At 38.3% G+C, this 241,141-nt stretch overlaps 7 protein-coding genes across 10 annotated transcripts; 2 read left to right on the top strand and 5 right to left on the bottom strand.

The window, feature by feature from the left end:
- The first annotated feature begins 9,587 nt into the window (after positions 1 to 9,587).
- prex2 (phosphatidylinositol-3,4,5-trisphosphate-dependent Rac exchange factor 2) lies at positions 9,588 to 138,263 on the top strand. Of its 2 annotated transcripts, none has more exons than XM_038270201.1 (40): positions 9,588 to 9,673; positions 12,833 to 12,955; positions 16,956 to 17,060; positions 18,600 to 18,701; positions 19,398 to 19,559; positions 32,328 to 32,461; positions 35,764 to 35,867; positions 38,543 to 38,692; positions 38,976 to 39,117; positions 50,280 to 50,380; positions 54,345 to 54,448; positions 54,561 to 54,610; positions 59,877 to 59,952; positions 60,827 to 60,899; positions 62,821 to 62,963; positions 63,276 to 63,368; positions 63,774 to 63,922; positions 64,017 to 64,102; positions 67,452 to 67,588; positions 70,966 to 71,083; positions 71,666 to 71,847; positions 76,357 to 76,518; positions 80,235 to 80,457; positions 80,552 to 80,759; positions 91,996 to 92,175; positions 94,075 to 94,169; positions 94,411 to 94,493; positions 95,011 to 95,101; positions 99,570 to 99,698; positions 101,575 to 101,616; positions 103,133 to 103,230; positions 103,340 to 103,486; positions 105,465 to 105,567; positions 105,717 to 105,860; positions 105,952 to 106,066; positions 117,698 to 117,764; positions 120,216 to 120,406; positions 125,342 to 125,444; positions 134,680 to 134,747; positions 136,052 to 138,263. In XM_038270201.1, the coding sequence occupies exons 2-40, from the start codon at positions 12,887 to 12,889 to the stop codon at positions 136,095 to 136,097; spliced, it is 4,575 nt and encodes a 1,524-aa protein (XP_038126129.1). In that variant the 5' UTR covers positions 9,588 to 9,673; positions 12,833 to 12,886; the 3' UTR covers positions 136,098 to 138,263. The 2 variants fall into 2 exon arrangements, with proteins under 2 accessions (XP_038126129.1, XP_038126128.1); XM_038270200.1 differs by having other exon boundaries at positions 71,663 to 71,847.
- Positions 138,264 to 168,298: 30,035 nt separating this feature from the next.
- On the bottom strand, positions 168,299 to 171,075 carry LOC119773269 (myosin-1B-like). Its single transcript, XM_038270197.1, has one exon. It carries the CDS (start codon positions 170,714 to 170,716, stop codon positions 168,863 to 168,865), a length of 1,854 nt encoding a protein of 617 aa, XP_038126125.1. The 5' UTR covers positions 170,717 to 171,075; the 3' UTR covers positions 168,299 to 168,862.
- Positions 171,076 to 171,237: 162 nt separating this feature from the next.
- LOC119773270 (trichohyalin-like) lies at positions 171,238 to 172,293 on the bottom strand. The gene has a single exon (XM_038270198.1). The coding sequence runs from the start codon at positions 172,291 to 172,293 to the stop codon at positions 171,238 to 171,240; it is 1,056 nt and encodes a 351-aa protein (XP_038126126.1).
- Positions 172,294 to 186,039: 13,746 nt separating this feature from the next.
- Positions 186,040 to 191,587, top strand: LOC119773265. The gene is made up of 7 exons (XM_038270191.1): positions 186,040 to 186,303; positions 186,390 to 186,431; positions 186,597 to 186,659; positions 190,113 to 190,184; positions 190,384 to 190,467; positions 190,557 to 190,688; positions 190,835 to 191,587. Exons 1-7 carry the CDS (start codon positions 186,057 to 186,059, stop codon positions 191,131 to 191,133), a joined length of 939 nt encoding a protein of 312 aa, XP_038126119.1. The 5' UTR covers positions 186,040 to 186,056; the 3' UTR covers positions 191,134 to 191,587.
- A 7,114-nt stretch (positions 191,588 to 198,701) lies between these two features.
- Positions 198,702 to 201,602, bottom strand: LOC119773267 (complement C1q-like protein 2). Of its 2 annotated transcripts, XM_038270194.1 has the most exons (7): positions 201,310 to 201,602; positions 201,163 to 201,204; positions 201,039 to 201,080; positions 200,885 to 200,926; positions 200,519 to 200,602; positions 199,205 to 199,336; positions 198,702 to 199,082 (listed from the first exon to the last, which is right to left on the bottom strand). In XM_038270194.1, the coding sequence occupies exons 1-7, from the start codon at positions 201,566 to 201,568 to the stop codon at positions 198,799 to 198,801; spliced, it is 885 nt and encodes a 294-aa protein (XP_038126122.1). In that variant the 5' UTR covers positions 201,569 to 201,602; the 3' UTR covers positions 198,702 to 198,798. The 2 variants fall into 2 exon arrangements, with proteins under 2 accessions (XP_038126122.1, XP_038126123.1); XM_038270195.1 differs by lacking the exons at positions 200,885 to 200,926; positions 201,039 to 201,080; positions 201,163 to 201,204 and having other exon boundaries at positions 198,705 to 199,082.
- Positions 201,603 to 211,052: 9,450 nt separating this feature from the next.
- Positions 211,053 to 212,819, bottom strand: LOC119773268. Its single transcript, XM_038270196.1, has 6 exons — positions 212,559 to 212,819; positions 212,467 to 212,508; positions 212,319 to 212,360; positions 211,957 to 212,040; positions 211,576 to 211,707; positions 211,053 to 211,453 (listed from the first exon to the last, which is right to left on the bottom strand). The coding sequence occupies exons 1-6, from the start codon at positions 212,815 to 212,817 to the stop codon at positions 211,170 to 211,172; spliced, it is 843 nt and encodes a 280-aa protein (XP_038126124.1). The 5' UTR covers positions 212,818 to 212,819; the 3' UTR covers positions 211,053 to 211,169.
- Positions 212,820 to 216,886: 4,067 nt separating this feature from the next.
- LOC119773266 lies at positions 216,887 to 219,398 on the bottom strand. Of its 2 annotated transcripts, XM_038270192.1 has the most exons (8): positions 219,110 to 219,398; positions 218,963 to 219,004; positions 218,837 to 218,878; positions 218,712 to 218,753; positions 218,564 to 218,605; positions 218,193 to 218,276; positions 217,811 to 217,942; positions 216,892 to 217,688 (listed from the first exon to the last, which is right to left on the bottom strand). In XM_038270192.1, the coding sequence occupies exons 1-8, from the start codon at positions 219,360 to 219,362 to the stop codon at positions 217,405 to 217,407; spliced, it is 921 nt and encodes a 306-aa protein (XP_038126120.1). In that variant the 5' UTR covers positions 219,363 to 219,398; the 3' UTR covers positions 216,892 to 217,404. The 2 variants fall into 2 exon arrangements, with proteins under 2 accessions (XP_038126121.1, XP_038126120.1); XM_038270193.1 differs by lacking the exon at positions 218,837 to 218,878 and having other exon boundaries at positions 216,887 to 217,688.
- Positions 219,399 to 241,141: the final 21,743 nt, after the last annotated feature.

Raw genomic sequence — 241,141 nt, 5'->3', positions numbered from 1 at the left:
CCCGAACAAACGAGCGGTGAGCCAAAACCGTATTAGGTATTCAAAAAATTCTTTCACCGTGAGTGTCAGCCATCTTTGGACTACAACTGGTGTAACTTTCATATTTCTACAATATTTCGTCTAGGCGTGGTGACGATGTAAAAAAGTGTATAATTGTCAAAATCTTGATTTTGGGGTTCGGACAGATTTGTTACCCCCGAACAAACCTTTTTCCTAGCTAAACGATAAAAGATATCGACACACTTCCTTCAATGTGAGTGCTAGGAAGGTCTGAGGAACAACTTCCACAAGGCTCGTGTTGCTACGTCGAACGGTTCCCGAATGGGAGCGATATGAAAAAGTCTGTTTTTTTTTATTTTCATTTCGGATTTTCAGAGATCTCTCATTGGATTTCTATTGGGGAAGTGTGGACTTCTTCGTGGTCTGGGTTAAACTGTCGGAAAACCGTAAATGCCACACAGATGAGGGTTACATTTCCTGAATCCTGACAAAAATCCCTACGTTTTGATGTAAAATTTATCTAGATAGAGTAAAAAATGAGCGAGTGAGTTGAAGCTGTTCGGCATGAGTGAAATGTTTGAAAACGCTAGAGTGGCACACTCTAGCAGCTGAACATTCCGTCCATAGACTTCCATTATAAATTTGAAAATCTGTAAAAAATGTTTAAAAGTTTGAAGCTTCACTGAAGCAAAACTGTAAAAGTTAGCTGAAAGCCGAGTTAAACAGTAATAGCAGAAAGATACGGAAACATTTTAAAAGTTGAATGGTGTTTCTAGCTGAAAGTATGCTGAAGTAGTTAAAGGGCAAAGTAGCTGAAGATTTAGTGGAATTTTTGAAGTTTTACATGTATTTCAATGGGACAAAAAAAGTCTTAAAAAGCTAAATATTTAAAAAAGTATAATAGCTGAAGTTACCAAAAGATACAGCAGGATGGACCAGAAAAAGCTGAACGTTTTGATACCAAATTTGTTGAAATCGGATGAAGTATGGAGAACGAGTTGGAGACGGAAAAACGTACGGAATGTATAATAATAATAATAAAGAGAAACAGAAAAACAATAAGTGGGAATGCATAAGCATTCCCACTTGATAAATATCGATCCAGGCTCAAAATGAGCACCTTGATATGTGCTTTAGAATGGCTTTCTCACCAACAAACCCAGGTTTAAAGCCTAAAGCCCACTTCTCTCATTAAGCCATAAAAAAGAAAGAAAATAATAATAAAAAGTTAGTTCAGGTGTTTTATAAAATATATGAATCAGGAAATTGTCTATATACCAAATTGAGCGAGTGTTGTTCTCTACTTATAAAAACACTTTTTAAAAATGTTTTATTTAAAAAGTCAATGTATAACATGGATGCGTACAGTAAACACCTCATTTTATTTTAGTGTTAATGTCTGTTTAAAGTATCAGATTATAATTAAAAATGTCTCCGGACCTTTACTGGTTGTTGATTTTCTTTATTCGGACCCAGCTGATTTTTAATTGGTTACCCCTGCCATATGCCATGCCTCTGTAAGCGCAGGCATTGCCGCTTCACATGATCACATCAAATTGACTCAATGGGAATGGTAAATGGTTATGGTCATGGTAAATGTAAATAAAAGTCTAAATTTAAACAAAGAAGAAAGAAACAAGAACAAGGAGATCACAGGAAGCATTAGCAATGAGTAGCGAATGGAGGGAGCATCTAAGCAGGCACCTCTTGTGATCTTACGGCATGGCTGCTGAATGCTTTAATTTGCAGGTGCATGCATGCACATATCAGTTGATACTAAAAACAAAATTCTAGGCCTGCCGATGTAGTCCTAGTCCCTAGTTTACACTCTACAGCTGTAATCTGTAAATTATTATCAGCCCCTCTTTCTCATGGAGCTGAGTTTACATTCACGAGGTGTCTTTAAAAAACAGTTTGTCTAACGTTATTTTTCAGTTATTGTAATATGAATGCATAAACAGATGTTTATGTTTAGTCTTCTCTTTAATCCATATGTACGTATTTATTATAAATTGGAGGTGCTAGATGATTTTTGTCTCAGTGTACAGTAAGTAGCTCTGCTGGATGTTGAGAGGTGACAGCTTTCCTCTGACTGTTTGCTTCTAGTTTCATAAACACAAACATGCACTGGCTGGGCTAATAAATGGTAAACCTGTTTTCCTTGATGTGTGGGAATGTCCATCATTGTCCTCCTATGATGTCCTCACTGGTTTGCTTAGTTGAGGAAGCAAGCTGCCTTTGTTTTTGCCCGACTCAGTTGCCGCGATTTATCTGTTTCATTGACAGAGATGGAAACATTTAGAAGGGGAGGACCGAGGCTTCCGCTGATTGTATTTTGGCATTCTGGTGAAGAGATGCCAGGAGAGCATGTTACATAACATCTGTTTGTATCTTTAACAATGCTTATCCTCTAGTCTGTGGATAATTCTTTCTCATCATAACAGTAAAATAAAGTGTCTTTTTTTATCCGGACTAAGAATGTGTCTTCAAAACTGGAGGAATTTTGTTTTTTTCAGCTTATTTGTTTCAAACTGATTTGAAAAAGATTTTACATAATGTCTCCTTTTCTCTGGCTATATATAGCCAGGGCGAAGCATATATACTGTTAGCTGGTAGCTAACAGAAAGTACTGCTAGACTTTTTTAGCTTGTTTAAAAACACAAATTCAGGTCTATTACAGGTGCTGGTCATAAAATTAGAATATCATGAAAAAGTAGATTGATTTCAGTAATTCCATTTAAAAAGTGAAACTTGTATATTATATTCATACATTACATACAAACTCATATATTTCAGATGTTTATTTTGTTTAATTTTGATGATTACAAATGACAACAAATGAAAATCTCAAATTCATCATATCAGAAAATTAGAATATTGTGAAAAGGTTCAAAATTGATGGCCCCTGGTGCCACACTCTAATCAGCTAATTAACTCAAACCACCTGCAAAAGCCTTTAAATGGTCTTTCAGTCTAGTTCTATAGGCTACACAATCATGGGGAAGACTGCTGACTTGACAGTTGTCCAAAAGACGACCATCGACACCTTGCACAAGGAGGGCAAGACACAAAAGGTCATCGCTAAAGAGGCTGGCTGTTCACAGAGCTCAGTGTCCAAGCACATTAATAGAGAGGCGAAGGGAAGGAAAAGATGTGGTCGAAAAAAGTGTACAAGCAAGAGAGATAACCGCACCCTGGAGAGGATTGTGAAACAAAACCCATTCAAAAATGTGGGGGAGATTCACAAAGAGTGGACTGCAGCTGGAGTGAGTGCTTCAAGAACCACCACACACAGACGTATGAAAGACATGGGTTTCTGCTGTCGCATTCCTTGTGTCAAGCCACTCTTGAACCACAGACAGCGTCAGAAGCGTCTTGCCTGGGCTAAAGAGAAACAGGACTGGACTGCTGGTGAGTGGTCCAAAGTCATGTTCTCTGATGAAAGTAAATTTTGCATTTCCTTTGGAAATCAAGGTCCCAGAGTCTGGAGGAAAAGAAGAGAGGCACTTCATCCACGTTGCTTGAAGTCCAGTGTAAAGTTTCCACAGTCAGTGATGGTTTGGGGTGCCATGTCATCTGCTGGTGTTGGTCCATTGTGTTTTCTGAGGTCCAGGGTCAACGCAGCCACATACCATGAAGTTTTAGAGCACTTCATGCTTCCTGCAGCTGACCAACTTTTTGGAGATGCAGATTTCATTTTCCAACAGGACTTGGCACCTGCACACAGTGCCAAAGCTACCAGTACCTGGTTGAAGGACCATGGTATCCCTGTTCTTAATTGGCCAGCAAACTCTCCTGACCTTAACCCCATAGAAAATCTATGGGGTATTGTGAAGAAGAAGATGCAATACACCAGACCCAACAATTCAGAAGAGCTAAAAGCCACTATTAGAGCAACCTGGGCTATCATAACACCTGAGCAGTGCCACAGACTGATCGACTCCATGCCACGCCGCATTGCTGCAGTAATACAGGCCAAAGGAGGCCCAACTAAATACTGAGTGCTGTACATGCTCATACTTTTCATGTTCATACTTTTCAGTTGGCCAACATTTCTATAAATCCTTTGTTTTTATTGGTCTTCAGTAATATTCTAATTTTCTGATATGATGAATTTGAGATTTTCATTTGTTGTCATTTGTAATCATCAAAATTAAACAAAATAAACATCTGAAATATATGAGTTTGTATGTAATGTATGAATATAATATACAAGTTTCACTTTTTAAATGGAATTACTGAAATCAATCTACTTTTTCATGATATTCTAATTTTATGACCAGCACCTGTAAACTTGAGAAAATGAAGACATACTAAAGAACAAGCAATTACTTTTTCCTTAGGTAAACAATTGTTTCTCACGCCCTCCAAGCTGAACTTAGACTTCTAGCACGGCCCCCTATAACAAGACATGGGGGGCTGGTCGACTGACTGTTTGACTTTTGCAACAGTGATGCTGCGCAGTGCTTGTGGCCACTAGGGGCGCCAGACGTGAAAGTTACAGGTCTAGCGCGTCAGGTGGCCAAAAGTTAGTTATTTTTGTTTTCTAACTTTTAGCTCACGTTTAAAAGCACACAGTGTATTTGTACTTGATAAGTAATATCCGCTAATGGAATTACCATTTTACACTTAATATTAGAAAGAAAACCCATCTCCGTTATCTTATATCAAGTATATAAATATAAAATATCTTATTTTAGGGGCCAAAATACTCAATAAAGGACAAATAAACTAATTTCAAGAACATTTTCCTTATGTATTGATCAGTTTTTGCTATGATGTAACCACCGGCCTTTTGCTATATATAATCTCAAACTGATCCCTCACTTAATCATGACTGAACTAATTCTGGTGATTATGATCTGTCTTAGAATACAGCACCCATGAACATGAAGCAGCATTTTTTTTCATATCCCTCTTTGTTGCCCAGAGCAAGTGGACCCACCTGTGTGGATTAATAACATGTTTGCACGTTGCAGTTATTGGCCTAATGTATTCATCAAACCCATCTGTTCTGTGAAGTAATGAAAACTTTAATGAGGTTTTAATGTGTAGCCACCTTCTCAGCTTTCAAAGTGACAATTCAGGTAATTATGGTTAGAGCCTTGGGGATAGAAAATGACTGAAAAAGGATTTTTTTCCCTCTTTGGTGCTTACTGCTTATACAGTACAACATCGACAATGAAATAAAGCATGGAATATCTTTGTTTCCCAAGCAGGGGGAAATTTTCATCAATTTTTTTTTTTTTTTATGTAATATTGTTTTACCTGCATGAAGAGATTTTAATTTGTGACCTCTTTTTCCTGAAGATGTAAGTGTAAAGCTTCTTTTCTTTTTTTTCAGCTAGGCTGGCATTTTGATCATCGTACTTTAAAAAATGTCTAAAATTCTATAGCAATCTGAACTGGTTAGAAATATTCATATACAAATAAAAGCTTAATTTTGTGTGAGGAAACACGAGAGCTTTTCAAAACCTTTCTGGAGTTAAGATTACCTAAAGATTAGATAATCAAGCTCTCTATAAAATTGTATCTGCCTTGTGTATTAAGCTTGGTCTCAAGAGCTGGAAGTCTGGCTACACCCCCCATATCATTGCCATTTTATGAAATCTAGTGCAGCCCTTACCTCTGCCACTTGTGCTTTTCATTAATAAAATTCACTTTAAATCTGTAATCTTTTTTCAAATTTGTTGTTGATATTTGACATAAAGGGCAGATTATACTTCTGCAACTACACCCATCAGATGTTGATTGGGTTTGGTCGCGAACCAGTTTTGTTGGTATGCTTCTGCAACGTCGGTCTGGAATTTCTAGGGACTCACAGCAGTTTCCCGCCAAAGCGCAAAGGGGAGCCTATTTGGGAATTTGCGAGAACTTCGGCGGATTGTCACGACAACTTCCACGGCGGGGCCGAGTGTTTATTTTCCAAAAGATCATCTGGGGCATCCTACAAGTGGTTGTACTTCCGAACCTTCTCGATCAACCTTTCGCCGTGGTTACCCATTGTTATTACTCCTTGGTTTTTAAAAATGGCGCCCTGGCACAGAATCAAGAAGGGCGACCACACAGACAGCCGGAAAGGCATACTAAGGACCAATCACAGCTGCTTTTTGTCTGCGCACTTCTGCTTGAGGTCTTGCTTGAGGTTTGTGACCGTTCGACGTGTAGTCAGGATTTTTTTGAGAGAGATTTGAGGGTTGCAGACGCTATGAATCAGAAGTATAAATTGGCCTAAAATCTCCAATCCACTTTCCTTCAAAAAATCAATTCCAAAAGAAAAACTGTTGTCTGTCATCCTATTGGAAAAAAAAAATATCTGGTCATAGGAATGTACAATTTATTATTATGAAACTATTCCAATGGTGTAGTTTTGTCTAGATGCATTGTGTTTGCTGCAAAGCTTTGTAGTTTTATACTAGCTTGCAGGTTGTAAAAGTTTAGAAATTGGGTGGCTGTTTTCAAAAAGCCTCCTGTTTACTGTTCAGGAAAGCTGATCCAGGACAGTTACTAATTACTAAACAAGGAAGACTTTCTCCACAAGTGCAGTCTGGGTCAGGAACGTATTAAGGAATAACAAGAGCAAGAGTTCAGACAGTTCCTATTTCCTCTGGGGTTGAAAGACATGTCAGAAAAAGTTGGTTTGCGTTTTAGAGCAGCCCCTCAGTGCAAGACACCCATCCTCTTTTAAATGCTAATTCATTATCTTTAACTGATCAGGTTTAGACTCCCTGCACTTCGGTATGCTGATGTTTCTCTAAAGCCGTTTAGATCAGATAATTATCAGCAGTTCTTTTTTGCTGTTGTTGGTCACCATGATTAGTCCTTTTCAACTGCAGAAACAGCTTTTTTGTCGATTTTACTCTATTACTCTAGATGCAGTGACAGCGAAGCTTAAATGATGGAAGAGAAAGTCATATTTTCCCTCTTTCACTTCATTTTCCTGGAACTGTGTCAGGCCTTTGCAAGTTTTGGAGAAACTCTGCTCAGTGCCTTCATGCATCAGACTTGCTAATCAGATGCTAATGCTCATGAGTGGCAGAGTTGCATGGCAAAGCAGCTACAGAATTGTAATCAGCACTGAGTTCCCCTACAACAAAGCGCCTGATTATGTGCAGGCCCTTTTTCCGACCACTAACCTCGGTTTATTCACATGCCCAGACGCCGCTTCTTTTTTGAAGTGCTCCTTTATGCCAGTGTAATTAGATTACGATAATTTCAGTTGCCTTTATTTTTCACTTGTACTTGTTTCTTTACAATTTTGAAACAAGATTAGGAGTGTGATTAGCCAGAGATATTGATTTTTACCACGGAATTAGCACAAGCATCTGCACACAATATATGGAAAAACAAGCTTTATAGAAAGCAGCAAGAAGCTCTCACGGTCCTTTGATGGTAGAAAATAATTTTTTACATAGATACTCATTAAATTAACATCTTTCCATGCTTTTTTGTATGTATTATGTTAGTTTTTATTGGAGAGCTTGCTGTGAGGCTGCGTCGGTCAACAGATTGCATTATGGCCCTCAGTGGGGCGGTAAAGGGATGACAATTGTTCAGGTGAACTGCTAAGAAAGACTTACCCCTGCTTTGCTTCAAAATGACTCTGCTCTTTAAATCTAATCTCTTTGCTCACGTATCTGCTATAATACCTCTTGTTGTCACTTTTGAATTAGGGATTTTCTTAGTGAAATGTCAGAACCTGTGGTATTGTGCCTCCTTTGCTCTGTCATGCAGCATTTGCTTTGTGTTGTCCCAAACAGACCTTTGATGACATTTCAGTTTTTGCTTGACTGCAAAAGCATGATACACATGGATTTTGTTTGTTCAAAGGACTTAAGTTCTGCATTGAACCTTCTTTTATTTCAGATTATAGAGCTTTTTTTTTTTTTAGAACAATTGATGTATTGCTGACGTTCACAGGGAGGTAATAATGCTCAGGTAACCAACCATTTCAGCAACCATCTGTTCATACATTGCAGCATTCTGCCTCAAGCTGATTAATCATTCAAAGGTGGAATCCAGACCTCTTATGAAGAAATCTCATTTTAGCCATGTCCAGTGCAAGTTAAAGGTTATGACACGAAGATGCTGCCAGAGCCACATCATCCGCAAGCATCTAGACCCTGAGGTTCCCTAACCAGGCACTCTGCTCTCACAGACTGTACCTCTATGAACAACACAAACATTCATCAAGGTCAAAGATCAGCACTGGCAGCTAAACCCACACTGGGAACAAGCTTGACGGAAAGAAACTGGGGGCAGAGCTCTTGATATTTTTATATAGAAAACCAAATTGATGTTGATAGTGTTCCCAGTAACCAATAGTTTGCAACTATTGCACAGCAAAACAATTAAATCTAAGTCTTTTTTTTTCTGAATATAATTGCATTTTTATTGAATTAAGCAAGTAAGTAAGACACTTTGCCAATTGAATTAGATGATTTACATTTATCATAAGATATAAACAACTGCTGTATATGTATTTCAAGTGCAAAATATCTAATTATCATGTTTTAAGGGTAAAAATACTAATTCCACCAGGATATTATCTTATCTACCTACTCAAATTAAGACTAAATACACTTATTTTAGGAAATTGGGACTCATTTTTAGATAGTTTTGCAGTGCACCCTCCACCAAATGCCTCGGAGGACTCCGTCATAAACTTCGGGATCAACAAAATCTTCATATTTACCAAGGTGTTGATACACAGAATTTGTATCGTAATATTAAACTGACCCTAATTCTCTAGCCTTTATCTTCACTCTTTAGTTTAACTTACTTGCTTCTCCAAACTGAGGTGACCATAAAAATTATCTGTAGCTCAAATACTGATGGCCAATAACAAACCTACGGAGATATGCTTTATAGAAAATCTAAAATACCATCTCCAATTATTTTTCTTGCTGAAATATTGTAAATTTGTTTAAGAACAGATTCAAAACCATTAGAAGTTCAAGCTGTGTGATGTGACCCCCCCACACACACACACACACACATTGTCTCAAGTTAAAGACTGAACCTGCTTTTGAACCTCTTTGCTGAAGTAAGGTGTAGGCATCAGTCAAAAGGGAATACATTTTTTTATGTCTGCTCAGCTGCACACCAACAATTTCTCACACACTAAGACTTTTCTGGATTTCCTGGTGATGGATGTCCTTTTCTTTTAAAGCTCTCCTCCAGGCAGAATTGAGGAAATGAGTAATTTTCACTTCGGTCACATTTTGAAAAGCAGCTCTCAACTGCAACTTGTTAATTTACCACTTTCAGAAAGTGCTCCGAAGCATTATTTTTGTTATAAGGGCTTGTATAGGACTTAGAGTCATTAGGGATCTTTAGAGGTAAGAGCTCTTTCCATCCATCTCACTTCACACCCTGTTGGCCTCTCTAACTAACATCTATTGCAGCTTAATGCTACATATGAAACTCAACACGTCTTTTCTTAACTGTGCAAGATTATGTTTTCAAGTATCAGATTTCCATTGTGAGGGTTCTTAATGGTCCGTGGCTGTGAGCTGTTGCAGCAGCACCTGAAAAAGCTTCAAATCTTTTTGGCCTCTTAAGTAATTTAATCCCCGTTTCTCTTCTGCCTCTCCTTTAGGTGTTCCTACATCGTCTTAACCAATACGCGGCCACCAAAATTGACAAAAACATCACAGAGGAAACGGTCAAGGTAAGCAGGCTCGTCTTTGGGTTATGTCACTGTGTGATCAAGAACCTCAAATAACAGTGAAGGTAATTAACCTTTACCCTCAAAAATCCAAATAAGTCCTATTTTTCTTTGTAACCTGATCTGTTAAAAGTCTGGAAATGACATGGAAAGCTAAATCAGTGCTCGTAAGGGGTGTTTTTTTTATTTTTTTTTACTGAAATAGCCAGGGCCTGAATGGAGAAAGACGTAGGCGATGCAGGAAACAGCTGCAAATATCTAATCTATTTATAAATGATTCTGGCTGGAACATAATAAAGGATGCTCCGTGGCAGTGGGAGCCTCTCTGTGAGTTTGCTTACTTTTTGAGGTAAACACGCATTCAGAGGATATTTACTGCACGTCCGTGTTTTGGAATATATCCTCGTGTTTTAGGTTTTGTTTGGGAACATGCTGTGCAAAGAGGGATTTTTTTTAGATAGCAGGGAGGTTATTATGGCTGCAGTGTCACAAGGGGACTAAATGACATCCAGTCCTCCAAAGTTAAAGCTCAACGATCAAAGTCTTTCAGATTCAACCTTTCTATTTGCATGGCATCTATAGCATTTATTTTTAACCCCTTAACAAACATAAGATTGCTGATTTTCATAGCTTTACACTATTAAAACATTCTCTAACACCAGGGGGTACTGAAATCACCAGTGTGACACCAGAGACCACACTGTAAAGCATGCATTTCAAAAGTATTGTTAAATTTAATTCATTGGTAAATAGAGGATAAAGCTGTGTAGAAGGTTGGAGCAGAGTTAGGTTGTAACATAAAATCCCAGAGTAACTCTAAGAGAGCCACAGAGGTCCATAGCTTAGGTGGTTAAACCATTTTAGGGGACAGTTATTACCTCTACCCTAAAGAAACCTGCCGTTTTGGATTTCGCTGCAAGAGGAGAGGCATTGTTAAAAGGAAAATAGGTCTCATTTGCAATTTGCTGCGAGGTATGTAAGAGATAAGGCCAGGTGAGACCAAATGAATGTTTTTGACAAAATGCCAAGTGAAATGTGTGGGGGGGGGGAAAAATCTTAGCATCCTAAAAGGGCTGGTTATGCTCCCACAGCAGTGTGTCGCAGTGAGCATGTCGCAGGTATGACGCAGACATTTTTGATCTATGCTCAATATTGAAGCTTGGTCTTTGTGTTTATTCCATGCCACAACACAAAAGGGTACAATCACGAACTAGCAGTGGGTCTAGATACGGCCAAGGCGGTGAGGAAATGGGGCAAGTTTGTCTGACAATGGCGGGACATGAGGGCGAAAAAGAGCGGGAGTCCAGGTGGAAAAAGGGTCCAAGCATTCTCACGCACCTCGCTCTTCTAGCTGGTCCAACTTCACGAGTCGTTTTCCGCAATGGCAGTCATTCAAACAAAACAAGCCAGTAAGGTACAAAACAGGAGATGCGGATAGTGTACAGCAGAGGTCTGCAACCACTAGGGGGTAAATGGAGGTACTGCATGGGGGTCACAAAAGTTTTGATTGTTTGATTAGACTTTTTTTTTATATTCCCCCTGCCATTTTTTTTTCCAATAATTGAAATGTCTTTAAATCCACATTAACATGAATTCAACACACTGTAGTAAACGGATAAAAGGAGTCATCAATGCTCACATTCAGTGACACACAGGAGCTCTTTCAAGCTGGGCACCATTTCATTCACAACACCTGTCCTATCAACCAGGAATCAGAATCAGAAATACTTTAATAATCCCAGGGAGAAATTACTTTTATTACATTACTCTATGTGTAATAGAGTGACTATAGGACCAGTTTGATATAACACAATTTCATACAATATATATAATTAGGCGGTCCCCGCTCCATCTTGCCATCAGTTTGGGGGTCCTTGGCATGGAAAAAGTTGAAGACCCCTGGTGTAGAGCAAGGAGGCCTCCTGTCTGCGGTCACCTACAATTTGGGAGAGGTGCAGCAAAGTGCCTGCGGATGGGGTGGCGACGTCTCTACGTTTACCGTAACATCTACTTAGACCACCTACTTTCGAAGTATAAATCAGCCTTTAGCCACACTGCAGGCATCAATGTTAATTCTTTTCCATGTCGTTCACATTTCCAAATACATGCGACTTGTATGTAGGGGTATGGGGAAAAAATAGATTTTTAAAAATGATAAATTATCTAAACCAATGAGGGGAAAATGGGCTTCCTCTTGACCGCCACTCTGGCAGATAGCGCATGAAGCTGTGCGGCGCAGCACCATTTCTGTAGATGAGGCAGTCAGAGTGGAAGACATGGACTGACTCTAACCCCAAACAAAATGGATTCTAAAAAAACATACAGCACATGCTTTTTTTAAATCTAGATAGTAAAATAGTGATCTTGCATTATCGTGATAATATCTTATTGTGACCCAAGAATCGTTACATATATCGTATCACAGCACACATGCCAATACTCACCCCTATTTGTATGTCACCCAACTTAAGTGTCCCGCATACGAGGAAGAGGAAACAATGATGTCACAAGCGAGCGTGCTCTGTGTTTATGAAGATGGTATTGCTGGAGAGCATCTTGCAATCTTTAATTTCTTGCCCAACATCAGCCAGTGCATTAGCAAAACAATGTTTTTAAGAGGGTTGAAAATAAAGACTGCTCTCCGCATTATCGTCTTCCATTGTTGTTGCTTTTCTTCCCACTTCTGCATAAAGAGACGATCTGTGTTGTACAGACTGTAATAAAAAGATCAGATACAGGTCACATGTGAGCAAAAAAATCGGCTGCTGCATGAATTTAGCCTTAGACATTCACAACCCACCAGCGATACATGGTTGTGGTAGCATCATTCTGGGGGTGGGGTGCGTTTACAAAGCAGGAAATGGGCCGCTGGTTAAGATAAACGCAAAGATGAACAAAGACGAAGATTCTGAAATGGGAGCCTGAAACTACAATAGAGATCGAAATACCATGTTCATAAATATGTACCACACACAACTCTGTTTGTTTAAACATCTTTATCTTATCCACAACTCTGTGTTGCATTAAAATCCTTATAAGGTACGATAAAATTTATTTTTAAACTTGAACAGATGTGGAATGGATAAAGTAAGACTGAAACTGATAGGAAACACAATGCTATTAAACCATCTTGTTTAAAACCCTTCGCTTTTGGTTATATAGGTTTTATTCTCCAACATTGAGGAGATTCTGGCTGTCCATAAGGACTTCCTTTCCATGGTGGAGGAGCTGCTGCAGCCCGACCCTCACCCTCACCATGAAATCGGCCGCTGCTTCCTGCGTTTTGTAAGTAGCTTTCTGCTCTATCTGCTAAAGCATTCTTCACTGTGGTCTTAAAATTTTTTCAAAGCACTGTAAGGTCTCCCAGCATCAACTGTAAACGAAATGATACTCCACATGTCATCAATGAATCTCTGTGGATTACTTGTAATGAAACGGGGCACTTGTATGATATTCTTGATGTGGCTCTGATATACTGATCAGAGACCCCATATATCACATTACTTTGATGCAGGTCCATGAGGCATACTGGCCTGTTATAGGTTTTAAAGTGCAATAAATCTGACCGTCCTTCTGTTGGACCTCTGGACCCGCCGCTGCTCTCCGCTGTTAGAGATGGGTGAAAAAGAAAGATGATCTAACAGCAGTACAGATGGCAGGAGGTTTATTATGAGATAATTTGATTTAGGGGTAAGGCCACACTTCAAAGCTACAAACTAAAAAACTTATGACCATATATCAGTCATAAGTCATCCTGTGAGTACACAGAGAGGACGCCTTTTCTATCCAAACTTTCCCCTCACTGAAATCTGGTGTTCATGCAAAAAGATGAAAAATAATCAGTTTAATTGAGGAAAATAGCCATCTTCTTTGTTTTGCACCACTTGTTTGAACTAATTTTCACTACATGAGTTTATAACCGGTTTTCTAGTAAAAAAAACTGCGACTGTGATTGTTAATCTGAGCATCTCTACCTCCGTCTTCATCACTTTGGCCCAGCGGCTCGCCTGCAGACTGCAGGATGTTTTGTGGGTCCGCTGTGACTTTGTAGTGACTGATTTAGAGTCTGCGTGATCTGGTCTTTCAAAGACAATGGAGCATGGGATGTCATATGAATCGCTTTGGTGGATAGTTGCTGGTCATATGGCTGCAAGACGGATGACAGGATATGATGGAGGACACAACCCCGCTGCCCCTTCATCCTTCAAATGCTTGCAGAGGCTCTCACCACAGAATGCATTATGTCTTTCCAGATAAATGAGAAGAATTTTCTGATGTATATGTCAGCTCAGATTTTTTATTCCCTCTATTTTTGTGTTTATTATATTTCGTACCAGAAATGAATAACCAAATGTCTTAAGTTCAGCTGACCTTGCAAAATCCTTGTTCTGTAATTAAAAAGGTGGATTAACAAAACACTTGATAGAGAATTTCTTTAAGGTTTAACTAAAATTAGAGTGTTACTTTTAGTTTGAGGTTTTCATTCAGAAATTATACAAAGATCTTTAACTGAGTTAAAGCTGCATAATTCTAGCCTATTGTATCGCTGTTGTATTCAGTTTATTTGAATAATTTAATTTACCGTTACAACACAGTTCTTAGTTTTTCTAATTTATTCCTAAAGATTAATTCCACTGCAACCCCCAACTGTGTTCAAGGTTCAACCGGTAAACTGATTTTTGTATTGGGTAAAGTGGAAATTGTTGGAAGTTTGTGAGGGATCAAGGTAAGAAGCATGAGGAGTCGCAGGAATTTATACAAAAAATAGTTTTTTTTTTATTTTTAACCCAAAAAAGAAACGTAAAACAAATACATGGGTTCAAGTCATAAAAGATGCCAACCAAAAACAGAACATTTTACTCAAGCAAACTGTGCCCAAACTATCTGGCTGCATAAACAAACATAACTGACCTAACAAAAAAAATGACACACAAGGGTATATATACACTGGCTAATCAGACCATTAACACAATAGGGGTAATTCAAACTAAAAAAAAGCAACAACAAATTACAAACATCAGCAGTACAGTTAGGTTTGGCAAAAATTAATCTATATCTTTGAAAAATGAAAACACACCAACCACAAAACAAATCATAAGTGAAAAATTAGAAAAGGAAAATTCAAATTCCCCCCTTTTAGTAGCAGCAGATGGAACAGTCCAATTTCCCCTCCTGCATTTAGCAGATCTGAGCCCTGGCTGCCATCTTTTGTCTGGCCAAACTCCTAGGCACCATAGAAAGTAAGAAACAGATTAGTGACAAAACAGAAAGAAAGATGAATGAATGCAAGCAAATACAGTGAACTAAATGTGCGCGCTTACAAACAGAACACACGCATTTGAACTAAGAATACAATTTTATTCCAAACTAAAGTATGTGTATGGATTAAATTAGTAAAGGTGCATGTATAGTGCAGTCTTAAGGTTTTGCCAAAAGGTCATCTATAATTATTCCTGAAAATCTTTAAAACAAACTTGTCCAAACATTCCCTCTTTTTACCATGGCTCAGCCTTGTCTTTCTTTGGCTCCTTAAGCAATTTGTCTCATTTCGGTAAGAACAGAAACATTGCTGATCAAGCCAATAGACCCATATATTAGCTGGTAGATACTTTTGGCTGATATTTGTGTTTTTTTTCTTGCATAGGACTAGGCCAATATTTGCACTTGTTTGCGGATTCATTGGTGAATTCAGCAGCAAAGATACTTGGCCAGAAGCTAAGTTGCTAAGTTGCTCCTAGAAAGTTCTTTGATCACACCTGCAAAAGAAAATATAACAGCAACACAAAGACATGGGATGCATTTTTCTAATCAATCAAGAAGAGGGACAGAGCAAAATGCTTCATGTAAATAATGTGTTACTCGAAAACAAGAGGGAAATCATTTTCAAATTGCCCAACTGCTCTTGGACAAGTGTTGAGAGAAAACTTCTGCTCATAAAAGCAAAATGACGTCATTATGTGGCAAGAAAAAAACGTCTCTCTTCTCGTGGAGTATGTAACAAGCTTTGAGAATATAGATACTCGTCATGCTTGTGTTCTGCTGTATCTCTTGATGTGGAGGAGAAGAAACTTTACTAAGAGCCTCCCTTGGATAACAGAGCTCCTCACCCTATCTGTAAGGTAGAGCCCAGGGACCCTGTGAAGGAAGCTTATTTCAGCCACTTGTATCCAGGATCTCGTTCTTTTGGTTACGATCCAGATTTCATGACCATAGATGAGAGTAGGAACGTAGACCAAATGGTAAATTGAGAGCTTTGCCTTTTTGCTCAGCTCTCTCTTCACCACCTCAGACCAGCTTCTCCATTATAGCAGCAGCCGCACTGTTCCAGCTATCGATCCCCTGCTCCATACTTCCTTATTGTGAAAAGGAACCCAAGACACTTGAGCTCCTCCACTTAAGGCAGGGACTTTCCTCCAGCTGAAGGGGACAAGCCACCTTTTGCAGATCAAAAACTTATATTTTCATAGCGTTTTTGTAGTTTGGCTTTTCTTTTCACTTATCAATGTTTTTTAGCGGCTAACTTCTTGTAAGGCACGTTTTTAGAGATTGTTATTGTAAACTTAATCAGAGAATAAAGGGTGGATTATACTTCTGCAACTGCACACATCAAATGTATTTTGGGTCTAGTTGTGAACCAGATTTGCTGGTATGCTTCTGCACCATCGGTCTTGAACTTCTACGGACGCACAGCAGTTTCCCACCAAAGCGCAAGGGGGAGCCTATTTGAGAACCTGCGAGAACTTCGGCTGATGGTCACGAGAACTTTGTTTTGGTAGAGATCTTGGCATCTTTATATAATTTGTCTGAGGCATCGTACAAGTGGTTGTACTTCCGAACCTCCTCGATTAACCTTTCGTCATAGTTGTCCATTGTAGTTGTTCCTCGGTTTTTAAAAATTGGGCTCCCCGACACCGAATCGAGAAGGACGACCACACAGACAGCCGGAAAGGCATACCAGGGACCGATCACAGCTGCTTTTTTGTCTGCGCAATGAGGATTTTTTTGAAGTACGTTACGACTGTTGCAGAACCTCTGCGCGGGGAGCACGGTCGCACAGAGGTTGCAGAGGCTATGCGTCAGAAGCATAATTTTGCCTTAACTCAACCCTTCCCAAGGTGAGGTGATTGGGTAAAGAATCTCTTGAATTGACAGGATGGGTGAATGTTTTAAAAAAGTATCCCACAACACTGAGGTGCTTCAATTTTCTATTTATGTCCTGATTTCTTTTCATTTTAAGCTGCTTTGTTTTGCTTCGGCTCATTTTTCCTCTTTCTGTCTCCCCCAGAGGAGTCGTTTCCAGGTTTACGATGAATACTGCGGAAATCACGAGAAGGCCCAGAGGCTGCTGTTGGAGCTCAATAAGACCAGGAGCATCAGGACATGCTTACTGGTGAGAAGCATATGCATCAGCGCTTGAGTTGCTACATGGATTTTTATGCGAACTCTGACCAGAAAACACACGCGCACACACACACACACACGTGCGTGCTTGGTCAGTATCAAAGCCTGCTTGAGACAACTCTACCCCATGTGTGGGCGGACTTCTGTTTCCTGTCCTGCTGTTCCAGGGAAACTTTCACTTCCACATGGGAGTATCATGTTGCTAGAACAAAAGATGAATACATCCTTATTTCTAGCTCCCAGAATATACTCACACTTACTAGCTGCTAAGCTGGACAGCTTTTTACTCCCAACTTTTTAAAAGCACTGTCAGACTTGATTCTTCATGTTTGGCGTCTGGAATGCATCCACTCCTCCCGAGATAGGAACCTGTAACCTTTTCATTAGTTTGTATTTGATAGACTGAGGATATCAGACTGTAAATGCACACGTTGTACATGTCATAAAAGAACAGTGCCACCAAATCCCTGTTTGATTGTTTCCTTACTCAGAGGGGCTAGAAGAAGAGAGGTATTAATTGACATTGATGTAAAGCTCTGACCTTTTGGTGACCAAGCTTTCCATCTTTGTCATTACGCTCTCTTGTTACTTTCCAAGCTGCACACAAAAACACGTGTTACTTTACCTCAGCTCACCTACTGGGAGCTGTTGTGCTCAGTGGGAGGATGTCCATTAACCTCCAGTGAACCTTTGACCTGCTGCCTGCTGTAAAGTTCAGTTTAGCTCTGTAAATCAGGAGCGTGTCAGCTACACTTTGGGTTGGATCCATCCTTATATACATCCATCCATGATCTATCCATCCATCCATCCATCCATCCATGATCCATCCACCCATCCATCCATCATCCATCCGTCCATGATCCATCCATCCATCATCCGTCCATCATCCATCCATCCATCCATCCATCCATCCATCCATCCATCCATCCATCCATCCATCCATCCATCCATCCATCCATCCATCCATCTATCCATCCACCCATCCATCCATGATCCATCCATGATCTATCCATCCATGATCCATCCGTCCATCATCCATCCATCCATCCATCCATCCATCCATGATCCATCCGTCCATCCATCCATGATCAGTAAAAGATTTCAGGGAATTTCAGTCTGATCTAGTTTATTTAGTGGTAATGTACTATGAATAATTCCAGTTTATTTAATAAAAGTGTAAATGTGCAGTTGATCAATTTATCTCTCCATCTCTTTTTCCTCACCATGAAGCAGCTGTCATTACAAAATCCTTTTAAACAGCACTAATTAAATTCATTAATTTGCACCGTTTTTCTTAGAACATGAATTTGTATTTATATTTCTGATGAATAAAACAACTTATTCAAAATATGTCAAAGAAATTGAGGTACAGCTTGCACATGCTGGAAAAAATCTTTTAGTGATTAGAGGCTTGAGATTTTGACAGATGGGAGCAAGAACAAAGCTGTATTTTAGGGGTTGCTATCGACCATTTAAACCTCAGAGACCTAGCTAATTTTTAACCTGCTCTCCTCCATCTCTGCTGCAGAATTGCATGTTGCTGGGAGGCAGGAAAAACACTGAGGTCCCACTTGAAGGTTACTTGGTAGCTCCGATTCAGAGGATCTGCAAGTACCCGCTGCTGCTGAAAGTGAGTATGGCCCTGATGTTTTGCAGACATATTTCTGAGGCCCAATGGCACGGCTGCAGTGCTATAACCACCACTGCCCATCCAGGAATACTGACTGGACTCCCTCACAACTGCACATCCAGTTTTTAGCTTTAATTTCTTTCTCTTTTTTCTGTTAAGTGTGAGTGAAATGCAATATGTTTTCAAAGCCTGTGTTTCTGAGCTGGTGATCTGAGCTGTCTGCTTTCATTCATCATGTTGAGATCTATTAATTCACTCAGCATTCCCTAAACAGCCACCAGCATATGCAGAGATATGCTATAATAATAAGGGGAGTAATCTGATGCTTAGCCAGTTGAAGGTTTCCAGCTGCCGAGGGGGGCACCGCTTCTCTGTGAAGTGACACAGATAGCCATCAGTGGCTGCTGAGATATCCAGAAGAGTGTAAATCTGCCCTGTGGTAGCTGACATGCTGAAACACTGTTTAGACTATGAGATTCCCATCGCTGTTGGTAGACCGTTGCAGGCGGTGGCGCTGATCTGAAAAGCTATTGAAGGGAGAAAAGTGAAGCAGAGAGGAAAATGTCCTACATTTTTCTTTCAGGTTTTTTTCATGCCTCATCTAAGCTGGAAGATTTACCGGCCGACTTGTGTGTTTTAAAGGCAGAGGAGGGTGTGATCATTTTCTGTGTACACGTGTTATTTTTACCTTCAAAGGAGCTGCTGAAGAGGACCCCTAAGAAGCACAACGACCACGCGTTGGTGCAGGAGTCCCTTCAGGTGATGAAGGCAGTGTGCTCCAACATCAATGAAGCCAAGAGGCAGATGGAAAAGTTGGAAATCTTAGAAGAATGGCAGTCCCATATTGAGGGCTGGGAGGTGGGTCTCAATCAAATGCTTAATCTTTATATGACCTTTTTGTGTCACTATTGTGTTAACTTATAACTTATTTATGAATGTTAGTACTTTGTACTTAAAAATAACCTTACTCTTCCAAACCGGTTTTATTCAAGGACTCCCCTGTATGTATGTCCAATTGGTCTTCGCATCAGCTCTGACCAGCTTCCCCACATCATGTTGATGAAGATTCTCAGTCATCCAGGTCATAGTCATTCCGTAAAAGTAAAAAAAAAATCCACTGGACTTGGTTTCCAAGATTTAAAGACGTTTCGCCACCTCTCCAGGAAGCTTTCTCAATTCAAATGTCTGGATCGGCAGTGAGTTTGAGTCTTATATAGACAAAGCAGTGTATTGCTTGGAAACATGCAAATGGTAACCGATCCCCACATCATGATACTGCCACTACAATGTTTTTTTAGCCTTCTAGTGTGGGAGTGTTGGCCTAGTGTGCAGAGTAGTCCGCTTGTGCTTTGAGACGGTTCCAAGTACCTGGTTTGATCCCCACAACCTGAACAAAAGCCTTTACCCCACACAGCTCCCCGGGAGCCACACAATGGCAGCCCACTGCTTCCAAAGGGGATGGGTTAGATGCAGAGAGTGAATTTCTCTTTTGCGGCACAGTAAAGTGAATTACATTTACAAAGCTTTATAGTGTCTCTATTTTCAAACTTGATGACTTCAGTAGAGAGCTGGTTGCACTATATTGTATTTATAGGCGCCAGAGTCAAGGGGCCTTAATCTGTTGGATTATTTGATGAAATCCCCATTTCTGTAGATTATATATTTGGGTCTACAGCTTTTCTTAGTAAACAACTATATGTGTTAAGGAAAAACAGTTAAACAGGCCCAGTTAGGGTTTATAAAAGCAGATGAGATATGTATGAGTTAATAAATAAAAGTAATTGTTTTAAACAATGCAGAAGCAGAAACAGATGTGGAGTTTTGTCCTCTTAGGTCAATTATCTATATATATATATATATATATATATATATATATATATATATATATATATATATATATATATATATATATATATATATATATATATATATATATATATATATATATATATAAAAAAGAAGAATAAAGCCAAAGAAATTGCTTCTAAATGAAAATACAATAAAGATCCAGTGCAGACACAAATATACTAGGCTAGGTGAATACTACATCTAAGAATAGTGCAGTCGGTGTTGGGTGGGGTGACATCTTGTTCTCTGTGCAGTCCTGGCTGCTGCTTCTCTGCGGTTTCTCCCCGGCACTTTTATTAATTACAAACATTAGCTCATTCTGGACCTGGCCCGTCTCAACAGCTGCATCTCAGGCTCACCAGACTCTGTCGGTCCTTTGAATAATATGGAATTTAACCCTGAAAAAAAGAAACAGAAAATCAAAAGAAGATTAAGCGCTGGTTTGCATTTTGCCTTCCTGTGTTGGAGGTTTGAGGTATGGCGAGATGGATGAGATTTGATAATGAAAAATTTTTCATCCCCGTTTCCCCTGTCTGGGGTGATTGCTCATTAGCGCTGAGCTGCTCCACTGCTGGCCTGCCTCGGAGGCCTTCTGGCAGGTTTGCATACATTGCGTGGGAGAGACAGGGCGATGGCTCTCTGTGGTCACAACTCTGATGACTGCCAGCGTTTTGCAGGACGGTGATTGCTGGTTGGTCAGCGCTGGAAGTGTCTGTGTTTTGTCAAAGTTGGACCATAGTAATGTGGCAATTTTAGACCTAGGTGTTATAGTTTCCATTAGGTTCTCAACTAGAGTTCTGCTTTTTCTTTGGTTAATCTTCACTAAGGCTATTTGAAATTATCCTCACCTCATCCTTTCCCTTCATTAATTGGTTTTCTACTGTGGCCTTTAAAACATATGTGTCCAGTCGTTTAACTCTAGAAACAATGACGCATTCAAATTTATATCCCTAACAGTTTTTTTTAATGATTCCTTTCAAAACTAATGTGTCCCAAGACATTTTCTGTCAATATAGATGACTTCAATATAGAACTGAAATCAAAATTAGTCAATTTCTCTTAAAATAAGTGAATTTGGCAGGTGAGTGAGACATTTTGCCAATGGAATAACCCAATTTACATTCAATGTAAGATCAAAGCAAAAATTTCCTCTTTCAGGTGCATAATATCTAATTACCTTATTTTTAGGGTAAACATACTCATTGCATTGGCAGATCATCTTATTTTCAGTACCTGCTCAAGCTATGGGTAAATACACTTATTTTAAGAAATGTCTATTCATTTTTAGACCATTTTTCCAGTGTATAGCCATCAGCTGAAGCATCATAAAATCTATAACTGAAACATTTCTTAATGTTGCAGGCAAATAAGATAATTTGCCCATTGAATGAGTACTTTTGCACTTACATAACGCTTAGATATTATGCATTAAAATTAGGAAATTAAGTTTTTTTTTTTTTATTTTAAACATAAAGCATAATTTAATTGGTCAAGTTTATTTAAAGATAAACTGACTTACTTATATTTCATATTTTCGCACTGCATACATATATAACATAAATCATTTTAATACACACCGACACAGTATATAATATATTATTTACAATGGCTCAGCTTAAATTTAAAACCTCAGATGTGTTGCTGAACTAGTTGTTGATTGATGCCTGTGCTACTGGCGTTACCTTTATCTTATAACTTTTGCGATTTCTTCACCAAAGAGTTCAGTAAGGGTGATTCCCTACAGCAACAATAATGTTGGACTTGTACAGCAGTGTGTGGACAGTTAGTAGCTATTTACGCCCCCCTCCATCCATCAACTGCTGTTACAAACTGGTAGGTTTTCTTTTATATAGATGCCACACTGCATATCTTGCACTGCCACCTTGAAGGCAATGTCAGGCCAGGTTCCTGGCCAATCATGTGTAGTGATACCCACTCTGGTCATTATAAGAGGTAACACTACATTGCTACTGTGAAATGAAATCAGTAAAACCAGAGGGAAGCATGAAGAGCTCTAAAATGTCCTGGCAGAGCGGGAAACTGACTTTAACACCAAGCAGAAGACATTGCTCTTCCAATCAGCACAGACTGTTGAACCTGCAGAGTGGATATCAAGCAACTTGGATTCTGTGGTGCCACGTCATACACACCCTGCTTTGTTTAAAAGAATATATAAATATAAAAAATATAACCACGGAAGTCTGGGGGACAGTGATTCGCCTACATGTTATGAATGCTGGCGTACCATAAAGAATAAATTATGAGCAGTTTAGTTTGTGCCTTCAAGTAGTTTGCCCATAGGGAGACGTTACCTGGATATAACCTAACCAAATATCTTCAGATCAGCTCCAAATGACACAAAAGTCATATGGGTGAGTAGAACATGATGTAATAACGTAAAATCAAGGGCTCAATGTAAAAAAAAAAATTAAAAAAATGGCGTTCACCTTTTAAGGCACACTATGCAACATTTTTTAGTTAATTAAAGCTGCAGTCTGTAACATTAGCTACGTTTACATGCGCAAAATTTCCCCGATCCGATCCAAACCTTGGTTGATCGGAAATTCAAAATTTCCGTTTACATGGACACTAAATGAAATGATCCGATTATGACGTGTGTATACATGTACCAAGCGTTGGATCAGAATAAATCTTTTAAGCATGCGCAGAACTTCCTGCCAAACTTGGCAGTTCTGTCTGGGTCTGGTTTTTGGGAGGCCTGACAAACGATGCGCTCGGAGCGAGCGGAAAGAAAAAAGGAGAGAGGAGGAAAAAAGCGCTTGGCAGCGAAATGTCCGAGAGAAAATGTAGAGAATGAGCGATTAAACCGGCGTGGGAGAGCGAGTGGGCTGTGGAGAGAGAAAAGAGGAAGAGGAGGAGGATAAATTCCTGCTTCCTGCAGCTTTAAATGAACTTGAGTGTATAAGTCGGCGTTCCTAGACTCCTCCCGCCATGTTGTTCACAGCGAGAGCGAGAGCGACCGGTGGTTTCCTGTTGTTGACAAGGCGGAAAAACGTCACGCTGACGTTGCACACATGCGCAGTGAAGATTATTTTACTCTTTAGATCCGAATGGGTGTTTACATGGACGCCAATCAGAATGGCAATCGGCAAAAACCACCTCTTTCTTTCGGAATTAAATTTATTTCCGATCGGACCGAATCGGATTAGAATCTTCAGTCTGACATGTTTACATGAAACATTTTTGATCTGATCAGGCCTTCAATCTGATTATTTGTGTTCATGTAAACGTAGCTATTGAGAAGAGAGCAGACTTCGACTGAAAATTTGAAGAAAAATGGGTTTCACGTCACTCCCCCACCCTCTCTGCTTCACTCATGCCCCACCTCCAAGCTCCACCCCTCTCACAGCATCTGCGCAGCTACCACATGCGACCAGAAGCGTCCAAGCAGCGTACGCGGCAGCTCTTCCATTGACATCTTCTTTTTTGAAGTCTTTGCCGTGTAAGCAGTTGTTGGCAGGGGCAGTAAGGGCAGTTTCTCTTTCGCTGGTGGCTGTCGCTCCACCATGACTTCCACGCGCGTCCTCCTGACTGCAGCAGCCAGGCGGCAGCGGCAGGTTCAGCGGTGAGAGGGAGGGGGCGGGATTCAGCGTGTGTGAGCTGTGATTGACACTCCATCAGACGCTCCTCTGGCTGTGATTGGTTGTTTTGTCTCGTCCCAAAATATTCTTTCCAGATTGCAATACAGGCAGTAGGCGGGACCAATTGAAGCAGTTTTTTTCACAGGTTTTTTTCACAAAAAGTGATTTTTAAAAACTTACAGACTTCAGCTTTAATGTGTTCCATAACGTTTTGGATGATTAAATGAGTCATTTCAGGTTGAACAAAGGTATTCTCGGCCGCCCTGGTGGTCTGTGGGGGAAATACCGCACTTGCAATTGCAGGAGCCCTCGGCCCGCACCCACAGGCTCAGAAGTCTCGCGAGAGTCGGTCTTGCTTTACGGCGAGAACTGCTACACGCCCCCAGTTAAAAGTATGCTCGTTGCTAGAACAGTGGCGATCTTTGTGCAGTTATCATGGCGGAACCAGCGTGAAAACAGCGAAAGCCCATGTCGGAGCAGGCAAGAAAGAGGAAAAGGACTCCGGACAGAGAGAGGAGTCGTACGCGGGTGAACATCGGGCAAGCTTTTTCGGAATGGCAAGAGCTAAAATAAAAAGAAGGCTGCAAGGCTGACGCGGACCTTGCGTTTCTGCTGATGCGATTGTAAGTAACATTGGAATGGTTTCTCTCTCTCTGTGTGCATGTTCATACTTTCACTGTGATAGTCATTCGTTGCGTTCGCCTGTCTGCTAAGCACAAAACAACCGCACCTGGCTTGACGGAGAAACCAGGAGAACAGCTGTGCATATTTACGACAGTGCACTTTTACTTTCGCCCTCTGGGGGGAGCCTCACTGGAAAATCAACACCGGTTGCATAGTATACCTTTAAGATGCCTCTGACCTTGCCTCTTTCTTTCCCATGCCCATACATCACATAGAACTGATGTCCAGTGCTTAATCACTGCTCAGACTTAAACAAGTAGACAATCATGGCTACTGTGTAAAAGTTCATGACAATTGGTTTCAAGAATACAATAATATGCAATAGACACCAAGACAGAAAGGTAGTTGAGAAAGGGAGAGCGGATAAGATTTAAGGGGACAGAGAAAGAGATGGGCAAAGAGAGATAAGGAACAAGGTGTGTATTATCTCTTGAAACACTGACTCCATCAAAAGTACACTTCTAGATCTTACTCAACCTCTTAAATATGCTTTAAAATCATTTATCTTTATTTATAACTTTTTAAATCGCCCTTTTTTCCTCCACTTAACTTAATATACCCTATACTTCACAGGTGTCAAAGTCGTTCCAGAAAGGACCGTGTGGCTGCTGGTTTTCTTTCCACCCAAGCAGTAGCACACCAGACTCCATTTATCTCATCAAGGTGAGTCTAGTCTTAACCTGATGGCTTGAAGGGATGAATGGAGTCTGGTGTGCTACTGCTTGGGTGGAAAGAAAACCAGCAGCCACACGGCCCTTTCTGGAACGACTTTGACACCCTTCAATGTGGTACTTTGCGAACAGGCTACTTCTCTCTGTTACTTACCTTCTTTGTGTGGGAGGGGTTGGTGACCTTTTGCTGGACACTTGTCACTTCATTAGTCTTTCCCATGATTAGGTGGGCCACAGCATTCGTGTATCCACAACCATTTGCATTGGTATAATATAGCTAAAGTTGGATTTTCACTAACTGTAAGCCACATTTATCAACATTTGCAGAAGAGAGCCCTTGTACACAGGCTCATCCATCCATCCATCCATCCATCCATCCATCCATCCATCCATCCATCCATCCATCCATCCATCCATCCATCCATCCATCCATCCATCCATCCATCCATCCATCCATCCATCCATCCATCCATCCATCCATCCATCTTCTTCCGCTTACCTTGGGTCGGTCGCAGGGGTAGCAGGTTCACTAGGGAGGCCCAGACATCCCTCTCCCCAGCAACTTGGGCCAGCTCCTCTGGGGGAACCCCAAGGCGCTCCCAGGCCAGCCGAGAAACATAGTCCCTTCCGCGTGTCCTGGGTCTCCCCCTGGGTCTCCTCCCGGTGGGACGTGCCTGGAACACCTCACCAGGGAGACGTCCACCTCGACTGGCTCCTCTCGATGGGCACAGGCACAGGCTTTTAGCTAGGAATATTTCATAGGGTGCACATCTTGGTGTCTGACATCTTTAGGCTTTGCGCAGCGATTTGCATCAGCAGCGCTGTTTCTGTCTCCCTGCCAGCTCCCGGATCAGCTTCTCTGATTGGTTGATGTGGCGCGTCGAGCATCAAAAGTGATATTTTTCCAACTTCAGCATTTGCTGCTTGTGAAATTTTGAACATTTGAGCGAAGTTTCCACGGTAAAGAAATGGCTTACCACTTATCTTTTTTTTTTTTTTTTGTAAAGGCTGTACGCATTGCTAGCTAAAAGTGTGCTCGACACAAATCACAATAACGTAATAAATATATAATGGAAAGAATTTGGGTTTCGTTTTTTGAAAAGGAAAGTAAAACAAACTAATTAAAATTACATTTTTGTAGTTTATTACACCAGTAGTATATCTACAATTTTGTTAATTGATTCCTAGATTTTTTTTCTTCCTCTTGTTGCTCTATTATAGCTAGAAGTTGTTTAACTTAAAAAAAAAAAAATCTTAATTAGATAACGGTGTCATTTTCAAAAGTGCTGCAAAACTCAAATAGTTTTATTGTCTGAACTTGTTTGATGTCATTTTTGAATCCTTCAAAGGATCAAAGTAAGTTTTCTGTCTCTGGTGTGCAAATAGACACTTGATGTGAATTAGTTTAACATCTGGTCAAAAGCCATGAGAGAATCCCTCAAATGTGTTGAAGAAGGAATAAAAGAGACAGAGGGGGAGGTGGGGGGTGCTCATAAGAAGGAAAAGGGAGGAGAAAGGGCGAGGAGAGGAAAGAAGGAAAAAGCCTGAGAGGTTTTGGCCCGCTGATGTCTCCAGCAGGAGGAAATGCTTAGCACATTTTCTGCCTCTGCGTGCATGTGGAGTTATTTTTAGCTCTGAGAGAGGCTGATCAAATGGGGGGACATAAATTTCCAGAGCGCTCAAAGTTTAAGGGAAAAGACAGTGCACTTTATCACTTCTGGAGCAGGATGCACAAGAAATATGGTGACCAGGCGCGACAAAGCAACACAGAGCTTGGCTGGACGGGATGTTATTCTTTAGGCTATTAACCACTCTGCGTTTTAACGTCCCACAGCAATCTGCTTGAAGGAAGTGGGGAGTGTTTTCACAGACCCCTGAGAGAGGGAACAGGAAAAGGCTGGGCAGTGTAGGCCTTCATCTGACCAAGGCTACATCTGAATGTTGAGAGATATCACAGCTTTCTGTCTCAATTTGATTGACTCCAAAGTATTCACACTCCTTGGCATTTTTCACATAAAGTTACCATCCATTTCAAGCTTTTGCGTGATAGACCAACCGAAAGTGATGTGAAAGGAAAAGTCAAAAAAATAAAAAATAAAGAATGTGTAAAGTGTGGCATACATTTGCATTCACATTCCTTCACTGCTGTATCTGCAATTGCAGTGCAACCAATCTAACTATTTTGTGTGAAGGCATCAGAGGATTGTTGGAGACAGTTGATTAACAGTTTTGGAAAGATTAGGGAAGACTTAAGATGGGTCAGTTTGTGGAGGTCAGGGGAAAACGGAAGAGTATGGTCTAACTATAAATTGGTCGGCTTTAGCAGAAATGGTGGATGATTGTGGCAAAAAATGTAGTTAAAAAATCAATAAATTGATGGATAAGGCTTTATAAAAACCAAAATAAACATTGAAGGTGTTTTTAGAAGAGAATGTTACTTTGTTAAATATCAATCTGTCTAGTTGGTAGCAATTTCACTAAATAATAAAAAAAGGAGCTCCATCGTTTTCTGATACCTGAAAACTGACATGGTCATTCTTAACACCTGAGAACTGACCACATTTTACCAAAGTATTGACCACATTTTTTATAAAACCTTAGAACTTACCACCATTTTCCAAATTATTGACCACGTTTTTCCTAAACCTTAGAATTTACTAGCCTGACGTAGTCCGACTCAATTCTAGTCAGAATATGAGTCTGATACTGCTCCATAGAGCTGTGATTATGGGGCGTGTTTTGAACGAACCAGGAAAAAAATGCCTCTGTACTCAATTGGATAGACCTACAACCAATAAGAGCAACGGAGTGCGTGACGTATGTTAAGCGAGGCATAGTTGTTGTCAACAAAAATCAAAGCGTGCAGTTTCACGCCTAGAATAAGAAGATGAGACTTGATCGCGTTTCTCTGTTCCTCTTTTAAAATTAATTTGCTGTCGATATCTTCTAGAACAGACCTAATAGCAGAATCTACTCACCCAAACTCTCCAGCGGCAGCCATTATTGTTGTCACCCAAGCGCGCTTTGGTCACGTGGTTGATAACGTTACTCTTGATCATCTGTCGATCATCGTATAAAGCCCGCCCTGACAATTTGATTGGATCGCCTGACAGTGGGCTTTAATACTCGCGCTACTATGGAGCAGAGCCAGACCGAACTTCCCCGAACTCAAACCTTGTGGGCGGGACTAAGTTCGGACTGGCACCCAGGCTAAGAATTTACCACCATTTTCCAAAGTATTGACCACGTTTTCCATAAAACCTGAGAACTGACCACATTTTACCAAAGAATTGACCACATTTTTCCTAAAACCTTAGAATTTACCACCATTTTCCAAAGTATTGACCACGTTTTCCCTAATACCTGAGAACTGACCACATTTTACCAAAGAATTGACCACATTTTTCCTAAAACCTTAGAATTTACCAACATTTTCCAAAGTATTGACCACGTTTTCCCTAATACCTGAGAACTGACCACATTTTACCAAAGAATTGACCACATTTTTCCTGAAACCTTTGAATTTACCACCATTTTCCAAAGTATTGACCATGTTTTTCCTAAAACATGAGAATTGAAAACGTTTTTTCCAAAGGACTGACCACGTTTTTCCTAATGCCTGATAACTGACCACGTTTTTCCAAAGGACTGACCACGTTTTTCCTAATACCTGAGAACTGATCACGTTTTTCCAAAGTACTATCCACGTTTTTCCTAATACATGAGAACTGACCACGTTTTTCCAAAGGACTGACCATATTTTTCCTAATACCTGAGAACTGATCACGTTTTTCCAAAGTATTGACCACGTTTTTCTTAATACATGAGAACTGACCATGTTTTTCCAAACTATTGACCACATTTTTCCTAATACATGAGAACTGAAAACGTTTTTTCCAAAGGACTGACTAGGTTTTTCCTAATACATGAGAACTGACCATGTTTTTCCTAATACCTGAGAAGTGATCACGTTTTTCCAAAGTACTATCCACGTTTTTCCTAATACATGAGAACTGACCACGTTTTTCCAAAGGATTGACCACATTTTTCCTAATACCTGAGAACTGATCACGTTTTTCCAAAGTATTGACCACGTTTTTCCTAATACATGAGAACTGAAAACGTTTTTTTCCAAAAGACTGACCAGGTTTTTCCTAATACAGTACATGAGAACTGACCAAGTTTTTCCTAATACATGAGAACTGACCACGTTTTTCCAAAGTACTATCCACGTTTTCCCTAATACCTGAGAACTGACCACATTTTACCAAAGAATTTAGCACATTTTTCCTAAAACCTTAGAATTTACCACCATTTTCCAAAGTATTGACCATGTTTTTCCTAAAACATGAGAATTGAAAACGTTTTTTCCAAAGGACTTACCACGTTTTTCCTAATGCCTGATAACTGACCACGTTTTTCCAAAGGACTGACCACGTTTTTCCTAATACCTGAGAACTGATCACGTTTTTCCAAAGTACTATCCACGTTTTTCCTAATACATGAGAACTGAGCATGTTTTTCTAAAGTATTGACCACGTTTTTCCTAATATCTTAGAAGGACTGGCAACATATTTTCTAAGAACTGAGGATGTCCTCAAAATGTACACTGAACAACTATGAATTTCATGACAACTATGTCATGAAATACATTTTTGATAGGAAACCATTTAAAAGTCGTTTAGTGGAAAAGTCGTATTGAACCCTGAGTAACACATCTGCATGGAAGTAGCAGCAACTAGCTGTGGGGAGGCTTTGTTAGAAGGATGGTCACAGTTAAAGAAAAGATGATTTAGCTAAATACACGGTTAGAGAACCTGTTGGAGGATTCCATAGCCTTGAGACTGGAGCTGTGGTTCAGCTTCCCAATGAGGGCTACCCCAACTTTACAACTGAAGCTACAATAGAAGGGTTGAATTTAGGGCTGCAACAACGAATCGATAAAATCGATAAAAATCGACTTTTAAAAGCGCTGGCAACGAATTTAATCATCGATTAGTTGTGTCGCGCGATCAATGCGTCATCCGCCGCCGCCGCCGCCGTCATCACATCCACTTGACTGAAACGGGGGAAGAAAAAAAAATACGGCAGAGCGAGTCAGCGCCACAGTTGCAGTGTTGCTAACTCAGCGACTTTTCAGACCCTTCCAGTGACTATTTTTCAAAAAAGCAACTAGCGACAAATCTGGCGACTTTTTACGTGTCACTGGCGGCTTTTGGAGACTCTTACATGAAAGCATGTATCGTTCCTACTCTGCCGTGGGGCGTCTCCCCCATCCCAACCCCGTTCTCACGCTCCCGCAGGAGTCCCTCTCAGCGCTGCAGTCAGAGGATGTTTACCCACAGCGTCCAGACTGCAAATGAAGCGCACATGCGCCGGGATTGACGGCGCAAATTGTTCACAATAATTAAAACAACCTGCTCTTTGTAAAGTGAAAAAAGTCGTAACATGCACGGAAGCACCACTGTTATGATGCAGCACCTGAAAAGAAAACACGTTGGAGCCTTCAATGGCAGTGAAGAGAGCTGATCAGCAGGATGAGTAACCATGTTTGTTTCGTTTTAAAGTGGGGAAACGTAATGTTAGTTTCTCAGGTAGCTCATCTGATGCTTTCCTTACCTTATTATGGTTACAGACAGTGATAAGGTTGGCTACTTATTTTACTTTTAAATTCATTTGAATTAGCTTAAGCAGCGTTTATATTTTCTTTATAAATAAATTAACTTGCAAATTATGAGGGCAAGGCATTTAAATCTGCTGGCAAAGATAAAGTAAAGACAATCCTGCAATTTAAGGAAGTAAAGCAGAATAAAATCCAGCAAGATCAGTAATATGTCAATTAATTATATTTGCCACATTCCCATGTAAATATCTGTCTTTGGAGGATGTGTTTTTTAGCACCCCTAGTTCTCTCATTTTTATTTCAAATACAATTTATAATTTGAATGACTGGGCTATTTTTATCTCTATGGAAAGTATTTTCTCAAGTAGCAACTTTAACTGTTATACTTTCCTGTCTTAAAAGGCAGAACGCTTCTAGTCTAAAAAAAAACTAATTTGTTGAAATGGGGGGGGCCTATTGTTTGAACCCCTTAGGGGCTTTTAAAAACAAAAATGTCTTTTTATGCGCTTTATGAAACAAAGTACCCTATATTTTGTGGATGTACAGCTACATTTCTCATGTAAGTTTGCGTAGTTTTAACACAAACATTTATTTTTCATATTGTACAGTACAGTTAATGAGCAACCTGTACTTCTGTGCTTGTTTGTTCTGTCTAAAATGTTTATTTTGGAATAAAGAGGTTAATATAAAAAATATTTTTTGTCCGATTCATCGATTAATCGAAAAAAATAATCGGCCGATTCATCGATTTTTAAAATAATAGTTAGTTGCAGCCCTAGTTGAATTAGAAGCATAATCAGTATAAACCAAAGTCCAGACCTCAGACTAAGTGGTGCAAGACTTTTACAATGTACGTTCACAGATTCTCTCCATCTAATGTGTTTGAGCTTGAGCTGTTCAGCAAAGAACAATGAGCAAATACTTCAAGAGACAGATATTTTAGAAGACTTCAAGCTGAACATAGAGCAAAAGGAAGTTTTACCATTTTACTCAATGGGTGTCTAAATGCATGTCTCAGGACAGTCCTTTTTTACACTTATTTTCTCTTATGGAAGGAGTCTATGGCTCAGACAGATAAGGGTACAGGTTTTATTTATTCTGAATTGAGAAACATTTACATATGTCTCAACATATACATATAATGTCATATAATGATTTGATCTTAAATGTTGGGTTAATCCCATTTTTTTCCCGCCAGGGCTCCAATATTACAGATACGTGCACAGAGATGCTGATGCAGGGCGTCCTGTTGAAGATTTCGGCTGGAAACATACAAGAGAGGGCTTTCTTCTTGTTTGACAAGCTTCTGGTTTACTGCAAGAAGAAAAACAGGTGGATCTCCTGTCATTTTAACACATGGGTCACTACTGTGAGTTGTAACATCCTCCAACATGCGGCACGCTCTTATCGTTTATTTAAGGAAATAGAGGGGTAGTATAGTTTCCGGCAGAGATACTTTATTTGTTAAAAAATAAAGAGCCTACTAAAATAATGCTTATACGCTTTCAGGGAGCAAAGATTAACAAAAATAAATTGTAAAGAAGAAAACAGAAATAAATTAACAAGCATTCACTGTAAACACAATAGCCTATTCATTAGATGATATTTCACCTAAAGTGAAACCATTACACCTTTCATTATTTATGAATGGTACTAGTTACTAGGAGGTTCCAGCAGATTCCCCGCTATGATTACAGATAGTCAGCTGTGTGAAGCTGTATATATTTCTATGGCTATAGCTGCTAACGATGCTATTTAATCGATTCTATGGTTATTCAATTCATTTCCCTTTATATATTTCCTTATAATCACCTTCAACATGTCTGCATCTTGGTTACATTTCTTTTTACTGAATTAAGACATACAAAAATATATATTTATGGAGTGAAAATGAAAGTATAACGATTTTGTTTCGTTTGCTTACTCATACAGCCACCACTGTTGGTGGTGGAAAAACCTTAAAAAACCTTGCCTTTAAGTTAAGAACATGTTTTAATTTTAAAATTGTGTTATTTAGATTTAATTGTAGTAAAATCTTCGAAAATTTGTACCATTTTGAATTTGATCAGCCTAGTGTTTTTATTTTATTCATAACTGATCCATGTTTTTTACATTTTATTTCTCTAACTCAACCCTCGTAATGGGGCTGGGCAATTAGTCGATTAAAACTGATTGAACGAAATCTGTATTTTTTTTTTAACCTTTTCTCTCCTTGTTCTTCCATAGATTATGGTGACAGCAGTTCATCATCTTTAGTTCTTAGATGTCTTCTCAAACCATGTCTCTGTGAGATACCACTAGCTCCAAAATGTATTGTTGTATTTGTATTGTTTGCTCTGAGCAATGACTATTTTACAAATTTAGGCCCTTTAAATTAAGCTTACCTCCTTGATGCGATGATTGAGATTAAGTTTTCGAAAACAATACTGTATTTGTAATTTTTACTATGAAATTTAAGAGAGAGAAAATAGGTTAATCTGATTCTATAGGAAAAAAATACCCGAGATTAAGTTAATAAGTCACATATAAAAACCTACAAACATGTCATTTAAGCAAAGAGGATTATTGATGTGTTCTATTTCTCCTCAGAAGTCTTAATTTCCATCTTCTGAGACATGCATTTGAAGTAGAAAGCCACCAAAAGTCATAATAATGTGTTGGAAAGTTGGTGTAACAGGATGGTCCCAGACTTCTGTATACACGATGACTGTGACTCATATCAACACTAGCTAATCTTTTCAGTTTTTAATGTTTTGTAGCTGGTCTTTGTTATTCATGCAGCATTAAGTGAGTCATTAGGGGCTACATGGAAACAATATGAAATGTTTCAATGCTTTGTATATGCAGAGAAAACCACATAGAATGGTGATTTGTTCATTTTTATAGTTGTAACAGTGGCCTATGAGGCAATGGAGAACACCAGTGCCTTTACCTCCAAAATGACTTCTCTTAAATGTGAGTTTAGATGAAACAATGCACCCTAAGTCTGAAATTATAAGAAAGATAGTTACAAGTCTAAACTTGTCTAGAGTCAGATCTGGCAAACACAATATGATGAACCACCAACATTTTTCTTGTCACCATGAAAGGAGAGCAGGATGGTAAAGGAGGACAAAAAAAATCCCTAAACTTGATTATTAGCTGCTAGTATGAACTAGTCTCAACAACAACCGTTAGAGACTACTACTGTTCAAAAAGTTATCTTTTCTGTTAAAACACCACAAGACTAAACAAACCAAGTTTATTTAAATCTGCTGGGCACTCTGTCTTTTTCTTAGATGATATTAGAATCTAGATCTTTAGCAGCGATTGCTTCAGGTGGTTCTAACTTTAAAAAAAAAAATACAAAGCTGAATGTGTAGAAAAAACATCTCACAGCTAGGGCTGGGTATTTTCGCCAAAGTCCTGAATCGATTCAATTTTGATTCATACAGTTCTAAATCGATTAATTTCGATTCGATCTGTTTTTACAATAATGAAAGTGGTTCAACTGTGTTTCAAATTGCTCATTATTTTATTTTTTTCCTGTCATATTAAACACAAAGTGCAAACTTGTAAATCTGACAGTTTAAACTTGAGATGTGAACAAAACTGTCTCAAAAGTGCAAACTTGTTTGTGAAAAGTGAAAAAGTGAAGCCTCACTCGAGCAAGCAGACGTGACAGCGGGGACACAGCAGACATGCATGAGCTGCATTATCTCCACTGTACAAACCATATTTGCAGCGTTATCTGTAACAACTACAGGGTGTTTGCTGGTCAGCCCCCATTTGTTAATGTCTTCAGTCAACCTATTGGCTATATTTGCAGCTCTCTGGCTTGAAGTCATCTTGAGACCATCTTTCCTGCTCATTTAAATGTGAACGTCACACGTGTCACTATAAAACGAATCCATCTCATTTCCTAGACATCGATTTTGCAAAAATGTAAAGGAATCGATTCAAAATATATTAACTAATGTTAGTTCTGTACATTTGAGGATCCATGATGCTGTGGGTCTGTTTCCTTGTAAGAAGACATTATATCTTAAATTCTTCATCTCCAGAAAAAAAGTTCCTTTAGTCATCATGGGGTCCAATAACAGTCTAAAACATGTGGCCATGTCTAAGAAAAATTCCGAAGTATAACATGAGTTTATTTTAAAAAAGGTCTTTAAACATCTTAGCTAAGGGGACATTAAGTGTAGCTACGACAATAAACAATGTCAATATAGATCTCAATAGAATATCAATAGAAAATATGTCCAATGAAAACACTGATGATTTCGCTGAAATTTGATTCCCATTCAGGGGGATGTAGGCAGAGGAAAGGACTCAGCCTCTCATCTGCTCACAGCAAAGCTAAGCAAGGTTGTAGTCGGCTGTTTTTAAAGGTCAAAGGTTACACATCAGGGTTACAATTTCATTTTAGCCCTTCTTCATGTGGTCCTTATTTTAAAAAGGTACAAATTTAATATAATAATTATCAACATTGCCTGATAAGAGAAGCTTATGCTGTGCTACATTTTTCAGCCTTATCAAACAGACCTACTTGTAACTGCACATATTCAAATGAGTCTGAATATACAGGCCTAAGAAAGGGACAGAGATGTAAATGTTTTAATTTATCTAATGGGGTTCTATCTTATGTGTGGAAGGCGTTTGAAAAACAGCAAAGCATCCAATGAGGGTCCCCGCTACCTGTTCAGAGGACGAATCAACACCGAGGTGATGGAGGTGGAAAATGTGGATGATGGCACAGGTAATATTCCTTCAATTTAATTTTCTGATTCATGCTCCATCTGCTCAGAAACTTAAATATAACTGCAATATGCATTAAGACAACATAATCATCATCTTACGTGTGATATTACTTTGTTAGTGGTTAAAATGGAATTAATCTAACAGTACATTTACCATCTGTGGTGACACGTCCTTCGGACTGTGCGGCTGCTTGTTCTGGGTGAACTCCTTCGCTTTGTGTCTCTTGGCATTACTACGCCTCTGATTATCATTTATATTTGTAGGTTTCACCTTTTCCCTTCCAGCAGGCTTGGATGGACAGTTTGGTATTCGTTTTTCTGGTGGGAGATTGATGGGTTTGGTTCTCGAAAGAGCAGGAGGATAAACATAGGAAGCAGGCAGCAGCGCAGAAACTCACGGGTGTTCTGCACCACAGACAGCAGATCTGTGTCTGAAATCCAGGGTGACAGGACTATTTTAACTGGGATTCCTGAGTAATGGATGCGCTTCCCAGGCCAACACTTGGGTTAAAACCAGCACATTCGAGGAATCCCATACATAGAATACCCCACTATATATGCGTTTGGAAATGTGCTTTTGCTGCTCATGAAAAGAAAAAGTTAATCTGGAGGGTGTTTGAATTGTTCTCCAAAAGAAAAAAGAAAAAAAGGAATAAAAATGTCACAATTTAACTAAATTTCAATGGTGCACATCAGTCTGCTGACATCATTGATTGTCTTGAATAGCTTTGTTATTTGTATTTATGATTGTTTTCTTGATCTACTTCTATAAATGGCTTTTGTGACGGACTGCTTTGGTTTTTGATCCTATATTAAATAAAGATAATTTTAAATGCTCTCTCTCTCTCTCTCTCTCTCTCTCTCTCTCTCTCTCTCTCTCTCTTTCTCTCTCTCTCTCTCTCTCTCTCTCTATATCTATATCTATATCTATATATATATATATATATATATATATATATATATATATATATATATATATATATATATATATATATATATATATATATATATATAAATAAATATTTGAAACTATGAATGAACGAAATAAGAGAAAAACTTATATGTGAAAGAAAAAGACATTTTTTTGTTACAACCTCAACCTCTTTTTAACTTTTCCAATATTTATGCGTTTGATGTCCCCTTTTAAAAAAAAAAGAAAAGGTTTTGTCTGATTATTGTATTTTTCTTTATGTCTTACTTGTGTTTCAGTTTTTGGGACCATTTTTTGGCTGCAGGCTTAAGCTAAAAAGCTTCTGTTCTGCCCGGTTTCTACTACATTCATTTGGCCTGTACATTTTGTCTTACTTTTTGATTAAAAAAACGAAGTAATAAAACTCTCTACAAATGAATTCTTTGTTTCTATGTTGGGAATTTGGATGCATGAGCAAGCAAAAATATATATGCAAAGTGTTAGGCTCGTTCTAGAAGAAGTGGTTAAGACCTACTTTTTCAAAATGCACTGTATAATTTTGGAAAGATTTTTGTTTGGACCGGAGCAATATGTCTGTGTTGAAAAAGACAGGGAAATCTTCCTCATGAATTGCAGCCTTTTCTCCCATATTGTTAATGTTACAAAAAAGCACAAATGTTGCCCATGCAGTTATTTTCGGACATGGCCTGATTCTGGTAGAGATCGAACAAAACAGATTTTATAAGGTCAATGCATATGCAGATTATTTGGGCATCAGTCCTAAATGATTCCTAATATCTTTTGTCAATTGTTTTTGGTGGCTGTTTTTTCATGCTGATTTTTCTTTTTTCATTTACAAAATAAAAAAGGACAGGATGATGCTACAAAAGTCTTAATTCAAAGAAAAATAAAGACCCAAACCCACTGTTTTAAAGCGTTTACTGTACATATAATAACTCAGAATGCAGGAAAATTACACTGGTAAAATGTTTTCCAATATAGACATGTTAGACATTGTTGGAAAGCTTAGATTCTCCACAATTCAACCACCAAGTTCATTTTATGGACACAGCGAGCACCAAAGGACAATTAGAACAGCTTCACTCTATTTCCAATCTGTTCTTGAGATTAATTTGAGAGTTGATGTGATCATGCCTACTTCATGCTGTTAGAAAGGTTCTAGTCAAGTTATTTGTTTGTGTGGTTTCTCGCCAAAATCCTTTATCTAATGATAAAACTTGTTGATTGATATGAAAAATGCAAGTGGAGATTAATTCTAAGGGAATATTATAGTTATTATTTATATAATGTCAATTGACAGGGCTTCTTAATTGTTTTTTTCTGATTTATCTCATTTAAGAGGAAGAGCAGCAGTCATTTGGCCAGTTCTTTGGTCTTTGAGCTCTTAAACTTAGAAAAAGTAGTTCAAATTATGAAAGGAAGTTATTCCTTATTAGTTTTGCAGTCATTTTTGCACACTATTATAATTATCAAATCAATACATTTTTGACAGAGGTCTCAGAATTGTGTTTTACAGAAGTTTATTTGGTTTATTTCCTGTTTGATTAATACAAAACCATTGTTTTCTCTGTTGTTCTTAGTAGTTTTATACAATCAAGACCAATGAAAAACAAACTGACTGACTGTCCCTTCAGACATGAACTCAAAACCTGATTTATGTCACAATAAAAGCATTTTGTAAAAGATCTAAATGTATTTCTTAAGATTCTTTTTGGCAATGTGCTCTCCTACTTTTCTGCACAGCTGACTACCACAGCAGCGGTAACATCGTTAACAACGGCTGGAAGATCCACAACACAGCCAAGAACAAGTGGTTCGTCTGCATGGCCAAGACCCCGGAGGAGAAACAGGAGTGGCTGGAGGCCATCATGAAAGAAAGGGAGAGGAGGAAAAGTAAGCAGTGGCTTTAGTCAAACAGTATTTCACCAAACTGACTTAATAGCAGTGATCTAACTACAATATCTATTTAAAGTCAGTTCATCTCAGTTTTAGGTCTGCTCTAAATAAATGCTCCCTAATGTCAGACATTATCTACACTTAGACTATTGACGCAAACTGTACTGCTGAAATTAGAGGGCATTAACCTTCTGCTTGCAATTGTTAAGTAGCTCAGGAGCAGAGTGCAAACATTTGAAAGAGTAGCTTTCATTTTGCGCTTCCTTCTTCCTCTGCACAGGTCTTAGGCTTGGCATGGAGCAGGACACGTGGGTCATGGTCTCAGAGAAAGGAGAAAAGCTCTACCACCTCATGACCAAAGGGAACCTCATTAAAGACCGGAAACGCAAGCTTACTACTTTTCCCAAGTGTTTCCTGGGAAGGTAAGGCTTCTGCTTCTAATCTTGATGCTGTGGTTTGGAAATAACTCTTAGGAGATGCAAACAGTGATCTTGTGGTTTTCTTTTTGTTGTATTAATGAAAAGCCTGTGAGCATAAGGCAACCCAAAGGCTATTTACTGTAGAACTCCTGAAGATGGATTAGAATATAACTCTGCTATGTTTGGTCTTATTTATTTATTTTTTGTACATACAGGCCTTTAAACAGATCAGTTTTCTTTTCCAGACTTTTCACTTTCAAATTGGCAACGCTTTTTAAAGACAGCAGCAGCTGGGAAGGGCAAGAGGGTATGTGTTTATGGAAAATTGTGTATACCTGCAGTCTCAATCATAGGAAACTAGATTCTGGTTGGATTTAGCCCATGAGTCAGGCGAGTTAAACAAGCATTTTAGTGCATAAAAAGGAACAGTTACAGCAGTTAACTGCTGTATTTAGGTGGTTACTTCTGGAACCCATCGGCCACCAAAAGCGTCACTTGTTTCTGGCATGTTTTTCCAGAAAGTTTTTTTTTTCTTCTGCACAACTTCCATCTGTATCATGGAAGCTAGCTGCTCCCATTTGCTTCCCAATACCATTCTGCATTAAAGTCATAAGTAGTTAAATCCATCAGAGCAAGCTGCTTCTGTGTGGTTAAGACTGGGTGACGGTTTTTATTCAAATACTATAAGTAATTTAGTGGGTTTTTTTGCATTCACTCTGTAAGGGCCCTGTCACACCTTGCTGATTTAGCCAGTGTATGCCCGACGTCCCAGAATCTCCTAAAACGCAGGCATAAGCTAAACTTTCTATGTATTTTTTCAATTTTGGGCATATACATGGCGAGTCCAGAGCTTATGTCCAACGACAACTTAACTTATGCATAATAAACGGCAGCATAATGCTTTAGCATCATTTCATGGGCATTACTAACCATCAGTTAAAGCTGCTCCCCTGTGGCGCATCGCTGGAGCAGCAATGCCCTGGAGGTGCCCGGTTCGCATAAAAAGATGTCCTTTATCTCGATATTAATCTAGCTACTGTTACCGCCTGCCCCAAGAAAAGAATAGATAAAAACAAAAAGAAAGAGGGTTTGATTCAGTTTCATGTCTGCTAGAAAGTTTCTTGGTTGTGCCATGGTCGTGAACGCAGGGAGGATCCATCACACTCACCTTCTTGTTCACACTATGATGGGGATGCAGTCTGGAGGAGAACTGACTGTGTCCCCCTGTGAACCCCGTTTCATACCAAAATGCTGCCAATACGCCATTAAACAGTAGCTGTAAGTTAGAAACACATTCAGCGGCCGTCTAGAACACGTCAGATACACTGATATGCGTTGGAGATAAGTTCTTGATAAGTTATGCTCAACTTACTCATAGTTTGTGGATAAGCTAGACTCCATGACTTATGAGAAACTTAAACTTAATGTATGTTAACGATTAGATAGCTTACCTGTAACCTATGGCCCATGTATGGCATATGCTGGTATACGTTGGGAAATTTTGAGCAAGCTTAGAACTTCTCCACGTACTCTCTGTATGTGGACAAAACGTACCCATAACTTATCCAACATTTGTCAACATTTCTGCCAGATTTTTTGTTTGTCAGGCATACGCTTGTCTAAGTCGTCAAGGTGTGACGGGGCTTAAGCTAGTTAACTCCAATTGCACAAATTTTTTTATTTGAACCTCACCTCCAAAAAAGGGGCACTATTGATCCAATCAGATGTATGTATAAGCTCGGTCAAGTTTTTCATGAGAAATGCAAGCAGTGCTTGCACATCTGCATCAAATACAGAAAGGTAGTTTTACCAAAAAAAAATAATTTTAAATTAAAGTTGAAAAAAGCACTAATTGCTGCTGCAGCCATGTGACCTTCTCTGTTATCTGAGCAGCTTAGACGACTGTTGAGTAGAAAACAAGTCAATAATTATAAGATGTTCAGAGCAATGTGTTTAGTTTTTGGCTGTGTTTTAAACACGTTTTTGTCTTTAATGTTATCATTCTTACAGATGCTTCCCATCCCTTGCACATTTTTCATCAATGAAATGTCTTTGTTCTGTGCAATCAAAGTGATAATATAAGCCTAGTGCTTGGTTTGTTGAAAACTGCAGCTGTTTTTACTGAATCAGAAATTTCTTTTGAAATGAATGATAACCTTTTGTTGAATATGGCTAGATTTCTTTATTTAGATTTCCCTGTTGGAATCAATACAGAAATTCTGTTACTGTTTAGACAACCAAATAGTAGAGACTGCAACACTGGATTGGCTCTCTTTTTTTACAAGGCTTAATCTTAAAAGCACTTTTTATTGAGGACAAACCTTGATCAGGACATTTCTGCTCACGTTCATGTAGGAAGACTGTCCCTGTTAGAGCCAACAGCTAAGAATCTTAAATTCACTAAACAGATTTATTCAGTTTCAAAGACTGAAGCAAATAAACACACACACTCCCACATATTTGTTGTTTCTCTTTTCTTAAAGGAGAATTCCGGTTTTTAACACTTTTAGCCCATTTTCTGTAGTGTCCAGGATGAAATCGAATGATCGACACCAAAATTTTGACAATTGGTTCTGTCTCTGCTTTTTGGCTCATTTAGAATCCACCCCTGGCTGCTTCAGAACGGCTTCCATAGTGCATGTCCGATAATGTCCTTAAAACAACCTTAAATGTTCTTTTTTTTTAAATATGCTACTCAGCGGGTCGTCAGCGCTGTTCAATGACGTTCCAAAAAAAGTTTCGTAAAGAAAAAACGTTCCTGTAGTGTTTTATTTAGCATTTTGTAAATCCCATTGAGTTCTGTTGGAATAGTCAATATTCCCCTGCCACCGGAAACGGAAATGGGGCCTGTTTACACAGTTGAAGTCTTTTCGCTTCACTCTGTGTACTCCGACGTCGAGAATCAAGAATCCACCTTTCGTATTCCATTTTCAGAGTTTTTTAAAGTGTTTAACAGAGACGTTAGCACCTCAACGTCGGAGTACACAGAGTGAAGCGAAAAGACGACAACTGTGTAAACAGGCCCCATTTCCGTTTCCGGTGGCAGGGGAATATTGACTATTCCAACAGAACTCAATGGGATTTACAAAATGCTAAATAAAACACTACAGGAACGTTTTTTCTTTACGAAACTTTTTTTGGAACGTCATTGAACAGCGCTGACGACCCGGTGAGTAGCATATTTTAAAAAAAGAACGTTTAAGGTTGTTTTAAGGACATTATCGGACATGCACTATGGAAGCCATTCTGAAGCAGCCAGGGGTGGATTCTAAATGAGCCAAAAAGCAGAGACAGGACCAATTGTCAAAATCTTGGTGTCGATCATTCGATTTCATCCTGGACACTACAGAAAATGGGCTAAAAGTGTTAAAAACCGGAATTCTCCTTTAAATTGACTTCTATTCATTTATATGGTCTAACCATGATCTTCACCATAACCCTATCAATTACCAGTACAGGCCTAACCCTAGAAGTAACCCAAAGTCAACTTAAAAATAACCCTTAACCTAGAGCATGACTCTTTTAATCTTGGACGCTGGCTGACTTTAGTCAGCTGCTCTGAACTTTGAATTCTCTAGATTTTTTGATGCTCTGGATGTCGTTTTGTTATATTTTATAAACAAATGTAATGATATGTAGTAAAATATGTTTTGTTTGTTTTAGGAGATTTCATTACACCTGGCATAATAGATAATTATAATATACTGATATGCTTTTTTTCTAAGCTCATACCATACGTAAAAAAAAAAAAAAAAAAAAAAAAAAAACTGCTTATCAATTAATTGTTAGTTGATAAGTAAGATGAATCAACATTGGACTATTTATTAATCAGTATATTGCACCCCTATTAGGAAAAGAATGAGGTCAATGTAAAGTTCCAGTAAGGATAGCGTAACATTAATGTTGCCATAGGGCACCTTATCTCTATCAAAGCAGTGATTAACTGTGCTGTTGACAATAAAAAAAGAACTCTAAAACAAATCAATAAATGGTGTAGAGTAGGACCTAAATTTGGGAAAGAGTTGAAACTAAACATTTTTACCTAAAGCAACGCTGTGAACTTCTAGCCCCTTTGAATTTAGCTCCCGTGAAGGTCACTGGTTATGATGGACTGTCATCAAATTGAACGCTGTTTTGGAGTCTGATGGCAGACCACTTTGGACCAGCAGATCGAGAAGTCCTTGAGTTACTTGGAAAGACAAGGGGAAATTTATCCTTCTGGTTTAGGTCCTTCATCAAATAACCAAAAATATTTCTGATCAGACTGGTGTCATACCTGCTTTGCTGCCCAACAACAACTTTAGCTTAGTTAGCTGTCATATTTAAGGGGAGCTTAGATTGTGATAAAATGGTGCTCTCAATGACTTATTCAGTGACACATCCAACCCTGAAGATATAAAGAGTTTTTAAGAAGGGAGGCCCTGACAGTGCATAAATATGCTCCAACATTATAAAAAAAAATTGTCCTTATCTTAAATTAAGCTAATACTTGGGCCATAGGTTACGCAGTGTTCCTTTGAGGGAAGAACAATTTAAAACTTACCAAAGCAAGTTAACATAAAAACACAAGAGGAAGATAAGATAACATGATTGTGTAAGCTAACAGGATGATCTGACTAAAGGCCTGAACTCACCGGTTGTGTACGACTTTTGAATCTCCATTCCGAATTTTTTCCCATGTCGTACTGACTGCTTCTAGAGAGACTCCGACTAGGCAGGGTGAGCAGATCTGTGCAGATTTTTTTCACTTCTGTCTCTGTGCTACAGAAATTAAAACAATTTCTCACATTTGACTTAAACAGGTTATGAAAAGTTGTTAAAAATACATAAATAAATAAAAAAAACATTGGCACAGCTATAAAGCAAAGCCCAACTTAACGGGTCTGTGCAGTATCTCAAAACAGAACAGATAAAAACTTTTTAATTGCCTCTATTAAAGGGATAATGAAATCTACATCTAAAGAAAAGAAAAGCACAGCAATAAACGCCATGGGACGATTTATATGCTGACCGAGGCAGTGAGAGGTGATTCTCAGAGAAAGATCTGTGAAGTTTGTTGGAGTTTTTGTTATTCTATTTTTTGTAATGAAGAGTGGAGAGAGATATGCTGTGCTTACCTGCTCTGTTTACCCCTCGTTATTTTGTGAGGCTTAGTGAGATCCCTCTTTTACTATATCCATATAATCCCCTAATTTCTGTCTTCCTGAAGCTTCTTTTTTTTTTTTTGAGGAGAGTGATAAACTGTGCTTTGTGTCCCTCGTTTTTGTGAGGCTCAAAGGGGATCACTACTTTATCCATTTTCTGTCCTCCTGAACTCCTATTATGGGTTAAATATTCAATTCAATACTCTATACGCGATGTGCTACTCCAAAACAGACCGTTTTCCCCATGCGATTGACAGATTTTATTTAATATATTCCCCCAAAATCATGTTAGGTGTGATCATCCCCATTGAATTTCAATGATTGGTAAGTGCAACCACCTCGTTTGACTCGATTTTCCAACAGATCTGACGCAAAATCGTCTTTCTTTCATGTAAATAATCAAAGGGCTAGGCTGACGCTGTTTGGGAAACCTCCAAACCAGATTATGTATTTTCACCAACTTTATTTTCTATAACTAATCCTTCAGGTTTCTTCTCTTTCCCTGTAATGCCTTTTTTAAGATTATTTTCTTATAATCAGACTGAAACACCATCGATCTAATGCAGATGTGTTTTTAAAAGCCTGGAGGATAAAATGAATCGCTTAAAAAGTCTATTTCAACATAGCTGTGGCCAAGTTACAAGGCATGGTGGTTTTAAAAATCTGTACTGATTTCTCCTTTGGTCTGCTCAGACAACCCAAACCCTTGTGGTTTAGTCAAGGAATGAATCTGTCAGCTGAAAGGATTAAAAGGATCTAAAGCTAGTCATATGCGGTCATCTCTGTGAGTCTGAGGAGATCAAGTCGTGAGAAAGCAGCACAAAGAAGCCCCCTTTTGGGATCTTGTAACACCTGGATGAGCAGTTGGGCCTTAAAAGACATCTTTTAGTCCATCTGTGCTCCCAGAGCACCCATAATTTCTTAGATGACTACATGGAGGCGTGATTGTTGAGTCAAAAACAGTATTAAATATCTCTGATGAGAACCACATTGCTCATAGCTTCAGCTCTGCCCCCTTCTTTCATTGTTAAATAGATTTTTTGTTTTTGGCTATTCTATTTAAAGCTTTAACTCCTCCCAATGAAATCACACAATCTTATTTGTGGTTTGTTCTTTGCAAGAGTCATTCATAAAAGAAAATGTGTGTGACAGATGGATAGCTAGATGATGCTTATTGCATTTTAAACCTGACATAATTGGCAAAAAAGGTGTTATTTTTTTTATTTTTCAATAAATGTGTCAAATCATCTTGACAAGTACTGATGATAAAGTCGAGGAGTTTGCTGGAATCTATTTGAATACTCTATCAGGAAGATCATCATAATCATAAAAGCTAGAAGTTAAATTTAACTTTATTCTCTCGGGATAGGAAACTGAACATCTATTATATTCAAATAAAGACAGTCTACTGCATAGAGTGTCACAAAATAAAAATAAAAAACTGTACTGCAGCTAACAGTCTAGCATATTTGGATCTACAGATATTTTATATCTGTTGACCAGAATTTGTGATGAATTTAACTGATATACATAAAAAATGAAAACTTAGTGGAAATCAATACAATTCAATTATACTTAATTAATTCCCGAAGTTAAATTCAGTTTCAGTACAGCCCATCCAAGAAGAGAAAAACACAGAAAAGACATAACACACACATTATAGATGGGGGGGATGTGATGTCCGAGGCCTTCCTGCCTTAAAAATGCGGTGTCCTTATAGTAAGACAAACAAAAGAAAGGGATCACAGTAGGTTAGGAGAGGAAACAAATCTTGTAAGATCTCTAAAATCATGAAAGAGATGTGATTCCTGATGAAGAATAAATGAGGACATTTCACTTTTTTTCCCAATTAGAATGAATAAAGTAGCGTCTTATTCATTACTAGGATACACTTTTGCCATTTCTAAGTTGAGACCTTGAGTTTAATGCCCCTGGTTACTGTTTCTGATTGCCTGAGCCTGACCCGTCCTGCCTTTGGACCTGTCCCCGTACTGATATGTTTACCTGACCTGTCTTCGGACTCCTGCTGGACTCTTGCCTGTTTACCGTACCTGGAACTGCTTCCTGACTCCGTCCTGGATTTCCCTTCGTACCACTTTGGATCTCTGATCTTCTGGCCTGGACTCCTGTGAACACCGGCTTTGGTTCCCCCTCTGGATTATCCTGCCTTCCTTTCTCTGATTGGTTATGATCTACTGCCTGTTCTCCAGTCTTTGGGACTTCAATGTCTGGGACTCTCTGGGCACCGTTCGCCGCATCTTGTTGGCAGCCGACCGGCTGGAACCTACTTCATCCTTTGGGCAAGGCCTGTACTTTAAGACCAGGTTGCTGACTCACGTTTATAATCTTCCTCCACCAGATTGACATGGTCTCTAACCGGTGTTTTCTTCCTGCAGAGGCTCCTGCCTTAGATCCCCTTGATGCTCACTGCAGATCCTTCATTTTTAACAAGCACTTTTTGAGATAACATACTATCTGTCTGAATACTTGGTCCTCTGTTCGGTGCCCTGACAGAAAAATAAAACATGGTGGAATGTAAAGAGATGTCTAAAGTCTTCAAAAAGAAATATACGATGCTGAAGATTCCCACAGTAAGGCATATTGTGCATATTCTCCTCTCCATGTTTGAGGTTTCCTAGAAGATACTAATGCCCTACATTTCTAACAGCTTGGAAAAAAAAGGCAACAAATGAATACATTTACCTGGCGAGCAGAACTTAGTAGAACTTTGAACTTCTCCCACTTATGAGTGGAATGAGTAGATCTGTCTTCATAGTCTGGTCAGTGTTTTAATGATTTTTAAAACATTTGAAATGAGCTATTTCTTTTTATAGAAATTGTCTATTTAAGTGAACAGACCTGAGGATGTTCAATTGAGAATGTTGTTGCTGCTAAGTGTAACAATGTGAAATCCAGTAATCAGTTAAATAGAATCAGTCTGATAGTATAAATCAAGATTAAAAATGTCTCAAAAAAGAAAAAAAATGTATTGATGTAAAAAAAATTATCAAGAACAGATGAGAAACTAATCAAATAACGTCTACCTGTCTGGAAAAGATTGCAAAGCAGTGGAGGTTGGTGGAGTTTTCTCCAGTGGGAGCTATAAATTCAAAATAGACGTATACCAAACACCAATCAAAGGTATACTAAGTTATCACACCAGTATATTTATATGAATGGCAACAACAACAAAAATATAAAAACGTTTGATAAAAACGAAACATTTTTGTACATACATGTTGCTCTTCTGAGGCTTTGTGAAGATAAATTTGTGTTTTGCATGGACCATTATTTTGTCACAGACCAAAAATTTTTTTTTACTAGTTTAATAATGGAGAAGCTATCAGTCAGCTTTAAATTTTTTTAATATATAAAAACTATTTATTTTCTGAGAATGTGTTTATTTAAGAGCAACTATTCAAATTAACAAACATCTAGCAAGCGTACACTATATTATATTATAAGTACACTATATTATAATAATCCCAGATTATTCATTTTTCCCTGCCTTTTCTAAAAAGTGCTTTAAATCAGTCCTAGCTGTCTTTATCCATGCTGGGGCAGATCCTGACGTTTGAAAAAGGAGGCAGGGAAAGCAAAAAGAAGTGTAAGCCTTGCTAAATTCAGTTAGCCAAGCCTTCTTGCTAAACCAGGTCCTGGAAAAGGATGTTTCTTGCGCCATTTCTCTCTCCCTGCAATGTGTCTGCACTCCTGCGACTCAACTCGACGTTTTGCGGGTGACTTCAATCACCCGCAAAACGTCTAGGCTGTGGCAGAACGAGGTGAGCAAACACACTTCCTGACAACTCAGGACACACCAGAGCTTCGTCCTGAGCTCTCCTACACCTTTGTGTTGCAGAGGAGCTACTGCGCATGTACAACTTTTAACGACAGTCAATGGGCAAAGATTTTTGCGCCCTAGGGCAGCAATATGTCATCGATCCGACGAAAAATTTAATGACGCTTTACTAGTCTAGTATCTTGCACATCTAAGAAATACGTATTAATATATTTCGAAATATTTTAAATGTTAACTTAAAATTATATTATAGAAAAATATATATATTTTATGTCTTAATCAGGGTCATTGGGTGGGTGGGGCGGCACCCTAGCACCCTCTATTGGCCAGCTGCCTCTGTTGCAAAGTCTCTGTTAACTGTTTGTTACCAGTGGACCACGATGATTAAGATTATCTACAAATGAAAAATACATTAAAGTTGGTGAACCCGGGCGGGCAAGTGGCGTAGCACTTAGTGCGCCAACCCATGTACGAAGGGCCTTAGTCCTTGACACGGCCGACCCGGGTTCAATTTGAGCTTTGGTCCTTTGCCGCATGTCTCTCTCCCTCTCTCATACCCCCTTTCCTGTCAGCCTACTGTCAAAAAAAACGAGCCACTAGTGCCACAAAAACTCAAGAAAAAAGAAAAAAAAAAAAGTTGGTGAACCCTCTAAGCAGTAGCCAGCATACCACAATAAATTAAAGGATTGAAATCTCAACAAGGAGGTCACAAAAAAAGCCACGCCAACATTAAGTACTGTATGCCTCACTTGAGAGACTGGGCAAAAACTGTATATAGCCTATGGTAAATGTCCAACTAAACCACAGCTGATGTTTACCCCCAAACTCCAGAACTTCAGATTTTTCTGTGAGCAGACGAGTAACAGGTGATAAAATTCTTTAGAAAGTTTTAAAACCGTTATATTGACCAACATTGTTTCAAAAAAAGAATATGTGGATAGCCAAAAGAGTGGCACTGGGTCAGCCAGGGTCTACTTTGGTTATTGGTGTACATCTGTAATTACTGGAGCCTTGAAGTCTCCTGTCTATGAAAATCCAGGCTGGGGATACCCGTCCATTAGTTGGTGATCTTTGGCACAAATAGACTTGGGTTCTGCAGCAGAACAATAATCCAAGGAACTTCTGCAGAGTACATCTTTATTGGCCCAGAAAACCAAAATGAAGGTCTAATGTGTGTCCACATTTGAATCCAATTTGGTAGTAGTTACATTAACCTAGAAAGACTTTTCATGCATGAAAACTTTAATTTGGCTGAATAAAAAAAATTCTGCAGAAGAATTTGCCAACTCTCCTTAACAGTGACAGGAAAGACTCACTAGAAGTTTGCATTCACAGCTGATGGCAGTTGTTTTTGCCAAGGGTGGCACAACCAGTCACTTGGTTTAGGAGGTAATTACCTTTTCATATAGCACCAGATTGGTAATTAGCCTTTTCCATGATTGGAAACGTGTGACTTAACTGTGATGAAAATTCAAAAACAAAATTATTTCTTAATAGGGGCACAAAACATTCTTCCTACAGCCTATTCATAGGACTGTGTTTTTTCCTGTGGTTAGTTGTGGTGATAGAAATCCTTCATGATCAATGTTTAAACAGTGTAAGATGTCAGAATTTGGGAAATTAGGTTCTTGTCACTCCAAGAACTTTGCAAAATTCCCTTTTTGGCTGAACATTGACTGCAGATTGGCTCCGTCGTGGTCTGGATGTCGCCTCTAGAGAATTCCAGTGGTGAAGCTCCTGGCTTTGTTTGTTTGGCTTTTGTGGGGAGAGCAGAGTATACTCGGGCAGAGGAATGGCACATTCACAACATCCCTATGTTCAATTTGCTTCCTTTAATTTGCCTCCTTACTTTCTCTGTTGGTTTTAGTAACTTGAAAAATGAAATGAGGGTGATGTATCCCATTTAGCTCATTTGGATCAGAGCATTAAATCCCTTTTTCTGCTTTTTGCAGCAAAAAATCATGATATCCAGTTAAACCCTCAAATAAATTACATCAAAGTAGACAAAACAAAAGAAGTAAAAGCTTATTTTATGTACAGCATATTCTGACCCAGGAAAGTAGAGAATGCATTCCTTTGAGATACCTCCAGTCCTGAAAGATTTTTCTCCACTGATAACTCTCACCACCTTTTCCCTCCTGTGTTTATGTCTGTTATTGTTGTTTGGTCTTTAAGTAAACAAGTTTTAGTTATGTCCATGTTTTCTTGTCTGTTTTCCCTAGTGAGTTTGTTTCTTGGCTGATGGAAATTGGTGAAACAGGAAACCCAGAAGAAGGGGTTCACTTGGGTCAAGCTCTGCTGGAGAACGGCATCATTCACCACGGTTAGCTCCTTCTTTTCTTCATTTTGTTCCTCCTTTAAAATCCCTTGTGGTCTTAGAACTCAACAAAAATCTGCTGAACTTCACTTGACCTTTAGTTTTAAACAGTCAGCCTCTCAGACAAACGGTCTTTTTACACCGCTTGTCTTGTTGGGTGAATGTTCTTCACTCAAATGTACCCCATGTTTTCACCCAGTCACTGATTTCTCTATTTACCTTACCACAGACATGAACTTCATTGGTCATTTTGTTGATTTAATGGTTATTTATTTTTCAAATCTCAGTATACAAAAAAAAAAAAAAAAAAAAAAAAAAAAAAAAAAAACTTGAGAAGAAGAAGTTGAAGAATTTTCTGCCCAGGTAAGAATTTATGGTTATTACAGCTTGATATCGTTCACAATGAGCACATGGTATAAAAAAATTACCATTTAGGTTCAGAATTAAGTTCCTTTACACTACACTCATATTTAGTATGAACTTTCATACAGATCTTAATTTTTACCGTATGATCCAAATCATGAAAAAGGCCTCTGGTAAAACTGGCTTAATATTGGACAAACCTTTTTAGCAGAATCTTTAAGAGATTGTTTTTTTACTTGGTTGTTTTCATCAGGTAAATAGAGCTTTGTACTAAAGTCTTGATTGTGTGTTACAGTTGATTGAATCAACTGGAATTGACTCAATCAAACAACTAATTTTTATGAAATTTGATTGAGCAGGTAAGACTCTAAATACCACATAGAACCTAATAGGATGTCCTACATGGGAAGAGTAAAACTGATTTGGTAGATATAAAGTCGGTGAGCAATGAGGAGGCATGTTACATCTTCAAATAAGACAAAGATGGTCCCACAGGGCAGGCTGTCCTAGGGCTCTGCCGGTGGCCGGTCACCCAAGGTGGACTCGGTCCAGGCCCACACTACCCCCTCGTGGGGACCCCACAGGGCTAGGGAGCCACCAGGGATGAGACAGAGCACCTACCGAAGTACCCAGCACCATACCTAGAGAACCATCAGTGCTCCAGCAGAAACAGGCACCTCTCATTAGCGAGGAGCATAAGAAGGGCCAGGAGACAGGCATTTGCTCATACTTGGGGCTCATACTTTGGTACCCACATCCCCGTAAATACCAAATTATTTCTAATACTGCGGCCCTGCAAATCAAATGCTCTCTTTCATCTTCCTGTTTTTACTGGACAGCTGCAACACTCAATCAATGACTTTTTTTTACATCCTCCTTTAGCGCTTTATTTTCAGCTTGACTAGATTCAAGGGATATTTTCAAAGCCTGCAATTCTTTATGGAGAATTTCAACCAGGGCAAGGCGGGCATCAAAGCTGGCGAGCTTTTTATCAATGAGGTCCAGGATGTCTGCATAGTTTTCTTCTGGAGAGATAGTGGAGCTGCTGCTGGCTGACGATGTAGAACCAGAGCATTAAGATGTTTCTGAGGCTTCCAGTGTGGCGTTGTTGAACTGTGATTTTCTTGTTTTGCACATAAAAAAATTGGTCAAAACACTCATCCATGTAGGTCTCCAGGCTCTCCACAGTTTCCTTGTTCAGTGTGAGTAGAAAAATAGGAGAAAATTAAACTTTATTAAGTTTATTCGTTAAGTTTTTATACGCCAATTTGTTTTTCCTGAATTAGACTGTGTGTTTACTGTCAGTCTAATGCCATCCTGCTCATGCAAAGCTTTCGCAAGATCTGTCAGCCAATCATGTGCTTAATAGTCCCTAGAAAAAAAAAACAGAATCCTATTTGCATCCATTGTGGATTGCTGTGTGACTCACTTGGCGACATATGCCGAAGCAGAAATGAAATTAGTCGGTGTGAACCCGGGGTTGGATTACTTTTCCATCCCAAAAGCAGTTTTAAATAGTGTATGGTGTATTGTCCTATGGGAACACCTGATCTCACTGGAGTTTTTATTGACCAAAATGACAAATGCTCAAAGTTAGACATTATGAAAAGAAGTATGTTTTCAGGAGTCTAGGAGAGACTTTCAAAGAAACAAACATTTTGGTGGTAGCATCATGCTGAAGAGCCGCTTTTCCTTAAGAGGTATTGGTCCCTTGAAAACACTGGATGTAATAGTAAAAAAGAGAACTTAATCCAGAATCCTCAACTTTTCCTCAACTCAACATAGAAGCCAGGGATCTGGAACCCATCAAGAGGTGCATGTGCCTGACCCTCCTACCTGGCTCTTCATAATTGGCCCAAACATTAGCACAAGAAATATTTGTAAGATTAAGATGTATCAGTTTTCTTTCCAATAGCTTTACCAAATTTCCACAACATGTTGTGTTTTCTCTTCTTTCTTATTTATGATTAACGTATTTGTTTACAATTTATTTTAGTTTATTGGTTCCTAATGTGTACAAGTAAGAGTAACAAATTTTGTGTCGTATGATATGTCTTCATTTGTTCTAAAACTTCTAAAACAATATCAAATATATTTTGGTTGTTTACTTTCACCACGGATAGGTCTCATGTTTTATAACATCTGACCAGTTTTTGTGTTTTTAAAGACAGAGCCTTTTGTTTAGATAAGCTTATTCCTACAACTGACATAAAATACAGTTAATTTCATGTTGTTCTCTGTATATTTATAGCAGGAGGGAGGGTGAATGTTGCCCTTGAATTGTAAAGGTTGGTGACTCCTAAAGTGGATGGTAAAAATGCAGACACAATAGGATGTTACAACAGGAAAAGGCTACCAAACAAGCATTAGAGTGGTTTTACAACTGATAAAGCAGACTAATATTAAGTTTCTGGAATGACCTTAAACTCAGTATTGAAATTAACTGGAATTTCCTCTCATGGGATTTCCTCACCAGGAAACCAATCAATTGGAACAAACTTTACTGATTATGTTGAGCAAAGAGGTCAAACATCTTCCCTTAGTTCAATCAAACACTTTCCCATGGCTACAGGCAGCATGTGGCCCCTGTATACTTTTCCAATGCTCAAGATCAGGTTAATTAATATAGCATATTTTTAACAACTCGTGCTACACCAATGGCTTAGTAACCAAAAATCAGTCCAAAAGAGTAAATCTTGAGAAAGTGAAGACTTAAAAAGCAAGTCAAAACAGATCAGTCGTATGTAAAAGCAGCAACAATACATCGCTCCAGAGCAGATTTGGTATTTAACAGACAGAAAAAATTGAAAAAAAAAAAGTTTATACACAGAAATGTTACGATCAACAACTAATAAAGTAGCTCTGCATGTGTATGTATATTAAACACATAAGCAACTCCACTGTTGTGCGGCCATGTGTGAGGGCTGTGAAATCCCTATGAATTGTGCAACAAATTCTCCATTTTCAGATAATCGAAGTTGTTCCATAGTCATTTCACCCTGAATATAGAAGTGTAAAACAATCAGGAAGCTCCACATTTGTGTGCCATCCATGTCTACAATGGGTGTGCATAAACCTTTGGAAGAGCATGAGACCTAAATTGGCTTTGTTTTGCATTCAGAGCAAATTGTTCATGATGTGTGCTTTACTTTCAGAGTTTAACTAAATCTCTCGGTGGTGGGGTATCGCTTCGGCTCTTAGAAATGAAATTGGGTTTCATAGCTGTTCTTAACAGAGAGGAATCGGACTCTTTGCCATCGGCAGCCCCGAGCCTCTGAATATCTTTTCATAAGAGCCTTTAATGGAACCTGCATGGCTGCAGCCAATAATACGAAGCCAAGTGTTATTACTGCTGGAGGGTCCACATAAAAAGAACCTAAAGTGAGTGAGGCACAGAGCTGCGTGAGCTGCAGCGAAATCTGTGACAGCTTCCCATGAGGTCGGATTCTTCTTTTTGTCTGGAAAGCATGGCCCTCCTCAGCTTGACTGTGTTTTTAAACCTCTTACAGTTCAAATAAAAACACTACCTAAGGGTTTGACTTTTTTACTCTAATACATCACTTGTCAGGATTTGTTTTCTTTTTTTCATCTGAATTTTGTTCTTCAGTCACAGACAAGCACCAGTTCAAGCCGGAGCCTGTGCTCTACCGTTTCCGATATGACGACGGCACCTACCACCCCAGGAGTGACATGCAGGATGTTATAGCAAAGGTAAAGGTCTAGGCTTAGTGTGAAAGACAGAATCACATTTTATCAAAACATTTCTGACATAAAATAAAACGCTGATTTCTTTTTCTTCTTTTTCTTGTTTTTTTTTCCTCAGGGTATCCGTCTGTTCTGCCGTCTACACAGCCTCTTTAACCCTGTCATCAGGTACAAGCGCTTTTTTTCAAAAAGCAATAAATATAAAGGGAAGATGTGTTTTTGGTAGGGATACTAACAAAATAGGTATATTCCTGGCAGTGCTTTTATTTCCCTTTTATCTGATTGATTCGACAGGGATGTAAATATTATGTGTAACTTATTTTAAGTGAACTTGTGCTATAGAAATATTAATTAAACAGACTGTAACCCAGAATTAATTTCTAAGTTAATTAGAATATTGTAGATGGCTTCTTGAGTTTTTGGTAATTTCTTTGCACTTGATACATGGTGGGGCCTCCTTTTGTGTAATGACTACATTAAAGTGGCGTGGCACATTTAATTTGTGGTTAAGCTGAGGTATAATAAAGCCTAGCTGGTTTTTAATGCTGCCTTCAGGTCATCTGCATTATTGGGTCTGGTGTCTCTCATCTTTCTTTTGACAAAATCCAAAAGATACTCTACTGGATTTAGGTCAGATAAGCTTACTAGCTATATCTACCCCCATAACAACTGAACTGGCTGTTTGTATGTGTGGTAGTATGTGTGGCAGGAGCAAAATCCTGCAGAAACCTGAAATTGGCATCTCAATAAAGCTCATTAGCAGAGGGAAGCATGAAGTGCTCTGAAATTTCCTGTTGGATGGTCATTGTTGAAAGGCAGCCAAATCATCAGGGACTGAGGAAACATCAAACCTGACTTCAAGCAACAAGGATTCAGTTCCTCTCTACTCTTCCTTCAAATGCTGGGATTGTGTTTGGGCGTCGCTTGTCGCTTGTTTCCCCCGAAATTCTAGACCATGATTTTTCTTGACGATCCTCTCAAGGCTTTTGGCAGCTGGTGTTTCCTACTATGTTTTTTTTTTTTTCCCTTTCACTCACCTTTCTTTGAATGTGCTTGGGTACAGCACTCAGAACAACTTACTCTTTATGAATTACCTCTTGTTGTTTGCCCTCTTAAAACTTTCTTGTTACTGACTGTCTTCCATACATCTTTCAGAAAAACAAAAAATATTTATAATAATGCCATCTGCCCCAGCCCTCCTTGATCCAGGAAACTGGAAGCAATAGTTTTGACAGATTAAAACATCCAAAGAAAGCCATTTATGTTATTTTATCGATCTTTGACTGCAAGCTCATCATAAAGGGGTTTGATTAAAGGAATAAAACCAGGAGTGGAGGGGAGAGGGTGTTATGTCAACACACAGACTTTTATATGTTAAAGGGAACTGTTAATTATGTTGCTGCTAATTTTAGTCAATGGTATTGCATTCTAAGGGGCAGATTATACTTCTGCAACCGCACACATCAAATGTTGCTTGGGTCCGGTAATGAACTAGTTTTGCTGGTATGCTTCTGCACAGTCAGTCTGGAATTTCTAGGGATGCAGAGCAGTTTCCTGCCAAAGCGAAAGGGGGAGCCTATTCGAGAACTTGTGAGAACTTCGGTGGATGATCACGAGAACTTCGGCGCTACTGGTGGGAGTGTTTATTTTCCAAAACAACAATGGCGCGTCTGCAAGATATCATGATCAGGGAGATGGATCTAGAGTTGCCAGACATCAAAGAGGAACCAGTTTTCTTAATGGAGTTGGCAAAAAGACCAAATAACCTTTCATCCTAGTTGTCCATTGTATATGTTTCTCGGTTTTTAAAAAATGGCGCGCCCCGGCACCGAATCGAGAAGGACGACCACATAGACAGCCAGAAAGGCGTACCAAGGACCAATCACAGCTGCTTTGACGGTTTGACAGATTTGACGGTTTCAGAGGCTATGCGTCAGAAGCATAAATTGGCCTTAATGAGGACAGATTGAAACTCACCGGGTAAACTCATCAGCATGTCAAAGAGGCTTTGACATGCTGATGTTCCTATAAAATGAACAGCAGTTTCATTCCACCTTACTCCTTTCTTATTAAAATACTTGAAACTGATTTATGAATTTAGAATTGAATGAAAATATATACAAGTGTGTATAGTAATTAATTAGCCATGAGAAGATCCAGGAAGATAATCATTACCGAACGTAGTTGAAAAACCTAAGGTAGGTGAGATTATTAAACAACTGAAATGCTTAATTGGTTACTATAGAGAACAAGCTTCCACTGCTTTAAAGTCCAGTGGAGCTGGACTTAATTCACCATTGCCTCTGACTTTTTGCATTCTGCAGCTTCCCAGCCAATGGAAACCAATTCCATGAAAGCAATTCTCAACATCATGTTAGTTAATTTAAAGGCTACTTGAAGTTTGGAGGCTTCTAGTGTTTTACTGCAGAAAGTGAGCCTTCCCTGCAGTATCCTCATACATTAGTTGCCTACTGCTGATTGCTGCCGTTCCCAATGACTGGTACGCCCAAATTCAATTATTTTGAGGGGCAAACCAATAGGTTTGCTCATAAAGTGTATGACATATTGTTATCTTTCTTGATGACTCAGTATAATTGCAGTTTCAGGTCAGGTCTCTGCTCTGCAGAACATAAAAAAACAATTATAAAAAAGATTATAACATCACACCAATGGTTACAGCAAACAACACAATCATAAAATTTGTGGACACATTAAAAGTGCTTACCTCAAATGCACATCAAGTTTTCCAATTTTAGGATGTGAGGAATGTTAACAATCGTGACTCACTCATGTTCCATTCTACAGTCATGCACTGAGTTGTAGTTGTGACGTGACAAAGTGTTGAAATTTTCAGTGGCATAAATACCCTTGCGAGGCATTACATATAGTACTTTACATCCCTTAATGAAGGAGATCTTTTGGGGAATTTTTTCACATCAGATTGAATGCTGACCAAGATGGCTTTTCCTCTTCTGCCAAGTTCTGTTGTCTGTACGCTGTAGCTGACTGTCAAACTGAACAGTTTTAATTCACCTGAGCTGTGGGTAATTTCAGCAATGGGTTTCTCATCTAAAAGTCCAGTAGTAATAAATATTATTGTCCTTAAAAATGTCCTTACTAGTGAAATGTTGTGAAAACACAATTGGTTGTATAAATGATAAAAAATAATATTGCCTATTTACACCCTTTAAAAATGTAATAATTGTAAGTAGATTGTAATTATTAAACCTTGGTTTAAAAACAAACATATCCAATTAAATAATTGAACCCCAATACAGCTTAAGGACTTATTTTAACTCAGCCACCGCAGCCTAGTTTGTTGTTTATGATGTACTTTAATGGGGCCTGAAGAAAAGCTTTCTTTACCACATGCATGCTAGAAGCGTCCCTCACAATTCCTTATGACCCAAACATTTAAGAACCTTACGTTTGCGTGCCAGATATCTTGGCATAGTAACTCTCTTCAGGGCATTTGAGGTATTTGTGTCGCTAGCCAGATCCACACTGTGCTCTCACTAAAGGCTCAGCACAATGCATCAGGGCCTGAGAAGGCCAGAACTTAATTGAACGATCCAGCCTCTGCTTAATTATGTGGAATTTCCTGGCAGAGCAAGAGAGAGTCGAGTCAAAACAGGGAAGAGAATAAACTAGTCAGTGGCCCCCTAATATACAGCTCCCACCGCTTTGTCCTTTGTCCTCTCATTTTATCAGCAGTTTTAAATGTCCTCTCTGGACCTTTACAGTGTAGACAGTAGAAGCTGATTGGAAGTGGTCTTAAATCTACCATTTATTGGGGGTTAAATTAATAATACAAATACATTGAAGGTCTAACACAAAGTATCTTTACATTACATCCAGAAAAAGGATGTTTGAGCCTCTATAGTTTTCTCATAAATCAAGAGGTTAAAGCAAAACTGCAACTTTTAGCTACATGGCGCTAGACCTGTAGCTTCCAGGTGTAGCACTCTTGAAAACAACTGGAAACGCTGCACTGTCTTGAAATTAAACAGCCTCCCTCAGTGTCTTGTAATTTAATAGCAGACGTTGTGGAGTTACTAGTAAAGATAAGGCAACATTCCTTCATCTGGATGAAAACCTACATAACGAAACCAAAAAATGTCTGATCAGGTCGGTGCTCTTGTGCTTAAGGGGAGCTCGGACTGCCACAAAGAGATGCTCTAGGTCAGATGGCTCATTCAGTGATGGATCTAACCCTCTACAATAAGATGAGCTTTTGTGAAGGGCAGCCCACAATTGTTGTATACTGACCTAAAAAATAATTTAATGTATCTAAAAAATGAAGTAATACTTGCATAAAAATGTCATGCAGTGTTGCTTTACACAGCTATAAAGAACGATAGGGTATATCGTTCTTTAGTTATTTATCAGGACTGAGCAGTGGATTAAAGCTTGAGCTTTAACCTTCCTTAGCATGATTTATTCCAAAGCGTGCCTTAAAAAAGACAGCTACATACATCCCCACACCGCGGACTGTCAGAGCATACCTCCCCCATCTCCAGACGGCAAGTTAAAACCATCTTTTTTTACCCTTTACCTCTCATACTTCTTAAGTGGTTGTTTCCTTGAGCAGAACACACGGCTATGGCTATCCACTGGGAACCCACCATACAACCCCCCACCCCTACCCATTTCCCTCAATCTGCTTAAAATTCCCAGCATTTCCAGTTCAAGAGAAATGCAGAAACATTTCCTCTGGTCAGAATGACTTATTATGCACGGCCATCTCTGCTTGTTAGAGACAAGCGTACGCTGCCAGATATACTGACATAACAGAACATTTACTGTGAGGAGGTGGACACCTCTCCTCACCTGCCCCCCACCTTACCATCTAAACAGCACCAGCTGAGATTGGGATTGAACTTTGGCCCTCAGACCTTGTTGAAGCTGTCTGGACGGCAAGAAAATGAAGCCTGTGTCTATGTGTGGCTGTGTGAGTCTGTCGGGGTGATTGTGGTGTACTAGCACAAGTCACAGCAGTTCAGGACTTTCCCCGACCATGTGGATCTGGCCCCCATATTGCCCCCCCCTGGGACACCACAGCATTCATGGGAAAGTCACGGCTGCATTTCAAAAGGCATTCTCGGGGTCTGGCAGAGTGCAGCCCAGTGCATAAAGTCGAGAACACCAACACCATGCCAGCTTCTAACCGAGGAATGTCGTTTCGCTGTCAACAAACCCAAAGAACCCACTTAGATACATGACACAACTGCAAGTACTTAAGAAGCCGCACCTTGCTGACAGCAGGAATTATGAGTCCAACTTTTGGCATTGTGTTTAAATAGACCAGACAATTACTCCTCTGCACGTTCCCTGTCTCAGATAGTAATAGTGAAAGCAAACAGCAACAATAAATATCCTGAGACACTCTTTATAATCCTGATATTAAAAATTGTTTGCCTTTGTTCTTTTGCAGGGATAAGGACTATCATTTACGGACTTACAAGTCAGTGGTCATGGCAAACAAGCTCATAGACTGGCTTATAGCACAGGTAAGCAGTGCTTGGAAAAAGGTTTAAAACACGTACATGTAATTGTTAATCAATTCTATTTTTGCTCCGAACATGTTTAAAATATGCTGGTTGTGTGTTTTATCTAACCAGAACCTTATTAAAAACTAGAATTGGGTTTTCAATGTGTAAAGATTTACCATTATGATCCGATACTTACTGCCAAATTCTAATCTCCAGCATGTTGTTTTCAACCATCTTCCCTGCTTCTTCTGATTGGAAGCAGATTTGCTCAAAAATGAAAGCCAGCAAAAAAAAAGAAAAGAAATATTGAAGTGGCTGTTGTCATAACAGGTCACTCACTTCAAATGGGCTGCAGAGACAAGAGAAGCCCTGAAATCTGAAGCTCTCAGCGGAGCTCAGAGGAAACGCAGACCTGATTGTATGTCTAAGCTTTATTAACCCTGACAGGAAGTGCTCAGGCTGACAGATTGATAGTTTTGTAAAGGATGGCAACAAAGAAATGAAATGAACATGGAAACCACAAGCGAATTAAATACAGATATTGCATGATTTCATCTGCTCTCCGTCGAAGTTCTGTTTCTGTCGGGGGTGGGGGGGTTATGTGTGACTTTGGCTAGTGGAGAAGCCTCCTCTTTCTGCTTTGGGACTTCAAGAGCTGTCACATTGCACTGTCTAGACATAGCTTTAGATGTGTTAAAGGTAGAGTGCTGGGTCGCTCTGCTGGCCTCAGGGTGTTTGGGTAGAGGAACAAAGCAGGATGGAAAGTGTGACATTTCAACTGCCTCAGGAAAAACACTTCTTCGTTCTGTCTGGTTTTCTTTTTGTTGCTTGTCTTTCTGTCCAGAGTCTTAATTGTCCACCATGTTAAACTTTTTTTTTTCTTCTGGTGCAGGGGGACTGCAGAACAAGAGAAGAAGCGCTTATCCTAGGGGTCGAGCTGTGCGACAATGGCTTCATGCATCATGGTACAGCAGTCCGTCTGGCTTCCCAGAAGCAGTCCTGTTCAGTCAGAGCTCTCCTTCATGGGTTCAGCGGAAGCTGAATGTTAAATTTAGGGAAGTTACTCAAAGAGTGGCTGGCATTTAGCATCCTGCCTAAGAACACAGCCATTCTTGTTCTGTTTTATTCCATTTACCACTTTGACGCAGAGCAGAAATAGAAGCATTTTTTTTCAATCAAGTGAATAAATCTGTGTTTGTGCAACTGTTTATGGATATTATCATGCATGCTTACAGCATTAAACATCTTAGGGTCAAGCTTAGTTTAATTTAGTGCTCAGAATTTTAAAACACTCACAGTTGCTATGAAACCAGAATCTGGTTTGTTGTTTTTCATCCTACCATTTATACCAAGGTTTACATTATTGAGCTAGCCAGTCACTGGACGTATGTTTTGCGATCTGCGGGAATCGAACCCCAGTCAACTGCTTGGAAGGCAGCTATGCTCACCACCATTGTATTAAAATTATTTTACTTTATTGATTTCACACTGGAGATATTGACCTCTGCATTTAACCCATGCCCTTGGGGAGCAGTGGGAGATCCAGAGTGGCAGTCTGTGGGAGTGGGACTCGAACTCAGAACCTCAGGATTCCAAGCTCTATGCCCTAACAAATAGGCCACCATTCCCCTCACGACAGGAAAGGAGCAGGATTGCTTTGGGAATAGCCAAAGACATGGGGCCCCCTTTCTACTTTGTTCTTTTCCTTAATAATTACGTGAAAAAAATCGGAAATACGATTAATAATAAAAAATCAGAGATATTATTTTTAGGCCATATCCACCAGCCCTAATCCTGGCTGTCTAAAGTCGGTACTTGCTTACATGTTTTGATGTTTCCCTGCTTTTACACACCTGATTCAGTTTATATAAAACATGTAAATAAGCCATTATTGGAAATCAGGTGAGCTGATGTAGGAGTAAGTCTGTAACAAGTTGGACACACCTGATGTAGGCCAACAAGACATGTTTGTAACTCTCAGCTCCTGTGTGGCCTCCTTAGTAATTTCAGAACATTTACCTTAGACCAGGGGTCACCAACGCGGTGCCCGCGGGCACCAAGGGGCCCTCAAGGACCACATGGGGTGCCCTCTTCATCTTCTGAAAACAGAAGAACTCACTCAGTGGGTTAAGTTTAATTTTTTTTTATTCTGTTGCTCTTCTTTTTAATCATTTATGTATTATTTAATCATGTTAACGATTTCATCATATTTCAGTGGTTTCAAAATGACAATATTAAAAAGAAAATTAGAAATGAATAAAAGAATAAAATAAGAATAAAAATGAGTTTTTATGGATGAGATTTACTGTAGATCAACACTGATCCCTCCAGTTCATAGGTCAGTATTGGTAGCCCTTCCTATGACTCGGTAGCCATGAAGTAGCCCTCAGCCTTAAAAAGGTTGGTGACCCCTGCCTTAGACTGTTTAAACACAGGATTACTTAACTACTCAATTATTTACTCAATCATTCTCTTCTCTTTGGTTACCGACTTATTTTCCTACTTACCAATTTATTCACTATCTCAGATACTTACCTGCCTTTCCTTATCTAACTAATCACACAATTGCCAAGTTATTCAATACTTAATTATTAAACTGCTTTTTTACTTATTTATCTACTTACCGGCTTATTTCCCAACTCATTCAGTTGCCTACTTAATGCGTTTATATTCTCAAACACCATACTATCTTCCATTCTATTATTATTGGACAGCTGATCGAAAATTAATCTGTTTTGTTAAATGAAAAAAAAAAAAAAAAAACATGAGCCATCCAAACCATTGCATTTATTTATTTTGTTATAAATGTTAGAACTCTTTAAGTCAAAATGTTCTGTGGGCATTGAATTGTTGATATTAATTTATAGCACTGTTCCATTTTATTAGTGTTGGAGAAGAGTGAGTTTAAGGACGAACCTCTGCTGTTCCGCTTTTTTGCTGATGAGGAGATGGAGGGATCCAACACCAAACACAAACCCATGAAGCACGATCTGAAAATAGTTGAAAATGTTATTGCAAAATCTCTCCTGGTGAGTTCCTCTTGTTTCATCAACTTCATCAGCTTCTTGTCATGTCATATGCTAAGACTTTGTAACCTTTGATCTACGCTTAAGCTTAGTAAATTATTAGGAAGGGCACAGCTGTGAGTAGAGAAAATAAAAACTTTTTATTCTTAGTAAGCAAGACCAGCATTATTTCCAGAAGCAAAATCAGCAAAATACAACAAAATCTGTTATCTGTCTGGAGCACTATCCTCTCCTTCTGTTGTTTGTGCTTTGGGAGTGTTTTGCTCTGCTGGCTTGGAGTTTTGCTGATACTCAGCATGTTGCTTTTTTTCCCAGATAAGGCCAAGTGATGGAAGCTATGGTTTTACCCTGGAAGAAAGAAACAGAGTCCCCATCATCAAATGTGTGGAGAAGGGCTCCGCAGCTGAGGTGAGACGTTTGAGACAAAAGGATGCGCCACACGTCCTCGCCTTGTAAACATTTAGGGCATACTTTGAATCGCGGTCTGTTTGTGTTTAAAGCTGAACAGATATTGGAGGAATATTTGCTTAGTTCTACCTTTTGTCCTCTAAGGCCCCTGTATCATCTACTGTAAATGCTCCAAATGTGTGCTGACATCCGTAGGTTTTGCTAATACATAGAACTGTGTGCTTATCTCTAAATCCTTAGTCCTAAGTAAATTACATTTATTAGAAGATTGGGCTTCATAGTGAATAACAGTAGAGTGGAAGGCATTCTTAATTCTCATGAAGAGAGTCTCTATAATTATATCTGATATAACTCTGAAACTTTTTAAGTTTTATGTATTGTTTCCTTTTGTTTTGCATTTTTAAGATGGCTGGCCTGGAAGTGGGGAAGAAGTTGTTTGCCATCAATGGAGACCTAGTGTTCCTGAGGCCTTACTCTGAAGTGGAAGTTCTCCTCAGGCGGTGTTTCAACAGCAAGGGGCCAATCCGAGTGCTGGTCAGCACTAAGCCAAGAGAGTAAGGCAGATCCAAGTCTACACTGAACTGTGAAAATTGTCTCTGTGTGCACATCTCAGTTTTTTTTTTCTTTGTTTTTTTTTTCTCTCTGTAGGACTGTAAAGATCCCAGACTCTGCAGACGGTCTGGGCTTCCAGATCCGGGGATTTGGCCCCTCTGTGGTCCATGCTGTTGGAAGAGGTAGAAGATATATGTCTGACTGCATCAGCAAAAGAGTTGCATTTGTTGCCAGTGTCACAGCTGGCAGGCAGCTGCTGCCTCAGTCTTTAGGGAAATGCATGACTTGGCTGCTGTAAGAAAAGTCACAATGATTTCCTCCCACCTATTCACAGTTTTATTTTTTTTTTCTCACAAGATCCCCTTCTTTGCAGGGTTTACAAAGGCCCTGCATTCATCAGAGTCCTGTTCCCTCTGTGTTCTTCCTTAATGGAGCCTGTATAGAAGCGCCGCTATCAGGCATGGAACAAAATGGGGTCCAATCAGAAAACAATCCATAACCTTGTCTGGCTCTCCTCAGGGGAATTGAATCTTTTTTTTTTTTTCTAAAGCAATCTAAATTGGACAGGAGAGTTGAAAAGTGCCGCCCGTGTGCTTGCATGTGGATTTTGATTGTTGACTTGATGCTGTTATTTCCTGGGAACCTGCTGTGTGTTTAGTAAAAGCACTGAGCTCAAGGTGTGGTGGGTGTCTAATCCCTCAGCTTTTCACTGCAGACTCTGTCCCTGGGTGTTTGGGGTCAGCAGGAGTAGGTAATACCAATTAGGGTGCCTGTCTGATGCTGGATGTGCAGAGAATTATTGATTATTGTGTTGTATCCTCCATGAGATTCACTTCCTATGGCTTTTAAAAAGAAGGGGCACTGGGGAACGTGTTCACCTTAGCTAACAAGAATCTGTAGCACATCGGGAACAACTGAGCTATTGATATCTGCAATTACCCTATGCAAATTATACTTTTAACCAATTACTGTATATTAATTTCAGATGCACAATACATGAAATGAGATTTTGCATTACATGTTTTGTTGTTTGCAAAAATTGTGGTCCACTGGCGCAATGTTTTGTAGACATGTACAAAAAAAATACCTTATGAAACAGTAAAACGTGCATGATCAGTGAAGAAGTACCTCAAGAGGAGCAAAAAAAATATTTAGAACAATGTGAACATCCATCGTCTATAGCAGGGTTCCTCAATTCCAGTCCCTGAACAATGGTGTTCTGAGTCGTTTAGATCTGTTTTTAGCTCAACATGCCTGAGTTAAATAATCAGGACATTAGCAGCACTTTGCAGAACTTGACTTCATACTGAGGTAATTCAGCCATTTTATTCATGTCTGGAAGCAGAGATGCATCTAAAGGGTATAGGACACCGGAGCTCCACGACTGTAATTAAGGAACCCTACTCCAAGCCACTACTTATCCTTGTAAGGTTGGAGAGGGACTAATTTCTATCTCCAGCGGTTATTGGATGAGAAGCGGTGACACCGAGCAAAGGGCGTCAGCCCATAAACATTGTTTATTAACTAATTAATTAATTTGAGAGAAGCAACAATCAGAGATTGTTCAGATTAACAAAATCTGACTAAATGATACATCATTGATTGTGATAAAAATAAAAGTAAAGTTAATAGCTGTAAAGAGCAGGAAAGTTCTGCTCCAATAGTGATATCGGAAATGGGTCTAATATCTAAAATAACTGCCTACCTGTAAAATCTCAGATATTAGGAATGCTTTGCTACAATCCACTTTGGTTTAAAGTTTATGTAACTTTTTGGTAAATAAAAAAATGGGTCAGTTGTTCTATTACCTGATGCTATTAAGTATTGTTTTCTTTTTAAGAAATATCGCTTGATTAAAGCCTTTTCAGAATCAGAATCAGACATACTCTAATCATTACGGTCTATAAAATAAACAATAAAAGTATGTATGATTGATAATATCGGGTCAATATTGTTATCGGTCAATAATCAAAGCTGCAATATTGGTATTATATCGGAAATGAAAAAGTTCTATCTGGAAAATTAACCCCAAATAAATAGCTAATTGTAGTCTCTTCTGGCCATAGATTGTGTATAAAATAGAATAGGCCTCTTTAGGACACTACCTGCATTTAGTGTAAAATTTCTTTACTAAAAAGCTGAAACACATTTAATTTAATAGTATTTTGTTTTTAATTTAATGTCCTACTAGATTTACGTATTTATGTCGGTATTATTAAAATTCTAGGTATTGATACCATAATGTAGTATTTTATTTAATAATATATGTAAGTATTGATAATTATTCATGCTTTTGTGAAACAAACAGAACAGAAACAGGGTAAAAGCAGCAATACCTTTAGTTTTGAAGATTAGAGACTCATTCTTATGGAATTTATTAACACAACAGATCAAAATTCTAATGATAACAACCAAAAAAATCCCAGAAAGAATTGCTACTAATATTGTCCTCTCTTAAGTTTGGTTTTGTAGTGCTATTAGCTGCTGAGACTGATTTTATATTTCTCTTTAAAAAGTGAGAACTAAAATAAAAAAACCCAAATCCTATTTTTTTTTAAGACTTGCTACCCTGAGTATTATTACTTGTTTAAAGTAGAACCAGATGTGACTGTGTGATAGAGAGAGATGTTACTAAACCCTGCAGAAACAGCAACCTTCATTTTTTCATCAAGATTCATGAGAATCTTGTCATTTTTTCTTAAATTAAGTGCATTTTTTTTCTTGAATTGAGAAGGTAAGGGAGACACTTTACCAATGAAACAAGACAATTTACATTTATAACGAGAAAAAGGCAATTGCATTGTCTTAGTTCAAGTGCATATTATCGAATTCTGTTTTTCAAGATAAAAAAAAAACAAATTCCATTGGCAGATCATATTATTAACCTACTTAAATTAAGCTTAAATAAGAAATGTTGACTTATTTCTAGATCGTTTTTCTAATGCAGGAAAATCTTAATGAAATAATAGACATTCTACTGCAGACAGAAGTTGAAAGCTCTCAGAGATAAGATTTAGGCTCTGGCTTACTTTTAGCATGACATGTATAGAAAATCCAGATTCCCTTCAAATACCTCCCTTTATGCATCTTTTGAGTTGAAAATAAGTTGTGTTGACATTATTATATTGTATCTGAATTATACAGTTATTTAGTAGTTTTTGGTAGAGATATCAACCCTGTAATTTAAGTCTCCAGCCTCTTTGCTTAACTTTCTAAAGGTAATTCAGGTTGTGCTTTTAAAAGACAAAGAAAACATTGGGTGTAATATTTAGCTTCTCTCTGACTGCTTTTAACCTTGAAATTTTCCTGTGATCTGAATCACATCCCTTAAAGTGACCCACATCTATTTTAGATGAATGACTTCCCTCCTCTGGACACTGAACTTTCCTCCACACTCCTCCTGCAATGTCTAAAGCAGGAAATAGAGATGTAAAAACAAAGCCAAGGAATGTTGACTGCTACCGTTCGGTGTTCAGGATGTAGACGATGTTCTTGACCTTTTGCCTCGTTCCTTTCTCTTTTCGCCGACAGGAACGGTGGCTGCCACCGCCGGCCTGCACCCTGGCCAGTGCATCATCAAGGTAAACGGCATCAATGTGAGCAAGGAGAGCCACGCCAGTGTCATCGCTCATGTCACCGCGTGCAGAAAGTACCGTCGGCCATCACAGGTGAGGCAGGAGGAGAAGACAGTAAAGGCAAAAGGGGATAGAGTGCAGACTAAATCCAGCTGGACACTTACATTCATCAAAGCCTCCCCTTTTGCCATAGTTTGACTCTATTTTAATGGCCGTCATTTATAATATGTGACAGAGAAACAAAATGGAATTAAGAAAACAAAAGTCTAGAAAGAAAGACACAATCCAGCAGTGAGGATGTGTTAAAAAGCCTTAAAAAAGATGAAAATTAGTCTTGTTTGCCACAATTCTTGGTATGGCTAATAAATCCTATAAAAGAGCTACAACTGAAACATGTTTCATAATTCATACGTAAGTTATTTCATGATTCAAATGATCCGAAATCCAGGTTTCCTTGCTATGTCTGCTTCTCTTTCAAAGATACTTAGAACCTTTTAAATTCATGCTGTCATAAACATTTTGCAGGGTCATCAGAATGCTTCCTAAAACAAAAAAAATTAACTCTCAAAAAGGGAAAACTATTTTTCCTGAATCAGTTTTATCCTTAAATTCAAGAATTAAAGGTAGGGTGACCAACTTCTCACATTTTCAGTGAAATTTCAGTAATTCCTCCTGAGGTTTTTATGTAAATAAGTGTGCATTTCTCTGTATCGCTGCATAGATTGGGTGGATTTTTAAGCTCTTGCTTTACTTACAGCCTCCTACCTTGCTGCTGGTGACATTTCTAACTATAAGCCAATTGATCTGTCTGTTATGTAATGGATAAAGGCTGCAGAGGAGACAGAGAACCAAAGAAAATGGAAACAAGCAGTGGTTATAAACTCAGCAGACAGACTCTGAGCTCCTGTTTTCCTTTTTGTAACTCTTTTCTATTTCTTAAGGGTCATTAAACAGAAATAATAGTGTTTTTTTCTCCTGCGGTGCAGAGGGAGGAGGTGAAAGTTCTGGAGATGACAGGGGGAGTGTTGCAGATCAAAATTGGTTTTTTATTCATTCTCAGATGGTGGTTGAAACAAGACCAGTGCTGGAGGAGAGGCCACCTGTTGGAAGTGGGAAATTGGGAAAATAACTACAAGGGTGTGTGCGTATTGCATCACTTAGAATTATGTTTCATCACAACTGAGCTCTGCTGGGATTCGGAGCTTAATGATGCACTGCAGCAGGAGATCTGGTTTATACCTTGAGTGGATGCAAAGGAACTGCCTTCTCTTTCTTGTCCTCTCCCTGTTTCTCTGTGTGAAATGGGATGTGGTGGTTATAAGCATGGAGACCAGAGAGCTGACACAGCGTGCAGACTTGGCAAAAACCACAGTGCTGGTTCGGGTGTGGAAACCCTAAGCAGACAGAGACACACGCCTGTGAGGCACGCTAGAGTGGCTTGATTAGACCGGCACGGCTTTGTTACTGCGTCTTCGTCGATTGCTGCATTTTCATATGTTTTTGAAGCCTTTCTTTTGTTTGCTCTGCCAGCCCAACTGTGACAGTAAACAACATAGCTGTGCATAATCAACACTACATGCTGCAGCCTCAGCCTGTGCACACATAGCATACATTTTAAGAAATAGATTTTTTCTGGAAAAATTAGATAATATTCATTAACATGATGTTGTTACCTTTCTCTTGTCACTACACGTGGAGAAATACAATTTTTTTTTTTGGAGAATGTCTCATTTCAGTGGACTAGCCTACCGCTCAGCTATAGAAACTCATTGGTTAATGATACCAGAGTCAGTTGTTCTAATATCTATACTGGTTTAACGTTAATCTCTGCTTTAATAATATCACTTGATCAGGTCTTTCCTAATGACCTACACTAAAAAATAAGTAATTAAAGCATTTTTGACAGTGATAAAGACATATCAGGTCAATATCGGTTTGAGTCAATTCTCAAAGCTGCTGTATCTGTATCGTATCGAGAGTGAAAAACGTGTATCGGGCATGGTGATTATCCTGTTAGCTGGAGTTACATAAAAAATCTTGTTATTCTGCCTTGCCTTAACTCTGTGACCTTTAAAAAATGCCAATATTTTCAGAATATTTTCGTGCGATAGTGACAGATGCGAAATCTGAAAAGCTAAAAAAAAGTCAGCTTTTCTGTAATACTCATTTAACCTTCTTGTTATCCCCTAAGAGTATTGCTCTCACCCATAGCCTAACAAAGAGCAGAGACGCCATAGAAAATAAAGTTTAAATCACACCTTATACCTCCCTGCTTTCTTTGGCTTCACTTTATACACCTAACTAATACTAGTTCATACTAATACAGATAATTGTGAAAACATGACAATTCTTGGTGTGCTGGCAGTTCTGGTTCCCATTCAGAGGTGGGATCTGGTGACTCATGGACAACACCTCTCACCCCCTGCACCAGACAGTAGAGGAGCTGGGAAGCTCCTTTAGTGAAAGACTTATACACCCTTTATGTAAAAAGGAGTGCCACCGCAGCTCATTCATCCCTGCTGCCATCAGACTTTACACTATAACTGCAATAACTTGTGCAATGACTAATGTGCAATTACTATTTGATACCCTGTCCAATAACTAAAACACAATTTATATTAATACCCATTTAATACCCTGTGCAATAACCTGTTCAATAAGAAACTTCAGCTGTCATACTGTATATACATATGTGACCACACTGTAGATTATGTATGCTGACTACCCAATGCACCTTTTCCTCCTTTTGGCACCTTCTTTTTGACTATTGAGCCGATGTGACATGTGAATTTCTCCACTGAGAGATCAATATAGTCTGTCTTGTCTTGTCATGCCTTGTTTAGATAAAATAAATAAAAAAAAGAAAAAAAAGATTTCTTTCTGCATTTTTTGAAATGGAGAAAAAACACAAATTGGATTTCTGATGCATCTCTTCAAACTGGAGTGGCATTTGAAACAATACCTTTTGAATTACTTCGAAATCTACATTTTGCACGTCATATCTGCTTTACTGTAATGGGAATCAAACTATATAGTCTTTTTTTTAATTAGTTTCTTGTGACTTTTGTCTCTATTAAACATAAGATTTGAACAATTTCTTACCTATTAGGACCTGATCAAGCTGAAAATGCTAATCAGGTGAATTATTGGTGTAGATATAATTGCTGTTGCAAAGCTCCTTTAGACAACATGTGAATTAATATAAATACATTTCATTAGATAAATGTATTTATCAGTACGACTTTCCTTTTTTTCCTTTTTTAGTTAACAGATTTAAACTAAATGTGTAAAACTATTGCTGCTTTTGGTCTGTAAATACATCAACCAACATTGTTTCAGTTTGACTTTTTTTTAAGCATATAAGGGTTGGGGTTAAATGCTTTTATGCATAAATGAAAACAATCTAGTAAAGCCTCCATCTGACCCTGTTTTTATAATTTCTTTAATAAACATATTTATTGTTTCTGCAGCAAGACACCATTAAGTGGATTTACAACAACAGCGAGAGCGCTTTGGAGGAAAACCAGAAAAGTAACATGAAACCCACCCTGGAGGAGAACGGGGACGGCTTTGAGGGCAAAGTGGAAGGTGACCACACACAAACATTCTCAAAGCGCGTTGAAATCACCCACTTAGGAGGAAACATTGTGATCCGGGGTGTTTGTGGATGTAACACATGCCTATTCACAGTAACACACCAATGCTTGCTCATACTGACAGAGTGAGAGGCAGCTTTGAAACAGGCTCATCTGGATTGTGTTAGTATGAGAACTCTGCTTCCTCTGGCTCATCAAGTGTTAATTTCCCTCAACAATTTATAGATCCCAAAGAGAGAGTAAAACAAGGAAAGCTATTCCCCTCGCAGCAAATTGCTGCAGAGCACATTTTATTGCCATATTAAGTCATTGCATTAGCATAGGGCTGTTTAATTTAGTGGAACTGCTCATCATTTTTTTCTTCTCTTTGGGGATAGATGGAGGAAACCATGAGAAATGCCTTTTCTTCAAATTATGTGCTGACTTGGTGGTCTAACCTCCTATTTTTGCTGAATGTGATGATGAAATCAAAGTTCATCCCAGAATTTATGATTTTTGTACTGTTATGTTTGGGTGATAAAAAACCAAACTGAATCCTGTGTTTGTTTATTTTTTTTTCTTGTTTTCCTAGAAGTAATTGACAAATTCAACACGATAGCCATCATCGATGGGAAGAAGGACCATGTGAGCCTCACAGTAGACAATGTCCACCTGGAGTATGGAGTGGTGTATGAGTATGACAGTACAGCTGGAATCAAATGCCACGTTCTGGAGAAGATGGTCGAACCCAAGGGGTTCTTCAGCCTAACTGCTAAGGTATTCACTGCCGCTGTGTTACCAGATCTGCTGGGGTAGTCCGATCTGATTGGCTGAACGTTGTAACATGACAGAAAACGTGGTTGCCCAGACAACGATAATAACTTAATACAGCGTCCGTTTGCCGAGTCAGGAGCATCTGCAGTGTTAGCGTGTCTAATGACCAATGAAGTTTTATCTGATTGATGACAAAACTGAAAAGATATGTTTATAGTGAACAAAGTAACTGCAAAACCATGATATAAAAGGGTGGGTAGCGCTGTGGCTAGTTGTGCTTAGTACCTAACAGATTAGCCTGTTTTAGGTAGTTAGTCATATTAAGCTGCACTACTTTTAAATTTGTCTAAAATCTCTATGAAAGTAATTTTTAAGATATTACATTTGTCCTCCTCTGCCCTCAGATCTTAATGAAAATAAGAACAAGCACTGAGACTTTTTGTGTCCCCTTGTTAAATAGCAGAGGTCAGTCTGTCTTAGAAGGCAGTGCTTTCCTTCAAGACTGAGAATGAGTGTTTTCTACTTTCTGCTACTTTAGATCACAGATGAAATGTAAAATAATAGCAAATATTAGTAAAAATATGTTGAAACTCCTGAAGAGATCTGATTCTTAACAAATGTGAGCTACAGAGTTTGACCAAGTGGCGTTCCGTATGATGACACCATAAGAAAGGGCAGGGCCCCGAGCAGATCTGACCACCCGAGCAGATCTGGTACCTACACTGTTACCTTTTAAATGATCGCAGCCCATTTTGCAAAAACAAGTCTATTATATTGTATAGTGTATTGTTTTCAACACAAACATATCTTTAAGCAGCTTGTGAAGCTTTATAAAATGGATTTGAAATTTGAATCTGACAACTTGCGGAAAACGACAAGGACTGTTTAAAAAGGATTATTAAAGATCCACTTCTTTATTTTTTTTTTTTTCACAATTTTGATTGGTTGCATTTAATGTACTTATTTAAATTAGTTTGTAATAAGTTGCATTATTATCCTTCTGTAACTTTTAGGAAAAAAATAAAAAAAAAGACTTGCAAATTATTATTTAGCCAAAACTGCAAAAAGTATAAAGTGCCAAAAGGGTAAACAACCAGTCTCTACTCCTAACTTTAATTTTCAATTTTCCTCATTTACCCTATCTTCACTAATAGCTGTTATTAAGTTTCTGCCTAGCCATTTAGGGAGTCTTGAAAATCATGAGTGAAAATGCCAGTCAGCGGTTGATTTCCGGATGCTTTCCTATAGCATAGAGAAGGTTTTCAGAAACGGGTTAGTAACATCCTGGAACTTTGTGTAATCAGTTGATTGAAATATGAGACTTGAGGAGATTATACAAAGCCTTTATTTTCAAGATAAAGCATCCTTGCTCTTACTACTTTGGGCCAAGGAAGAAAGCCTTCAGGCCATGAATGTCTCATAAGGAACTTCTAAGCCAAGAGGATTACTTTAGCATGGGAAAAACAGAGAAACATGCTGCTCTGTGCGGTATGCTGTTGCATCCAGATATGTAACCTGAAGCCTTAACATGCATACAGGAAGCAATAAATCACTTCGGCTTAAAGCTGCAAAGTTAACTGGGAAAAAGCTGAATTCACATTAAACAAAAAAACTGAGATAAGAATTTTGGAAAGATGTATATAAAAAAGTAAAAGCTTATGAAATCAAAAAGAAAAGCCTTACTTTTACAACACAAAATATTTGCACTTCAAAATGAATATTTACTAATTCTGAGTTTACCAGCCATGCTCAGAATCAAGTTTATTGCCAAGTTGGTTTGCACTTATAAGGAATTTGACTTGGTGTTGATGGACAAATTAGATATATATATATATATATATATATATATATACAGAACACGGAATCTATAGGTATGTACAACATAAAACATATAATATATGGACCGCAGCGTCCTGCCAGAGGGAAGTGACTGGACTAGTTTGTGGCTGGGGTGCGAGCCACAATCTTACCTGCGCGCCTCAGAGTCCTGGAGGCATACAGATCCTGGAGAGATGGAAGATTGCAGCCAATCATCTTCTCTGCAGCCTGGATGACACGGTACAGTCTGTCCTTTTACTTGGTGGTGGCACCAGCGTACCAGATGATGATGGGTAGCCATCAATGATGGAAGAGTAGAAGTGCACCATCATTGTCCTTGGCAGGTTGAATTTTTTCAGCTGCTGCAGGAATTACATCCATGCGGTGCTCCCACTTTGGGTCCTGTGTGATGATGGTTCCCAGGAAGAGGGAAGACTCTATGGTTTCAATTGTGGACTCACAGAGGGTGATGGGCTCCAGGTGCATGTTCTCCCTGCACCAGGTCGCCACACAGTCAACCTCCTCCTCACCATGGTGCACTGCTTATGGTGAACTCAGCTTTTCTTACAGACGTCATGGTTTATAAAGAGTCGTGAAGAAAATGAAGGATATGGTTGATGCTTTAAGCTGATTAAACAGTCACAGCAGTAGCCCAGTAGCTGATGGTTTTCTTAGCATTTGTGATAGACGCCTCTGTATTTGCAGTTTGCTACTCTGGTGCATAGGTGAATGTTAAATGAGGGCAATATAGATATTGTTGGTCATTTCTACAAATGAAAAGCAAATTAGTTGGTAACTGGTTCTGCATTTTGCTTCTTCATAAGTCAACATCCTTTGGTTTTCTCCATGTGAGTCATTTCAGCATTGACCCTTTGTCCTATTATTTTCTTTTCTCTATTTTTAATTAAAATCCTTTACATCAGTCAATTGTGGGTTCATTGTGTCCTTCCTGTTTACTGCCATGACATTCTTCCCATTTAAGATCAGGTCAGATTTGAAGAAATTGAAAAACCGCAACAAACATAAAAATCCACACCTCACACTCTAAAGATCTTAGTTAGCATATTAAATGTTAAAGTTCATTGTAGGGTCATTGAAAAGGGAGTGAAAGTGTGTGGCTTGTTTTTAAATGTTGCCAGAAAGAAGAATGTTCTTTACATAATATGTTAGATATAAACGATCCACTAGACCGGTGGAAAGAAAATGGAGAGTACAGATGTTTGGTCTTGATGTACATGATGTTTGGGGGGGGGGGAAGTTACCACAGTAAGGAAAATAGCATTTGTTGAGCAAAGCAGTAGAGGGTTAAGAATGTGGGCTTCCTGTGCCACCAAGAAAACTGCAGTACAGTCTCAAATCCACAACAGAATGAAATTTTTTTAAAGCAGAGTAAATGTTGGCTACAATACTGTATTACAGGGCTTTCAAAGTATTTTCATGGCATTTTTGCCGCCATTTTTTCCATAATAGATTCTGAACCATAGTAAATATTGTAAATATGTGAGGAATGTCACTAGCAGCTCATTTTTCGCCCCTTTTTTGCTACTTTGATTCCGTAAAGCCCCAATAAATTGTATTCATCAGCTTTTAGAATTTAACTGTCCATTGAAATCCTCATTGGCTTTTTGGCATGAATAGAAGCAAACTGTGGGGGGAAAACAGTTTTGACTTTTTTGGCTAAAATGCGGTCATGTTTAGAAAGCTCTGAAAATATCAACAAGCCAACATAATTCAGGGAAAATGTTTCAATTCAAACAGGAACTTGAAAGCTTCTCGTTGTTTGCTCCTGCAATGAATGCAGGCTATGTGGATTTGAAGTATACATTAGGCGTTTTGATATGTAATGTTCTGATAGTAGGAGCACAGCAGGCTTTAAATGAAAAACACATTGAATGAACATTCAGTGTGTGCGTTGCTTCTGCACAGTTAAAACCAGCAGTTTTTTTCTCCCCCTTTTTGGCTGATGGGCTGAAAGATGGTTGGAACTGACAGCCGTATTTTAGTTATTCCATTTCCTGCCTGGTTTAAGACCAGGCTTTTTACATCCCAGCAGTGATGTTCACAGAATGATCATTATTGATTTAAGGCACACAGAGAAAAGAAGATCCACTCACACATAAATATACAATGCTTGCTGAAGTGGAAAAAAAGGTCTTTGCAGCATCTTACTGCCAGATCTCATACTGAACGCCGTCTCTTTCTCTTGTAGAAAATCACACGGATTGGATTTGGATGCATATCTGAATCTAGAATTATAATTCTACTCTGTAAGAGATTTTACTGTAAAGCTTTTTCCTAAAAAAGAAAAATCAGTCATATCCGTCTCAGTTGTAGGTCTTCTTTCAATTGCAGCAAAAATAAAATTTAGTTTTAGACTCCCATATCATCTTTGCAGAGTTGGATACCCTACCTTAAGGCGGGTAAATGATTAGCTTTCTCCTTTATTTTCTCCTCCCTTCCTTTGAATTAACTCCCCTGCTCTCTTTACATATATAACCTTTGATCTGAATGACTTTGGGTATATCTTCATTAATTTATTGAGAGTAGGATCTTTATCTTTTCCAAGTCAGCTTATCTCGATGCTCTGCTGATAAATAGGACTTGGTTTTCATTCATGCTCCAGTCTTTGGATTTTAGAGGCGTTTTCTGATCAGTTCACCAGTTCCGTTTCTGGTTACCCTCGTCTTTGTGCAGATCCTGGAGGCACTGGCACGAAATGATGACACGCTGCTGCAGATGTGCAGCAGATTTAGCTCCAGCTGTGACATAATACCAAAGGACTTGCAGGTACGCTTCAAGGCCATGTGCGGTGAGAGGACGGAGCACATCAACCGCCGCATCACCAACTACAGAAAGGTACAGATTTCTGTTCTTTTTAATGAAAATGGAAGTGAAATGAATAGAAGTCAAAGTGCTTTGAGATGACATGTGTTGTGTATTTGCAGTATATAAATAAACTGAATAAAATAATAATAATACTTGAACTTTATTGATCTCCCATTGGAGAAATTAACCTCTGCATTTAACCCATCCCCTTGGCGAGCAGTGGGCTGCCATTGTGCAGTGCCTGGGGAGCATTGTTGAGTTTAACGGTCTTAAACACAAGCGCACTGCTCTAACCACTAGGCCAACACTCCCCTAATCCCCCAATATCAAGTAACTCTGGGGGAACTACAAAGATCCAACAGCTCAGGTAGGGCACAGAAGACCTCACAGATAACAAAATTGACTTTATTGATCCCAAAGGGTAGCCGAATGGAAGCCAAATGGCAGCAAAATCCCCTCCAACTTCCAGCCACTGGCCTTCTCCTGGGCCTGCATATTTTTTTGCTCTTACTCCACCCTTTCACTGAATTAAAGGGTCTGACCAGGAGATAATGCTTCTATCATTAGATCTTAATTTACACAAATCATGACAGAATACTTTTGATGTTTAAAAAGGAATTGTAGGGGACTAGCCAAGGATCCGCCCATAAAGCAAATTGGGGAAATTTTAAATTGCTACTACTGTACAGCAGAAGAACTGGGACTACGATTATTTTTCATTCTTCAGAGGGAAAAAGACACAGAATATACACTATATTGCCAAAAGTATTTGCTCACCTGCCTTGACTCACATATGAGCTTAAGTGACATCCCGTTCCTAATCCATAGGGTTCAATATGACGTCGGTCCACCCTTTGCAGCTAGAACAGCTTCAGCTCTTCTGGGAAGGCTGTCCACAAGGTTTAGGAGTGTGTTTATGGGAATTTTTGACCATTCTTCCAGAAGCGCATTTGTGAGGTCGCACACTGATGTTGGACGAGAAGGCCTGGCTCTCAGTCTCCGCTCTAATTCATCCCAAAGGTGTTCTATCGGGTTGAGGTCAGGACTCTGTGCAGGCCAGTCAAGTTCATCCACACCAGACTCTGTCATCCATGTCTTTATGGACCTTGCTTTGTGCACTGGTGCACAGTCATGTTGGAAGAGGAAGGGGCCAGCTCCAAACTGTTCCCACAAAGTTGGGAGCATGGAATTGTCCAAAATGTCTTGGTATGCTGAAGCATTCAGAGTTCCTTTCACTGGAACTAAGGGGCCAAGCCCAGCTCCTGAAAAACAACCCCACACCATAATCCCCCCTCCACCAAACTTTACACTTGGCACAATGCAGTCAGACAAGTACCGTTCTCCTGGCAACCGCCAAACCCAGACCCGTCCATCAGATTGCCAGATGGAGAAGCGCGATTCGTCACTCCAGAGAACGCGTCTCCACTGCTCTAGAGTCCAGTGGCGGCGTGCTTTACACCACCGCATCCGACGCTTTGCATTGCACTTGGTGATGTATGGCTTGGATGCAGCTGCTCGACCATGGAAACCCATTCCATGAAGCTCTCTGCGCACTGTTCTTGAGCTAATCTGAAGGCCACATGAAGTTTGGAGGTCTGTAGTGATTGACTCTGCAGAAAGTTGGCGACCTCTTCGCACTATGCGCGTCAGCATCCGCTGACCCCGCTCCTTCAGTTTACGTGGCCTACCACTTCGTGGCTGAGTTGCTGTCGTTCCCAAACACTTCCATTTTCTTATAATACAGCTGACAGTTGACTGTGGAATATTTAGGAGCGAGGAAATTTCACGACTGGATTTGTTGCACAGGTGGCATCCTATCACAGTTCCACGCTGGAATTCACTGAGCTCCTGAGAGCGACCCATTCTTTCACAAATGTTTGTAAAAACAGTCTGCATGCCTAGGTGCTTGAATTTATACACCTGTGGCCATGGAAGTGATTGGAACACCTGATTCCAATAATTTGGATGGGTGAGCAAATACTTTTGGCAATATAGTGTATGTGATCAAAGTGCTTAGATCAAAGCAGATACACATGTTTGAATTATCCAGTCAAAGTCCACTTCTAGATCTGGACTTTTTAGAGTCTTTAGATCCACTGAGACACAGCTTAAACTATTTTCATAATGAAGAAATGGGGTAAAAATGACAAAATACTTGTAATGAAGTCTGAATACACTTCTACACTTATACACTTCAATCCTCCCTTTTTTTTCCTTACCTTTTTTGAAAACATGTGTTTTTTTTCAACTTAACAATGATTTACTGATGTATTTGGTCTATCATCTAAAAAGCCCCACTGAAATACAGTCCGGTTTGTGTTTAGAATGTGGCTAAAGGAATATTTCAAATAAGAACCAGAAAACAGAAAACTTTTTCCAGTACATGACACTTACCAGAACCAGAGGTTCATCCACAAAAATTGAAATGAAAAGATACTTCTTTTGTTTTTAAATCACTTGCCTTTCTCATCTGTAGAAATCCCCTCCATAGAGCATGCATGCAAGTGTGCATGAGGAAAAGATTCAGACTAACTCCACTTCAGACAGGGGTCTTGGATTAATTACCACCTATAAATATCCCTGCAAAGTCATGGCCAGGACATCCAGTTGTGTAAGATCCCCTTTTGTTGAAGAACGTTCCTCTTTAGACCTCTGGAGGTATGAGAGAGAAGGACTGGGAAGTGTGGAACAATTAAGGCCGAGATAAACAGGAAGATGGAGAAATTAATCAGGACGGAGCTTTTGACGTGTGAAAATAAGAGCTGGAAAGTGAGCGATATTACGTCTCTCCTCTACTTCATTTAGTTATGATCAAACTAACTAAAATAACTGAAGAGAAACATTTGGTATTTAGAAGGTATATGGTGTTATGACATGATTGGGTATCTCTGTCCAACAATCTGCTGTAAACACACAAGATGGGCTATGATAGAGTTCAAGGAGAGTACAAACAAACCAGACGATCCAGGATGACCTTCCAACACTGTGTACCAGGCTTTTCATACTGTAGATATTTAATCTTGCTACATTTAAGGAAGTTTTTTTTTTTTTAAGCAGACTTAGCTTCCAGATGCTCCCTCACAAGTTCTTTATTGTTGATCGACAATGAAGGAAATTCTGCCAGTAATAAGCAGCGTATGCTGGATCCATGTGTGGAAGATTGATCTGAGTTTTATTTGTAAAGACATGTCTGTCAGGAGAAAATATGTTTGACATTTACTCTGGAAAACAGAAATCTGCAGATCCTCAGCAGCAAATTCAAAACATGAACTTACATTCCGGACCTTGTTGATGTCAAACATGAAAAGTCACAATTACAACACGTTGATATGAGCTGCTGCGCCTCATTTCAGCTCAGTCTTTATTGGTTTAAACAAAGAAGGGGTTGCGTCGGGGTCTAGGGATTTTTCCACATGTATGAGCCATGTTAATCTTAATAGGCTGTTTTAAATCTTTGATTTTCTATAAATATTTGATCTGCCACATGAAACGGAGGAATGCTAAGAGTGTACGGAAAAGTGGGTCTTTACTTTTCTTCTATTGCCAGCCGTCGGACATGTAAAGGAAAATGCAGCATTTTGTTGACATATGTTCCACTCTGTATTCACATTAAACCTTCCGTTATATGGCTCTACTTTACATCAGCTAAATAATGCAAGCTTGCATCTTCTTAAATAGTTTATGGTTTTGCAAGATCTTATCTCACTACCTTCTGACGTTGATTGAATCTCCTGATTTTCTTGCAGTTTTCTCGGGTACTGAAGAACAGAGCGTGGCCCACCTTTAAGCAGGCTAAAGCCAAAGTTTCGCCTCTCCACAGCGGCGACTTCTGTCCCACGAACTGCCACATCAATGTGATGGAGATCTCTTACCCGAAGACCACCACCTCCCTGGGCAGTGCCTTTGGTGTACAACTGGACAGCAGGAAGAACTCTTTGGAGAAGAGCGTTCGCAGCACTGGAGAGAGCGGTGAGGGCAGTGCAAGAAGCTCCAAAACAAAGACCTTTTACTTCACTATTTATCTAGTTTAGAGGTTTTACTGATGAGATGGGCTTGTGTACAGGTAAGCTAAACCCCATGGTGAACGCCCAGTACACCATCACAACTATGGCTGCACCATCTGGTCACAGCTTGGGTCGGACGGAGGGTCATGGTCTCCGGTTCTTGCTCCGAGAAGACGACCTGCTCACCCTGGATACATATCAGAAACTGCTTTATAAGCTCACTGCGTCTGTCAAAGAGATGGAGACGCATGGTGCCCATATTCATGAGTAAGTAGCTAGAAATGCCTTTTTTCATATGGTTACTCTGCTGTGCAATAAAACAAGATAATATACTTCATATGATGTAGAAGGATATGGAGATAGCATGGCAATGGTAAATGGTAAATGGCATGTACTTATATAGCGCCTTTATTCAAGTTAGGAGACCTGACCAAAGCGCTTTACACTACATTCATTCACCCATTCACACACACACTCACACACTGATGGTGGCAAGCTACATTGTAGCCACAGCTGCCCTGGGGCTCACTGACAGAAGCGAGGCTGCCGTACACTGGCGCCACCGGGCCCTCTGACCACCATCAGTAGACAATGCAGGTGAAGTGTCTTGCCCAAGGACACAACGACAATGAAAGTCGGAGTCGGGGCTTGAACCGTCAACCCTTCGATTACAGGGCAAACTCCCACATCCAACGCCACTGTCGCCCCAAGTGCATTTCCATGTAGCACAATTAACTCGTAGAATCCAATGCAACCAGTTGCCTTCAGAAGGAACTTAAATATTAGAACAAAAAGGACTGCAGACAGGCCGGAGAATATGTTATGGAGGCATTTAAACAGAGCAGTGTTCTAAAACTATTCCAATGCTATGAATATCCCAAAATGGTTTTTAATTCATTATTTGAACAATTTAAGAGGATAGCACAACTTCAAAGCTGTCAAGATAAGGCAGACTAGCTAAGCTGGCAGGCTGGAAATTAACAGCAACATTCAGTGAAGGAAACTCTACAGATAGCAGATACTGTTTGTCATGTACTTCAGAAGTCTTGCCTTTGTGGACCCTAAAATCAGACGTGATTGCAAAAAATTCCACCTTGAGCCATCTACTAAAGCCAAACATGATGGGAATGCTTTTTATAACAATATTGCATTACCATACATTAAAATAGTGAATATTTTGTGATTGTATGATGAGAAAATGTGGAAAAGTCAAATGTAACACTTTTCAGCTAGTACAGGACTGACTGAAAAAGAACATAAGAAGAAATCAGGTTCGACTCCTGAATAGCTCACCACTTGTAATACTACTCATACCTACATAATTCCTAATTAAGAAACCTTCCTAGATGGATGGTCAAAGAAAAAGTCAGGAATTGAGGTGGATGTGCATCATGCATTGCTAAAGCAAGTGAGATGATATAAATGAACCATTTAAAATATTTAAAAACAAGAAATTCTTCTTGTTTTATTCTCCAACCTAGTTATGTCAAAACATTTTCTAGCTTTAGATTAGAGTGTAGATGTTTTTAGTACTTATACTAAATATAACTAATTATTGCTCACTGAACGTTTTAAGTCATAATTAAATAAATCTTTGAAGTGTGTTAAAGTTCAGATGAAATTTTATTAGTTGAGAGAAAAAATCTCCCCCGAGCTTTCAATTGTTTTTTACAGCAGGCCATTGCCATGTTTATTTCTGTTATAAAATATTTTATTGGGCTCGCTGAGTCAGCTTTGGGGGGCGAGGCTTGAGTTATTTAAAGCCATAGAGAGACGCGTGTCATTAAATAAGCTAAAACTTACGTTCATCTAACACATAGAAGAGTTAAGTAACTTCATTTGAACTGTTTTGATCTCATTAATTGTATGAAAAAAAAAAAAAAGTATTTATAGAAACCAGTTAGCTCCATACTACTTGCTTTAACCTAAGCAGCCTTGGTGTTCTGTGACAAAGGTTGAAGAGGAAGCCTATTCGACTTCATTTGGGGAGTTTTCTTTCTTACCATAGCATGTGTTAAAAAGGGATTTTAAACTAGGCGTGGGGTGTGTATTTGCTGTACATTCTGCTGTTTGTATTCAACATATTTCCATGTTTGGTATAGATGCAGAGTTATTTGTTCTGCAGCACCTCCATTGAGCAATGAATCAAATTTCTACAAAGAAAAAGTAAGATGTTATTTAGAGCCAGGTCAACTCTATAAAACAGCATCCCTACTGCATACCTGCTCAGCAGTTTCTACTGCCCCGTACAGGCAGCTTCCTGATTGTCATGCCTGCTGTGAATCTTCAAATAATCATTTCATTGATTTAGTCATTGATAGTCCTGTCTTAATTTGGTGACTGAGATTAAAAGTTGCCTGATGAAACGAGCTGTCAGCTCACCTCGTAAATGATGAGCAGCATCCTCAGCGGGGTTTTAATATCTGAATCAGGATAAATTCTGTCATGCTCCTGTCACTGCCAATTAGAGCGCTGGCATCATCGCATGCTCCGAACAGCCATTAGGAAAAAAAAGCAAAGCAATAATGACCTTTACTGTGAGCTGTCTGTTCAACATGCAGGCTACAGAGCAGACGCTTGTTACGGGTAGCAGGGTGTAAGGATAGGCTTTTCACTGCAAGAACTCATTTGGCCTGTTGCTTGTTGAATTGTGGATTCATTGTTTTAACCTCTGCGGGATTGATGAACCTTCCTTAGAACTTCATTAGATTGGTTTGTATATTAGACCGTTAACCAGCAGGCCAAAGACCTTTACTAATACTGAACATGCTCCCGTTCTCCCACACATAAATATTCTTGTTTTTAACTCTCCAGAGGCATTTAGACACACAAACTCGGATTTTATTTTCACTTTCTTAGAGTCCTCCTTTGTTTGTGCTTGATGGGAAAATGAGAAGCTTAAGTGGCTATTTTATGTGTCATGTTGAGCGTATCCTTCTGTTTTAAAGGCCAAGAAAGGAAGTTTGCTGTAGATTCGCAGCAGGGGCATAAATATCCATATAATTTAAGGAAATATATAACATTGGCTGAGTTTGGTGTTGCATAACTTCTTGGCAGACTTTCGAGGAATCCATTTTTAGGTGGAGATCTGTGACCTTTTGTCTCTGTGCCTCGGGGACGGGGTTACAGCTGCTGGAGGACGTGCTTGGTGATGTGCTTCTTATCAGAACTTCCTCCCTTGCTTTGGTGAATACAAAAACTCATAACCTTACCCTCTTATTTCCATAACTTTGTCTTTAATTTGTTCACCCGAAAGCCCCTCACAGTGATTTAAAGCCACAGAGTTTCTTTGAGGGAAGCCTAAAATATAGATACTATTAAAAATAGATAGATTTACTATTAAAGATGGATTTTAAAGCGGGTGGGTAAATTTAGGAGGACTTCCTGAAACAAGAAGTCATTTAAAAGTCATGCCTACTCAAGATATTGCCTCCATTCTGTTCGGTATTGAAGTCTGACGCTTTGGGCGCGTAATGAATTCTTTCTTTCATCAAAACAGTTTCTAAAAGAATAATTTAAATAAATTTGATGCTGCTTATTGACAATATAAAAAAGGTTACAGTGGCTTGCTGTAGTGTGAACTGATTTGCGTGGCAGACTTTAAATTAATTCCTAATAACATACTAGAGAAAAACAAACAAACAAAAACAAAACAGTGCATAAAACTTGTAAACCAATAGCAGGTAGTAAACAGCCGGACCAAAGTAATTTTGCTGCTGTTGCTTTGCAGTATAAAGATGGTGATCTACACTAGATTAATCATTTAGCCTACAATTAGCTCTGCTGGCTTCCTTTTCTCTATCTGAACAAGACGGAGAAAACAATTCACTTCAAAAGTCCTCTAAACATGTTAAAGATTTTTTTAACTACTGAAGAAATATGGAAAGATTGTGTTGGGATTCAGGGTAATACCCGTCAGCGGAAACGGCTGATAAGTATTATAAAACTTATTTGACAATCTGTTTCCATCTCCTCTTTAGGGCATGTAATCAAGTCAAAAACTACCACAAAAGAGTATAAAAGCTTATTTCCCCATGATTCAGTCAATCTATGCGAATTCTGCTCTTTCCATAAAGCTAATCTTCGATCATACTTCAAAATGGGCATAAAAAAACAGTGTGTTGTACAGATTTGAGGGTTGATGCATTGTGGTGTCGGAGCTGGATACTGCTAGGCTTATTTTTTCTTTTTCATCTCAAGTGATCTGTCTTTTTTTTTTTAGACTTATAGGGGTATTGGGTTTACCAAGCAAAGCTTTTAAATATCTCTGCTAGGTTTCTGAGCCCCTGCTTTTAGATAACAGTTCTCCTGATTTCCTCCTTGCAACAAAATTTTGTATTTATCTTCAATATCCTGTTTGCCAATATAGCACATTGATGTTCCACTGCACAAACTGATTTGCCTTTACCAGTAGATTGTGGCTGTTACTATAAAGTGATGGTAGTGACCATTCTTTATTTCCCATCTTTCTTGGATGGGCACTTGGCTGGTCCTTTGCTGGCCCCCTACAATTCCTTTTCAAACTTCAGAACTACAGGTTCTGACCAGGGGATGAAGATTACCTCGGCAGGTGGCCACTCACACTGAGCTAAGGGCGCAGATAGCGTGTATGTCAGGGGTGTTCTGACGTACACAGATTAGAATGACCCTCAATCCGTCCCCCCCACTTTTATAAAAAAAAAAATAAAAAAAAAAACATACGGCGAAACTCACAGAAAATCAAAAAGCTTTTTCTAATTTACTGCTTTGCAACAACAACATAAAACAGTCAGATCATAGACGGGCAATCGTTTTGTTTAACTGCAGGCTGCCTGCGTCGTAGAGATTCTAATCTAAAAGTTATCCTGTCTCTGGCATTTATGTCTCGAGCCTGGTTTCCATGGTTACTCAGACAGACAGTAGTGGTGGGATAGTTCCCAATTCCGGAGTCCGGACATCAACATGAGGCCAGCCAAACCGAAAAAAACAGAAAACAATTGCATCCTTTTTTCGAAAAGCACCAACTGTAAGTAAACTGTTCATCATATCACCTTGCATTTTTTTGGTTGTCTGTTCAATGTCGCCGTGGAAAAAAGAGTAGAGACGGTCAGTGAGAATAGCGTGAAGAGAGGTGCCAATGTTATAAGGCAGGAGGCAGGGGGAATCGACTGGCATTTATTTATTTATAATTAAATGGACTGTTCCGACTTTTTCTGGAGTTGTTGGGGGTCTTTCAGAAATGTGTAGGCTACAGTAGGCTACTTGAATCCGTATTTATGCCAAGCCAAATGGTTTAGGTTGTTACAGGTTGAATCATGAGAAAAACGAACTTCAAAACTAGACAAATTCCACTACACAGGGGCGGATTTAGGAAATTTGGGGCCCTAGGCAAAGACAGGCATGGGGCCTTCTGAATTGAGAAGACAACATATAGAACAGACCCATTATACAGATACAGAAATTTTAATAGAATAGAAATTTGAGGATGTCATGTATCTTCAAGTTTGTCTATGTCACTGTAACTCGGAGGAAAGAATCTCTCTCATATATATATATATATATATATATATATATATATATATATATATATGTATATATGTATATATGTATATATGTATATGTATATATATGTATATGTATATATATATATATATATATATATATATATATGTATATATATATGTATATGTATATATATATATGTATATGTATATGTATATGTATATATATATATATGTATATGTATATATATATATATGTATATGTATATGTATATATATATATGTATATATGTATATGTATATATATATATGTATATGTATATATATATATATATATATATATATATATATATATATATATATATATATATATATATGTATATATATATATGTATGTATGTATATATATATATGTATATATATATATGTATGTATGTATATATATATATGTATATATATATATGTATGTATGTATATATATATATGTATGTATATATATATATGTATGTATATATATATATGTATATATATATATATATATATATGTATATGTGTGTGTGTGTGTATATATATAAATAAATAAAAGGTGCATGTCACAGGAAAGACTAGTGATGTTACAAATATGACAATTGCTTAAACTACAGAACATTAAATTATTTTATCTATAATTAACGTGGCCCTTAACATCCCCAGCTGTACACAATAACACACATTAAAGCAATGTTAATACAAAGCTGTAAAGCAGAGTGAGACGTTGATAATAACTTCCTTATGTTTTTTGAATGTATAACTTTAATTATAAAGGACTAAAACACCTAAAACTTATGGGTGATTTTACAACATTTAAAAGCCTGAGATTTTACTGAAATTGGGGCTACTGGGGCTCACTGGCCTTAGATGTAATGAGCGAACTGGAAGTGCTGAATACATCGCTCCAAAAAAGCACCCAGACATTGGAGGGCATGGTCTCTGCAGTCTCAGTTGTCCAAGAGAGTTTATGGGACAAAAGAAAGTCAGCCCACTTTGAGGCAGTCTTTAAGGAAGCAGTGGATATGGCTGAGAAGCTGTCTCTAGAGCCCATTGCTCTACCTCGAACACATAGGCCCCCAAAGAGATATTCTGGGCCAGCACCTGCACACAGGCCAGAATCTGCTGTGGAGTACCACAGAGTGGAGTTCTACAGAGTCCTTGACAAAGTAGACACACAACTTTCTTCATTTGAGGCCATTTATTGAAAAGCCATGTAAAGTACTTATTTACAAATTTGTTTTTGTATATATGTAGGCAGGGGCGGATCTAGAAAAATATTTATGGGGTGGCAAGAGGGGGGCAGGAATTTTTTAGGGGTGGCAACATATTGCATTTGTTTACACTGAATTTAATCACAGTTATCACAGTTTGGTGAGAATAGTATGTACAGTACTAGTGTTTCATGTGAAACAGTTCATATTAATAATACATCGTACAATGTGATCTCACTTAATAGGAGATAGAAGAACGATAACACTACTTCTAGAGGGGCCTTATGACAGGAAATGTATTAAGGTGAGACACAGGTGCTGAGTAGTAGATGTGTGAGATTGACTGTCAGAGAGGCAGCTTTGCAGCATTTGCACAAGAAGAAACTATAGAAAGAAAAAGTTCCCCATCAGAGATCTATGGACTGAGCTGCACTAAAGTGAGCAGAACTACACAGTAGAAATAAATGGGTCAAGGCACCCGAACAAGGTACTGGACATCTATGTAATGTTTACTCTGAACACACATTTACCCCATTTGTTCCTCAGTAACTTGCAATACAGCAGTTAAGGCAACATGAAAGGGACATTTCATGCATGTAGATCTGCTGTAGATAGAGCTGTATATGGAGGACCAACTCTGCCATATTTAAAAATAAATACAGAAATAAATAAATGCTCAATAAATAAATAAGCATACAATTAATTGCCACCAAAAATACAACCAACAAATAAATGTAATTAGAAATTATATTATAATGGCAGGCAGAAATGTTAAAAGGGCAGGCAGAAAGAAATAGCGGCGAAGAAATAACTAGGGTAAAAAAATACAAACGAAGAATAAAACAGACAAAAATATGATAACATGCACATAAATAAATACTTAAAAATATAAGTAATTAAAAAATAAAGTGAAGATAATAAATGACAAAAAAATACATAAGGTAAATATTAAAAAGACAAAGAAATAAAGAAGCCAATTAAAAGAGTTATATACCTGTATGACTAGCTGTATAATTTAATTTCTACTTACATTTATTTGTTGTTTGTATTTTTGGTGGCAACTAATTGTATGCTTATTTATTTATTGAGCATTTATTTATTTCTGTATTTATTTTTAAATATGGCAGAGTTGGTCCTCCATACTGCTGTATCAACAAATCAACAAAAAGGCGGGTTCTGTATGTTACATCAAAATCTCCACAAATCTGAAAAGCAGCAACATAAAAATACATTTTGCTTGTGAGTAGGTTCATACAGGTCATTTCTGGATAATTTCATATTATATATACAAAAAAGAAACAACAACACTGCTTCATATTAAGCAGGATTTACACCAGTATCACATTTTTAACATTTAACACTTTTGGTTTTATTAAAGGAAATATCAGATTTTCTCAGGAGCCAAAACTAAATGTAGCAGCTCTGTAAAGGTTCACCAGAGAGCACAACATAAAGTTAACATGACTTTAACAGCTGAATGCGGCGATTTCCATGTTGCTCAGCAAAACGCTTCACAAATTTATTTAGATCCAATGCCTTTGTGCGTTTTGATTTGAGTACAACCAAACTTGATCGTCTCTTTTCTGTCATAGTTGATCGCAAATATGTCTTTATGAGCCTGAAACGTCAGGCCTAACTAACATCATAGTTAGAGAAATAACGTTCTGCAACCTGATTTTTATCATCTCAAAATCAACATTGCAGCTATGCTAGCAACATTGTGCTTTCATTATGATTTCATTTCTCGATAGATAGTTAATCATTTTCTACCTGTTTCATCCCGTTTCTCCTCTCCCCATGACCCCTGGCTCCCTATCTTTGCCTCATTTGGTTTTCAAAACAATCAGTCTCAGTCACTCTCGCGTCATCTCGTGCTGCATTCACTGCAGTCCGACATTGGAAATTAGCGGTCGTAATTCTCAAATTATCCATAATTTATAAGCCTCGCCACCCCTACCGCCAACTGGGGTGGCAGCTGGGGTGGCAAGGCTGTCATTTAGGGTGGCAGTTGCCACCCTATGCCACCCCAGTAGATCCGCCTATGTATGTAGGCTTTGCTGTTCGTGTTTCTGTGTGTTTACAGCCTGCACTTAAAGTCAGTCCATGTTTAACCTCTTACACCCTAAGGGGGTATAAATACATTTCTGCCTGACAAAAACACACAAAAGTAAATAACTTATAGCCTCAAAGCTATTAGATTTAAGAAGAAACTTTTGGTACGTCTGTAAAGGTAAGATGTCATAGAATGGTTTTCTGGTGTCAGCGCCATTGTAGCTTTGACCCTGCCTGAAATATTAGGGACAAAATACAAATATTTTGCATTTTTTGAACCTCGCCAAAATTTTCTTTGAAATAAACATTGCAAAACACTACCAAAATATTATTTATAGCACAAAAAAGTAGTACAGACTTTCAAATCTAAATCTTGTGTAAAAATATACCAAACTTGGACTCAATCAGATGAATCATATTTATTTTAGAATGGTATTAGTGAGAAATTTCTTAGGCGGAGAGGCCATTTTGCCACATTTATCCATAAATGTCACCAAACTGTGCCAAATATGTTATTTACATCAATACTGGGGGTTTGGTAAAACTACGAGGTCATGTAGCAGCTGGACCCGCCGGTGGGTCCGTAGGGTTCAAGGGGTTAAATAAAACCTTTTTTTTTTCACACGTCATGTGGCATGTTTGGTGTGTACTTGGTACCAATACATGTTATTTTCTTGCAATGATGGGCAATTAAGATTGATGGATTGTCATAGCTGAGTAATAGCCAGTAATAGTAACTGTCCCCCACAGTTTCAAAAACCTATCTGCGCCCCTGCACTGAGCCTGGTTCTGCTGGAGGTTTCTTCCTGTTCAAAGGGAGTTTTTCCTCTCCACTGTCACTACAAGCATGCTTAGTGTGAGGGATTGACTTTGGGTCAATGAGTCGATGCAATCAACTGTTTTTTCCTTAGATAGAAAGCTTAGAATCAATTTGACTGTATGATCTGGTGAATTGTAAAGTGCCTTGAGATGACATGTGTTGTGAATTGGTGCTATATAAATAAACTGAATTGAATTGAATTAGTTCAGTGAAAGGTTGGAGTCAGAGAAAAAAAAATATGCAAGAGGGGGTCACTCTAATGGCTGAAAGTTGGAGGGGATTTTGTTGGGAGTTGTAGGGAAGTGGGCTGCCATTTGACTTGGAAGGGACATTTTGAATGGCTTCTACTGCATGTATGAAACTAATTTAAGCTACAGACTTGGGTGTTAATAATTTTTGTTTTGGATGGCCGTTTTAATGCATTGATATTAAAGTGAATTTTCTGTATATGTAACATCTTTACTCTTCGGCTGTAACTTTAGGCTGCATTTCCTGCCTGCCTTCTGAGTACCTAAATATAAATAATCTGATGCATCCCTGAATGTCATATATTTATTTTTCTTATTTTGATTTTAAATTTAAGAAATACATATGAAAAAAATCTCAGTTTTGACTAATACATAATACTTGCAAAAAAATAAATTTGTGTTTCATCTCTGTGAAATCATCAAGAAAACATTTTTTTTCTACTTCCTGGAATATATATAAACAAAAATTGCATGACATAGATATTTTCACTAAGTTATATTATTTATTGATGGTTTTCATCATTAATGACAGACTTTAGGATATATTTATTATACTTATCTGTCTTGTAGCTAAATGTGCCAAAGTAAGTTAAAGAACTTCCAGTAAGAGATTTGATGCAATAAGCCGCGCGTTTTCTAACTTCATTCTCTCTGTTATAGTTTACCAGCTTTTTAAACCCGAGGCCACCATCACTGATCCATTTGTTGTTATTCTGCCACATTGCTTCCAAGTACATGCTCCACAGGCCGCGTACTGGCTTTAGTTCTTTAGTAATGAGCAGCCATTCACAGATCTAGGAGGGCCTCTCTATGGTGATGGAATGCCACTTTCCTTTTTAGGGGTATTGTGGTAAATCCTGGACTGAACCGTAATGAGGGCATCATCGCTGCCTTGTCGGCATACAAATGAATGGAAAGCAGGTCAGTGGGGGAGAGAGAAAGAGGATAGAGTTGAGGAGATGGGAAGTTGAGCCTTGTTTGGCGGGTGTTAGGAAGCTATGTTCACTTTGATGAAGAACAGGCTATTGCGTCCCTTCTTTCACTTTGAAATGTCTCACAGGCCGATGGAATTACGCAATGGAAAATTTAAGCGAGCTTAAACTAAAACGGGTTTGAAATATAAACAGACATTGCGTGTCTGAATAAATGTGTGTGGGGGGAGATCAAAAAAGTACAAGACTAGCATTTATTGGGATATGGCTTTAAACGCCACCATGTGTTGTTGCAACTGTGAAAATATCCTCTCCGTCCCCTTCCTGCCCCTCTGATAGACATCTAACAGAACAGAATAAGAGTCAGTGGTAGTGGAGGCAAGGGAAGTGATATTTGCAGCGCCGTCACAGCCTGTTGATACAGCTGCACCTTACGAGATATTTGAGTCTCCGAATAGGACTGAGACTTCTGAACATGTGATGTTTTTGTGCCAATGCCAAATTGAAACAGGGCTGGGTTTTGTTTGGCCACGACTGTAAGTTATTGGAGCCCATCCTTTGTGTGGGTTCTTCTGCATACTGTACATACTGTACTGCATCACTGGAAACATGTTGGTCTATTGTATGTGTTTTATTGTTTTAATCCTCCTATATTGATTGTGTTTTGCATAATTTGTCTTTTCTTTTTCTTATTTTCTAATCCATCCATCTATTCCTCTGCTTGCATCAGCCTGCTATCCTCCATCACATACCCTGCAGCGTCAGAGATGAGGCACCCAGAGAGCTACATATCCGCAGAGAGTGAAGGGGAGAAAGTGGAGAGGAATGGGAAGAAGGTGTGTTTTAATGTGACAGGAGATGAGCAGGAGGACTCTGGACATGACACTATCAGCAACAGAGACTCATACAGGTAAAACTAAAGTCACAAACCAAAGAGGGCTCTAAGTAACTTGTTCCCACACATATAATATATATTCAGCATTATTGATACTAAAACCCTAATGTTTTAAACATTTATTTGCAGCTATGCATTTGGTAAATTTGTTTAAATCTGTATATTTTAAGCAACATTGACTAAAATCCATTTATATTCAACTATGTAAAATTAAAGAGGCTTTATAGTTGTCTCAGAAAGCTGCCACCTGTGGCCAAAACACAGAACTGCAGCACTCTCCTGTCCATTCTTGTAGCTCGCGCTGTTACTTAGCAAGGTTGATGTCACCTTAACATGGGCGAACTTGACGTCACATCCGGAGAACAGCATTGGGACTTCCGACTTTAAGTACATTCAAAACAAATAGGCTGCAGGCTAAAACATGCATCGGGGCTGAACAACCAAGGTGTCAGTTTGCTCATCAAACAATGATTTATTCATAAAAGGACAAATAAAAAAACTCCCAAAAAATGTCTCTTTATATTAAGATAATATGAGCACAAATTTATTAGAGTAAGCAAAACTACTGGAGGAAATCTGAGACGAGTTAGATTAATCTAAACTAAGGTGAGGCTAGTTAGATTCAGTTCAACTAGTTAAGCTGACTTTAGCTAAGTTAAACTTTGCTAAACTAATGTGTTAACCTAAATTTATTAAGTTTGAGTTTGGTTAAGCTAAGATAACAAATTATGTTTTTAAATGAAGTTTAGCCAAACTGAGCAAGGCAATTTATTTTTATGCAACTTGGGTTGATGTGAGATGAAAACTAAGGTAAAACTAAATTGCTTTAAGCTTAACCTCTTACACCCTCAGGGGGTATAAATAAATTTCTGCCTGACAAAAACACACAAAAGTAAATCACTTATTGCCTCACAGCTATTAGATTTAAGAAGAAACTTTTGGTACCTCTGTAAAGGTAAGATTTCATAGAATGGTTTTCTGGTGTCAGCACCATTGTAGCTTTGACCCTGCCTGAAATATTAGGGACAAAATACAAAATAATTTGCATTTTTTGAACCTCGCCAAAATTTTCTTTTAAATAAACGGTGCAAAACACTACCAAAATATTATTTATAGCACAAAAAAGTAGTACAGACTTTTAAATCTAAATGTTGTGTAAAAATATACCAAATTTGGACTCAATCAGATGAATCATATTTATTTTAGAATGGTATTAGTGAGAAATTTCTCAAGCGGAGGGGCCATTTTGGCACATTTATCCAAAAATGTCACCAAACTGTGCCAAATGTGTTTTTTACATCAATACTTGGGGTTTGTTAAAATTACGAGGTCACGTAGCAGCTGGACCCACCGGTGGGTCCGTAGGGTTAGGGTTAACTTAATTAAGCTTCTGATATGAAATCATGACAAAACAAACTTGTATACCTTTTAACTGTGTTATAAATAAATCATAGTAAACTAAGCAATGATAAATTGTAGGATTGTCTGATTCTGTGTTGGCCTCTCCACAAAATAAAACTCTTTAACAGATATGTAAAGCTGGATCAAAAGAAAGAAAAAGAGATGATGGAGAGAAAAAAATAGTACGACAAAACCCAAAAAATTGTATCTCAGTTGAATTGTGAAATTTAAACAATAAAAATCTAACTTTTGAACAGGCACTCTATTTTCCCCCATATTAACACAGACTCTTCAGCAAACTGCATACACCCCGCTGAAAAGATACATAGTGGCAAACCAAATCTTATTATATTCTGTACAATGACAATGAAGCATCTTCTAAAAATCAGATTAACTGATATAAGCTCAGTTTATGTCTGTCCTAACCAAATTAAGCAGTTTTTTTTTATTAGACTCCATGTTGAACAATTTCAATAATAATTCCTGTTAAACTATGTTCTGACTTTTCCTCAGTGACTGTAACAGCAACAGGAACTCCATTGCCTCCTTCAGCAGCCTCTGCAGCAGTCACTGCAGCTCCTACGCTCACAGTGATGACATGGACTCAGGTGCACAAATACAGAAGATTAATTGCACTCCCACAGGAGGGCGTAAAAAAGAGTTTATTTGCAACAGCTTGATTGGTAGCTAGTATTAGAATGTTGATAGATCTAAATTGCTCTTTCTTTTGTTCAGAAAAATAAGTGACAAAAAAGTACATTTCATTTACATTATAGTAAAAGAGTATTAATAAAGTTAAGGGACTGATGCGATCCTGATGCATGGGAAGTTACATTTGCATTTTTGCAGGAGATGAGATGCCATCTAGTGTGTGGCTGTCCCATGACAAGGAAAGGAAACTACATGGCTTCTTAGAGCATCTGTTCAGCCAGGTGAGTCGAGTAAACATGGTAAAATGTGAAATCATCTGCAATCCTATTCCTACAGAAGAATTTTCTTGCAGCCTAAAATATTTTCCTATTATCCTGCTGGTTGAAGGGAAGGACATTTCTGTGATGAATGTTTATCTTTTTTTAAAGGGCAACTGTTTATTGAAACATTGGTTATTTTTGTAGCCCCAAGTAGGGAAGGTAGGACTAACTTGATATTTGGTGTAATTTGAACAACGATGGTCCATGAAGGTATTTGCATCAGTAGTGAAATGAGAAAACAGAACAAAGCGTTGCTGCAAATTGTTGCTGCTTCCTCTTATTTATTGTGAATTAGGCATTGTCCGCAGCTCTGTTTACACCTGCATCACAATCTGTTGGGAGGAGTGAAGGGCAGGTGTTAGTTATGCGTAGGCAGCTTTTTTGTTTTGTTTTTTGCTTTCCAGCACTAACTTTCCAATCTTGCCACAGTGGGAGACTATATCAAGTGTGCTATGTTTGACCTGTCTCCTTTCTTCAGGTGGACTCAATCACCAGCTTGCTGAGAGGAACAGGGGTGGCTCGGGCTTTTGAGCAGACAAAATGCTTCACACCTGCAAGAGGACTACAAGGTAATATGATAAAAGTATTCAAACACTGTGTTACTTTACTTCTCCAGCTATGACTGGGACATCTGTTGACCTTTGAACTCTTCCATGTGGCATTTGCAACACATTTTTTTTCTGGCAGTTTCTAAAATTTCAACTGCTCCTCCTGGGAGACTTATCCCCTGGTGTGGGCCTGAGTGGAGGGGATTCTAAAAGCCTCTCAGGGCCAGTATTGACCTAAAAGAAAGCATCGGTCTGCTATTTCCTCTTGTATCCTCAGATGTAGCTAAACACATGGAAAGAAGTGCTGTAGATGGATTCCAGACAATCAGATATAAATACTTATCCATTGCATTTCTACTCTATTATTTTGTTTTGAGTAGAAATACTGCACATTCATCACAAAATAATTATATCTGCTGAAGTTTTTTTTTTTTTACATGTTATTACATTACAGTTTTACTTGTGCAATCCGCTATTTTAATTGGGTAGTCACATCTTGGCAAGTTAGTTATTGTGTCCTAATTGGATCATGGATTGATCTGTGAGATTTTCATAGCTGGGATTTTGTTTTGTAACTTTTCTTCAAGGTTCTCCACAACCTTATAACTGACCTGTCTGCTGTGTTTCATGGTCTTTGTTGACTAATATGAGTCTGATGAGAATGATACTATTTGCTTCATGTTTTATATACAGAAAGCAGAGAAAAATGGTTGTACAAATATAAATTTGTGGAAGGAAATGTGGAAGAAAAGGGCTAAATTTACCCTTACCGTTTCCTTCTGCCAATACAAACTAGCTGACAGCGTTCTTTCATCAACTGAGGAACTTTCTTCAGATGGCTCGACCCAGTTCTCAGATAAGAAACCAAAAGAAAATGTGTGTGTGTGTGTGTGTGTGTGTGTGTGTGTGTGTGTGTGTGTGTGTGTGTGTGTGTGTGTGTGTGTGTGTGTGTGTGTGTGTGTGTGTGTGTGTGTGTGTGTGTGTGTGTGTGTGTGTGTGTGTGTGTGTGTGTGTGTGTGGTGTAAGCATCCTTCTCAGAGAGTCATTTATCTTCAAAAAGGAACAAAAGTCTGTCTTGTCTTGCGCTTGACTCCATCCCACCACGCTAAATTCCCTACATAACAAAGTCTCTGTGTCCTCCAGCAGCTTTAATGCACAGCGGTGAGTACTTTATGCAAAACAGCAAACTACCCCGCTATTTTGTATGTTTTGGATAATTCAAGCCTCCAGACACCTTGGCCCATTTGGCACACCGTCTTCCTCCTCATCTCCATCTCTCTTCAAGCGAGTGCAGATATGCTTGAACTGAAAATAGAGCTGCTTCAGGAGGCATGTCAGAGCTTTAACATCGCTGATCTGTCCCAACATCAGTAATGTGTGATTGATAATAAAACAAGTATGGTTATCTAACAAGTGGAGCATTCCTGCATTTGATTGCACATGCATATTTTCACTTTGACAGACCCGTTATTGTTAAATCTTATTTTCTGTCACTCAAACTCTTGCAGGTCTTTTCAGATCCTTTAAAATTATGTGCATGTGATTAGCAGTGTAGTTTTTGACAGCCACCTTAGATTTAGTCTTGGTCATCAGGATGAAAACTATTATTAGTCTTAGTCGCATCTTAGTCATTACTATATGTGTTAGTTTTTTGTTCATTTTAGTCTACTAAATCTTTAAAATGTTTTAGTCTAGTGTTAGTCAGTTTAATTGTGTAAAAAAAGTTCAACTTAAAAATTTCGAAGAAACCAGATTCTTTACTAGACTGACAGCTCTTGCCTAGATACTACAATTGCTGGATATAGAGTGCTGAAGGTCATTATTGCTTTTGGGCAGAAAACCTTGATTTGTAGAATTTGAAAAAAACATTTTCATTAATTAATGCCCTATTTCATAAAAATAGTGTCTCATAAAAGCTGTGAAAATAGCAGCTCTAGTTCAACACATCTTAGAACCTACATAATTGCCTTGTAATGCCATGGCAATCCAGGCCTAAATTGAATGAATATGCTAACTAAAATGTTTAAATATTTAAAGGAAACATATAAAATGTTTTAATGACGATACAAGGAAACATTTACATCATATTTAAATAGATAGAAATGATAACAATGAGAAAGAAATATTCAAAAATCTATGTACCTTTTCATCTGTGTCTTTATCCAAAAATAAACAGAATGCAATGAAATATTTTCTTTGGATATAATTTAGAGATTCCTTTCGGTAAAAATTAAAGAAATTACATGTAGTTTATTAAGTAGAGGAAGCAGCAAGAGACATAGTGCTGAGAGCGAACCATCAGAGAGGAGCGTGAAGCGCAGACTCGGAGCTACACCCGTGCAAAGATGCACAAGCTAGAAGGTCAGTTTGTCCGGACCATTCCGGTTATTTTCTTCCCTGCTGCTGCTGCCATGATCAATCTGTGGTCATGCCGAATGTGTGGCTCGTTTTTTGGACATTACGCTGAAAGGAAAGGGAGAGAGACATGTGGCAAAGGACCACAGGTCGGATTCCAACCATGTCGAGGACTAAGGCCTCCTACATGGATCGTGTGCGCTGCCCCACCAAATTACGCCCTAAAACTATGCATTTTAAATCTCTGACTGCTAAATTTTATTTAGTCTCGGTTATGAAAAGAGTCATCAAAGATCCATGTTTAGCTCGTCAGTTTTTGTTATTGTCATGACAAAAAAGGAGTGTCAATGAAATAGTTTTGTCATCGTTGAAGAAAACAACACTGGTGATTAAAGATTTTTCCACTTATATATTTAGAATAGTCGTGACAGAAGGAAACTTTGAAGGGCTTATTTTTGTCACTCACAGCAGCCTTAGCATGGGGATCCCTTTATGTTGGCGGGTTAATCAGAAGCTGAACTAATGGATCAAAGGCCGAAGGGTTCAAAGTTCAAAGCTGCGGCTCAGAACCAGTGTGGTATGGCTCGGCGGCTGATAGCAGCTCCTTGGCAAACAGCAATTGGGCCTGGCTGTACAGTGGGTAGACTACAACTGGAGAGTTTCTCATCTGCTTCAGCAGGCGGGTTCACAAAACACTTCTTACATCATCGACATTTGATCCTCGTCATTGCAGGATTTTATTGTTTGCAACTTTTTGTGTTGGTTTGTTTTGGAGTTTGCATCAGACTTGTGTTTGCAGCTCTTTTGGCTGTTAACTGCGTCCTTTCACTTGTCTGCCACCAAACAAGACATATAGAAGAGATGTAAAACTTATGGAAGAAATAGCCCTCTGGTCAGATGCAGCTTGGCCTATAGCCAAAACACTAAAGTGGTGGACAATCAGGACAACAAATCAACAAATCAGTTGTAATACTTGTATTTAGTAGTATGGCCATCTGAGGGACAGCTAGTACTGCAAACCTGCTGGAAGACATTGTCTTTCAGTCCAAGGGTTGTTGGTTCAAGACCTGTTTTAGCCTTCCTTTGCTACTTAACCAGTGTTTTGGCCAATGTGACCAATTTGTATTGATTTTTCCCTTTTACCAATATAGATTGGGTAAAAACACTGCCTAATTAGATTGGTTGGTTTAATCAAAAGATTGGTTGGAAAAATAATAATAATAATAATACATTTTATTTAACAGCGCCTTTCTAGACACTGAAGGTCACTGTACAGAAAATAAAACTGAAAAAACAAATACAGAAACATAAAGGCAATTATAGGGAGGGACAAGAGCAATGTATTTACAAATAAGGAAGCTGGAACAGATGGGTTTTGAGTACGGTTTTGAATAAGTAGAGAGAGTCAATACTGCGGAAGTCAGGAAGGAGTGAGCTCCAGGTGTGGTGACAAGTTGAACTGGGGGTACAGTGAGGTGGATGGAGCAGGAGGATCTAAGAGAGCAGGAGGAGGTGGTGATGTGAAGGAGGTCAGACAGATATGGAGGAGCAAGGTTATAGATGGCTTTGAATGTATAAAGATGAATTTTGAATTTTATTCTAAATTGAACTGGGAGCCAATGGAGTTGCTGAAGGACAGGGGTAATATGATGAATAGAAGGGGTTCTGATAATAACATAACTTCCAACCCGATTAAAACCAAAAATTGTGATAGATTTTTCTATATTTGAATAAAAATTGCTATACTTTTCACCCTTCCTGGCTGATGAGGAGGTAATGTAATCAGTTCATACAGGTGTGTTGCGGCAGAGATCCATCTAAAACATACAGGACAATGAGACTTAAGGGGCGATTATGAAATCCACTGGTTTAGATCAAAGTGGCTGAGTAATAGTACCAATATTTAAGAAAAAAATATATTCACAAAAGCTCCTCTTAAGCTCTTCATTGCTGAATGAAGAAGCTTTTGTAGCATTTGTTTTTCGCTTTTGGTTTACTCTGACAAAAGTTTGTATTTCGACTTGCTTTTCCTGAAGCTTTTGTTTCTTTTTAAAATTTCTTTTAGACCTAATAAACACTGAAAGATCCACATCGAGTTTGGTCCATGTAATTAATCATGTGCATCATCCAACAGAGTTTCTGCAGGAGATGGAGCCTGGGGTAAACTGTGCCAAAAAGCTGCGCCTCCACATCAAGCAGGATCCATGGAACCTTCCCAACAGTGTTCAAAGTCTCACACAAACAATTTCTAAATATGTAGAAGGTAAGTGTCCACCTGAAAAGCTGTAAGCACCAAGACAATTATAAATCTACATGGTTTTAGCACTGTAGCTTATCAAATTTAGGCCTTATCTTCAAAGTTTTCAAGTAAGGGCTGCTAAGATGCAATTGTCTTTTTTTGTACACACAAAAATTGGGCTTGTTATGAATGATCTGCATATAAAGTTTGCTGTGTGAATATTAAGATTTACAAACCAGTTTGGTTCCATCTGTCAAAGTTGCGTTTTCTAAAAGGCAGTTAAAGAGCGGCCATAAAGGAAAGATGAGGTTCAAAGCCATGGAGGTGGATTTATAGTAGTATAAAAAAAATAATGATAATGTGAAATACTCTTTATAGCGCACCTCGTAGGCTGTCTCAAAGTGCTACAAACCAAAGTAAAAGATAAAACTAAATCAAACCACTCTTTTTCCACAGTTATGTTTTATCAAATCGAGGGAATAACAATTCCTTATTACAACAAATAACAGCTGCACATTTATGCCACTTGTTTCTTTTCGTATTCCTGTAGTATTGTTATTTTTGGCAGTCGATATATGTTTACATGTGCCCAGGATCACCTTCTGTCCTCTGGCATTGTACCAATGACACTGCAAAAAATAAAAAAGTTAGTAAGTAAATTTTTCTCAGAATAAGTTCAGGTAAGTGAGAAACTCTGAATTAGACAGTTTACAATGAAAATAAGAAAAAAAAAACAATCAAAGTTCAGTCTCTTGTTTCAAGTGCATATTATCTAATTATCATATTTTAGGGGAAAAACCACTTTCTATAGGCAGATTATTTTACTTTCCTACTCAAATGAAGGGTAGATACACTTATTTCAAGAAATGTATACACATTTCTAAATTATTGTTGCAGTGACAGATTTTTTTGCATGTCAGTTTGCACCTGAACTTTCATAAGTACTTAAAAAGACACTGAAACTGCTACCACAGTTTAGTTATACATTTAAGAAAATCAATTTGCAAGTGGTAAATATTTACATTTGAATATCCTCTATCCATGACTTTGGTCATTAGAATATGATCTGTATATTGATGAAGGCATACTTTGAGAAAAAAGGCTGCAAATGCTATTTGCTGAATTGCAAACATGAATCACTCTGCACTTTCCCCAAATATTTGTTCTACACTTACAAACACGTTTGCACCTATTTTAAGATGCATAAACCCCTTGAAGATCAGGTCCTTGGTTTCAAAAAGAAATGAACCAACAGACCTGGCTTTAAATTTCATGTACTTCAATGCTGTTAACAGACTGTTTCATCAAGAGCTGCTCTGCTCACTTTAAAATGTAAACCTATACCCATCCTGGGACCCATAAACTGGATCCATTAAGCTGAAATTAAAAGATAGCTGAGAATTGTGTGAGATTATTTAATTTTTGCCTAAAAAGAGAGTATTTATTACCAGCAGGAGGGTTTTGTTTTTGTTGACTTGCTGACTGACTGCACACACAGGCACAATACCAAGCACTAACAGCCTGCCACTCGACACTCCTGGGAAGGGTGAGCAGGTCGCCACAACTGAGAAAACACAAACAGAGTTATTATTAATACATCTCACAAGGCTGGCATTTTCAACAGCGTGGCCTCCTGTTTTATAACCTGGAGTCATTACTGTAAACAAATATGGATCCACGCTGTTATCTTTGTTTCTGCACATTGTTTTCTTCTGGCCCTCCACATGTAAAATAAACAGATGTTAATCTGGAACTGTGTTTTTCTGCATTAATTCATAGGGTCGAGGGGATCTAGTGGGCCTTTGAACTTTGCTCATACTGTTGAAGCTGTACACTTTTTTCATGTTAGCCATTTAATTGCCTTTAAGTTCCCACTGATATGCTTTTATCCTGTTTTCAGAGGTGAAGACGCGACTGCTTCTGGTTCTGCTGCAGTATACAGGTCTGTACCACTGTCTTTGGGAAGGATGACATTTTTGCTGCGTATTAACACAGAAATTCATTTTTCCATTGAATACAAACAGAATAGTAAAGTAGACCTCTCTCAGTGGAGAGTATCATGGTAGATGTTCCAATCTGAGCTGACTTTTTAAAAAGGTAACTGATGTATGTAATAAGTTGAAATGTTTACTTTCCATATTCATTTCAGTTGATAGTATATCTCTTGTATGAGTAGATTAATCCTTGAAGATATATATAAGATTGAGCTTCTCATCGACACTATGCAGCTCTGCAAAAACAAGGTTGAATTTGCTGGATAGCATCAAATGTCCACTGTTAAGCTTGGTGTAAAATGTGTGATGCTTTGGACCCCCTTTCTGAACAACCAGGACAGTTTAACCAAAAATCTTGCCGGCTCAGCTCAAAATACTAAAAATATGTGATAATTTGATCATTTTGCTAAACATTGATCCAAAACATAAGGACACATTGACACAGTTGTGTCTGGTCTGTAAAAAGGGGTTCTAAAATGTTCAGACAGTTGGCCTATATGTTCAAGCTAGGATTTATTTATTTATGTACTTTGATCATGTGGTTATGCTGCAGGGAGTTTTTTAAAGTCAATACCAATAGATATTGATCATGCTGCACTGTAGATTGTTTTATTATGTGTCTGTTTGTTTGTTTAAATCTAGCATAGTTATAATACTGATATTAATTATGAAGTACTGTAGCAGTGACTAAGGTTAATAAGACTTTGTATATGTCAGTACTGGGCAAAAAATAAGAGCAAAAAAAGCCTTAATGTGAACAAAGTAAAAACACATTACTTGGAATAAATAAGAATGTCTTTGATGTCTTTGTAAGGTTTTGGATATTGTATCAAAATTATGAGACAGTTACTATAAGGCTTTTTTTTTTCTTAAAAAGATAACTGAATTGATATATTTGTGTGGTTTTTTTCATTGATAGTAGCCAATGCATTTACTGATTCAGTGCATACAGTACCTTAAGCTTTCTATTGATCTGTGTTTTATGCTGCAATGAAGAATGTCAGACACTGATAAGATTTATGCATTACCTTCTACTTACCTCTCATTAAGCAGACAGCAAGCGCTAAAAAATGTAGCATTTAATTAATTTTCTCGCTATTTAACTTAAGAAAATGCAATAAAGCATCCAAACAATCTTAGAAATCTTTGCTAAAAAGTATCAAATCATTTCTCAGACACAAAACTACTAGTTATTTTTGCTTTATTTAGTCTTAGACAGTGTGTATCTCCCTGGATATAATGCAGGTCATTGATTTCACCTTTTTCAAGATAATTTCTAGTAAAATGTTTATGCTTGGTAACATCAAACTATTTAAGATGGTCTTAAGCATCCTTATTTGTAATTTCCTATTAGTGATTTTTTAATCTTAGTTCTGTTTTCAGTTCGCCTCTCTCTGCCTACAGTTCAGTCCTTTTTTTTCCTCTTTATGATGCATTTTCCTTTACTGTCTCCCATTTCTGTAGATTCAGAGATCCAGCTGCGTCGTGATATGGTTCTCTCTCAGTCTTTGGTTGCTGCGGTTTGTGCATTCTCAGAGCACCTGCTGGCTGTCCTGAACCAGGTCTGTTATACTGAAAATAAATCTTTCAGTATTAAGACAGGTTTTACTCATGTTGCCCTGAGTAACTGAATTATTTATGGCCTTTTATTTATTTTTTTTTTTTTGCCAGTTTAACAATGTAGGAATAGAACTGGACCAGGACTTTCCAGATCCTCAGGAGCTCCAGGAAACGCAGGAGGCCAGCCGTCGGTGGCTGGAGCAGATAGCCAGCGCTGGCCTGCTGCTTCACTTCCAGTCACTCCTGTCTCCCAATCTGGTAAGCTGTCGTTAACAGCAGCTAAGGAGTCCGATTGTATACAAATAATGATTTCGTTGCCAGCAACAATAAGGTCGATGTATCACATTCAAGTTCATATATCCTCTCTGTGCCTCATGCAACACCTCATAAAACTAGATTGCATGCATTATTTCACACCTAATCAGTTGATTTTTTTTGTTAGGCTTCCTTGATACTCATTAAGCATTTAACAGAATTTCTGTTTACTTTCTGAAAAACAATTCTTGGTGCCTAGCGATATAGAAAGTAAAAAAGATAATTTATATTTAATTGCTAAACAGTTTTCCCTGTCTAGAATTAAATCTACAAGCAACAAAGAAAAAAAAAAAAACACCAGAAAAGAAACTAATAATAAATGCACTTAATGTCCTGCTTTAAATCTCAGTAAACCTTACACCTACCTGCAGGATTTATTAGGCATTGATCATAAGAATGTAAACGATGAGATCTTCCAACCTCTATTACTGTAGATGTCTCTGCTCCAGCACACCTTAGTCAAACTATGAGCCATTATCAGGAGTCTGCATACTTCTGCTGTATTCTGAGCAGTTTTAAGCTCCCTTTCTAACCTGTTGGTTTTAGATCATGTGAATTTTAAACGTTGAAAGAAAAATGCACACCAATATGAAGTGACCAGTAAATGGATTTTCCAACGCATCACTTGGTAGCTGGATACGCTTTCTGATGTGCTTCTTGTTTTGTGAAATAGTCCTGTAGAAGCAAAAGGGCCTTAATCCTTCACTGCCGACATGTACAGCTCTCTGTATGGGGTCAACGGGGACAGGAAGAAACAGAAAGGAGGGTGAAAGAGACTTTGAATTAGGAAAACAAGAGGGCCTGCTGCCGTGACCAGAAGCAGATGTGTGCTTGTTTTTGCCTGATGAGCGGACACTAAAGAGGAAGCTCGTAGTCCCCTTCATTTGGAGATGTAAACAAATGCAAACAAGCCAAAACAAACATGGGACAGAAAAAAATATCTGTAAACAGCTATTTCTACCCTAAAGCCTTTACAAATTTTTGATAGTTGCTAATTAAGCCAGACGTTCTTAAAATCTTTAACTTCTGCTTAATTCACCGTATCAGGAAATCTTTCGGACCGTTTTTTTTTTATAGAATTTTCCTGCTTTTAAAAGTTGGCTTTACTCAGCCATTATATCAGAGCCATAATGTGGCTCTAGTGCTTTCATTCTGGAAAAAAGAGATTTAGAGATGAAATAAGGTTGGGCAATATGTAACAATTTTCCAACAAATATTCATCAATCCAACAAATGGTGATGGACGATATATTTCCTAGCGTGTCTTTTGCACCGCTGTAATATTGTTAAACACCTGCGCTCGCTGCTAAAACCCAATAGATTTTTTTAATTCATTATTTTTTTGTTTATCTGAATGTGCAGATTCAAGCAGACTAAAAGATTGTTTTTCCGTTAGTTTTCTTCGATAGAAAGCGCAAATCTTCACTGCAGGACAGATTTTTCCTTATCTGGTTTTTTTTTTTGTTCTTTAATTTAGTATTTTTGTGTTAGAATCAAATCCATAACAGATGGAGCAGTTTGTAAACATACACACACTAAAAAAAACAGCTCGTCTGGTTTGGTTTGGCTCTTTCTGTCGTAAGTAGATAAAATCGCTGCTGCACGGTGGAACTGGGGAAAAAGCTGAGTTTGTGTGTTCCTTTAAAAACAGCATTATCTTTTGTTGTTTTTTGTAGGCTGTGTCTTAACCTGTACGTCCCAAAAAAGAAACAAAAATAGCTCTTAAAAATAAATCTTTGAAGGGCTGAGTCTATTGACGATGGTCGATAGATTCATCCACTTGACCAACCTTAATATGAAACTGATATTTACAGATCATGTTTTTGAAGAACGTTCTATTGCATTTGCCAGATGATACTTTAGGCTTGAAGAGGGACTCCTGTAAAAGAATAATTCAGTTGTAAAAATGTCTTCCTCTTCAGACTGATGAACAGGCCATGCTGGAGGACACTCAGGTGGCATTGATTGATCTGGAGAAGGTCACCTTCTACTTCCAACAATTTGAGGGCGAACCAATGGTTGCAAGTATGCAGCGTTTTAACATACTACAGACGAGCATTTTTTTATATATATATATATATATTAAAGCTTAATGTTATGTCTTTAGAGGGTACATGTAGTGTGTGCTGTTCTTATTAACCCCTAACGTTTCTTTTTTTTGTGCCTTCTCTCAGATATGCCCATCTCCTACCAGGTGGAAGGCACTCGGCAGGCCCTGAAGGTCTATTTCTACCTCGAGAGTTACTACTTCACACATTTGCCTTACAGGCTAAAAAATGGAGGCGGTGTTAAAATCTACCCTGTCCTCTTTACACAAGGTAGAGTAAAAGGATTCTGATTTAGGAAAAGACCAAAGGCTGTTTGACAGAATATCAGAAACGGTGAATAACGCTGTGTTTTTCTTTTTAGCCCTGGAGAGCATGGAGGGATATTACTACAGAGACAATGTGTCAGTGGAGGAATATCAGGCCCAAATTAATGCTGCCTCTTTAGAGAAGGTCAAGCAGTACAACAAGAGACTCGGGTAAAGTATAACAGACACACACTGATAGTTATTGCCGCTCTCCTGTTGCCTGATGAAGCGGAGTTTTTCAAATGGGGTATAAATCAAGATGTCCTTCCTTTTCGGTGGGGTTGACTGTCAGAACTCAGCAGCAGCTGCACCTAAAGGTGATTGGCTGAGAGGAGCAAAGCTGGGCATGTCTTGCAATTGGCCGTAAACATACACCCAGCAGGGGCGGCAGTAGCTGGATGAGAAGGCACAGCATGCCACCAGGTTTGGTGCAGAGTCTCTGTGCTGCTGTTGTACTCAGTCACTTTACACCCCACTGCTCCTCCGCACACTGCAGACTCCCCGTGATTGGCCAGGTGCGATAAAAAAAAAAAAAAAAAAAAAAATGTGAGGAGGAACTTTAATTTGTTTAACTTCCTGGGCTGTATGAGAGGGGGGGGGGGGGGGGGGGTGTTCACTCTGAGGCAGAGAGACAAATGTCAGGGAGCTATCTAAGTTTTATCAAATGTGACTTTCTTTTTAAGCTGACTTCCCTTAATGAGCAGCTGAGAGGGTGACCAGTGGTCTCCAGTTTAACATTTACTGCAGCTTTTGCGGGTAATTAAAATGAAAAGCACAGTCCCACTTATAACAGGGCACATCATTGCAGTCTTTTGTTTTTTAAGATTTATAGTTAGGGCAGGCGCTGTGTCATCAGTGCCATCTCAGCATAGATGAATATGGATTCATTAGAATTTATTTCGTTATAATTAATAGCTTATTTGTCATGGTTAAGAGAGATAACTGGATCTCCCAGAACGTACTTGTTAAAAGCTAAACAAATCTTGCATATTGATTTATATTTTTGTGCAACAATAATCTATATCAGCTTTTTTAAATCATTTTCTTCTATTGCTAGTTTTATGGGACTCATATTTTTAGAAACTTTACATTTTATAGCTTTTTTAGACCACACATGTTGATCTAGTATCAGAAATCATTGTATATTATTCTGCTGGGGGAAACTGTGTTTTAATTCTTTAAAAACAAGACAAAATGATTGTGGAGTTAACATTCTAAGGCATCTAAAGCCTCCTATATTAGCAAATATAATAGTTAGTGGTACTAACTGTTAATTAGTCTTCTATGTTCTACAAGTCCCCAGTTGCTTCACAAAACCAGAAAGCTACCTGCTATAAACATGAATACATGTTTACACATGAATAAGTACCTATAGTTGCAAATGTATAGATCCATTCATGTGTGCTGGCATGTGCAATCCCGAAATGCCATGGCTTATTTATCATTAAACAATCTAGCAGTGCTCTGTCTCACTTATAAAAGTGAGATTTCATTTCTTTGTAAAGTCCATTATTAACTAGATGTTGTTGCAAATCTTATGTGGGAAATCTAACAGGCTTTTAATACTCTTCCCTCATTTGACCGTGATGCAGACTGGTGCATCAGGATGCAGATTTAGAGGGAGGGATCAGTAACAATCAGCAAAGTCCGTCACTTAATGCTACCGACATGTTCCCAATGTAATTCGACTTTTAATTTCACGTTACAAATGATGTTCAATTTATGATGTTGCATCTGCATGTTTGTCTAAGTTTAAAAAGCAATTTCTATTGCTGAAGAAATACATTTTAATAATATCAGATTTAACTAAAACTGCTATGTTTTTTTTTCAAATGCTATTAACTCATGAACCAAAATTAAAGTAAGATTATAAGTAAAGTTTGACACACTTAAAATTTAATCCATTTTGTATAATTTAATTGTTTGATTAGTTTGGCTAGTCTCTTGGCTTTGAAGCCTGACCTGGGATCTCTAGCCCCACCAAGTAAAGAGTCACTATCGTCCACAGTGTAAAACTTAAGGTAAATCCACTACCTAGATTTAAGCTTTGACCAATAGGGTGACATTTTAGCTAGTATTGTCAATATTGAATGATAAACAACAAACCAACTTTGCAGAATTTCAGCTGATGGAGTAAACCAAGACTACAGGCCACCTGAGGTGGTGCAACATTACACAGATACGAAGTGGCAAGAGCAAACTGACCAACTCTCTGTTATAGAACTCTGAATAACAACTGATAAGCCCTAAAGCTTCATTGTTAAACACATTGGTGAAGCCTTTGAACCTACTTTCTGTTCTGGGACTATTTGTACTTCAGGTCAACACCAAACTCTATCCTGTTGGTAAATCTAATAAATAGCTGGAATCTGTTTGGCTTTACATTTGTGCATATCTACCTTGGATTGCTAGTTCCTGTATAAATTCACCTGCAATGACAAAAGAAATAAAATAAATTGACAGCCAGGGCTCCAGCAGTAAAACAGAGTAGATGATTCTAACCAGACCTAGGAGAGTGTAGTGGGGGAGCCTAAAGGGTGCTACTGTAGGTAAAGAGGCACACTGGCTGTTTCCCACAGCGCTGCTGGTTTCAGCTAAATGTGCTGCAGCATACTGTAGAGCTCCTGGAGCTCAGTCTGAGTTGTTCAGGTCCTCTCTGCACCCCCGTCTCGTTCACTATTTGCAAAGGATGTTATAGCGGGGGGTGGGGGGTGTTTATCCAGGCAGCAAAAGAACTGATTTCCTGTCCTCCTTAGGATTGACTTCCTTAATGCATCAGTCAGTCATGTATTAATTTACAAAAATAACAAACAGAATAACAAATATCCGGGGCGCACAAACCACAACTAAACAACAGCGTAATTTGATTTTGTATTAATGGATTTCCATGTTTTGAATTTTTTTTTTACCTGTCCTAATGCAAAAATATCAAAGTGAAGAAATATAATCTGTATGTTTGTTTAAAATGGGCAAAAAATGAAAAATTGTGACAGATAGGACAAAAACGTAGGTGTAATTGTTGGCGTCAGCTTAAGCCCATTTTCAGCAGTGATAGGGAGGGAGGCTGGTCACAGGCTGTACACGTTGCCAGTAACCCAGACACACACCGGGTAAACACACTCAAGGGAAAGTTAGAGATACTGTTTGATCTAACAGTCAATTTTGTGAAATGAGGAATAAAGCTTGGATGATCCACCCACAGGGATGACACATAAACTGGCATGTTTTAAACCATTATTGGGTACTAAATAAGTCCTCCTTCCTGCAAGCCAATAAGGCTACCAACTTTGCCACCATGTTTGAGCTTTTTAGACAGAATTTATTTGTAATTTCACCTAAAATTAGCTACAGTAAAGGTTACATGAATCTGCTATACAAGAAAGGTTTATTTTTCTTAGCTAAGAAATTTCAAATTTTTTTTTTTTTTGTGAGGCTTTAAAGTCAAAGATTCTATTATGATGTCTTCTTTTGCTATCAATCACAAAATAGTGTGCAGACCATTTTATAAAATAGGAATATTATTTATAGATTAATTTATTTCAGGTACTAATTTGCTCATTTCATGAATTAAAACATAAAATTGCTTCGGACCTATAAGAACTCAATTTAATATGATAACTTGTACCATAAAGAAAAGCACACATATCTCCTACTTGAAGGTTAGTTTTTATAGAAACTTTAAGCCCCATGGAAATCATCTACTTGCAGATCAAACAGATGCAGATAAACATGCAGATGAAGTAGATTTTTACCTGTTAATCTTTAAACTTTTAGTTTTACATCTTTTTTATTCGAAGCAATTGAAAAGTAAGTAATGTCACCATGATTTTAGAAAAAAAAAAACCTAACCAGAATGATGTTGTGCTCCTGTGTATTTGTTTTAAATGTGGTTAAATCAATATGCTCCCTTAGTTCCCAGTAGTTAGTGGTTTCTCTGTGTGTATCATCACCAGTAGCTTGACTTTTGCCGGCTGCCATCCGTCTTACAGCTGACCACAGACCAAGCAGTGATCTCACTCAACTCCCCGACCTCAGGCACCTCGTTATCCTTGGAGCCGAGCCTGTGCAGTGTTGGGAAAAACCAACAGTCTATACTACTGCCAGAAGCTGACTGACAGACAGATGCATCGCTGAACTGAATGAACTGCAGGGCCATGCAGTTTGCTTTTGAGATACTTTAGGAATATTTTATATTTATAGATGATAAAAAGAAATTAAGAAATTACTTCTAATGTAAGGTCACATTTTTTTCTAAAAGATGTCTGGATTAATAGTACTAAGCTTCCTCAAGTTCCCACTCTCAGGTTGGGTATGGAAAACCAGGAAAGCTAAAGCAGTGCTGTTGGCATGTTTTACCTTTAAGGTAACGTCAGAGGATTTCAGCAAAAAGATGAAGATTACAGAGGGTATGCAGCAAAAAAAAATAAATTAACAGGACCATCTCTGAATGCATTTCTTTGAGGAGATGAATATTAGAAAACGTGTTACTTAAAGGAAGTCCAGTCAAAAAGGAATGATCATTGGATCATTATCTACACCTAAAACAAAAATGTTTGCCGTGATTTAATGAATTTAGCGCTAATCAGTAAAAATAAAATAAAAATGATCATTTTAATCACGATCATTGAGTCCGGGAGCGGCCATTTTTGCCCAAATGTAGTAACACCTCACTACTTCCGGCAGTGACGTCACTGTGTGGTAAGCCTAGGGCCATTCTCCCCGCTTTGCAAGCAAAATCAATGAATGGTGTAATACATCGGGTAAAAGTGAAAAAAAAGTTTGTCATTTCGCCTTTCCGATTCATGATCCTCCAGAGACGGGTTCGTCGTTGGATTGCCAACATGATTTGCCACAAACTTCTGGCCAGAGAAAAAACACGTAATATGTAGCCAACATTTCGAAGAAGGATGTTTTCTAGATGACTTGAATAATAGCGCGATCAACAGCCGATACCGCCCTGTGACGTCACATACCGTGAGGTGGCAGTAGTGCTCTTTGACAAACATGGATGTCTCCGGTAAATCACATTCAAATGAAATTACTCTTAATTAAAAACACTTATCATTTATTGGACAGTGTGTAATAATTTCATATTTAAAGTACTTTCAGTAGATTGAATTCTGAGTATGACCAGACTTTTCCTTTAATCACCTTTTGCTATTATTCATAGGACTTTTCAGGGGACCCATAGCTTTTCATCTTGCATGCTAAGTTGTTATCGATTTCAGGAAAAATTGGAAATAAAGATACCTACATACTGCATAGTGACGAACTTATATGCACTTTATAATATTGGTCGTAAACCAGCAAGTGTCGGCAGACTCATTATGCCTCTTTTTAGTGGATCCACCCCCACCATCAACACAATTTTTTATACATTAAACAGATAAAGTTCCCCGAAAGATATTGGATAATAAAATAGCACACAGCCTGATAAATAGGTGCAATGATTAGATGGTGGCTGAAAGATGATCAATAAACTCAGAGCTCTGTCCGGCTGGTAGTGTTCATCGGCTGGTAGAGTCAAGACCACACCAACCAAGGCCAAGAAGTACAGAAACTAAGACAAGGCAAAAACCTTTAGAGAGCAATAGATCTTATTTGCTATTAGTCAATGTGGGAAACAAATCGACCAATACAGGGTTTTTTAAAGACCATTTAGTTTGACATTAGTCTAGTTTTCAATCCGATATTACTTTCTCTTCCTCCATTTACATAGTAAAAGGACACAGTAACAGCAATATCAAATTAAACACAAACCAAAAAAAAAAAAAATCAAGTAATCGAACAAAACCTAAAAATGTGAACAGCAAATGGAGGGAGCTGCAAACATGCACTTACCAAATCTCAAGGCATGGTTGCTTGATGCACTAAAAAAATAGATGACTGCATGCACATATTGGCCAATGCTGGCACAATAAAATATAAAAAAACAGCTGCTGCTTCAATCTATGTCTGGTGAGGGATTCATCTGATTGGATGAAGAAACACAGAAAAAACATCTATTGGCCAGATGCACAGCTTTAAGTAGCCAATTAAAGACCGGCATGAAGTCACAAGGAAGAAAAAGAAAAGCCTGAATCTTTGGCTGGCACCCCTTTTCATTGAAACACATGTTTTTAGATATAAATTTATGAATACTTGTTCAGTGATTATTCAGACATGGTTCTGATCTGCTTAAGGTCATGTTTAAAAATGCACTAAACAGAGACTGAGTAAAGATGCTCTTTTCGTCTTAGCCTTTAGAACATACACATCTTCATTAAAATGCAGATGATTGTAGACCATAACTCAAACTCAGGTCATTTTGACACTACAGAACTGTACTTGAACTCTGCTGTATAGCTTTTTTTAAACTGAACAGTTGATTTAAATGAGCATATGGTGGAAGTTTTAATCCCTGAAGCAACACTTTGCTGCAGTTAATAATAAAGAGCAACAAGTAAACAAGTCTGCCTGCTTTTATGTCTTAAGAGTCGCTGTGAGATGACAAAACAGAGATGTTTTAGCTGGTTTTCTCTATTTTGAAAAGGCAGTAGTCTTTGGCAGGCAAAGAGTGTCCCAGTTTACTTGATTTCAGAGGAAGGTTGTGAGGCTTTGTTCTGCTTCAGCTCGTCTGAATCTCTCTTTATGAGGCCTGGAGGGCTGAGCTGCTTCCATTTATCACTTCGTTTTGATTCTGTTAATGCATGGCTGCATTGATTAAAGCTCTGTACTTTGTTATGCTTTATACACTAATGAAAGGCAAAGTTTCATCTGATCAAAAATCCCCTCTGTAAAGGTAAAGCAAGGTAATCTGTAGTGCTTCACGAGCAGATAAAGCGACAGAAACGAAAATTGCATCGAACCAAAAAGACACTTAAAAGAAAAATGGTCAAAATTTAGTTACATTTCAAATCTGCATCCAAGAGAAAATAAAAAGCTGAGGCGCATTTCAGTTATCTCAGAGTTTTAGGGGAAAGCTGGAGCAAGCAGTGATGTTTTCAGTCTGAATTTAAGGGAGCTAACAGTTTTATTCTAATAAATGACACTAAAGCAATGTCTAACCTCCTGAAAGCAAAAATAATTACTCAATTTTACAATTTGAAAGTAAATAATAATAATTGAACTTTATTGATCTCCCACCAGATAAATTTTACCTCTGTGTTTAACCCATCCCCTTGGGGAGCAGTGGGCTGCCATTGTGCGGCGCCCGGGGAGCAGTGTGAGGTTAAGGGTCTTGCTCAGGGAACCAGAGTCCAGGCTGTGGGGATTGAACCGGGTGATTGCAACCTTCTCAGTGCACAAGCGCACTGCTGTAACCACTACGCCAAAACTCCCCCAACCTTTGCATCTGGCAATTATTTGAACATATAGTAAGTTAATTTAGTAACAGACAGTACCTGGTTATTTAAATTTAGATCTGAATATTAAAACAATAAACACCAAAAATGTTCATTTTTTGCAATTGTAATGGACTGTGGTCATATGGTGACACAAAAAGAAGCGATGTTATGTACCTGCACAGTCTGAATAAGCTGTAGCATATAGATATCAAATAAAAATGGGCCAAAAGTGGGACTCTGAAACTAAATTATATGTGATCCATGTTTGTTGATTTAAAATAATCAAACTCGCAATATGACATCAGTGTAACATATACTCAAATATTCTAGTGGGAACATGTCGTTTTTCAGAGCTAAAGTGGGGCTTCACAAGGTTATAATTATTTGTCCATTAATGAGAAGCATGCTATTCCTCCTCCTGGTGTCAACACAGCAACATCACAATGGGGCATCTCAGGACTCTTGGAGGCCCTCATTAACTCCTTGGCTGCTTTCCCACACATGCCAGGGGATTTGTGTTTGTGTTGATAGCAGTGAGTTTTATTCACCATAGCCTAGTGAGTGATTTGTGTGGACTTTTTCATACCTCTGTGGAGTCGTATATATGCACCAATATCGTAAATTCTAGACAAGTTACCTGTGTCCCAATGTTCAAGTGAAAGTGAGAACCCTAAGACTTATCTCTCTTGTGGGGTTTCAAGGACCATTTATTTTTTTACTTAACTTTTTGAATTAACGGTTCGCTGCGAATCTATCCATTCCAACACTACAATCTTAAACACATCCATGCCTTTTCCTCTCTCCGCACAGCAGCTGACTGGATTTGCTGCTGTGCTTCGAAGGGCCTCCAGTGTCCCATTGTCACAAAGCAAGAAAAAACAAAGTGAATTGAGTTCTCATTTCCCCAGTAAAATAACCCAACTACATGAGAGCAGGTCATCTTTGGCCAGCAGCCAAAGTCTCCATTAGGGCCTCGTTGAAATCCTTTTGCTCTATGTGTGTGTGCGGGGTCAGAAATGGTTTAGTTTTTGCTGTATGAGCTACAGGCAGTCTTAAGCTTATGGTTGCCTTGATTTCCACTTTAAGACAAAAAACAAAGAATAGGGAGTTGTTCACGTAACAATGACAAAAAGATCATGAGCAGCTCCTGCTTTTTTGTTGCAGTAGCTTCCTTTTTTTTGTAATGTTTCCTGCTTCACTTGTTGAAAAATGACAACAGTACTTAAGGCGTTCTTCTTATCACTGCTTTTATGAAGACCAGATTTATAGAGAGCATGACTAAATGTCCTGTCAGGAGATCCTAAAGTAGCAGCCTTTCAAAATAGACCTTCCCAGTCAAACATCAGTTGAATGGCAGCTCACTTCCCTGCAAAATCCCCTCCAACTTCCAGCCACTGGAGTGACCCCCTCTTTCTCCTGGGCATGCATATTGTTTTTACTCTTGACGCCTCCATTTTACTGAATTACAGGTCTGACCAGGAGATGGTGCTTCTCTTTAGATCTTACTCCTCCAAAGTTAACATGTGACTCTCGGCTGCCTACTTACTTGCCCAGTCTGGCAGTTACATCAGTTGTCAGAAACCTTTTAAAAACCAAATACGTACACATTTTTGCTCTCTTCCCTACTAAATAAGTTTTCCCAGAGTACCAAAACTAAAACTGGGGAATCAGGGATTTCATTCTCTAATATAAACATTTTTGAGTAAAAAAGTACAGTAAAGTAATCATACTACTGTACACAGAACTGTTTGCCCTCGTATTTTTTTTTTTGGCATGTTTCTCACTCTGAGGTGTTTTAAGAACAAAAAAAAACATTTCAATCTTTGCTAAAGACAACAGGAGTAAACACAAAATGATGTTTTTAAATCAAGGCTTTTAACATTATGAGATCATAACGCAAGTTCCAGAGTTTTTGCAGAAATGTACCTCCCCTGGTTACAAGGTGAAATGACAACACTGTTGGGAACACGCATGGGAGAAGAGAAAACTGTCATTTATTTAGAAGCATAATGTCATCTGTGGCAAAAAAGTTACATATATATGGAAGTCATTTTGAACAGAGCATCTTACCATTTTAGCAACAGGAGGGAAATTACCATGGCACATCTCTGCTCCCTTCTAGTTGAAGTTTCCCACTGTTTACTGTTGTTTTATTCCATTGTGGATCAGACTGCAATTTGGCCCTTTTTTCACACTAGACAAAGTTTATTTTCTCACCCTTCTGTTGAGTCTTTGATTGGGTTTGAGAGCTGGTCTTTTGCAGAGATGGGAAGTAACGAAGTACAAATACTTCGTTACTGTACTCAATTATATTTTTCTGATATTTTTACTTTACTTTACTACTTATTTTTAATGGCGACTTTTTACTTCTACTCCTTACATTTTTACACAAATATCTGTACTTTCTACTCCTTACATTTTAAAAAATTGGCTCGTTACTTTAGTTTTAAATCATTTCAATGGAGTTACCGTTATTATTTTTCACGTCATCAATACCAAATTTAATCTAATTGGATGGGAATCTACGTTGCATTTGACGCACCACTACAAGATGAATCGACAGATTCGGCGGTATTCATTCGCAGCAAATCATTGCAGCTTGGCGGCGGTGGCGTTAGCATAGTAGTATGGACGACGAGATGATTGAAAATGAACACAAAGGAGATCTAGTCCTATTGGCAGACATCCATGTAAAATGTAGGCAATGGCATGAAAAAAGTGGTTTCTACTTTTACTTTTATACTTTAAGTAAATTTACAAGCCTGTACTTTGTTACTTTTACTTGAGTAAAGAAGTTTAATCAGTACTTCCACTTTTACCAGAGTATTTTTTTAACACAAGTATCTGTACTTTTAATCAAGTACGGAAAGTGAGTACTTTTGTCATCTCTGGTCTTTTGTGATCCATCTTCACAAACTCTCACCCCTGTAGTCTCACTGCAGCAGTACTCACACTCTTCATCTCCTGCTGTATCCAGGGTCTATGGTAGCAGTCTCAGTCCTCCCCAAAAACCACCTCCAGCTCTACCCCAGGCACTCCGAGGCCAGCCAAGAAAGATTGTCTCCCTAGCGCACTCTGGGTCTTCCTCCTGGAAGGACGACCTTGGAGATCTCAGTGGTGCAAGATGCACTTTGCTTTTGGGGGTTTTAGATAAACAAAACACAGCAAAAAAAGTATGTTCATGTTTCCCACTTTTAGATCTGTTAAGCGTATATTTTCATATTATGGCAGTCTCTATTACACCTTAACACTTTGTAACCTCCACTTTAATAGGTCATTTGAGTGAAATGCCCATCTTGAACCCATTACACGCACTGTTAGCTGAACCAAAACCAAGCTCTGCTAGTTGTCGGATTCTGCTGCAAGCTACAAGGTTAATGCATAATTTGGCAGTTAGGGGATTAAACACCTGGAAAGCTGCCATAAGTGCATATGTTACATTACTCATCAGCAGCTCCGGAGTAAATATGCAAGGATGCTAAGATAGATTTGCTTACTCCTGGGACTCATGTCTCATTAGTCAGACAAATTATCATTCTGACTCTGTAATGTAGTCGTATCTTGTGGATTCTTTATTTTGTCACCCAGGGCTGAAGAATATTTATAACTGTAAAACATTTTACTTGATGATTATATCTGAAGTCCCTTTAATGTCAGGGTACATGAATTGTCACCTTAAGACATCCTAAATCCAATTTTACTTAATATTATTATTGTTTTAATGTCGGGAATAGGAACCACATTGGATGGATTGCCTAACTGCTCTTTTAATCACTTTACAGCAGAATCGATGCAGATGAATGTGATCTGCTTCACTTAATCTTGTAAACAATCTCCATTTTTCAGTGTGCTTTGCAGTCTTTTAAATCAGGGTTATTTTTTTCCTTATGCATGGTTTCACAAATGTGTTGCATAAGGCTGAATTTGATCCTTTAGAACAAGGCTTAATGGAGTAGATTGATGATTTTATTACGTCGGCTTTAATGGGGTGTAATATCCCTATATTTAGCTCACTGTCTGAATACTGACATCCGATGGAGGCAAAGACTGCTGAGTTTGCACCAGCAGCAATCAACCTCAGATGGGCTCATTGCGGCAGGCTGCACAGCATCTGCATGCAGTCACCGATACAGTGCTGCCTCCAGTGGACGCAGAGGAAAACAGAACAATTGGTCCTGATCTGCATGAATGAGTGAAGCTTTGGCATTTTGGATCAATTCCCAGGACATAGATGCTTTGTCTGTGTTTCTGCTTTGCTGTGCCCAAGTTACCCTGATTGATAGTGAGATGCAGGCTCTCCATATAAAGAGGCAGGCCTACTTTTTTCCAGGGAGGAGGCCAGTGATCTTGATGATCTAACAGTGAAGCATATTAGTTACCAGACTATCAAAATAGACTATTTTAAAAACAAACCGCAGTACATATCCACACATAGCATTTTTATTACTCATATTAAACATAACTTATTTCTTCTCAGGGCTTTTTTCCTGGATCAGTCCAACATACCACCCAGCACTACACCCAAAGCCGCCCTCATAGATAAGGTAAGACTTGGCCTCATTTTGCATCAGTAAAACAATCTATTTGACTTTAGGGCCTCACATGTGCTTACAACAGCCAGAAGTTTACAAGCAACCATTATATGCATAAATATTTAAATAAGTATGGGCTTTTAAAGATGCATATGAATCTTTGTTTGCTTATGTTACAGCTCAAAATGTTATAAAGAGTAAAAATAGGCAGTTTGATTTCACTCAGATCGTGTTTTTCTTTTATGTTATTTTATATTTAACATGGCTATACTGTAGATTTAATTCAAGCTGAACTAAAGATACAAGCTCAAATAAATAACTGAATAACTTTTCCTTACCAGAAAGCAAACGAACCTTAGTTTTTGTCGAAATGAGTAAAGAACCGGCATATTTTACTTTTGTCTTCATTACAGTTGATTACCTCGAGTTCCTAACTCGGTTCAGCCACATTAAAATAAAAGGCTCCATGTTCATAATGTTCATTTATCACTATTTTGTCAGAAATTATGGAAAAACATTTATATAAACACCCCAGCGTCATTCAAAATGTAGCCTTCTAATTATGTCATTGCCCAAAGTACTGCCCTTATTCAGGTATGGCAATGGTTTATTCAACAAAAGAGTTATTTTTAATTCTTTTATTACCACCAAATCACTGCATATGGGGTGTGTCAGCAATTTGTTTTTCTCCTTTTAAATTGTCCCTGCAACTTTGAAGACTTTTCAGTCTTCAAAGTTGCTTTTCAGTAGCTGAAAGGTTACATTTTCTAGGACAAAATTCCCAACTGATGGCTGATTTTTCCATAATCCTAAATCTATTAAGTCAAAATGAATTGAGATTGTCTTTATATCATTGTAGACATGGTTGGGTGCTTACCCACTGGATGGTACAGTAGGAGAGGGTATTTAAAAGCTCCACTCCATCTCCTGTCCATAAACAAAAAAACAACAACTAAGGCTTTGTTCACACTGCAGCCTGAGCTGACCCAAATCCGATTTTTTTTGGCCCATATGCAACCTGAATCTGATCTTTTAATGGCAGTCTGAACAACACAGATCCGATTTTTTTCCAATGCGACCCAGGCCACATGGCTATGTGGTCCTGAATCTGATACAAAGCTGATCTTTTCAAATGCGACCTGTGTGTGAATGGCCAGGTCGGATTCATCCGACCTGAACGTCATTAATACCCGACAAAGGTCACTATTCTGCGTCTTGCTACGCAGAAGCGGCAGGAACAACAACAACAATGGCAGATGATGATGCGGCAAGCAGTATTTATGTTTAACCATATTGAAAAGATTTTGTTTTTATGGTTGGAAAAGACCGCTAGATGGGCGCCAGCACTACCATCCATGTTTACTTACGTAAATGCGGCACACTTGCGTTGTATGAATGCAGTTCACACAGGAGATCACATACAAGTGGCATTTATGTGGAAATATGAACGGCAACGCAAAAAAATGGGTTTTCACAAAAAAATCGGAATTGAGCATCAAGGCCTGCAGTGTGAACGTAGCCTAAATGTACACATTTTAGCTTGAACGTTTTAAGGTTTGGAGTTTTAGCTTACTATTTTACCTTAGTATATTACCTGTGTATTAAGTGAAGCTGAAGACTGCATAGTCATCAATTATTTTGCCATGTCAGAATTCACATTACAACAGTGGTCTCCCTTCCTAGAAAAGAGAAAGTGAGGAAATCAAAGAGGGGATCACTTTAATATTAATTAAAATATATTGGAAAATAGTCATAGAATACTGCAAGAAATGTTTTAATAAGTAATACCCTAAAAAACAAACAAAATGTTTTTAGAAACTAGAGTCTTGGATAAAAATGAGACATTTCTATTAAGCATTTTAATAGTGTCCAGAGAGAAGGAAGTACCAAATCTGACAACATGGTGGGAAATAACATCGGATATTTATAAAATGGAAAAGATGACCACTGCTATAAACAACAAGCAGGAATAGTTTAAGTCATGCTGGGAGAAGTGGATTGAAAAAAAATTCAAAAAGGCTCAGCTTTATTTGGAAAACGTGAGTCATTTGATTATGATGACTAATGGTACCTCCCTGTTCAAATTTTGTTCCCTTATTCTTATTTATTTCATTTACTTTTGAGATGGGAATGTGAATCAATCTGGAACAACACTGAGAAAAAAGAAACATACACACACAAAATATATATATATATATATATATATATATATATATATATATATATATATATATATATATATATATATATATATATATATATATATATATATATATATATATATATATATATATAATGCCGATGTTAAATGTACCAGTCAATTTAAAAACACTAAAAGCTTCCTGGCCTATTAGAGCTTTATGATCTGGAACAATTTTATGAGTTTCCCTCTGAACCATTTTGGCTGGCTAAATTTTTTCCCGTTATCCTGTGCTCTACTCTGCTGACTTTTTTTCTGTCCAGTTGATGCGACCTCTCAATGCTCTGGAGGAACTCTACCGTCTGATGGAGAGCTTTATCAGGTGCCGCCGTACCGCTGCCTGCCAGTACACAGCCTGTGGGGCTTCTGGTGTGGGGCTCCTCACTGTGGCGTCTGAGCTCTGCTCCCGTCTGGGAGCCACGCACGTCGTCATGTGCAACAGTGGTGTTCATCGGTGAGTCCAATCAGCCAATTAAAATGCAGTGAATTGTTTTAGATCTTGGGGCAGGAGAAATGCAGCACAGACCTGCACAAAGCCCATTTACACAGCGTTCACCTTTGCCATTTTACTCTACAGATTCAGTGCTGCTAATATCTTCGATTAGAGCCCCACTTTGTGTGAATTAACGCCAGGTATTCTTGTTAATTAGCCTCTTTGGTTTTCAATCCAAATTAAGGACTTTAAGGAGGCAGAGCCCTTTTTACACAGGAAGGCGACAGGTCAATTACCTCCTTTTTCATTGAATTCTATATGAGGTTCTGCACCTGTCGCTGGGGGTCTCATTCATCAGTGCTTGAAGACGGAAATATCCTGATCGTTTGTCACCCCTGATCCCCAGTTGCTGCTTTCATCTTCATCTCTAACTCCTTCACCCCGCCTGCTCACCAATCTCTCTGATACCATCTTTTCCTCACCCTCTGACAGTTTCCATATCTTTTTGTCTCCTTCTCACCCACCAGTGCGCCCATGCATTCTCTGCGTATGAGTGATGGCTTGACGAAGTGCTGCAATGGGAGGCAACAGCTCGCCTTAGCTTTAATCCAAAGTTTCTGCCTGTGCAATGAGTTCCACGACTTTATTTACTCACAAGTTGCATATATAACTGTGTTTTCTTTTTGAGCTGATTCAACTCCGTCTGACAGGGAGTCACAGTACACCGTAACATCAAAGTTGTCAAATCCCGTCATATTTAGGGTTATTTGGGTTGTGGTTCCTTAGAAATTACCTAAAGCTGAAGAAGGAAGACCGAGGAAGTGAAAATTAAACCTTTTCATGGAGCCAGATTACTACAAATACCAACACATCACTTTAAGTAAAAAGAAAAAAAAAGCAAGCAAGTGAAAAAGAAAACGAAACCAAGACAGTTGATTAGTAGTGTGAAACTGGATTCAGCAATGTGGCAGTCATCTAAGGCTGAATTGATTGGATTAGTTGATCTGATGGATGAGTTTTAATAAAAGCTGTTCCCAATTTGCAGCATATCTCTCCCATCCAGCTTTCTTTGCTCATCACCCACACATAAATTAGAACTTGGTGTCGGATCAGTTTTAGAGACACCTTTTGCTATGTTTACAGCTGCACATCTTTTAGGATTACATTTCTAACAGCTTTGCACAACTAGAGACAGATATTTTTACTTATTCCTTTTTTTTTTAAAACCCTTAAGCTCAATCAGATGGGATGAGAGACTGTGAACGGCGCTGCAGAAGGAGATTTGTGTTGCCTGAATGCTTAATTCTACCATCAGCCTTGATTAGCTTCCCTCTACTTGCAGAAGAGAAGCAGCAAACACCATGATACTGCCACCACAGTCGTTCACTAGGGCAAAGCCTAGCTTGCGTGATGAACGACACCTACAGCATCCATACGGATGTGCAGTGTTAGCTTTCATCTCACCCACTTGTTCTTCATGGTTAGACCAGAGATGGGCAACTCCAGGCCTCAAAGACATGCAGAAGAGTTGGCATTTGAGTAATACTGTCCATCCCTGATGCAGACCAAAATAATTTACTGTGTTCTCATTTCAGTCAGTAATAATCTAGTGTATGATTAGAGGTTGTCCATAATTGGCCGGTCAGTTTACTGTAGCTGAAAGAAAACTATGCTTATTTTTCTTTTATTATATGCCCATTGTATGAATGCATATTGTATTATTTTTTTTTCCTTTTGTATTTGATCTGTTTTTCCCTTCCTTCGTCTTTCACATATTTCCTCTTGGACTATGTTCTCCACTTTGGGTGTAAATGGGATGTGTTGGAACGACATAAAACAGATGGATATAAATCATCTCCCACTATCTCTCCAGCCCTAATGAACCTAGAAACTACGCTTCGTGCACACATACACAGATTTTGTGCATTTCCTTCATCCTGCTCCAGCTGACAAGATATTTAAAGATTCTCTCCGAGTGATTCCCCCACCCCCTCCTCTTCGTCGGCATAGAACCTAAAATGGGTGCTTAAAATATTCTGAGGTTTGAACTGTGAAAGGACATATTTTGCACCTCTTTAGTGTGTTACTACCTGATGCATCCTCCTGATGATTGTTAGGTTCATTACTTTTATCACACTGTCAGGCCTGTCATAAAGTTATGCGACTGAATCCCAGGGGATAAAGTCTTGATCTGATTGACTTCAAATAAGGACTTCTGGCAGCTATACCACCCCTGACGCACATCTGCTTGTTTTTTTTTTTTTTTCCCCTTTCTCATTTAGAGATAATAAACAAACAGCTCAGATTTCCTAATAACTCCATGGTGGTGGTTATTGAATGAAAGCAAACCTTGCAGCCTCAGAGCTTTGGACAGTTTAATTTGGAGTGAAAAGACCCAATCGATACACAGGCGCTTCTTGGTGTCAAAGAAAGGTCAACTGAGCAGCTTTGACACTTGTCACTGCCTCACTAAGGATTTATCAATGAGCAGCATTGTGTTTGTGTGTGCTAAGGTGAAGACCAGAAATCTGAATACACACAGCGTAGAAAATAAGTTAGCCTGATTAAAATAATTATATATTATAAATATATTCAACAAATTTGAAATGGTGCTTGGTTTACTAAAATGAAAATGGCAGGTAAAGAGTATGTAAAGCATGATGGGAAATTAGAAGCAAAAATGCATAGCTAGCCAATAAAAAAGCTGATTGTATTTAAAAGCAATCCTGCTTCACATTAGCTGTTTTACACATTAGTGATGGTTTAGCACCAACCACTCTTATACAGTATGCTGGTGTTTAATATGGCAAAACATATTTATGGTATTGATTATGGTGGCATTTTTGAACTCCTAGGTCTTCACCTTTAGTGCCCTTCTTTAGAGTATTTTACCGTTAATCTTCCAGAAAAGTTCTGACAGAGTAATCCAAATGAATAATTTTTAAGAGTTATATGAGACAGTGGTTTTTCGAACTGGGTCCTCGGGACTGACCGCCCGGCATGTTTTATATGCATTTCTGCTGCAGCACATCTGCATAAAATGATTGAATGGGTGATAAGCAGGCCCCTCACCAACTTAGTTAAGTCGTGTGTGAAGAGGTGGGGAAATATTTAAAACCTGCAGGACAGTGGGTCTTGAGGACAAAGTTTGAAAACCAGTGATCTAAGGCTACATTTATACTGCAGTCTAAAGTGACCCAAATCCGTAAGCCTATATGCAGCCTGTACAGTATCTGATCTTCTCATCACAGTCTGAATACAGAGTTGATTTTTTTCCTCAATGCGATCCAGGTCACTTGGCTATGTGGTCCTGAATCTGCTCTTTTCAAATGCAACCTGTGTCTGATCGGCCACATCGCATTCATCCAACCTGTATTCCATTAATACTCAACAAAGGTGACTATTCTGCGTCTTGCTACGCAGAAGCAGGGAGAAAAAAAATAACCATGGCAGATGATGAGGCGGATCTTTATTTTCAACCTTCTTGAAAAGATTATGTCTTTAATGCACTATCTGAGGTTGGGAAAGAAATAAAATACTGCAAGATGCGCTCCAGCACTACCATGCATGTTTACTTCCATAAATACAGAGCAGTATTACACCTATGTTTGGAAATGTGAACAACCACGCAAAAGAATCGGATTTCACACAAAAAAAAAAAAAAAAAAAAAATCAGAATTGAACATTAAGGCCTGCAGTGTGAACATAGCCTAAGAGACTGGAATCATTAGCAAGCTATTCAGAAAAAACTGAAAAACTACTAATGCAGTCAGTTGCAATGTACTATATAAATGCACACTACAAGACTGTACAATCCAAAAACATAACAGATAAGAATTTTAAAACAGCTGATCCATATGCTCCACCTTTCAACATTTGATTCTCATGATTTTTATGACATAGAATGAATGGAGAACTGATTATGTACAATATTAACAGCAATCTGAGGAATAAACTCTTTACTAAAACAGGGATCCCAGATGGATTCTAGAAAGCTGGTTTCAGAAAAAGAAAATAAAGCTGATTGAGTGGCTCAGTAAATGATGCTACTTAAATCATATAAAGGTTCTGCATAAAGAACTGATTTTATATGGGTTTTAATTGGGTCTCACTTGTACAATGCATGTCATTAATTTCTCCTTACAGGAACCATCTGAAAGTGATTGTTTCCTGAAAAGGTTTCCGTGTATTTCAGTTCACAATCTCATTTATGGATTATCTAGTGATTAGTATCCGTTTGTTTAATAGCATGAATAGTGTCACACTATTTTGGTGTGAATTCATTGTTAATAGTCCCATTTGAAACTATTTTGCTCAGAAATCAATTGTGTTCAATATTTACTACAGTACGTATTTTATCCACTGTACATGACTAAAAACGACATTTGCTGCAGCTAATGAATCACAGGCTCATGTCAAGACTCCTTTAACACACATTACATGCTTATGTGAATCTCTCCCAAACGAAACACACTGACTTGTCCTTGGACCCTTTTCCTCTTCACCACAGTAAGCATAAATCTTGAGGAGTCTCTTCAGGTGCTGACAGACAACCTCTAGCTTCAGTCTCCTTCTGCTCATTCTAATAAAAACCCAAAACATTAGCCATGGAGGCTTTTTTAAGGCTCAGAAGATGCATGTTTCCTTGCTGTGACTAACTCAGCGAGGAAATGAGCAAACACCAAGCAGGAGGGATAAAATGGTAATGACGGCTTACAAAAAATAACCAAAATATGCTCATGCAAATGGGACATGCTTGAAATAAATTTTAACTTGCCTTCTGTGGATGGAAGAAAAGACATTTTAGCATTCTCTTTGTTTTTCGTTCATGTTTATCCTCATTTGGACTAAATACATTTTTAAGATTAAATGGGGTTGGAAGTTAAACATAGCTGAGCTCCTTGACTTTCAATTAGAGACTCAAAGTCTACACTTGTGTTCTTATCCAACCTACAGATGCACTTTGAGTGTCACATTGGAGCAGGCTATCCTGTTGGCTCGAAATCATGGCCTTCCCCCCCGCTGCATCATGCAGGCTACTGATGTCATGAGGAAACAGGTAAGACAGTCATTGACCAAAGATGACTTTGCCAAAGAAGCTGACTGTTAACACTGTCTTTCATTCAAGCTTGTGGAACAAAAATGGTCTACAAGTTATTTGTAAAGCTGCAAACTTTAAAGAGTTGTTAAGAGTTTGCCTAACATCACAAAATATGCTTTATTTATATTTATTTTTTTATTTATCCTTTATTTAACCAGGTAATACCCATTGAGATTAAAAATCTCTTTTGCAAGGGAGACCTGGCCAAGATAGGCATCAAAATTACATCACATCATTACATACGTACAAGACACACACATAAAAGCCAAATATGCACTTACAATAAAATTTCAATTAAAACATTGACATGTGAGGGAGTCTAACTCAAAACATCTAATTCTCAGCTTAAAAGTATTCAAAGGAACCAATTTACTAAGTTTCAAGTTATTTTGCAGCAAATTCCATGTAAAGGGAGCAGAGTAAGCAAAGGCCTTTTTACCCAGCTCAGTACTGACACGTGGGACAGAAAACAAGACAACAGCCTGAGAACGGAGAGAGTAATGACTTTTTTTCATAAGAAATGAACATAAATAAGATGGAAGCGCACCAAGAATAGCCTTATATATTAATAGAGGTGATGATGCGAGGAACCAACCTTCAATATCCAATCTGTCTCTGAAAGTAAAATTTTGGGGATTTCTTAATGTTTTCTGCAAGGCATTTGCCCACACCATGAAAACATCCATTATGGGCATTAAAGACCTTTTTATAATTGTGCTTGATGGATAAGTAAATGTGCTAGACTGCTACCCCATAAAATAATCGTATTTAGGAAGAATAACAGACACCAAACCAAACAATGCATTGCTAGTTAAGGAAAACCACAAGGAAAATTGCATTGATGCAGACGTTCACGCTAAAAGCATGAACCTGCCAAATGCTGCAGTGAAACTGGGAAAAGAAACTCTGTTTGTTTATATATGTAGCACTGACCTGAAGGTAAATGTTAGAACAGCCGCTAACTAGGCTGTGTTATATGCTCTTCGTTTTGCTCTAAACCATTACAGATCATGGATCTTTTCTGCAGACATAATTGTTTGCTGCAGTTAGTATCTGTCTCTTTTTAGATTTAGGACCCAATATTCAAGCAGACAGATCTGGAAGATTTGAAACAATTCTTTAAGCAGTAAGCACGCAGCAGTTCTTCAGTTTGGGCGGCTAAACCGTATCCTCTGTAGGAGTAGAAAATCAGGTCAGTGACTCAGAAGTAAAGGCTGACAAGGGCTAACAGCAATAGTCACTGACCTGGTTTAGAGTTCAACCCGATCTCAGAAGAAGGAAATGGATCCGAGAGGGAAATTGTCTTCCGCTTGCGGCAGTTGCCGCCCTCCAGAGCTCCAAGGGATGTCCAGAGCTGATGCCAGCCGACGCCGAGGGGCAACGGTGTCCAGAAGGGGACATCCTGAGCTGAAGTTGAAGGAGAACCAGGTTTAGAGACAAGAAAATCGGAGAGCCGGGGCGGTGCAAAATGAGTATCCAAGCCGAGGTCAGAAGAACAGTCGAAGTTCAATAAGCCGGTAGAATCCAGGGATAAGTTCAGACAGATCAGACTACCAGAGCAGACAGGGCCAAAGCAAAACTCGGGATCCACAAGACAGAAACAGGTCACATAATGAGATAATGAGCGCAGGGCAGAGCAAAGCAGATGAGTGAAAAGTAGAAAAAACCCTGCTTATGGTGCCAAGATCATGACATGTGGACCACATAGTCCAGTGGACCAACTAGTCCACCTCCTGTCAAGGTTGACCATATTAACCTTCATGTGAACTTGCAAAATATTCATCCCTTTAAAAATGTAGCTTTACATAGGCAGTTAACAGCCCGCAGGGCTGATTTCCCTTTAACTTTAAAACATGCAGCTACTTCTATTATATCACAAACATAATTAGATCAAAGATGAAAGGTCCTTACTGGGAGCCTAGAACTGTAGTGGGTTTTATAGGCTTTAGTTTGGTCATCTGACTGATTTCTGATTGGCTGCACCTCAATCTGCTTGTCCTTTCTCTAATCTTTTCTTCTATTACTGCTTTATGAGAAAAAACATATATATACATATATAACCATGTAAGGAAGCTCTGAATTTAAGGGAAAAATGTCAGCCTAGAATATTTTTATGGAAAAAAACTCTCAAGCTTCAGTCCTGACTGTTTTGCATGTGTGTTTCGGGTCAAGGGTGGAAATTCCATCTTTTCTTAAGCACATAGAGATTTTCACTCTATAAAGCCCTCAGCCGTGACCAAATCTTGGCTAGCTGCTTCGTGTCTTTTTTTTTAAAGTGTAGTCTGGATGGTTATGTAGCTGCTTGAAATGGAGAAGTCAAACAGCTAAGATTTTGCATAACTTTAAATGTTTTAAGTTGTAGTCTCAGAAAAAAATGAGATTTTAGCGGTGTGGACACCACTCTATTGTGTGGGATTTTGTTTTCCGATTTTTTTTTTTGTCACATTGTGTACAGTTTATCAACAAAAATAGTGAGCCAAGTCTGGTTGGATATATATATATATATATATATATATATATATATATATATATATATATATATATATATATATATATATATATATGTATATATGTATATATATATATATGTATATATATATATATGTATATATATATATATGTATATATATATATATGTATATATATATATATATGTATATGTATATATATATGTATATGTATATGTATGTATATATGTATATGTATATATATATGTATATGTATATATGTATATGTATATATGTATATATGTATATGTATATATGTATATGTATATATATATATGTATATTTATGTATATGTATATATATATATATATATATATATATATATATACAGGTGCTGGTCATAAAATTAGAATATCATGAAAAAGTAGATTGATTTCAGTAATTCCATTTAAAAAGTGAAACTTGTATATTATATTCATACATTACATACAAACTCATATATTTCAGATGTTTTTTTCGTTTAATTTTGATGATTACAAATGACAACAAATGAAAATCTCAAATTCATCATATCAGAAAATTAGAATATTGTGAAAAGGTTCAAAATTGATGGCCCCTGGTGCCACACTCTAATCAGCTAATTAACTCAAACCACCTGCAAAAGCCTTTAAATGGTCTTTCAGTCTAGTTCTATAGGCTACACAATCATGGGGAAGACTGCTGACTTGACAGTTGTCCAAAAGACGACCATCGACACCTTGCACAAGGAGGGCAAGACACAAAAGGTCATCGCTAAAGAGGCTGGCTGTTCACAGAGCTCAGTGTCCAAGCACATTAATAGAGAGGCGAAGGGAAGGAAAAGATGTGGTCGAAAAAAGTGTACAAGCAAGAGAGATAACCGCACCCTGGAGAGGATTGTGAAACGAAACCCCTTCAAAAATGTGGGGGAGATTCACAAAGAGTGGACTGCAGCTGGAGTGAGTGCTTCAAGAACCACCACACACAGACGTATGAAAGACATGGGTTTCTGCTGTCGCATTCCTTGTGTCAAGCCACTCTTGAACCACAGACAGCGTCAGAAGCGTCTTGCCTGGGCTAAAGAGAAACAGGACTGGACTGCTGGTGAGTGGTCCAAAGTCATGTTCTCTGATGAAAGTAAATTTTGCATTTCCTTTGGAAATCAAGGTCCCAGAGTCTGGAGGAAAAGAAGAGAGGCACTTCATCCACGTTGCTTGAAGTCCAGTGTAAAGTTTCCACAGTCAGTGATGGTTTGGGGTGCCATGTCATCTGCTGGTGTTGGTCCATTGTGTTTTCTGAGGTCCAGGGTCAACGCAGCCACATACCAGGAAGTTTTAGAGCACTTCATGCTTCCTGCAGCTGACCAACTTTTTGGAGATGCAGATTTCATTTTCCAACAGGACTTGGCACCTGCACACAGTGCCAAAGCTACCAGTACCTGGTTGAAGGACCATGGTATCCCTGTTCTTAATTGGCCAGCAAACTCTCCTGACCTTAACCCCATAGAAAATCTATGGGGTATTGTGAAGAAGAAGATGCAATACACCAGACCCAACAATTCAGAAGAGCTAAAAGCCACTATTAGAGCAACCTGGGCTATCATAACACCTGAGCAGGGCCACAGACTGATCGACTCCATGCCACGCCGCATTGCTGCAGTAATACAGGCCAAAGGAGGCCCAACTAAATACTGAGTGCTGTACATGCTCATACTTTTCATGTTCATACTTTTCAGTTGGCCAACATTTCTATAAATCCTTTGTTTTTATTGGTCTTCAGTAATATTCTAATTTTCTGATATGATGAATTTGAGATTTTCATTTGTTGTCATTTGTAATCATCAAAATTAAACAAAATAAACATCTGAAATATATGAGTTTGTATGTAATGTATGAATATAATATAGAAGTTTCACTTTTTAAATGGAATTACTGAAATCAATCTACTTTTTCATGATATTCTAATTTTATGACCAGCACCTGTATGTATATATATATGTATATATATATATATATATGTATATATGTATATATATATATATATATGTATATATGTATATATATATATGTATATATGTATATATATATATATGTATATATATATATATATATGTATATATATATATGTATATATATATATGTATATATATATATGTATATATATACATGTATATATATATATGTATATATGTATATATATATATGTATATATGTATATATATATATGTATATATATACATGTATATATGTATATATATACATGTATATATATATATGTATATATGTATATATATATATGTATATATATACATGTATATATGTATATATATACATGTATATATATATATGTATATATGTATATGTATATATGTATATATATATATATATATATGTATATATATATATGTATATATATATATGTATATATATGTATATATATGTATATGTATATATATGTATATGTATATATATATATGTATATATATATGTATATATGTATATATATATGTATATATATGTATATATATGTATATATATATATGTATATATATGTATATATATATATGTATATATATGTATATATATATATATGTATATATATGTATATATATGTATATGTATATATATGTATATATATGTATATGTATATATATGTATATATATATATATGTATATGTCTACAAACCTACGCATGCACCCAGGTGTATTGGTTATTTAGAAACTGGGTGATGAAAAAGATTACTGTAAGTGCATAGCTAAATGGCATGTTTTCTTCCTCCCTGACTCTCAAAAGGTTATTCGCTCATCACCCAAGAAGAATCCTGTCAGATAAATGTTTTACATCTACTGTACTGTGTGAGACTTGTGGGTGCATTGGTTCCATAATGGCCAAACTGTCAGTTAAGGTTAAATATGTCATTTTCTAAGATATCCAAATAACCCCAATTCTACATCTGAATGTTCAAATTTGAACACCTAAGAAGATGCAAAAGAATCACTTTATCGATCAAACTATCAAAGTGCATTCATAAAAAGCTTTACACACCAAAGTAACCAAAGGGCTGTGCAGGTCCATGAAACAGAGAAATGAATTTGCAATAAAATACATGACAATGGTCAAATCAACTGAACAAAAGCAGTTACAAAAGTGAGAAAGGTATTTTTCTGAGACATGGGTGTAAATAAATTGCAATATACAAATGCACACTGCAAATCCACAAAGTAATCTGCACTTATAATACACAAAAATAAGAGTAACCATAATTTCCACTCAATTCAATCAAGATTGCACCAGGGATTGCTGCCTGGGTACATACAGCACTGTAGGTCTGGAATTATGTACTGTACTTATGCTGGCCAAAAGTATTGACAGAAAATGCAAAATTTCTCCCAGAAAATGACTGCAATTACAAGTTCTTTGGTATTGATATCCTCATTTATTTTGCTTGCAATGACAAAACACAAAAATAATTGGCACTCTTTGAGAAATCATGTGATGCTTGTCTGATTTGTGTAATTAACAGCACTCTTTTACTAACCTGTGGCACATAACAGGTGGTGGCAATACCTAAATTACACTTGCAGCCAGTTAAAATTGATTACAGATGACTCAACCTCAGTGCTGTGTCCATGTGTGTACCACAAGATCAAAGAACTGTCCGAGGACTTAAACAAAATTGTGAGGCAGCATGTGCAATCTCAAGGCTACAAGTGTATCTCCAAAGGCCTGAATGTTCCTGTATCTACAGTGCGCAGTTTCATCAAGACATTTAAAGCACATGATACTGTGGCTCATGTAGCACATGACATAAAAAAGAGAGACTGTAGTTTGTCAAAACATTTCTGAGTGTTTTCTGGTCAGATGAGATAAAAGTACAGCTTTTTGGGAAAAGGCATCAACATGGATTTTAGAGGAGAAAAAACGAGGCCTTCAAAGAAAAGAACACTCTCTCTAACATGTCGGAGGTTCTCTGATGTTTTGGGGTTCCTTTGCTGCCTCTGGCACTTGGCTGCTTGTGTATGTGTGGCATTATGAAGTCTGAAGACTACCAACAAATTTGGCAGCACAATGTAGGCCCCAGTGTGAGAAGGCTGGGTCTCCCTCAGGAGTCATGGCAGGACAATGACCCAAAACATACTTCAAACAGCACTACAAAATGGTTTGAGAGAAAACACACTAAAGACCTCTAAAGTGACCAGCAATGAGTCCTGACCTGAATCCCATAGAAAGCGGATTTTCACAGTTGCTGTATTTTGTATAAAGCTTGTGCCAGAGATGGGAAATGTGGAGTCAACGAGTCATCTCCATGTCATGTATTTGTTCTACCCACCTACTGAAGCAGGTGAGTCCAATCTTCACCATGAATCAACCTGTGCATATTGGACTCACCTGGTTAATTGGCTGGGTAGATTAAATACATGACATGAAGATGACTTGTTGACTTCACATTTCACATTTCTGGCTTGTGCTACCAAGTATTAGGCTGCCAATACTTTTGTCCGGCCCACTTTTGGAGTTTTGTGCCAAACTTGCAAAATATTGTTTGCAATCAGATTGGTAAAAAGTTTCCATGAAGGGAAACCAGATGATAAGATATCGGCATTGACTTGCAGGACACACTCCTCCTTGTTGAGCATTTTGTCGTTGGCTCATCAGCAATCCCTCCCACTTGGTGCCCGTACAGGGACAGTATAGAAGAAAACAGGAAGAAACCTCCAGCAGAACCAGGCTCAGTGTGAGCAGCCATCTGTTGTTGCCGACTGGGGTTTAAGAAGATACAAGAAAACTAACAGAAAGAAGCAGATATGCAGAATATAATGGTAAAAACATTGTTCTACTGCGGTTGCCATCTTGACTACTTGGTTGCCAAAGTCGCGCCTTACCAAGCTGTGATTGGTCCGGTCATATTCAGACTGGAGAGTCTGAGCCTGCCTAGACTAATGAGCTCTGTACTGAAAACACATGGCATGGGTTAGTCTGGTTGGGTTAGCTCAAACCAACAACACACTAGTTACAAAGTGAACCCCTACTTTTGGAAAAACATAAATGAAATGTTAATATTTGCACATGTTATAATCCATTACTCCATTTTACTCTTTATAGAGTTACAGAACTGATGCTTGCTGATCAGATGGCCAGCATCAATATTTCAGTTTCACACTATGCATTGCAGAAATTGGTATTTTGAAAGATGTTGTCACCTTAATGACAGGTGGCACTACTTTATTTTCCACCCCATTGGGCTACTCTCTGTGATTTGAAAGAAATAAAAGTGCCTCAGTGCTTTTCTCTATGCATGTTAGAACCTCAGAAAACTTCCATATTTTAAGCACTTTGACAGAAATCTTCTTAAAAGGACTAAATTGACAGAATGACAGAAGTTTTTGTTAATTTGCTGGTTAGACTCAAACCAAATATTGCATTCAATTAACTTCTTCTACCACATACTAAAAAAATAATTTTGTGTTTGTTAGTAAGAATGATGCCATCAATTAGTTTCAGACCATGTAGAATCTAAATTACTGTAAAAGAAACAAAACTTTACTGATCTTAACCGGTCTCGTCCTTCAGTGACTTTAGGGGACATCTCTGTCTAGAGGCCTGAGAATGGATTGCAGTGATAGGAATCGAATAATTGCTGATGCTATCCTGTTGTCTGGACCGAACTCTGGGCTGACAGCAGAGTTGTAATCGAGAGGTCAGCTAATGCACTCTTGGCCAGATATTCAGTCTGCTAGAATGCTGATGACCTCCCTAAAGGAGGACTTGGAGAGTGTGTTTCTTTGCTCTCGTTTGTGCAGCACAAACACAAAGAGTATCTGTAAGTGCAAGTGTTCTCTCTACCATAAACTGAAAGTTGCAACCTCCAACTCTGAAGGGAGTAGATTTGCAGACTCTGTACATGACCAGAAAGCTAGAAGGACCTTATAAGAAAAACAACAACACATGCTCCTGACTGAGCAATATAAAGCTCTACAAAACACCAGCACACTCAGCAGCCCAATTAATCTTTCAAATTCCTTACCACTTGTTTTCTTATCCTAATAAAGCATTTTTCTGCATTTACTGCGTTGCTTTGATCATTAAAAAAAAGAACTGCACTGCCAGTAGCAATCGCTTCAAATCCTCTGTGTCCTCATTCCCAGCATGACATTTACTTTCTATCCTACAATATTCATAGGATGCTGTTAAGCTTAGAATTTATATACTTTTTCCTTCTGTTCTCTGACAGTCATTGTATGCCTGTAAGTAAGCTGTCTCAGCGGGGGGGAAAAAAGAGCATCTCACTTAAGAAAAACTGGCTCTAGTAATGTGCATTACCCAAAGTGGTGTCCATTAAAAGCTGCACTGTGAGCATAAGGCATTTTAACAATTTGTGCATGTTGTGTTTCGGATTTTATAGCCAAAAGCTGTTCAACAAGCTAAGCCAACAGGAACCTGTAGAGAGATTAGCAGTAAAACGGGTAAAATAGACAGAGCTGTATAACTTTTCATCTTCTCCTGTTTCTAAAGATGAATTATAAGCGTATACAGCATTTAGAAATAAGGAAAAAAATTACAGAAAAATATATAATTAATCATCATTACTAAATAATGCAAGGCTGTGTCTCAGTCTGAGGGCTCTTTTTCTAGTTGTAAAGGTTTTAAATTCTATTTTGCTTGTGTAACTTCTACTACTGGTCAATCTACACCTGGCTGCGATGACATTAACTATGTTTGTCTTTTAGGGAGCAAGAGTTCAGAACTCTGCCAAAAATCTGGGAGTGAGAGACCGAACACCATCCTCAGTCCCAAGGTAAGCACCGCTTAATGAAACCTAGGATTTTGTTTTTACCTATAAGATTAGAGATTACAGGTCTGGGTAGGTGTACGTAGAAGCAGAAAAGCAGGAATTGTATTTGTATTTATAAATAAACATATCCTCAGGTTCAATTTGTACAAAAACTGTTGCCCCACTAAGATTATCTACTTTCTCACTGTCAAGCTCATTGCTCAAATTTATCAACAATGGCTTCAGTTCCCAGATTGTATAAATTAAGGCTGAATCAATTACTTGGATTAATTTTGTATATATGATTAAAAATTTCTCGTCCATCACTATGCTCTATCCAGAACTCTTTAATGGAAAAAGTTTTCTTTTCAGTTGGTTTAAATTCTGTAAAAAATAATCTTTAAGGAAACTTTTGTTATCCGATTATTAATCAATTAGTCGAAAATATTATCAAAAGATTAATTGATTTGCAAAATGATGAGTAGTTGCAGCCCTAGTATGTCAATATTTTTTATAGATCTGCAAAAAGTCCTTAAAAAATCTAAAAAAAAAAACGAAAAACTAAATATATTGTTAATAATCAACTGTACCATTAGTTGCTTCTAGTGTTTTTAGTATTGCTTAAAGTAGGCCGAGTGACATTCTTTTAGGGAAATATGTCTTGTATTGTAAATATATACTTAGTTGTTTTTTTTTAAATATATGTTACATTTATATTGGGAGTGTTTATTGTGCACACTTACCCAGGGACTGCAGATGGAAAGTAGCTTAAACTAAGTCTAGTTCAGCTTTTCTATATTCTCCTTGACAAATAAAAATCCAGCTAAATGTATTGAAATGCCTGAAGCTGCCAGCTGTTAATTTTATTTACATTAGGACAGAGATGGGTGCACTCACCAGCAGTTAAGGACTGTCTCAGCCATTTAGCAACAGCAAACACTCTAGCCTCTGTGGGATGGGCAGCCCTTCTGAACCTTTTAGTCAGAATTTATGAACGTGGCTAAGTAACGGGCTGAGTGGGGTTTTACATGCGTTTCCATGGAGGAGAAACTACTGCACTCGCTGTGTCTTTCTTCATAAGTCATTTGAGGATTCCCTCTCAAATCGACTCTTTCTGTGGTGTTATAAAATTTCTCTCCCTTGAGATTTAAAAGACACAACTATTTGATTTGAGTCCTGATGCCCCTTTAATCCCTGCAGCTGCTTGGCCGACGGCTACGAAACCATTGAGATCACTGTTTACTGTCCCTGCATGCGTTTGAATGCCTTACGCTGCTGCATGTCGTACGTAATGGTGTGTCATGTCCTGTTTTTGTTTCTCTGATCAGGTTGTACAAGCTGTGTCAGCCTCCTCCCCCAGATGGAGATCCATAATGCATTGCACTGGAGAACATGCCGAAACGTTCTTCAGGTTCAGCAGTCAAACTTCGCCCTCCACCAGTATGCTTATCTAGCTGAAGACAGTGCCTCGTGTCTGTCCATTCCAGCTGCCTGTAATGTAAATAAAGTTTTAAATAGTATTTTAATGCTTTTTATTTTGACTGTTGTACTTTATAAAAAATATTTTGGGGGTTTTTCTATGTAAATTGTATCAAATACAATATTGTGTTTGAATGAGAATGCAAAAAGGGAACACGCACCCCATTATGTTAACTGTTTTTATATAATAAGTTTAAAATTAGATTTGTTTCTGAGAAAGGCATTTTCATTTTATGCTAAAGTACTTTGAATCTTGTCATATTTATGCTGCTGTGCAAACACTCATACCCTTTTAAACGCTTTACAAATATCAGTATATTTCATTGAGATTTTTATTTGATAGAAAAAAACAGAGACAATTAATTGTGTAGATTTTATGAAGGAAGATATATTAAGATTTTTACAGATAAGAATAAAAAAAGCCCAAGCTGTATGTGTGTTTGGCCCCTGAGTAAATGCTTGGTAGGATAACCTTTTGCAGCAATTAGAAATCCCACGTTTTCTTTTTATTCTGCTGTATTTCCGTCAGATGTCTTATTGTAGATGTTGAAGTCTTTGCCAAATTTTTCATTGCAAAACAGAAACTCAGTCAGATTGAATAGAGAATGTCTGTTAACATTCATTTTCATTTTGTTTTTTTATATTCTCAGTTCAAAATTTAGTTTTCGATTTTGACCGGGCCATTTTAAAACTGCATGTTTTGATTTGTTCAGTTGGAAACTTACTCTTGGCCACAGTTACAGGGACTTTTTCTGATTTAAGAAGCTTTTCTTCCATGATTGCTGTGGCGCCATCCTGCCTCGATAGCCCTGCTACCAAAATCATCCTCTAAAGCTTGGAACAGTAGGGCTGCTGGATTCAGGATGATGCCCAGTGTTTGTTTTTAAGGCTCACCTTTTACTAGATGACCTTCTTGTCCACACAGATTATGCCACACTGCAAACTTGACTGGATGTGTCCTTTATTTGTTGTTGTTAAGGCCTTCTTCTTGTAAATCTTCCACAAAGGCCTTATTTGAGTCCTTAATTAATTGTTGTCATGGTTACAGATTCACCCACCAGAGCTCTAGATCTCTGCAACTCCTCCAGAGTCACTTTGAGCCTCCTGCTATTTTTTGTTCTGTATAATGCTTTCTTTTCCTGAACTGTTTGGGTGGGTGGCCATGACCCAGAACTCTGGCAGATGTTTTGGACCTTAATTAAATTTACCAGCTAGTCTCTTTTCAATTTCTTCACAGCTTTAACCCTGCTGTGTTCCTCTTTCTTTTTGCTTCTGTTTGTTCATTTTAAGTTTTCTTAAGGACTCTATTCTCTAATTAATGTGAAGGTACGGTTCCCATTTCCTTTTTGGGGGGTATCTGAGTAAGGTAGGACAAAGACATATGCATAATATTCTTTTTAGATTTTTATTTGTAAAATTTATTTTTTTATTAAATCATGCCTTTCACTTCTGCATTGCTTTATCATAAAACAATTGCATGTCTTTTATTTAACATTAAATGCATAAATATTGAAAACTTTTATAAGGCTATATAAAGAAAATAAAACGGTTTAAAATTAATTAGTCTTGCTTATATCAGATCCCTATCTGTCTGGTTCTGTTGGTGCTTTTAGTTGCCGTATCTGTTCCTTTTTTGAAAAAATCATTGCGCTTTTAATGGGATGCTGTTATAAATGCAAAAGTGGCTAAACCCGCCACCACTGTCATTTTGCTTTTCCCTATTTCATACAGATGTCTGTACATGCTTTATGCTCATTAAGACTTGTTGATTAATCAGAATTACAGGGTTGGATTTAAAGAATGGAACATTATGTTTTTATACAGTCAGTACTCAGGATTAAACTGCCTGTATCTTACTTTTTATTTGATGTAGCTGAATTCTATGCAAAAAAAAAGAGATAATAAAAACCCAATAAGCTGTTCTAGTGTTTCTATATACAACTCTGTGATAAATGTAAAAAAAGAGGGAATTTAATGCATATTTCATTTAATCATTTGTAAATCTATTAAAACAGATAACTTGCATAAATTGCTGTGTTTTTGTGGAAGAACTGAGATCATCATTCACCCCCAAATACCTTCCTTTGTGATTGTCTTATAATTCTTTAAGAGACTTTTTAGGCATTTTTGTGTTTTATTTTTTTAAAACATGTTAGAAAATCTACCATCTAATAAGACTGAAAAAATCTGAACTGTTATACAGATCTTCTAAAGTGTAATGCTGTAATTCTTTTTCCTACAAAGGTGAGAAGAGGATTTAGAGAACTCATACTGGAATAAAAGCTAATCCTGCTGTGAAGAAATGAATTTAATTCCTTTCCTGTTGAAAATGAGTCTGTTTCTTTTCATGCAGACAGAGATCAATATTCACAGTAAGCATAATATTTTAGTGGTTTCGAAAATAGTGACAAAAAGAAAACTTTTTTGTTTTACCCTTATGCCAAGAATAAAACACCAACATCTCAGTTGGTGCATTTCAGATGGAACTCTCTCACACAAACGCATCACATCTACATTTCAATGCAAGTACGCCATGTTAGCACACAGATATCCTGTTTTATTCATTCATATTCAAACACATTTTCATAGCGTAAGGTCCTTGTATTGAATGATCCCATCAATATTTACTATTTAAATAATTAAACTTTTATTGATTAATGTGTAAAGTCCACTTTGAAGCAGCAGCAGGGGCTCTAAATGAAAGGATAAAGGTTTAATTCTGCAAGTGATCTTCTTGATCTTGCAAGTTGCTCAGCTTAACGCCCTTTGCATGTCACAACCAGGTGTTGAGATATGATATTCTGCTAAAAGCGTTCATTTTTTCATGTAGTGTAAAAAATGATTGCTGCATCATTTTGAGTAAATCGTGACTAATGTAATCTGACCACTGTTGGGCTGTATGCACTACAAATTACATCAGGCAATCTGTTACAATTCCTCTAATACAACCAATGATATAGCAACAATAATGTTATAATATGTATTATGTAGCTTTAGTTCTCTTTAAACACCTCAGAGTTCTCATTTTTAGGTAATGGAGCAGGTCTGAAAGCTTAACTAGGGAAGACCGAACCAGTAATCTCTGGCCTGCATGGAAATCACGGCTATGTTCACATGGCAGTGAAAATTAACTAAATTAACTAAAACTGGGAATGCAAACACCATAAAATATAAAAGATAAGAGGAATCATCTATATGTTTAATTTATAGGTGGGATCAGAAAACTTTTAAAATCTCTCTGTGTCTAGCAGAACCACACAAACTCCCTCCTCTCCATTTTTTTCTCTATACTGCTGTATTCATGCAGTCTTTCCTAATCAACATACTGATAGCTTTGGTCAAATTAAAGCTACAGTGTGTAATTTTTAGCGACATCTAACGTCCAGACTGCAGACCGCAGCAACATGAACATCTCCCCCCCACCGCTTCTCCCCTCCAACAGTACGGCGAGCGTTACAGGACAAAATGTCTTCCACGACGTCCGCATCACCTACCTTCTCAAGTGATGAGGTTTGTTTACGTAGATAATTTTACAGATAGTATTCTCAGGCATAATACTGCCATCTATTGTTCAGTACCGTCTCAGTTCATCTCTCTCAACTTGCCGTAGTTACTTTCGAGTGTAATGGGCGATCTTGCAATCGCTAGTTTGTTGGCTCTGCGCTGCCGTAGCGCAAAGATGTCTGCCTCCATGGCTGCGAGACCCGCTCCTATGTAATTATAAATAACGAATTCTAAGGCAACGCAAATATTAAGGTTAAGAGGCTGAGCTCGTAGATGATGATAAATAACATAGTTATGTATAATATATTACATTTCTGACTGTATATCCCTGTGATTATTACACACTGTAGCTTTAACATTGTTTTTTCCATTCATGCTTTATGGGTTTGCAGCTTTACTTTTCCAGGAACTTATTCCTGCAAAATATTCTGTACTGTATGTAGCAAAACTCTAAAATGGGTTCCTAAACTTACCTGTCATACTTACCATCTCTAGCATCCCAAACCAGCTGCTTTTATAACTGCGTGACTCCATCCATTTACTTGGGTTTGCTTTTAAAATGTCATGGTGAATTGAGGCAAACCATTAGAAAATGAAGACTAACCTGGTGTAAGTCCAGGCTGTTGTTCTATTGTACTTATGCAATAGCTATCCACGCTAATGAAGATTTAGTTTTGGTGCATGCTCATACGACCTGATATAGGAAAGGAGCTGGCCCACTTTTATTGTTAAGCTTAAGAAAAATAGCACATTTGGAGCCATAATAGCATTTTAAGGTTGGCATATTACTGTTCAAATTTGTACATAGATGCAGCCTATTTAGACAATTATATCACATATTGCGATCCATCCATCCATTTTCTTCCACTTTATCTGGGCATGGGTTGCAGAGGTACCAGTCTAAGCAGAGATACCCAGACTTCCCGATCAAAACACCACCTCCAGCTGCTCTGGGGGGACCCTGAGGCGACACCAGGCCAGCTCACAGTGTTTTTGTTTTTTGAACACATATTACCAAAGTATAAATTGGCTTAAACAACCTTTAGCTGATGCCATTGGTCAGTAACGGCTGGCCAATAGAGGGCACTAGGCCGCGGCCCCACCCACCCAATGACTTAAATTACAAAATTAAAATATTTCAGAATATATTAATATATTTTTAGATGTGCAAGATAAATATTTGATCTGTAATGACGAGTAAAGCTGTTAACTTTTTCGGATTGGTGACGTATTTCCACCCTAAGGTGCAAAAATCTTTGCCCATTGACTCTTGCTAAAAGTTGAACATTTGCAGAAGTTCTTCTGCAATACAAAGAATAGGAGAGTTCAGGGAGCAGCTCTCCTTTTCCCAGAGCTGACAGGGACTGACGTCACAGTCGTAGCAGAGCTGACTGACAGGTCGAGTCACAGAAGTGAAGTCCTTTAAAGCAAACTTACTAGGAGAGGCTGGAGGTGAAATCATTTGGACCTGATCAGCTGAACAATATTAATCAGCAGCCCAAAAGACAGATGGAGATGGTACACTCTGTGTCATGTTGGGGTTCAGGTTTCTAACCCACATGCAGAACACCAAGGAGTCAGAGTAAAAGTTTAACAATTTATTGAAGTTATGTACAAGGTTGGTTGACAGATACTGGAATCAGATCCGGGACTGGTCACACAAGGTTCTCTGCAGAGAGGGACAGTTAGGTTAGCCAGGTAGCTAATGATCTTGTAGCTGAGGGAATGGGCAGATCTGTACCTGTTCAGAGATTTAGGCTGAGCGGCAGAGGGAGGGAACCAGGAGGGTCCAGAGACTGTTCGATGGCAGAGGGCTTGGCAGCGACAGAACTTAGCTTCAGGCTTGTGAGTGTTCAGAGCTTCTTCAAGTAGCTTCTTGAAGGATGGTTGGCTGATCCAGACAGTTTGATCTTCAGGTTTGTTACTGAGAGCAGGCAGGCAGGTTTCAGTTGAGTAGCTCTTCCAATGCTCCAGGGTCTCAGTCAGATTCTTCCTAGGAAGCAGAGAGGACAGAAAACTGGTTAGGTTCAAGTCAGGCTTTCAGGGAGTCAGCGAATCAGGCAGGCAGGCTGGTTGGTTGGTTGGTTGGTTGGTTGGTTGGTTGGTTGGTTGGTTGGTTGGTTGGTTGGTTGGTTGGTTGGTTGGTTGGCTCAGGCTTGCTAACCGTAACTGGCTAACACTCTGGCGCTGAAGAGTAGTCCTGCCGCTGCTTATATGCTGATCTCCCTGATGAGCAAATCAGCCGCAGGTGTGGTAGTCAGCTTCAGCTCCAGGAGACCTAGGGCACCCTCTGCTGGAGAAAGGTGGACAGATCTCCAGATACCAACACTGTCCTTTTCAAGGACCAGCTTAAGCAACAAGTCTTGGCTAAATCCATGCAGCAAAGCTAACGCTTTATTCCGCTTTCCCTGCCACCTTTTTCAAACGTCAGGATCTGATCCAGCATGGATAAAGGCAGGTAGGACAAATTTAAAGCACTTTTTAGAAAAGGCAAAGAAGCATGAAGAGTCTGGGATTCACATGGAAAATAATATGGTAGTATACATTTTCTAGATGTTTGTTAATTTGCATAGTTGCTCTTAAATAAACACATTCTCAGAAAAAAAAATATATTAAAAAAATATATAGCTGATTAATAGCTTCTCCATTATTAAAATCAAAAGGGCTAAATGTATGTACAAAAAGTAAACCTGTTCATAAAATTATGTTGTTTTAAAAAAAAAAAAGTGTTTTTATAATGCTTTTTGTTGTTGGCATTTATATGAATATACGGGTGGGATAACTTAGTATACGTTTGATTGGATTTTGGTATACGTCTATTTTGAATTTATAGCCCCCCCCTTCGGAAAACTTCACCAGGCGCCACTGCCATCCGGTAAGTTAAAATATAGAAATATCTCATAATGGCAATTTCTCTTCAAATTATTCACCTACAACCGCTGTTTTTGCAAAAAATTTTCTCATTGGAGAATCAATTTTGTACAAATCTGGACAAACTGGTTTTCTCTTTTTTCCCCCCCACTTAAATAGGAACTAAATGAGATTCAATGGCAGAGAACTCTGTGCAACAGAACATTGTGCAGCCAGTGCCAGTTGCAGTTGTGCATGGATTTTAATTCAAATCATATACAAGGTTTGGACTCATAAATAGTCCAGGCCATATATATTATTTACAGAGTGAGCTTCACCTGCTTGGTAAGCTCAGTTAGTAAAATAGTGGGTTAGTGCTTGAGAGATTTGGTGTTCTTTTTGAGTCCATCTCTGTGCTTTTTTTCCCTCTAATGGGGGTAATAAAAAAAAGGGAATAAAAAAAAAACAGAGTGAGAATGCATTGTTCAGTATATTAAGCTAGCTGCAAAGAAAGGCGTAGACCTTTGATCCAGCAGATAAAAACGGCAATCCTAGCTTAATATGGCTGGAGTTTAAAGCTGACTGTAATTTCTGAATAACTTTTAAAGTAAATTGTAGAGGCAAAATAATAAATTGGTCAAAGAGACGAATAAGCTACAGTCTCTTTTGTTTGTGAGTTCTGCATTTTGTGCATTCTGTTTGTCCTAAAATAATTGCGTTTGCCCTGAATTTGAGCAGTCAAATAAAATAATATGCCGAAGGAATTAGTACTTTTGCCTTATAAAATAATTCAGTATGATAAACGTGAAATAAAATAATAGAGTTATTTTTCTTATTTCAAATATATATAATCTAATTCAACTGGATAAAATTGTCTTATCTACCTGCCGATGGTGGCTGCTAGTCTCTGACACAGTGGAAGCTCAGAGATGCTGGGTGGGGGGGGGGGAACTTCCCCCTGTCTGGACACTGTCAGCCAGCTTTATGACCCCCCCTCCTCCCCTGCTCCATGGAACCCATAAAAGACTTGTGACTCCACCTCCCCACAAAGTTCCTGTGCCATCTTTATTTGTTGCTGCCGCTGTCACAGCAAAACCCACAATGTTTTATGAGGCAAGCTCTTGCAAAGCATTCTGGGCTATATCTGCTCATCTAGTGACCATGAATGATCAATGCTTTTCAAGGTGCATTGTGGGAAATTATAAAACCACTACTTTTTAATCCACTAGCTGTTTGGACACTCATTTAAAAAGGTGTAACCACTATATAGTTCCCCCTTAGCCTCACTGGAAGTGACATATTTTGCTGTCATCCAATCAGGGTCCTACTCTATCCCTGGTTTCTTCAATGCATGGAGGCTTAAACCTCAATGGGATTTCTCATAAAGGCTGACGAGGCAGCATCCTGCTGCTCCAGAACAGAGTGGAGATGATGTCCAAGAGTGAGCAACATACTCATGAAATAACATGTTTTAGATCACATTTAATTTGGCTAAATGACTACATTAACAGGGGAGGTTTAGCCTCCTTAGAATTCAAATAGAAATCACCACTGCTACCTGCTAAAATCAAGGGAAAATACACCTATTTCAAAATTGACTTGCTTAGAGGCTAAGGGGCTGCACAGTGGCCCGTATTGGCCCCAAGGCTCGTACTGGGAACGAATTTCGGCACTTTTTCAGCATTTTTCCATCTACACTGGCCCACTTATGCCCCCCCCCCAACAAAAACAAACAAACAAAATAGAAGCACAGTCAAACGTGTGCATTTCAAATGTGATACATGATACAAAAACACTTGGTGGATTAACCTTCGTTTGTTATTAACACGGATGCGACAGTGACTGCTGCTGCGTAATGTACACACTCATCACATCACCATGTTTTTTAGCCCAAAATATGTTCATAAACCACCTTCATATACAAAATCTCACCCAATTTGAACCAAAGTCTCTTAGGAGAAGAATCTAAAGAAAACATTTTTTTACCCATAGAGAGCCATCCTAAACTGCCAGATTGGGAAACATCCCAACCTGGCAACAAAGCATGTAAGACGGAAAACATTAGCCTTTAGATGCAAAACCCCATCATGCATGGCAACATATCTTTACAAAATATTCAAACATAAACTTGCTAAATATAAGAGGAACATCATAGTTTGGTTTAAAGAAAGCATTTTAGTTTTATTATAATTTATTTTGTTGCAGAGAGGCTCTGCAACCGTCGTCGCGCACCTCAAAAAAATGCTGATTACGCGTCGGTCGGTCGCAAACCTGCGCAGACCTCAAGCGGAAGTGCGCAGAAAAAAAGCAGCTGTGATTGGTCCTTGGTATGCCTTTCCGGCTTTCTGTGTGGTCTCGATTCGGTGCCGGGACGCGCCATTTTTAAAAACTGAGGAGTAATAACAACAATGAATATTCTAGATCCATCTCCGTGACGTGATATCTTCCAGACGTGCCATTGTTGTGTTGGAAAATAAACTCTCCTGCCGGCGCCGCCGAAGAAGTTCTCATGACCATCTGCCAAAGTTCTCACGAGTTCTCAAATAGACCTTTTTCACGACAACCGGAAGCTGCGTCTGAAAGGGCTGGAGCACTTCCTGTTTTACTCTGAAAAATGTCTCTCCTCCGGTGCTTTTCGTCATCCTTACTTAGTTTGCCAACACTTTCTTTTGGGGATGCTGAGGAAATCGCTGCGGCGAATTCCCCCACCAACAAATCTGTGAAAGGATACAAGTTCTTCCACGAAGAATATATCCACAGCTATCAAGGTAAGAAAAGACGTAGCTTAGCGAGCTAACCGCTAGCTGCAAGATATGAGCTACACAAACATCGTAATGAAGCCTAACTTAGTATCTAAATTATGTGGAATATTGGAGACGGACATAGTTTAAACTTTTCAGTTATATTTTGACATTCTGTAATTTGTTTGCCACTACAGTTTGTGAAAAACAGCATGCTAGAATGTTATGTTAGTTCTGAGATTCTAGATGATGCTTGATGTTGAAACTATGCTTTACTTCTGCATGCCTGTAGTGTCAAATATTGTCGAGGGGCAGGTAGTTGTCAGAGCTAGATGCTTCAGATCCATGAAGAAAAATGAGGAACCGCACAAGCTGCAGGTTTGAAACAGTCAGAAAGCCGGTTGGCTCTTGTTCGTTGGTTCGAGTTCCTGTTCATGTTTGACGGCTGAAGAACTTTCACGTACGACTTCTGGACTACTTAGAGCTTATTCTAACATTTTCCTGTTCAGTTGTTACTATTTGTTTTATGTTTCTGTTGCGGTTGCAACATAATCTGTGGGAATGCATGATAGGACAGATATGGCTGTTTTCTTGCCTCACATGAACAACCAGGTACAGAACAAAAACAACTGCGCCGAGACTGAGCCATTTTCTTAGACTTTTATGCTAACGCTATAGCCACCGGAAGTTGTCAAACCCCAAATCCGCTTTAAAACCCGGAAGTGTGAAAAAGGTCTATAGGCTCCCCCTAGCGCTTTGGCGGGAAACTGCTGTGCTTCCCTAGAAAAACCAGACCGATTGTTGCAGAAGCATACCAGAAACAGTGGTTTGTGACCAGACGCAATCGACATTTGATGTGTGCAGTTGCAGAAGTATAATCAGCCCTGTGTTGGGGCTGGTACGATTTAAGGAGGGCCGGCCCTCACACACTGAAATGACCAGTCAGAGCCTGTTGGCCCCTGTCTAGAACCGCCCATGCATATTAAAGCTGCATGTTGAGGGTGGCACACTGATTTACATTTGCATTTAGAAATCCATCACTGAGATAATCGGGGTAAGATAATGACTCTTCACATGCTCTCCAAAGATTCCCAGATCAAAGCAATCTTAACCATGTTTTTAATTGGATTAATGAGAGAATCGTAGCTTAACTTCTTTCTGGAAGTGGTTTTAATTTGCAATATATATATATTTTTTGCAATAATTTAGGATATTTTATCTCGTTGGATGCGTTCAGATGCAAACAGAGTGGCGGGTAAACGAAATGGGAGTGGCGGCGATAACTCCAGCAGCCAGTGAGCCGAAGATTAGTAATGTGTGAGAGATCTGCGGAGCTGCAGGCTTCCTCCTCTGAGCAGGACCGATCAGAGAGACAGAGAGAGGGAGGGAAGGTCCCGGGCTGACTCTCCTCTCCACGCCCGCTGTCCTTTTTAACGCACATCTCATCTGAACTCCTCTCAACGGGAGAGCGTTTTTATTTCCTCTCAGTTTTAGAGGCCGAAGCAGCTGCTGAAGGACGAATGACTCCAGCGGCTCCTCTCCTGGCTTCATTTCGCTAAAAGCTCGGGAGGCGACAGCAGTTTCTCCATGGCGTCTCCTCAACAGTCAAGGATTCAGTCTTATCTGGAGAGGAACAAAATCGGACCTTTGTTTGAGGTGGGTGCGCCAACTTTCAAGTTTTTGTTTTTTTGTTTTTGTTTTTTATGGCCTGTCATGTTTTTTGGAGGGGGATCGCTACTTTGCAGCAAAACATCTAACGTGTCCTGCTGTTGCATTGTCAGGGTGTCACTTCATAAGAGCTGCTGTAGAGTCGGTAGCAGGACAGCTGGGCTCCACAAATCTGTGTTTACATCCACACCTTCATCATTATGCCTTTCAGAAGCCAGAGGCGTTCCTAGAAACTTATTCAAAGGAGGTTGGAGGTTGGAGGTGCTGATAATCCTTCTTAACCCTTTAAAATTAATTGTATCATATTTGATGCATGAGTTTTTGAGACATCTGCATCATCACTGGGATCTGACTGATCTTAAAAACCCTGACTTACAAAATCAGACACATGCAGTGAACAGAAAACATATACAATATTCTACAGGAATGCCAAATGTATCATAATTGATACAAATAAATGATCTAATTTAAATGATATAAAATATATCTAATCTTTCATTTTTCAGAGTTCAATGATGACTCTAATTAAAAAAATGAACTTTTCTGTCAATGAGTTCGTCGTTCAGGCTTTAATGGGTTAATTATCCAAATTATTTTCATTTTCCCACTGTTTCTGCAGGTTACAGGCAGCATTTTATTCACACTCTATGCTGATGATTGATGTAAAAGGTGATAAAAAAAAACAAACAAACAAAAAAACCTAGAATCATAGTGTGCATCCTTTGTGATTTTTTTAGCCCAAACGACCTTTTGCTGCAGCCTTTTTGGGTATGTCTCTACCTGCTAATTCGGACACTGAATATTAATACAGCTCTACTCTGAAGTATTTGTTAAAAAAAAAGTTTTATTGTTAACTCCCTTTTATCTTCTCTTTCTTTTTATCTTTTCTCCTTTTTTCTGTTTTTCCTTTCCTGTTCTTCTTACATTGCAGTGTCCATATAATCTGCAACACTCCCTGCATTAATTATAATAAAGCTATTTATATGCATAAATCAAGCAGTACACTCAAGCAACACTATTGCGATAGCCCTACTGCTCCACTTGTGAAAGTAAAATCTGTTGGGCTCTTTTTGGGATCAAGCAAATTGTTCTTATTGCCACATTGCCAGACAGGACACAAAACAAAACAAATATAAAAAAAAAACAGCTCTACTCTGAAGTATTCAATGTGCTTACTTTGATTTTATTTAAGTTACAAAACACCCCTTCCACCATCTTTCTTGTCCCTGCCTAAATAAAAGCATTCCCACATCTCGCCGCATTTTTTTCCTACTGTACATATATACAGCGAGGAAAATAAGTATCAGAACATTCTGCTATTTTACAAGTTCTCCCACTTAGAAATCATGGAGAGGTTTGAAATTGTGATTGTAGGTGCATGTTCACTGTGACAGATATAATTATCAAAATGCATGATTTTTTTATGTTAGTGTATATATGCATAGGATGATGCTTGCTGTTATTTTACCACCACATTTGGTACATTGAGAAAAGTAGATTTTGGTCTTACCTGTACCCAACATCTTTATTCACATGTCTGTTTTGCTCTTTGTGGCTTTTTTTTTATCTACTTTTAGCATTTGCGTGTATCTCTTTGACTATTAAGGATAGATTTTTGGTTGTCTGGTCTAGTTGCATGTTCCTTGGTCTGAAGGCCTTAGGGCAAACCTGCTGGATTTATAGTAAGGTTACATCACACCTGATTAGATGATATTCCACCCAAAGCATCTGGCTGGAGTTCTGTATCAGTAAATGAGGCTGAATACAAATTTATGCCTCCAAATTTTTTTCACCTTTGTATTTCTTGAAGGAAAAAAAAAAAAAGATATTTGCATGGCTGCCTGCTTCCCCACACCCTGTGGTCCCATTCATTGAAGCCAGGCTGTAGCTGTCTGACTCCAAAAAGTTCTGGTCGTTAAACCTGGAACTACAACCTAGCTCATTCACATGATTACTGCCTGTCATTTGTCAGCAACAAGATCTCTGTCTTCATAAAGAGTTACCTGGGTGACGTCTTAGCAACAGAGCAGCAACCTTAGTTCACCTTTGCCTGCTGGATTATTAACAGGCCACCTTTCCTAAGAATCAGTAGAACATGCAAATAAGGATACAGCGCTGACCTGCATCTTGTATACTCATGTTTACCTAACATGCCTGTCACAGAAAACAGCAGGAAGCCAAGACGAACGCGGCATGCAAGTAAAACAAATCTCATAAGCAGAGGAAAGGATTCTTTTTTTTCAGCACCATGGACAGAGCCTCTTCTCTAATATGGAGTCTGGCCACCATTGAGGACAGTAAATCTTCAGTGATTCTGGAGCAGTCGATGAGGCTAAACTGCACAATGATACGGCTCTGTGTGTGCTCTGGTTGTTTGTTTTTCCTCGCTCCATGTTGCTCTTTCACCTGTCTCCTCCTGCTCCACTGCTCTCATGTGTTTGCATTCCCTATGGAGTGCTAGTAAATCGACTTTCCTTTATGACAATTTAGGATGATTAAAGTAAAATCCAAAGATGACACCTCACCATTGTAATTGCATTTTTTTTTTTTACTTCCCAAAAAGATTTTGCAGTCAGGACAACAAAGATTCAAATCTGGATCATGCTTCAGTTGTTAGACTTTTAAACGTGGATTGTGGTTCCCACATTTCCAAGGGAGGGGGGGATATAGATCAGAATGAAAGAGTTGAAGTAAAAGGAGGATATTTCTAATTATCCTGGGTCTTTGCCTTTCTCATGAGAAAATGATGCAGTCACTGCCCTGCTGTTGCGCTTCAAAACCCTCTGCCATTTTATTGTTGTCCCACAGAAAATCCATTATTGCGCATCCAGCTATGGAGAAACATTCCTTCAATGGCTGAATCCAAGAGAGAACTGTGTTCTCCATTTAATTTTTGCTCCTTTCATATGAAGGGACTTGGTGCATCAGAGGAAATAATGAAACTGTTTTGCTTGGCTGTTTAGGTCACAAAAGGATTTGCTTAAAGTTAGCTGTTTATAGGGAAGAAGCCATGTAGACATAAAAATTATTACTGTGCCTCATTTTCTTTTTTTTTTTACTTACAACCAGAAAGTTGGTGGGGACAGATAGAGCCGAAAATGTCTTTGATTTCTAGTCATCACAACAATTTTGATTTATCGTTTTTAGACTCGATCATGATAAAAATCTCAATAAATGGGTACATTTTAATGTTTTTCTTCTTTCATTTGGTTCCATTGAGGTAGTTAGTATGGGATGTTTAGTATATAAACTACTATCCTGAGGAAGCCTATATTAATTTTATGCATTTCATCCAGACTAGTGTTTGTGATTGTGTCCTATGGTTGTTGTAGTATACATTTACATACAGTAACCTAAGAACAACTTTAAAAAAAAGTTCATGAGAATTGTATCACTATCGTGACAGTACTACAAAATAGGGTAATAAGATTTTAGAGCTCTGTTGCCCAGCCATTTTCTAATTTTGACACACCAGCACAGGAGGTGGATGGAGATAGATGCTATTAAAACTACAATATTGGTTATTTATTCTCCAGGTGCACAGTTTTTATATTTTTGAAACACTTTACAGAACAGTATTTTATTTGTTTATTTTTCAATTCTTCACTATTATGTTATTCTTCTGCACTTTTCTAAGATCCACATTTGTGTGACCATTTATTCTATAATCTTTTTGCTACTGTAAACATCATGATTTCCCCTTTGTGGGACAATAAGGGGATTTTCTATTTCATTCTATTCTATTCTATTCTATTCTATTATTGGATGAATATGTTCTCAGAAAAATTGAAGCCATGCATCTGGGCCCTTTCTTCTGCCAACATGCAAACCTAACGGAACGCAAATAGTGATTTCAGTCCTGCATTCCTGTGAAAAGTATGTAGGACTGGACCCCAATCAGAACAAAAGCAGCTCAGCATCAAAATAGCCAATAGCACACATTTCACACAGACACCAATCGGTCTGTGACAGTGTACGTCACTTCCGCAAAAGCGCAATTCATTAAGGATAGTTAGCGCCATTTCTGTGGTGAAGAGACAGCAGCAACAAACAAAAGAAAACTAACAGAGAGCAGACGTGTTCTAGTTGCTTCTTTGGAAATAATGGGACACTGGTGCTGCGTCAAAGGATGCAATAGTAATTCTAAACATAAAACAGCAGATGGGGCCTGACGGTTTTTCGTATTCCCCACTTGGAAAAAAAATACGGACCGCAGACAGAGGACTTAACAAAGAGGCGTCGGGCTCCGTGGGTCGCTGCTGTAAGAAGGAAAGACATCACGTTTCATAAAATATCTCCTCATGTTCGTGTTTGCTCTCGGCATTTTCACAAAGGTAAGTCCTTATAAATATACACTAATAGAAATCAACACGCTGAAATGGTTTGCTTATAAAGTTGCAGGAGTTCATGTAAACCTACTGAAACATGCTGTGGAAGAGAAGCGGAAAGTGATGTTTGTTTTATTTCTTTTTTAGACCGCTAAAATTTAATAAATAATGCATTATCTGTATATAATCATTTACACAATCTGCAATACAAATATATTTTTTTTATGAATAAATATATATAAATACAGTGTACATATAAAAACACTGTACATACCCACTCGTCAGCCAACTCACTGCATTTATTCATCCTGTGTAATCTACTTAAGTTTATTTATTATAATCCTTTGTTCGTCCTGTAAGCTTTTCAGTTTATTTATTTACCTCTGGCCTTACTAGTCCGATGTACTTGTGCTGTTTCGGTATAGCAAATTTCCCCACTGTGGGAAACATAAGCATATCTTATTTTATAACTCATCTAATCTAATGGGCTCTGTTATCAAGGTGCTTTATATAGTGTTTTGAATAGATGTGTAAAACACTCAACCTTTCATCTACTTTGCAGGTCAACCCGCATATGACATGATGGAAACTGACCCAGACTGGGCTCCATCCCTGCATCTGGGCCACACTGACATCAAACCAACAGACACAGACCGCTCTTTAAGACGTGGTTATCGGGAACAGCTGAAAATGAATGCCCTGCAAGCAACTGAAACGGGGCTCCATCAGGCTGATGAAATCCTTCAGCGACAGGATGAAGTTACACATGAGGCGACAGAGAACCCTAACCAGCAACAGACTGACACGCAGAAGGCTGCTGAAAACGTTGGCCGGCCAAACACCAAGGATGACACAGAAGGTGGTCGTCAGGAAGGACAGACAGAATGTAACCTGTGTGTGCTCAGGTGTGTAGAGATGAACCGTCTTTTGGAAGAAAACAGAGAGCTGCGGCGTGAACTTGATGAGCTGCAGATCTCTGATTGCTTCTTTGGAGACAGTAATGAAAAAGTCAAGTACTATACGGGTCTACCAAACTTGGCAACCTTTATGGCTTTGTTTAATTTTCTGCTGCCTCTCATGTCTGCTCAAAATAAAATTCTCAGTCCATTTCAAATGCTCTGTTAACCTTCATGCGTCTGAGATTGGATCTGCCCTCAAAACACCTTGCTTATCTCTTCTGTGTTTCACCAAAGACAGTGTACAGAACATTCAATAAAATGCTGTCATTTTTATATGCAAATCTAAAGCGTGCAATTGTGTGGCCAGATAGAGTCACCTTGCACAAAATTATGCCTCATCCGTTTGTGGAGGCCTTTGGACATAGAGTCACAGTGATTAGTGACTGTTTTGAAATTTTCACAGAGAAACCAGCTAATAAATGAATGCAAGATCAAGTACTGTTTCAACTTTATTCTTCTTTTTTTATTCTTCTTTTCACACAAATAGAATTTTGCTTTTTTTAAAGTTACTTTTGAAAAATAACAGCAAAACAAATATAAGTTTCACCATCACTTCAAATATTAACAATGTTTCTGAGGTTGTAAAAATGTGTGTACAATAAAGAGTGGATTTGAAATTTGAAACAAGTGTTATTATCTTTTCAATCAAGCAGAGAATGTATGAAAATGCAATACAAAATCTCAAATACATAAATAATGCAGAACAGTGCAAAGCTTCAAATGTTTTACTTTTTCTTCCTCCCTCGTATATAGCAGATTGCTCTTTAGATTAAATTAGAAGATTTTCATTTTCCCAGGACTTGTTTTCACTGTGGTCTGTGGTCTTCTGTAGAGATATTACCTAACAGGTGATATCTGTGAAGAAGACTGCAGATCCCAGTGAAAACAGGCCTGGATAAAGTGAACAGCAAATACAGTGTGCAACTTATCAATGTGCAAAAATTATGACAAGTTTTTTCGTTCAGTCTGATGAGCAGCACAAACTGCTCTAATAACTGCAGCTATCTGGGCAACTGCCCACAACATCTGCCTTGTCACTGTAATAATAATATATAATATCGTTCCCTAGCAGCTTTAGAAAGTTTGTCTGTGTAGGGTATCCGTTCAGTTTTCTTGTTCTTTTCCATTTAACTGATAATCCTCACTGCTGGCAGCGCTCTCCTCTTGTTTTCTGCTGTTTTGTTTTTCTTCTGCTCACCACAAAAATGGCGCTAGGGGGCGTGTCAGTCACGTGTCTGACAAAGACCGATGGGGGATTGTACAGGACTAGTGCTTGTTTAGCATGGTGGAGATGCACCATTCGCTGACAAACAAGGAGTCAGTTAAAGTCAAGGCCACTTTGCACGGGAATGTGGACATACTGTAAACCCTAGAGTTCAAAGGCGTGCTTAACTTATTCTGTATATTGCTTGAACTGCACTGCAATAAGATATTTTAGTATGTTTTTTTAATAGAGAAGCAAAATATGGATGCTGCTCTGGTAAACACCTTCAAATTCAATATTTGTGTTTTTATGTGTTTAAAGTAAAGTTTAAGTTAGTTGTGCTTTTATACTCATTTAAATATACTCATTTGAATTATTACCTGCTCCTAAACCTTTTTTTATTGTTAAACCATCAGATTATTTTCATTACCCTGGTAATGGATTGCATGTATCACCTAATCACCTTAAGTATTTGCTGCCTTCTTGTGTTTTATTTTTTTATTTATTTATTTATTTTTTGTTATAGCTTCCTTTGTTACCACAGCGGTTTTTTATTTTCTTTATTAATTTCTTTCATCCAGATGTGTGCAAAGCCCCATCCTGCGCTCCTCTCATACCCAGCTCACAGCTCCAGTATTGCCCAGTATCAATGAGTGAGGGTTCATTTCCTCACTCAGATGAGACTCAGCTTATGTTTTACCAAATAGCTGATCACCCCCCCCACCCCCCACCACCATGCAGTGGTTGCTTTGCAACTATGGCAAGCTCAGTCAACACTGACTAAATTTGTTTCAAGAGACAAGCAGTCTTTCATAATAACCGGAGAAATTGCACTCCAAGTCATTGCAGCACGTTTATATGAATTGATATTCTGTTTGAATACAGTTTATATGCACTGTGACAGTTCATATTTTTTCCTGCTTGTATACAGCATTTCTAAGTGACAGTATAATATCCCTCGATGTACCCCAACAGGCTCATGTTTGTCCCAAGAGGGAAGGATGTAGTTCTTTGTGATAACATTTTATATAACGTTGCCTCATGGTGGACTGGGCTGCTTCTATATCTCTGATTTCTTATGAGTTATAAAAAAGTTGATCTTATAGACATTTGCATTAATTTAAAATGCTTATAGAATGGATCTGTGTTCATAGTTTTGTGAGGAAGCCCTCAATATTTGGCTGGATTTCTTCCAGATCTGGTGTACAGATTTGTGCTTTGTAATATGGGCTTGGTCAGGAATAAAACCCTGCTTCCAGAGCAGAGTGCTTCCCTGAGAGAATCCTCAAATCAGCAGTTTGAAGGTGACAAACTCCAATACACTACACCATTACAGAGTATCTGTCCGTAGCATTTATATCTAAACATTTAAAATAGTAAAACCGAGATGGGAGAAAGAAAATTAAGCATTTACCTTCGTTACAGAGCATTAAACTCATTCTTACTGTGCTCCCTGATGTGATATGGCAAACAAATCAGAGGTAGTGTAAAGGTCCTTCTGGTGAATCAGAATTAAGTATCTGGTTATATGCTTTAGCTTTGCTGCTTTCTGGTTGTAGTAACTGCTTTCTGTATACATGAACTTTGGAATTAGTATTGACTTTGCACCCGCTTTAGCTAATAACTGAAGTAGGGATCGAATTCAGCAAGCTGATCTTTTTCATTCATTGGTGTTTCTACTTATAGAGAGCCTGCAGTAAATGACTTCTCCTCTGAGTATTGATTTGAGCGAACAGTATATCCATTCATGTAGAAAACATTCTTAGGAACTTGTTCTGCAGGCATGTTGTTAAGTGTCCTTTTTTAAATCCCTAAAGTCCAGATCCTCAGTGTTATATAGGCGTTAAAAATAAAAACCAGATGCACCAGTCTGGCGAAACATGTATACTACCCATCAGGAAGTTTCATTTCTACTGCTATCATGACTTCAACAGATATGCTGGAGGAAATAAAAGATCTGAGAGGTGCCCTGGGGTTTGCCTCTCGTTTGGTTGTTCAGCACCATGCAATATTTTCAGACCCCTTAAAAGTTTTCACATTTCTTTCCTGTTATAACTAAAACTTCTGAGTATTTTATTGTGATTTTACGTATGTGATGAACTACGGTGGCGGTGTGGAAGTCCCACAACCTGCAACAGAAGTAACAGTGCAAAGATTATACTTATTAGCAGGTTTACTTGCGACATAATGAATGGTCCGTCCTGTGTCCCATCCCCATGTGTCTGGATCAGTGTTCCGGACCATTGTCATGTATATAAATAAATCCTGTATTGACCGCTATTACCTGGCGCCATAGAGACATGGTGCCAGGCGTTTGACCGCTCAACTCAGTGTAATTCTATCTGGTAGGATCGCTGAGTATCAGCATATTTATTCAATCTTATCTCACTGAAAACCAAATATTACATGCATTTGTGCTGCAAATCACTGCATGAAAAGTGAGATTTTCGTCCCCGTAAACCCCCGTAAACTCCCGCAGATCTGCCTGATTTTCGTCAGTTTCCGACAATTTGCAACCCGTGCTTGTCCCGCGTTTGTCGTGCCACAAATTGTCGAAAACGTACCGTGACGTATGTGGAGAGCGATCAGCTGTACTAATGGCCCTAATTAGCATATGAATGCAGCAAACCCGCGCGGCTGGCCAGGTCTGGCTTGAATAACCTTCTCAGTATTGGCTGAAACCACTATTCTCAAACAAATGAAATCGCTCGTGATTGGCAGCAAAACCACACGTGGCCACGCCAGGCTTTAATTTTCTTACTGAGTATTGGACGTGCACTTCTTTTTAAACAAGTAAAGCCGCTCGTGATTGGTTGGCATATATATATATATTTACATATATATATTTATTCACATATATATATATATATATATATATATATATATATATTTATTCATTCATATATTTATTCATTCATATATTTATTCATTCATACGGTGTGTATTTATGTTATCCTACACTACTACACAATTATTATGCTACCATCAAGGACATGAATGAATTTATACAGGAAATGAACATTTGCCAGGAAGCTGTTTATGCAAAGAAAGAGCTTTATTAAAACACACACAACTATATACAACGCGTATCCAAACACATGCGTTTCTAAAAATTAAAAGTCCGTGAACGGTCCGTTTGCTTCCTCGGGGTTGGAGGTAACTGCCAGCATTCCCTCCGAGGCAGGTCCGATGTGCAGACGCCTACTGTGCGTGGCCCTGTACTTCGGCATCGCTTCTAACCGGGACTGCAGCTTAACACAGAGTTCAGAGGGATCCGGCCTACGAAATGGCGGCGACCGTACAATCCATCCAGAGACACCGCCGAGGAAGGCGGACTTCCAGAGTTCCACTTCCTCATCTGCTAGCACACTCTGCCTCGCTTTCAGCAGCTGAAAAAAAAAAAAACAATGAATCAGCGCACTGCGTATGGACACAACACATCTATTAATGCACCTGAAAAATAGTCACCAAATAAAGTCTTACCCTCTTTCTTCCGGCCCGACTCCGAGCAGATAGCCTCCGCACGCAGCGTGTTGGCTGGCAGCGTATATCTGAAGCTCCTGCGTACCGTCTGAAAATACGTCTTACAGGCAGCTGGAAAACAATTAAATGAGAGTGGTATAAATAAAAAATCAAACGCAAGTCACAGTAACAAGGAAGGAGAAAACATTAAAACAAGTCACTTACACACAATGTCGTCTTTATCATCATCGTGCAAATCCGAGCAAAAAGGAGGTCTGTGAAAACAAAATGGAAAGCTATGATCGGTATCCATCCGTATCCATTGCCTTTTACCGCAGAATGAAAGCATATTCTTTAAATCTTACCCTTGCTCCGGTTCATAGCGCCTGCAATTAGTCTCCGAGTTGTTAAGACGGCGTACTGCTTCCTGTAATCCAAAAAAATGCACTTTAATAAAGCTTGCTCTTGCAAGGCTAGGCTAGATAGGCTAATAGCTAGGCTGCTATTAGCCATAGCTCAGGCTAGGCCGCTTTTAGCTTAGCAGGCAGTAATCGAACATATATTTACCGCTAGCATCTCTTCTTTGAGTTCGTCTTGTTCGATGCAGAGTCGCCATCGCGTCCAAGAGGAGTTTTACCCCGAAATCCCACATACTCCGTCTGCGCTCCGCTCCGCTGTGCTCCAGACCGCCTGCACAAAGCAAAGCCTACAGCCGCCGCTGTTGCTCCGTCCCCTCCGCTCTGAGTTCCTTGGAGATCGTAGAGGGCATGCGCCAGATGAACCAGGGTTTCCGCGGATCATTAAAAATAATTACAATTCATAATTCTTTTTTTAATCAAGGCCTTAATTGGCACTAAAATTAATTAAATATGTTTATCGTTGCATTTATGATTCTTTAATAAAAATGCTTCTAAAAACAATTTCGTCAGATATTATATCGCTATTAATTTGCGTGGAACTGTTTATAAAGCCGTATGTTCGGAAAGGAAGCTCGAGGCGGAGAAAAAGCTAGAGAATATATATACGTATATATGTGTGTGTGTGTGTGTGTGTGTGTGTGTGTGTGTGTTTACATACATACAGGAGTCAAGGAACTCTGCTTACAGCTCCTTCATATTTCATGTACACTAATAACTTGTGTACATGGTTCTTGTTGATGGCATTAAAATCATTTCTAATAGCATTAAAATAGCATTAAATTAGAGTCACTCATTCCTGTATGAACCCTGTGAACGCTTAATTTAATATGACGTATTAAAAAAATCCCACCATCATCCAGCATATGTTCAGTTTCTGCCCAAATATATATATATATATATTTTTGTAGATTTTTGTAACAGAGATAAGGATAATTCAAAACTGCTTTTTTTAATGAACTTGTTCTCTACAACTTAGCATCTCTTTTCATTCCTGTAATAAGAAGTTTCTTTTAACTGGATTTGATTAAACTTTAAGTCCCTCGGTATAAAATAAATATTTTAATGGAGATGAGAAATCTGCTTCCTGGTTGGTGAATAACCAATAGTTTGGATCCAATCATTTAAATAAACGGTGTTAGTTTTTTTTTTTTATATATATATATATAAGAATTGTGCTATAATTTCTAGTCACCAATCTGTTGCTGCTATATTTTAATTTGACGAACCGGAATTTGTCGATGTTCTTTTTCCTGTTTGGTGCGATTGCAATTGCGGATCTTGACCTGGCCAGACCGTATGACCACAGTGTACCAATCTTCTGATGGCTACTTCCAACAGGATAATGCGCCATGTTATAAAGTGAATCATCTCAGACTCATTTCTTGAAACTTTTCCACTTAAGTAATTGTGAATTGAGCATATTGACAGACAATATTTTATTTTTTATCTTAAATGCAATTTTTTTTTTAAAATAATTACTGCTCTAAATGTATTGCTCTGTCAGCTAAAGATCTGTTTTGGTCTCTATACTTTAATTAAATAAATCAATTCAAGCTAAAATGTAAGAGGCTATACCTGATCTCTTTGTATCAGAGATTTTCTTCCTCAGAAAGATGTCACTTGGGGTAAAACCCCCCCTGCAACCCTGGTTTGCATTTGTATAGCTCACAGCATGTTCATTTACATGTTAAAGCCTCCCCTAGAATTCCACGGGGGGGAGGCATGGGGGGAACATTGCCTAAGAAATTCCACGTCAATTTCTGACAATTTACGGGAGTTTGCGACGAAGCCTGCAAATTGCCGTAAACTGCCGCTAACCTGAAGTTCCACGACAATCTACAGTGCCGTATATTGACGAAAATCCCACTTTTCATGCAGTGAATCCTTTAAATTCTGTTATTATAACATGGTCCAGTATATTTATACTGTAGACCACTGGACCATTTATACATGGGGCCATATACAATAAAGTGCCTTGAGATGACATGTGTTGTGAATTTGGCGCTATATAAATAAACTGAATTGAATTGAACTGAATTGAATTGAATACAATATCAGCTACAGGTGAGTATCAAACTGGTCTGTACTGCATGTGTTCCAGTTCTGTTTTTGTGATTTATTCATCCAAGTTTCCAACAAGTATACTATATAATTTAAATAAGAAACTGGCCTCATTTCAAACATTGTACCTTTTTTTTCCTGCAGATATTTGTCTATCATTTTCATCTGTTTTTTTATTTTATTTTATACTTTCGTTTGTTTGTGATTGTATCGTGTATATATAGTAATAAAGAAACTCTGATAGGTCATTGATGCCACCGTTTCAAGTTACACTGAATGTTGTGTTCGACCGCTCCAAGAGGGCAGCACCAGATCTCACCAGCGCCAGCTAATAGCAGTCAATGTAGGGTTTATTTATAGACATGTCTATGGTCTGGATTACTCATTTAGGCACCTGAGCAGAACGGATAACACATTATGTGCAAGTTATCCTGATAATAAGTATGATCTTTCGACATTTAATTACAAGATGAGCAGCCACTGTTACTTCTGTTGCAGGTTGTGGGACTTCATTTGTGGCTTTAGTTTTTGTGTTATGGATTTTGTTTTTGACCTTAAATCTCTTGGCCATTGTAATGGACACAGCTTGATAAGCAACCCTGAAGCCAAAGAAGAATTATTCATGGTTGTAAAACTTTATTCACAATAAGAAAAATCTGAAACATTCAGCATGCATGTTTCTGATCACCCCAGGGGGCCAACACTAGCGAGAGTGTCTCGTGATAAATGGCTAAAAGCTTGTTGACCCAGCAGACACTACTGATACTTGGTCCTGCTGTTGTACTAAAAGACACTTCATCAATTAATAAAAGGCCAATTTTAGAATGTCAAGGTGGTAAAAGTTTGAGCGGCTGATCTTCAGCATTAAACTATGTTTTTGCATTTCAAAGGAGAGTCTCTGACGCTGCGTTTTATTCTGGGTCAAATTCTTGGGCTATTTCCGAACAACTTGGAGTCCATCCCTGTACAGTTTTGTGGTTTTAAGCAGATAACACTTGAGATATACAGCCGTCTAACTGCTGCTGCTTGTTAACCCTGACATCAGAGTGTTCTGCTCTGTCAAGCTGCAAAACAATTGCAGCAGCATCTCTGAGTCTATTGGGACAAATTAACATTCTGAATAATTAAGTTCATCCATGCTTTTGAAATAAACTACAGCAGAATAATAATCTATACATAAGAGTAACTGAGAGAAAGAGCTTTAATTAAAAAAAAAAAAAAACAGTGGTCAAGGGCATGAATATTAAAGGGAGATGTTTGACTTATTGAGGTACCTGCACTGCAATCTTTTTTTTTTTATCTAGATAAGTAATTTTTTTAATTTTTTAAATAAGCACATTTTTTCTTAATTTGAATAAGTGAGACACCTTGCCAATGGAACAAGACAATTTACTTTTAAAATAAGAAAAAGCAACTGCATTTTTTTTATTTTTAGTGCATATTGTCTTATTTCAGGAGTAAAAATACTCTTTCCATTCGCAAATCATCATCATCATCAAATGAAATTTATTAAAGAAATGTTTACTTATTTTTTTTTTTATCATTTTTGCAGTGTGAAGGTTTACTTCAGGATTTTAAGAGTAGTGTGGATTTCTAGTATGAAGATTAAAGTCATTGAAAAAATCTGAAATATATAAAGCGTAATAATCAATAGTGTCTGATTCCCCCCCACAACAAATGATGCTGTTGCATTTTCCTGTTTTCAGATTAAAGACTCAAAAGTTGATTAAGAGTTGTTCTCCAAAGTCTAGAGAATAGATTTATTCTCACTACTTTACATTTACAAGTTTTAAATTGACTACATGTTAACCATTAACTCAATGGTTTTTACTTAGTGTGAAACTAAACTTGTGGAACTCAACTAAACTAAGCTACTATGTACACAAAGAAGAAGAAATGAAAATGGTTGAAAATTATCATCAATAAAATGATGCATGACATTGCAGTTTGGTTTTGTGTTTAAGGACTGAAATTAATCTTGAAAAGATCGAAATGAGGTACATTTATATTCAAACTATTTTAGGGCAATTGGAATGTGTTTAAACCAGTTCACAATCACACATAGTGGCTGTTAACACTTCATAAGCTTTATAAATAACTGCCCAAAACACATCCGCGTTGGGTACCATGTGATCACCACTGGCTTGTTTTTACCTTGCTTTACACAACACTAAAAACTTAAAATGATCTAAAATATCAAATACCCAGTTTGTTAAGCGGGAAAATCTTCTCCTTAACTTTGCCAGACCTTTTACCTTTGTTGATATCCATTTTGCAAAGTTCAGGAAAGCTTAGCCCAGGACATGTTGCTGGATGGGTATTTGTTAGAAAGGTTTAGCCTTCTTCCTTTGTTCAGCATCCAAGTCTGGGACTTCCGAATTATTCCTGTGCACTCTGAGACAAATGTTACAGAATCTGGTTTTGAGATTACTGACTATGCCCACTTAGCTTTTGCGGTCAGAAGGTTCTGATTTCTGTGGCCTGCATAGCATTTAATTCATGGTGTCTCTCCATTGTGGTTTGCTTGAGAGCCATAGCAAAAGAAGATGGGCGAATTTTGAGCAAATACTTTTATCCCCCATGTTCTCCCCATGCATGTGGGGGTTCTCAAAATCATAACTGTTAGGTTATTGGTATCTCTAAATTGTCCTTAGGTGTGAAAGAGTTTGCACATGTTTGTATGTCTTTGTGTTGCCCTGTTACACATTGGTAACCTGTCCATGGTGTACCCTGCCTCCCGCCCGTTGGCTGCCGGAGATAGGCACCGGCCCCACTGCGGACCACAGGCCAAATTCAAACCAGGGTTATCCATGCTAACAGCTGTGCCACTGAAGTACACCCTGTTTCTTTTTTTTTCCCAGTATGTCTGGTGCAAAGCTTTGTTTTTGTGTTTGTTCTGGATTCTTTAATTGTTATTTAATTAGTCCAATCTTTTGAGGGAGTGTACTCCGGAAGTATTGCACTCACCAGTATTAATATCCCTGTGGGGGGGTAAGTGGTTTCTCTTCTGAAATCACTGTCTCCCTCTTCTCCGGGTTTTTGCTGTTCCAAACCCATCTTCTTTCAGGCAGTGTTGTAGATTTGCTTAGCCAGGCTCTTCCTTGGATTGATATCAGTTGTTTTTCATAAGCAGCCATTTTCTGTGAAGAGCCACTGCTTTCCTTCCCCATGCTTTGCGTAGTATCTCAAATTTAGTAACAGTAGACCGTGGTCTGATGTATATGTCCCCAGCAGGTTATGATACCAGCGGTTGGTGTGCCCTCTTAATGTTCAACTCAGTGTTTAAGTCGAGCGGCAGTATGTCCTAGTAGTTTAACCTACAAAATCTTCCTCCTTTTTTAATTTTTGGTGTACATGGTGAATATAGACCTAATGTAATTTAGCAGTTGTTTAGTGTATTTTCCAAAGTCCTGTATGGCCTTCACAATAGGTTGACCACCTCACTGGAGAGTGGATTAGTATTAGCTTCATCATCCTGCTGCTGTTTTAGTGAGCCAGACTTTATTTTTTATGCAGGTTTTTAATTTATGATTTTCCTATTTCTGTCCTTTTTTCTCCATTCAAGAACCCCTTATAGCGTCTATTTTACTCAGATTTTGTTTAATACTAAATTAAGGAGCAACCTGCTTTAGCAGCCATATCAGGAGGTGATTACAACGAAACCTCTAACAAAACGTTTTGATAAAACAATTTCCATAGTGTCTGAATTTAGACTTTCTACAACACTGAAGAATTCAGCTTAACAGACAAAACAGGAACTCCTCTCAGGATTGGTTTAAGCGATCTGACCCACATGCAGAGAACCACTCAGAGACCAAGGGAAAAAGTTTAACAGGTTTATTCAATGTAGATGAATAACAGAAGTTGGATCTGGAACTCAGTGGACTGGTGAACCAGAACTCGAAGGTCTGAAAGGGAGATCACAGTGATCAGTTCAGGGACCGTAGGAAATTTGACTGAGGCTTGAATATTACTGGAGAGGGATTTACGTTTGAGGGGGCTCTTGTCAATCCTTGAATCCAGCTTGTGGGGGTTAATCCAGAGAAGAGGGAACTCGTTGGAGGGCGGACAGATAGACAAGCGTTGGACCCAGAGGAGTAAAGGAGCGGACTGTCACTTGGATTTCCGAAGAGAATTTGAATGGTCATGTGGAGGTTTTCCTCTGCTCAGTGTGTACTCAGTTAATCCTTCCAGGGGGAGAAGGTCCAGGTATCCAGTTACTCAGGAGGGCTTCCTGCCGAAGAGTAAAGACAAAAACTGGATAAGACTCAGAGAAACAAAGCTTAGGTTAGACACTGCTAATCTCAGCTTGGCTAGAGTACCCAAAACTGGCAAACACTCTGGCGTCGAGGTAGTGACAGCCCACAGCTCAAATACTCCTCCATTAATGATCCAACGAGCCGCAGGTGTGCAGGGAGGCCCAACGAGGACAGGGCACCACCTGGTGGTGGAGAGAGAAAAACACACAAACAACCTACACAAACTGGATTCCTAACAACTCCATCGAAAAAAAGGAACTCCATAAAACAGTACAAAGTTTATAGTTAACTTCTGTGATGCATTGTAGCATGAGAATAGTTTTTCACACCCGGTAAGCTTCGTGGAGCCATCAGATAAGCACTTAAAACTCATCAAACGCCATATAAATATTAATGACCTTTTATCCATTCTATGATGGTCCCAAGTGTGATATAACAGAGGTGTGGTCATGCATGGGTTAACACAGCTCCCCTTTCAGGCGAACTTAGAGTAATTACTACCAGACAGGCGAGCAGCTTGAAAACGGCCCAAGGCCAGGTTAATCCTGAGGGGCTTCTGGAAAGGGTGAGGAGGGAAAGATGTCTTACCTCGTTGGATCAGGAAGTCAAATGATGAGTGAAGGCAGACATGTGGGAGATTGGTCAGGTGTAACATACTGGTGTAAAGAATGAGACTGTTTTTGTTTGTGACTGTATGAGGAGAGTAGAAAGAAAAAAAGCTAAGGAGAGTGCAGCAGCTTTAATGCATGCTAATCAACTTATCATGTCCAATTACAGTGCAAGGATCACGATGGCTGACTGCTGAGAGGAACTGATAGTCAAACTGCTTGAATTGTGGCTTGTGTTTAAATGTTTAAAGAAGGATATCTGTGTGCTTTTAAATAACAAACTCATAAATGCTAAACAGACAAAAATAAAATCCTTTCTTGAGGAGTTTGTGTAAAAAAGTAGTGCTATGGTGCAGAGAAACAAATCTAGAGTGCCTATTATTTGCTGTCTATGCTCAGTCTGCAGCTACTGTGAGCTTTTGGCATGCAGATTTAGTGTCATGAATTTGTTGGCATTATTGGCGAAGATGCCTGAAGCAAGTTTCATATGTGATTTTGTTTTTTATTGCAGTTACTGAATCTCTCTGTCCAAGTCGAAACATTATTTTGACTACATTTATTCAGTGTGTAACATTATTCAATGTTTGGATAGCACCCCTGCTGTTACTTGGTTATACAAAATCCTTTTGTTGAAAGGAAAGTCATTTATTAGTTTAGGGCTTAACTTGAGGGTATTTCCACTCTCAGCCAAAAGTCTTCTTCAATTGTGGCAAATAAGTATCAATCCATGACAGTTTAAGCATCATTGAGGGATTAAGTCTCCTCCTGTAATATTTAACAAAGCTGGAGGGAATATTGAGTGATCTTTGCTCATTCATCCTGTCTTTATGAGTTCATCGTAAAAAAACATTTTAAATTTTTCCTTTACAAGCCACCACTTTTCAATTTAGATTACCTTTTAATTCAAAGAATTCAAGACAAATACTCCAGCAGCTTTGCATATCCTTCACTCTGCAAAACAGCATCTATGAAAGCATGTTTCCAATATTAAACAAGAAATACAAGCTGGATGTTTTTGTTTTTTTTCATTGTTTTTCTTTTTCTAGTAGAGAAAAGGGGCAGTTCTCCCTCTTATTCTTGTACTTGTTTGTTTTTCTTTATTGCCATTCCCTCTAAAAACAACATGTAGATGCTGTCATTTGGTTGATGTGGAAACATGGTGACCCAAAAGTGAAGCTTAATTATTTATCCCTCTTCCTGTGTAGTTTTCCACTTTTCTTACCCATCTACTTATTTTTGTGGTAACATTTTTAATCACAGCTCCATTTCTTATACGCATGTTATTTCCATTTTGATTTACACATTTGCCTCCCTCACATGTCTTGTTATCTTGTCTTGTAGCTTCTACACATTAGGATCAATTAAAGAGGTAGACTCCAGAAAAAAAAATTAAAAAAAGCTCCTATTAAGGATCCTTGAGGAAACTAGGTATAAAAATAAGTTAATTCTAGAAAAATTGGCTTTATTATTTTATTAAGTGGGACTGTAGCTGGAACCACTGATTTAGTTAGATAGCAAAAATGTAACTAACAAAGAGAGATGATCATAACAGCATGTAAGGCACTAATGTGATTCATATCAATCCCATATTTATACATATTTGCAAAGAACTGAACACAAGTAAAAAGAAGAATGGTGACTAGTCCTGAGTAGATAAAACAGGTACTGAGGTCAGGAACACTTCTGCATTCTCTACCATTGTGCTGTCAGGGAGGCTGTGAAGTCACCAAGCTTTTAAAACCCAAACGTAAAACAACGTTTTGTGTGCTGTCACAAATGTGTCCTTTTTCTCCATTTTACCCTGACAGTTCATGCCAGATGTGTTTTAAATCTTCATATATAGAGACACAGACAGCACAAGCTTTTCCACCAATCATGCTTTGCTGTCATCAGGATGATAAAATTCTGCAGATGTGATTGGACTCTTGAAAAGTGGCGACCGCATTGCTTTTTGAAAAGCTCAGCAATTTTATTTCCTGTTTTTATGGGTTGTTTTCTTTTTTTCAAGTAGAAGCAGCAAAACAAAAAAAGCAGAGTGCTCAGAAAAAAGATGCTGGGTGCAGCAATGCTTTCTTTTTAGGTGGTCATGGGGGAAAAAAAATGAGGGCTTTGGGAGAAAAAAATGCTACATGTATAATTTACTATGTGTCCGCACTGAGATGGACAAGCAGGCAGGATGAAATAGGCAAAATACCTATAGCTGAGGCGACTGAGTTCAAGGCCTTGGGTTTTAATCACAAAAGACACCATAATAACAATAATACTACTACAAATAATAACAAATAATAGAGTATTCATAAATATTCTAAACATTTTCAGTTGCTCTTCTGGTGGGATTAATTCAAGAGTGAAAGGCTAGACGGTCCCCCATGTTATCACTACAGTTATACAGTAGTCTCTTTCTGCTAATTGACACAATGTGTGTCATTCAAGGCCATATGAGTATATATTAATCCATTAAAAAAAAAATACACTCACGATTCTCAAACCATTATTTCATGACATCTATGAGATATAGGGCCAACTGTCGCCTTTTTATCCCTCAAGTTTGACCTGGGACTGTAGAGTACCCAGTTTACCCAGTTTTGTGTGCCCATTAGGAGGCACTGCAGGGGTCAATAGAAAGCCTAGCTACTGAGTATATCCATGGGTAGCACAGTCATACCAAGTGATCCCCAGGATGACCACGAGTTTCGATGTAGTTTCCTTTTTTCTTTTTTACCAAAAACCCAGTCCGATAAAGACAGCTAATGCATTTGATTATTATGATTCTGGACCTCACTGTCAATGCATAAGTCAAGCTGAATGATGGAACTAGTTACAGTTATCAGCTGCAGTGAAGGCAGATGATGTGGATGAGACTTAGCCCAACCAGTCTGCCATCATGGCTGCGGGAGATTACTAGATCCTTTACATCTCAGCTGAGATGTATTCTCATAGCCTCTGTCTTATTTTGACTACTAAGGCCTAACAAGACAAGGGCTATGGGAGTGAAGCTATTTGTCCATAGCTGGAACAGTGGTTGACTGATGCCACAGCATTATTGCACCATGTCTCTGGGGCCCACTGTTGCTCCGAGATCCCCTGCAGTTTAGCCTGGGACTGTAGAGTACCCAGTTTCCATGTGTGGTCAGGCAGTACAAGGGTATTTGCAATGGAAAGGCTAGCTGCTGAGTATCTCAGTGTGTAGTAGTCATACCAAATGATTCCCAGGATGCACTGATGCAAAATTTTCAGGGTTTTGATCTGTGGGCCATAAGTTCCCATGTAGGTTATTGTTACCAAAAACCCAGTCTCATAAAGACAGCTGATGCATTTGATTATTATGTTCTGGACCTCACTGTCAATGCACAAGTCTTTGGAGACAATCTGAACTGGTAACTGTTAATCAGCTGCAGTGAAGGCAGATGGTGTGGATAAGGCTCAACACAACCAGTCTGCCATCATGGCTGCAGAAGACTAATAGATCCCTTCCAGTATAGAGTTACCCTAGGCGCACCACCTACATCTCAGCTGAGATGTATTCTCATAGCCTCTGTCTTATTTTGACTACTAAGGCCTAACAAGACAAGGACTATGGGAGTGAAGCTATTTGTCCATAGCTGGAACAGTGGTTGACTGATGCCACAGCATTATTGCACCATGTCTCTGGGGCCCACTGTTGCTCCGAGATCCCCTGCAGTTTAGCCTGGGACTGTATAGTACCCAGTTGACGTGTGGGGCCACGAGGAGGCACTGCAGGGGTCTTGGCGGTGGAGAGGCTATATACTGGCAGGAGGAGATTTTACATTGGTCTCCTCTTTTCACCCCATAGAAGAGGTTAGCCAGCTGCAGCAGCTGAATGCAGAAAGTTGCAAGCTGAAAGCATGAACTTCCAATAATCACCTCTGCAGTAGACGCTTCACACACGCCCTGTGAAGAGATTCACCCCCACACTCATTCACGCTCACATTCACACAGACATTCACGCACACATTCACGCACACACTCATACTTTTTTTTGTCTTTTTTTCATTTATTTATTTTTTTATTATTTTTTTGTTTGTTTTTTTTGTCTTTTTTGAGGAATTTGTTTTGTGATGCTTATTAATCATAAAGAAACTTTGATTTTGCCGTTTCTTTATACATACAAAAACAAACACAGTCTATGAAGATACTGTTAATGTTCAGGTCCCTTTCCAAGAAATTCCAGGCAAGAGGTGTAACGTATATAAATGCCTTTTTTAAATTCCACTCGCTACCTTGATGACAGTCTAATATCTTTTCTTCTTGGAATCAGTTCACAGTTGATGACAAGTCACATTGGCCAATTATCGACATGTTTTTAGCAGTGTGGGGGGAACCAGAGCACCTGGAGAAAACCCACGCAAGTACGGTGTGTTTAGATCTTTGACGTCCTCTCTGTGAAGTTGTAGCGCTAAGCGCCACATCACCGTACTGCCCACTTTTTTCAAAAATTTGTACTGAGTTTGAATGTGACTGTACATTTCTTATTGGGTTCAAAGGGAACTTTTTTTTTCCAGTTGGTAACAAGATGTTCTAACATCTCTGGATCGATTATATGGAGCTGGGACCAGGTGATATTGTTGCTTTTCTTCTACTTTTTTGATTTCCTCAAACCCAGAGAGTGGCGTAATCTTTTCCAAGCTGAACGCTTTGATTTAGTCTCTTTGCCTGCTCCCGCCATGGGTTTGGTATCTGGGTTGTTTGTCTCTGACTGCATTACAGGCTCATCAGTAATTTCCTTTACATCCTTGTTGATGACCTTTGTTGATTCTTCAGTGAGGTCTCCGGTCTCTGACAGGTTTTCCTCTGAGCAGTTGTCAAGATCAGTGCATGCAGGGACAGTGACTTCCTGTTGAGGCTCTTTCTGGATATTTTTCTCCTGCTTTAAGGTTTCCACTTGCTGTTTTAGTGCAGAAACATCAGTTTCATACCTTGAATTCAGTTCCTGGTGTAAAACTTGAATCTTGTCCATCTCTCCCTGCAAACGTTTCTCCTTTTCTTGAAGGAAGGTGATTTCTTTTGAGGCGTTTTCTTTGAGATGGTCTTGCTCAGCTCTCAATTTGTTAAGAAGTGTCAGGTCCTTCTTTGATGCCTCCAAATGACTTTTCTTCTCCTGAATTATCTGGAGTTGAAGTTTTTCTACCTGTTGTTTCAGTGCAGAGTTCTCTTTTTCACTCTGTTCTGTCTCACCTGACAAATGGTTCACCAGCTCTTTCTGTTTCAGAATCTGGATCTCTTGAGACATTTCTTGGTAGAGATGAAGCCTCTCAGCTCTCAGTTGGTTGATTTGCTGGAGGTCATTCTTTGCTCGCTCTGAATTAGCTTTTTTCTCATGATCAACCTCCTTCTGATATTTTTCTACTTGCTGTTTAAGTAGAGAAACATCTTTTTCATACATGCAGGTCATTTCATGGTATGACTCTCTAAGCTGCTGTAATTCACTCTGTGAATTTTTCTCCTTCTCTTGAAGCAATGTGACCTCTTGTGACATTTTCTGATAGAGATCATATTTTTCAGCTCCCAGGTCATTGATAAGCTGCAGGTCCTGCCTTGCTCTCTCTGAACTAGCATTTTTGTGGCAGTTTAGCTCCTGCTGATATGCCTCTGCTTGCTGTTTTAATGCAGAAACATCTTTTTCATACCTACAGTTCAGTTCTTGGTATGAAACTTGAAGCTGGTCTAGTTGTCTCAGCAAACTGGTGTCCCTCTCTCGCAGAGATGCTATCTCTTGAGACATTTTTTGGAAGAGGTCTTCCTTCTCAGCTATGAAATTTTCAAGGAGTTGTTCATTCTCACTGGTTCTTTGTTCATCCTCTGTCTGAATCCCAACATGCTGCATTTCTGCAGCAGCATCTTTACTTTTGGAGGGAAGCTCCTGGTAGGAAGTCTTGAGTTTGTACAGTTCTTCCTGGAGGGCAATATTCTTGTCTTTTTCTGCCTGGATTTGTGAGGTAAGAGATTGTTGGACAAGGATGTGGGCCACCTTCAGTTCATCAAAGTCTTTTTGCAGCATCTTTTTCTTCTTGTATTTCATGTCGTTGTGAACTATTTCGGCAATGGCTGCAGAGTTTAGGATCTCTGGATCACTAACCTTTTGTAATCTCTCGAGTTCCTTCTTTGTCTCTTTGCCCTTGTTGATAAACATTTCTTTGAGATTTTTCTGCCTTTTCACTTCTAATTTTGTCTCCTCCAACTGTCCTTCCAGTTCGACTACCTTTTGGTTCTCTTCAAACCATCTCCCTTTCTCCATTTCCAAAAGATGGTTCAATCTTTGGATTTCCCCATGTAAAAAATCCACGGGTGGAGGTTGAGACCAGGCTTGCTGGTTTTGTTGATGTCCCCATCTTGCCTGGGGTCCTGTCCTCCCATTGTGGTTTTGTTGATTTCCCCATCTTGCCTGGGGTCCTGTCCTCCCATTGTGTTGTCTTGGGAATTGATAAGCCATTTCTTCACAATTATAGTTGTTAAAATGTGAATCTACCACTTATCTAAACGGTTATCTTGGAAAAAGGCTTAGCAACGTCTGATCTGGTCAGCAGTAAAGCAAGCAATGAGGAACACAGAATTCTATGCATGCATGATGAGGTGATGACATCATTTGGGGTGGAGTCTGTTCAAAGATTCCATTCTTTATGTTGTTTACATTTAAACAAACACAGCTCCTAATCTACAGCTTAAATGTAAACAACATTCTTTATGTTGTTTACATTTAAACAAACACAGCTCCCAATCTACAGCTTGTACATTAAATAGTTAAACTATGATCAAGTGGGAATGCTTATGAATTCCCACTTATTGTTTTTCACTTTAAATTTTTCTGACTCTAACTAGTCCCGCAGTTTTCAACCGATTTCAACAATTTTGGTATCAAAACGTTCAGCTTGTTCAGGAGAATTGTGCTATGTCTTTTGTCTTTTCCAGTTGTTGAATGTCCAGGTTAAACTATTGGATGTAATCTTGAAGGTATTAGTGATCATCCCTGATCTCTAGTTTCCTGAGAAGGGTCTGGCTTTTCTCTACAGCCTTCAGCCTTTCTGCCTCACTTCTCTTCAAAGAGGCTCGTACCCTTATGACTTCTTGATTAAGTTCTTGACACAAAGCGCTGACGCTTTCTACATGATTAGAGATTTCAGTTTCTGCTTGGAGCCTCAATCTTTTCTCTGCTTGGAGCAACGTTTCCAGCTGCTGGATGTCATGTTGAAGTTTTTTCTGTTCGACCTCCTTGGATGTGCTCTGAGTTTCTTTTAGTTTCCATTTTTGTGCCTGGAGCCCTACTTTGCTCTTTTCTTGAAGCTCTTCTTCCAGTTGTTGAATGTCCAGGTTCATTATGTCCAGGTCACCCAGTTTCACAGAAGCTGAACCCTCCTGAAATCTTTTCTCTATATCTTTTAGTTTGTTGAAGAGTATCTGTATGATCTCTGTAGCCTTCTGTTTTTCTGCCTCTACTTGGATTCGAAGATCTTTCTCTCTCTTGATATCTTTGTCCGTTTCTTCGAACAAAGCCTCTAACTGTTCAAAGGTTGTAGTCTCTGCTTGCAACCTCAGCTCTCTTTCTTTTTCTAGCTTTTCTTGCAGCTCTCTTATGGTATTATGCATCTCACGTCTCTCTGAAAACCCTTTGGACATCTCCAATTTTTGGAGTTTGTCGGAAAGTGCCTGTGTGATCTCCAGAGCTTCCAGATTTTTATATTCACTTTCAAATCTGAGGTGCTTTTCTTTTTGAAGCTCTGTCTCAGCTTTCTCCAACTTCAGTTCAGCCAAACGCATTTCAAACTCATGTTTAATGTTGAGGTGGAAAATTTGGTCTTCATATTTCATTTGTAAGTTAATGAGTTCCTTCTGGTGTTTCTCTTTGGTGTGGCAGCAGGTGGACCTCATCTGCGCTTGGATTTTGTCTTCAGCTTGCTGAAGTTTGTCCTTCAGCTCCATAATTTCCTGCTGCAAAGCCTCATTTTCTTGGCTTAGGACCTTGTTAAACCTTTGGAAGACGTTAGAAGGTTGATTGGCTCCAATATTCTCCATTGTCTTATTTTTAACAAGGTGCTGCTAAGTGAAACTGTTCTCTCAAGAATGCGTCTGGACTGTGCACTAGACTAGGCTTCTAGAATTATAGAATTTTAGACTGATGATGTCATATCTATCACCATGGAAACAGTCACTGATCCCAGATCAGCCTTTCCACTGAATGGAACTTTGGTCACATGCACTGCATGAAAAGTGGGATTTTCATCAATATGCGGCACTGTAGATTGTCGTGGAACTTCAGGTTAGCGGCAGTTTACGGCAATTTGCAGGCTTCGTCGAAAACTCCCGTAAATTGTCAGAAATTGACGTGGAATTTCTTAGGCAGTGTTCCCCCCATGCCTCCCCCCCATGGAATTCTAGGGGAGGCTTTAACATGTAAATGAACATGCTGTGAGCTATACAAATGCAAACCAGGGTTGCAGGGGGGGTTTTACCCCAAGTGACATCTTTCTGAGGAAGAAAATCTCTGATACAAAGAGATCAGGCTTAGTATAGCCTCTCACATTTTAGCTTGAATTGATTTATTTAATTAAAGTATAGAGACCAAAACAGATCTTTAGCCGACAGAGCAATACATTTAGAGCAGTAATTATTTTTAAAAAAATTTGCATTTAAGATAAAAAATAAAATATTGTCTGTCAATATGCTCAATTCACAATTACTTAAGTGGAAAAGTTTCAAGAAATTAGTCTGAGATGATTCACTTTATAACATGGCGCATTATCCTGTTGGAAGTAGCCATCAGAAGATTGGTACACTGTGGTCATAAGGTCCGGCCAGGTCAAGATCCGCAATTGCAATTGCACCAAACAGGAAAAAGAACATCGACAAATTCCGGTTCGTCAAATTAAAATATAGCAGCAACAGATCGGTGACTAGAAATTATATATCTATATATAAAAAAAAAAAAAAACTAACACCGTTTATTTAAATGATTGGATCCAAACTATTGGTTATTCACCAACGAGGAAGCAGATTTCTCATCTCCATCAAAATATTTATTTTATACAGAGGGACTTAAACTTTAATCAAATCCATTCAAAAGAAACTTCTTATTACAGGAATGAAAAGAGATGCTGAGTTTGGAAGTAGTGAACAAGTTCATTAAAAAAAAAGCAGTTTTGAATTATCCTTATCCCCGTTACAAAAATCTACAAAAATATAAATATATATTTGGGCAGAAACTGAACATGTGCTGGATGATGGTGGGATTTTTTTAATATGTCATATTAAATTAAGCGCTCACAGGGTTCATACAGGAATGAGTGACTCTAATTTAATGCTATTTTAATGCAATTTTTTAATTATTTTTATTGATCCGCGGACACCCTGGTTCATCTCGCGCATGCTCTGTACGATCTCCAAGAAACCCAGAGCGGCGCGGTGTGCAGCCCACGTGGAGGATGTATGCTTTGCTTTGTGCAGGCGGTCAGGAGCGGGGAATGGGGGATTTCGGGGTAGGGTGGCCATTTCTATAGCACCAAAAAGGAGGACATTGTGCGGCATATCAATAAATTACTAAAAGAGGATGCTTGTGTAGCTGAATAGAACAAAATATTAAAGAAATGTAAAAAAGAATTGGTTCCCAGCATTTGTATTTATTTAATACATTGTGGTGTTTAAAAAGTGACAATTTTTTAACATGATTAATTTGCGCAGAACTGCTGCAATTGATCATAAAGCAGTTGTTTGGAAAAGAAGCTCGAGAAAGAGCTAGAGAATAGGACGATGCAAACTGCAAAAAGTGGCTGGAAAAGAGGAATTCATGACATGGCTGCAGCCTGTCGAGAGTAAAGATGATTTCACCATGTTCTCTATCTATCCATATCTATACATATATATATATATATATATATATATATATATATATATATATAAACTTGAGTCATGGAACTGTGCTTACAGCTCCTTATTTCATGTAAACTAATAACTTTTGTACATGATACTTGTTGATGGCATTAAAATTATTTCTAATAGCATTAAAAGAGCATTAAATTAGAGTTCCTCATTCCTGTATAAAACCTGTGAACGCTTAATTTAATCTGACATATTAAAAAAATCCCCATCATCATCCAGCAGATGTTCAGTTTCTGCCCAAATATTTTCTTTCTGTTGTGGATTTTTGTAACAGGGATAACTAGGATCATACATAGTTTGTATGAACTCTGTTTATTCTCTGCTTCCAAACTCATCATCTCTTCATCCATTCCTGCAATAAGAATTTTCTTTTAAAGTTGTGAGATTCACTCTAGAATCTCACAACTTCTTCCTGGTCTGATTATTTAATTAATTGCTCTTAGTTTTTGGGAATATATACAAACTATGCTCTAATTTCTAGATACCGATCTGTTTTTACTATAATTTAATTTGACAAACCGGGTCTTCTCTACATTCTTTTTTCTGTTTGGTGCGATTGCAATAGCGGGTCTTGATCTGGACGGACCGGAGGGGAGCAAAAAGTAGCTCAGCTCCGTATTTTGACGGTGAAGGAGAAGACGTACGTGGGCGGTGACGAGCGGAGGATGTGGAACAGCTCTCATTGATTTACATGACAGACAAGTACTCCGTACGTGAGCGGGGTGGAGCGCTGACGGAGTATGTGGAATCTGGGAGTAAAGGAGGACAAATACACGTCCGGCTGGGTGCAGCGCCGGACGCCGGACAGTGCAATGAAAATCCGGACTGTCCGCCCTAAAGCCGGACATCTGGCCACCCTAAAACTCCTCTTGGACGCGATGGCGACTCTGCATTGAACAAGACGAACTCAAAGAAGAGATGCTAGCGGTAAATATATGTTCGATTACTGCCTGCTAAGCTAAAAGCGGCCTAGCCTGAGCTATGGCTAATAGCAGCCTAGCTATTAGCCTATCTAGCCTAGCCTTGCAAGAACAAGCTTTATTAAAGTGCATTTTTTGTGATTTACAGGAAGCAGTACGCCGTCTTAACAACTCGGAGACTAATTGCAGGCGCTATGAACCGGAGCAAGGGTAAGATTTAAAGAATATGCTTTCATTCTGCGGTAAAAGGTAATGGATACCGATCATAGCTTTACATTTTGTTTTCACAGACCTCCTATTTGCTCGGAGCCATAATCAGCAAGTCCAGATTTGCACGATGTTGATAAAGACGACATTGTGTGTAAGTGACTTGTTTTAATGTTTTATCCTTCCTTGTTACTGTGACTTGCGTTTGATTTTTTATTTATACCACTGTCATTTAATTGTTTTCCAGCTGCCTGTAAGACGTACACTATATTGCCAAAAGTATTTGCTCACCCATCCAAATTATTGGAATCAGGTGTTCCAATCACTTCCATGGCCACAGGTGTATAAATTCAAGCAACTAGGCATGCAGACTGTTTTTACAAACATTTGTGAAAGAATGGGTCGCTCTCAGGAGCTCAGTGAATTCCAGCATGGAACTGTGATAGGATGCCACCTGTGCAACAAATCCAGTCGTGAAATTTCCTCGCTCCTAAATATTCCACAGTCAACTGTCAGCTGTATTATAAGAAAATGGAAGTGTTTGGGAACGACAGCAACTCAGCCACGAAGTGGTAGGCCACGTAAACTGACGGAGCGGGGTCAGCGGATGCTGACGCGCATAGTGCGAAGAGGTCGCCAACTTTCTGCAGAGTCAATCACTACAGACCTCCAAACTTCATGTGGCCTTCAGATTAGCTCAAGAACAGTGCGCAGAGAGCTTCATGGAATGGGTTTCCATGGTCGAGCAGCTGCATCCAAGCCATACATCACCAAGTGCAATGCAAAGCGTCGGATGCGGTGGTGTAAAGCACGCCGCCACTGGACTCTAGAGCAGTGGAGACGCGTTCTCTGGAGTGACGAATCGCGCTTCTCCATCTGGCAATCTGATGGACGGGTCTGGGTTTGGCGGTTGCCAGGAGAACGGTACTTGTCTGACTGCATTGTGCCAAGTGTAAAGTTTGGTGGAGGGGGGATTATGGTGTGGGGTTGTTTTTCAGGAGCTGGGCTTGGCCCCTTAGTTCCAGTGAAAGGAACTCTGAATGCTTCAGCATACCAAGACATTTTGGACAATTCCATGCTCCCAACTTTTTGGGAACAGTTTGGAGCTGGCCCCTTCCTCTTCCAACATGACTGTGCACCAGTGCACAAAGCAAGGTCCATAAAGACATGGATGACAGAGTCTGGTGTGGATGAACTTGACTGGCCTGCACAGAGTCCTGACCTCAACCCGATAGAACACCTTTGGGATGAATTAGAGCGGAGACTGAGAGCCAGGCCTTCTCGTCCAACATCAGTGTGCGACCTCACAAATGCGCTTCTGGAAGAATGGTCAAAAATTCCCATAAACACACTCCTAAACCTTGTGGACAGCCTTCCCAGAAGAGTTGAAGCTGTTCTAGCTGCAAAGGGTGGACCGACGTCATATTGAACCCTATGGATTAGGAACGGGATGTCACTTAAGCTCATATGTGAGTCAAGGCAGGTGAGCAAATACTTTTGGCAATATAGTGTATTTTCAGACGGTACGCAGGAGCTTCAGATATACGCTGCCAGCCAACACGCTGCGTGCGGAGGCTATCTGCTCGGAGTCGGGCCAGAAGAAAGAGGGTAAGACTTTATTTGGTAACTATTTTTCAGGTGCATTTATAGATGTGTTGTGTCCATACGCAGTGCGCTGATTCATTGTTTTTTTTTCAGCTGCTGAAAGCGAGGCAGAGTGTGCTAACAGATGAGGAAGTGGAACTCTGGAAGTCCGCCGTCGTCAGCGGTGTCTCTGGATGGATTGTACGGTCGCCGCCATTTCGTAGGCCGGATCCCTCTGAACTCTGTGTTAAGCTGCAGTCCCGGTTAGAAGAGATGCCGAAGTACAAGGCCACGCACAGTAGGCGTCTGCACTTCGGACCTGCCTCGGAGGGAATGCTGCCTGTTACCTCCAACCCCGAGGAAGCAAACGGACCGTTCACAGAGTTTTAATTTTTAGAAACGCATGTGTTTGGATACGCGTTGTATATAGTTGTGTGTGTTTTAATAAAGCTCTTTCTTTGCATAAACAGCTTCCTGGCAAATCTTCATTTCCTGTATAAATTCATTCATGTCCTTGATGGTAGCATAATAATTGTGTAGTAGTGTAGGATAACATAAATACACACCATATGAATGAATAAATATATGAATGAATAAATAAATATATATATATATATGAATAAATATATATATATATATGAATAAATATATATATGTCAATATATATATATGCCAACCAATCACGAGCGACTTTACTTGTTTAAAAAGAAGTGGTTCCGTCCAATACTCAGTAAGAAAATTAAAGCCTGGCGTGGCCACGTGTGGTTTTGCTGCCAATCACGAGCGATTTCATTTGTTTGAGAATAGTGGTTTCAGCCAATACTGAGAAGGTTATTCAAGCCAGACCTGGCCAGCCGCGCGGGTTTGCTGCATTCATATGCTAATTAGGGCCATTAGTACAGCTGATCGCTCTCCACATACGTCACGGTACGTTTCCGACAATTTGTGGCACGACAAACGCGGACAAGCACGGGTTGCAAATTGTCGGAAACTGACGAAAATCAGGCAGATCTGCGGGAGTTTACGGGGGTTTACGGGGACGAAAATCTCACTTTTCATGCAGTGTATATAAATAAACTAAATTGAATTGAATTATGAATAACTTTACAGATTAGCAATAAAAAGGTCACAATAAACTACATAACTCAATGTGATGTGAAATCTTATTCAGTATATATCATAAACTATTGGATACTTTCCCAAATTAAACAAGCAGATTTTTCTTTATTTGCTATACTATAATTAGAACCTGTCCCTGTCTTTATCTTGTAATATGCCTTCAAACAGCATTTGTTGTTAACCAGAATCATTATAATGAATAGATTTAAATTAGTACTGCTGAACACAATTTATATATACAATTTATATATCTTGAGCAGTAGACAAGAGAATTAAAGAGGGGAACAAATTTCTGCCCAGAAAAAACAAATAAATAATTAAAAAAAAAGGTCTTGTTTAAGCATTATTTATCATAGTGATGCCTCAAAACTGTATAAATCAGCATGATACAGAATTTAGGTAAGTATGTAATTGTACAATAAGATTGTACTTCATAAATAAGCCATGGCATAGAGATTTTCCACTAAATACAGTGTTTTAATTGCCATGCAACGAGTCAAATAAATCAAGCCTTATAACCTTCACGTTTGTCTGTAAATGAAAAACTTTGTAAACAGAACCTCACTCATAGATAGTGAGAATGGAGATTATATTTGTCTTTCTACAAGTGCACGTGAGTCTGCCCATAAAATATTGTCCTTGACAAAAGATTCTGCCTTTTGATAAAGCAAACCCAATTAAAGAAGTCTTGTCCATGAAACATACATTTATAGTGTTTGTTCTGGCTTGAAAAAAGGTAATTATTAATCAAACTTTGAGAGTAATTAAGGGTTGGATCAACAAAGAAACAAAACTTTAGGGGACTTTAAGTACACAAGGATAAGAATGGAGAAAATAATGTTTTTCCAATTGTTTCTTCTAATCTGCTCTTTTTCTGCAGTTCTGCATCAGTCAGACTCAGAGAATTAAATCACTTCACATTCAAGGCAAACTGAATCACAGACAGGAGAGACAGGAAATCTCTCTGACCCCCAACAAAGATGTACACAGGACATCAATGCTGCGCTGAGAGAGATGAACGCCTCTTTGTGTGGACTCAAGGTTAGCGTGGAGTACTTACAGAAGGATAATGAAGGTATGTTAACCCTGACAACCAAAGCTTTAACAAATCATCTCTTTGAGTCAATTGTTTTTTTCTTTAAATGGCATCTCATTCATAGGTTTTTCATTTTACTTCTGCAAACAGCTAAGACAACAGAAACAGAGTTGTTGAAAGAACAGTGCCAAGGTAATTATTAAGAGAAATTACTAACGCCTGGATTCATTACTGAAACTTAGTATTTAGAATTAATACAATAATAATGCTTAAATTGGTCCCAGTTGTTTGTTTATTTTTCAGTACAAGTAGCAAAAGTAAGAAAGCTTGAGCAGCAGTATCAAGATATTTATCATATCATTATTTTAAGAATAAATAAGGTTATATTTAACATAAAAAGCAAGCATCCGATATTATCACAGAATTGTTTCTTCAATTTATATGTTGTTGGTTTCTTTTTTCAGTACAAGTAGCAAAATTAAGAATGCTGGGGCAACAGTATGAAGGTATTTTTTCAGGGTCCTGGTCTGATTGTTCCTGTTTTCCTTAGTTATCCATTTGTTGCCCTCTGCTGCCCTCTTGTGTCCTCCCTTGCTCTGTTTCTCTGTCCTGCCAAGCACCTGTTGCCAATTTCCTCGTCAGCTCTCTCTCTGACTCTGTCCCCTTTAAAAGCCCTCCCTGTTCAGTTCCTGTTGCTGGATCCTCGTCTTGCTTCCTGTCTGTTACCTGCCTACCTTGTCTCGTCTCTCCCTGGCTTCTAGTTTTGATTTACCCCTGATGTCTCCTTGGTTCAGGTTCGTTTGCTGTTTTTCTGTTGGACTCTGATTCCTGCCCCTGGTTCTGTGAACCAGAATAAACAGGCTTTATTCACCTCTGCCTACTGGTCTCTGCGTTTGGGTCCTCCACACAAACACCGATCATGACAGAAGGATCCAGCCACAACATGGACCCAGCAGAGAACCAGGCATGTGAACTCCTCAGCCCTCCCCATATACAGGAGTCTGACCTTTGGAGCTTTTTTTATGGGGAGAGAGAAGATTTTTTTTTGTTCCTGCCACCGCCATCAGCTCCAAGAGCTCCTCGGCGGGGGCTCCAAGCCTCCAAGGCCCCTCAGCGGGCGCTTCAAGCCTCCAAGGCCCCTAAGCGGGGGCTCCAGGCCTCCAAGGCACCTCAGCGGGCGCCCCAAGCCTTCAAGGCCCCCTCCATGGTGGTTCCTGTGCCGCAGTGGGCGGCCCCTTCGTAGGCTGTTCCTGAGCCGCAGTGGGCGGCCCCGGCCTCGTCTGAACCTGTTCCTGAGCCGCAGTGGGTGGCCTCGGCCTCGTCTGAACCTGTTCCTAAGCCGCAGTGGGCGGCCCCGTCTGATCCTGTTCCTGAGCCGCAGTCGACGGCTCCCTCTGAGCTTGCTCCAGAGCCGCAGTGGGCGGCCCCTTCCGAGCCTGTTCCAGAGCCGCAGTCGACGGCTCCCTCTGAGCCTGTTGCAGAGCAACAGAAGCGGAGGCGGCGTCCTCCTCGGTGCTTCCTGCTGAGGCGGAGGTGGCGTCCTCCTCGGTGCTTCCTGCTGAAGCAGAGGCGGCGTCCTCCTCGGTGCTTCCTGCTGAAGCGGAGGCGGCGTCCTCCTCGGTGCATCCTGCTGAAGCGGAGGCGGCGGCGTCCTCCTCGGCGCCTGCGGCTGAAGCGGAGGCGGCGTCCTCTTCGGCGCATCCTGCTGAAGCGGAGGCGGCGTCCTCTTCGGTGCATCCTGCTGAGGCAGAGGCGGCGTCCTCCTCCTAGGTTCCTGCAGCATTGGAGACGCCGACCTCCAGAGCGTCTCTCTCAGCTCCGGCTCCACGGCCGGCCTCCAGAGCATCTCTCTCAGCTCCGGCCCCACGGCCGGCCTCCAGAGCGTCTCTCTCAGCTCCGGCCCCACGGCCGGCCTCCAGAGAATTTTTGTTGCCCTCGCCCACCCTGGGTGGGTTGTTTTGATTTTCGGACTCTGTTCTGTTTTTGTGCCTGGTTCCCCCTCTGCCCACCCTGGGTGGGTTGTTTTGATTTTCTGGACATTTTAGGGCGTCTGGGATCCGCCCTTAAGTGGGGGGTACTGTCAAGGTCCTGGCCTGATTGTTCCTGTTTTCCTTAATTATCCATTTGTTGCCCTCTGCTGCCCTCTTGTGTCCTCCCTTGCTCTGTTTCTCTGTCCTGCTAAGCACCTGTTGCCAATTTCCTCGTCAGCTCTCTCTCTGTGAACCAGAATAAACAGGCTTTATTCACCTCTGCCTACTGGTCTTTGGGTCCTCCACACAAACACCGATCATGACATATTTATTACATTATTCTAAGAGTAAATAATCTTAAGTGATGGTTTTACAAAATAGATAATAATAGATAAACAGTCAGTTTACTGAGATTTTTTTTAAATAGTGTTGCTTATATGCAGTCTATATTGAGGGCAAACCTGACTGATTTAACAGTTTTTAAAATATCAATGGCAAGAGGCCAGTATTTATGAGCTTGTATTCTTGATGATTATATGCTACTATTTCTTTTTTAGATAAATTTACAGCTCAGGCAGAAGAACTCATCTCAGTTAAAGCCAGGGAAAACAACACTGAGGTCCAACTGGAGTGGCTAAGGAAGGAAGGAAAAGGTTTGGAAAAAATAATCTTAAAATATATGTATATTTCATAATGGCCTTCAACATGCTTCAACACCTTGTCCATAAAGTTATTTGAACATATATTTTTATCCAGATGGTACTTGGTTGGTTTTCTTGTAAAACATTATTTTATCTGCAACAAAGACAATTTGTCCAAAAGTGTCTAAATGTATGATTGTTTCTAAAGATATCTTTTTGATTTAAATCAATTTCTGACAGAGAAACAAGTGGCTTTTTCTGCTTCCCTGCTGGCCTCAGGTTCAGGAACTATTGGACCATTTAAAGCACAGAGACCTCTAGTCTTTAGGAATGTTGTTGCAAATATTGGCAATGCCTACAACCCAAACACAGGTACTCCAACGTTCTCTTAACAAACCCTTACATAAACCTGGTTCATGTTTCTTTATGTAAACACATTTACAGTCGAAATCATAATAGAAATATTGTGTTTCACAGGTTTTTTCATTGCACCTGTGAGAGGAGCCTATCACTTTGAGTTCTACTTATATGGAGGTGGACATGCGTCACATGGTACAGGTGGTGTGTTGGTCAAGAATGGAGATTCTGTTTTCATTGCAATTGAAAATCAGCCTTCTTATTCTGTTAACCTATCAAATGGTGTAACATTGCTGTTAGAGATCGGAGATGATGTATTATTGAATCAGTGGCAAAATACAAGAATTTACAACAGTCAAAATCATCATAACACCTTTAGTGGTCATTTGATTTTTAATATGTGATTAAAGAACAGTCTTGTTCTATACTGTGATAAAATTTCACTGGAGTTTTTTTTTTACTGTAAAAACCCTAAAAGATATTTCTTGAATTCAAATACATGATGTTTTATATAATGTAAGGCTATCATCTTGTTCTTTTGAAACCTTAGTAGCGTTTAATATGGAAGTTATGTCCCCCTGAAAGTGGCTGCGCCTCGGAACTTCCCTACCGGTTCTTTACCTGGGGGCAAGTTATTTACTACTCTTAACTCAAACTGGGTAAAACCATATGAAAAAGGACCATAAAACAGGAGTAAAAAGTAACAGCGTTTATTCCAGATCAGGTCGATACAGGACAGAGAAATTGCTTGGAGTTGGCACAGCTGCGGGCTCAAAAAACGTCAGCGTGTGTCCGGCAAAGATTGACCAAAGATTGAGCCCCAAAGTCATCTTCTCCTTCTTATACCTCATGAATCCATGTGTTGCATCAGGTGGATGTTTAACTCTACATATCAGAAACTGACACGCCATCCATGCCATGACCTTTATGCATCTTGCCACCTTTACACCATGATTACACATACACACATCCAAGATGTACCCATATCCTGTGTATTTTTAAAGACACGAAGGCTGTCCTGATTAGATGGCCTCCGTACACACAGTGACATCCACCCGGTGAAGGAAGGCCTTCTACTCTGTCTAAAAAAATAATAATGCAAATGATGTATAAAGAATAAACCTAACAGTAGCAAAAAAAATTATTACCCAAATTCATCACATCATCTTTAGTGTTTTTTTTTTTTCTTTTTACTATGGGAACAGAAAAAAAACTTTCTAGGTTTATATTATTATACATTATCAGCGAAAGCCATAAATGTATAAATAAATCTCATTACCGCAACGGGATACAATATCTTTTTCACTGTAAAACTCCTAATAGTTTTTAGATGTCTCAAATTGAAAATAGAATGCAGTTTTGTACAATGAAGGACTTTCATTTTGTTCTTTAGAAACATCTATTCTAATATACTGCTGATTTCAGAAGAAAATTATTATAAAACTGTCTGAACATTTACGTTTTATGTGTAGTTTTTAATTAAAATGTTTCTAAATACTAGATAGAAACAACTAAAGAAAAATTACCAAGTACCACACATTATTCAAACATAATCACACACTAATAACAAATGTATGAAACTAGGTAGAACTGTTTTAGAGGTTTGTATGTGTAATTGATATAATATAATACAAAAAATAAAGTTACATAATTTTATACCTTTTTTGACATTTAGGGTTTGAGAGAAGCTGTTGGGTAAATAAAAAAGCTTTTCTGATACCAAGGTGTTTTTTTTCTGTTTTTTTTCTTTTCTGATTGAACATAAGACTTATGATGAACTTGCAAATCAACTCTATATTGGGTCTGTAGGTTTATTAACTGTTATGGATATCTGCACATCATGCAAATAAGGTCAATGTTCGAACATTGCACTTGCCATATAATTAATGACATAAAGATGTTCAGTGCATAAAAATGTTTTATTTTAATAACACAATCACTGTGCAAAGACATGTCTATAAGCCATCATTCTAGGTCACCTTTACACCTCAAATGTTTTTGCTATTCAAGACAGAGCAACCTATGGAACTAGTTTACCGTAACCTTTTCTAACATAGAAAGTGTTTATGAATCAGGGCTCCTATGTTCCTTTTGAGTGTGGGGGAGCCGGCGCCAGCCGAAGTAGAGCGAGCAACAGTGTCCGTGAGGGATAATGCAAAGCCGAAAAACAATCCAGAACAGTGTCAGAAACCAGGTGATCTGAGAGCCGAAGTGGTATCCAGGGAGAATCCGAGCCGAGGTCAGTAAAACCGTCCAAGTTCGAAAACTGGCAAAATCCAGGTAGTCAGATCAAAAACCAAGCTGAGCAGAGCAGACAGGGAAAAAGGCAAAAACCAAAAACATATGTGCAAAAAACTGAGAAGAATTTGACAGAACAGAACACTTACATAGATAGCTAGAGTAACTCACAGCAAGACAGGTTGAATAATCCGACACTTATAGCAGGAGAGCAAACTGCCTAAAGAGCTGCAGGGACCAGGTGAATCAGATTGGCAGTAGTCAGCCGCAGGGCCAATTAGGCAGGTGAGAAGGAGCAGAGGGAAAAAAACAACCATCAGTGCCAGGATTATGACAGTAAAGGTGTGTCCCAATCTCCCTTTTCAGTTGCAAGGTCTCTCATTATAGCTTTTCCTTTAATGGTCACTGGTGCTGCAAACCCATAGGGTCATAAAGACTGTTGATGGGGGATAAAACACATGAAGCAGTCTGTTTGGAAGTTCTAGTCAAGCCTGAGACTGCGGTGTGGCACTGGCATTGCATCATCGTCGAGGTCAAGATAGTATTCCTTGCAATGTGTGTGGATAACAAAAAGGCACCTGAAACAAATAATTTTTCACAGCATGGTCTTTGCAGCCAGCTGGATGTGCTTTTACAAAGCATATTTTTGAGCAGGATCAATTTTTCCATTCTCCACCCCATGCTTCTTAGCACTTTGAGTTTATGTGCGGCTCATTTTTAGGTATGCATTCTTCACCGCCATGCTGCAGTTTGGGGTCAAACTCACCTTTGGATTCTTGTTGAAGTGTTGTGTGAAGCTCCTCACTTTTGCATGCTGCACTTTGCAGTGTGATTTTGCAATTCCTTGCGATGTGTGTTGTTAACAAAAAGGCACCCGAAGGAGATGTTTTTCTCTCTTAGCAGTGCCATACGATCCTAAGGAGATCTGTCATTAAATGCACAGTAATTACAGAGGGTGAGGTTTTCTGTTTATGGGGCACATTCTGTCACATTTGTTAGGTTTAACCTTATGTCAGCATCTCTGTAACCTTTAGGGGATATTTCAGTCTTGTGGACATATACCCTACTTAAACTTATCTGAGCTATGTCCATGTGAGAAACAAAGTGGAAACTTGAATTACAGAATTGGCCAAACTGCAGCAAGAGAACCAAGGTATTTATTGTAGCTTACTTGGTCATTGACTGACCATTGATTTTTTAATGCCCTTGAATGCACGGTACAGTAGCGTGGCATTGCATTTGTTAAGGTGCTACCACAAAAAAAAAAAAAAACATTAACAATTAGTGGCAAATTTCAGCATAAAAATACAAATTAGCCTCATGGTAACACTTTGTCTCAAGAATATATATGATTAGTGTTGGTTTGTGTTCTTGTCACTGCGTGGAAGTGTGCAGAATGTATTCTCTGTTTTTGGAATAAATCCATTAAATGTTTTACAACAGTTTTGATTCTATTACTGTAAAAGATAAATCAACTAAAGAAGCAAGGCAAGAAAAAAAGAACTTGAACTTTGTGAAGTAAGTGTAGTAAAACTCTTTTTAGAAAGAGAATACAGTAAAATTCTGCTTTCAAAAGAACCCGCTCAATAGTATATATCTGTATATGATTATGTTTGTTACCTTATAAAGGTTTGACAGTCATTAACTCTGTTTTTGATTTGCAAATCTAAAGATGTATTTTCTTTCTACAGCATAATGTCTGATAGTGGAAAGGAAAACAAGATCAAACAACCTAGTAATGATTACCTATTATAAGATAACAAGAGTCTATTTAAAGCATGGGTTACCTCCAAAGCCTCATAGCTTGACTGCAGGGTCAGAATCCAGAAGAATGAAGAAGATGTTTCTATTATTGTTTTTCATAATCTCTTCTATTTCAACAACTCAGCTTCAAGGACAGTTTGACGATGGGACTGCTAAAAATTTAGGAGAACCTAACACTATGGAAAAAGAACCAGGGAATATCTCTGACCACCAACCAATCTGTTCACATGACATCCATGCTGTTCTGAGACAGATGAGTGCCTCTCTTGCAGGACTGAAAGTGGGCATGGGCTTCTTACAGAGGGACAATGAAGGTATAAGGATTTTTACTACCAAAGCTTGACTATATCAGACCACCTAAGATAAGCCTAAATCACTCAATCTCTTGGTTCTGTTTTAGCCCAAGCAACAAAGACAAGAGAACTGGAGCAACAGTACCAAGGTATACACTTTGCAGAATACACATCTAAAAATACTGTATATGCTATATTATCAGTTAATCTGTTTATTAAACCTAAATACATATTTTGCCTATACAAATTACTTTGTAAATGGTTCTGATTGCCTAAGCCCTCCTTTTTAGTGTTGTATTATTTTCCTCTTTTAGGTCAGTCAGCTAAGATCCAAGAATTGGAACAACAAAAGTCTGAGCTGCAACAACAATATCAAGGTATTTAGCATTACTCTTAGTAACATTTAAAACAGTAAGAACACACTAGACTTATATATATATATACTTGTCATAAATTATATTGGTAGGATGTTATAACAAATATCTGTAAAGGCTCAGAACAGAGAACCCAGTATTCAAGGCAAGACAGACAGTGGGATTACCCAAAAATGTTTATTTAAAAACAGATCTGTGCTTCAGCATCTAGTACATCTAAGGCAGGAACCTCTGCAGGAAAGGAACACAGGTTAGGGACCACGATAATCTGATAGAGAATGATGATGCTAGTGAGTCACTAACCTGGTTTAACAGCTCAGTCCGTGCCCAGATAACAAGGTAGTATTCAGCTGCCAACAAGATGCAGCGGCCCAGAGTGTCCCAGATGCTGCAGCCCCGGTTAATTGAGGAGAACATGCAGGAGACCAGATCCAGGCAGTTGATCCAGTAAAATCCAGAGGGCCAAGCCAAAGCCGGGGTCGAGGATGTGGTCAGGATACAGAACCAGGAGACAATAAGTCCAAAGAGGTTTCGAACGGAAAGGAAACAGCACCAAGTTCGTTAAGCAGGCAGATTCTGACAGGAGTCAGGTCAGGTTAACAGATCAGATCAAGAACAGGCAGACTCAGAGGTCCAGGAGTCCAAAGACAGGTCAGGCAACAGATCAGATGAGAACAGGCAGCTCAGCGGTTAAGAGGCAGACCAGAAAATCAGAAACACTAAGGTAATACTGGCCCACTGTCCCCACGGGCACAAGAGAAATTATATGCCCTTGCTGACTGGTAGCAAGCAGCTTAAATAGAGGCAGGAGTAGGTGGATTAGATGAGCAGTAATGACAAAATGGGCAGTTAGACAGGTGAATGGAATGAGTATTTAAGTCAGTCATCAGCGCCGAGCTCATGATAATATCTAATAGCCTTGTGACCCAATCCAATCTAATTTACTTATATACGTTATATAGCATTTTTATACAGCATTTTATTTATGTATATACTCATGTTTCAAAAGTGCTGAACACTAAAACAAACATATACGTAATACTGGGCAATAAATAGTAAGTAAATGAATAAATAGGAATTTATTTCAGAAAATTTGACAATAAACAATAAATTAATCAACCAAAAACAGAAACAAGAGACTGGTTCACATCAACCAAACCAAACACCAATTTCCAAACTTAGATAGAAACAAAACCCTCAACCAAATAAACCTGTCGGTATATACAGTGTAATGGATTAGTATGGACCCAAAGACAACCTGCAAACAGGTCAGTGAAACTTTAACGGTCTTTATTAAAGTTAGAGGGCGGCACGGACTCCCGTGAAGTGCGGTCAGGTTCAGTGACTGGCAGCTCCTACAGACAGAGTGGTGGTTAGTGACCAGTGGAGGCAGGCAGATGTGTGAGTTAGGAGCTTGGTCACTAACCTGACCACGGGAAGACTCAGTTGGGCACAGTCTGGTTACAGGAAAGGACGGAGTCCGTGCTGGGGTAATCCAAGGTTCTTCGTCCAGGTTCGGCCCAGGTCTTGACGAGGGGGGGGGTCCGTTAATCCAGCTGAGGTATCCAAGGGAGAATCCAGGGGAGGTTCCAAGTCCAGATCCAGTTCCAAAATCCAAAAAAGCAAAGACAGTTAAAAGGGCAGGCAATCTCCATTACTCACAGGCAGGCTGGGTCAGAAACACGGGTAGAAAGTCCAGATCACTGAGGCTGACGAGCAGGGCTCAAGCGGGCAGACAAAAATCCAGAAAGGGGTCAGGCTGGCTCAAAAACAGGGGGAAAAACAGGTCGAGGTTCACAGAATAGGCTGGAAGTTTTCACCGTTAGGCTAGAGACATTCTGGCACTGGAGGCTGGAGGGACGGAGCCTTTAAGCAGGAGGGGTGGAGTGAAAACAGGTGCACTGATTGCAATAGCAGCTCCAGTGCCAGGAACGTTACAAACAGCCAGAGATATTACATGTAATAATGTAAATAATGTAATGCAAATTGTCTAAAAACAGTTCTATATGTTCTTTTAAGTAAAAAACAATAAAAGAACAGGTAAGAACAAAAAAAAAAAGAAAAACACAGAATAAAGGTCACAGAGGACATAATTCATGGCCAGAGAGTAAGACAGGCCTTAAAACACTCAAGTTTAATGGCTGTTTTAACATAGGGGACCAGAGTGAATAAGGGAAATTCAAATTCATTTTGTAACACGCTTATCCCTGCTGGGGTTGCGAGGGGTGCTTGTGCCTATCTCCAGCAGTCATTTTGTCAGAGGCAGGGTATACCCTGGACAGGTCGCCAGTCCATCGCAGGGCAGATTATCCAATCATACACACCTTAATTGAGGTATAGTCAGAATTTCTTGCAGCAAATAAGCTGTGGGTGGGGTGGCTTTAAGGAGGTTCTGAACATTTTCTGAATAGGTAATCTGTGCAAAACTCTGCTGGTGGTTTAAGTATTTTTATTTTTTATTTTTAGTAGTAGTAATATTAATTATAATCTAATGTTAAGTCAGTTTTTTTCTTTTCACAAGCTACTTCTTTAGTCAACTTTTATTAATTGAGTGAAAATAGTTTTTAATTCTGTCACTGAGTACATTTGCTCATGTAGTTTCTATTGTCGAAAAAATACCTTTTATGCTGCAAATGTAGTATTTGTGTTAAAATTTCCTTTTAGCTGCTCCCATCCATTGTGAAATAAAAAAAAACTCTCAAAACCAGGGTCCTGCACTGTGTTTTTGCACCAGCCCACCCTGCTAGCAGCTTTGTACAATGCATGCTTTAAAATCATAAAGTCGTGTAATGTAAATAATTAGATCTTTCTGTCTTTTACACAATAGGTTTTCTGCAATGTAATTTTATTGTCAGAACCATCAATCATCTCTGTATTACCCTTTAGTCACACCTCTAAGACTTGATCCTCGGACATATCCAACAAGGCTACTTAATGAGCTGCGTGCTGTAGCACATCAGAGTCAGTCTGATTATTTTTCATTTGTTTAGTTTATATATACCACTGAACAAAGACATTTGTTAAGATTATTTGTAAACTAGCGATACAGTTTGTAAATTCCTTTTACTTTATCAACACCAAGGTCGCATAGAAAAATCATTTGCCAGCCTCATCATTAACTTACTGTAAATCAACAGTCACCAGGCAGGAAACACTGGCTTCTGAGAATGATATTCACATGTTTTGTTATTGACTTTGATACATACCAGATCCAAAACTAAGAATGCCATTATAAAAGTGGCAAACGTATTATATTTGCTTTTAAGATTATGTTTATTATGTAAAAAAATTACTTAATTTGTTTGCCCTATAAGATGTTTTTCTTTTTTTTATTAATTTATTTATAAACATTTTCAACTTTAACAAATCTTTGGTAATATTTAATACAACATGTTTTATAACAGCCATTATAAAATGGCAATCATTAACATTTTGTTTCTTTCTATTTGCTTTAAGTACAAGCTGCCAAGATAAAAGAGTTGGAGTTGCAAATGATAGAGATGGACAAGCTTAAGCTGCAATTTGAAGGTATTGGGTTATAACATTTTAATGTACAAATCACATTATTATGATAAGAAAGAAGGAAAGCTTTTTTTCTATATTAATATGTTTTTATTAATGACAGTGAAAAGCTTTTCATTTTAACTGCTTTCCTATAAAACGTACTGAAGGATTGACGGTAATTTCATTGGTTTATTTGTAAATTCCTTTATTATTATCATTCCAGCACAAGGAAATGAACTGATGGAAATTAAAAGCAGAACAAACATCACACAAAAAAAAGTGGAGTTTCTTAACAGAGAAAGAGAAGGTTTGTTAATGAATAAACAGTTGTGTAATTAGAGCAAACTCATAACCGTCATAGATGCTGATCTACACAACAATACTTTTCCTCTGTAGTGCAACGAGTGGCATTCTCAGCATCTTTGATGGCCTCAGGGGGAGGAGACATTGGCCCTTTTAATGCATACACTTCTCTGATTTTCAAAAATGTTGTTTCAAATATTGGAAACGCCTATAACCCAAATACAGGTATTGCAATTTTATATTCATTTATTTAAAAAATAAGTCGGACCTATTTATGAAATAGTAACATCATTACAATATCATTTATTTTGAATGTGGATGATTAAGACTACCTGATTTCTCTTTTTAAAATTAAATACTGTGTCCTCCAGGTTTTTTTACAGCTCCAGTGAGAGGTGCCTACCACTTTAATTACCACATTTATGGACATGGACATTCTTCACATGGTTCCGGAGCAGTGCTGGTCAAGAATGGAGAGTACATTTTCATGGCATATGAACATCAAACTACACTCGGTGCCAACTCTGCGAACAGCGTCACTTTGCTCTTAGAGGCTGGAGACGTAGTGTATTTGCTTCAGAGGGCTCACACAAGGATTTTTGATGATCAGCTGCACTATACCACCTTCAGCGGGCTTCTGCTTTTCCCCTTGTGCAATGATAAATGTTAAACATTTTATTATATATTTTATACCCCGCCTCTTGCCCTTAGAGGGCTGGAGATAAGCACCATTTTATACATAATATACATTTCCAAATATTTAGTGTCATAGTAAGGGGTCAATATTGTACTCTTTATTGTAAGTCATGTACAGTATGTAACAACATAAAGAGTACATTACTTATAAGGCTCCAGAAATGAATTCTCCTTCATTAAAGAATCAGGGTTTTAAATATGATTGATTTAAAATAAAATTTGACAGATTTTTGACTCACTTTTTTTTTATTTTTACATAAGTTGTCTTTTATGAAAAAGCCGCCGTATCTTGATCACCATGTATCAGGTTCATTTCATATTAGATATTTTAGTTAAAACATGAGGGGAAGTTGAGCAATAATATTTGACACATTCTATAGATTAATTCCAAGCTACATATGAAAACAAGACATTTCTTACTCTAGATTAATAAAGCAAGTATTTTTAAAACTGAAATTTAATAAAAAGTGTGTTTCATAAGTGCTTAAAACTTCACAAACAGGATTCCATTTATGCTTTTCTGCACTGATCAAAGGAACAGAGCTGTATTTTACGAAGGCTTTGCTTTGTTACTTTTATGTATAAACATTTGAGGTGGTTTTTTTTCTATTGTTTTTACACTATAAAACTTTCTATTTCAATTCTGTTAGAAATATTTGTTGGCGCAGCCATCGCCACAAGAGCTGATCAGCCGGTATAAGACAGAGGCAATATACGACACAGAGACATGAGATTTCGTTTGGCCTGCATGCGATCATTTTTGTGAATGAGCTGCTGCCATTTATTGATTGCACACCGGTGTGGAAACCACGCCCACATCCATAAGTGGATAACAGGATCAATTAGGGACACAGATGTCAACACCCCCACTTGTTCCTTAATTGACACAAATATTACATACAGTGTACATTCAACTTCATTTCACAAAAGTACAGTCCATTGTTCACCTGCCAAAAAGAAAACATTTAAATTTGTCCATCCTGACTTTTGCTACAGGTTTAGTAAAAACATCAGCCACCATATCATCCGTGGGACAATAATGAAGAACAATCTTTCCATAAGATACAACAGAACGGACAAAATGGTACCTTATGTCAATGTGCTTACATCTCTGACGAGTCACAGGGTTTTTAGATAGGGCAATAGCACCCTGGTTGTCCTCAAAAACATTCACAGGTGTAAAGTTCAAAGTGTCCATTCCTTTCAATAGATTTACAAGATACATGCTCTTCTGAGTTGTAGCAGATAGAGCCATGTATTCAGTTGATAAAGCAACTGTGGGTTGTTTCTTAGATTTCCATGAAACAACAGGCCCAGTCTCAGACAAACTAAAGCAGTAACCAGTGTTTGATTGGGTTTGATTGAAAGAACAAATGTTCGGGATTTGCTCCGTGATGAGAGGAAATGTTACTTATTACTAGTTGTTTTAATGGTTATTGAGTCAGATATGTGGCGGTAATGTTTGATTTATCTAAAGGTTTTTATCTGTTACTGTGTAAATGAGTTTGGCTGGAATTTAAGGACAGATTCTAATAAATCTGCAGTGTGGGAACTATAAAATCTGATAGGAGTTTAATTTTTTTATTGCTGTTTTGAACAATATGCTTAACTAAGTATTTTTTGTTGTTGAATATTAGAGATTTTGCAGATATATTTTTTATAAATACATTGTTTAGATTTACTTATATCTTTCTATCCTTTTTATAGAATAGAAAATCCCTTTATTGTCCCACAATGGGCAAATTTACAGCAGCAGAAAGATTATTGAAAATGGTCACACAGATGAGGACCTTAGAAAAATGTATAAGAATAACATGATAGGGAAGAGTTGAAATATAAAAAATAAAATTCTGTAAAGTGTTTTAGCAATATAAAACTGTAGAATAAGGCTCGGGCACATGACGTCACACGTTGCGCGGCAGCCATATTGATAGCTGGTCAGCCCACTGTTTACACTTTGACTTCGCGCCTGTAAGGACTAGCTTTCTTCTGCTAGTAGTTTGCTTAGTTTTTTGCCGTTTCATTTTACCTCTGCTGTCGTTATGGTCGCCCGTTGCTGTGTCGTAGGGTGTAGTAGCGCAAGCTGTGACTGGACGGGGAAAAAAATCCCAAATGGATTGTCTTTTTACCGTTTTCCAACCTGGAGGCGTCTCAATGGAAAACAAATGTCCTCCATAACAAAGAGTCGCCGGCTAGCATGAGTCGCTGCTGTAAGACGGCCAAATATAACTTTCAACTCAATCCCTGCGTCCATGAGAGTGTGTTCCCGGCATTTTCATTCTGGTAAGTTACAGAACATACTGTTTTTATTCATGTATCATTTCAAGTTAACCGTTGTTGGCTGATCTAACCCTGCGTGGTAGTACCATGCTAGGACAGTCATATATCATCAGAATGTAACTACATTATCCCTGGACACGTACAGTCAGCACAAGATTTATTTAGATACATTTTTGATGTTTTACGTTAGTGCCAGCACCTAGTCTTATCACCACAACAAACACCACACCATGTTGAGACGGTAGCTTACCTTGGCTCTGATGACTGTGTTCTCATTCGGCTTGATAACTTCCATGTCATGAACTTTTCCATCTGTCAGCTGTTTGTAAGCCTCTAGCGACTTGTAGCAGCGAAACTCTTCATGTGTGTAGGCACTGACACCAAACACTAGATACGAAAATACGTCCTCCCTCGCAAACGGCGGTAGAAATTCTTCCCCAACGCACCACTCCTTGCTTTCTACTTCGTAGGGATCAAGTCCGTTTATGAAGCCCATCTTTTGCAGATAACGGTCCCTGGCTTCCCTCTGCAGTGTGTCTCGGTATATTCCGCATCCTTTCTTCGCTTTTAACATTGCTGTTTACTCGTCTTTCTGCTCTGTCTCTATGCTGTTTTAGGTCTTTGTTTACCGTAGCAACTAGCTACCAATATGGCGGCGTACCCAGAATGCAACGCGCTGTGCCCGAGCCTTATTAATAACCAATATGCAGCTATGGACATTTTTACAGTAATGGATATTTGAAGATAGCAGTAACATCAGAGATGTGCAGAATGACAGCAGCAGGTTATTTAACTGACTAAGGTTTCTATCATTACATTTGATTTGATTTGTTCCTGCTCCCGGTGGTTGGAATCTTTATTCCACTCTGGATTCTTGTGAGTGTAGTCTTTGTTCACTTTAACTTTAAAAAAATAAATAAATAAATAAACAAACAGTTTTGAAAACCTCGGTATTTCATTCTTTTCCTGCTTTGTGTGTCAACTTTCACGGTTGCTAAGCAACAGAGCATACGGCGGTAAAACCCGCTAAAGGGTAGACCTGTTCGAATTTACAGGCAAAACTCTTCTGGCCTCCTTATTTTCAAGGACTTCGAAGGATCCAGTCTAGGTAGACCGCGTCCTTGGAGGATTCAGCCCAGGTTTTCGAACAGAGCCTCTGATTAAGAACAGGGCTGCCCGCACTGACGCGGCTCAGGGATTACGTCACACGGAGCGTTGTGCGCAGTGAAATCAGGACATTTCCTCACTTTCTAAAAAAAACCCGGGACGCCCGGGACAGGACGTAAAATACGTATATGTCCCGGGACATACGGACGTTTGGTCACCCTACCTAACTGCTGCAAACAGAACTTTTGCAACACATTTCTCTTGAGTTTCAGAACTTACAGAGCCAAACTGGATGAGAACCATGCCCTTGGGGGTGAGACTGAGAGGACCCCTGCTGTGAGACTGAGACAAAGAATCCCTGACTGCAGAGCTGCAAAACTGGATGAAACTCAAGCTTTCCAAACGGACATGGAAAAAGGTTTGCAGGTCTGGCATGATTAGGGACAGAACAAGCAATGTGTCTTTTGATGATGCTAATCATCTTAAAGAATCAGAAACATAAATTCCCAGTGGGCTGGGAATAGAATTTAACTGTAGAATCACAACACATGTATATATATCTTCAGCTCACAATAACATCCTACATAATTACTTACATTTAGAAGTAGTTGTTCTTCTCCATTCTCCATACGTTTTTAGGAAACTAATATTATTAAAGGGTAACTCTTATGAGAAACGTTTTTGGCTTCTTACCTTAAGTCACATCACATAGTAAAAGAACAACAAAACATGTTAAAACAAAAATACACACCCACACAGTTTATGTTTTTAATGTCTTGTATATTTAAACATTTTAAACTGAATCAGTGTTAATTTCAACAACCATGATGATGAAGAAAATATTTCATCAACGCCCCTTTTTCCCGTGACGATGACGACATGATAACGCACAAAAATTGTTTCCAGAAAATAAAAATATGACGAAAATAAAAATTTGTTTTGATAACGAGACTAAGACCAGACAAAATTTACAATCCATTGATGAATGGGCATTAAGAAATGTAATTGTTTATAATTAATTTGTAATTGCTGAAGCTATAAGTGTTTCTTGAGCTGAATAGAAGATTGTGCGTTGTTGCACTGTTTGTCCCTAAATGGCACATGTCCCACAGTCCCTCGCAGCACTCAGTCAGTACTAGCAGAGAGCTTATACTCCTAGCTCAACTTAGCTGTCATTGCGGATACCAGTGTGCGGTTTGTTAAACCAACGCATGGATGTATGGAGCCATTTTGTTTAAAACGCAAAGGAAAACAGCACAGTAAGCACCACCAAAGAGTCTGCGGATTCAAAATGGCAGGGAAGAACACAGCAAATCTCCAGCGAGATCTGAGGTCCCAACATGCTGCCATATGGAAGAAGGGAGGTAAGGAACGGGTGGGCCTTTAGTAGTGGGAACGGGTGTGTATGTGCTTTCACGAGTGCATGCATGTGAATGTATATGTGTGTGCGCAGGTGTGCATGCATGTGGATGTGGGTGCGCCTTCCTGTGCCTGTATCTGTCTGTCTCTCTGTCACAGAAGAAAGATGTTCTACTGATACACTGGAAAATAATAGTTTAAATTTTTTCCTCCCAGCTAGATTCCTGACACAGTGACACCACAGCCAAAACAGAGGTTGGGGAAGAAAGGGAAGTCTATTGCAGAGATGTTGGGAGCACCAACACTGTACAAACCTGATGCCAAAGAGCAGAAAGCCCTGGAGAACTCAATGGCAAAGTGGATTGGTCCGTTCTGGCCTGCCTGCAAGGACCATTGAGGATGAAGACTAATTTTTTTTTTTTTTTTTTTTTTTTTTTTTAACAGTGTCCTGTCTGGCAAGGTGGCAATAAGAATAATTGTCTTGATGCCAAAAGGAGCCCAACAGATTTTACTTTCACAAGTGTAGCGGTATCGCAATTGCCATACTGCTCCACTTGTTTCATGTATATAAATTGCTTTATTATAATTATGCAGGGAGTTTTACAGTTCATATGGACACTGCAATGTAAGTAGAGCAGAAAAACAGAAGAAGAAGAAAGGTTTGCTAATGATAGAATTTTTTAAATAAGATTAGTATCATATTTATTGTTTTTTTGCAGCAATATTCAATTTGAATGAACTGGGAAGCTACAGGACGCTGTAGTGGACAGACATCTTGCTGCCTTGACCATCTACTACCTCACTGAACTCCCTCAGTATGTGCAGCTGCAGGGCTGTCAGTCAGAGGTGGCAGTCTGCAGTACCGGAGCGCCCCAGGGCATCATTCTGTCTCCATTCCTCTTCAACCTTTACACCTCAGACTTCACCTACAACATGGACAGCTGCCATCTCCAGAAGTTTTCAGATGAATCGGCCATAGTAGGCTGTGTTTCTGAGGGGTACGAGTTGGAATATCGATCATCATGAACTTTGTGGACTGATGTGAGAAGAACCACCCTTGTCTTAACGCCAGTAAGACCAAAGAGATGGTGATCGACTTCAGGAGAAGAGCCCCTCCTCACTCCCCCGTGAACATCCAGGGGCAGGACATAGAATCTGTGAAGAATTTCAAATACCTGGTTGTTTATATCAATAACAAACTGGACTCGACTCATAACACCAACATGCACCTGGTGCCATGCTACCAAGCATGCATGCATGCAACAACAGTTGAAAGGAAAAACTCCCCTTTAACAGACAGAAACCTCAAGTAGCAAACCTCAAGTAGCAAACCTCAAGTAGCACCACAGTCAGTGTGAAAGGAGAATTCCGGTTTTTAACACTTTTAGCCCATTTTCTGCAGTGTCCAGGATGAAATCGAATGATCGACACCAAAATTTTGACAATTGGTCCTGTCTCTGATATTTGGCTCATGCAGAATCCCCCCCTGGCTGCTTCAGAATGGCTTCCATAGTGCATGTCCGATAATGTCCTTAAAACAACCTTAAACGTTCTTTTTTTAAAATATGCTACTCACCGTGTCGTCAGCGCTGTTCAATGACGTTCCAAAAAAAGTTTCGTGAAGAAAAACCGTTCCTGTCTTGTTTTATTTAGCATTTTGTAAATCCCAGAACTCAATGGGATTTACAAAACGCTAAATAAAACACTACAGGAACGTTTTTTCTTTACGAAACTTTTTTTGGAACGTCATTGAACAGCGCTGACGACCCGGTGAGTAGCATATTTTAAAAAAAGAACGTTTAAGGTTGTTTTAAGGACATTATCGGACATGCACTATGGAAGCCATTCTGAAGCAGCCAGGGGGGGATTCTGCATGAGCCAAATATCAGAGACAGGACCAATTGTCAAAATTTTGGTGTCGATCATTCGATTTCATCCTGGACACTACAGAAAATGGGCTAAAAGTGTTAAAAACCGGAATTCTCCTTGAACTGTCTTCTGGTGAGCCCAACTGGGAATTCAAGGAGACAGCAACACATATACAGAAGTAACATATAAACACTGATCCTTTAAAACTTTTTATGTTAAGCCCCTGTCACACCTTGACAATTAAGTCCCCAGAGGGGACTCTGTTTTTTAAAGCACCACATGAGACGTGCAGAGATGACCCAAAAAAGATGTCAGATAGATGAGTCATTGCACATTGGACATGTTAAGAATTTCTTTGGTAAATAATCTGCATTGAATATGTCCATAAAATGACAAGTCGGATGTTCAAACATTGACCTTATTTGCAGAAGGTCTAGAAATCTATAACAAGTCGACGATCGAAGGACCCAGTAGTTACTGCACGTCCATCAGATCTCTTACTTTTATTGGAAAGATCACAAGTCGCTTGGTATCATTCAAAATCTTGATACAAAAATGTTTCTTAAACCAAAAACCTTAAGTAAAAGGGACTTTTAAAACCGTGTGACCTTATTTTTATATTTTATTATGTTAATAAGACAAATAAAGCTGATAAACAGTTCAACGTGGTTTCATAAAATTCTTATTAGTACATGGTAATCTACAAACAATGTGTGCATCTTTGTAAATTTCTACAAGTATTCCTTAAACATTTTCATAAAAGTTACACATAAAACTTTCATTTTTAGACAATTGTCATATAAACCATTTTATTTCTAAATCAATAGTTTATCAGAAATAAAGGTTTCAAGTGAAAGTTCTTCATTGTAAAAAAATTTCATTACATTTTCAAGTTAAGACAAAATCTACTAGGATTTTTTACAGGGAAAAGATACAGTATTATATGCAGTTACTGAAATTAGAGTCTCCTGTGGAGAACTTCTGTGACATTTGAGAACATAATAGAACAAGAAATGTTTCAGAATTACATGGTAAAAAGCAAATGACCACTAAAGGTTGTATGATGATTCTGATCATCATAAATTCTTGAGTTTTGCCACTGATTCAATAATACAACATCTCCAATTTCTAACAGTAATGTGAGACCATTTGATGGGTTAACAGAATAAGAAGGCTGATGTTCCCATGCAATGAAAACAGGATTTCCATTCTTGACCAACACAGCACCTGTACCATGTGACGCATGTCCAACTCCATGTAAGTAGAACTCAAAATGATAGGCTCCTCTCACAGGTGCAATGAAAAAACCTGTGGATCATAATGTTTTAATTTTAATTTTCTTCTCTAAATTTGTTTAAATAAAGAAACACAAACCCTATTCTTGTCAGGATTGTTAAGAGCATAACAATTTCAAAACAATGTTGGAGTACCTGTTTCTGGATTGTAGGCATTGCCAATATTTGCAACAACATTCCTGAAGACTAGAGGTCTCTGAGTGTTAAATGGTCCAATATGTCCTCCACCTGAGGCCAGCAGGGAAGCAGAGAAAGCCACTCGTTTCTCTATAAGAAATTAAGTTAGAATAATTAAAGGAATAGTACACCCAAAACATGATTAGCCTTCATTTTCTACTCACCCCCATGCTGAACAACACTCTGGAGTACTTTTTTGATATCTCGAATGCATCTGGAGATCTGGGAGGCTTCTTGCTGTCTGCTGACATTCAAATAATGGAGGTCTATGGTGACCGAGACAGAAAGGTCCATAAAAGTCCACAAAAACGTGTCAATATTCCTCCATACTGCTCGTCCAATGTATTCCAAGTTTCCTGAGTGGGCAGCATCCAGAATTTACTCGAAACAAAGTCATTTAGAATGTTTTTAGAGCATAAACAGTAGTGTATAGGACTTCCTGAAAGCGCGCACATGCGCGCTCACGACGCTACGGAAGCCGGCAGACCAAACCAGCGCATTCAGCTCGGCAAAGAACTCATGCTCTTCCTCAACACTGAAGTCCTCAGACATTTTTCTTTCGTTGTTTCTTTCTTTGCACAGGTAAACAGCACATTTCTTCTTCTACGCTTGCATTATTGGAAGAGCAGACGCTGAATGCGCACTTTCATCTGGTTTGGTCTGCCGGCTTCCGTAGCGTCGTGAGCGCGCATGTGCGCGCTTTCAGGAAATCCTATACACTACTGTTTATGCTCTAAAAACATTCTAAATGACTTCGTTTCGAGTAAATTCTGGATGCTACCCACTCAGGACACTTGGAATACATTGGACGAGCAGTATGGAGGAATATTGACACGTTTTTTGTGGACTTTTATGGACCTTTCTGTCTCGGTCACCATAGACCTCCATTATTTGAATGTCAGCAGACAGCAAGAAGCCTCCCAGATCTCCAGATGCATTCGAGATATCAAAAAAGTACTCCAGAGTGTTGTTCAGCATGGGGGTGAGTAGAAAATGAAGGCTAATCATGTTTTGGGTGTACTATTCCTTTAAGATTAAAAAGTTATTTTTAGAAACAAACATAAATTTGGAACTTTTTGGTACAATTATCTTTGTTGCAGATAAAACTATGCTTTACAAGAAAATAAACCAAATACAATACAAAAAAAGATTTTTTTTATATAACTAAATGCACAAACAGAAAAAGTATAAAACATCTTATTAGTTGCAGACTACACATAAGATTATGAAATATAATTTATTTAAATATTTTAAGATTTTTTTTTTCCAAACCTTTCCCTTCCCTGCTCAGAACCTCCACTTGGTCCTCAGTGTTGTTTGCCCTGGCTTTAACAGAGATCAGTTCTTCTGCCTGAGCTGTAAATCGATAAAAAATAATCATAATAGATTAAATAAAACTAAAAAATAACCAATAGAGATTATGTTTTTCTCCCCTTTCCCATAGTAGTTTATACATTCCCATATTTAATGCAGCTTGGAATTACTGATCTCTTGACCTCATTAACATCCTGGAAACTAATAATTCAATCAGGTTTGCCCTCTAAAAGTGATTCATGCGAAATGTGTCAATTATCTATTATAAACAAACATCACATAGTGTAAGATTATTTATTCTTAAAATGATGATATGATAAATACCTTGATTCTGCTGCTCAAGCTTTCTTATTTTTGCTGCTTGTACTGAAAAATAAACAAACAACTGGTATCAATTTAAGCATTATTATTTTATGTATTCTAAATATAAAAAGTTTCTGTAATTAATCCGGGTGTTTGTTTTCTCTCTAATAATTACCTTGGTCCTGTTCTTTCAACAACTCAATTTCTTTTGTCCCAGCTGTTAGCAGAAATAAAATGACAGATGTTAAGATGTGATGCCATTTAAAAAATCAGGTGTTTGTTTTTTGTCTAAAAATTACCTTGGTACTGTTCTTTCAATAACTCTATTTCTTTTGTCTTAGCTGTTTGCAGAAGTAAAAGAAAACAAGTTTAGATGTTTATTTAAAAATAAAAAATCGACTCTGAGAGGTGATTCTTTAAAGCTTTGGTTTTCTGGGTTAACATACCTTCATTATCTCTCTGTAAGTACTCCATGCCAACTTTAAGTCCACCCAAAGAGGCGCTCATCTCTCTCAGCACAGCATTGATGTCTTGTGTACATCTTTGTTGGGGGTCAGAGAGACTTCCTGTACCTTCAGTCTGTGATTCAGTTTGCTTTAAATGTGAAATTATTTCATTCTCTGAGTCTGATTGAAGCAGAGCTGTGGAAAAAGAGCAGATTAGAAGGAACAATTGGAAAATCGTTATTTTCTCCATTCTCAGCATTGTTTTCTTCAAGTCCCCTACAATGTTGGTTACTGTGCTGATCCAACCCTTAAATACTCTCAAAGTTATTATTTTGTAGACATTGTAAAGAAAAGCAAACATCATAACCTCCATTCTCACTATCTATGAGTCTACCTCTTTAAAAGTTTTCCATTTACAGACACATGAAGGTGATAAGGCTTCACTTATTTGACGTGTTATATTGCATTAAAAAAAAACTGTTATTTAGAGATGAAGTCTACGCAATTGCTTGTTCATAAAATACATTCTGATTGTGTTGCCAATATACTGTATAATGCTGATTTATACAGTTTTGTGACATAACTCCAAGAAATAACTTTTAAAGTACACCTTTGTTTTTTAAAGGTATTCAGGTTTTGTATTGGCACAAAAGATTTCTCTTATTTGATTCTGTAGTCCACTGCACAAAAGATTTCAGCTGTGCTCTGCAGTACTCTGGCCAGTTTAAATCTGCTGAATTATATAAAGTTTTCTGTATTTTTTGGTTTTCTCTATTATGGTTTTGCTTTTGCAGCCTTTGAACCTTCAGCATTCAAAGGCAACCAAAGCCATTGAATGTTGAACATCTTCAATAACCTCAGCTTTTATCTCTGCATTTGGATCATTTAAAAACCTTCACACAACCTGACAATATTTGCCTATTTTGTTTGTTATCCTTCAATGCACAACTTATTTTTTTCTCTTTATTTTATTGTCATTACACTGTCACAAGTACAGAGCAACAAAATCAACACTCTGCATTTAATTCATCCCCTTGGGGAGCGGCGGGCTGCCATTTTGCGGCACTTGGGGAACAGTGGGGGACCAGTGTGGGTTTAAAGGGCTGGTTATCCTCCCGCAGCAGTGTGTCCCAGTGAGCTTGACGCAGATAATTTTGATTTATGCCCAATATTGAAGCGTGGTCTGTGCTATGTTGTTCCACGGCACAACACAAGAGGGACTATCACAAACTAGCTGTGGATCTAGATATAGCCGAGGCAGTGAGGAAATGGAAAAACACAAGGGGCAAATTTGTGCGACAACGGAGGGACATGAGGGTTAAAAAGAGTGGGGATCCAAGTGGAAAAATTCTGGAAAAATGGTGCCAGTGTTCTGGCTGCACTTTACCATCTTCTTGTGCAATGGTGCATGTTAAACAATTATACATTCCAAATGCTTAGTATCATAGTAAGGGGTCAATATTGTACTTTTTATTCTAAGTCATGTACAGTTTACAACAACAAAGAGTACATTACTTATAAAGCTCCAGAAATGGATTGTCCTTTATTTAAGGATCAGGGTTTTAAATTTGATTGATTTTAAATAAAATTTAAAAGCCTTTTGACTCACTCCTCCCTGGGATTGCACCTTATTGTGTTGGAGGGGTTTGAGTGTCCCAATGACCTTAGGAGCTATGCTGTCTGGGGGCTTTATGCCCCCTTGTAGGGTCACCCAAGGCAAACAAGTCCTAGGAGAGGAACCAGAAAAAGAGCAGCCCAAAGACCCCTTATGACGAGCAACATAAATGGACGTAGTGTTCCCTCGCCCGGACGCGGGTCACCGGGGCTCCACTCTGGAGCCAGGCCTGGGAATGGGGCAGGCTGAAAAGCCCCTAGTGGCTGGGCTTTTACCCATGCACAGCCCGTAGAGGAAATGTGGGTCACCCTTCCAATGGTCTTACCATCTGTAGGAGGGGCCAAAGGGGTCGGTTAATGTGTGACGGGTGGCATTCGAGGGTGGGGACTTTGCATTCTGATCCTCCGCTAAAGAAGCTGGCTCTTGGGACATCGGATGTCACCTCTCTGGTGGGGAAGGAGCCTGAGTTAGTGCGCGAGGTTGAAAGGTTTCAACCAGCGATAGTTGGACATACCTTGACGCATGGCTCTGGCTCTGGAACCAGTCTCCTTGACAGGGGCTGGACATTCTTCCACTCTGGAGTAGCCCCTGGTGAGGTGCACCGAGCATGAGTAGGCATTCTTATTGCTCCTCATCTTGGTGCCTGTACATTGGGGTTCACCCGGTAAATGAGAGGGTGGCCTCCTTCTGCATCGTATGGGGGGACAGGTTCTGACTGTTGTTTGTGTTTATTCGCCAAACAGCAGTTCAGATCACCAACCCTTTTTGGAGTCTTTGGGGGGGTAAATGAGAGTGCCCCTCCTGGGGACTCCCTTGTTCTTCTGGGGGACTTCAACGCTCATGTGGGCAATGACAGTGATACTTGGGGAGGCGTGATGAAGGAATGGCCCACCTGACCTGAACTGGAGTGGTGTTCTGTTGTTGGACTTCTGTGCTAGTAATTGATTGCCCAACAATAACACACCTGACTCCATTCATATCACCAAGTCATCATGTTCAGATTGGACTCCCTTGATGAGATGACTGGAGTCTGGTGTGTTATTGCTTGGTTGGAAAGAAAACCTGCAGCCACACGGCCCTTTCTGGAACAATTTGACACCCATGCCCTAGGCCAGTGGTTCCCAAAGATTTTCTTCGGGGCCCCCCTTTGGAGTACAATAGAATTTCCACGCCCCCCCCCCCCCCCCCCCCCCAAAAAAAAAAAAAAAAAAATCAACAGGGCACACACAGCGTTCAACCAGATATAATAAACCTATACACATATTTTGTTTTCAAACTCCACTGAAGTTTATTTCACACTTCAGGTTGCAACAAAACAAACTACACACCACCTTTACAGTGGAACAACTTTGTGTAACTGTATTTTTTTCATAGTTCTATACTGTAGATTAGAAGAGGATTCTTTGTTGTCTGTGTTATTTTAAACATATTTCTTTTTTTTTATTTGTAACAATATTTAACTTTGCTATCATCAATAAATTAAAAAAGGCTCTGTGCAAAATGGAGTGAAAACATTGAACAGCTCCCTGAGAGTTTTTTCTTTGTACTTTAATCCTCCCATCTTTTCAGTGGCTGTAGTGAGCCTGCTTGTTGTTGCAGATCTTCTCAAATCTGGGTTGCAGTGTCATAACTGTCCATTATGCTCAGTCAAAGCAAGCCCTTTTTTTTTTTTTTTTTTTCTTCATTCATCCATACCGCTTACCGCGCCCCCCCTGCAATGGCATTGCGCCCCCCCTAGGGGGCGCGCCCCACACTTTGGGAACCACTGCCCTAGGCCATAGTTCAATGATCGATTTTGTTGTTGTTTCATCTGACCTCCGGCCGCATGTCTTGGACACTTGGGTGAAGAGAGGGGCAGAGCTCTCAACCGACAACTACTAGGTGGTGAGTTGGCTCTGATGGTGAGGGAGGATGCCGGTAAGACCTGGTAGGCCCAAACGTATTGTGAGGGTCTGCTTGGAACGTCTGGCAGAGTCCCCTGTGAGAAGGAGCTTTAACTCCCATCTCCGGCAGAGCTTTGAACACATTCCGAGGGAGTTGAGGGACATTGAGTCTGAGTTGACCATGTTCCATGCCTCTATTGTTGAGGTGGCTAGTCAGAGCTGTGGCTGCAAGGTTGTTGTTGCATGTTGAGGCAGCAACCCTAGAACACGCTGGTGGACACCAGCGGCGAGGTAAGCTGTCAAGCTGAAGAAGAAGTCCTATTTGACTTTATTGACCTGTGGGACTCCAGAAGCAGCTGATATGTACCTGCAGTCAAAGCGGCAGGTGGCTCGGCTGGTTGCTGAGGCAAAAACTCGGGTGTGGGAGGAGTTTGGAGAGGCCATGGAGAAAGACTTCCGTACAGCTTCGAAGCAATTCTGGTCCACAATTTTGCGTCTCTGGAGGGGGAAGCAGTGCAGTACCAACATTATTTATAGTGGGAGTGGTGTGTTGCTGACCTCGACTCGGGACACTGTATGTTGGTGGGTGGAATACTTCGAATACCTCCATTGAGGAAGCAGAGCCTGGGGGCTCCAGCTCGGGTTCTCCCATCTCTGATGCTAAAGTCACTGAGGTGGTTTAAAAGCTCCTCGGTGGCAAGGCCCCAGGGGTGGATGAGATTCACCCTTAGTACCTTAAGGCTCTGGATGTTGTGGGGCTGTGTTGGTTAACACGGCTTTGCAACATTGCTTTGACATCGGGGCAGTTCCCCTGGATTTGTAGACTGGGGTGGTGGTCCCTCTATTTAAAAAAAGGGAACAGAGGGTGTGTTCCAACTACAGAGGAATCACACTCTTAAGCCTCCTGGTAAGGTGTATTACAGGGTCCTGGAAGTATGGAGTACCAGGCCCTTTAATAAGGGCTGTTAGGTCTCTGTACGACCGGTGTCAGAGCCTGGTCCGCATTGCCGGCAGTAATTTGGACTTGTTTCTAGTGAGGGTTGGACTCCACCAAGGTTTTTTGTCACAGATTCTGTTCATAACTTTTATGTACAGAATTTCTAGATGCAGCCAAGGTGTTGAGGGGTCTGTTTTGGTGGCCTTAGGATTGCATCTCTGTTATTCGCAGATAATGTGGTTCTATTGGCTTCATCAGGGCGTGATCTACAGCTCTCACTGGAGCGGTTCCCAGCTGAGTGTGAAGCGGCCGGGATGAGGATCAGTGCCTCCAAATCCGAGACCACGATCTTGAACCGGAAAAGGGTAGAGGACCTTCTCCATGTTGGGGAGGATGTACTGCCCCTAGTGGAGGAGTTTAAGTATCTTGGGGTTTTGTTCACGAATGAGGGGAAGATGGAGCGGGAGATTGACAGGTGGATTGGCGCAGCGTCTGCTGTGAAGCGTGTACTCTACCGATCTGTTGTGGTGAAGAGAGAGCTGAGCCAAAAAGCAAAGCTCTCGATTTACCGGTCAATCTACATTCATACCCTCAGAAAGAATGAGATCCCCGATACAAGCGGCTGAAATGAGTTTTTGCCGAAGTGTGTCTGGGCTCTCCCTTAAATATAGGGTGAGGAGCTCAGTCATCTGGGGAGGACTCAGAGTAGAGCCGCTGCTCTTCCACATCGAGAGGAGCCAGTTGAGGTGGCTTGGGCATCTGATTAGGATGCCTCCTTGACGTCTCCCTGGTGATGTGTTCCAGGCACATCCCACCGGGAGGAGGCTCAGGGGAGACCCAGCACACGCTGGAGGAACTATGTTGCTCTGCTGGCCTGGGAGTGCCTTGGGATACCCCTGGAGGAGCTGGTCCAAGTGGCTGGGGAGAGGGACATCTGGTCCTCCCTACTGAAGCTGCTACCCCAGCGACCCAACCCTGGATAAGTGGTAGAAGATGGATGGATGGATTGAGATTTTGACTTACAAACAATTTTGTAGGCACTATTTATTTTGATTTAGATTTTTTTTTGTTTTTTTACATGTCTTTTATGAAAAAGCTGCTGTATCTTGCACACTGTCATGTTGGTATTAAGGTTTCTAACCCACATGCAGAACACACGGACTCAGGGAAAAAGTTCAACAGTTTATTTTGAAGCACAATGATAATAAAGTACTGATGCAGGGGGGTATCAGGTCCAGGACTGTTTACGACTGGTTTCTCTGCAGAGGGGGACAGAATGGTTAGCAGATATCCAGGTATGTTTGCTGGTTGAATGAGTGCAGGTCTGTACCTGTTCAGAGGTTTAAGCAGAGTGGCAGAGGAGGGGAACCAGGAGGGTCCAGAGGCTGAAGGCAGGCAGAGGGCTATGCAGAGGCAGAGCTTGGTTACTGATCTTGCAGATTCTGATCCGAGCTTCTCTTTCAGTTTCTTCAGAGAGTGGGCAGGCAGGTATCTGACAAATTGACTTTCCAGGGTTCTTCAGAGATCAGACAGACTGGTTTCAGACTGAGAACCTCTTCCAGAGTTTCTGGGTTCAGACAGGTTCTTCCTAGGAAGCAGAGAGGACAAAAACAGATTAGGTTCAGGTTTCAGGGGAGTCAGAGATTCAGACAGGCAAGTTGGCTCAGGCTTGCTAACCATAACTGGCAAACACTCTGGCGCTGGAGTGTTGCTCTGCCTCTCCTTAAAAGCTGGTCTCCTGATGAGCAGATGAGGAACAGCTGGTGAAGTCAGTTTCAGCTTCAGGAGACCCGCCCTCTGGAGGAGAAAGGCAGACAGAACCTAGAAACCAACAGAAACACAAACCCCCAGGAAGGGATCCATGGCGCCCTCTGGTGGGCAAGCTTCCGGATCCCAAAACACACCATGTATTAGGTTCATTTCATACTAGATATTTGAGTTAAAACATGAGGGGAAATTGAGCAGTAAAGTTTGATAAAAACATAATTTAATGATACAAAGTCATATTTAACAGATTCATCATTGTTGAATAGTTTTTTGTTTTTTAGGTAACTCAATTCAGTAGGTGAAACACAATCTACATATGCAAACAAGACATTTCTTACTCTAGATTAACAAAGCAAATATTTTTAAAACTGCAATTTCATAAAAAGTGTGTTTAAAAAGTGCTTAAAACTTCACAAACATAATTCCATTTATGCTTATCTGCACTGATCAAAGAAACAGAACTTTGTTTTTACCAACCTTTACTTTTCTACTTTTATGTATAAACATTTGAGGTGGTTCTTTCTATTGTTGTTATACAGTACTATAAAACTTTCTATTTCAATTCTCCAAGCTAACTCCTGAACTTTGTTAAACTTTCAAAGTTTTAAAAGTGGTGTACAGAAATTATAACGATAGAATTTTTAAAATAAGATTAGTAGCATATTTGTTAGTACTTGCTATTAGAAAACTTGCTGCCTTGACGATCAACTACCCAAGTGAACTCCCTCAGTATGTGTGGCTGCAGGGCTGTCAGTCAGAGGTGGCAGTCTGCATTACCAGAGCCCGCCAGGTCACCGTTCTGTCTCCATTCCTCTTCACCCTTTACACCTCGGACTTCACCTACAACATGTACAGCTGGCCTCTCCAAAAGTTTTCAGATGACTCTGCCATTGTAGGCTGTGTTTCTGAGGGGTACGAGATGGAATATCGATCATCATGAACTTTGTGGACTGATGTGAGAAGAACCACCTGTGTGATAACACCAGTAAGACCAAAAAGATGGTGATCGACTTCAGGAGAAGAGCCCCTCCTCACTCCCCCGTGAACATCCAGGGGCAGTACATAGAATCTGTGGAGAGTTTCAAATACCTGGGTATTTATGTCAATAACAAACTGGACTGGGCTCAACACTGACGCCGTATTAGACGTATTAGAAGGGCCAGAGCTGCCTACACCTCCTGAGGAGGCTGAGGTCCTTTGAAGTGAGCAGGCCACTACTTAAAACTTTCTATGACTCTGTGGTGGCATTAGCACTCCTCTAGGCTGTTGTCTGCTGGCCCCCTGGCAGCGAAGAGCGGGACAGAAAGAGACTGAACAAAGTAGTGAGAAAGGCCACATCTGTCCAAGGCTACACCCTGGACTGAGTGGAGAAGTGGCTTAGCCTCTTACACCCTAAGGGGGTATAAATAAATTTCTGCCTGACAAAAACACACAAAAGTAAATAACTTATAGCCTCAAAGCTATTAGATTTAAGAAGAAACTTTTGGTACGTCTGTAAAGGTAAGATGTCATAGAATGGTTTTCTGGTGTCAGCACCATTGTAGCTTTGACCCTGCCTGAAATATTAGGGACAAAATACAAAATATTTTGCATTTTTTGAACCTCGCCAAAATTTTCTTTGAAATAAACATTGCAAAACACTACCAAAATATTATTTATAGCACAAAAAAGTAGTACAGACTTTCAAATCTAAATGTTGTGTAAAAATATACCAAATTTGGACTCAATCAGATGAATCATATTTATTTTAGAATGGTATTAGTGAGAAATTTCTTAGGCGGAGAGGCCATTTTGGCACATTTATCCATAAATGTCACCAAACTGTGCCAAATATGTTTTTTACATCAATACTGGGGGTTTGTTAAAATTACGAGGTCACGTAGCAGCTGGACCCACCGGTGGGTCCGTAGGGTTCAAGGGGTTAAGGTAGCTGCTGTCCAAGATCACATCCATCATGGACAACACCTTCCAACCTTTGCACCAGTCTGTAGAGGAGCTGAGCAGCTCCTTTAGTGAAAGAGTTTTTACACCCTGTTTGTAAAAAGGAGTGCTACTGCAGGTCATTCATCACTGCTGCAACCAGACTTTACAACGGCAATAACTTGTGCAATGTATAATGTACAATTTACAATTTGATACCCTGTGCAATGACCTGTTTCTCTTTATTTGACACCCAGTGCAATAACCATATATATAAATATAAATATCCATCTATATAAATACCCATGTAAACACCCTGTGCAATAACCCTGTATAATGATCCTAAAATACAAAAAAAAAAAAAGCTCTTGTTTGTGGACGCACTGTATATACTGTATATTTCCCAAAAACCTTTTCTTCTTTTGGCACATTCTTCTTCTTTGACTACTTGAGTTGATGTAACGAGTAAGATCAATAAAGTCAATCAACCAATCAATCTGGAAAAAAATTGATTACTTAAAATCAATATAATCTCCTTAGTTTGCACTGCATTTGTACTAGGTCTAGCGGTGCTATATCGGTCTAAATTAGACACAATTAAACATAAATGTTAGAATGTTCATTCAATTCAGATAATTCAATTCCCAAAGCACATGCCATCTCTAGGCCTTTCACATAGACATTTCATTCAGATCATCTAGAAAGATTGCTTTAATATTTTCGATCTAAGGGAAACAAGCTCATTTAATCCAGATAATGACTGTGAAGGATTCACTCATTTTGTCATTGACTTTACAGCAATCCCCCATACAAAGCATGCATGCATGCAGCTACAGTTGAAAGGAAAAAATCTCCCTTTTAACAGAAAGAAACCTCCAGCAGCACCACGCTCAGTGTGAACTGTTTTCTGATGAGCCCAACTGGGATTTCAAGGAGAAAGAAACACATATACAAAAGTAACATATAAACACTGATACTTTAACACTTTCTATGTTAAGCCCCTGTCACACCTTGACAATTTAGTCCCCAGAGGGAACTCTGTTTTTTAAAGCACCACGTGAGACGTGCAGAGATGACCTGAAAAAGATGTCAGATAGATGAGTCTTTGCACAGTGGACATGTTAAGAATTTTTTTGCAAACCATCTGTATTAAATGCCTTTATGACATCCATAAAATGTCAGTCAGAAGTTGAAACATTGACCTTATTTGCACAAGGTCTAGACATCCATAATAAGTTAACGACCGACGGACCCAGTAGTTACTGCATGTCCATCAAATGTCTTTTTTTGTGGAAAGATCACAAAAACAATCTCTTGGTATCAGTCAAAATCTTGATTCAACAATGTTTCTTAACCCAAAAATGTTATGTAAAACTGACTTTTTACCCATTTTGTAGTTTATTATATTAATAGGACAAATAAAGCTTATAAACAGTTCAACCTGGTTTCATAAAATTCTTATTAGTACATGGTAATCTATAAACAAGGTGTGCAAAAATTACACACTTTCATTTCTTTAGACAATTGTCAAATAAACCATTTTATTCTCAAATCAACAGTTTATGAAAATAAAGGTTTCAAAAGGACAAAGTGAAAGTTCTACATTGTGCAAAACTTCATTACATTTTCAAGCTTAGACAAAATCTATTAGGATTTTTAGAGTGAGAGATTGAGTGAGATTCCTGTGGAGAACTTCTGTGACATTTTAGAACATAATAGAACAAGAAATGTTTCATAATCACATAGTAAAAAGCAAATGACCACTAATGGTGGTAGGATGAGTGTGATCATCATAAATTCTTGAGTTTTGCACCTGATTCACTAATACAACATCTCCAATTTCTAACAGCAATGTGACACCATTTGATGGGCTAACAGAATAAGAAGGCTGATGTGCAGATGCAGTGAAAAATGGCTTTCCATTCTTGACCAACACAGCACCTGTAGTATGTGACGCATGTCCACCTCCATGTAAGTAGAACTCAAAGTGATAAGCTCCTCTCACAGGTGCAATGAAAAAAACTGGGGAACATAACGTTTTCATTTTAATTTTCTTCTCTAAATTTGTTTAAATAAAGTAACACAAACCAGGTTCTTGTCAGGATTGTTAAGAGCATAACAATTTCAAAACAATGGTTGAGTACCTGTGTCTGGGTTGTAGGCATTGCCAATATTTGCAACAACATTCCTGAAAACTAGAGGTCTCTGAGTGTTAAATGGTCCAATATGTCCTCCACCTGAGGCCAGCAGGGAAGCAGAGAAAGCCACTCGTTTCTCTATAAGAAATTAAGTTAGTATAAAAAGTTATCTTTAGAGACAAACTTAAATTTGGAAATTTTTGGTACAATTATCTTTGTTGCAGATAGAACAATTCTTTACAAGAAAATCAAACAAATACAATCCTAAGGAAAAAAGATGTTCATATAACTAAATGCACAAGCAGAAAACGTCTTTTTAGTTGCAGACCACACATAAGATTATGAAATATAATTCATGTAAATATTTTAAGATAATTTTTTCCAAACCTTTTCCTTCCTTGCTCAGAACCTCCACTTGGTCCTCAGTGTTGTTTGCCCTGGCTTTTACAGAGATCAGTTCTTCAGCCTGAGCTGTAAACTGATGAAAAATAATGATAAGATAGATTAAATAAAACAAAAATAACCCATAAAAATATGTTTCTCTCTCCTTTCCCATAGTAGTTTATACATTCCAATATTTAATGCAGCTTGGAATTACTGATCACTTGACCTCATTAACATCCTGGAAACTAATGATTCACTCAGGTTTGCCCTGTAAAAGTGATTCATGCAAAATGTGTCAATTATCTATTATATACAACCATCACATAGTGTAAGATTTATTCTTAAAATGATTATATGATAAATACCTTGATACTGCTGCTCAAGCTTTCTTACTTTTGCTGCTTGTACTGAAAAATAAACAACTGGGATCAATTTAACCATTATTATTTTATTTTGTCTAAATATGAAGTTTCAGTAATTAATCCAGGTGTTTGTTTTTTCTCTAATAATTACCTTGGTCCTGTTCTTTCAACAACTCTATTTCTTTTGTCTTAGCTGTTTGCAGAAGTAAAAGAAATGAAGGTATGTTTTCTGGGTTAACATACCTTCATTATCCATCTGTAAGTACTCCATGCCAACCTTGAGTCCACCCAAAGAGGCACTCATCTCTCTCAGCACAGCATTGATGTCCTGTGTACATCTTTGTTGGGGGTCAGAGAGAGTTCCTGTACCTTCAGTCTGTGATTCAGTTTGCTTTAAATGTGAAATTATTTCATTCTGTGAGTCTGATTGAAGCAGAGCTGTGGAAAAAGAGCAGATTAGAAGAAACAATTGGAAAATCATTATTGTCTCCATTTTCTGCATTGTTTTCTCCAAGTCCCCTACAATGTTGGTTACTGTGTTGATCCAACCTTTAAATACTCTCAAAGTTACTATTTTATAGGCATTGTAAAAAACAAAAAAAACATCATAACCTCCATTCTCACTATCTATGAGTCAGTCTCATAGATAAAAATGCTCACGATTCTACGGAAGCCGGCAGACCAAACCAGCGCATTCAGCTCGGCAAAGAACTCATGCTCTTCCTCAACACTGAAGACCTCAGACATTTTTCTTTCGTTGTTTCTTTCTTTGCACAGGTAAACAGCACATTTCTTCTTCAACGCTTGCATTATCGGCAGACCAGACGCTGAATGCGCACTTTCTTCCGGTTTGGTCTGCCGGCTTCCGTAGAATCGTGAGCGTGCATGGGGGCGCTATTAGGAAATCCTATACACTACTGTTTATGCTCTAAAAACATTCTAAATGACTTCGTTTCGAGTAAATTCTGGATGCTACCCACTCAGGACACTTGGATTACATTGGACGAGCAGTATGGAGGAATATTGACACGTTTTTGTGGACTTTTATGGACCTTTCTGTCTCGGGCGCCATGGACCTCCATTATTTGAATGTCAGCAGACAGCAAGAAGCCTCCCAGATCTCCAGATGCATTTGAGATATCAAAAAAGTACTCCAGAGTGTTGTTCAGCATGGAGGTGAGTAGAAAATGAAGGCTAATCATGTTTTGGGTGTACTATTCCTTTAAAGGCCAGAGAGTAAGACGGGACTTAAAAAACTGAAGTTTAATGGCTGTTTTAACACAGGTGACCAGAGTGATTAAGGGAAATTGTTGAATTCAGACAAATTTTGACCACATGGATAAATTGACACATATGATTTTAATTGTGACTATGTATACAATTGTCTATATTCGTTTAGTGAAAACCGGAATGATTATCCAATTAGACACACCTTAATTGAGTTATAATTAGAATTTCTTGCAGCAAATAAGCTGTGAGTGGGGTGGCCTTAAGGAGGTTCTGAAGGATTTCTGAATAGGTAATCTGTGCCAAACCCTGCTGGTGGTTGAAGTAGTTTGTTTGTTTTTTTCAGTAGTAGTAATATTAATCATAATCTAATGCTTACTCAGAATATTTCTTTTGACAAGCTACTTCTTTAGTCAACTTTTATTAACTGAAAATAGTTTTTAATTCTGTCATTGAGTACATAGGCTCATTTCTAAAAAATACCTTTTATCCTGGAAATGTAGTATTTGTGTTAAGATTTTACATGCACTACTGTTTGTTCGCGTCCTTTTAGCTGCTCCCATCCATTGTGAGGTAAAAGGCCTCTCAAAACCAGGTGCCTGTGCTTTGTTTTTGCACCAGACCAGCCTGTTAGCAGCTTTGTACAATGCACGCTTCAAAATCACAAAGTTGTGTTATGAAAATAGTTAGATCTTTCTGTCTTTTACACAAAAGGTTTTCTGCCATGTAATTTTATAGTCAGAACCATCAATTGTCTCTGCATTACCCTTTAGTCACACCTTTAAGACTGATTAAGTAGCCTTGTTGGACACATCCAACAAGGCTACTTAATGAGCTGCTTGCTGTAGCACATCAGACTCAGTCTCTGCATCAGACATAACATGGAATCACAGGAGAATTAAATTTAGCCTGTAACAGTGGATTCTTTTTCATCTGTTTAGTTTATATATTCCAATAAACAAAGACATTTGTTAAGATTACTTGGAAACTGGCAGTACTGGTTGTGAATTCCTTTCACTTTATCAACATCAAGGTTGCATAGAAAAATCCTTTGCGAGCCTCATCATTAACTTACTGTAAATCAACAGTCCCCAGGCAGGAAACACTGGCTTCTGAAAAGGATATTCACATGTTTTGTTATTGACTTATTATATTTGCTTTTACGATTATGTTTGTCATGTAAAAAAATTACTTAATTTGTTTGCTCTTGACAATGTTTTGCTTTTTTTATTATTTAATTTATTTATAAAACTTTTCAACATTAACACATCTTTGGTGATATTTAATACAACATGTTTTCTGACAGCCATTATAAAATGGCAATCATTAACATTTTGTTTCTTTCTATTATACAATTTTAATGTATAAATGACATTATTATAATAAGAAATAAGAAAAGCTTTTCTTCTATATTAATATGGTTTTATTAATGACAGTCTAAAGTTTTTTCATTTTAACTGCTTTCCTATTAAATGTACTGTGGGATTTACAGTAAATTTGTAAATGCCTTTATTATTATCATTCCAGCACAAGGAAATGAACTGATGGAAATTAAAGGCAAGACAATCATCACACAAAAGCAAGTGGAGTTTCTGAACAGAGAAAGAGAAGGTTTGTTAATGAATGAGCAGTTGTATAATTAGAGCAAACTCATAACCGTGATAGGTGCTGATCTACACAACAATACTTTTCCTCTGTAGTGCAACAAGTGGCATTCTCAGCATCTTTGATGGCCTAAGGGGGAGGAGACATTGGCCCTTTTAATGCATACACGTTTCTGATTTTCAAAAATGTTTCAAATATTGGAAATGCCTAAAACCCAAATACAGGTATTGCAATTTTATATTCATGTTTTCTGTTTTTAAAATTAAATACTTTGCCCTCCAGGTTTTTTTTATAGCTCCAGTGAGAGGTGCCTACCTGGAAATGGACATGGACATTCTTCACATGGTTCGGCTGTGCTGGCCAAGAATGTACATGAGTACATTTTCATGACATATGAACATCAAACTACACTCGGTGCTAACTCTGCGAACAGCGTCACTTTGCTCTTAGGGCCTGGAGACGTGGTGTATTTGCTTCAGAGGGATAACACAAGGATTTTTGATAATCAGCTGCACTATACCACCTTCAGTGGGCTTCTGCTTTTCAATTCTGTTAGAAATATTTAGACCAAAAAATGAACCTGCATTTAACTAGACATTCATGTTAAACCCACCACTAATTAAACCTACTACACTTACAATAACATCCTACAATAACTACTTACATTTAGAAGCAGTTGTTCTGCTCCATACCCTAAGGTTTTAGCAAACTAATATTATTTCAGGGTAACTCTTATGAGAAACTTGTTAAACTTTCAAACTTTTAAAAGTGGTATACACTCATTATATTATGATATCATCTTGCTGCCTGGACCATCAACTACCTCACCGAACGTCAAGATTTTCTTAAGAGATCTGACCCACATGCAGTAAACCACTCATAGAACCAGGGTAAATTTTGAATAGGTTTATTGATGAAACCAGCGGGGTAGGATTCAGAAAACACAGTGAACTGGTGAACCAGAACTGGAAGAGGGAAGGGAAGTTTCAGTGGTTAGTTCAGGATCCGTGGGAACTTTGATCGATGACTTTGGAGAGACAACAGGACTCACATTGGTGGAGAAAACTTTCTTCCCAGAATCCAGTCGGTGTGGGTTTTTCCAGAGGTTGAGACTCATTAGAGGGCGGACAGGTATAGACTTACTGTAGTTAGACCCTGATGAGCTATTGAGCGGACTGTCATTTGGGAATCCAGGAGGACTTGAACGGAACTTGTGTAGGTTAATCCCCTGCTCAGTTGCTTGCAGAATGACTTCCTGCCGAAAGGGAAAGACAAAAAATCACGGTTAGGCTCAGTGAAAACAAAGACTCTGTTAGACTCAGCTAATCTCAGTTTGGCTAGAGTACCCAAATCTGGTAAACACTCTGGCGCCAAGGTAGTGACAGTCCATGGCTCAAATAGTCCTCAGTAATGAGTCAATCAGCCACAGGTGTGTGAGAGGACCAACAAGGATAGGGCACCACCTGGTGGTGGAGGGAGAGAAAGACACAAAACACAACCCACACAAAACTGGATTCCTAACACTGAATGCAGAGAGATGAATCTTTGTGCAGAGGACATGTTAAAGCATTTTCTGTAAATGATGTGCATTAAATGCCTTTATGACGTCCATAAAATGACAAGTCGGATGTTGAAACATTGACCTTATTTGCACAAGGTCTAGACATCCATAACAAGTTAACGACCGACGGACCCAGTAGTTACTGCATGTCCATCAGATGTCTTATTTTTAATCAAAAGATCACAAAAAAATCTCTTGGTATCAGTCAAAAATCTCAATTCTACAATGTTTCTTAAACCAAAAATCTTGAGTAAAAGGGAACTTTAAAACTGTACGACTTTATTTTTGTATTTTATTATATTAATGAGACAAATAAAGCTGAAAAACAGTTCAACCTGGTTTCATAAAATTCTTATTAGTACACGATAATCTACGTACAAACAATGTGTGCAACTTTGTAAATTTCTACAAGTATTCCTTAAACATTTTCATAGAAATTATTCATACAACATTCATATTTAGACCATTGAATAAACCATTTTATTCTGAAATCAATAGTTTATAAAAATAAAGGTTTCAAAAGGACAAAATGAAAGTCTACATTCCACAAAACTTCATTGCATTTTAAAGTTAAGACAAAATCTATTAGCATTTTTACAGTGAAAAGACACAGTATTGCATGCGGTTATTGAAGTTAGGTTCTCCTGTTGAGACCTCCTGTGACATTTGAGAACATAATAGAACAAGGACTGTTTTTCACATAGTAAAAAGCAAATGACCACTAAAGGTGGTATGATGATTGTGATCATCATAAATTCTTGCGTTTTGCCATAGATTCATTAATACAACATCTCCAATCTCTAACAGCAATGTGACACCATTTGATGGGTTAACAGAATAAGAAGGCTGATGTTCCCATGCAATGAAAACAGGATTTCCATTCTTGACCAACACAGCACCTGTACCAAGTGACGCATGTCCATTTCCATGTAAGTAGAACTCAAAGTGATAGGCTCCTCTCACAGGTGCAATGAAAAAACCTGGGGAACAAAACGTTTTCATTTTACTTTTCTTCTGTAAATTAGTTTAAATAAAGAAACACAAACCAGGTTCTTGTCAGTATTGTTAAGAGAATAACAATTTCAAAACAACGATTGAGTACCTGTGTCTGGGTTGTAGGCATTGCCAATATTTGCAACAACGTTCCTGAAGACTAGAGGTGTATGTGTGTTAAATGGTCCAATATTTCCTCCACCTGAGGCCAGCAGGGAAGCAGAGAAAGCCACTCGTTTCTCTATAAGAAATTAAGTTAAGATTAAAAAGTTATTTTTAGAAACAAACATAAATTTGGACATTTTTGGTACAATTATCTTTGTTGCACATAAAACTATGCTTTACAAGAAAATCAACCAAATACAATCCTAAGGAATAAAGATGTTCATATAACTAAATGCACCAGCAGAAAAAGTCTTTTTAGTTGCAGTCTACACATAAGATTATGAAATATAATTCATGTAAATATTTTAAGATTATTTTTTCCAAACCTTTTCCTTCCTTGCTCAGAACCTCCACTTGGTCCTCAGTGTTGTTTGCCCTGGCTTTTACAGAGATCAGTTCTTCAGCCTGAGCTGTATATTGATGAAAATTAACGATACAGTAAGATAGACTAAATAAAACCAAAATAACCCATAAAAATTATGTTTTTCTCTCCTTTCCCATAGTAGTTTATACATTCCCATATTTAATGCAGCTTGGAATTACTGATCTCTTGACCTGATTAACATCCTGGAAACTAATAATTCAATCAGGTTTGCCCTCTAAAAGTGATTCATACAAAATGTGTCAATTATCTATTATATACAACCATCACATAGTGTAAGATTATTTATTCTTAAAATGATGATATGATAAATACCTTGATACTGCTGCTCAAGCTTTCTTACTTTTGTTGTTTGTACTGAAAAATAAACAAATTGGATAAATTTAACCATTATTATTTTATTTTGTCTAAATATCACGTTTCAGTAATGAATCCAGGTGTTTGTTTTCTCTCTAATATTTACCTTGGTCATGTTCTTTCAACAACTCTATTTCTTTTGTCTTGGCTGTTTACAGAGGTAAAATGACAGATGTTTAGATGTGATGCCATTTAAAAAAAATCTGCTGTTTCTTTTAATCTAATAATTACCTTGGTCCTGTTCTTTCAACAACTCTATTTCTTTTGTCTTGGCTGTTTGCAGAGGTAAAATGACAGTTGTTTAAATGTGATGCCATCTAAAAAAAATCAGATGTTTGTTTTCTGTCTAAAAATTACCTTGGTCCTGTTCTTTTAACAACTCTATTTCTTTTGTCTTAGCTGTTTGCAGAAGTAAAAGAAAACATTTTTAAATGTTGATTTAAAAATAAACAATTGACTCTGATAGGTGATTCTTTAAAGCTTTGGTTTTCTGGGTTAACATACCTTCATTATCTCTCTGTAAGTACTCCATGCCAACTTTGAGTCCACCCAAAGAGGTACTCATCTCTCTCAGCACAGCATTGATGTCCTGTGTACATCTTTGTTGGGGGTCAGAGAGACTTCCTGTACCTTCAGTCTGTGATTCAGTTTGCCTTAAATTTGAAATTATTTCATTCTCTGATTGAAGCAGAGCTGTGGAAAAAGAGCAGATTAGAAGAAAGAATTGGAAAATCATTATTGTCTCCATTTTCAGCATTGTTTTCTTCAAGTCCCCTACAATGTTTGTTACTGTGTTGATCCAACCCTTAAATACTCTCAAAGTTACTATTTTATATGCATTGTAAAGAAAAAAAAAAAACATCATAACCTCCATTATCACTTTCTATGAGTCGGCCTCTTTAAAAGTTTTCCATTTACAGACACGTGAAGGTGATAAGGCTTCATTTATTTGACTTGTTATATGACATCAAAACAGTTATTTAGAGATGATGTCTACGCAATTGCTTGTTCATAAATAACATTCTTACTGTGCTGCCAACATACCAAAAAACCTGTATCATGCTGATTTATACAGTTTTGAGGCATAACACCTAGAAATAACTTTGTGTTTAAAGGTCTTCAAGTTTTGAATTGGCACAAAAGTGTTCTCTTATTTAATTCTGTAGTCCACTGACCAAACGATCTAACCTGTGCTCAGCAGTGCTCTGGCCTGTATAAATCTGCTGAATTATATAAAGTTGTTTGTATTTTTTGGTTTTCTGTATTATGGTTTTACTTTTGTAGTCTTTGAACCTCCAGCATTCTTAGAAGACGAGTGCGTCTAAGAATAGTCTGTGAAAGGGGAGATGGGCGATGATTTGAAGTTCGGCTTCTGCGCTGAAGGGGAAGCTAGGGCTTTGTCTTAATGAAGAAGGCCTTGAATGACAATTGGCTTCTGATGGGTGTAGTCTATCACCAATTGGTTGAAGCTTGAGTGACGCATATCAGGTAGTCCTGGTGAGGCTGATAAAGAGTCTTCCACATTGAAATCTCGCTTAAGCTTAATGTTTAAAAGATAGATCTTTAAAAGAGAATAACTGTGTTTCATTACAAAAAGGGAATTAAAATGTTGGAAAATTATTATGCCAAGTTATCTCCCTGAGATATTTCTTACTGGCTGCCATGAAGACAGTTAGAAGTATCTCAGGGAGCTCCATTTCATCTATGATTATACTAAAAGAGTCCTCAATAACACAAGAAAATGGGTCAATTCAAATCTGTTTAAATGTCCCTGCAATTGTTCCTTAGATAGATTTTAAAACATAACAAGCTTTTAAAACACTGCTTTTACACTGTATTCACTTTACAGGTACTAGTTGGGAGTAACCTGTCCAGACCCTTTAGCAATATATGTATTATCCAAAGAAGGATTAAAAATTATAGTATACTTGTTAATCTGTCCTGAGAAGTTAATTTTGTTACAATGTAACATGGATAAGGTCAGAAACCATAGACTTTTTGCCAACTCATGAAAAATGGTTTTTATTTAAAATATAGCTTCTGTCATGATGCTTTTAAGGGATCTGACCCACATGCAGAAAACCACTCAGAGAAGCAATGGAAGGTTTAACAGGTTTATTGATGAGGACAACAGGAGGCGGAATCTTGAACTCGGAGAGAGCTGTCGAACCGAAACTAGAAGTGGAAGGGAAGTTCACAGCAGTTAGTTCAATGGCCGTAGGAAACAGAATAGAATTCTTGAGCATGGAGGAAAAAGGGACTCACTTTGGAGGGGATCTCAATCAAAGCTTGAATCCAGAATGTGTGAGTTTTCCAGAGGGAGAGCTACTCGTTGGAGGGCAGACAGGTTGGTGGAGTTGGACCCTGAGAAGTATAAGAGCGGACTGCCACTTAGATTTCTGACGGTACTTGAACGGATCGTGTTGAACATTTCCCCAGCTCAGTGTGAACACAAAATATCCTTCCTGGTAAAGAAAGGCCAAACATTCCAGTCAGTGGGAAGGCTTTATGCCAAAAGGCAAAGACAAAAACACGGTTAGACTCAAAGAAACAAAGCACAGGTTAAACTTAGCTAATCACGGCTTGGCTAGAGTACCCAAAACTGGCAAACACTCAACGGCTCAAATACTCCCCAGTGATGAACCAACGAGCCACAGGTGTGCAGGAGGGCCAACGAGGACAGGGCACCACCTGGTAGTGGAGGGAGAGACAAACACAAAACAACCCACACAAACTAGATTCCTAACAGCTTCTATAAAAATGACTGTGCAGTATTTAACTGATAATAATAAACTTTCAATGAGCAGATAAGTGATAAAGAGAATTTCTCTTTGTGCTTCCTCAATAACAGTAGTATAAAGTACTCATTTAGTTCAGGTCTTATAAACCAACACTTACAAGATTACAGAATCATATATCAATTAAAGGGTAGTGTCCTAGAAACCAACACGTGAGGAAAACGTACTTTGAAAGAACTGCTGCTCTGCAAAGTTAAGTTAAGGCAGGCCACATTTTGCTTTTATTAATCTTCTGACGAAAACAAAGGGGTAAATTATAATAATAATAAAACTGAAAATATTGCATACAAAAACTGCATAACATCAAATTTTCTGTCATTTAAAGAATAAAGAAAAACAACCCTTTTTTTTTGCCTGTCTAGGTCTTATGACATTGCCTGAGGAATGACAATTTTGTGACAAGGTTTGTGACTCTTTCCATAGTGCTGAAAGAATAAAAAGTATCAATAAAATTCCAAAATATATTAAAAAAAAGAACAATTATGATGCATCTGTTCAATTAACTTAAAAGTCAAAAAGAAATATAATTACATATGAATAAACATTCATATTAAAAAAGGCAACTACAACAGCATCACCCAGGCAATGCAGGATTTGTCCTACTTGCATTAAGAAAACGATACAGGTTTATTTGATCAGAAACAAATAGACTTAAGAAGAGTTTCTTTCCCAAAGTAGTGAGTGCAATCATTCCCTGCAGGCAAATATTAAAAAAAAAATAATAATTAAAATGGAAAAAACCTCTAAGACCAGTGGTGGGCCATTCCACTTCCTGAGGGCGGTATCCTGCAACCTTTAGATGTGCCTTTAGTTCAACACACCTGAATCAAGTAATTATATGATTGAGAGGCCTGGAGGAACCGACTGTATACTGAGGAGAAAACTCAGCTATTTGATTCAGTTTTGTTTGACCAAGGATCAATCTAAAAGCTGCAGGATACAGACCCTCGGGAACTGGAATTTTCCACCCGTGCTCTTGACCATTTCATAGACTATTGCAGCACAAGCTGCACTTAATGTAAACACTAACATTTACAACCATGAAGTCTCCTGTAAGGATGCTTCTTCTTCATATTTTTCTAACATTTATTTAACTTTTATCAGAAGATTTTTCAGCCAGGAGCTCTGAAAACTTACATTATGATGAAATATTGACAATAAATACTGTTGATTCAACCAGGTAGCACAAGGCAGCAGGATCAAGCAGCAGCATTTGCTAGTGGTACCTTCGGCGGCAGCTGGATCTAATTTGTTACACTTGGGGTTGCACTTTCACAGGCATGCGACTGACACAAGGCTTCACTAGGCAAGACGTTGTGCAATACAAGTCACAATTAACTATAGACCTGAATATGAACTATGGCATATAAATTTAAACTATGGCATATACCTTCAGAAACTGGACAGGGATTAGATTTGTTATATAATACTTTGAATCGATCCCTGTATTTATTTTGAAATATGCCTTGAAACAGCATTTGTTGTGAACTAAATATATATAAATCAGCGGATATAAATTGGGCAGAGTACTGCTGAACACAATTTAAATCTCTTGAGATGTAGACTAGAGAATCAAAGAAGAGAAGACTTTTGTAACAAGACTAACCTAAATGCCTTTAAATAAAATTTATTTTGAAAGTTATTTCTCACAGTGATGTCTCAAAACTATATACATCAGTAACAGACAGATTTTAGGAAAGTAAGCTATCAGCACAATAAGAATGTAGTTGATCAAAAAGCAATGTGTAGACCTTATCACTGAATACTGTGTTTTGTTGTAATATAAAAAGTCAAATAATCAAGTTTTTATGACCTTCATGTGTGTTTTAATTTGAAATCTGTGTTAAAGATGCTGACTCACGATAGTGAGTATGGAGATTAGGATGCTCTTTCTTCAACTGCACGTGAGTGTGCCCATAAAATTGTTTCCATGATAAAGGATTCGGCCTTTGGATAGAACAAGCCCAACTCATCAAGTCTGAAACCATGGGACATACATTTGCAGTGTTTGTACTGGCTTGATAAAAAACAACAACATTTTATTGATTATTAATCAACCTTTGACAGTATTTAAGACTTGGATCAATGCAGAAACTAAAATTGTGGAGGACTTGAAGAAAACAATGCTGAGAATGGAGACAATAATGATTTTACAATTGTTTCTTCTAATCTGCTCTTTTTCCACAGCTCTGCTTCAGTCAGACTCAGCGAATGAAATCCTTTCACATTTAAGGCAAACTGAATCACGGACAGAAGACACAGGAAGTCTCTCTGACCCCCAACAAAGATGTACACAGGACATTAATGCTGTGCTGAGAGAGATGAGCGCCTCTTTGGGTGGACTCAAGGTTAGCGTGGAGTACTTACAGAGAGATAATGAAGGTATGTTAATTAAGAAAACCAAAGCTTTGAAGAATCACCTCTCAGAGTGAATTGTTTATTTTTAAATGAAAATTTAAACATGTTTTGTTTTACTCTTGCAAACAGCTAAGACAAAAGAAATAGAGTTGTTGAAAGAACAGGACCAAGGTAATTATTAGCTAAAAAAGAAACACATGAATAGATTACTAAAACCTAATATTTAGGATGAATAGAATTATATTGCTTAAATTGATATCAGTTGCTTGTTTGTTTGTTTGTTTTTAGTACAAGTAGTGAACACGAGAAAGCTGGAGCAGCAGTATCAAGGTATTTATTACACCATCCATCCATCCATCCATCCATCCATCCATCCATCCATCCATCCATCCATCCATCCATCCATCCATCCATCCATCCATCCATCCATCCATCCATCACGAGTCTGTCAAAAGGCCAGTAATTACAATTGGCTTTGAATATGTGATGTTGTGAATTTTAAATAATGGAAATAACATTTTTATTTTATATTTAATCCATTAAATTTTATTCAAACCAATTTGCAGCTCAGGCAGAAGAACTGATCACTCTTAAAGCCAGGGCAGACAACACTGAAGACCAGGTGGAGGTTCTGAGCAGGGAAGGAAAAGGTTTGGAAAAATAAATCTTAAAACATTTACATCAGGTATGGAATAATCTTAAGCATGTCCTGAAAGAAAAAATAGATTATACACTTTTTTAACTTGCTGATGAAGGTTCTCAGTCATCCAGGTCATAGTCATTCCGTAAAAATTCATTACGGAATGATTGTTAAGGGTTGGTCGTTAAGGAGGTATTGTTCACCGGCTGGGGCGGGTAGGTCAGAGGAACGAGGGACCTACCCGCCCCAGCCGGTGAACAATACCTCCTTAACGACCAACCCTTAACAATCATAGACAGGTTTCAGGTATTACAGGAGACAATCCCCCCCCTTAATGGCAATCCCCCCTTTAACGACCGACCCCTAGAATCATAGACAGGTTCAGATATTACAGGCTAACGATGGAACTAACGACCCATTCATCGGTTACCATTGCATGTTTCCAAGCGATACAAGGCGTTGTCTATATAAAACTCAAACTCACTGCGGATCCAGACATTTGAATTGAGAAAGCTTCCTGGAGAGGTGGCGAAACGTCTTCAAATCTTGAAAACCAAGTCCAGTGGATATTTTTTGAATTTTTAAGGAACTTTTTTAACTTGTCCAATAAGTCATTTGAATGTATCCTTGTTTTCTAAGCTGATTGTAGTATGTTTTCTTTTAAAAATATGTTTAGCTTCAAACAACATCATTTTAGCAAACACCTTCTCAATGTATAATTGTTTCTAAAGATAAATAACTTTTTGATCTTCCTTATACTTACAGAGAAACGAGTGGCTTTCTCTGCTTCCCTGCTGGCCTCAGGTGGAGGAAATATAGGACCATTTAACACAAAGAGACCTCTAGTCTTCAGACATGTTGCTGCAAATATTGGCAATGCCTACAACTCCAACACAGGTACTCTAACATATATTTAAAATTAGTTTATACCTAGTTTATGATTTTTTTATATATATAAAGACATTTACAGAAGAAAGTTAAAACATAAACATTGTGCTTCACAGGTTTTTTCACTGCACCTGTAAGAGGGGCTTATCACTTTGAGTTCCACATATATGGGCATGGACATGTGTCACACCCTACAGGTGCTTTGTTGGTCAAAAATGGAGATCCTATTTGCATTGCTTGGCAACATCAGCCTTCTCATTCTGTTATACCATCAAATGGTGTCACATTGCTGTTAGAGATTGGAGATGTTGTATTATTGAATCAATGGGAACACACAACAGTTTTTGATGATCATAACCATCGTACTACCTTTAGTGGTCATTTGCTTTTTACTATGTGATGTGAAATATTACTTGTTCTCCTTGTCATAACATGCCACAGAATTCCATTAAAATGTATAAATAAAACAAGTTTCAGGGACTTGCTACAATTCCTTTCCACTGTAAAATTATACAAAAATTGTATTGTCTATAAATGAGGGTTTTATGTGTAGTATTTAATGAAAATGTTTCAGAATACTTGGAGAGTAGTACAAAGTTCTACACATAATTGTGGATGACCATGTACCTAATCAGAAGTTTATGTAACCCGGTTTATATCATTGACAGAATAAAATAAAATTATACCAAGAGAGTTTTTTTTGTTGTTGTTGTTGTCCCTTTAAACACAAGACATCTGATGGACATACAGATTGTGTGTATATTGGGTCTGTAGGTTGATGACCTATTATGAATGCCTAGACATTATTCAGATCATTCAGTTCATTTATTAAATAGGGAATGTTTCTCAGAAAAAGGGTTAAAAGCAAAGAAACATCTTCAGAGAATATATTAACATTTTTGACAAAATTCAAACTAAGTGTTGTGTAATGGATCCTCTTTGAATATTGTTTTTAGGATTTAAAGTCTTCCAGCTGCCATATAACAGTAAACTACTATTCTACTTCTAAACTACTTACTAATAAAAGTGTAATTTCTAAGCATTTTTTCGAATTCTGTTTTGTACAACTGCATCATTTGACGTAAATTCAGCGAGTTAACAGTCAGTGCTGCTTCCAGGGGCGTAGCCAGAGTATTGTATGTTTTGGGGGGGAGGGCAACATTAGGCACAGAGGTAGCAAGGGGTGGTCAACAAAAAGAAGAACCTTTAACTAAATGCAGACAAATGCAGTTCACAAGCCTTCCCGCTTCATAACATTTAACAGAAATAAAAAATTAGTTGATGGTAGTATACCTTTTAACATACAATATTCAAGTCGAATAATTGTTCTCAAGCAAAAAGCACTTTATTTAAATTTCAAAAAAAGATATTAGTCACAAAAACTGTTGTATAACTTTAAGTTTTCTGTTGCTTGCACGTGAGACATTTGACAAAAAGGTTAGGGCTTTATCTTTCTTAGAAATTAACTATTAAATACCCAATAAGTCATTCATCTATTTTGCACATCATTAGGCTGATTGTATGCAGGGATTAAAGCAAAATTAAAATCCTGAGCCTGAACTTTTTCGACACAGGCAAGAAACTCATATTGTATGTATTTATATATATATATATATATATATATATATATATATATATATATATATATATATATATATATATATATATATATATATATATATATATATATATATATATATATATATATATATATACAATTATAATACAATATATAGCTTAGACTTATTTAAGAAAAAAACAAGTTTGAGAGATGATTTAGCAATTCTACATTTATGAATGAAAAATTTAGCTAGACATACAATTGTATTAGTGCAGAGCTCACCACCCTTACTTTGCAATATTAGATCAAAAGTGATATTGTCTCTGGAGGTAATATATGGAGGTTGGGTATGAAGATAGCTGTTGTTTAATCCTTCTGTGCAAATCACACCATAGTAGTTTCAATATCGTTTTCACAGAACGTACATGTTTTATCATCTATACCAAAGCGAAGTCTCAATAATTCTTTAGAGGGGTTGTTTATTATTTTAAAGTGTGTTTCTTTCACCTTTGGGGGTATAGGGAGTGTTAGATACACTGTCCTTAGTTTAGTTGTTGAGCTGTTATGAAATTTTTTTAGGATGTTAGTTTTTATTTTGTCTTTCAGGGTAAAGGTATTAAATAAAACAGTTTCTAATAAAATGCTTAGTCCATTTTCTATCTGTAATAATAATCCCTTGAATTGACAGAGCAGCTAATTATGGGTGTTTGGTACCTTACCGGCTTGTTTTGTTTGTATGACGGCCATTGTGGAAAACGACGTGTGAAGATGGAACAGCTATAGGAAAGAGGTCAGGAGAACGCTGGGACCCTAGTGCGATTGCTTAGTTACACAGAGAAAAGAACTTATGAAAAGCATCCTTTTGAGGCTCAAAAAAGAGCAAATTCAACAAAATTTAACAAGGGTTTCATCCCAGCGCTGTGTGTCCCGAGCCCATAACATCATTATCACCCCCACCATGGACTGTTCTACCTGCTGCCTTCGGGGAAGAGACTTCGAAGCATTGGATGCTGGTCCAGCAGATTCCACAACAATTTCTTCCCCATTGCCATAAGACTGCTGAATGTTTTGTAAAATGGGTTTATTGTATTGTATCTTATTATGTTCATTATATTTTATAATTACATAACAAAAAAAAGAAAAAGAAATAAATGTTACAACTGTAAATTTACAGTCATATGTTTATATTACTGTTTGTTTTTATATATATATATTTTTTTTTTTTTATTTTTCTTTTTTCTTCTTTTCTTTTTTTTTTTTTTTACTTTTTTACTATTTTTCAAGGCTGCACTTTAAAACAAGTTGAAATTGTCCAGAGAGCTGTTCCAAATGAAATTTATTTTTGTTTTACACTGGTGTAAACAAAATGACAAATAAAATCTGTCTACTGTAAGTCTAAGGGTTTCGTTCTTGTCTGGTGGAGCTCATGACTGAGATCTTGAAGATCACACGCATAAAATTCTGCTAAGCAAAGGATTGGTTCTTCATGAAGAAAAGTCAAGCTTTTTGGATCCAGGGCTTGTACTACTTTCATTATGACACCACTTTCTTTGGGTATACACCTATCTATCTCTCCAATCATTGTGTCCATCCTAAAAGTATGCTTGACCCCCATTTGCATACCAAGTGTAGATATAATGACAGATCCACCAACACTTTAAGATGCTTTTTGGACTAATTTTTCAGCATTTTCTATTGCTTTTTTAAACTGTGTTGCGATATCAACTATATCTTTCCATTGAACATCACCAAAGATTCACTTTTTTACTCATGCAGTGAGCGCATTCACCAAGTCTACTGCCAAGGTCAAGTAAAGTAAAGAAGACTGGAGGGTGTCGGAAAGCAGTAGAAGTTTAGGTCTAGCTGATACAGTAATTGCATCTACAGATCTTTCTGCCTTACAGTAGTAGCCTTGATGAGTCCTTGTCCCTGGCTGGTCCCCTGCAATTCCTTTTTAAACATCAATCTTTGTACCAAAATATTCTTTCCGTCATGATTTGTGGACATTAAGATCCAAAGAGAAGCGTCTTCTCCTGGTCAGACCATGTTATTCAGTGAAAGGGTAGAGTCAGATTAAAAAAATATGCAGGCCTAAGAGAAGGCCAGTGGCTGGAAGTTGGAGGAGATTTTGCTGGGAGCTGTAGGGAAGTGGGCTGCCATTCGGCTGGCGTTTGACTGGGAAGGGCCATTTTGAATGGCTGCTACTTCATGTTCCCCAAATATATCATGAAGAACACAAAGTACATCTGCATGCCTATCTGGTGTTGCTAAGCTTCTGTAACTCCCATGACTGATCTCCATAAATTTCTTTTTGTGTATCCAGCCACTTCTGATGGACAAAGAAGCCAGATACCTAAAGACACATCTTCTGCATCAAGGAAAAAAAAATCTGCCTCTGGGAAAGTATCTACAAGTACCACATTAAGACAATGGTCAGTACATCTCTGCAGTACGAGTGCAATAATCCAAGTAAACTACTGTGTAGTCTGTATAATTTTTCAAATATTTAAAGGGTCAGTACAGTTCTGCAGTGCAAGTGCAATAACCCAATTCAACTAGCATGTAGTCTTCCATTACTGTAGCTCTCTACAGTGCGGCTATTTTTATTTCTATGGGAAACATATTCCAGGACATTGCAATTTATTTTCTTTTTTATGCTTTTTTGGTACTATATACATTCTTTTTATATTGTCTGTCATATTTTTTTTTTATCTTTTTGGCAACTTGCTTTAACTCTTTGTACTCTATACATATTACTGTAACCAGAATTTCCCTGAAGGAGTAATCCCAAAGAATACATAGAGTTGAGTCTAAGTTTAAGTCAATGTACACAGACTGCATGTTTTGCTTCAGCTTTTATGCAAGCTGCCAACCAAGAATGCTGCCCAATCATTCATCCATATTTTTCTCGATGAATGGATAGAATTTAAGTACATATTAGGGATGCATGATATATTGCTGTTGGCATCAGGTATTGGCTGTCATTCATCATTTTTTAAACATGAATGTTTTTGAGCCCTTTAAAAATGATGACTTATATTTACACAAAGTTTATTGTCAATTATTATACAGTCTATAGAAAAATGAAATCACATTGCTCACACCTTTCAACAGCGAAAAGAGTAGCTTACAACATTATGCTGAAGGTTCTCAGTCATCCAGGTCATAGTCATTCCGTAAAAATTAAAAAATATCCACTGGACTTGGTCCAGTGGATATTTTTGAATTTTTACGGAAAGCTTACAACATTGAAATGAACATTATAATTAGAAAGTGCAGCAGTGATCAGCACGTAAAAGCTGTAGGAGAAAACAAAATAATGATGCAAAATGGCATTACTATGGAATCATCAAGCTGTGTCCTTTTTAAAAGGATTTTAAAATTAGGTAGCTGTGCAATAAAACCTAAACATAAACTATATATGCAAATATGATGTGAAATATCTATATATATATAATATCTATTAGTGTTGCGCCGATGCCATTTTTTGGCCCCAATACCGATACCCGATACCTGGCTGTGCAGTATCGGCCGATACCATAATAATGTAAAATAATTGCCATCATGGCTTTGTCGAGCTGCTGCCTACCTTTGTGAAGCAGGAAAAAATCTTATACAAAGTGAATCCTGTAGAACTTTTTATTGCCTACCAGGAATGGGTGACAATAGTTGAATAAACTTATGGCTCTCAAAACGGTATCGGTGCCCTATTTGTTGGTACTCGCCGATACCGATACCACCATTTTAGGGCAGTATCGGGGCCCCGTCCGATACTGGTATCGGTATACCACTAATATCTATAAAAACATATCTATAAATAAATATATTATATAAACTATGACATATACCTTCACAGACTGAACAAGGATAACATTTATTTGTTAAAGCTACAGTGTGTAATTTTCAGCGACATCTAACGTCCAGACTGTAGACCGCAGCAACATGAACATCTCCCCCCAACAGTACGGCGAGTGTTACGGGACAAAATGTCTTCCACGACGTCCGCATCACCTACATTCTCAAGTGATGAGGTTTGTTTACATAGATAATTTTACAGATAGTATTTATTAGTATCTATAGTAGTATTTAGTATCTATTGTTCAGTACCGTCTCAGTTCATCTCTCTCAACTTGCCGTAGTTACTTTCGAGCGTAATGGGCGATCTCGCAATCGCTAGTTTGTTGGCTCTGCGCTGCCGTAGCGCAAAGATCTCTGCCTCCATGGCTGCGAGACCCGCTCCTATGTAATTATAAATAACGAATTCTAAGGCAACGCAAATATTAAGGTTAAGAGGCTGAGCTCGTAGATGATGATAAATAACATAGTTATGTATAATATATTACATTTCTGACTGTATATCCCTGTAATTATTACACACTGTAGCTTTAAACTATACTTCCAACTGTTTCTTTCTTTATCTTGTATTAGGTCTTGAGATAGCATTTGTATGAACTTACTTTATACAATTCAGCAGATTTAAACTGGTCAGAGTACTGCTGAGCACATTTTAAATCTTTTGATCAGTGGGCTACTTTAAAAGTTATTTGTTACAGTGATGTCCAAAACTCTATAAATCAGTTTGATACAGACTCTAGGAAACTATGTCAGCAGCACAGTAAGAATGTATTTTATGAACATGCAATAACTGTTTTTTGATGTGATATAACAAATAAAATAAGTCAAGCTGTATCATTTTCACGTGTGTCTCTAAATGGAAAACTTTAACAGAGGCTGATAGTAAATATGGAGATTATCATGATTTTTTTTTTTTTACAATGTCTATAAAGTTGTAACTTTGACAGTATTTAAGGGTTGGATCAACACAGAAACCAAAATTGTACGGGACTTGAAGAAAACAATGCTGAGAATCATGGGCGTAGGTTTGCATAGGGACCATAGGGACATGTCCCTACCAAAATTTTGAACCGACCTAATTGTCCCGACCAATAATTGGATGTGAGCAACATTCTAATTTACAGCAGTACTTGTTGCAGCAGGGGCTTCTTTTCCTCTCGCAGCTCCTCTGCCTGGTCTCTCCTGTCCCTTTCATGTAGCAGCGCATGGAACTGTGCTGCGCTGTTTAACTCAACTCTCATTGGTTGTTCTGCCTTAAGTTCCGCCTTCTCTCCCTCTGATTGGCTGTTTTCTAGTCCGTCCGTGCTTGGAGCACAACATTGAAAATTTATTCACACTAGAATGCTGCGGTTACTACAATTAATATTAGGCTACAAAACTAGTCCCAATAAAAAAAATTTATATCATGTACTCTAAAAAACAAAAACCTTTTTTTTTCTTTTATAAACCGAAATATTCTGAGTCAGCCAGGAGTTCTGAAGACTGCTGGAAAAATGGGCAAATAAAGGCTGTAAGCCATCAACATTTCTGATTCTTAGCCACAGCCAACTAAAAAAGAAAATGTGAGGGTTTCCTTTTTACCGTTATTTAGTTGATATTACTGTTTTCATTTTTTTTGTTTTTATTTTTACAATTTTGATATAATAACTGATCTAAGTGGGTTGCTCTGTGGGGAAAGGCACATTTTACATTTATATTACTGTATGTTTTAAAGTCTCTATTCTCCAGTTAATGATGAATCACTTACTAAATTATTTGACGATTATTGAAATAATCAATTACCGTAATACGATTCATTTTTTTCAGCCCCAGATGAAATACATGAAATGGGCTACACAGAGTAACTACAGCCCAGATGTTCAACTTTTATAGTGAAGTTAATATTTTAATGACTGTATTATTTTGCTTGATACTGTCGTGGGAAAAAAGTATTCAACTGTTCATCCTAGTTAAATAAACGGAGATCGATGGATTTCACTCAGTCGGCACATTTATTAAAATCTTTGCAAAGAGAGAACAGTCATCATGGCACAGCATTCTGCTCTGTTCTGATCTGGGCAGGGTTCGTTCCCCCCTAGTTACAACAATCTAAAGCAGTCAGAGTCATAACAAATTACACACACTTTGCTTACCAGTAACATGTTATGAATAAACCTTGAGAAAGAATCTGGATTGTTATGGGAAGAAGCTATGTCTGGTCTACAAACAACATTCTGCAGGGAATGGTGTGGCCTTGAGAGAGAAACAGACTAAGTGAAAACTTTTATAGTGAGTAAATATGAATATTAATATATAATGAGAGAAAGATATAAATTTTCCCACAACAGTCCACCCTTTCAATTATAAAAGGATATTATCCTTGTGTAATCGATATCATAAAAAAAGGAAAATTTATAAATATAAAAAACTTAAGAAACTAAAATTGTGAGTATATGTGAAGAAAGCTAAAACTGAAAATTATGAATATATGTAAAGAAAGCTAAAATCTAAGACACTACAGTAAAAATATAAAAAAAATCATAAGAAGAAAAATAATAATAAAAAAATAATGAATCAAAAATCCACAACTGCATTAAATCGGTGGACAATGTTAAATGATTATAATAGATGGAAAAATTATGGAAAGGATTATGATAGCTAAAATATGTTGCCAATAAATAGAGCCCTGGAATCACACCTTAGTTGGCAAAAATATTTACTGTTTTTTCCCATTATGATACTTTTATGGTAAAATATCTATTTGCTGAAAATTTAAATTTTTAGTTCTTATCATTATCAGTTACCCTTTTTGTTTCCCTGGAAAGAGAAAAGTTCAAATTAGTCAAAACAATAGACCCCTTCATGTCTACAAACTGTAAGTCAAATTATTAATCTGAATTTAATTAAAAGTAAAAAAGATCAATCTCTATGCAAAATGTTAAAATCATAACACAAAAATGTTTCACGCAGATGACAAGTTCAGCTCTTCAGAATCAGGCTCAGTCAAAGCACACCTTGAAAAGTTGGAGGATTTAATCTCAGCGCTCCTCTTTCCCAATGGTAGCTGAGATGACCCGATCATCAGAGTTCATTCTCTAATCCAGAAATCTCTGCCAATACTTTCCATCAGCCATCAGGTGGTCATCTAACACTTGGACTTTCTTTTTATTATCAAGAAAAGTAATATCAAACACTTACATACTAAAAATGTTAATCTTTGATTAAAATGCAACATATCACAACACATTTCCCTTCTCATTCATGTTTTATGATTAAAAATCAAAAAGCCAAAGCTGATGTCAGACATCTTCAGGTGGGCGTCTTCATCTTTCTGTTGATGTTGGTCCCTTATACAGGCGACATTTTGAACGTTGTCTACAGAACAGCTGGTCCTCAACACATCAGGTGGACTACTGATGTGTTAATTAACCAATCAGAGGGGATTATTTTCCCCATTTATTCTGATTGTTGAAGCTTTTCCTGGTTCCTTCCAGATGAGCTCCGATGTGCTCTGATCACTTTTTTTTATTGACTCTCAGCCACACCTCCTCCTGCTGAAGGATGGAAGGATGGCTGTGATGGTCCTGCATTAGGGTCTCCAGGCACCTTGGTCCGTCTGTAAAGCCTTCTCTGACTAAGGGGGAAAAAAAGGTCTTGTAGGTCATTTTAATGTGTCACCTGTCAGTCCCAGTCTGGCCAGAGGTCAGTGGTCTGGCCCGTTCTGTGGTCCAGGAACGGGTCGACCCGTCATGAGCTCATGGGGAGGAAAACTGGGAGTCAAAGTTACCAACATGCTGAATTAAAGGAGCTGAGGGAAGGAAAGATCAGATGTTATCTTACCCTTTCACAAACAATAGGAGATCAAAATAAGTTCATGTAGCTTAAAGAACTTTAGATTAAATTTGAATTTTAAACTTTGTCACAAATCATTGAATTATTCCATAATTTCAAACTTACCCAGTAAATGTACTTCCTTAGTGTTCAGTACCACTTATCACTTCTGCACCTGCAGAAATCCAAACAAACTTCTCCTCAGCAGAGGACTGTGTGTGTCAGTGGGCTGCAGCAATGTAAACAAGCACAGCCTTCTCTGTTGCTTCCACCAGACATGATGTGTGTGGAAGAAGAATATAGGCTTTCCATCCGATTTCAAGAACGATGTTTCCAAGGCGAAGCAAAATCAAAGAACCAGAAACAAGAGTTTCATGAGGTGAAGAAACACCAAACCAGGGGTGCAAGAAGCTGAACCATCAACAAACATCAACAAAGCTGTTTTTTCCCAAACTCACATCAGACAGTCAGGCTGAGGTGTTCAAACTTCATCCAGAAGTCTAGCAGTCATTTCTTTAGGTTGTTTATTTATTCCGCTCTCAATTATCAACCCAAATTCCACATGGACTGTTCCAGATGGAAAAATAAACAGCATCTATATGGATCCTTATTAGTTTAGCTTTGCTGTTTTTCTCTTGTTTTATCTTCTTTCCACCCTTTTCTTCATCAGAACAAATAAAATATGTTCTGTTGAAGAAAAACTACAAAGTTTCAGTCAATTTTAACCTCCAGATATATCTGAGCTATGGATCCATTGAGAATAGATCATTTTAAAGTCTCCACCATTCATCTTAATGTAGGAATAAAATCCTGTTATTTCTATCCTCTATCATTGTAATCATTATTATTAATCTTATCGTTATTATTGTTATTAAATAATGTTATTATCATCATTATTTCCAATTGAGTCATTTAAACACCGTATAATTATTAACCAATAATTATGTTAAATAAATTAGCATATTTATTCCAGATCAGCTTAAGATAGATTTACTTCTTAAAAAATTGTAAATAATGTAAAAGCAAATTCAATCAGCCTAATTTATTTTTATACAAGCTATTTGTGCTACACACATATAGATTTATTTACCCTTAAAGTTTAATCTAAATCTTAAAGAATTAAGGTTAACAAATTAAACTTTAGCATTTAGCATTTAAATAATGACACAGGTCCTTGATTATTTGAAGAAATGCCCAATTATTGTTAAACAAGCATAATCTGTTCATTTGATTTAATTTTTTTTAAATCTGTCTCATTAAACTTTATTTGTTGTGATATTTTAACCTTATATCAATCCCCTTTATTACCAATTTAAACAGCTGTGCATTATCTTTAACACTTTTAACTCCTGTTTTGTTTTGAAAACAGGTGAGGGGGAAGAATGAGCCACAGAAACTAGAAACTGTCCTTATTTTACAGTTTAACCCTAATTATTCCCTCATTTCTATTTTACCAAGACAAAAAATAACTAAACTATCATTTCACAAATGGACAACATACACTAGTTAGAGTGGATCCACAGACACTACAGACAACATATAAGACAAACAGATAAGACAAACAAAACACAAACAAATGGCCATAACATAAATGATTAAACGTAATTATTGCATGCAAACCTTCATGTGTGAATCAGTTACTATTCTGCTGTAAGCCAACCATTTATAACTTTATGTCTGGTGCTATTTCAGTTCTAATTCTGAAAGTTAGGATGTTTTTTCATTTTTTATCATCCTAGATTTAAATCCATTAAGCAGGTGTTAGGTTTTATTTATTTTAAAACATACTTGTTTTAAATGTGCCAAAAATTGTTATTAATATTTCACTCTCTCAGGAAAATATGCCACTTTGATTAAAATCTTTCAGGAATTAATTATTTATTTTGAAAATCTATAATATTAGTTAATAAACTCATAGCTTTTATATATTTTAGTTGCATTTTCCCAAACTACATCCCATATATTTGATTAACTGTAAGGTTAATTTATTTTAAACACTTAAGGGATGAAAATTTCTGATTTCATTGTTTATATGTTTTAAATGATATAAGTAAATAATAATATTTTTGGAGGAAAGGAAAATCTATTTCTCTTAGTTTTTCATTTAGTGAAATCTAATTCAGATTAAACTGACACATAACTTTAGATTTTATCCTATTGGATTATATTATTCATCTATAAGTTGCTGTTTTGTTTACATTTTCATAAGTCAGAGCAACAGTCAGCTTTTCTCTGTCTTAGTCAGAACCTCAGACATTCATGGCACAGGGACAAAGCAACAACCACAAAATCATGAAGAGATGAAGTTAATCTCTCCGAGTGGCTGCTGTGGAAATAGAGAATTTGGTTTGTGACTAAAACCTGTGCGCATTTCAAACTTACTGTGTCAGTCCATGTTTGGACCCTTTTCTCTCTCTGGATTTGCCTAAGTTTTCATCTCCAGGTCCGTCCATAACATTATGGAACATGGTGACTGCAGGAAATGAACAAAACGAGACCCGTCCTGTTTTTAAACAACCACAGGCCTGATAATAAACCGTTTTGTTTTCCAGTCCTGAAGCCGACATAGGAAAAGACAGTTGCTGCTGAGTTTTTCTCTTTTAAAAAATAATTTTTGGTTTAGATATTTAAGGTTGGTTCTAATTTGATCAGAAATTACACTAAAAGAATCATGATTTAGTGAAAGCCAATCAAGCCGTACATTATCACCCTCATTAGACATTTTCCCATAGATAAAGTCATGTCAGTCAGAAAGTCTGTCAGCAAGCATTTTCTTCATTGCAAGGTGCAGAAAGGAATCTAATAAGAGAAAGTTATCAAACTTTTCTTGAATAGTTGGAAGTCTATGGAAATAGAATATGAAATAAAAGAAAAGTAAAAAAGAAAATATATAATCGATCACTTTACCCTTTACCGATTTCTGCCAACAGGCGGTTTCAGTCCTGGAGCTCCACCACCTCAGTCAAAAAGGTCAGCCACTTCTCAAACAAAAAAATTATTCACTAATTAAAAAAAAAATAATAATAATTTAGCACCGGAGAGAAGGAAAGCCTTATGTTGGTGCACCTCCTCCTTGTTTCCCCACAAAAAAAAATTCCCCAGTGTCTCTGTCCTCATGGTTTTTTGCACACACACACACATTGTGGAGCAGGTTGCAGCTCAGGTGAGCTATTAGGGTCAGGGGTTCAGAGCAGATGAAAATCCTTTTGTGTTGCTTTCCCCAGATTTTAACCCATCATTTCCATCCGGTTGCTGTGTCGGTGTGTGTGCGTTGGGGGGTGGGGGGGAGATTGATGCTTAAAGCAGGCTGCCTTTCTCCGGCGGGCTGATGGGAGGGGGGCATTTCCTCCAGGTCTGAATTCTGAGAGGCTCCGATCAGGGAGTCCATGTTTGAAGGGCAGGGAGTAAAAAAAAAACAATGATTAGTTTAAGTTTCAATATTTCAAATGAATAATAATAATAATAAAAAAACTAAAATAAAGTTGTTCATCTTTACCATAAAAAAGAAGAAGCCTTTTCAGGAAAGGAATGTCATCTCGTCAGTCGCCCCACTTCATCCTTCAGTCACTTTAAGTCACGTTCCCCTCTCGTCACAAACTTTTTCTCATCTAATTTTCTTAAATTTGCTTTTATCATCAACCTTACTTTTCTCTATTTAATTTTGTATGTTTAATTCCTCCATTTTATTCTATTTTAAGTTTTTTTCGGTTTTTAAACTTTTAATTTGACCTTATTTTATGCCCTACTTACTTTTTTTTCTGTAATAATTTAAATAGTTTTTTATTTTTAGCTATGAGTTATTAACTTCCTGTAAAAATTGAGAGAGTTTTGTTTCTTTAAAAGCACCATTGAAATTAAAATTCATTATTATAACTTATAGTGTAAGTTTAATATGTAATACAGTGTAAATATGTTTAGTATCAGGTTTAAACACTCTTTTTTTTTACTTCTTATTGTAACCCATTTCATTCTGAAGCTGAGAGTTTCTTTGAACTCTCCTTTTAACCATCCATCATTTTAAACTGTTTTCTTTTCTTTTTTCTTTTTCCATTTTTTTTTTTTTTTTTTTTTTTTTTTTTTTTTGTCAAAATCTGTAAATTTCTTACCTTACCTTCTTTTTAGCCTCTAACTTCTCATGATATTTGTTTATCTTATCTTTAACATTTTTGTTTATTGCAACATTAAAAGAACCCTACTTTCTCTGCAATTGATCAAAAATTTCTCCTTGGGCAGTTAACAATTCCCTGGAACCTTGCCTTTTGTTCTACCACCATACTGTAGAACTGCAAAACCTTTCCCATTATCTACAGGTAATTTACCGGTTTCCAATATGCACCCCATTCCTATGGTGCCGACCTGGATAACTGGGGGGGATCCCGCTCTAGATTACCGACATCTCAGTAAAATTAAATGCCTTCTGGTGGCACCTACAACCTTCCTCTCACCCTTGGAGAGAGCCTCACGTTCCTATGTGAGGTCTTTTGGTTCCCAGGTGGAACAAAAACCTGAATTGCCTTTCTGCTCCCCAAAAAGGAAAATTGTCTGTTATTTCATATGTATAATCTTTAGTATTACACAAATTTTAGTGCATTAAAATAATTAACCCATTAAATAGTTTCTTGCTAGATTATAGTTGTAATGGAGAAGAAGAGGACTTTGTTTGAACAAATTTTCCAGAATTTGATTTCTAATTATCTTTAAATCTGTTAACAATCTGTTGTTTTGTGATTTAGTTTTTGAAATCTAATCTAAATTGTGCCGACAAAAGATTCATCACACCGTCTCAAAAAAAAAGGTTCGTTTTGATCCTCCTGCTGACCTCTAGGGACCTCGATGCCAGAAGTCCTCACTCCCTTAACCTTCTAACCGGGGTATTGAGGCTGGAAGACTGCTTCCTCCAGGTGGTACCTGACACTTCTGACAATCGCTGTCCTCAGAAAAAATCAGTCAAAGAGAACTGCCTTGACAACGCCAAATTGTCGTGGGAAAAAAGTATTCAACTGTTCATCCTAGTTAAATAAACGGAGATCGATGGATTTCACTCAGTCGGCACATTTATTAAAATCTTTGCAAAGAGAGAACAGTCATCATGGCACAGCATTCTGCTCTGTTCTGATCTGGGCAGGGTTCGTTCCCCCCTAGTTACAACAATCGAAAGCAGTCAGAGTCATAACAAATTACACACACTTTGCTTACCAGTAACATGTTATGAATAAACCTTGAGAAAGAATCTGGATTGTTATGGGAAGAAGCTATGTCTGGTCTACAAACAACATTCTGCAGGGAATGGTGTGGCCTTGAGAGAGAAACAGACTAAGTGAAAACTTTTATAGTGAGTAAATATGAATATTAATATATAATGAGAGAAAGATATAAATTTTCCCACAACAATACAGAGAGAGAATAGTAGGTACAAATATTAGAGTGGGGTTTAACTCTGCACAATTCTGTATCTTCAAAAGAAAATACTGTATTTACCTTCTCTCTTAGTCATTCAAATGAAACCATTTTCAAAGTGGAAAACAGTCCTAATTCCACATTCATCAGAGCTGGTGATACTTCAAACATTGATAAACAGCATCTAATGAGTGTAGAGCTTATAACATTTTTATTAATAGAGCAAAATGTTGCTTTTCTCTTTTAACATGAATTCCTCTTATCAGTACAGATGCTCACATCGAGCATAAAAAAGGGCACGCATATTGCATAGCACCAATGACACCTGACCAATAGTGTCCCCACCAAAGTTTAAATCAAACCTACGCCCTTGCTCTAAAGTACATCTGCAATAATCACAAGCATCAAAAGAACTGCAATTTCAGAATTGTTCAACATTATTCTACAATCCTTTATTGTTTTTCATTAGGTCTTGTCCCATGAGTCTTTTCTGTCTTTCAGAACCTGCCCACACATCTGCCAGGCAGACAGAACTTGAAGTCAAACCTACTAACCTAAACACATGTACAATAAGTGCATCTACAATTTTTTTTCTTTTACCTTTTTTATGTGTTTTTGAATTGATACACATTTCACAAATGGACATCATTATGACTGCTAAACACGTCATGCACAATAACTTTTTTTTCATTTGTTTTCAATAAACATAACAGAAGCGATATACAACTCAGATTTTAACAAAACAAGCATCATTCATTTAAACCCATATTTTTAAAAGGTTTTTTTTTCTTCTTCAGACATATGCACCATTGTTTTTCATTCTTTAAAATACTATACAGTTAAAAAGAAACTGTCTTTTTTTTACTTTCTTCTGTAACAGGTGGGCAAAGAGCAACCATGTTTTGTTATGCTGAAAAAAATGTTTCAGTGACCAGAACACTTTGTGAAGTTTCCAAAATGGAATAGTTCAATGTTTTCGATTCAGTCGCTTCACACAGCGCATGATTTTTACAGTAGTCCATGACATGAATAACTACACATAGTCAACCTAAAACCTTAGTGACCCAAGTCTTTACATTTTCTTAGCACAAATTGAAAAACAATGTGTTTACAATGAATGGAATCTCATTCAGTAGAATTATATATATATATATATTTATAAAAAAGACTTTAGTCTTAAGAAAATGAGATGCTGCAGCAGTCCTAGCATCATACTACCACCTGCTGTT

The sequence above is a fragment of the Cyprinodon tularosa genome, unplaced genomic scaffold, assembly GCF_016077235.1.
Source record: "Cyprinodon tularosa strain WSP-4 unplaced genomic scaffold, ASM1607723v1 ctg754, whole genome shotgun sequence".
NCBI lineage: Eukaryota > Metazoa > Chordata > Actinopteri > Cyprinodontiformes > Cyprinodontidae > Cyprinodon > Cyprinodon tularosa.
This window is presented reverse-complemented; position numbering and strand designations above follow the sequence as displayed.

Coding starts and splice junctions, on each gene's coding strand:
- prex2 (XM_038270200.1), top strand. CDS start 12,887: ATGGTGGAGGAGCTGCTGCAGCCCGACCCTCACCCTCACCATGAAATC. Junction 19,560..32,327: donor CCCATATTGAGGGCTGGGAG/GTGGGTCTCAAT, acceptor TTTTCCCGCCAG/GGCTCCAATATTACAGATAC. Junction 63,923..64,016: donor GTCAGCACTAAGCCAAGAGA/GTAAGGCAGATC, acceptor TTCTCTCTGTAG/GACTGTAAAGATCCCAGACT.
- LOC119773269 (XM_038270197.1), bottom strand. CDS start 170,716: ATGGCTTATCAATTCCCAAGACAACACAATGGGAGGACAGGACCCCAG.
- LOC119773270 (XM_038270198.1), bottom strand. CDS start 172,293: ATGGAGAATATTGGAGCCAATCAACCTTCTAACGTCTTCCAAAGGTTT.
- LOC119773265 (XM_038270191.1), top strand. CDS start 186,057: ATGAAGAAGATGTTTCTATTATTGTTTTTCATAATCTCTTCTATTTCA. Junction 186,304..186,389: donor CTTACAGAGGGACAATGAAG/GTATAAGGATTT, acceptor GTTCTGTTTTAG/CCCAAGCAACAAAGACAAGA. Junction 190,468..190,556: donor TCTTAACAGAGAAAGAGAAG/GTTTGTTAATGA, acceptor TTTCCTCTGTAG/TGCAACGAGTGGCATTCTCA.
- LOC119773267 (XM_038270194.1), bottom strand. CDS start 201,568: ATGCTGAGAATGGAGAAAATAACGATTTTCCAATTGTTCCTTCTAATC. Junction 201,205..201,309: donor CTTACAGAGAGATAATGAAG/GTATGTTAACCC, acceptor TTCTGCAAACAG/CTAAGACAAAAGAAATAGAG. Junction 201,081..201,162: donor ATTGAAAGAACAGTACCAAG/GTAATTTTTAGA, acceptor TTCTGCTAACAG/CTGGGACAAAAGAAATTGAG.
- LOC119773268 (XM_038270196.1), bottom strand. CDS start 212,817: ATGCAGAAAATGGAGACAATAATGATTTTCCAATTGTTTCTTCTAATC. Junction 212,361..212,466: donor GTTGAAAGAACAGGACCAAG/GTAATTATTAGA, acceptor TTTATTTTTCAG/TACAAGCAGCAAAAGTAAGA. Junction 212,041..212,318: donor GCTTGAGCAGCAGTATCAAG/GTATTTATCATA, acceptor ATCAGTTTACAG/CTCAGGCTGAAGAACTGATC.
- LOC119773266 (XM_038270192.1), bottom strand. CDS start 219,362: ATGCTGAAAATGGAGACAATAATGATTTTCCAATTCTTTCTTCTAATC. Junction 218,277..218,563: donor GCTTGAGCAGCAGTATCAAG/GTATTTATCATA, acceptor ATCAATATACAG/CTCAGGCTGAAGAACTGATC. Junction 217,943..218,192: donor TCTGAGCAAGGAAGGAAAAG/GTTTGGAAAAAA, acceptor AATTTCTTATAG/AGAAACGAGTGGCTTTCTCT.